This window comes from Vombatus ursinus, unplaced genomic scaffold (assembly GCF_900497805.2).
Source record: "Vombatus ursinus unplaced genomic scaffold, bare-nosed wombat genome assembly UNPS02014848.1, whole genome shotgun sequence".
In the NCBI taxonomy this organism is placed as follows: Eukaryota; Metazoa; Chordata; class Mammalia; order Diprotodontia; family Vombatidae; genus Vombatus; species Vombatus ursinus.
In genome coordinates, this window is record NW_020954626.1 from 3,717,453 (window position 1) to 4,005,810 (window position 288,358).

At 36.9% G+C, this 288,358-nt stretch overlaps 4 protein-coding genes and 1 long non-coding RNA gene across 12 annotated transcripts in view; 1 reads left to right on the top strand and 4 right to left on the bottom strand.

The window, feature by feature from the left end:
• MYO5A (myosin VA) overlaps positions 1 to 35,863 on the bottom strand; it is a 227,318-nt gene extending 191,455 nt beyond the window's left edge. For all 4 annotated transcript variants that reach the window (XM_027840790.1, XM_027840789.1, XM_027840788.1 and 1 more), the window contains exon 1: positions 35,815 to 35,863. In XM_027840790.1, the coding sequence (XP_027696591.1) occupies positions 35,815 to 35,841 (27 nt within the window). In that variant the 5' untranslated portion in view covers positions 35,842 to 35,863. The remainder of the gene's footprint in view (positions 1 to 35,814) is intronic.
• Positions 35,864 to 48,256: 12,393 nt separating this feature from the next.
• On the bottom strand, positions 48,257 to 65,199 carry ARPP19 (cAMP regulated phosphoprotein 19). Its single transcript, XM_027840840.1, has 3 exons — positions 64,989 to 65,199; positions 57,908 to 58,030; positions 48,257 to 52,681 (listed from the first exon to the last, which is right to left on the bottom strand). The coding sequence occupies exons 1-3, from the start codon at positions 65,031 to 65,033 to the stop codon at positions 52,508 to 52,510; spliced, it is 342 nt and encodes a 113-aa protein (XP_027696641.1). The 5' UTR covers positions 65,034 to 65,199; the 3' UTR covers positions 48,257 to 52,507.
• A 27,065-nt stretch (positions 65,200 to 92,264) lies between these two features.
• On the bottom strand, positions 92,265 to 225,062 carry FAM214A (family with sequence similarity 214 member A). 5 transcript variants are annotated; one of them, XM_027840779.1, is made up of 13 exons: positions 224,979 to 225,062; positions 195,140 to 195,256; positions 124,844 to 125,028; positions 123,451 to 123,653; positions 121,793 to 121,918; positions 117,254 to 119,096; positions 115,355 to 115,471; positions 109,969 to 110,048; positions 108,231 to 108,339; positions 105,738 to 105,896; positions 100,011 to 100,079; positions 97,489 to 97,688; positions 92,265 to 92,828 (listed from the first exon to the last, which is right to left on the bottom strand). In XM_027840779.1, the coding sequence occupies exons 2-13, from the start codon at positions 195,153 to 195,155 to the stop codon at positions 92,675 to 92,677; spliced, it is 3,261 nt and encodes a 1,086-aa protein (XP_027696580.1). In that variant the 5' UTR covers positions 195,156 to 195,256; positions 224,979 to 225,062; the 3' UTR covers positions 92,265 to 92,674. The 5 variants fall into 5 exon arrangements, 4 of the variants coding, with proteins under 4 accessions (XP_027696580.1, XP_027696581.1, XP_027696579.1 ...); XM_027840780.1 differs by lacking the exon at positions 224,979 to 225,062 and adding an exon at positions 196,846 to 196,870; XM_027840778.1 differs by lacking the exon at positions 224,979 to 225,062 and adding an exon at positions 196,270 to 196,543.
• Positions 225,063 to 254,651: 29,589 nt separating this feature from the next.
• Positions 254,652 to 263,946, top strand: LOC114026987. Its single transcript, XR_003567190.1, has 3 exons — positions 254,652 to 254,780; positions 255,261 to 255,334; positions 263,834 to 263,946. It is a non-coding gene; the product is annotated as an uncharacterized LOC114026987 (long non-coding RNA).
• A 7,588-nt stretch (positions 263,947 to 271,534) lies between these two features.
• The window catches only part of ONECUT1 (one cut homeobox 1), a 52,855-nt gene continuing 36,031 nt past the window's right edge, over positions 271,535 to 288,358 (bottom strand). Inside the window, exon 2 of the mRNA XM_027840775.1 lies at positions 271,535 to 277,931. Coding sequence (XP_027696576.1) covers positions 277,639 to 277,931 — 293 coding nt within the window. The 3' untranslated portion in view covers positions 271,535 to 277,638. The remainder of the gene's footprint in view (positions 277,932 to 288,358) is intronic.

The following is a 288,358-nucleotide window of genomic DNA, read 5'->3' on the forward strand; positions in this document are numbered from 1 at the left end:
TTCAGTGTTTTATGTATTCATCATCTATGAATGATTCACCTGGCTTAACAACCTCTGGCCTATCACTAAAGTAACTGAAATAGTATTTTTTTTATCCAGTTAGCAAATAGAGATTTTGTTTCTTGTACTTTATACTATAGTTTCCTTTATTGCTTTTTTTTTCTACATATCACTAGGAAAATAGTCTCTGGTAAGCCTATACCTAACACACAGTAAAGTGCTTAATAAAAGCTTATGGAATGAACTGTCAGAAAAATGTCATTCTATATTTTTAATAGCAATTATCATTACTTTTATTGATAATATATCAAATTATATAATGCTTCAGTTTACAAAGGGCTTTCCTTGCAAGAACACTATGGGTCAGGTGATAAAAACATAGTTTTACAAATTAAAATTTTTCAATTGATTGTTTCTCATTATTAGTGAGAAACCAGCTGAAGCCTGGACAAATTTATCATAGGATCATAGATTTGGAACTGGAAGGGACTACCTTAGAGAACACATCATCTAATCCCATATTCCAGATGAGGAAACTAAGTTCCAGAGAGGCTAAATGTCCAAGATCACATAGGGTTGTCAGTGACAGAGCCGGAATTTGAAGCTAGGATCTCTGACTACAAATCCAGGAATCTTTCCACCATATCAGCTACCCCTCATATAGATTCAAAAACTTTCCCAATCCTTTCCAATCTCAATGTTTACCTATTTCATTATTATTTTCAACCTTAGAAATATTTCACAGTATAACAATTTTGCATTGTATAAGTGACAATTCACAAAAACTGAATATGAATAATTAATAATAATAATAAAGTGCTGAAAGTTATAATTAATAATAATTTTTAAACTTCTGATTCAGTGTGTCCCAGTTGTCAACCTATATAATAGGATTTCATCACAGCACTTTCCTTCCCATTTTTTGGCACACTTTGGAGGAACAACTTTCATCCCCAATCCAAAAGGCATTGAAGTATCCATTAATGCTAGACATTGTGCTAGGGACTTTTGATATAAAAACCAAAAAATAGTCCTTGCCCTATTCAGGCACATAAAATGGACTTAAAGAATAAAACATGGAAAATGAGTATTATATAGGCAATTATTATTTGTGGAAAACAATCCTAAAAAAGTTATGGATAAGTTTTGAAAGGTTTAATCAATCAATAACCATTTGGTATTTACTATGGGATCATTAACAAAAATGATTTGTCCAATTATAGCAAATAATATTCCATGATTCTTGGTTAAAAGGCTGATAGGAAATGTTGCTTTATACAATACATGCTGCCTGATGTGTAAATACAAGATGTGAAGACCTGAAAAACAGGAGTCCCAATGTATTTGGACAGCTATAAGGTCTTGTTCTGTTGGTCCCCCAAAAATGGTCTTCTTGGTTATGCATCTCAAAGGATTTAAAATCTAAAGTACCACATGGATTATGTTATAAAGCAATTCAAAGAATGGCTCCCTAAGGACATTATAGTAGAATTCCAGTACTTTCCATTTCAAGTAAGTCATTTCTACTATAACTTAATATACACTACTAAAAATCACAGCACTATGCAAAATTGCACACACAAAAAAAAAAAAACCCGTGAGGGCTTAGGGGAAAAATGGAGTGAAGGGAACAACACCTCAAAAACTTCATCAGTAACACATTTAAAAAAAGATAGGAACCTTAAAAATGGTAGCTCAGTTTTATACATGTTAACTTTTTTTTTAATACATAAATACTATAATTAATAGTGGCTGCATTTGAGGCCTTATGCTGCTTCACCCAGGATCTAGTTTCTACTGGGCCTAGAATGGCAAATTTTACAGAACTACCCAAGTTAGGAAGGTGAGACAGCTGAAAGTAGGGGATGGAGAAAGGATGAAGTTCATGGATGAGCTCCAGCCTTCTTCATCCTATAGCACTTACTGTACCAGAAGACATACAATAAATATGGCACTTTACCTTAATAAAGATCTGAAGTTTGCTTGTAGAAGTGGGCATTAGAAGGGTTGCAACTTATGAGTTATTGTGAAGTAGTGCTATTTTCTGTATTCTTGCTGTTTCACAAAGAGGAAATGGTGCATAAACAAATTTGAAATTCAAGTTATGCTCAAATTGTTTCTTTTACATCAATTGTGTTGGAAGAAATTTGTGCTTTGAAAACAAGCATTAGAGTAGAACTGATTGTATTAGATTTTTTTTAGATATTTTATTGATGTTCTCTTCTATATCACTAATTCTAATGATTCCTCTCACTTCAAAAGAACCGTCTCTTTACACAAATAAATACAATCAAGCTAAATAAATCATCACACTGGCCATATCTGAAAACATATGCCTCAGTCCACACATATAATTCATCATCTCTCTGCCAAGAGGCATGTTTCACCATCATTCCTCTGAAGTCACAACCGATCACTGTTTTGGTCAGGGTTCATAATCTGGCCCCTTCCTACCTTTCCAGTCCTCTCCTCTACATACTCTTCGATCCAGTGGCACTGGCTTCCTTGCTATTCCATGGACACAGCACTATCTCCTACATTTTCATTGCTACTCCAATATTTGGAATGCTTACTCAACTCTCCTCCTGGCTTCCTTTAGTTCTCAGCTAAAGTCCCACCTTACATAAGAAACCTTTCCTAGTCCTCCTTAATCTTAGTGCCTTCCCTCTGAAACTATCCCCAATTTATCCTGTTTACCTTCTTTGCACACAGTTGTTTGCATATGATCTCTCCCATTAGACTGTGACACAGCTCCTGAGAGCAGGCATTATTTTTTGCCCTTCTTTATATCCCTAGTGCTTAGGACTGCCTGGCACATAAGTAGGCACTTAATAAATGGTAGTTGATATGACTTCACATTATTATGGTCACTGTGTAAGTTGCTATTTTGGTTCTGCTTCATTCATTCTACATCAATTCATAAGTCTCAAATTTCTCTGTTTTTAATATTCATCATTTTTAAGATACAATAACATTTTATTACATTAATATAGCATAATTTGTTTGGCCACTGCCCAATTGATGGGCACCCACTTCCTCTCTAGTTCTTACAACTACAAAAATTGTCACTATTAACTATTGTTGTCTCATATGGGACATTTCCCCCATCTGATTTCCTTACTAATCATTTTGCCTGGTCAAAACTAATGCAAATATAATTGGGGGGGGAGGAAAGGGAAGTACTTATGTACTTCCACAACAATTGAACCAATTAATGTATCCACAAACTATATTACTGTGCCATAATTCTTCCAACATTTACCATTTTTTGTTTTTTTCTAATGTTTGTCTATCTAATTTCTATCAGAATTCTTTTAATGTTTATTTATTTATGTTTATTGTTAGTGGTCCCTTCATGCAGTTACTGATAGTATATTTTCTTTTAAAAACAATGTTTTCATAATCTTTGATGACTAATATGTTGAGGAATGCTCTTATTCACATCAATTCCATACACACACACACACACACACACACACACACACACACATCTGTGTATTTAATTATCTCTTGAATATCAGACATTTATCAGAAATATTTATATCAAAATTTTCCCAATTATCTCTGTTCTAGCTATAGTGTTTATACAACCAAAATTATACATTTATATTTTATGATTTCTTCTCTTTTTAGTTAAGAATTCCTCCCCAGCCACATATAAGATACCGCCTTTCATTTTCTTCTAATTTTTTTATGATGCAATTTTTTTCTGTATTTAGGTTGCATAACCATTTGGAGCTTATTGCATTATATGGTGTAAGGTATTGGCCTAAACCTAATTTCTACCACACTGCTTTCCAGTTTTGTCAGCTTGTTTCCCACCCACCCCCAAATATGGAGTCTTTACCTCAGTGGTTGTTGTGCTTGGGTTTATCAAACAAGAGACCAAGATTTTCTACGGCTTTTAGGTCTTGTTTACTTAGTCTGGTCCACTGATCAATTTTCTATTTTTTAACCAATACCAAACAGTTTCATTTTGTTTTTTTTTTGGTTGGTCAATGGGGTTAAGTGACTTGCCCAGGGTCACACAGCTAATAAGTGTTATGTGTCTCAGGTCAAATTTGAACTCACGTCCTCCTGAATCCAGGGTCGGTGCTGTATCCACTGTGCCACCTAGCTGCCCCTATCAAACAGTTTTTGATGACTAATGCATTATCATGTAGTTTATAATCTGGTCATGCTAGGCTTCCTTCATTCTTATTTTTTTTCCATTATTTTCCTTAAGAGTCTAAAAATTGTATCCTTCCAAATAAATTCCATTATTATTCTATAGACTATCCCTTGGTAGTTTGATTGGTATGGAACTAAATTTGTAAATTAAAATAGCACATTGTGATTACATTGGTGCAGCCCAACCATGCATAAGGAATTCCTTTCCAATTATCTATTTCCTTATATTTTTTTTTAAAAAAGTTGAACTGATGCCTTTTGTTTTTATATCACATTCACTTCTGAATTTACCCCCATATCACTAGCCAGGGAGCTTTCCCTTGTAACAAAAATAAAAGAAAATAGAATTCAGTAAAATCAACCAACACATCAACTGTGCCCCAAAACATACAAACATTTCACACTCATAGTTTTTTGTTTTTTGGGTTTTTTTTAGTGAGGCAATCAGGGTTAAGTGACTTGCCCAAGGTAACACAGCTAGTACATGTCAAGTGTTTGGTCTGAGGCCAGGTTTGAACTCAGGTCCTCCTGACTTCAGGGCCAGTGCTCTATCCACTGCACCACCTAGCTGCCCCCCATACTCATAGTATTTTAATTCTTCAAAAAGAGGAGATAGGCTTATTTTCTCTACTCTAGATTCAAACTTGGTCAATATAATTATGGAACATTCCATCTCATTTAATTACATAGTTGTAGTTATTGTATATATTATCTGCTTACTTCACTATGCATTGATTCACATAGGTCTTTCCAAGTTTCTCTGAATTTCTCATTATTCATCATTTTATGCAGTGCAACAATATTTCATTACATTCATATGTCACAATTTTAGTTACTCACCAATTAATAGGCACCTACTTTGTTTCTATTTCTTTGCTATCATAAGAAATGCTTCTATCAGTATTTGGGTACATATGAGACTTTTCTTTTTGCTTCTGATCACCTTTGGTATATCCATTAGGAATACTTAATGTGGTATAAAGTGTAAGATGCTAGTCTAGATAGGTTTTTCTTTTACCAACTATTTTCCAGTTTTCCCAGGAATTTTTTTACATAAGGAATTCTTAGGGAATATGTAGGGGATTCATCTCCAAGTAATTTATGTTCTTGAGTTATTTGAACACTGAGTTTTCTTAGTTTAATTGTTTCTGATTCTTGCTTATTTAGTCTGATCTCACTTTTTATTCTTTTAATCAGAACCAAATAGTTTTGATAATCACTACTTTATAATATAGTTTGAGATCTACATGTACAGTACTCTCTTCATTGCTACTTTCCCCCTCCTCTACATTATAAACTTATTGTTCCTCCAAATGAAATGTGTTATTATTTTGTCTAGGACTATAAAGTACCCCTTTGGTAGTTTGGCATAACAGAATCTTTTAATTTATTTAAGTAATATTTTCATTTTTATTTTATTAGTATGGCCCAACCATGAGCAATAAATATCCCTCTAGTTATTTGTTATTCTTTATTTCTTTAAGGAGTGTTTTATAATTGTATTTACAATTATGTTTATAAGTCATGGATATGTCTTGGTAATGACTAACAGATTTTTTTTTTGCATTTTGTAGTTGGCTTGAATGGGATTTCTCTATTATTCCCTCCTAGTTTTTATTATTACTAATAGAAATGACTGAAGATTTTTGTGGATTTACTTGGTATCTTGCTTCTTTACTGAAGCTACTGTTTCAATCAATTTCCTTCCTATATTTCTGTAAAGAATACTTTGGATTTATAGTCATATAATTCCTAAATATTTCTTGGTAAACTGACTCCAAGTATTTTACAAACTTTATACTTATTCTTAATGTAATTTACTTTTTGTCTCCTCATGCCTTTTTTAAAAGTAATATCAAGAAAAGCTGATGATTTATATGCATTTATTATGCTACTTTTACTGTCAAGTTATTGTTTTAATTTTTTCATTGAGCATCTACAATTCTCTGTCAGGGTTTTTAACTTGGTATCCATGAACTTTTTAATATATAATATATATATGCATGTATACATATATATATGTACATATATATATGCATGTATACATATATATATGTACATATATATATATTATATTTAAATATAACTGGTTTCTTTTGTAATCCTGTTTAGTATATTCCATGCATACTTCATACCTGCAGACAGCTAGGTGGTGTACTAGACAGACCATGGGACTTAGAATTAGTAAGAACTGAATTCAAATCCTGCCTCAGACATTTACTAGCTGTGTGACTCTGGACAAGTGACTTAACCTTTGTCTGCCTCAGTTTCCTCATCTGAAAAATGGGTATAATAATAGCATCTACCTTACAGAGTTGTTATGGGGACCAAATCAGTTAACATGTAAAGCACTTTGCAAACTTTAAAGTGCTATATAAATGCCAGTTGTTTTTGTTGTTATACATTTTAAAACATTCTGAGAAGGAATTCATAGGTTTCACCAGACTGCCAAAGTGGTCCATGACCACTTGATTAAGAATTCCTGCTCTAAGCAAACCATCATATCATTTACAAAGAGATAACTTCATTTCTGATTTACCTATGTTTATTTCCTCCATTTTTTTTTTCTTGTTTTCCTATAACAAACATTTTTGGAACTATATAAAAATATCAATGACAATGAACATCCTTACTTTACTTCTGATCTTATTGGAAAGGCCTCTAGTGTTTCTATATTTTAAATAATGCTGTCTCTTGGTTCTATGTATATAACACTTATATTAAGGAAATGTACATTTATTCCTAAGCTTTTTAAATGTTTTCAACATAAATAAGTGCTACATTTTGTGAAATACTATTTCTGAGTCTATTGTTATAACATAATTTTATTTTTTTATATAAATATGGTCTATTTTGTTTACAATTTTCCTAATATTCTTAGCCCACCCCACTTTTCTGATATAAATACAACCTAGTACTTGTGAACATATTGCTGTAACCTCTAATAATTCTTTACTAAGTATTTTAGAATTTTACTTAAGTTTTTTTTAGAATTTCACTGCTTTCTTTTCTTTCTCTCCTTTCTCCCTCTCTAGTTTGGGATCATATTTATCTTACAGAAGGAATTTGATAAGATATCTTCTATTGAATTACTTTTCAAAGGAAATAGAATGATTTACTAAATTTCGTCTTACAATTTACAGTTAGTAATCCTGGTCACAATCAGTTAATTATAAGCTAACTTTAGCCTGTGGGGCTTTGCCAGTACTACCATACCTGAAAGACAGGTAATAAAAACTAAGCTTTAATGCTTTGATTGGGCTTCCTAAAGCATGCTTGAGTCAGAATATTCAATTTCATGGTAGTGAAAACAAGAATATTTCATGCTTCTAGAGCACTTTTCATTCAAACATCTCAAAGTGTTCTGTAAACACTGACCACATGAAAATCAGAACATAGCTTCATCATGTGAGATGAGTTTTTATATTCTTAAGGGCTGATTTGTACTGATATAATGGGGAAAATAATTAGTGCTTATGTTAATTGTACTGTGGGATAGTAGAGCTAAGTAGCCAAAGTTTCTGGCTTAGTAACGGACCGCAGTGAAGGCCCAGTTTAAGCAACAGGTTGCCTAGAGCCATACAGGAATGCATTTTTGTTTTTGTTTGTTTGTTTGTTTTAATTCCCATCACTTGAGCCAGTTAAGGGAATAAGAATAGGGTTGTAATAGAACTGGGAAACAGAAGATAGAAACTATATAAGCCCATAGAACAAGAAATTATGCCTTAGAAAAGCATGAGGCCAAAGTTTAAAAGTATTTGATTATAACAACAGATTAAATGACTAGCAAGTGCCCTTTAACTATCTGTGTAGTGTTTCACAAAATTGATTTTTTGACTTCTGAGGCAATAATTGCTGACATACAAAATACACGTTTAGCAACTTCATCTCCACAGATTACATCATGTTAACAGGGAATGAACCAAATTTCTTTAGATAAAAAAAAGAAGTATGACCAAATACTGTCCATATAAATCTTTGTTTCCTGAAAAATAATATAGCCCCAAAGTGACAACTTCTGCATATCTGTGGATATTTTGTCCAACACTGTAGATAAAAACTTACCCACACCTTCTCATCTGTGAAATCTTTGTACTAATATTCCTGTAACTCCTCCAAAGGAGACCTGATGTGGTTTAGGGGTTCAGGGGTGCTAGAACCCCAAAATCACAACACGCAGGTCCTGCCAGAAAGAATTCGACCCCAGCCTTCTTTCAGTCAAAGATAAGGTTTATTAGAACATCCATCATATTGAGCAGACTCTTAAGGAGTCTGAACATGGGTAAGCAGTGGCTAGATTTTAAGAATTAGAGCTGTCGCTAGATTATAAGAATCAGAGCTGTAGCTAGATTATAAGAATCTAAGCAGTGACTTAGATTATAAGAATCTAAGCACTGGCTAAATTATAAGAATCTAAGTAGTGGCTAGATTTTAAGAATCTGAGCCATGGCTAGATTATAAGAATCAGAGCAGTGACTAGACTATAAGAATCTAAGCATCTTAATGGAGACAAGATGGACCTTATACAGAAAGACTATGGGAGGGATCTAGGAGTGGCCAAGTAGTCTAGGAGGTAATAGAATTCCAGGGACCTGGACCACGTGGTCAAGGGAGAATGGAGAAATGGCCTGGGGCCATAGGGAGGTCCACAATGAAAGGCCAGTTGATGGGATTATAGCCTCAGGGGAAAACCAGAGATTTGGCCAAGTGGGAAAGTCCAGGGTTTTTACTTTCTGGGGCCCAGATCCCAACCCCATCAGACCCATTCAATGTGCTTGGGATCTTCTGTTGGATCTCCTGACGTTTCATGGATACCAATGAAGCACACAAGTTGTCACTGCATATATAATCAGCCTGCTACCTTTTCAGAACATGTATTGATGACATCTTTTGCACTGCTTTAACACTGTACAACTGGCTGTTCTTAATATGTTATAATTTACTCATGTCACCATGAGTCTCTCCATTGCACTTTGGCTGAGCCATCATTTAATTCTTCAAAAACTGTGATATTCAGAGATTCATAATAATTGGTATCACCGACAAATTTGTTTGTTTGTTTAAAAAGATGGACCTTGTTTCAGGGAGAAGGTGAGAGCCATTAAAGTAGGTTACTCACTAATCCTCACCCATATAATAATAACAATAATAATATTAACATTTATATAGCACTTTAAGGTTTGCAATACTCTTTGTAAACATTATCTCATTTTGTTATCACAACAACCCTGGAAGGTATAAAATTGAAAACTGATTTTAAAGACTTAATTAAGCTGGCATAGATTTAATACTCTCCCATGCCATGTGAGTCTAAATCCTTACACTTCACCTTTCACTTACATTCTAGAGAAAATTGCCTAAAAGTCAAGCTTTTGTCCTGTAATTACCTTTACCCTTTACTCAGGTAGCTTCCAGTCCTTTGAGTCTCAATTCTATTATTTTAATTGGTATCTCCACAACGGTATTGTACACCTTTCATAACCTCACCCACCATCCACTTAACTCAAATTCAAGTTGATTCCTTCAAAGTAGAAACAGATTACACCTAAATCTGTAGGCTAATCCTATCATTTGAGGATTACTCCCATCTCCCAATGAAGTAATGGAGAGAAGCTGAGGTGACTCTTAACTTACCTCCTCATTAAAATGTCTACCAATCAGGATTGTTTTACTTTTGTAAGGGGAGGTCCAAATGATGTACTGTCAGGCCAATCAAAAGGAAGACACATCTAGGTTTAAAAAACCCTGTCAACCCTCACTCAGGGTCTTTGGTCTTTTAGACAGCACATTGACCCAATTTATTGGTTATGGCTAGCCTAACTAATAAATTGATGATGCTTGGGCCATTGTACCACAGTTTATATGAATTTTCAAATGTAACAGAAGTAAGTGCTATTATTATCCTCTTTTTATAGATGAAGAAACTGAGGCTGACAAAAGTTAAGTTGCTTGCCCAGGGTCAAAGAGCTAGTAAGTGCCTGAGGCCAGAGTTGAGGTTAGGTCTTCCTGCCTCCAGGCCTAGCACACTATCTAGGGCATTACCTGGATGCCTACTCATCTCATCAACTGCCTAGCCAACAGATCAGAGACCATTCTTTGTTGGTCTTAATCCTTTCATCTCTGCAACTTCTGGTCTGGGGACTTACTATCTTAAATGGTGACTGTCCCACCTGTACCACTCTCTCAGGTAGGCCCCAGCCATGCTTCAGTTATTCTGATGAAATGCCTTACCAGGAAGCCCACACCTTCTATAATCTTACAGCATCCTTCCCACCCTCTATCACTACCCTCTAGCCCTAGAACCATATTCAGATCAACTCTCCCATTGCTTCTAGAAAGGAATTGTTCATCAGTCCTTCAGTGGCCCCATTCACCCCACCCCTGTAACTTTTCCAGACCAAAATTTGCTTCTCTGGCCACAATTCTGCCAAGTGTATTTTCTCTCCCAATTACAACAAGCTCCTTGAGAGCAAGAACTGTCTTTATTTTTCTATTTGTATCTCTAGTGCTTAACACTTCGGATGGGACATAGTGGGAACTTAATAATTTTTCATTCACTCATTAAAAGCTCAAAGGCAATCTAACCTGCTATATTTATTCAGTCCTTTGGCAGAACTTGTCTAAGATACATGTACTGATGGACTAGAGTGCTTACAACCTTGATAACAAAGCCCAAACACTAACAAACTGAAAGGTATGAGTGATTCAGTAATTCAGGCTTCATGCTGTGTCTTCCTATATATGCTGTTCAGTTATAAATACATACAAAAAAAAGATAAAAATATGGATTGAAACATTTTTTCCTGATCCTTCTAAGCAAGTTAAATTTAATAATAAATTATCTGAAATACAAATATGATGAAACCTAGCTTCATTGTATTATATAAGAGATCAACAAAAGTCAGCACAATAAGTGATCCTGCATCTGGTCCCATCACGCCACTGTATAGCATTTTATTCATGACTGGTACTGTTGGTACAGAGAGGACCAGGTCACTAGCAGCATCTTGAAAAAAATAACTCTTTGTTTACAAAATAGGGCATTATTTACTCATCATCAATATATCATGAGCTTTGAATTTTTTTTGCAACAGTGAGAATAAATTCACTGATCCAGACACAAATTCTTACCCTTTGCTCACAGTGACTAAGAGCCAGCAATGTAGTCTGTGTAAAACTGGTTTCCAGTGGAATCAGACCTATGGTTTTGACCTCCTCATTACTGTACTCTGACCCACAGAGATAATTAGCCAGAGATTCTTGATTATCAACCCATTTCTCATAAAAATTACAGGTATTAATTTAGTTGTAGGTTATAAAATACTTAAAATTCTTTAGTCAGGGAATCAATTACCTCATAGCAAAATTCTGGCCAAATAGTGTTTCAGAAATATTAGAGTTAAAAGGAACCTTAGAAGTTATCTAATCCATAAAAAATACAGTAGAGAACTTAAAACAAAAGCATAGCAACCAAGGCTTTGCTTCCAAGGTACTGACAGAACTTACTCCCCTTCAGCAAATAGAAACAAGTGCTAAGTTAAGTGAGCACCCAACATCTAGGGGACTTGATCCCTTCTTCCAGCAGGTCTGGTTATCCTCCATCAAGCCATCTCATAGCTCCCTCTATTTGTGGAATTGCCATACCTATTCACTTGCCTGGGCTTGTTATTGTAGAGTCATTCAGTTGTGTCCAGCTGACTGTATGTGACACCATGAGTTGTGTCTGACATAATCTAGCTGTAACTTTTTGTTGAATGAGATTACTGTCACCATACCTTTTCCCACTGCCCTGTCCCCTGCTGTGTCCTCTTTGAGAGGTTTTAAGTGCTATTGGGTGCACACCTAAGACACAAGCTACCCCTCCCTTAGTGCAAGTGCACCTGACTGTGCAGACCATTCTCAGCATTTCCCCCTTTCTGAAGCAGAATAGTACTGAAGGCAAAGGTAACTGGGGTCACCTAGACTGAACAGTGATATCACCTACCTAAGTAACCCCTAAACACAGACCCAGGAGTCTAAATTAAAATAGGGACTCTCCCATAGAACATGTAAATTGGACCAGGGTTCACATTTTCTTGCAATGAATTAATTTTCCCCAAAAGGCAACAAAACTGTCGCGGGGACTTGATCGGCCCCTGCCTCCCTTGAAGCAGCTTCCTCAAGCACCTAATGGCATAAAAACCCATTCACATGGAGTCAGGTTCCCTCCAACTTGGTGACTTCTGAAAACCACTTGAGTCACTATACCCTGTGCTACTGAGCAGATATGTTTCCATATGGAGACAAGGAGTGCCAGTTTCATGTTATCAACTGTTTATTGGACATTTCAAGCTGAATGCCCAGTAGAAATATCTAAATTAATATTTTTGTGCCAACCCTACAACCCACCCTTCTTCCAAATGTTATTTCTGTTGGTAACACCACCATCCTTCCAATCACCTGCTTTTCATAATCCAATTTCTTTTCTCCATTCACTAGTATACCACCATTATGCAGTTCCAAATCACTTGTTGCCTGAACTATTTTAATAGCCCCCCTAATTGGCCTTTCTGCTTCTACTTTTTCTCCTCCCCTATCCATCCTCTACACAGCAGCCAAATTGATATCCCTGAAGCATCAGTCTGACAATATTACTCTATTGCTCAAGATGTTTCAGGAGTTCCTTAAACAAATTCCTCTGCTAGGCATTTAGAACCCTTCACAATCTGGCTGCAGGTTTATTAATATATCATTCTCTTTCATGCACTTTGTTATCTGGCCAAACTAGAATATCTGCTATTTCCCACGCACAGTATTCTTTCTCCTACCTCCTTGATTTTACACAACCTGCCCTCTCATGCCTATAACTCACTTCCTCCTTACCCCTACTTCTAAGAATTCTCAGATTGTTTCAAAGTACCACCTCTCAATGATTTTTATTTACTGTGTCTTTGCTATGTGTGCATATATTGTTTTCCCCCAATAGAATATAAGTTCCTTTACAGTAAAAACAGTTAAATTTTTATCTCTGTATCCCCAGCTCCTAACAGTGCCTTGCACACTGTGAATTCCTTAATGAAAGTCTGCTGAATGAATCAAGTTACATATACTTTAAGGCACAAACTCAATGAGATTTATTATCACAACCATATTTGATATTTTTCCTGTGGATAACTATGAGGACACAGACAAAGGTTGCACAGGAAGCAAAACCATGCATAGGTTGTGATCCATTCCACTTGAGAGGTAATGAAGGTGAAATCCCAGATTCAACAAAGGATATGATGTAGCAAATTTCACATTGACTAAATCATTAATTTTTTTCTTTGAAAATACTATACAATATTACCAAAAATTATCTTAATATCAATGGATTATACTGAAATTACATTACAAAGGACATTGCTTTTCTGTTTCTCTTTGACAAAGATTTCTACAATTCAACATCATTTTAAAATCAGAACATTTAAAATTTTTTTAATGTTCCCCTTGAATTTTCTCTATTATGTTTCTAAAACAGCTCATTACGTGTTTACCATTAACAATCCACATGTACTAATAAGGGAGCAGCTATAAGATGATTTTCAATAGCAAGAGTATTTGCCATGGAAGCCTTATGCAAAATAACAAAATACTCAAACTTCTCTTTGGTATTTTCCTACTTTATTTTATGTGTCCCATACCCACTTTCTGGAAACTTCTCTGGTCAGCCTAGCGCCTGATATTACCCCTTTGCCTGTCTAAAGGTCCCCTGTGGTACCTCACCTAGATCTGCTCTTCATAGAGTACTAAACTCTAAAATTACCTCTCTGTCCTGAAATAAAAATTTCCATTCCTTCACTGAAGCTGGTTTCAGATAGAAGCTGAGGGGAAGCAATAGCATTAAAGTTATTCACACTGAAGTGTGAACAACTAATAAATAGGCCAACCTTCTCATAGGGAGTTCAAGTTTAAAAGAACAGCTTGTTAACCCAAATAATTTCTACTTGTAGAATGCGTTCTTGGGATATTTTTGAGCAGGAATCCTTAATGATATTTATTCCAATGTGTCCATGGTCCCAACTCCATACACACACATAAATTAAGAGGTCAGAGACTTGGCTCTCTAATTCTGAAAGTACCAGTCCATGCTTAGAAATATATTATGGGGGGAGGGAGAGGGAATGACATAAAAGTTTCATTTTGAATTAACTTTTTAATAGTACTAGGAAAATATTTACATCAATTATTGGGAAATAAGGTAAAACTAAACTTTTAAAAAAAATTAGCTAAACAAAGAAAAAAATCTGTATAATTCAAATTACCTCAGTATCTAATAGTAAGCAACAATAGCTGGGAAATAAGCACAATGTACATGAAGTACCTAAATGTTCCTCCATCTTCTAATAGTGTTGGGCCTGGAAAAGTCCTAGTTTCTTTTACAGACATTACAGACATGCTAAATCTCTCTCACCATGCTTACTTCTTCTGGGCATCATTTAAATACTAGAAATGCTTCATTTATAATAATATCTATGTAATATTAAAAGTCACTTCCAGTTACTCAGGGAGAAGAGTGAGAGGGTCCCCTTCTTAGTCAAAATGAATAGTATATGAACATTTATAGAGATTTACATGTGACAAGTCTCCCTAAAGCTCTCAGTTCTCTCATGGTGTCATCTGATAACCACTATTCTAATTTATTTCTTCCTTCACACAAAGAGTTTCAGTGTTTTTTATAACATTAAAAAAGGCAAGATGTAATGCCTTATGATTCTCATCAAATGACAGATTTCAAATAAGAATAATGCCTCAGTAGGAAATATTACTGTCTTGTTAAACTTGTGATATATAAAAATATCTTTCATTCCTTTTTTTCAAAAGGTGCTTGTGAATGCCCACCTCCCTCTATCCAACAGGACAACAGGACATTTTAAACATCAATGTTGTGGGCAAATTTACTGAACATTCAAGTACCAATAATCTCAATTATTGGCCATCATAAGCAAGTGTGTATAGAAAGTGTGGCCAAGATAATAGATCAAATTCAAAGGTAAAAGATGAGATTAGAAAATTAGGCCTGAGGCTGGAGTTTTTTTAAAATTTTGCCAGTAATTATTTTAAACACTCAATTACTTGATTTTTAAATGCATCACCTTCCTCCTCCTTTCCTCCTGCCCCAACTAGGATAGTTACATGTAAGGTTTAAGATATATTCCTATGAGAAATTCAAACCTACTCAGACACAACTATGGCTAGAAGATTTAACCTTTAAGTATGCCTTTTTTTTTTTAAATTGCTGTCTCTCACTCTTTCACTCTATTTCCTAACTTCCTAACGCCTAATTTCCTGGTACTCCTGACTACTGAAACCATTACAATGCTTACTTAGGCTTCTAAGATCAATAATAGCAAGGACCTGGAAGAGCCAAGAGAAAGATAAGAAAAGAAGCCAAGAGAAGTTAGAAAGCAGTGCTGAGGCAAACTGTAAAACACTTGCAGAAATACAAAGTTAAAAAAAAAATGAGTGGAATCCAAGCTGTGTGCCTTGTGGTCTGTTACAATAACTACTCCCATATTCTCTGCTTCCTCTTTTCATGAAGAATGCAGCATACAACTGTTAAAAAACCAAAACTGTGTTTAAACTGTCTTATTTGAAAACTTAAGTAGATTGGATTATGCTTAAGATGCTATACTACATATAAACATACTAATATAAGTAAGTATAAGGGCCTGTATTGGGGCTTACAACTGTATGGCATGAACAAGGGCTCAGAAAACCTACTTCCAAGGCCCAATTGTAGTCATTCAGGCAAGTTCATTCCTTTTTTCAAAATGTATAACTCCTTACTATAACCTAAAGCACTGGACAAGGTCAAGAGAAATGCAAATAATCAATTCAACTAAACATTAACAGACACCCTTCTCTTCCTTCAAACGACTAATAAGTTCTAGAAGAAATAAAATGTTAAACAAATAACTCCGAGAGGTAATATTAAACTCCTCTGTCTTCTCTCTTAATGGTAGGGGATAGGCTTAATAATCAGGGACAGGTTTTGGGCACAAGAACATAGACTAAGGAATACAAGAGACCTTCAAAGGTCATCTAGGTCATGCCTTCATCTAACAGATCAGAAACAGGCCCAGAGAAGCTATGGTCACATGTGCACAAGGTCATATAACTAATAGGTGGTAGAGCCAGAATTTGGATCCAGGTGTTCTAACCCCAAATTCACCAAGCTACTTCTAAGGAAAATGTTAAGTTTCAGCTCTCCATATTCTTCACCAAACAAAATTATTTGGAATCCTACCTGAACTAAAACTAAAACAAAAAACAAGGAGGGTTGTAGGTCAAACTCTATGAAACCATGTCATACATTGATTACTGTCAGACTATTCCACAGTAGGCAAATGGACAGCTTCAAGATAAAAGAAAGAAATCATATCTGCTGAGTGATTCATTCTGCAAATAGAACCATCTGAACAGGACAGTAAGATGGATAAATAGCTCAGAGGGTCTCAACTGAACAGTCTGTGCCATTTTCTTTCTCTGGTTTCTTAAAAAAAAAAAAACTAAACTCTCTTAGAAAGACAATTATTCCACTAATTATTTGAGGCAGTTTTTGTTTCACTGGAATTAATTGACATGGCACTTTTACTTCAAGTTCCAGCTGCAGCTGATGTCATTTTGATATAGCAAAGAAGGAAAACAAAAAGACAGCTGGCAATTAAGGAAATAAACTAGCTAAAAGGGAAAAACATCCATTCATCATGCTGGCCCTGGGACATCAGATTATTTTAATACAGATACCTTACATTCTAAACAAGTTCAAAATGTAGTTTCAAACTTACAAATCAGTTAAAAGGACAGAACTAAATTTGAAACTAAAGCTTCAAATTGAAGCAAGTTTTAAACTGGAGTGCATCCTACAGAATGACCTTTAATGCTAATACATCTACTGTAAATACAGTGAAAACTCATTAATTTGAACTTCACACATTGCAAATCTATAACATTTTAATATTGCCAACATTGAAGGTCACCTCTCTACTTCTAACAAACAAAAAAATTAAGCAGACTAACAGCATGAACAAGGAAGGAGAGGAAGGCATGCTTAACCTGTCTGAGAACAAATTGATTTATGAACTCTCTATACATCTAGATCTAATGGCTCTAGATCAGGGGTGGGAAACCTTCGGCCTTGAGGCCACACGTGGCCTTCTAGGTCCTTGGAAGCTGCAAGAGATAGGATAGCACCTGGACCTGTGATTTCATCATATCAGGAACTTCTGGTGAGGAACTTTCTCTGCCAAAGCAGTTCTCCACCTTCTCTCTAGTGCCTATCTTGGAGAGTTAAGTGACTTGTCCAGGATCATGAGCCAGCAACAGGACTAGAGCCTAGGTCTTCCTGGCTCTGAAGCTGGCTCTCTTTTCACTACTCCATGCTGCCTCTGCAATTATATAAGTGGCATAAAAACATAATCCAGGAAATAGATATCAGATGTGTATATATATATATATATATATATATATATAATGTGAGTATATATGGCCAAATATGTAAATAGATGCTACCTACAAATGTTCTACCCATTTATTCAATCAGCACCTTGTAGAAAGCACTGCACAATACTACAAAATGATAAAACTACATTTTTTCTAAAGGTTGTTCCCCACAATTAGTCCAGAATATTGGTTTTATTGTACAGATAACTCACTATTCATCTGGGCAAAAATGAAATAGTACCCACCCCACAGAGACTTACATTATTCTTTCTGGGGAAACAACATACACATATACAAATATATACAAAACTGTAATTAAGAACTTATTCTTGAGTAAATTTTGTCATTTCCAAATATTCTAGTTCTCCTAGGTCTAAATAAGGTTAGGGAGATATGTGTATATATACATACTTCCGTAAATCAGTGATCAGAGACAGATGATCTCTGCCCTTCTGACAGAGCAGAATGGGATCCATCTAAAGTTTCTCTTCTTGTAGAATTCTAATCTCCATTTTCCATAAAGAACCAAGTCAATATTCTGGAGGCATTCTATAGGTCTTTTAACATTCTGTGGGTTCTCTCACTACATGCCTTGCCCACTTCCTTTTCTAATTGTGCATTTCCTGCATGTCTTATGCGCCTTACTCTAAAAATAAGCATGTAAAGGAGAGGTTATATCTATAGGCATACATCTCTATCACAGCATGAGATGATCCTAGTTTCTCAAAGGCTATAACAGTGGAGCAAAAGTTCTGCAGGTCTTAACGAGCTGAAAAAGAGTCACAGGTGGGGTTTGGAAATGACTACAACTGTCCAGACTCTGACCTAGCTAAATTTGGAAAGGCTTGTCAGGTAAACCACCAGGTGATCAACTTTTCTGGACATAGTAATTCATTAAGCCACATCTATTAAGGTCTTCCTGGCCTTAGAGATCTAGATTCCCTAATCATTCTAGATAAATAGCACCTAATTCTAACTAGATGGCTATAAGAATATATATATATAATTGTTATTTATTTAGAAATAATTTATTTTCAGGAAATTTTCAATTAAAATTTTATTATCTATATTCAAGAAAGCAGTTTCAAAATTATTTCATCTTTTTATTTCTCATCATTCACTCATTATGATTGGCACAGATTCCCTCACATGAAAGGGTGTGTGCAACAGGGTGATAATTCATATTAACAGAAGGAACACGCACATCAATGCAATTATGGATCTTTCAAATAAATAAGAACAAGTCTAAAGTCATACAACCCCATCCCCACTCCCACACCACACCAGATTCCAAGGATAATAAACAGAAACAAGTTCAACTGTTGTAATTCAACAAGCAACAATAATCCCACCCTAACAATCCCATCTTAGGCATTTACTGGCTATCTGACCCTGGCAAGGTACCTAATCTTTTAGACCATTAATTTCTTCATCTGAAAAATAGAAAGAATATCACCTAACTCTTAAAGAATGCTGTGAGGATCAAAGGAGCATATTTATACAGCACTTTGCCAATCTTAAAGCACTATTTAAATATGAACTATTATCAGTATAGTATAATAATTATTTACTCCTATACTGTTATAGTCTACATATGTATAGACTCACAACCCAGACTTACACCAATAATGTAAAGAACACTTCCCATACCAACATCACAATAACTATCTAAGAAGGAAAGACCTGAGGTCAAGAAAACATGGCACTGTTCCATCCCGCACAGCCTCCTCTTCTTCTCAGAATCTCTCGTCATCAAGTGCTCTTCTCATGACTTTCTCATACCAAATAATTCAATGCTCACCACACGTGCACTAACTTTTCCATGACGTTAACACACTCCTCTTTCTCATTGCTAAAGTCAATTTTATTCATACCACTTTGTAGAACATGTTATAGTAGGGATTTCTTGGTTGAATTATATGTCCAGTGAGGTCTCTTTCAAATCTCAAATACTGTGATTCTGTGATTCATCTACCACCCTTGCCAAATATCAGAAATCTACCTATTTTATGGCATCCCCAAACACCCAGTATCTAGAATACTCCAGATAGAGTATTCTAATTTCCTGATCACATATATACACAAAGACATATTTTTTTTTCATATTCAATAAACATAATAAAAGTAAACTAATAAGAGTGGGTGGATGCTGCCCCCCCAAAAGAGTCTATATTATAGAAGAGTGTTTTGGATGATGACAAGTAAAAAACTACAAAAAAAACTGATAAAAAAGATAAAGGTTATTTTAAAAAAATAGACATAATAATTTGGGGGAAATGTTTTAGCCTTATAAGGTAATAATTAAATTACAGAAATGCATTTATGATATAATGCTCAGGGAGTCACACATTTATATAGTCTGAGCTCTTATGAGGAGGAAAAAAAAGGAACTTTCAAAATCATAAGGGGAACAAGTATTTATTAAATACCTACTATGTGCCAGGCACTGTGCTAAGTATTATTGTGCTTCCATATTTGAAAGTCATCTGCACAGACATGATAATTGAACTCATGGGAACTGAGATCATTAAGAATGACAATTCAAATAAAAGAAAGGAAAAATAAAAGGGAGGGAGCCCAGAACAGAGCTCTGAGGTAATCATACAGTATAAAGAGGGCATACATGCATGATGATCCAGCAAAAAAGGAACAGATAGATAGTAAAGAGAAGCACGCTACATACTATAAAAACAGCCTGAGAAAAGAAAATTCCTAATGATAACTCTCAGAATACTTACTTGGGCAGGACAGGATCTAGATTCCCTAATCAATCCAGATAAATAGCACTTAATTCTAACTAGAAGAATATTTGTATATAATTATTATTTATTTAGAAATAATTAATTTTCAGGAAATTTTCAATTAAAATTTTATTATCTAAATTCAAGAAACTAGTTGCAAGAATTATTTTATCTTTTTACTCCTCATCATTCACTCATTATGATTGGCATAGATTCTCTCATATCTAAGTGAGGGTGGAAGGTAGAAAGCAATGACCATCACTTGGAAAATACTGTCCTAAAGGAACTAGTAAATGCTTCACATTTTCAAAATATGAAAGGTGAGTATACTGGAGCATGCTGGTGGAGGATTTCTTAAAATACCAGAAAAAGCACTGAGCAGTAGGCACAATCTCAGAACAGTAGAACATCTGGACATATTAGTGCTGATAGAGTCCATATAGAGTATGATTTTTTTTTTTAAAGAACAGAATAAATGCCAACACTCTTCAGCACACATAAATACCAAACCTGCCAAGGGATTTTCTAATATAAAAAGGGACTATAGCAATAACGAAATCTGTAGCTCAGTATTTATCCAATACTTCTTTAAAAAGTCTTTCTAATTCTCCCTTCTATACACACACACACACACACACGACAGGAGAAAAGGTTATAAGTAAGTAAAAACTGTGATATAAAATCCAATGGGTTCTATCTTTCATATTTAAAAGCCTGTATAAGAAGAGAGATGCAATTCATGCTGAGAAAATTATATCCAAGTTTGTACCAAAGTCTTTGTGATAGAATTTCTGATCTTAACCCTGAGAGTTGTTCTAGCCAAATAAAGTATAAATATACTCTAAGCCAAAGGAAGACTATTTGCTCTCAAGAACACTTGGGCTATTGGAACAAAATGGAAAACAGCAGCTAAAAAAGGAAGGACTGGCCCTCTGACATTTTGTGATGATAAGTTTTTCAGCTTCAGTCTGACTACTTGACCAAATCCTGAGTAATGCTATATCATGCAATGTTTCTTCCTGCTATGACTATCAGATCCAGGGAGTGGTTGAACACAAGCAGCTAAAGCAACAGTGCATGGATATTGGGAAATGGATTGTCCCTACTCTCAAGAAAATCAGCTTATTAAATGCATTCACGTAATAGTAGATATTTCCAAGCAAAATCAATGACAATGCTAATTCAATTTGAAAGAATATCCTTTCCCCATATCTATTTTGTACTGTTTTTACTCTAAAATTTCTTTAGTTAAAAATGCTACTATATTAGTGCATTTTCTTGACCATAATAGTTATGTATTTGTTATAATTTAATTTCAGGGGTTTTTTTTGTTAATTTCTCCAGTAATTTATATTTGGTTATAGAGAGGCACACCAGAACAACAGCAATGAATCAAGGATAGATGGGTACAAGGAAAAATGGGACTTGGGAGTTGAATGTGGACAGAAAGGGCAGGTAAAGGAAAGAAAATAAGGGTGGATATAGCAAAATGAAGTACATAGATAGGTAAAAGGTGAAATATATGGAATAGATGAGGAAAGGAGGTCAGGTGAGAAGAGAGTCAGTGTTATTTTATATAATTGTGTGTGTATTTATGTGTAAGTATATGTAAAAAGTTTGTGTGTATATACATACATACATACATACATACATACATACATACATACATACATGAATAGAGGATGGGAGAGGAGGGATGTAAATGAGGAGAGAACCATAAAAAGTTAGGGAAAGTGAAGGGAAGGGATAGCTCATAGAGAGTAATGAGGTACACAGCTATTTAATCCACTGAAACTGAATTTAAAAATTCTCTAAATATGAATAAACTATTCTAGTAATGATTCAAGATAGTAAAGGCTGGGGACAAAGAAGTGTTGGACAAATCACAGATAATATGTCCAAAATGGATCAAAGACAAACTGACCTCTCATAACATAATTTTTAAAAATGGCAGCCTCCAAAAACCAAGAATTTGTTACGATTCTGTCACCTTCTTTGGGTCTCTGAGCAGAAATATGGGAAAGGCACTTACATGATCTAGAGAATTTCTCTAAGCAAAGGAATCTTTTGTGTAATTATTGTGAAAAAAGTAACAACTGAAGAAAGTACAGTTCTCCTCTGGATTCTCCATTGCCTTCAGTTTCTAATAGGAACTGTATACCATATCTAGTAAAAGCACATTTGTTGGTCTTAATGACCAGAGCAACATATTGGACCAATGTCTTTGTAACACCCTTTAAAGTCCATGGTACTCAAGCAAATTTGGGTATGTTTTACATTCTTAATTCCCTCAGAAGGTATGATATAAGAAGTATGGCTTGTGACCACTGTTCTAAAAGCAAAATAAAATTACATTACCTACAATTACAGAATAATAAATCTAGAGCTAGAAGGGATTTCAAAGGCCATCTAGCCTGACCTCTTCTCATTTTGCAAAGGAGGCCAGGGAGCTTAAGTGACTTGCCCAAGGTTACATAGGTGATATCAGAGGTCGGATTTGAACCCAGCTCCTCTAACTGCAGTTCTTTCCAAATGCCAAAAAGTGTGTGTGGGGGGGGGAAGCATGACTTTTATAGACTGATCCACAAGCATTTATTAAGTGCCTTTATGCTTAAGCACTTTATGCTAGGTGCCAGGGTTATAAAGCTAAAAAATCAAATAGCCCCTACCCTCAAGGAGTTTGCATTCTATAGGGGGAGGCAACATATATACATATAAATATATACATAATACATACGAGGTAATGGAGGGGCATTAGTAGGTGGGGAGAGGAAAGCCTCCAAGAAGATGGTGATACTGGAACTGAGCTTTAAAGGAAACTAGAAATTCTAGAGGCAAAGGTAAGGAGGTGGTTCCTTTCCAGATGAAAGGGTGAAAGGGGGCCAGGGCAAAGGCAAAGAGATGGGAGATGGAATGACATGTGTGAGGAACAGAAGGAAGGCCAGTTTGGCTTGACTGAAGAGTGCTTAATTTATGAGGAGAAGTTTAATACTAATGGTTGCTACTTAAGAATTACAAGGGGAAGGGTTTGGAAGAGAGAGTAAAGATTGCCAGGGGCACAGAAACACCAGGGATGAGTTTCTGCAAAGTTTAACCTGTCTCTGCACAAACCAAGGCAGGGCTCTCAGTAGCTAAGAGGCTGACATCATACACAATGCAGATTGGGGGAAGGGAATAGAAAATGGTAACATGGATCATAGAGCAGCTTTAGCACTCCAAGGAGCTAAGGAAATAAAATTCATAAACTTTGTGATCAAGAACCAAGGTCATCAAGAAGGAAATGGGTAAAATAATAATAACTATCCAGATATTTTATTCTACCCACTCAAAGGATTAGTCCTTTAGCAGCCCAGATAGTCCCATAGCTCAACATTCCCCAAAGAAAGGTGAATCCAGTTTTAATAAGAGACTTCACTCTCATTCCTGAGGCTAACCTTACTAGCAGTCATAATAAACCATTACATTAGTGGGACAAAACTCAATATTCAAACACATTTTCAAAGAGGCAGTTCTTTCATCTGTACTACATTTTGTTACTACAAGTAGCCCCTTACCAGGACAGTAAGTTTTTGAATTGACCTGAAGAGGCCAGGTGGAGTATCAAGTCAGAAGGCAAGTTCTTGGATGAGGGATAAGCAATATGGAGCATCAATAGGGGGTAAATTTGTCTAACAATAATGGCTACAGAAGAGTGGTGTTACCCACAGCAGCAAAAAATTTTTATTCTTATTCCACCCACTTCCTTATCTTTGGTGTTTTTGTGTTTATATTAATAATATCTATTATACTCATAATATAATAGAAAGCAAACTGGGCTTAAAATCAAAGACCTTGGTTTTAGTCCAACTCTCCTAGGTCTTGGGCAAACATCAAACTTTGCTGAGCATCAGTTCCTTTATCCATAAAATGAGGGTGACACAAGATTAAGGATCAAATAAGATAATAAATGTAAAGCATTTTATAATCACATAAATATGAATTACTTATTTAATACCTGTATCTGGAACTGGCTGAAAAAAACACATGTAAATCCAAGATTTCTCTGATAGGGTCATGTGTTCCCAAAATGGCATAATAGAGATTAGAAAAAAAAAAACTTTAAGAACAATAAAATAAAAGAGAAAGTTTCCTCTTTCTTTCTCCTTTCCAATAATACTCAATCACAAAATCCAGAGAGTGTTTCAAAGTTTGCCTAGGATAAAAAGCTGACCCTAACAATCAATTAGAACTTCTATAAATTAGTCATTAGGTCAATAAACAGAACTATCACACTGAAAGGAGGCAGGAATAGCATTCAGAATACAAACTAAGCACCTTCTGCTTGTTTAAGCAGTCTGAAAAGCAGTCTGAAAGACTATTTTGATGTTTCTCTTCCAGCTTCAAAATTTCCAAAGCAATGGCATAATCAGCATAGTTGTTTAAATTTCCAAGCCTGCTCCCAGTGAATATGCTCCCAATGAAAGAGGACTTAAATTCCAGTTTCCCAGATCACAAACCCTGGAGTTACCTCAGAATACTTGGTCTCTTCTTCTCCATTGCTACTGTTATCACATTAGACCAGCCCTTCCTGACTGACCTCACACCTGTATAAATGCAATAGCCTAACTCTCAGAAATCCTGTGGCCAACCCTTCCTGTTCTAGGTTGGAAAGTCAATCTTCCTCAAACATTATTTTCTTCATATCATTCTAATACACAAGAATCTATGTTGACTCTTTACTGACTCGTGCAATCTCAAACTCTTCTTTCAAGACCCTCCATATAGGACTCCATTCTGCTTAGTGAAGCCTTATTTCCCACTACTTCTGAACATACAACTAGGTCAAGCTCTTCTCTGTCTACATCACATACAATTTTATTTCCCTTTTTATATAACTTTAACCTTCTGTTAAGAGACTCATTATTTTCCACATATCCTTCATATTACTTTAGGCTACATCGATCTCTTGCTTTTCTAAATTTCTTTTGCATTCACAGTCAGTACCACAATGTACTGAACCACAAAATTTTGGTGTTGGAAGGGACCTCGTAGGCCATCTAGCACAACCCATACCTGAACATAAATTCCCTTTACAATATACCTGGGAACTTCTGGCAAATATGGCTGCCTGAACAAAGGCAGACCAGTCAGCTCAAGTACCTAACTACCCCAGAAAAATCCTGAAGTTCACACCAGATCAAATAATAAGGAAGCCAATGAGAAACTACAGTAAACAATTTCTTCCACCCTATAAATGAACAAAATGTCAGCCAGAAGCTCATGGGTAATAGGAAAGGGGGCCCTCCAGAAGAGGCAGCATCAATAGTAGAAGGCCTCCTAACCTGAACAGAGACAAACCAGACAAAAGCATAGCTTGCAAGGCTCTATAATCTTTGTCCAGAGGAAACATGAGAGGAGACCTCTTCTGAGAAAGCAGTAAGGTAGTGGGAAAGCCCTAGAGTTGGGACCTTGAAAGTACCTAAGAGCAAAAGTAGATAGCAATTAAAGTGGTACTGTAGTGCTCAAATTGTGACACCCCAGGTGCAAAAAGGCTCTGAAGTCCCTATTACTCTTGAGACAGCAGAAAGGGCCCTAAATATCCTAAATATCCAGCACTCTGAGCTTCAAACATTCAGAGGAGCTTACCTCCAGGAGGTAGAGTTCAGTCCCATGAACCCAGGGGACCTAGGGCAAGACCAAGTAAAGCCACTATACCACTCAAAAGCACAGCAATGGGTAAGATCTGGTCCTGGCACAAAGCCTCAATTCAAGAACTAAAGCTGGAAATATGAGTAAATAAAACAGTGGCTAGTATAAAGAAAAAATCATTGTAAATCTAGAGATTCTCCCAAAAGGAATAACTCTGTAACAAATGCAAACAAAGACTCAAAGAAAAAGATGTTTTTCCCCCTACAAGGGCATGAATTCCTATAAGAAATAATTCAAGAGATTAAAAAACAAGAATCTGAAAGAGTAAAAGTAGATTAGAAGAGAATGTAGTAAACATTATTTAAGAAATGAATCCCAGGGGCAGCTAGGTGGCGCAGTAGATAGAGCTCCGGTGTTGGAGTCAGGAGGACCTGAGTTCAAATCCAGCCTCAGATACATGACACTTACTAGCTGTGTGACCCTGGACAAGTCACTTAACCCCCATTGCCTCACCAAAGAGCCAAAAAAAAAAAGGAGAGAGAGAAAAAAATAATTGAATCCTGAAAACTAGTATAAACTAAAGACTCCATAAGACTGCAAGAAATATTAGAACAAAAGCAAAAGACTTGGGGGGAGGGAAAGAGAAAATGCAAGCTAGCTAATGTTAAAAGCAATTGATCTGGGAAAAAAAACAGGTCAAGGAGTAATGATTAAAAAATCATTAGACTCCCTAAAAACCATGATTTTAAAAAAAATAGCCTGAAAAGTATATTTCAAGAAATCATAAATGAAAACTGTCCATTTCTATTAGAGCCAAAAGGAAAAGAGAAAATTGAAAGAATCCACTGATCACCACCTGAAAGGAACCAGAAAAGAAAAAGTCCCAGGAATGCCAGAGCCAAAATCCTGAGCTTCCATATCAAAAACAAATTACTGTTCTCATCCAGAAAGAAGAAATTCAAGTACCAAGGAACTATTGCCAGGATCATATAAGCAAGATATGGCAGTTTCTACTATAGACGAAAGAAGATCTTAGAATAAAATATTCCAAAAGACAAAAAATACAGGTTCGTAAACAAGAATAATTTACACTGCAGACATCAGTATAATCCTATGGTAGGCAGAAGCAAGGTTGTGAGTTGAGTGAAATAAACTTTTAGTGGAATAAAGCATAAATTTTGATTGATATTGATTGTATTGATATCTTTTGTTTTTACTTTGTCAAAATTTCTACCCAAAAGCTCCTTCCCCTTCTCCTTCTCATTCACGGTCATATAACAAAGGATTTTTTTTAACCAAAAAGAGAAAAAGAAGAGAAACAAAATCTGTAAAACCAATAAAGATATTGAAAAAAATCTTATATGCAGCATTCCACATTCATGGACTCACATCTCTACAGAGGAGTAGAGGGAGAGTTGTCTTCTCATATCTCTTCTTTAGGTGCATATTTGTTCTTTATAATTTTGCAACATTCATTTTTTACTGTTTTGTGGTTGTTCTTTCCATTCACACTGTTTTGATTATACATACTATTTTCTGGCTCTGTTCATTTTGCATCAATTCATGTCTTTCATTGCTCCTCTGTATTCATTATAGTCATCATTTCTTACAACACAGTAATATTACATTACATTCGGCATCTATTTGATTTCTAGTCCTTTGCTGAAACAAAAGGTGCTGTTATAAATATTTTGGTACATAGGTGACCTTTCTTTTTATCAATGACTTTTTGGGGTATATGCCTAGCAGTAAGTCAAAGCACATAGACATTTTCACCCCACCTTATTTGCATAATTCCGAAAAATTTTCCAAAATGGTTTAACTAATCCATAGCTCCACCAACAATGCATAAGTGTGCTTATCTTTCCACACCCCCTCCAATATTGACTATTCCCCTCTTTTTGCTTTTTGCTGTGTCAATTTGCTAACAATAAGGTAAAACCTCGGGGTTGTTTTGATTTGCATTCCTCCTATTATTAGCGTTTCGAAGCATTCTTTAACATGGTTGTTAATATTCTTCTTTTAATAATCATTTGTTCATATTCTTTAACCACTTATCTATTACAGAATGACTTTTGATCTTATATATTTTATTGTCTTTATATCTTTGATACTACACCCTTATCTGATAAATTTGATACAAAGATTTTTTCCCACTTAATCACTTTCCTTCTTATACTAGATGAATTAATTTTATTTGTGCAGAAGCTTTTCAATTTCACACAATCAAAATTGCCTTGATTAGAGGACTTTCCAGCATTTCTGATGAAGAGACCAGAGAAGTGTAGAAACTTTGAAATACAAACACGAGAGTCCAGAGAAATTTAGAAAAGTAAATTTATTTAAGCAATTGGAGAAAGTTGTCTGATGATTAGTGTTAAAGTTCTAATAGGGGAAGAAGAAACAGAACTTCAGTGTCTCCAAATGGTGTTAAGGAAGTTAAAAAAAAATTTTTTAAAAGAGGTCTTGGGAGATAAGGGTTGGTTTTCTTCTTAGGTTTCTAAAATAATAAAGAAAAAGGAGGTAATAAAGAGAAATAGTAAAGGGAAAAGGAAAAGGAGGAATACAAAAGGAGGAAGCAGGTAGAACTTGCTATTTCTCATAATTGGGGCATTTGAGAAGAACATACAAACATGGAACAAGAGGTGAGGGGAGTGGGCACCAGATGAACCTCACTCTCATCTGAAACAAAAGAACATTAAACACACACACACATATACACACACAGACACACAGAGTTTGGTGTGGAAATGCATTAGACTCAACAAGAAAACAAGTAGGGATATTGTTAAATGGGAGAATAAGAGTGGGAAGCAAAACAAACTTCCTAACTCTGCTGGAATGATTGAAGGGGGAAGGAGAAGCAAAGAATGAGAATATAAGGGGATATCGTAGATTGCCTCTTTAGAAAACTGGGAAATGGGGCAGCTAGGTGGCACAGTGGATAGAGCACCGGCCCTAGAGTCAGGAGGACCTGAATTCAAATCCAGCCTCAGATACTTACTAGCTAGCTGTGTGAGCCTGGGCAAGTCACTTAACCCCCATTGCCTCAAAAAGAAAAAAGAAAAGAAAACTGCGAAATGGCTGAACAAATTGTGGTATATGAATTTAATGGAATATCATTTTGCCATAAGAAATGACAAAAGAGACAATACTGGGCAGCATGAACTGCCACAGAGTAAAATAAGCAGAACTAGGAAAACAATTTATACAAAGATAGCAACGTTGTAAAGAAAAATAACTTTGAAAGACATAAGAACTTTGATCACTGCAATGACCAACCAAGTTTCCAGCAGACAGCTGAAAAATGTTACCCACCTTCTGACAAAGGAGATGGAGATAAGATATAGTAAGAGACATACATTTTTGGACATGGCCAGTGTGAATTTACTTTTGCTTGACTACACCTATTTGCTATAAGGGTTTCTATCCTTCTTTCTCTTGGTTTTTAATGGAGAGGAGGGGTGTTGTGTGAAAGTGAGGCTGGAGTTAGGATTAGCAATATCTCTTTTGTTCTTGTAATTATCATTACCACAGCAATCTATGCCAGTACTCTAGTTCAAATCCTCATTAACTCTTGCCTTAAATTCTGCAGTAGTATTTTAAATGAGCATTCTTGTGTCCATTCTTTTCCCACTCCATTTTATATATTGCTGCCAGATTAGTTTCTTAAACCATAGATCGAATTATAGAAAGGAAGGAAGGAAGGAAGGAAGATAACCATCAGCGGTTCCCATTGCCTAAGTACAAACTCCTTAACATGGTATTTATGACCCTCTACAATCCAAATTGAACCTACCATTCCAGACATATCATACTACTCCCACAATATACAATCCTTGTGCTGCAGTCAAAGTGGAATACTTGCTGTACAGAAACACATCCCACCACCTTTGTCTTTGTTCATGCAGTTTCCTATTCCTGAAATGGCCTGCTGATATCCTACTTCAAGGATCATTTCAAATGCTACTACCTCTAGGAAGTTCATCTTGATCAGCCTAGACTAAAATGACTCTCACTCATCTGAGTTCACAGCACATTATTCCTTTTGCTCTAGTTATGGTCTAATTTCTTTTATATCTGTATAGATGTCTCATCTCACTTGAGCTCCATGAGGATAGGGAACATATTTTATTAATCTTTGTATCTTTCTAGCACACTGCATTGCTTACAGTTGGTGGTAGCTCAATGAATTAACTTGACTAAGCTTTTGAAGGTTATACTGGAGAATTAAGCGCATATACAAGGTAAGATTGGAATGTTCTCTGGCTAAGATTCCTAAATATAACTTTACGTATATGAGCCAGAACACATATGAAATTATAATTAAAGTCAGTACAAAATAATGTTTAAAAATATTCAATGTGTAAAACTATTCAGGAACTCATAATTAATTTTAGTTCTTCTCAGTCTCTTTATTGAATCATTGGCTATACCCTATCCCCTGACAGTGGGTATAATTCAAGGTTCTGGCCTGGAACATCTCTTCTCTTTCATGTTCTCTCCCTTGGTGACTGCAGCTCCCATGAGTTTAATTATTATCATCTATACAGATGACTCCCATATCTATATATCCCACCTAGTCTCTCTTTCAATCCCATCTTGCATTACCAACTTCCTATTGGCAGTTTCCAAACTGGATGCCTCCTAAGCATCTAAGGCTCAACATGTCCCAAAATAGAACTCATGATCTCTCCCCAATCCATGCCTTTTCCAAACTTCCCTGTTTCTGTCAAGAGCACCATCATCCTTCCAATTACCTAGTCTCATAACCTAGGAAATACCACACCCAACCAGTTGCCAAATTTTATAAATTCTACTTCTCAAACTCTTTGGTATATGTCTTTTTCTCTCCATTCACATAGTCACCACCCTAGTTCAGGCCTTCATCCCCTCTCACTGGGACTATTTCAATAGTCTCCCAATGGATCTCCTTGCTTCAAGTCTCTCCCCTCTCCAACACAACTTCCATATAGAGATTTTCCAAAGAGAATTTCCTAAAATTTAGATCTGATCATATCACTCCCCTGCTCAAACTTCTGAGGTTTCCTATTACTTCTAGGATCAAATACAAACTCCACTGTTTCAATATTAAAAGCCCTTCACAACCCAGCTCCAACCTACCTTCACAGCTTTATTATGCATTACTCTCTTTTATGCAGGGCAGCTAGGTGATACAGTGGATAGAGCACTGGACTTGGAATCAGGAAGCCTTACCTTCATGAGTTCAAATCTGGCCTCAGACACTTACTAGCTGTATGACCCTGGGCAAGTCACTTAACCCTGTCTGCCTCAGTTCCTCATCGATAAAATGAACTGGAGAAGGACATGGCAAACTAATCTGATATCTCTGCCAAAAAACCCCACCCCCCAAAAAAGGATCATGAAGAGTTGGCCACAACTGAACAACAAATCCTTTATTCACTCTATGGTTCAGTCAAATGGACCTTCTTGTTCCTCACCCTACTTGTTGATTCTTCTTCCCTCACCTCTATGCCTTAGCATTGCCTGTCTCTCAGGCCTGGAATGTACTCCCTCCTCATCTCCACCTCTCAGAATCAATAGTCTTTAACTCAACTGCCACTTCCTACATAGAGCCTTTCTTGATTCCTCCCAGCTGTTAGTGCCTTCCCCACCCCCACAACATTACCCTATCTTTCTAATGTACATACATACATATGTATATACATATACGTATGTACACACACATACAGATATATACAAACACATATCTTCTCTCCTAACAGAATGTCAGTTCCTAAAGGGCAATGACTGTTTAACTTTTGACTTTGTATCCCCACTGCTTTGAACGATGTAGACACTTAATAAACACTATAACATAATGTCAACCTGTATCAAATTGGGCTAGAGGAAGCCACTGATGACTTCAAAGAGCAGTTTCAATAGAAACCACAGAGGGTTAGGGAGAAGGGGTGAGCGACTGGAAAGCTAGATAAGCTACACATTCAGAAGTTCAGTCATAGAAGACTAAAAGAAAAATCAGATGGCAATTGAAAAAAGAAATGATAGGGTACTTGAATAGATTCTTTCAATATTGTTGATATCTGTTCATGTTTAAAAAACAAAAGCAAAGGAACCTGTGGTGAGAAAGAAATTACAGAAGAGGATGAAGTTACAGTCAAAAGAACATTGAATTCTACCTAAGCCATACAAGTCATTTAACCACTGGGTCTCAACTTCTTCATCCGTAAAATGGGAATAGTAATACTCATCCTTTCTACTTCAAGAAGTTGTTCTAAGAACCAAATGTGATAATATGTGAACGTTTTTTTTTTTTTGTAAACTATCAGGAATAAAATTGAAAGGGATGAAATGAAATGCATAAGTAGAGGTGACCGAGGAAAAGGTGAGAAATTCTCCAACTTGACAGTTTACACTGGAAAACTTTTTTTTCCAAATAAAATGTTTTGACAGAAGTTTGAGTTGTGTGCATACTACCAACCCAAATATTTATTACATCAGTAATTTTCTTTGCAGAAGAAAAGATTTCCAAAAACAGAAAATGTTTTGATATGTTTTAGTCAAACAAATAGCACCCTGGTTCACCAGAGAAATTGGATAGTGTTCTACTGTATTATAACTTGACCCATGCATAAATAGCAAATCCTAGAAAATAGAAACTACCCTTTCTGCATTTGATGGTTTCCGTCTATCAGGAAAGGTTTCTCTCTACTAAGTCCTACATAAATCTAAACAGATTTTTTAAAAAAAATAACTTAAATAGTACAATGCCAAAAATGATATATTACCATCATCTTAATTTCTTTTTTTTCTCAATTTCTTGTAATAGTGTATTGCTTCCTTTCCTGTAATCCCTATCCATCATTTCCTATTTCTCTGCTGAATTCCTGTGCCCCCCCCCCAAAAAAATTGCTACTCATTAAGCCTTTATTTCTGGAAATCTCCCTAATATTTCCACAGTTACACACCATTACTAATACTCTTCTTTTCCAACTGTCTGCCTGCAGTTGAGAAAACAGTGGTTTGTTTATAACACTAGAGACTCAAAGAGGGTCAAAAGCATAACAGAAGTGAATACCAGCCATAAAGTTCAATCACCAATGAAGGCCCAATTCTAAAAATATAGCCAAATAGTTAAATTTATTTTAACACAAAGGTATTTAGGAGAAGGTAGCCAATGAGGATTTTGAGTTTCAAATGAAGTTTATATTTATATAAAAAATATATTTATATATTTATATATAATATATATTTATATTTATTTACATATAAATTTTATATATATTATATAATATATACTGTAATTTGTATTATATATTATATTATAATATAAATATATGATATTTATATATTTTTATATATAAAATATATTTATATAAAAAAACTTATATTAAAAGCTGGTGTTCAGATCTAGAATTATGATAATGCACATATTAGAAGGCTTTTGAATTCACAGTCTAAACTTGAAAATCATGAGAATGGATGTAAGAACTAGAAACATTCAAGATCTCAATGATATCAGTAAGATTTTCTCTTACACAAATTACTGTGGATAGGTAGATCAGAGAAATTGACACAACCAGAGTCTGTATGGCATGCCTTACTTACACAGTTGATTTCTTGTTGGAGAATTCCATTTCAATTATAATGAACAGTTGTAGGAGATGTACTGAGTAACCAAGACAAACTTATAGATGGAATTTATTTATGCCAGAGCTATTCTTTTTTTTTTAAGGCAATTGGGGTTAAGTGACTTGCCCAGGGTCACACAGCTAGTGTCAAGTGTTTGGTCTGAGGTCAGATTTGAACTCAGGTCCTCCTGACTTCAGGGCCAGTGCTCTATCCACTGCACCACCTAGTTGCCCCCTGCCAGAGCTATTCTTAAATGAGTCCTAGAACTTTCAAAATCTGAATTCACACAGACGGGTGAAGATAATGTCAGTTTTGTGAAATATCCTTCGCTAAAGCTCTACGCCAATGTTCTACCATAGCAGAAAAATGACAGTGAACTCTTAGAGGATGGGCCAGTAATAAATGGGGGTCTGACCCATTTTGTCAGGATGGGGTCAACAGACTGAATGTTTGATGTCTGAGGACCAGCCTAGTTAAGTAAGGAAAGACTCATCACCAGAAGTTTGGCCACAAAGTGATCCATTTATTTAGACCAGAACAACACATGAAGAAGACAGAACATTTGTGATCTTCTTTGGTTAGGGAATGTACTCACACCAATGAAATCACAGAACCTGGAAGTATTTACTGAAGTAAAGAAGAAAGATACAAACTTGGAATAATAAAATCATTGAATTCTATTGACTATCCCAAGGTTATAGAGATAAATGATAGTAGAGGCAGGACAACAACCTAGGTTAGAGAGTGCTTTCCATCTCACCTTTCTAGATGTTGGCCTCATATCTCTACATTTACAAATCTGTCTGGGCTGTCATCAAAGATTCTGTTGTAAACAAACTTAAAAAGAAATGAGATCCTTTGTATTATAACTAGTAACCAGCAAAATACAACTCGAAAAGCAGCAACCACATTCAATCAAGAATGGCAACAAATAAAGCACACACTTTTAGAAGAGTCTTCAAGAAAGTAATGTATTATTCTGAAAAACCAAAGGTTATAAAACTGAAAGGTCTGTTACAGAGAAAAAGAATACATATTTACACATTTAGTAGGCTCACAAGGAATGGCCCCCAGTGAATGGCCATGAAAATAGACATATAGGAGTTAAGGGAATACATACCAAGGTTGCAAACTTCAGTAGCAAAAGAGACCCTTTAATAAGAATAGGAGAAACAATTACCTCAGTCAGGAATCTTGGAATCATAGAATCTTAAGAGTTAGGAAAATCCTTAAAGGTTATACAGTTCAACCCAATGCAGGAATCTGCAAATAGTCCTGACAAATGATCATCCTAGTACATGGATTGAGCAGAGACTAAAGTTTAATGCCCAAATCTAGCCCAGTCTAGTACTGGTAAGCCAAAAGGTGAAAAGTTTGGCAAACATTTGATCCTAAGTGTCTTAGAAGAACAAAACAAACAAACAAACAAACAAAATCTGGGTTAAAAAAAAGTAGCAGAGTCAACAAAAACAAAACAAAAAGAATTATTTTAAGCAGGTGGCCCTCTCCTGCCCTCTCCAAGGATAAAATGTACACCATCATTCATCATAAGGTCATCTGATCAACTCCCATTCCGGATTTTTTCAGGACTTTGAAAGGTCTCTTAATGAATATGCAGGCACTTCTTCACATGCCTAAAGAAAATCAAGCTGAAAGGAGTTGCAGAGGCCAGCACTGCCCCATGGAAATAGGCACCCCTGTCTCCATCATCATCTTGCTGTGTATATGTTTGTTTGCATGTTGTATGCCCGGTTAGATTATAAGCTCCTGGAGGGAAGGGGCTATGTTTTGCCTCTTCCTTGTCCCCAGTGCCTGACACATAGTAGCCTTAGTAAATGTTGATTGAATTGAATTGAAAATCTTCACCCCAAAAGGGGAAGGTTTCATGCCAGGTAGGGAGGAGAAGAGGTCCTGACCTCCAGCGAAAGGGATGCTCTCGGCCCTCTCGGGAGGAGGCCAGGCCCTGGGTACCAGAAGGGTGGTGCTTCTCCGATGCCCCCCACCCAAGCCGTGACAGTTCATTCAGTCTCGGGCAGGCAGACAGCCGGCATCCCGCTCCTGCCTGAGGAGAGGCTGACAGCTGGACGGATGAGGGGAGGAGGCGACATCAGCTGGCCGGGGCGGGTCCATCATCCTCCCCAGGCTGTCCCCCACCCCTGCCCCTCCCCGGGATGCTGCCCCCGGGCCGGGCCATTACCTTTGTGTAGAGCTCCGACGCAGCCATGGTGCTGGCGCCGCCCGCTCGGGCCTCGTCCCCCAGCCGATGCCCCTAACGCCCCCCGGCCGCCTGCGCCTCTGTCGCCTCTGCGGAGGCCGGATCCCGCATGGGCCGCCGCCGCTGCCCGAAGCCGAGGAAGCGCGGGCAGCCGCCGGGCAGGACGGGAATTTAGGCGGCCGGCCGCAGGCGCTCGGCCATCACTCGCTGGTCGGGAGCAGTCCCCACGCCTCGGGATGCCGATGCCGCCGTCGCCGCCGATGCTGCCGCCGCCGCCGCCTCCCCAGCCGCCGCCGCCGCTGCCGCCGCCGCCGCCTCCCTGTGCATTGTGGGAGCGGGAGGAGGCAGCGCTTCAGCGCTGCTTCAGCCGCCGCTCCAGGAACTCCTGGGCTCACGCTGCCGCCCATCGGCTGCGGGTGCGGCCAGAGCATCCTCCCGCGGCCAGGCAGCCCGAGGCTGAGGTGGGGGCCGAGAGCCCAGCAGCCCCGCCCCCCCCCCCCCACCCCGGGCCTCTCCCGCGCTCCCGCGCTCCAGGTCTTCTTACCTCCACCTGGAGAGCTACGTGAACCCCCAGCACATTTGGGACCACTTTTTTTTTGTAAGCCACCACAGAGTGGCAGGCCTTGGGTAATGCAAAATGAACCTAGTCTCCCACGACTTTCAATAGCAGATATTTTCAATCTCGGTACACCTTGGACGCGGGAAGATAAAACTGGAATCTCCCATCCTGTTCCACCTTGTTAGATCGGGAGTAGAGGGTCATATCTTATTTAAACTTCTTAGAAAGCAAGAAATATCTAAAAGGGAGATCATACAGGGGCTTCTTGAGGGCAGACACTGTCCTTTTTTGTTTTTTGTGTCTTCAGCTTCTAGTAGGCACTTAATAAATGCTAGTTGAATGAATGAATGAGGAAGGAGGGGGTAGTAGCAGGAGAATTTTGAAAATGAGATAAGGCTTTGACTGGATACTCCAGATAGGAGCTTTAGGGAGCAAATCAGGCAAATGTTCCTGATAACAGGGTACTAGGTGACCTATTGGGAACTTCAAAAATTAAATGCACTTTTCAACAAGACTCTCCCTCATACCCCTGGACACATAATTATTTTCTACCTGAATCCAAGCAGACTTCCTGAAATACCTCCCTATCTATATGTAACTTTCAAGGGTCAAAAAATTAAGGGAAACCAACTTAAAATGTCTATCTTTCTCAACTGTTATGGTTGCATATTGAGCACATTAGTGTGACTTCTCTACAAACACCGCAGCACTCTCTTCATATACATTCCAATAGTGGATATACTTTTCCCCTTATTCTTGGCTGACCTTTCTTCTAAAACCTCATTTTTACTACTTTTATCTTTACTTATTTTTAAATTTGTATAATTATTTTTCATAGGATCATATATTTAGATGATCTAGTCCACCCCATTTATTTGACTCAGGAGGAAACTAAGGCCTCAAAAGGTGAAACACTTGCCCAAGGTTATTGTGTGTGGTAGGGGTCTTTGCTAACACTCAGAGCTCAGGAACTCAGCTTGTGTATGGACAATAAGGAATAAGGGACACGACTCATAATGGGGGACCAGAGACTACCATGCTCGCACTTTAGACCACTAGGACAATCAGTATTTTTAAGAAATGGGGGCGGGGAAAAGGTAATAGTGTGTGTAGAATAGAAAAAGGAACTTATATTTCACTATATATGGAGCATAGTGTGAGAAGCTTCCTCTTCCAGCTGAGGTCAGCATCTTCTCTACTTCTTATCTTCTTACAGAGCTGCCTAAGAGGTTGTGACTTACCCAAGTTCACAGGCAGTAGGTTTCAGGGTTGAGATTTGAACTCAGGTCTTCCTTAACTCAAGACCAGCTCTCTACACACTAAAATACTCGGTTTCTCAGATCTCAGAATAATCTTGTTTCTGCCACCAATTAGCAAGTGTGACCTTGGCTAAGTCACTTCAACACTCTATGCATCATTCTCTATAATTGTAAAATGAGAAGTTTAGATTAGATGATCTCACAAAGACCCTTCACCTCTAAAATTCTATGATTCCACTTTTATTCACTGAGTAACCATAACCCTGGCGGCAGTAAAGACTATTGCTTTCCAAAGCCCTGCAAGACCCGCTATTGTCCAATATTTTCTAAAACGCAGAGGGAAAATGTTTGTCCAAGGTCACATATCTAGTAAATGACAAATCTGAAGCTTGAACTCAAGTCCTTGAAACTACAAATGTGTACTCTCCTCATTATACAATACAGCTTCCCAATCCATTCCCATCATGAAAATCTTGATCCTGGTTCTGTTCTTCCACCTCTGTCCCCATAGGGTAGGAGAACTGAGGAGAAAAATCTAATTTGTAGTTACAATTGACCAAGAAATGGGCCAGTCACAGATTATTAAAGTTACCAGGGAGGGTTTTAGCTATATTATAAAACAAAAGCTGGTAGGTGGTGCAGTGGATAGAGTACTGGCCCTTAAGTCAGGAGGACCCGAGTTCAAATCTGGCCTCAGACCAAACACTTGACATACTTACTAGCTGTGTGACCCTGGACAAGTCACTTAACCCCAACTGCCTAAAAAAAAAAAAAACAAAAACAAAAGCTGATTGACCACTTGCTGAAACTGTTGTAGAAAGGATTCTTATTTTGGTTCCAGTTAGAATGGGAGCCTATGAAGTCCTTTTCATCCCTTAAATTCTGTGATTTTAGAGATCTCTAGTCCAACACCAGGGCTAGTGGCATAGTGGATAGAGTACCCTGTGCAGAATTAGGAAGACTCACTTTCCTAAGTTCAAATCTGGCCTCAGATGCTTATTAGCTGTCTGATCTTGAGCAACTCACTTAACCTGGTTTGCCTCAGTTTCCTCATCTGTAAAATGAGCTGGAGAAGGAAACGGCAAACCACTCCAGTCTCTTTGCCAAGAAAACTCCAGACAGGGTCATGAAGAGTAGGACGTGACTGAAACTACTGAACAAAAGTCCAACACCTGCATTTTATAAATGAGGAAACTAAGTTCCACCAAATTCACACTGCTAACTGGTGGAAGACCTGAAAATGAAACCCAGGTTCTTTGCCTTAAAATCTAGTAGCTTTTTTCCTCTACACCTAACAACCTCAACTTAACCTACTCTCTGCCTTATTTTCCTGTTCTGTCAAAACATACCTATCTTCTAGGATTGCCTTGGGGATCAAATGAAATCATGTGAATTTGCTTTGAAAAAGTTTCAAATATTATACAGATATATGGGATATTTTAAAGGTGGGGAACAAATTGCACAATATCTTTTCTCACCAACCCTAAATATGCCCCCAAAATGCTAAGCAAATGTTTTGAGTGAGAGGAAGGACATGGGACTGGGAAGAAGAAAAAAGGAGAGAAGATGAAGGATAGATTAAAAAAAAAGGAAAGCAGAAAACACTGCATTTGTTCACAAGTAGGACATCAGAATTAAAGCCACCAACATAACTAGAACAGTTTCCTCTCCCCTACTGAATAAACCCATGGGTATTCAGACAGATTTATTTACATACCTTATCATTTGTAAATGATCAACACTCGATTATCCATATCAAAACTAGTATGAAACAGTTATTATCAATTCAAGTGTTTGAGGCTCAGCTCCCCCACCAAAGAAAGGCTAAGGGGGATGGGCAATATTATTCAATTTAATGTTCCTCCCAACCCACTTCCAAGCTCTGGAACTTCCAAACAAAGCTATCTCATCCTGGAACTTCCCTCAGAGCCTAGGGCCACCTGGCCCTGGAAAATCCAACCAGTCCAGATGCCTTCTTGAATGGAAAATCCCTCAGTAAGATCCATTGGTGAGATTGGCAATATGATTCAATGTAATGTCCCTCCAGGCCCCATTCCTGATGTCTGGCCTTCAAAAACAGCCCCTCTCTTTTCATCTGCACCCCTTCCTTCTCACCCTCAGCTTTTCAGCTCCCTTTTGAGTACTGTCTTCCCCCATTAGAGTGCAAGCACCTTGAGAGCAGAGACTTTCTTTCTGCTTCTATTTGTATCAGCAACATTTTGGACATACTTAGTAGCTCAGGCCACTGAATCTCCTAGCCTGGGTTTCTGATTCCCACCTCTCAACTTACCTGGGCTTTGAATCTCTTCTCCCTATTTCTTCCTACCTTAACTGACTTCCTTAGGCTTTGGTGCTCTTCCTTTCTGCACTCACAGTATTTGATTGCTCTTCCCTGAGTTAGCTGACTTCACGAATTTTATCTATGCCTCACCCCAGCCCACTCCACCTCCTGTTTGCCTACACCTATGATATACACCAACCCTCTTCTTGTTAAATGTTTGGTTTGCCCATGAGTTCCAAGTCTGCCTTACTAATTGTATGGCAGTAGGAAAGGGGAAAAGACTCCATAAGAGAGAAGAGAGAAGGAAGAAGGCTGTTTTAGAGAAATGTATTTCTAATGCCCCTTGGAAGTTGGCTAGAGAGAATAAAGTTGCCAACGTAAAAGTAGGAAGAGATAAAATCAGTCATACTTTTGCCACTTCAAGTTTCTCCTTTGCTTTTGAAGAAACTTCTGGTCTGTCACACCATGCCATTCTTTCCATATGTTCAGGAGTAGACAGATTTGTGAGTATGGGTACACTTACTGGGGCAGGTGGGACAGATGGACCAAATTCCTTCCTGATTTTGACTCCTACCACTAATAAGCTGCTGCAGTTGCAGCCCAAGTTGGGGACTGTTTCGTTGATCTGGGACATGTCCTGGAGAATTATCATGGTCCCAGTGGAGAACCAGAGTGGAGACTGGGACCAAAGCACTTAAAACCTAAAACAGACCAGTATCCTGAGATTAGATTGGATTGACTGAATGGAACTAACAGTAACTGCTGTAAAATCCCTAGCCATGATTAGATCAAGTGGGAGATCATTCCAAACACTATCCTCTTTTTAAAAATTGTTTATGAATCAATCTGAGCAAGTCTCAAGCATGCATTTATTTCCTCCTAATCCTTCTCATGCTCTGAGCAGAGGTCAGAATCATCAGAAGGAAAGATGATAGGGTGAACTTCTCTACATTTTACCATGTGTTAGCTTTCTTAATTCAGCTACTTAACTATATTTTGACAAATCATGACGCCTTTAAAAAGTGAATTGTTTGAGTATATAAATGAAACTAGTCAGTTGAGAACCTGGTTTCCAAATTCTGGCTAGGGGCTCTAGAGCAAAGATGAGAGATTTCCTATCAGTAATTTTAGAGCATATGGATATCATACTCCTAAATCCATTTTTAACCTGGGGCAAGCACCCCAGACACCATAAACTCAGTGAGTTGTCAGAGTGGTGGGATGAAAAACAGTTTAAGCTAGTAGGCAAAGTACTCTGTGGTGAGCAGTAAGTATCCTGAAGCCTTCAGGAAACGCAGCAAATAAACATTAAATACCCCCCTAATGAAGCCACTGGTCTGGTAGCTTAAAGGTAGTACCATGTGGTAGCCAAAATATATGCTACACTCCTAAACCCTGCTGATTTTATGCAGGTATCAGAAAGCAGGATAATGAGCAAGGTACATTTTGCATCATCATCAAGGGAACACTTAATCGACACCAGACTGTCACATTAGGAATGGAAGATCAAGAAGTTATTACTACTCAGGATATAAACAACTACTTCTGTTAAATTTCAGTCTGAATGAGATACTCGTCTCAAAAACCTAAATGGAAAGAACTTTGCTTCTTCAGGAATACAATGGAGAGTACAATCACTGAATTGAGGCTTGACTGGCTTTAGAAAGAGCATTTTTTTCCCTCGAACCTAGTGACGGACTTTGGGTCTAAGAAAAAAAAAAAAAGGATGAGGGCTACAAGAATGTATCAGCTGACCTAGGAGCAAAACTATAGCAATAGTTAAGGAGTCTTTTTAATGAACTGGTTTAAGTCAAGTAGAACAGTTTAAGAAGGGACTTTGAACTTGTAAGTTATCTAATTTGTTTCTAGTTTGTATCCCCTCACACACTCCACCCCCCAAATTCCATACTCTGCAGTAGTCTTGTATTTCATTGTTGACTATACTGTGTTAAAGAGAGATAGTAGGGAAGAAGTGTAGGAGATATAAAAAGGAAAGATCACAATCCCAAGACCACAGTTTTTGTAGGAAAAATCAACCCAAATGTTCTGGACCATGGCAATAGGAAGTTACTGAAGCAATGAAAATGTTCCATGGGGTCTTCTGTTTGGAGGATGCCCTGCACCTGTTTTATTCATTCCTGGTGATTTACTAATTTACTAATGCCTGGTGAGAAACAACATGGCTTAGTACAATAGTCCCATGCCTTTTTTAATCATACACTCTCGGGGCAGCTAGATGGGGAGTGGATAGAGCTCCAGCCTCGGAGTCAGGAGGACCTGAGTTCAAATCCGACCTCAGACACTTGAGACTTACTAGCTGTGTCCCTGGGCAAGTTACATAACCCCGATTGCCTCACCAAAAAACAAACAAACAAACAAACAAAAACAAAATCACACACTCTTATCAGAAAAAAAAAGAGCTCACACCTTCAATGTGTATAATTACTTGATTATAAGTTACTTACATGTATTACTCTAATTATCTATATTATGAATTTATAAAAAAACATTTAAAGATGAGAAAGAAATGAAAAAATAGTCTCATATCCAAGACATATAAGGAACTGATTCAAATGTTTAAGACTAATACGTATTCCTTAATAGATAAATGATCAAAATATATAAACCGTTTCCAAAGCAAGAAATTTAAGCTACATGATGGAAAATGCTATCCAGATTCAAAGAAAGAACTATGGAGTTTGAATGCAGACAGAAGCATACTTTTGTTATTTTTTTCTTCTGTTTTGTTTTGTTTCCTTTCTTGTGGTTCCTCCTATTGGTTCTAATTCTTCCTTACAACATCACTAATGGGAAAATACGTTTAATAGGAATGTATATGTATAGCCTATATCAGATTTTGAGCCATCTTGGCGAGGAAGGAAAGGAGGGAGGGGGATAAAAATTTAAAACTCAAAAGCTTATGGAAGTGATTGTTGATAAATCAAAATAAATTAACAAAAAATTTTTTAAAAAGAAATTTAAGCTATCAACAACTAGATAAAAAAATTCTCCAAATCACTAATAGTTAGAGAAATGCAAAAAAAGCAGATCTGAGAGTCCACCTCATGCCCATCTGATGGACAAAAGAAAACAAACAAGGAAAATGACAAATGTTAGAGGGGCTTTGGGGAAATGGACACACTAATGCATTGTTCTCGGAGCTGTGAATTTGTCCAGACATTATGGAAAGCAATTTGGAATTATGACCCCCAAATCACTAAACTAAACTATGACCCATCCATACCTTTACTTCTAGGCATATACCTCAAAGAGATCAAATAAAGAGGAAAAGGACCCATATTTACAGAAACATTTGTGGTGGCTCTTTTTTATAGAAGCAAAAAAAGTCTGGAAACTAATGCATTTTTGGAGAATGGCTAAATGGCATATGAATGGAACAGAATATTAGTGTGCTGTAAGAAATGGCAAAATGGACAGCTTCAGAGGAAAATAGGAAGACTGCTATGAACTGATAGAGTAAAGTGAGGAGAACTAGGAGAAAAATTTGTACAATAGTAACCTTAAAAAGAACTCTGATCAATGCAATGACAAACCATAATTCCAGAGGACCGAAGATATCAGGAAGATGATAGACTTAAAATTTACATTGAGATATACATTTTAGAATGTTTATTTGTTATGAAGGTTTTATTTTACTTTTTTGTGGTTCGATTGGGGAGAAGTGGAAAAAGAGAAAATAAATGCTTTTAATTGGCAAAAATTTTTTTTAATGAAATCATATTTGATCCTAGATTCAAAAGGGAACCACTGGAGTTTACCAAGTAAGGGAATGACATGGTCAGACTTGTGCTTTAGGAAAATCACTTTGGTAGCTATATGAAATATGCTTTGGAAAGGAGAAAGTCGAGGCAGAGAGACCAATTAGCAGGCCATTACAATAATCTAGGCATTGGACTAATTGAACAATGAGAGCCTGAAATAAGGTGGTGACTGTATAAAGCCAATGTGAGAGATATACAGGTACAAAAGGCAAGATTTAGAGACTAATTAAATACATAGTGAGGGAAAATAAAGAATTGAGAATGAAACTAAGGTTACAAACCTGGGAGATTGGAAGAATGGTAATGCCTTTGACAGAAATAGGGACATTTGGAAGAAGAGTGGATTTGGGGGGAAAGAAATGTAATAATATTTGTGATCTCTTCCAAAAATCTCTTCTATCCTATGATCTCTCTTTTTCTTCAGGCTAAACTCCTTGAGAAAACTGTTTACACTAACTTTCTTCTAGTTTTTTAATAAACTTTCCTCAATCTGGCTTCAACCTCATCATTTAACTGAAACTGCCTCTCAGTTTCCCAAGCTCACAAATTTAGTGTCCCACCTAACTCCTCAGTAACCCTAACCCTAATCCTAAAAATCCTCACTATCACTCACTCTATATATCCAATCATTCAACAAATCTTATCATTTATTTCTACCTTTATCTCTTTTATACATACATCCCCTTTTCTCCACTCACATACTCATCCACTGTCCTGATTCAGACTCTCACCTGGACTCTTAAAATAGCTTTTTCATTTTTTAAAGATTTAATTTAGTTATTTTCAATTAAAAAGCACTTATTTTTATCTTCCTCCCTTCTCTCCTCCATCCCCAACTGAACAAAAGGAAAACCCTTTTAACAAATATGCATGGTCAAACAAAACAAATTCCTACATTGGCTATGTTCAAAAACATATTTCATTCTGCATAATTCCAACACTTCTCTGAAAAAGAGAGGGTAGTTAGTGAAGCATACTTTATTATGGGTGCACTGGAATCGTCACCTTCCCTCTTCCCTTCAATGAGCCCCAGTAGCTCTCTATTACCTCCGGGATCAAATATAACTGACATTTAAAATTCTTCATAATTTGGCCCCTTCCTGCCTCTGCAGTTCTTACACTATTCTTTCTCACACTCTCTACAAGATTCACACTGGCTTACTTGCTCTTCCTTGAATATGCCACATTCCTCAAATTTGTTCCTTGAATGTTCTGCCCCCTCACCTCCAGGTCTTAGTTCCTTTGGCTTTAAGACAGCTCAAATCTTACCTTCTGCAAGACCTTCCCTGGTCCCTGCCCCCCACCCCCACCGCCTAGCTGCTAGAGCCTTCCCCCTGTCAGATTATTTTTCCAACTACTCTGCAATATATCTGATACATACCTAATCATTTCCATTTCTCCCATTAGAATGTAAGGTTTTTACAAGCAAGGAACTGGGTTTGCTTTTCTTTTTATCCCTGGTGCTTAGCAGAGGGGGAGGTAGAGCTCTTACTTATTGGTCATTGCCCCAAAAGATGATGATACATTGTAGAATTTAGATTTTTCCAAAGGTATCCACCCAGGTGCTATGGATTGCAGTTAATTTAGTCATCTGCTGTAAGACAAGGTAGGGAACTTGTTCACCAGAGGAAGTGGGCTGAACAAGGACATACTGGGGACTAAGGATAGGTGTGGTTGTGCTAGAGAGACTGGCTATCAAAGAGGGTGGTATGTGACCTATTTTCTCATCCTCTGATTGGTTGAGAGGAAACCCACTAGCCCATTCCATTTTTGGACAGTTCTAATTGTTAGAAAGTTTTTCCTTATATCAAGCCCAAATCTGCCTATTTCCAACCACTATTCTTGCTTTAGCCCTGTGGGGCCAGTCAGAACAAGTATAATCTCTTTTCCATAAAACAGTACATTAAATACTTGAAGACAATTATCCCTCCTAATCTTCTCTTCAATAAACATTTCCAGTTCCTTCAATTACTGGCATAGCATAAACTCAAGGCCCTTACCATTTTAGATACCCTCTTAGATGCCCTCCAGCTTATTAATGTAATTTCTAAAATACGGTACACTAAACTAAGTACATGCATGAGATGCGGTCTGACCTAGGCAGAGTATGGCGAAATTGACACCTCTGTTATCCTGGACACCATGCTTTCCTTTGCTAATGCAAGCAAAGCTTTTGTTAGCTAATTTGGCTGCCATATACCACTATTGACTCATATTGACCTAGCAATCCCCTAAAACCCCCAGATCTTTTTTAGAAAAACTGCCATCTAGTCACATATCCCTCTTCTTGTGCTTGCAGATTCTTTTAAATATGTAAGACTTTTACATTTATCCTCTTACATTTCATCTTGTTAAATTTAGCCCAATGTTCTAGCCTGCTGAGATATTTTTGAATCCTGAATGTCAACTAGTGGTAACTGTCTCTTCTAGCTTTGTATAATCTGCAAATTTAATAAGCATGCTACTTACCACTTCACCCAACTCCAATATAAACCTATCGTTTTCATTTTAATTGTACAGGACAATAAACCTCAACTATTATCCCAGTTGGTACAACCTTCAAATAATGCACATCTTCTTGGCTACATTTTAATTCTTCTCTCCTTGATGTTTCAACTTCTCTTAGCTGCTCATACCTTTTCCACATTCTCAAGTACTTTACTCACACTCTACCTTCACTGCTATGCCCTCCTTCATTTCACTGTGAGCTCCTTGAGGGCAAAGATCGTTTTTACCTTTCCTTGCATCCCCAGTGCTGACTCCTTCACTTCCCTGCTTCACATCCAATGTTTCCCTCTTTCTTCACCATCTAACTTTTATATCATTCTCTCATCTCTGAGTTACTCATCTCCTTCCAAGAATAACTGTACTGTTGATTCCATCCTTATGCCGTCTCCTCTGGCACTTTGCTCTGTTATCCCTTCTTCACTCTTATTCCACTAATTTCTTTCCCTGGTGTGTACACGTGCTTAGCTCTCACTCATAAAACCTTCACTCACTCTGTTCCTCCAAGTTACTGTCCTTTCTCATTCTTCCTATCACAATTTCTCAAAATAGTGGTCTTTATTCCACTACCTCTATTTCTTCACCACCCACTTAATTTAATCCTTTGCAACCTTACCACCATTCTACTGAAACTGTTTTCAAAGGCCCGTGGCAGCCTATTGCTTGCCAAATCATTGGTCTTTCCTGTCATTTTGAGTTTTTTGTGGTCGAGAACATTTCATTGTTTGTATCCCCCAAAGTGCCATTAACATGCTTACCGTGTGCTGATCATATATGTACTCCTGCATAGAGAAGTTAGATGAAACTTGCTTTGTTACAGCAATCATTGGTGAACTATGGACTGACTCAATACACAATACTAGTGTAATATTCAGAAATCTTCATTTTAATGGTTTGAAGGCTTTGCAGTTAAGAAATCATTGTGTCAACAAGGAAGCATCGTTTTCTATGCTCTTCGCCCATGGCTAAAATTTCACCCTCAATGTCCAATTTGCAGTAAGCATAGTCAAACTGGCTTACTTGCTGTTCCTTAGCATTCCATCCTCTGTGTCTTGTCTCCATGCCTGGAACGCATTCCTCTATATCCCAAGTATGTCTGGGTGCAAAAGCCACCATCCCTCCAATGCTAGTGCTTTCTGTCCTTCCCCCTTACCAAAAAAATGCTCTCCATATATATTTATATCTCAATACATAAAGTTACTTTCCCCTTTTCTCCCTCCCAGAGGACATAGACTTCTTGAAGTCAGGATGTTTTTTGTCTTACCTCCAACACCTGGCACATCTATATACTTAATAAACACTTACTGGAAAACTAAATTACAAAGAAAAAATTAAGCGGTTTGTAGTGCTAGCTTATTTAGACATCAAACAGTATTCATTTTTAGCTGATTGCAGTTAGATCTCAATTATCCATACTTCCAATTCCCCATGCACTTTGGCTGCTGTCCAGTTGACAAGCTACCCAGTCTTTGGTGGTTATGGCTCAGCTCAGCATCATTTGCAAGAAAACTTGTCACAGGGTGTCAGCTAGGGCACCAAAATAACTAATAATTTCCTGAGTCTCCTTAAAATTCTTTTGTTAACTAGTTGTTCTATCACTGTAAGTAATGAGACCAATGTAAGTATCACAGCTGCTAGAGGGCAGTGTTCCACTGACAGTTTTGTTGTTCCCTTCCACATAATCTACTTAAGGGTGACTTTTCAGCTTCCTGTGATCCTCTTTACCCCAAATCAGGGGGAAAATTAATCAGTACATTTTGACCAACTGTGCAATTATACCTATCCTGATATAGAAAACTGAGAATGAATTCTTTATCGGCCTTAACCACTTGTTGATCTTTTCCTACCATGGTAAACTTTTAATTTTTAAAATAAAACTTAAAAGGTGGGTCATCACATAAATGATAATCAGTACCCTATAGGAGCTAAAATTTAAAGGGCATTCATTATATGCTTTATGAAGAGTTAATATACTTCAACACAATCTGAAAACTAAGAACAAAGTGACAGTTAAAAAAAAAAAAGACAAAACTGCAAGTTCCAACAATAAAAATTGGGTAGAACAGTTTATTTTCCTATATCTCTTACAAGTATAATTTTAGAAGGGATTGGCAATTGACAAGTTTCATCATTAGTTCCCAACTCATGTGAAACAGAAGAGGTATTAGTCTGGTTCTTTTATACATGCTAGGTGTTCTACTGCATCATCAAAGATGCAAAACAAAATTTGAGGGCAAAGCACTGAAGGAATTAACTTTTTACTTCAAACTTCTAGCTAGGTGATAAATGACATTATATAAACATATTACATTAATGATTAATCATGACTTAACCAGAAAGCTACAAAATAAAAAGAATTTCCAGGGGAAAAAAGATCCAGAGGCTTAATACCTATTTAGGATGTCAAAATTTATGAAAGAAACATATGAGGTGTTTACACATCCTTAGGGTTATCTAATCTAGAGTGAGGTTTCAGTAGAAATTTTCAATTTGATCCTATTTACAAAGGTAGGAAAAGAAACCTTCTAATACAAACACAAAGGTCTTAATGACAAGTGGAATTTGGTTGGCAGTACATGCTGAGGTGTAAAATGGTCAGTGGTTCAAATTAGTGACTTTCCAAATATTAAAGATAATTAATGTATACTTTTAGCAAACGTTGGGGGAGATGGAGATATCTGATCTCACCAAATCCTGAGAAACATTAAGAGCTAAGCAAGGTGAATGGTGCCATTCTGAGACTTAAGGTTTACAAAACAAAGAAAAAGAGAGGGACAAAAGGGAAAAAAATTGAAGAGGGAGAAGATAAAAATATATGCATATGTTGCAGAATATAAGAATGCTAAATTCAGCAGTGCTCTTACTACAGGCTACTTACCCTTAGATTAGACAATACCTAAGTTAGCTACAGAAAAACCTATAATTTAAACAAAATCAAATAATATTAATTTTTAATTTAAAGTCATCATATAATACTCAGTAGTTTTATTACTTTAAGCACATATAGCAACTCTAATTGTTAAAAAAAAGGAGGTCCAAGTAGAAGCCCTTCTGAGTCTGCTTTAATAAAAAAGTAACTCATTTAAAAATCAACAGCACCATAGAATGAAGTGAACATGCTTTTTACAATGCCATTTTATACTAACTGGCTTAGGACATTCAGAGTATTAAGGTAAATTTCAGCCCAGACCCTTATTCTACAACAAGAATTCAGTTCTAATAAGTTATACTATGCTTATTTACCTCAAAACTACTAAGCATTCTGGGCAACACTTGCCTGAATCTATAATTTTTTTTAATGGCTAGTTATGTTTTCAACTAAATACTAATTTTTTTTTCCATAACTGGCTCACCAAATTTAGTTATTGGACAATTTTCTTCAATATTCTGCCAGTTTTTCTGTTATCCACATTTTCTAAAATGCAAACATTTTTGAATCCATAAACTCAAAACTGTAAAATTTAAAATGGCCTAACACACTATTTAGTAAAACCTTGCTTTTTATAAATGAACAGGGAGGTTTGGGTAAGAAAGGACTGACTAGAGCAGGGGGACAGCAACCAGCTCTGAGAGCACCACTAATGGAGATACACAATGAACATTAAATCATTAACAGGTCTTTCCTTATGGAAAATCCTGAGATCTGAAGCACTATGACTCTGTAGAAGGCAGGTTGGCTTTATGAGGAAAATTTTATCTTTATTAAAGACAACCACAATTATTTTAAATTGGGCACTTAAAACAGCCTTTCACAGATCCTCAACATGTTTTGAGGTAGATTAAGTATTAGCATCCTGTGTTAAAAAAATGAAACTTAGGCAGCACTTGAGTCATCTGCCATAGGCTAACAGCAACATTCTTCTCTTTCATGGTCAGGATTAGCACTGTGCTCTTAATCTTTCAGTGCAGTGTTTATTAGATCACTCCTCTCAGATGAATGGGGATTTCATTGCTGTAGCACTTAAGTCTTTCATGAACATATGAAACAAGAATTGACAAAAAACCATAAAATTCCATTTTGGGTTGTTTTTGTAATGTTGAAGTGACTCTTACAACTAATTTATAGGTGAGGACTTTACTTCAAATCTGTTATCCTTTTTCAAATATATCTTTTTTAACTTAATATCATTTTCTTCATTTTGTTTTTCTGTTTTTTTTGGAGGGGAGAAAGGTAACTGTAAAACTTTTCTTAAAATGGTAACTTGCTAAAAGTTTCTGTTAATGCCAATAGAGATGATTAAATCTACTTATGGCTACCTAATATTTTTGTGTGCAGGAATCCAATAATGGAAATTACCATGTGTTCAGGGCCTAAAATTAGCCTGGATCCCTTTCCCCCTCTGACCCTTCTTTCTCCATTTCCCATACACACACCAAAAAGGAATTTATAGACAGGAAAACATCACTAGTGGCATATTTCGGGCTAATATTGTCATAATGTATAATTGCATAAAACTGGGGAAAGTGTACAAAACTACAAATGGCAAATTAGTCACGACAAAGATTTTTAACTTCTTGGTAAGACTGCCTGCCTCAACTTGTTCTTGTTCATGAATGAGATAAGGAAACAGTGCTACAGGGGAAAAAAATTAAATGGATATCTGGATATCACTTCAAATCTAAAAAAAAAAAAAAAGAGGATGGTATTTATAAAAGCAGAATAACTAAGGCTTAAATATTTAACTGGGATACATTCATCCCTCTTTAAATGAGATGTTTTAATTGGAGCAAGGGTTAACTCATTTAGTTTCCTCTAATTTAATACTAAAAATATTTACCAAAATGTTACAGGTCCATACATATTGACTTATATCTTTGGGATGTCAGTCTTCAAGTATTTACTTGTTCAAAATTCCCTTTTATTTGTACATTTAGAATTGTCAAATATTAGTTACACAGGATCAGAATTTAATAGCCACTAAACAATAAGAAAATATCATCCTAGTGTGTCTTAAGTATAGAATTCAGCAAAACAATTATAAATTAAGTATATGCTTCTACTTCCAAATGTACAAAATGGCCTCAACTCCTGCTCTTAAACTATGTCAAATTAATAGCAGGAAATGGGGTTAAAGCCCTGAAGGCTTTTTATTCTAGAGCTTTCAGAAAGTTGAGTGTGAAAGTAAAAATATTCTCCACTTTAAAAAATCTTACAAAGTTACATGACTTGTAATTTCATAAGTCACAATGAAATGCTCTGCATAGGACAAAAGATATGCCTAAGCAACATATCGCATATGCACACAAGGCCACTGAATGTCATGGGCATTAGTAACAGATGAAAACATATAAGTCTATACCTAAATGAGTAAAGTATCCAGTTTGGTATTTTCTAAATCCAAGACTTTAAACTACTCTTACCCATACAAAGTTCTAACTGTAGAGTTTGAGGTGGGAACTCTTGTGCTTCTGGTTGGCACATGATCTGTTGTTTAAAAGTGTGAAATTAATACAGACATTTGCGAGAGGTTGTGCAAAACTATTATATTTACAAAAATGGCACAAAAGTGAATTTAACAGTCTATGCACATGCACACTTCATTCACATCTTCAAAAGAAAAGGTATTCTAACACTAAGAATCTGGAAAAAAAAACAACCCCAAAACAAACAAAACCCAGCTTCAATGGGCAGCTGTTAATAAGCACTAAATTCACAAAAGGTTACATCAGGATGGGCAAATATTGCCCAAGTAAAATTCTATTGTTAAAGCTGAAACAGGTTTAAGGCCATTCAAGTTTAAGAGCAAAGATAGAAATCATTCAGAATCCCACCTTGTGTGTGTGTGTGTGTGTGTGTGTGTGTGTGTGTGTGTGTGTGTGTGTTTCATTTTAAATACATGATCTAACAATCTGTGGTCTTAAACCCCTGTTTTACAAAACCAAACAGAAAAAAGCAACACAATAGATTATATTAAATAACACAAACATATAAAGCTGTAATTAAGAGGAATAAGGAAAGCCAAAACAGTGAAACTGTAAAACTTGCTCGTTACTTGCTGGAACCAGTCCTACACTAAGGAATAGGCAATATATACATTTATTTTCAAGTAGATTACTTTACATTGCTCTAACATGTGTCCTTTTCATCAGTGCATTGTTCAACTAGTCCAAAGTACTACAGTTTATTCTTAAAAGTTTACTCCCTTAACAATAGCAGCACACACTACCGCTACCTGCAAAGCTGTCAGTTTCAATGACTTAGTGTATGGAAGGAAAAAAAAAGCCAAGAAGTAACATGTTTGAGAGAAATAACAGGAATGAGGAGATTCATGCAGTTCAGCTCTTTTAATCAGCCAGCCAGTTTGCTAGCAACAAGGGACGGTTTCCGCTGTGGAAGATCCTGCGGAGTAGGAATGTGGTCACCGGTGACCTCTGTTTTGTCAGGAGCTGCTGCAGTAGGAAGCTGCTTGTTCTTCATCTTTGCTTTAGCCATGTTGTAATCCCCAGAGTCAAAATACTTTTGCTATAATAGAAACGGAAAAAAAAACTTTAGTAAAGAATTTATAACAAGCATATATGCAACTGCACTGGTCTAACAATGAGAAGAATAAACTGCCAAATGACAAAATGTAAGGATTTCAAGTATGATGATTAGCTAAAAACTGACACTATACTCCTGAACTGCAGGGAAAACTGAAAGGTAAATTTTTCTCAATAGGCTTACTCTTACTTTTGAGCCCAGTCTGTGGGTCTGTAGATAAACACATCCACCTATTAGATGATGATTGAACTGACTGTGCTTAAAATCCCACTAGAAGTTCTCAATCAATAAATCATTAGAAGCAATGTTCAATTGGCGAAACTTACTATCAACAGTACTCTTACCATCTCTTGTTTAGATGGTAAATATCTAGCAGGTAGCAATCTAAGGAGGAGGTACCCATCAGAGGATACACATTAGCATTTGGGGAAAAAGGGAGAAGGAAGATGATACGAAGGAAAGATGAAATTGATATTCTTAAAGTATTTTTAAAACCTAAAAAAAGCAGCTAAGAGACATAGTATATGAAGATTGTAATGTGTAATCTTTTTACTGGGAGCGGTGTTACCAAGGTTGTAGGCTGTGGACATAAATGGACAGTTATCAAGCTAAAGTTTGTCTGTACAGTAGCGATGGGAGGGCTGGGCTCACTGCCTAGATATTCATCCAAAAGCTGCGTTCCCATCTCATCTCTGCCTCAGAGAATCATTTCCTTTAGATGCAGCTCAAGCACCACCTTCTACAGGAAATCTTTTCTGATAATCCCAACTATTAGTGCCCTCCTTTCCTACCATGAATTTATTACGTATGTACTTAAATACATGTACATATTATCTCCCTCAATACAACCTGAGTGTAGATTTTTTTTTTGGTCTTTTTATCCCAAGTAGCTAGTACTCTGCCTGGCAGCAAGCAATTAATAAATTCTTGTTAATTAATGTAAAAGTTGCAGCAATTGAAAATGAACAGCTTGAGATAACAAGATGTCCTGTTCTGTAAATATTCAGAAGGCCCTTGAGACAATTTGCTGTCTTCTGGTCTGTAACATCACTAAACATGGCGTTTAACCCAAAGCAACTCCATAGAGTAATTTTATAGTACATAAGCTATGTGATCTTGTCTGTCTCTTAGAGTTCCTGGGATTGCAATGGACAAAGAAACTCTCTGCAAACAGCTTGTAAATAATTAAAGAAATGTGACTGATGGATTTGATTTTAAAGTCAACATGTAGCTTGTTTCTCTGACAAGATATCATTCTAATTTACTGGTATGTTTTAGTTCATCAAAAATGCAGAAAATTATTTCAAGATTCCATTAATAAAATCAGTTTTATTTTGGGGGGGGGGGAGGATTAGGGAGGGAAGTGATAGGTGACCTATTTCTCCCTGCTATATTTTTATATTTCTCTATATGCTATATTTCCCCTTCATCACTTTATTTAATTGTTAATGAACATATAGGAAATAGGCTCTACCTGTTGTCTGGCACTCTCTCTTGCTTGAATCAGGTAGTATAATTTTGGAAAAAGCAAACTTGATGACTAAAAGCATTTTTTTTTCCCCACTTCTACACTAACAAATCAACCATTAAACAACATTCAGTGCTAATAGCAAAAATCAAACAGTTGCTGGCTCACTGATGATGATTTTTATACAAAGGGCTAGGGAATAATCTTGTGGTTTCACTAGGGAGCTCCAGGTGAGGAATTTCTTCAGCATGTTTAGGCTGGCCTCTTCTCTGCAACTTTGAGAGTTTTTTAAAGCACTAAAAGGGTTAAGTGACTTGCCCAGGGTCATAGAGCCAGCATGTGTCAGAGACAGACTTGAAAGATTAAAATTAAATTTACAGAAAAAAGTTACGGACCTAACTAAAACAATAAAAACTCTCCAGAGCCCTAACCTTTTTTAGGGGCTAATCAGTTTAAAAGCTGAAAGAATTTAAAATAGGGATAATTTCAGGAAGGAAAATATAAGTTCAAATATTTCAAGATGAACCAGAACACAGTAAAGTAAAAACTCATGATACAATGGAAAGTATGCTGGCTCTGGAGTTCAAGGATCTGGGTTCTAATACTGAGTACCAAGGAGACCTAGGGCAAGTCACTTAAACTCAAGGCCACAGTAAAATGAGTAGATATACTCTGAGGCTCCTGCAAGTTCTAGATCTATGACAGAATATACTTTGCCAGATTTGGTTATATGAAAGGCCTAATCTATCACTTACACACAAAGTGTGTAATTAAGGGAATCAATGATAAGTGTTACTATTATTACCCAATGGTAGCACTAAGGGGGTTTTAGTTGTTATTAAACCAAAACTGAGGTAGCTCCTATTAATATACAGGAAATCTTATATTAACTAGGTCATCTAATATGCTATCTTCAACTACTCAAAACCAATGGAATAGAGCTCAATCATACTAATATAGATGTAACACACACAACAACACAAACGCATACATAAGAGCAGGAGCTTATTTTTCAAACTTAAAGGAAGTAAAGATTGACATCCAGTCGACAGTCATTTATTAAGAATTGACCATATGCCAAGTACTATGCTAGCACTGGGGATACAAAGAAAGACAAAACCACAGGAGCCCCTGCCTTTCATCCTAATGATGGAAATGACATTCAAATACCAATGAACATATTAGATACATACAGGGCAAGTGAAAGGTAATCTCAGAGAGATTGCACCGAGGGGATAAAGAGAGGGGAAGACACTAGAAAAGACCTCCGACAGACTAAGTCCTAAAGGAAGCCAGGTGAAGAGAAAGAATATTCCAGTCATTGGTTACAGGCAGTGAGAAGACAGGGAGGTGAGCAGTGATGTGTTGAAAGCCAGGTTGTGAGTTAGCTGGTGTACTTGGATTGCAGAGTGAATAGAAGAGAGTGTGTGTCATTCCTACCTCTTTAGTGAAATTACTTTGTATATACTGGAGTGGGTGAGACAGGGATAACACAACCACAAGCCTGTTGCAATAGTCCAGGCATAAAGTGACTCAGGCCTTTACCAGGGTGGGACCTGTGTGAGTAGAGAAAAGGGGACGTATAGAAGGGATGTCTGAAGTAGAAATAACAAGACTTGACAAAAGATTGGATAGTTGGGATGAATTATGAGGAGTCAAGGATGACATCAATACTGTGACAGCAGTACCCTTGACTGTAATATGAAAGTATGGAAAAGAGGAGGGTTTAGGAAGAAAGATAAATTCTTTTTCAGACATTTGGAGTTTGAGATGCTTGTTAAGACATCCAATTCAAAATGTCCAAAACATATTGATAGAAGATTGGAAGCCAGGATAGTCAAGGCTTCAAAGTCTAAAATATCCCCTGTAAGATGTAAAGAGTAATTTTAGATAATTCTTAGATCAACTCTACCATTAAGGGAAAAAGTCAGATAATTTAAAATGAAAAGAAGTTTAAAGTAAATAGCACCTCCTCAAATTGGAATAAAGCCCCAGAGCACAAATTAAATACATTCATATGAAAGATTACCAGTTTGTCTTAAAACAAAAAAAAAAAACCACACAGAAAACAGAAATCTCTCCTGCAACAAAATTTTTCCTTCCCTCAAAGAAAAAGAAATATAAAAGATTAGATTTTATTACTTTAATGTTCTGTCACTTAGCAATTACAAATAATCATGGTCAAACTAGACCACAGAATTTTATTTACAACCAGTCTTAAACCCACTGCCATTTCAAAAGACCACACTAAGCTCCTGACCTTCACATGATTTTATAAAAGTTCAATCTAACTCTTTTAAGATGCTACAGAAGGTTAGGAGATGGTCATTATAATTAACATGGGTGGCTAACAGTTGGGCCAGAGTGCAAAGTTAATTCAAAGTTACAAGTTGTTGTGTACCCCTAGATTGAGGATAGATGTGTACAACGGGAAAAGTAGCCAGAACACTTGGTTAAAAATGGTTTCAATGTATGTAAATTATATTCTCCATTTAGTGTATATACAAAGAATATGTAGTAGATTTGACATTACTCGTTTTCAATAAACCATTTTCCACTATACTTTTGGTTTTATAAGCTGAAAATTTTTGTTTGATGTTATTCTCAAAAAATGCATGTTCTTCACATGACAACCCACTTGATTCCCCTAACTTTATCCAATCATTAGCCAGACTAGGATATTTTCAAGCAAAGGTTCTTAAACTGGGATCTGTCAGCTTTTAAAAAATATATTGATAACTGCATCTTAATATAATTTATTCCCTTTGTAATCCTATTTTATGCATTTGAAAACATTTTATTGCTTTGTTTGACTATACATATTTGTATCAGGTTTTGTTTTTCTTTTCTTCTCAATGGGTGGAAGAGGTGAGAGGAAGAGAATTTGGAACATAAAGTAAAACTGAATTTTTAAAAATATATTCTTTGAAAAGGTCCACAGGCTTCAGCTGTGTGGTCCCTGGTTTGCCAAGGGGTCCATGAAACAAAAAAGGTTAATAACTCATATTTCTAAAGGAAAATAATTTGGTGGTTAACCAATAATGTTTTAAAGTAAAAACTATAATTGATGGTATTAGATAATAAGATATTACAAGACCTTAACAAATCTGTTAAACTCACTTTGCAAATAGTTACCCCTTGGTTTAGCAATGCCCTGTCTAGCAGAAATAAAGTTTTCCCTATTTATTCACCAGGCTATATTAAGAAAAGAGCTTATAGAATCATACATATAAAAAACTGCATAAAAATGGAGCTCTTAACATTGTGGAAAACTGGGTTTATGATAAGAATTCTCTGTAAATTTCAGTCACGAACACTCAATATATTCTGCATGTTCTATAAAACTCATTTTGAACCTTTAATCCTACAAAGAGAAAGACTATCCAAGAAAAACAGCCAGCCCTTTTTAATTGAGCTCTCAACCTAACAATGAACCAAACCTCAAAATAGCAAAAATGTCCCTAAGTAATTTGAATTACTTAAATAACTTTCAATTATTTTAACATATTTTAAAATAGTTACTTTAATGTACTTAAAAGATATAATTGCCATTTACGGCAATTATATCCAAATAAACAATTTCCCAAGTATTTGGAGAAATCAATTTACAGAATAATAAATTCTTAAAATATGCCAAAGTAAGGTAATGTTAACTTGCTTAAAATCACACTGGTCATTTCATGCCACAATTAACAAATTTGCATAGTATAAGGAAGTAAAACTTAAAAAGAGGAACTTACTCCTTTCTGCAGTCGCTTCCTCAAGAAATCTGAACCCCCAGGCTTTTGTCCCAGATGAGGATACCTTGCTTTTAATTTTGCTTCTTCTGCCTTCTCTGGACTAGTTACTTTATCTTCCATTTCCTGAAATTATTTAATATCAATTAGTTTTTTATTCAACCTATAGTTTTTGTTTAAAAAACAAAATACCCCCTTTTACAAATGTAATCTGGTTCTTGCATGTAGCGTCCAATGCCAAAGAACTCTCAGTATTTGGCTAATACCTTACTGAAAACCAAGTACAGGAGGAGCTCTAAAGACAGAACCTCTATTTAATGTATTTTTTAAAATGATCCAAGAGATGGCTCTATTATAGTTGTGGTGCATGTGTACCACCCTACACACTAGATAAAAATACCAAGATAGCTCAGCTCTTAAGTCTTTCCTGCTATTATTTTCCTGTCACGTAGAATACATTTATAGTTACCTACCTTTTATGGAACTCTTCAGCTCACATTTACCTATAATTAGATGTTCATTCTAATACATTTTTATGATTTTAAGATCCCAACTACAGTAAAACCTTTCAAAGCTGATGTTTACTAAAAATCATGTCTAATTTGAAACACAGCTACTCCCCAGAGTTTATTCAAAGTCATTTGTCTTTCTAAACCCCTTGAATTTGGACTTAATGAGATTGTATTGTACTGTGCATATTCTGCAGATAAATTAATATGCGTACAATAAATGCTCAATTTATTAACAAAGGAATCTAAAAGACAGCTTCATGGTCTCTTATTTTCTTAATATACAATATTATATATTTACACATGTAAGATCTTAGATGTTTTTAGGATTCCCCTCACTATATTAAGCTAAACAAACTATTCTGAACTTAAAATTGATCTACCTATACATAATTATGGAAAATGTCATTTTGTAAATTTTTTTTGGCTTGGCCCTGTGATTTCATCCCATAGAGAACTGGAACTCCCAGTAAGGAAACTACCTCCACTAATGCAAATCGGCAGTTGTTCTCAAACTTATAGTCTTAAGAGTTAGTTGACTGGGGGCACAAAGAGGTTAAGTGATTTCCCCATAGTCACACAGATAGTTTATGTCAAAAAGGGGCAGTACTTGAACCTAGGCTCTTCTAACTCTGAAACTAGATCTCTATCCACTATACAACATTGCCTCCCAGTTTTACAATAAATTGTAGAAAATTTCCTAATTGTTTCAGTTTTTTTTAACACTGTTCGCAAGATCCTAGCGAAAATCCTTCTGAGCTACGAAATAACGATCATCAGTACCCCAAATTGCAAAATGGCTTACACCACACATACTTATAGGAGACACCACAACATGCACTAATTACACAAGAGATACAGAAAAAGATGTAGTGAACATCATCAAGCCTTCTTTACAATTTTCAGGTCACCCTTGTAGCTACTGAGCAAGTACGAATGAGCACTAAGAATTTAATCAACAAGCAGGCACAGTTGTTTAGTGCTGATGATGCCAGACCTGAGACAAAAGAGTAAAAGACTGTTACAAACTATCAGATAGTAAGCAATTTATTACGCAAAACTCTGCCTGAGGCTACATTATACACCTACAGTGACCCTGAAGCTGGTTTCACAACACACTTTTGGATATCTAGTGAACACTTCTCCAAGTCTGTTTCCCACTACTCTTCACCAAGTCAAACTTTTATTAAGAACCTACGTGCCAGTCACTGTGCTAAGCACCTGTTCTTTTCAGTCTCGAGTCACCACGGTTTGGAAACACACAAAGAGGAAGTTAGCTTCAATAACAAAGCTGCAGTCCAACACCAATATAAATATGTTAACAGATTCTCTGTTATAAGAACCTGAAGTTAAATTGCTGTAAGTATTATGTAATCACTTTCCTTTCTCATTTTGACTATCATTCTAGGAGGAGCTAGAAAACACCTTCTGTTACACATGGAATGCACTAAAGTTTTATAAGACAGAAAATAGGATTAAAAGCTGCAAGAGACATTAGAGCTCATCTAGTCACAGTGCCAGCCTCACAGCAGGAAACAGGCTCAGAGCAGTCAAATGACTTGCCCAGTAAGGAATGAAATTTGGATTCTAACCAAGCTTTTCTGACTCTAAATCTAGAAAATAACAAATATACTGAATGCTTTGCATATGGACTGTGCTCTGTTAGTTTTATGCTGATATTTTACATACGTTCTTCATTAAGGTTATCAAGAACAGAGGCAACAACTACAGACAAAGCTACCCTAAATTCCTGCATTTGAGAGACTATTTGGGGGCAAAAGGAAAGACTGATATTTAGAAGACTTTAATTCTGTTCTTGCATATCTGAATTTTTTATTATGGGAACTGAGGAAAAATTACTCGAATTTCTTTGTAATTCCTTTTATTATAAGGAAAGACGAAGAAAGCAATGTTGATGCCAACCTGACAGTTCAGAAGGACCTAATCAGAAAAGGGTATGAAGTACATACAGTAGTATAAATTACTTTAATTAAAGTCTATGGAATAGGATTTTTATAGTTGAAAAGGAAAGATATGCTCTCCGTCATTCTCTGAATTGTTTTGGTAGAATACTAATTTGGGACAAGCAACTAATAAAAGAGTTTAATTAAATAATCTGAAGACAACTAGAAAGGAGCGTTGAATGACAACTGCCCTAAAACTATGCCAGTTATTTTTCTTGAGCTTTCAGGCAGGCCATCAGTTTTATCTGGGGTACTAATCAAAATAATAGGTGCAGTTGGAAAGTTTCCATAAATAACAGTAAATAATGATGACTCATTTATATTGCATTCTAAGCACTTTGCTCATAACAAGCAAAACTCTAAGTTTGGTACACTTTGTAACATTTTTAAAAAAGTTTCAGAAAGCTGACAGGATAATTCATCAGCAAGAATGATGGGTTTGGAGTAAAAAGACTTGGGTACAAATCTTAGATCTGTCAACTTAACTATGTCACCTTGGACAAATCAATTAATTTGCCTGGGTCTCATTTTCCTCATCTGTAAAATGAGGTAGTTGGACTAGATGGTCACTATGGTCTCTCCCAGCTCTATATCTACCTAAATTAAAACAAGATCCTTAAACCTAAGGATCTATTTACTTGCAGATTTAGTTACAGGCTTCAGTCAACTAAGCAAGGGTGAGGAAAACCAGATCTTCAAGAAGCAATGATTTGATATGCTGATTGGAAAAAATAGACCAGCAGTTCTCAAACTTTTTGGTTTTAGGAGCCCTTTACACTCTTAAAAATTGAGGACCCTTCCCCTAAGGAGTTTTTGTTTGTATGTTAAATCAGCTGTTTACCATGTTCAAAATTAAAACACCTTAGTTCTATTATGAAAATAGTTTTGACTTCTCTGTAAACAGTCTCAGAGAGCCCCAGGGGTCAATGAACCATATTGCTGGAATAGACCAAGTTCATTTAAAGCAATATTCTTGACTTAGTCTTATAACCTTGAAAAACATAACAGAAGAACTGGGCATGTTGCACAATTTTTGTATAAAATAGATACTTAATAAAGGTTTGTTGAAGTGAATTAAAATATAGATCACAGGATCATACACCTAGAGCTGGAAGGGCCCTCAGATGTCATCTGGTCAGAAGTGACTTGCCTGAGGTCACACAGGTAAGAGGTACCAAAGCTAGGACATGATCCTAGGTCTTCTGACTTCAGAACATGCAGTGTTCATTCCACTCTAACCCAATCTCCATAATCAAAGTATTTAGAGCTAGAAGCAGCTAGAATTTATATATTGTAACCCCTAATTTCACAGATGATGAAATTGAGACCCAAGCAGATAAATGAGTTGCCCAAAGTCACACAAGTAATAGATAAATAGTAGGGCCAGGATTCCAATCCAGGTTCTCTGACTCCAAATCAAGAGCATTCTCTTTCCACAGTACTGTTTACCGCTGACCACTTTGTGCAATAGGTTAGAGACTCTAGCTAGAAAAGTGCTTTCACATGTGAACAAGTACTGAATATGAATCAGAAAAGCTGGGTTCAAATCCTGATCCTGCTCTGCTACTCACTACCTCTCTGGCTAGAAGCATGTCACAACCTCTTTGACCTCAACTTCCCTCTCCAGTAAAATGAGGGTACTGGTTAAAATCAGAGGTCTTTAAACTATAGCACGGGCATCATCCACTACCAGGTTTTTCTAAGACCCACCAAGCTTTAAGAATGGTTTTCACATTTTTAGATACAATAAAACTTGGGGTCAGATTGGATGCTCTCCCCCTTACATCATACCATTAGTACTAAAAGCTGCCCACTATCATTGAATCTACTTGCATAATGGTCAATGATTCACTGACTGTAAAGTGAATAGAAAACAGTCATCCTATCCATTCTATACTGGGCTATCTGCAGACTGAGGTGTACATTTTCACAACACCTAACTCCAAGGAAAATTAATCTACAGTGAAAACCTCAGCTTCCTAAAACTGTTTCCTCAACCTATGCAAGAAGAGTTCATTAGCCTTTTGGAATGTAGCTAATTTACTAGCTTTAAATAGTACTTGCTGAATTGGACAAGAGAAGAGACAAAAGATTATTGAAACAGTAACTAGAGTCCAAAACTATCCCACAAACAAACAAAAAAATCCCAATGTCTTCAAGGATGTAATGTTCTTTTTTTAGCACCCTAACACATAATGATGAAATCATTATCCCTAATGGTAATTAACAATACTTATATCCATTGAGGGATAAGGTTATTTCAGTTTCTTCCCAAAATTCAACAAAATATAAGCAATATTTACTGTTTTGTCTACTTTTCATTTCTTTTAGACTTTCTACACTAAACCTACATGCTTAAATGCAACTATAAATGTCCTCACCCCTACTACATACTTTCTGGTCCTGAGAAGTAGCACTTTCCTGGGCAATTCCAACAGCAAAGCACTCAGAAAAATGTCATTACTTTTGTGTGTATGTGTGCACACGTGTGTGCGCAGACGCACACACGCAACTACACTGCCTCACTGTCAATGTCCCCTTACCTTAAGTTATTGTTCTTATTACAGGATTTAGAACTGCAAAGAGACTTTAGAGATAGTCCACGAATGCAGTCTATAGATGAGGAAACAGGACCAGTCCAGTGAAGAAAAAACATTTATCTGAATTTTTTATAAAAAATTAGGTCCCTTGGTAAATACTTGTTCATGTATAGACAACTGAAGAGAGGTAATTTTACTAATAAAAAAAGGAGAGATTTTCAGCTAGGTACTTAAGTTCTGGCTGACAGAGATCAATTAGTTACATAAACACTAACCAAATCTTTCAGGTCATTTCTAGGCAATCTTTCAAATAGAAGAATCAGCTAATTTGGCCATGGCAATAACAAAAGTGATGCTGCACATTTTTTTCTCCAGGAGAGTCAAGACAGCAAGATATTGATGCTTATCATGACACACATCCTGGGCTCATAAAAAAACACTTTATGTGAATACTCTATGAAGTATTAAAATTATACCACAAATTTATGCAAAAAAGTAAAAGTTGAAGTTTACTTTTCATTTGAATCCAAAATTAATCATAAAAAAAGGTCATTTGCTCCTTTTGGTTCCTAGGGCAGTGCCACAATTTTGGCTTTTATTAACATTATTTATTGTAAAAGTAGATTTTTAGTTTTTAGTTCATATTAAAAAATGGAAATATTTTTGTATTCAGGAAAATTCCAAAGTACAGTTTAACTAGTAATAAATATCATGTCTACTCACTTTTCCTCCCCCCATATTCTTGTAGCATTAATAACCAGACTAGGTCTGGAAAGGTTCAAATGTTGAAGTAGGCAAAAAATGTAAATTCTGATGTTATTCTATTCAGTTAACACTGAAATTAATCAACATCATTATATGATTAGGAAACTAGACAAAATAAACTATGACATCAAAGCAAGAAACTGTTTTATGATACTCAACAGCCGTGGATTGATTATCCTGTACTCTTTCCTGTACTGAAGCTTGGGATCTTCAAAACTCATGGTAATTTCCAGATCAAGTCAGGAAACAGAAAGCTTATCTAACTTAGCCCCTAGCAATACAGTATCACAGAGATATGAATGCTGATTTATGCACACTGAAGAACTAAATGATGGACAGGAGAAGCTGAAACTAACCTTATGTATGCTAAACATTGCATGCGAAAGATCTGGAGGAAAGCAAACTGCCAGAATTCTGGTTTAAATTAAATCGTTTAATTCAAAACTGCCAGAAATTTGGTTTAAATGCCCTCTGAAGTATGAAGTTCTCCATATATCTTTTTGTGCACAGAAGAGGAGAACAAATAGAAGATACTTTGTATTCCGAAAGTTCTCAAGCTTTAGAAATTCTGCCCTCTATCCAATGTAATCCGCACGCACAGAACTTGGCAGTTAAGGAATCTGGCAAGATGGAAACTTACAAGGCATGGTTGGTTAGAATCAGAAATCAAGCCTCAGGTGTCAATATGCGTTTCAATTAGCAAGGAAATGACCAAACCAAATGAGCTGGAAACACTTGGGAGCGGGGGGCAGACGGAGGGCTCGGAATCCCCTAGCGGGCAGGGAAGGCCATCAGGTCACACCCACCCTTCCGAGGACGGAGCGCCTCCCTCCGCGCTTCCTTCCCCACTTTTCTCAAAGTAGGCCACATCCACTTCCCCAAGAATCCCACAAAAGACCAGCCGGGTCGGACCGGGCCTCGAGGAGACGCACAATCCGCGAGCCGGCGATCCTGAAACAGGCAGCGAGCGGCGCCGGCCCGGCCGCCCGCCACGGAGGAGGAGCCTCCGCGAGCGGGAAGTGCCTCCAGCGGACGGGGCGGAAGCGCAGGCAGGCTCCGGGACCGGATCCAACAGGGCCCGGGGGGAAGAGGAGGAGTGGCCGGATCTGGCTTCTTCCCAGCGGGAATGAAAACGGCTCCGGTCTCTGTCCCCCCAGCCCCTACCCCCGCTCATCTCACTCCCGGAGAGCGGCCTCTCTGGCCGGGTGGAGACGCTGCCCCAACGAACCCCTGAGCGAGGCCGAGCGGGCGAGCTCCGTGCCTGCCTCCGGTCCGGGTGCCCGCCTCCCTCCGGCCTCTTCCTTACCTTCTGCTCCTCGGCCGAGGCCGCCTCGGGGATCTCCGCGGACATTGCGCCCCTTCAGTCGACTGGGAGGACACTGGGGGAAAGGAGACACAAAAGAGCAGGGAAGAGGAAGCCCCGATAGCCGCCAACAACGTGCCCCAGCAGCCACCGCCCGCGTCGCGCTCGAGCCCTCAACCTCCTGCTCCCGCCCTCCGGCCGCTCTCTCTGAGCGCCCACCGCGGTTGCCTCCAAAAATGGCCGCCGCCTTATGACGGCATAGCGTCTCGCCGTGTACGGCTAGTCGCAGGGGCCCTATTTCCTGACTCCTCGGCTCCACCCCTCTCCTTTGACCGTTTGGCCTATAAGTTTCCGCAACTCCTTCCCATACCCCGCCTTAAAAACGGTTCCTTTCTGCGGCATTTCTAGAGAACCACTGACTGTAAACATCATTTCCGAGTTCGGTTGCTTTCGGTGCTTTCTGGGAATTGTAGTTTTTGGTGTATCCTTTCCCTGCTTTTGGTCCATTCTCTTTCAGAATCTCAGAACGCTAAAGCCGGAAAGGTTCTTATTTAGAGACTGTAGTACAACCTTATTTTATATATGAGGAAACTGAGGCCCAGGGAAGGAAGAGGGGCCCTACCCAAGGTCACTCAGGTGGTAAATAGCAGAACCTGCGCTGAAACTAACATCTGACAGAGTAGGAAAAAGAACACTTGGGTCTAGAGCCTGGTGTCTGTATCATAGCGTCACATATCTAGAGATTTATGGGAAGGGAAATCCAACTCTCTCATTTTACAGATGAGGAAACTGAGGACCCAAAAAGGTAAAGCGCTTTGTCTAAAGTCACAGGGCTAATATGTGGCCAAGCCTGGATTCAATCCTAAATCCTTTAACTGCAAATCCAGAGCACATATCTGTGGAGCGATTTGGTCTTTGGGCAAAGCACTTTCATTTTTCTGGGATTCCCTTTCTTCATCCAGTTCCTTTTGCTTTTGATCTGAGGCAGGACTCCAGGGCTCAGATATCATATAGGGAAATCCTAGTGTGCAAACACTCCACATATGCAGATGTGCAATTCACCTGTAATTTACCATCTTTGGTAGTTGCAGGCTACACTGAGGTGTGGCTTGTCCACAGTGATGGGATTTGAACACAGGTTTTCTGAAGAAAAAACAGCAACCATTTCGATTGCCTCCACTTTCTTACTTCTCATTCACTTGCAATCTAACTCCAGTCCAGTGCACTGAAACTCCTCTCTACAAGGTCGCCAACGATATTTTTAGTCATAAATCCAATAGCCTTTATCAATAGCCACATGGGAAAAAAATGTTCCAAATGACTAACAATTGGAGAAATGCAAATAAAAACACTCTGAGGTTCTACTTCACACTCATCAGATTGACCAAGTAGACAGAAAAATGAAATTACAAATGTTGAAGAGCTGCAGGAAATAGCCAGGCCATTCCGGTAAGCAATTTAGAACTATACCCCCAGAAGTCACCAACCTGTGCAAACCCATGTTTGACCCATCAATACCATCGCTACATCTATACCCCAAAGGAATTAAGGAGGAAAAGGATCTAAACAGGATGTCCCAAAAGTCTATGTGCAGTTTTAAAATTTAATAGCTAAAAATAAGCTAAAGAGCCTTTTAAAAAAAAATAAGCTATTGAAGCTTAAGGCTGCACTAAGCCTTTTGAAAACTGTATGTACAAAAGTATAGCAGTAATTTTTGTAGTAACAACTGAAAACTAATGGAGCTCCCATCAATTCAGGAATGGTTAAACAAATTATGGCATATGAGTTTGATGGAATGCTATTATGCCATAAGAAATTATAAAAAGCATGGTCTGTGAAATCTGGGAAAACTTGTATGAAATGATGCAGAGTGAAGTGAGCAAAATCAGTAGAACAATTTATACTATGACAACACTGTAAAAATAAACAACTTTGAAAACCTCAAGAATTCTGAACAATACAATGACCAGCCAGGACTCCAGAGGACAGATGATGAAGCATACTACCTATCTCCTGACAGAAAGGTAACAAACACAAAGTTTAGTAAGAGGCATATTTGGGTGAAGGTAGATGAGGGTAGGGGGAAGGAGGACAGTATCAGTGGGGAAATGTGTTTTACATTGATAGATGCAGTTCTTTCTCTGGATGTGGATAGCATTTTCCATCATGAATCAAGAACACCCTTTCTTACCTTTAATTTTTGTTGTTGTTCAGTTGCATCTGACCTTTTGTGACCCAATTTGGGGTTTTCTTGGCAAGGATACTGGAGTAGTTTGCCACCTGCTGCCTAAGAGGCATTTCAAAAACTCAACATGCTTAAAATAATAATTGTCTTTCTCCACAAATCCATTCCTCCTCCCAATTTCCGTGTTTCATTTAAGCGTACTAAATATTGTTTCAGTCACCCAAGCTTACAACCTAGGAGTATCTTCAGCTTTCCACTCTTTCATTCCTCAATCTAATTAATTACCAAGTTTTGACTCTTCTACCTCCTCAAAACTGCTGCCATCCCATTTCCTCCTCTTTATTTATACTACATCCACCATAGTTCAAGCCTTCAGAACTTCTTTCCTAGACTATTATAATATCCTTCTAATGGGTCATATTACCTCCACTCTCTCCAATCTTTCCAATACCTTCTCTGCACAACTGCCAAATGATATTCCTAAAGCAGAGGTCTGATTATGTCACTGCCTCATTTAAGAAGCTCCAGTGGCTCCCTAGATGGTTCAATGGATAGAGTGCTGGGCCAGGAGTTGAGAAGACCCGAGTTCAAATCTGGCCTCAGACACTTAGAAGCAGTGTGACCTTGATCAAGTCACAAAGAGTCACTACTGAACAACAGTGGCTCCCTATTGCCTTAAGGATAAGTTATAAACTCCTTTGTCTGGAATTTAAAACTCTTCACAATCTTGCTTAAGCCCGTCTTTCCAGATTAATTAGATGTAGCCCAGGGGCAGTTAGGTGGCAGTGGATAAAGCTCCAGCCTTGGAGTCAGGAGGACCTGAGTACTAGCTGTCTGACCTTGGGCAAGTCACTTAACCCCAATTACCTAGCCAAAAAAAAAAAAAAAAAGATTAATTAGATATAGCCCAGATGTGGCACCAATCCCAACTCTCTCTAAATTCTATTCTTCAGCTACAGGTAACTTAATCACCCATTTACAACAACCTTGGCAGATTGAGGTAATTCCCAGGACGGTCAGCCATGACACTAATACTCAATTCTCTAGATCCTGTAGATAATTCTCATATAGGGAGAACATAGTCCTACTTTTCATCCCTGTGGCTACTGAGCTCCCACTGGTGTGTTTCCCACTTACAAAATATTTAGTCCCAGTAATACTTTTGACTCTTAAACATGAAATATTTATTAAATGGTAAGACAAAGAATAATCAAAACATTTACTCACTAGCAAGCAAAAAGTATAGTCAAAACAAAACAATCCACCCATTAATCTGGAGTACTCTTTATCACCAATGCACACAGTGTTCATATAGATGGGAGTGGGGACACATAGAAACCTACCAGTAAGTCACATGAGTAGGGAAGCCCTTGTGCCTGGGGTGGTTCACAACTCTAGACTACAAGGGTGAATGTTAGTGGTCTTTTTTTTTTCCTTTTATTAAAAATTCTGGGCTTAATAACACAAGCATGTCCATAACAATGTAGAATAGAAAAAAAGAGGATTGCACACAAAATTGCAAATCTATTATGTACAACTTGCTTTTCCTTTTAAATACATAATAACATTTTCGTATAACTTTCTTTTTTCTCTCCTTCCCCCCCCACCCTGTAGATGGCTACCGTTAGACACAAATGTGTGTGTATAAATATATATGTATATAAATATGTGTGTGTATAACATCATACTATACATCTATTTTTTAGTTCTTTCTCTGGATGTAGATAACATCTTTATAGGTCCTTTGTAGTGTATTTGGGTATTTATAATAGTCAAAATGACTTGGTCACTCAAAGTTGTTCTTAAAACAACATTGCTGTTACTTTATACAATGTTCTCTTCATTCTGCTTATTTTGCTCTTCATTATTTCATGCAAGTCTTTCCATGTTTTTCTAAAATCATCCAGCTCATTATTTCTTATAGCTGGTAGTATTCCATCATAATCATATACCACAACTTGTTTAACCATTCCACAATTGAAGGGCATCCCCACAATTTCCAGTTCTTTGCTACCAGAGAGCTACCATAAATATTTTAGAACAGATAGATTCTTTTCCTTTTTCCCCAATCATCTTGGGAAATAGACCTAGGAGTGGTATTGCTGGGTCAAAAGATATAGATGGTTTTATAACTCTTTGGACATAATTCCAAATTGTTCTCCAAAATGGTTGGATTAATTCACAGTTCCACCAACAATGAATTAGTGTCCCAATTTTTCTACATCCCTTCCAACATTTGTTGCTTTCCCCTTCTATCATTTTAGCCAATTTGATAGGTATAAAATAATATCTCATTTCTCTAATCAATAATGATTTATAGCATTTTTTCATATGACTAAAAATTGTTTTGATTTCCTCATTGGAAAACTGCTTGTTCATATCCTTTAACTATTTATCAATTGGGGAATGACCCTCATTCTTATAGATTTGACAAAGTTCTTTATATATTTGAGATATGAAACCTTTGAGAAAATCTATAAAATTTTTCTCCCAATTTTCTGCTTTCCTTCTAATCTTGGCTACATTGGCTTTATTTGTACAAAACCTTTTTAATTTAATGTAATAAAAAATATCCATTTTACATGTCACAGTGTTCTTGGTAAATGGTGGAAGATATTACTCTATACCCAATTTCTGCCAGCCTGCTTTCCAGTTTTCCCAATTGGTTTTTTTTTTTACCAAGTAATGTATTCTTATCCCCAAAGCTTAAATCTTTATATTTGTCAAACACAAGATTACTATAATCATTTACTAATGTGTATTATATGTCTACTTTGTTCCACTCATCCGCCTTTCTATTTCTTAGCCAGTATCAGATAGTTTTGATAATTACTGCCTTATAATACAATTTAAGATCTGGTTCTGCTCAACCTCCTTTCTTTACATTTTTTTCATTAATTCCTTTGATATTTTTGACCTTTTGTTCTTTCAAACGAATTTTTTTTCTAGCTCAATAAATATTTTTTGTTAATTTAATTGGGATAGCATTGAATAAGATTAGATAGAATTGTCATTTTTATTATCTTGGCTCTGCCCACCCATGAATAATTAATATTTTTCCCATTATTTAACTCTTACTTTATTTGTGTAAAAAGTGTTTTATAATTATGTTCATGTAGTTCTTGGGTTTGTCTTGACAGGTATACTCTCAGGTATTGTATATAATCTACAGTTATTTTAAATGGGGTATCTCTTACTATCTCTTCTTGTAGGGATTTGTTGGTGATATATATATATATTACATATATATAAATGCTGATGACTTATGTGGGTTTATTTTGCACTCTGCTACTTTGTTAAATTATTGTTTCTACTAACTTTTTTCTCAAATCTCTGGGATTTCTTAAGTATATCATCATATCATCTGCAAAAAGAGATAATTTTGTTACCTCATTATGCATTCTGATTCCTTTTCTTTTTCAAATTGTCATTTTTTACAAAGTTCCCATCATCTCTCCTTTCCCCTACCCCTCAGTAAGCAGTTCTTCATTGTTGGACTAGTAATAATTAGATTCAAAAAAGAAATTTTCCATATTGATTACTCTGTTTCATATTTTGTCAAAAGCTACATTTGTAATTTAGAGAACTTGAGCAGAAGCTACCTGCAACATTTCCCAAGACACCTTTCTACTTGGTACAAGTCCTAAGACATCAGGTCTGTTCTGGCTAGTGTTTCCTCTGACACTTTAAAGCAAATAAAGATGAGCCTGCTTCATGAACAATAAGCTATGAGGATAGCACACAACAATCTAGTTTTGTAATAAAGTAAATTTAATTTGAAATTTTAAATTTAATTTGACACATTTAATGAGCATGTATAATCTTTATGTTATATGGTAATTCAGTATAAATTATAAGCAGTCTGATAAGACACCATGAAAAGTATTGCTTTTATACAAACGAGATAAGATCTTAAATGTTTTTTTCTTTAGTTTTTTTTTTCTTTTTTAAGGCAATGGGGTTAAGTGACTTGCCCAGGGTCACACAGCTAGTAAGTGTCAAGTGTTTGGTCAGAGGTCAGATTTGACCTCAGGTCCTCCTGACTTCAGGGCTGGTGCTCTATCCACTGCACCACCCAGTTGCCCCTTTGGTGTTCTAGTGTAACATCCTCAATCCAATCCCCTTGCTCCCCTTGCTATGACTGTAGGCGGCCCTCCTTTGGAACAAAGAGCAGCCAAGTTCAGCCTTCAACTGAAAGTAGTTAAGTGGGAAGACACAATTCTTGCCACCATATAAATTGAATACAAGGAGACAGGAAAAGTGAACATGAAAGGGGGACAAAGAAGGCAAGCTATAGGCCAGGACAGAATCAATCAATTAATTAGTCAATTAGTAAGTTTTTATTAAGTTCTTACCATGTGACAAGGAACTGTACTGGCTGCTCGGGATACAAATATTTAACCTCAAGGAATTTAAATTACACTCTGGGTCTGGCCTGCCAGGGACCACATCCACTACTCCGTTATAGAGGAACAAGAGGAGAGGAGCAACTGGAATCCTCCAAAGCTCTTCCAAGTGAACACAGTGCCAGGATTCAGTTGAAGAGATGATTAGAGGTTGCTGTGATGGAACTATGAGTAGAAGCCACGAACCCTGTGGACTTGTAAAGGGAGATGGGGCCTGGGTGGCCTCTCAAGTCCCTTCCAGTTCTAGATCCTGTTATTCTAGATCCTATTATCCAGAGGTTGTGACAATTTCCTTTTTTAGGAAAAGGATAGAAGCTTTGCATTATTTTGTGGCATAAAAGGAGGTTTGTGAACAAATAAAAAGTCTTTTAAGCAGCCTCTTGAGGTTGAGAAAGGGCAGAGCTCTCAAGAATGGAGGACTTGGGGTAATCAACCTACTAAAATAATTGAAAACCAAGACAGGATAGAGAAGAGAGACAGTCAGGAGGAAGCTATGACGTGCTGACCAAGTAACCAAGGGAAAAGATCATATTTTTGTGGGGAAAGACTATGAAACAAATGACCCAGCAGTCTAGGTGGCAGTTTCAGCTTTAGAAAGAGGGAGGTGGACCTGTATAGAAATTAAAAGTTGTTTTTTTTTTTTCCATCTTTAGGGACATAATGAACTACTAGTGCCAGAGTTGGTAAGAAAAGACAGTGAAAGTAAGGAACACCTGGAAGAGATTGTTCACAACTTTAGGTCTATGCCAAACAAATTGAACACATAAAATTATGTACCTGTAAATTACCTTAATTGTGTATTATTTGTACTCTAAGTTTCCTTCATTACATAGCAAAACTAATTTTACATTTGAATGTAAAATTGAATGTGCTATACTGAAGTGGAAATGGTGAAGGAGGGTATTTTGGAGAATATAGTGGCAAGGACGAGGAGGGATCCCAGAAGTGTGATGTTCAGAGAAGAAATTCCTCCCTCTTTGTTTTCCCATGGGGCGCTACTGTAAGGTTAGGGAAGAAAAGCAGCAGGGTAAACCTGGATTGCAGGTTTTTAGTGAGCTTGGGTTGGACTAGATGACCTGTGACCCCATGATATGCTGGAGCTGGCTCTTGCCAACTTGTGAGAGCTAATTGTTAAATTTTCAGTATGAGCATTTTCGTCTCAGAAATAAGCAACTACTACAAATCAGGGCTTGATTTATTATTTTGTTGCTTGTCTAGTATTAAGGAAATTATAGAGAAAATGTTCATTTTAATATTTAATTCATTGATTTTTTAAAAAAAAATTAATTAGGTAATTTAAAATGCTGTTTTTAATGTTAATTTTAATAATGCAGATTAAACTTAAAATTATACTATGTGTACATTTTTTTTTCTCCTGGAGAGGTGGTTGATTGATATTTAATAATACACCCCAGCCAGTAGCTGACACAATGAAAATGAGTCTTTGTCACAGGGTACCTATATGAGAAAACATGCTTCTACCTTGTAATAGCCATTGTCTGTCTTGCTTGATGTGAAGTTTTTTGCCAGCTAGAGTAGCTGCTCCTAGGGTCTTGCTTCTGGGGAATTCCTCTTCTGGCCCCATCTCCCCTAATCCCAGTTTTGGTGGGGTAGGGGTGGGGGTGGCTCAAGGGCCATTCAGTTCTTTTTCCTGGAATAAATGTTCTCATGGTCAGGCTGTTCTTTATATCAACACCTCCCCTCTCCTTCAGCTGTTTTTGCTGTAGGTGAAATATTTTTTAATTATGGCTCTACCTCTGAGATCCCTTCTAACCAAGATTTTGTTTGCACCTGTACTAAGAGTATATCTTACTTTGGTTTCTCTACTGTACTTTATGACACAATATCATCCCTAGAACTATTCATTGGTTCTAGAATAGGATTTTACGTGAAAATATGTAACATGGAGCAGTTAGTTCCACAGGGATAATGTTAATGAGTGATTGGCTTAATGGTGTCAATGGTTACAGTTTCACTACTTTGCAGTAGAGTTTAGTTTTAATGATTAAAGATATTAAGGGGCAACTTTAAACATCATATACCAAAATGTTAAACAGTAAAAATACTGTTGTTGTTATTCATCCTTCATTGTCAAAGAAGACCAATAATATTATAGGATAATGTCTTAACTTAGTCAAGAATTGGATTTTAAGTGAGGCACAGTTGTGCAAAGTTGTCAGTCTCACTCTCTCTTCCAGTCATCAAAATCCAGTGGCAAGATAAGTCAAGAGGACACTATCCCTTCAAGTTGTGTTAGGGGAAGAAGGCTTAGCCTTGGTCTTTGTCAACCATCTTAAAACTAATTAATGATAAGGAGGTCTTTAGGACCATTGATTTAGAGCCAGAAGACCTTAGAGGTAGTTCAATTCAATCCTCTCATTTTACAGATGAAGAAACTGAGATCCAAAGAAGGTAAGGGACTTGCTCAAGGTCACACAAAGAGTAAATAGCAGAATTTGAATTTGAATCCAATACCTTTGATTCCAAATCCATCACTCTCCCCTGTACCACACTGTGAAAAATAAAGTATCAGCAGAGCTATCAAGGGCTTTCTACATGTCTTCTGTGGCATTGTTGACTCAGGGAGATTCTACTGAAAGAGAGTCATATCTGTGCAAACCAGAGTACTAACTACACAATTTAATTTTAAATGCCATGCTAAGTGAGCATGCATTAAGTGAGGTTCACCTGAGTGTATTTTTTTTAAGTATAAGAGTACTGTTGATCATAGTAGCAGTCTGCACCTAGCTGCACTTCAACATACTGAATAACCGTCACTATCAATAACATCTTTTAATACAAAAAAGCAATATATATTGTGCTATATGCACCCACATAGAAATGACAAAAAGGAACTTTTTGGATCTAAAGGAACTGGGCAATGCAAACCTTGATGACTGTTTGCCAATTATGAGAATGAATGCCTGATACCAAAAACAACAAACTAGGCTTTCAATATCCCTCTCCCTGAAATATAGTGATGCTTTAATTTTTTGGTCTTCAGACTACTTTTGAGAAACAAAATGTTCACAATAGTCTAACGTTTGTTGTTACCACCAACACAAATGATACTTTTTAGTAGGAAGATAACTATTGTTGTCATTTTATAATTATTCCACTTAAAAACATACATTTTCATACAAAAATACTTACAGCAACTCTTTTTGTGATGGCAAAAAATTGGAAAATAAGGATATGCCCATTAACTGAGGAAGAGCTGAATAGGCTGTGGTATATAAATGTGATGAAGTCCTATCATGCTATAAGAAATAAGGAAATAGATTATTTTGAAAAGATGTGGAAAAGATTTATATTAACTGACAAAGTGAAAGGAGCAGAACCAGAAGAACAATTTATACTGTAACATCAATATTATATAAGTGAATAATTCTGAAGACATATAAACTGAAGAATAATGAGATGATTAGGACTAGGGAGCCAAGGTAGGGAAGCAGGAAGAAGTATAGCAAATTCCTTCAAAAAACAAAACAAACAAAAAAACTTACCCAAGCCGATCTAAGAAATACTCTAGACTAGAGCTTCTTAAACTTTTTCCACTCCTGACCCCTTCAGTACTTCTTAAACTGTGGGTCCCATGACCCCATATGGGGTCATGATCCACAGTGTCTAGACCAAATCCTGATCAAGAAATGCAAGAGAAAAATCCTACAGTGTCATTTTCCATCCCAAGTCAGCACAGAGAGACAGGGAAGGTGGACACGGGACAGGATCCAAGCAGAGACATGCTGAGCAGAGTATGGACAACAAAGCCTGTGCACCAAGGCAAAAATCTGAGTCCCAGATTTATAACAGAGGGGTTTAATCTTATGAATGGTACCAATTAGCAGTTCTGTTGCTCACCACTTAGTCCTAATTCACAGATTCAGGACAGACTGAGGAGGTGATTTATGCCCAGGGGTCATATTCAAGATTAAGGAATGTTTGTGGGCTCTATGCTGTGTTCTGAGAGAGGAAAAAGTTCAGAAGTAAGAAGCAGCTGTGTGGCTTGGACCCCAAGAGAAGAGCAATGTCTCAGTATCAACTTCTAGCCTAGTCTGAAATCTGAAGTGGAATAATCACAGCAGGAATTCCAGACTAAATGAGAGTCTGAGTTTTTGTCACTGAATAGGCTGATAGGGGCTGACTCTGGCATCAGTCTACTGTAACTCAAAATGAGGCAAGCCCATAGGTATGTTGCTTAGGCTCAAAACTACAGAACTTGCAGAGCTCAGAAGGAGGATGGGCAGCAACCAGACTTAGCCCTGCCTCAGAGCACTTTGGGAAGAAGGATCTTTAATGAAAGAGGACTTCCATGCATCCCGATGAAAAGACTAGTTGCATAGAAACCAGTGCAAACACAGGAGTCAAGAAAAACATAGAAAGGTAAACAAACAACTGTAAGGGATTAAACAAGGAGAAACTGCTTATGTTCTAATATGGGGAGATGATACATGTGTTCCCTCTAAACCCTATCATCAGAGGTCATAGAGGGAGTCTAATTAAACAGAAGGCTTGGAAGTGGTTCTGTTATGTCATGACAATCTTAAAAGAGGACTAGAAAGTGAGAGGAAGAATATGCTAGGGGAGGAAAGGGAGAGAAAGATTAGGAAAAATTATTTCATAATCAAAGAGTTTAAATCTATAAATATAAGGAGGAAGGGATGTTGGGGTGGGGACCCACTGACACTTGAATCTCACTCTCATCTAAATTGGTTAAAGGATGAAAGAATTTACAAACACAGTTGGGTATAGTAATATATTTCACTCAACAGGGAAATAAAAGGGAAAAGGAGAGAAGAGGAAATGGAGAATTAGAGGAAGGGGAGACTAAGGGAGGGATTAGTCCTAAGCAAAACAAACTCTAAGAAGGTACAAAAATATTTAGAGGTCCTTTTTTTTTGAACTGGTAAAGAATGGGGATCTGAGACAATGCCCACAAATTGGGGAATGGCTCAACAAGGTATGGTATATAAATGTGACAAAATACTATTGTGTTGTAAGAAATTATGAAGGGGATAGTTTCAGAAAAACCTGGGGAGACTTGTATGAACTGATGCAGAGTGAAATGAGCAGAACCAGGAGAATAATTTTTAAAATGACAACAATGTTATAAAGACAAACAACTTTAAAAAGTTTAGGAACTCTAATCAGTATAATGATCAGCCAAAATCCCAGAGGACTAGTGATGAAACATGCTACCCACATCCTTGTTGTTTGTCCTTCATTCTCAAAAAGGAACATGACATCATGGAGGTGATTCCATGACATGCACGTGAATTGGATTTAAGTGAGGGAGGGCTGTGCAAGGTCACCAGCCTCACTTTCTCCTCCCGAGTCATCTGAGTCCAGTGGCAAGATATAGATCAGGACAACTAGAGATGGCCCCAGATGCAGTGGGAGACCTTGGCCTTTTTAAGTTAAGGTCTTTCCCAGGCATCAGTTTGACTGAGGCAATGCCCATTCAGTAATTAAGGCTTGGTAAGAAATGAGGCAAAACTTCTAGGGCTATATCCCAAAGAGATCATGCAAAAGGGAAAAGGACCCACACGTACAAAAATATTCATAGCAGCTCTTTTTGTGGTGGAAAAGAATTAGAAATTGAGAGGATGCCCATCAATTGGGGAATGGCTGAGCAAGTTGTGGTATATGAATGTAATGGAATACTGTTGTGCTATAAGAAATGATGAACAGACTGACTTCACAAAAACCTGGAAAGACTTGTATGGACTGATGCTGAGTGAAGGGAGCAGAACCAAGAGAATGTTGTACACAATAATAGCCACGTTGTGCGATGACTAATAGTGATAAACTTAACTCTTCCTAGCAATACCTTCTGGTAATTATGCAGTGCCTGTAGCCAGGACATTTTTTTTTCTCTGAGGTTTTACCTGCACTTATGGGGTCCCTATCATCCTCATATTTTATCTCCCTAGGTGTCTCTCAAACCAAGGTATTTTCTCACGGTGTTCAAAGTTTTCCTTGGTTTGCTCATGAGGGGTTTGCTCTAAAACTCAATGCTGTTGGTTGGATCTTGAGTTCTTGAATACAATGGGTCGAACTAGACTCCTCCTTCAATAGAATTGGGGCTGTTGGGCTCTGCCTGGGTGTTCCCTCTTGTCACAGGACTCTAGGACCTCTGTCTGCTGTAGACTTTGCCTGTGGTTCTTCTCCTACCCTTCCCCCCCCACACACACCTTAGGGGCTACTCCCATTCTGAGCACCCACCACAGGTTCCAGAGATTGTTTAGGCTGGATTTTTACAAGGGTCTTTCTCCCACAGCTTGGCTTGGGTCACTGATGCCTATCTATGCTGAATCCTGCCTAGAATGCCCTTTGGGTGCTCTCTTTGCTAGGCTAGGGCTGGGGTCCGGTGCTGTTGGGTTAGCCTCAGGCACTGTATGAACAGCTCAGATACAGATACAGTATACTACCTGAATCTCTCTGAGGCTGCTCTCTTTTGAACTGGACTCTGGCAGCTAGTTACTGCCTTGGGAAAGGCTATGGCTGGGCTCCATGACCTCCAGAAAGACTCAGGCTGGGTTGGGCTGGGCTTGGTTGCTGCCAGACCTAGGGAGGGAGTATTGGAACTGACCTAAAAGCTCCAGCACTTGGCTCAACTTGTTCATCCTCAGATCTCTGCCGGACTCTGGGGGTGATTCTGTGGATTACTGGGCTAGATGGAAGATGCTAGAGGTGATGCTTTGAGTAGAGTGGTGCATCTCTGAGCACCAGTTGAGTGTTTGCAGGGGATCTGCTAAATTTTATATGTGTGCACACAAACATTTCTTTAAGGAGAAAACTATAAAGAGAATTGTGGGAAGATAGTGACACCTCTTTGTCTTCTGTGCATTAAAAAATGTTTTATTGATGTTTCTTATGTCTATCACTATCCACTAACCTATGTTCCCTGCCACCCTACCCCTTGAAACACATAACTACTATGGTCAAGCAAAACAAATAAATACATTGGCTATGTCTAAGAATGTATTCTGTATTCCCAACCCTTTACTTCTCTGCCAAGAGTTGATAGGTATGTTTAGTTTCCAGCCTTTTGAAGTCATGATTCATTGCTGCTTTGGTCAGAGTTCTTTTTTTAAAATTTATTTTTATTTTTTATTTTTTAACATGTTTTTAAAACTTTGGGTTACAAATTTTCTCCCTTCCTCCCCACCCACCCTCATTAAAAAGGCAAGCATCTCAATACAGGTTATGGATGTGTAGTCATGCAAAACACTTCCATAGTAGTCATGTTGTGAAAAACTAAGTCTATTTCCCTTCATCCTATCCTACCCCCCATTTATTCTATTCTCTTTTTTAACCCTGTCCCTTATCAGAAGTGTTTGCTTCTGATTATCCCCTCTGCCCTCCCAATCTGCCCTCCCCTCTATCAACCCCCTGCTCTCTTGTCCCCTTCCCCCCTTATTTTCCTGTAGGGTAAAATAGATTTCCATACCTCATTATGTATGTTATTCCCTCCTTAAGCCAAATCCTATGAGAATAAGATTCGCTCATTCCCTCTCACCTTTCCCCATTTCCCCTCCACTGTAAAAGCCTTTTCTTGTCTTTCATGTGAGATAATTAACCCCATTCTACTTCTCCCTTTCTCCTTCTCCCAGTAAATCCTCTCTCACCCCTTAATTTTATTCTCCAGATATCACCCCTTCATCTTCAATTCACCCTGTGCCCTCTATCTATCTATCTATCTATCTATCTATCTATCTATACATACATATAATTTTTTCCCCTCCCACTACCCTAATACTGACAAAGGACTCATGAGTTACAAATATCAGCTTTCCCTGCAGGAATGTAAACAGTTCAACCTGAGTAAGTCTCTTATGATTTCTCTTTCCTGTTTACCTCTTCCATGTTTCACTTTGAGTCTTGTATTTGAAGGTCAAATTTTATATTCAGCTCTGGTCTTTTCCACAAGAATGCTTTAAAGTCCACTATTTCATTGAATGACCATTTTTTACCCTGAAGGATTATACTCAGTTTTGCTGGGTAGGTTGGTTGTAGTCCTATCTCCTTTGCCCTCCGGAATATCATACTCCATGCCTTGCGGTCCCTTAATGTAGAAGTTTCTAAATCTTGTGTTATCCTGATTGTGTTTCCACAATACTTGAGTTGTTTCTTTCTGACTGCCTGCAATATTTTCTCCTTGACCTGGGAATTCTGGAATTTGGCTATAATATTCCTAGGAATTTTCCTTTGGGGATCTCTTTCAGGAGGTGATCGGTGGATTCTTTCAATTTCTATTTTGCCCTCTGGTTCTAAAGTATCAGGGCAGTTTTCCTTGATAATTTTTTGAAAGATGATGTCTAGGCTGTTTTTTTGATCATGGCTTTCAGATAGTCCAATAATTTTTAAGTTCTCTCTCCTGGATCTATTTTCCAGGTCAGTTGTTTTTCCAATGAGATATTTCACATTCTCTTATATTTTTTCATTCTTTTAGATTAGTTTTACAGTGCCTTGATTTCTCATATAGTTGCTAGCTTCCAATTGCTGCATTCTAATTTTTAAGGAAGTATTTTCTTCAGTAAGCTTTTGAACTTTCTTTTCCACTTGGCCAATTTTGCTCTTTAGGGCATTCTTCTCATTGGCTTTTTGGACCTCTTTTGCCATTTGGGTTAGGCTATTTTTTAAGGTGTTATTTTCTTCAGTATTTTTTTGGGTCTCCTTTAGCATCACTCTCAGTTTTTCCTCTACTTCTCTTACTTGCTTCTCAAAATCCTTTTTGAGCTCTTCCATGACCTGGGACCAATTCATATTTTTCTTGGAGGCTTTGGATGTAGGAGCTTTGGCTTTGTTGTCTTCTTTGTCACCAAAGTAAGATAATATAGTCTGATTCTTTTTGCGCTGCTTGCTCATGATCCCAGCCAATTACTTGAGTTATAAACTCTTTGTTAAGGTAGGAGTCTGTTTCCAGTGTGGAGAATGTACTGTCCCAAGCTTCAGCGGTTTTGTACAGCTGTTTTCAGAGATACTTCTAGGGACCTATAAATTTTTAGTTCTTCCAAGGTGCTATGATCAAGGGTGAGGTGTTTACACCTTTCCTGTCCTGTGCTCTGCTCTATGAGTGACCACAAGAACTCTTATCTCTCTTGGATCTGTGAGGAAGATTTTCTCTCCACTGCCACTACAAGCTCCACCAAGCCAGCACTCCTCCTCACTCCAGGACCACCACCCAGAACTATGACCCAGATCCAAGCACGGGCAAAGCAAGAGAATCCTGCACCAGCAGAGAGATCCCTGCAATTCCCCTCTGATCAGCCACTCAATTCCCCCTCAGTCTGTGGGCCAGAAACTCAGTAGGCAGCCGCCGTCCTGGGGCCAAGCTTGGGGAATGGGGCTGGGACCCCCAGGCTTCTCTCTCACCCGAAGAAATAGACTTTTGCCATTGACCTTCTAAGTTGTCTTTGGCATTCATGGGTTGAGAAGTCTGGAAACTGCCACAGTTGCCTGCAATTCAGTCCTCTGAGGCCTGCTCCAGGTTCGCTGCGGCCTGTGCGCCCACACAGAACAGCACTCCTCTCCCAGACTGGTGCGATATACCTTTCCGATCAGCCATACAGGTTGTCTTGGGCTGGAAATTTGTTTCACTTTGTCTTTTTGTTGGTTTTGCTGCTTTAGAATTTGTTTAGAGCCATTTTTTATAGGTATTTGGAGGGGTTTGGGGGAGAGCTCAAGCAAGTCACTGCTTTTACTCTGTCATCTTGACTCCGCCCCAGTCAGAATTCTAAGGTCTTTCAAAGTTGTCCCCCTTCATATTATTATTGTGGTTGTTATATAAATTATTATTCTTGTTCTGCCCATTTCATTCTAAATTAGTTCATACAAATCTTTTTATATTTCTTTGAATCCCTCATATTCATCATTTCTTATGGTGCAGTGAAAGTCCATTATTTTCATATGCCACACTTGTTCATCCATTCCCTGACTGATATACACCCATTTTATTTCCAGTTGTTGCAGCAAAAAGTGCTGCTGTATTCTTGTATATATGGGTCAATCAATCAATATTTATTAAGTCCCTAGCATGTGCCAGGCAGTGTGCTAAACTCCAGGGACACAGAAAGAAGCAAAAGCTTTCTGCCCTCAAGGAGCTCACAATCTAATGGGGGAGACAACAAATGGATATATACAAACAAGGTATATACAGTATAAATAGGAAATAATTAACAGGAGAAGGTACTAGAATTCAGAGGGGTTGGGAACAGTTTCCTGTAGAAGATGGGATTAAAGGAAGTCAGGGAAGCTAGTAGATGGAGATGAAGAGAGAGAGCATTCCATGCATGGGGAACAGTCAGAGAAAATGCCCAGAGCTAAAAGATGGAGTGTTTTGTTTATAATAGCAAGGAGGCCAGTGTCACCAGATCAAAGAGTCAGGACAGAAAGTAAGGTGTAAGATGACTGGAAAGGTAGGAGGGGGCTAGGTCATAACGGGCTTTTAATACCAAGCAGAAGATTTTCTATCTGATCTTGGAGGTGATAGAGTAAACTGGAACTTATTGAGTAGAGGCATGACATGGTCAGACTTGACCATGGGGGAAGGTGAGAGATACTGAGGAGTTGAGGATGACACCCAAGTTTTGAGCCTGAGGGACTGGGAGGATGGTGATGGCCCTGACAATAATACGAAGGTGGTAGTGATGGTAGGGTTGTGGTTTTGGGAAAAAGATAATGAGTTCCCTATTGGCCATGTTGAGCTTAAGAGGTTTACTGGGGTTCAAGAGGTCTAAAAGGCAGTTGGACATGCAAAATTGAAGGTCAGCAGAGAGGACGGGGCAGGAGAGGGTAGATTGGAGAATTGTTAGCATAGAAATGGTAATTAAATTCATAGTAGCTTATGAGGTCACCAAGTGAAATAATACAGAGGGAGAAGAGGACCCAGGACAGAATCCTGTGGAACACCTATGGTTAGAGGGTGTGATCTGGATAAAGATCCAGCAAAGGAGACTAAGAAGAAACAATCAGATTGGGTGGAGGAGACCCAAGAGGGAGTGGTATCCCAAAATGCTAAAGAGAATCCTTAATTTCCTTGGGATACATGCCTAATAGATGCATCACTGGGTCAAACGACATTTAAAGTTTATTAACTTTTTTGATATAGTTCTAAACTGTTCTCCAGGATGGTTGAACCAATTCATAGCACCACTAGCAATTCCTTAGTGTGACTAGCAGTTCCTCTCAAACCCCAATAACTGCTATTTTCTCTTTTGATATCTTTGCAAATCTGATAGGTATGAAGTGAAACTTCAAAGTTGGTTCAATTTATATTTCTACTATTGTTAGTGATTTGGAGCATTTTTTTTTTTTGCATAATTGTTGATAGCTTGTATTTCTCCTTTTGAAACCTGTGCACATCCATGTACCATTCATGTAGTGGGGGAATATCACTCTTATTCTTACAAATTTGCATTGCTTATATACCTTGGCTTTTACCGAGAAATCTGCTATTTATAAATTTATTATTTTCCCCAATTGTTTCCTTTCTAATTTTACATTTATTTTGCTTGTTTAGAGGCATTTTAATTTTATGCAATCAAAAGTGGATATTTTATCTGCAAAAACCAATACTTTTTTGCCTCTGTGTAGTTTACCAATTTCTTTCATCGTATTGATATAATTAACAATTCTAAAATTATATTAAATAATAATGGTGACAATGGATATTCTTGCTTTACCTCTGATTTTTATGGAAAGTTATCTAGTATTTCTCCACTACAGATGACTAATTCTTGTTTTTAAACAGGTATTATTATATTAAGGAAGTAATTTTATTGCTATACTTCCTAGTGTTTTTAACATCAGTATTGTATTTTTCAAAAGCTGTTCCTATACTTATTGATATAATATTGATTTTTATGTTTTTTGTTATTAATATGGTCTGTTGTGTTTATAGTTTTCCAAATATTTAATCAGTCCCACATTCTTGGTATAAAACCAACTTGATTATTGTGAATAATTTTTTCACTATGTTGTTATAGCCTCTTTGCAAATATCCCATCTAATATTTTTTTCTATCAATATTCATTAGAAACATTGGTCTATAGTTTCCTTTCTGTGCTTTACATCTCATTAGTTTAGGTATCAGGGCCAGTCATGAAAGGAATTTGATAGGATGCCGTTTTTTCTCTTTTTGCAAACAAATTATGTAGTATAAGAGTTAATTATTCTTTGAATATGTGAAAAAAATCACATGTAAATCCTTCTTGGCTGGAATTTTTTTTCTTTGGGAGTTCATTTATGATATGTCAAATTCATTTGATCTGATTGTTTAAATTTTCTATTTCTTGTTCTGTTACCTTGAGTATTTCATATTTTTATAAGTATTCATCTATTTCTTTTGTTATCTATATTGGTATGTTGTTGGGCAAAGTGATTCCTAAAAATTTCCTTTTTTTCTTTCATCTGTTCTTTTTCATTTATAATACTAATTTGGTTTCCTTTTTTAAAAATAAATTATCCAATTGCCAATAATTCTGAAAAAAAACCTTTTAGTTTCATCAATTCATTAGTTTTAAATCTTTTCACTTTCATAACGTCTACTTCTTACATTTATTTGAGGAATTTTTGCTTTGTAGTTTTTCTAGTTTAAGTTGAATATCCAATTTTTCCTTGATCTCTTTTCTTTTCTTTATGAATATGCTTAGAGATTTAAAATTTCCCCAAGGACTACTTGGGCTCCATCCGACAAGTTTTAGTATATTTTCTTACAGTTGCCATTTTCTCTGATAAAGTTTTATGTTTCAATCATTTGTTCTTTGACATATTCTATAGGATTATATTAGTCTCTATTTAATGCTGGATTCTTTCAATTATCCTTTATGATTTTTATTGTGGCTAGTAAAGGATGTTTAATAGCTCTGCCTTTCTGCATTTGTGTTTATATACCCCATATATTGTCAAATTTTGTAAAGATGCTATGTAAAGGAGTATGTATGTATATATGTGTGTGCACACACAAAAAAACTTTACTCTCAGTAGACATTATGTCTACAGGAGGTCTATACCTTTTAAAAAATTCTATTCAGTAATTTAACTTATTTCTTGTTTATTTGAAAAGTCTAAAGGGGGCACATTAAGGTTCCCAACAATTATTATTTTGTTGTCTATTTCTTCCTTTAGTTTAGTTAGCTTTTTTTTCAGGTAATTAGATACTATTCAATTTGGTGCATATACAGCATATTTAGTATTGATAAAATTTCATTATTTGTGGTACTAAGCCTAACAGTTTTCCCTGTTTATCCCTATTAGCCATATGTATTTTTACAGTTGCCTTGTTTGAAATCATGCTGCTTTGGTTTTTCTGGATTTTCTTGAGACGTAATAATCTACTTTGGTCTCTTAACTGTTTGAGTAGGTTTTCAAATGTTTCTTATAAACAAACAACTTAAATTGGATGCTTTCTGATCTATTCTTCCACCCTTCCCTATGTTACGTGTCTTTACCCCATTAACATTCAGTTATGATTGTTAGGTGTATTTTCTTCTCTAACATAGTCTATTGTTTCCTCTTTTCCTTGACAGTTGACTACTTTCCTTTCACAAAGAAAAGGGTGAAAAGAAAAAGTGGAATAAGAACTAGTAATGTGTAAGTAGAAATTGTAAGGACAGGAAAGTTGGCCTATATAAAGCAACCAGGGTACCCTGAGGGTACACTACTATCACCACCACCTTGACCACAATCTCCCCTCAGCCCTTGGAGACAGCCTGGGACCCTCAGTCCAAGAGCTTTGGGAATAACAGTGCCCAACAAACCACCAGATCTGCTTTCAAACTGGCCCCCAAAGATATGATTCATGGGAGAAATCACTGTGGAGAGTAGGCTCACCTTCCTGTTCACCACCGTGACAAATATTAACCAATTACAACTACAGACAAATAAAAACAGGAGCTCTGGGAGTGGTAGCCACATCTCCTTTAAGAGGAGCCAACAACTAGCCCCACCAATTGCCAATCAACTGCCACGCCCAGGGCAGGCAAGCCAACTTAGCTGAAGCAGCAAGGAACGCCACAGGAGAAACGGGAGGCAGTATGTACCAGGTTCACCACGACCTCCTTGGCCACCATCTCACTTCAGCCTTCTAAAAACATACTGACAATGCTCCTAGGCTGAGAATTCTAGGCTCCGGATTGAAATGTACAAGAGATAAATGTATATCCATATGCCACTGGTGAATACATTGCTGCTCTGTTTAGCTTTTAAGCAGCATGACGAACAGAATTATACCATGTGATAATTACTCCATGAAAGGTTATAAACCAGTGTTTGGACTGAAAATGTGCGACGATTATGCCGTGAAACACGGTAACTTCTGCTTTACTGCTGCACCCTAAGAATTATGGGATTTTCCATCTGACTTTTCAGGAAGCTAAAACCTTCCTCATGTGTTGCCATCCCCCATTAGAATGAAAGCTCCTATAGTGCAGGGACTGTCTTACCTTTTTATTTGTATGCCCGACACAGAACATAGTGCTTCACACATCCTCCTGCTTTGCCCTTTCTCTCTTCCCTCAACATAGATCCTAGTTGAGGGGTCTTACTCTTTGTTTACTTTTAATCTCTTTACAATCTGCCTTCCCTGGTTGAAGAATTTTGCTTATGACTATTTCCTTCTCCATACTACCTTCACACAAACTTACTTCCTCCTGTTCCTATTTCTAGATTGACTTTAATGTATTTCTATACCAATTTCTGCATGTCTACCATCCTTCTTCATGAGATACCTGCTTTCCTCCACCCCCACCTCCATCTGTTGACCCATGGCCTTTAATATAAATCATAAAACTGTTTTAGTATATTCTTAAAATACTCCTGATTTTAAGAAATAATTCACCCCTTTTCCTCATTTCTTCCTTAGTGCATTGCATTTCCATCCCACTCCCCCTTTCTTTATTCTCTTAAATCAGAGAGGACAAAACTGACCAACACCATGTTTTGTCTTTTTTTGTTCTCCAGAGGCAAAGGCTTCTTAAAGACAATGGGGTTTTGAAGGGACAATGGTCTCTTCCCCCCACATTACAATGTAAGCATTTTTAAAAAAAATAGAACTCTGTTACTCTGTTTACAATGGCAAGTAAGTGGCAGTAATGGCTCTGCTGCTTGCAAGAGGTAAAGTGTGTTTGACTGTCTGCAGGAAGGCAAGGGTTTAAGTGTATGTGCTGGCAGGTCTCCCCAGTATTCTCAAGGGGTAATATGAGAGAGAGAAAAAGAGAGAAAGAGAAAGAGAAAGAGAGAGAGAGAGAGAGAGAGAGTTTGTGGCAGGAATGGGCAAAGGAAGTTCTGAAGGGCATAGTTGTGGGGAGGGAAGACAAGGGGGAGAGGAGGAGGTCTACAAAGGTGGAGTGGGGTGGAGTAGAGGGAAATAGGACTGCAGTAGGGGACAGGAACAAGGGGATTTACTGAGCATTGACATTTCATGGGTTGACCTTTAAAATTGAGTGGCTCTAAGGTTACAGTTATGTCAAAATTACCTTTTGGTAGCACCTCATCCTAAAGCAGCTGTCCATTTTTTTAATAGTATACATTTTATTTCTTTAGTAGACAGTATTTTATTTTTCCAATTGCATGTAATGTCAATTTTTAACATTAATTTTTTATGTAAAATTTTGAGTTCCAAATTTTCTCCATTCCTCCTTTCCCTCCCCCCTCCTTAAGACATGGTTATATTTGTGAAATCACGTAAAATATATATATATATCCATCTTAGTCATGTTGTGAAAGAAACAGAATAAAAGGAAAAAATCATGAAAAAAATTAAGTGAAAATAGTATGCTTCCATCTGCATTCATACTCCATTAATTCTTTCTCTGGATATGGTCAGTATTTTCCATCATGAGTCTTTTGAACTTGTCTTGGATCACTGTCCTGCTGAGAGCTAAGTCAATCATTACACAATGTTGCTGATGCTGTGTGCAATGTTCTCCTGGTTCTGCTCACTACACTTTGCATCAGAGCAGGTAAGTCTCTCCAGGTTTTTCTGAAATCCACCGACTCAACATTTCTTATAGAACAATAGTATTCCATTACATTCATATACCACAACTTGTTTCAGCTGGTCATTTTTTTCAAGGAGAATTTAAGCTGGTATCACTTAGTCTTTCAAATTGTTCTTCTAGGTTTCTGTTGTCTTCTGAAAAATCCTATCTAGTTCCAGGATCCTCGATCGGAATGTTTGAAAATCCTCTATTTTAGTAAAGGTTAAGGTTAATTTCTCCCTCTATGGAACTTTTTCAGACTGTTATTCTGAGTTGAATGTTTATCTGTTGCTTTTTCCTCCTTTCCTCTATTGTAGTTACTAAGTCTTGTGTGATTCTGATTGTAGTTCCTTGATGCTTGTAGTACTTTTTCTTTAACTTGAAAATTCAGGAGTTAGGTTATGATATATTTCTGAGTAGTTTATTTTAGGTAGTGATTTTGGCATCTGGTTCTAACAGTTTTGGGCAGTTTTCTTGAAATATAGTATGAAGGGTTTGTTGTTCGGTTCAGGGATTCCAATGATTCTTAAATCTTTCTCTCTTCATCCTGTTTTCAAAGTCAATTCTTTCTGATAGTAGATATCTCTTGGTGATACTAGTTTTCTAGTCTTTTGACTTTGTTCTAATATTTCTTATTGAATCATTAAACCATTGAGTTCTATCTGCTCCTTTTTGTTTTAGTGAGTGTTGATTACTTAGGTTGTTTGCTTTTTGCTCTAACCTGCTTATTCTTTTCCCAAGTGTTCTAATTTTATTTCTTAAAGTTTCTTGTTTCAGATCTTCCATCTACTGTTGGAATCCTCATAGCCAATCCATTTTTTCCTGAGGTTCAGCTTGTAATTATTCAGTTATTGCCTTCAAAGATTTCATCTTGAGATTCTTTTAAATTTTATTTATTATATTTAAAGTTTTCCTGCTTGTCATATCTACAGCTTTTAGTCTTGGGTTACAATGTTGTGCCAGAACCACGCTCTATTCCTTCCTGCCTTGTTGGATGGAGTGGCTAGGCCCAATCTTGTCTCTTGCTAATGTCCTGAAATGGAATGATGTGCTGGGTCTAGGTCTTGTCTCTGTTGAAGTCTTGAAGGAGATACTTTTTTAAGTTTTGTAGTGTAAGTTTCCCTCCTTCTTCTATAGCCTTAGACTGCAATTACAGTCCTGGCCATGGGACCAGTAGCTAGACGCAACTTTGTACCAAGCTCTATCCACTGTAGTAGTCTGCAGCTTCCATCTATCTTCCGGGTGTTTGACTCTGAGTTATACTGGCTTTGTTTCCTTTTGTAGTCACCTAACAGAGAACCATGGCTTCAGGCCCTGGGGCAACCTGACTCAAATTGTACTGGCATTAGTCTAGTCTCTTATGAGGGCCTCAGTCCCTGTACCATGCTATCTGGAGGTCCTAACTTTTAGGCCTTGGCCTGAGGCCTCAGCCCCTGAAGGAGCTCCAAGTGACTTGGCACTGGCCTCAGGCTAGTATCTCAGGATGTCTCCAGACTGCCATTTCACTGGCTTGTTTCACTGTGCAGTCATGTGTCTAGAAAATGTATGGCTTTAAGTTGTGGCCCTTGGAGCAACCCCACAGAAGATGGGGCTGAATTCAGGACAGTCTTCTAGGTTATTCCTGGACTTCTGGTCATGCTGGCCTCAGTGCATGTCTTTGTGCTGTCACCTGCTAGGAAGTTTTGATCCCTGGAGAGCCCCTTGCTTCAGATTTCAGCTCCTTGTGCCATACTTGACAGGATAGGCAAATTCAATGGTGTTTTTCTTTGGTTCTGTTGTTTAATATGGTACTCTTCATTGTTAATAAGATTTTCCTCAGAGTCTGGTCTTGGCTAGAAACTTTCACATTGCTGTCTTAAGTATAGAAACAATAAGTTGTTAAACTTGTCAGAATAATAACCATCATTGCGTCAAAATATTGAATGAAGCTAATCTATTACTATGAAATTCAAAGGTGTGCAGAGTGGTGAAAGAACTCAGTTCAAACCAACAAACAATGAGACCTAATAATAAAAATCTAACCACTAATTTGGTAGTAGTGTTGCCATTTATATAAAAAATTTGTTCTTTATGACCTTTGGGGATCCAAAGTGTTAGGTAACTGACTTTTTGGATGACGTTTATGTTACTCCTGAATTTTTTAGCAAAATACCATTACAAGGCCTACTAAGTATGGTGAAGTACTTATTAACAAAAGTTGTTTCCATAAGCTGGTAGATGATCAACAAAAATAATGCTTTATCCATTTTCAATGAATACAGTGAATAATCTTTCACAAGTGTTTCTTAGATTCTTGTTCAGCTAATAGACATTCCCTTTAGTGAAAAATCTCTCAATTCTAAGTTCGTGTTAAGCAGGAATTACTCGACTTGAAGGAAAAACAAGTAAACAACCCACTGCTTTGTGTATATTATCCACCAGATGTAAATTAGTCCAACTATTCTAAAAGCTATTTGGAACAATGCCCTCAAATTCACTAATCTGTGCATACTCTTGACACAGTGACACCAGTGCTAGGCCTATATAAAAAAGAAATCAAAGAGAAAAAGGACACACATGTATAAGAATATTTATAGCAGCTCTTTTTGTGGTGGCAAAGAACTAGACACTAAGGGGGTATGCACGAATTGGGGTATGGCTGAATGAATTATGATATATAAATGTAATGAAATATTATTGTGCTTGACGTTACTTAAAGGACTATTCAAGAGAAATTTAAACTTATATGAAATTAGTGCAGAGAGAGGCGAGCAGAACCAGGACAATCTATACACTAAAACTGTAAAGACAAACTTGGAAAGACTTAACTCTGATAACATTTCCTTAGGATAGACAATGAAGCATTCTTCTACTCACCTCTTGAGAGAGATGATGGAATCAGAGTACAAAATGAGATATATTTTTGGGGATAGCCTATGTGGGAACTTGTTTTGTTTGATTATGCATATTTGTTATGAGGACTTTGTTTTTCTTTTCTTTTCTTTTTTAAACAGGGGGACTGAGGAGAAAAAATAAATTAAAAAAAGAATTATTCATTAAATGCAAACAAGTGATCTAGGAGTTTGGTGGAGGAAAAGGGTAGGAGTGAAGGCACATGTGTAGCACCTTCTTTCTTCTACTCCTATCAAAAGTGTTACTTCTTTTTAATGCAGGTAAACAGCATTAAATGCTTTTTATTCAGAAAAAAATCAATTTAGTGGTTACACTTTTAAAAAATTTCACTTCCTTGCCTGGTGGCACCATACAGGGCATGGTGCTCTCATGGTACTAAGAAAATGTTAGGGTTTCATTGCACTAAAGAAGCTGCTACACCTCCTTGTCTACATACTTTTTCACCACGGATAGTATTTGTGGACCTATGGGTCTCAGGCTAAACATGAGACAGAAATAAATTCTCTAGAAAGACCACATGAAAGGTCTGGGAATAACCACCTGAATTATAAGGCTGCTGGTTACTATTTGTGCTTAGTTTTTGCCTCTCTGATTAGAATATTCCTTGACTCCAGTTGTTCTGCCTTTGTTGATCAGATAGTCTTCTGTATCATGACACAATATTCCAGACTTGATTTTAATTCCCCTGATTACTAACCTTAGGGGTACCGCCTTTAACCAATTCCATTTTTTCTTTCGGCTAGGCAATGGGGTTAAGTGACTTGCCCAGGGTCACACAGCTAGTGTTATGTGTCTGAGGCTGGATTTGAACACAGGTCCTCCTGAATCCAGGGCTGGTGCTCTATCCACTGAGCCACCTAGCTGCCCCTACCAATTCCATTCTTGAGCTTATGTTGTAGTCCCTCCTTTGCCTTGTCTTAGGTTTCCCAGAATTGGCTCTTTGCCCTGAGTGACCTACTTCTGCTTATGGTCCCCAAAACTAGTTATTTAAATCCACCCTATGTGACTTTTTGCAAGATAGAGGAGACAAAGATTTCCTCCTCTAAGCAGGCAGAAAAGGCCACAGTAGATCTGGTGAAATCCATTGCCTGGTTATAGGAGGGCTCTGAACATAGTTTATTCTTCCAGCTGGCTGCTACTTTCCTTTGTCTTTGGAACAGGTAAATTTTCTATTTTGTCAATGGCCAGCACTTCTGCCCAATCAGAACTGAAATTGATACTAAGCTACCAGTCACTCATCTAACCAGCTGTAGGATCACTTAAGTGAGGCAGAATGGAGAATGGCCCTTGAATGTCCAGATACAAGAAAATTAACACTCAGTTAAATAATAGAAGTAAATGAAAACTCTCATTTAAAAATAAGGTCAAAATACACATTTTTACAAGTTTTTGTTCATATATTTATGATATAAATACTAATTTGTTTTCAAAGTACACACTCTTACAATTTGAGAGTTATCAAGCATGGGACAGCCACTAAATGTAAAAACTCTACAGTAGTGATTAAAGGAGAAATCCAACTTTTCTTGGCATGAGTTTCTAAAAGGAAAGCAATCGGGGAAGCTATATATGAAGTAGTGTGATCATGTGAATTATGCAAAGAGTCATTAAAGCAGCATATCCTGCTTTGACTGCAATGCTGTTTCAAGACTGGTATGTGAGAAGCACTTAGGATAAGGTGTTTGAAAAAGAAACTTGTCAAGTATATAAAAATGAAAGCATACATGCTTGCATAGATGATAAGGAAATCCAAAAGTTTGTTCTCATTTTAAATAACTTAAATGAATATCACTTAAAAACACATCACACAGAATTAAAGACTTGTGCATATATTTCAGATTTCAACATTAATGTCAAAAATACATATTATGATTTTACACAGGATTTGTGCTACATTAGAACACTAGACAAATATCACTTTAGTATTAAAGGAAACATTAAATATTAAATAACTGAGAAATAAAATGTGTAAACACTAACCTAACTGGGGATTTTGCTATTGCAACACATCCAATGAAGTGGTTTAAACAGTACAAAAAAAGGATTAGGACTTAGGTCTGTGTTTCCAGTCTATTTGGAATATGTGGAGCTCATTCCAGAAAATCTTAATGGTCCAGGCTCATAGGAAAGGATTCACTGACTGTAATTTGGTACATTCTGTTCTATGCCATTCTTTGCTCTCAAACTTGACTACTGAGTAAATACTTCAAATTTTCACTCTTTTTAACATCTTGGTGAAAACTGAGGGTTTGTTGGTGATTCAGTGTATGATTTGAGTTCATATGCAGCACCGCTATCAACTTCCATGGACTTCCTAGAGAACAGGAGCCGAACATCTCTATGGAGGTAGATCTTTCCAGATTTAGAGCTCTGGAACCTAAACAGTATAAAATGAAATGCAATATTTTAACATCATGTAAGAAGAAATGCTGGTAATTAAAGGTGAATAACAATACATTTTGAAAGCAAGAGGAAATTCACTTTTAGAAGTACTTTTCAAATCCATGTTTCAAATATATATTTCACTATGTAGTTGGAGCTATTTATTTTAAAGGTACCTCCTCCAGCACCTAAGATAGTATCTTGCACATATTAGGTATTCAATAAATGTCAGCCAACAAGCATTTATTAAGTGCCTTTTATGTGCCAGGCACCATGCTTAGAACTGGGGACACAAAGAAAGGCAAAAAACAGTCCCTGCTCTCAAGGAACTCACAGCCTAATAGAAGAGACAACATGTAAACAGCTATGAACAAACATGCCATATAAAGGATAAACTGGAGATAATCAACAGAGGGAAGGTATTAGTATTAAAAGGATCAGGAAAGACTTCTTGTAGAAGGTGGAATTTTAAGTTGGGAACTGAAGAAAACCAGGAAACTCCAGGGGCTGAGATGAAGAGGGAGAGAATTCCAGGCATCAGGAGCGCAGAATACCCACAGCTGGTTGAATGAACAAACAATTAACTTTTGGATTTATCTCTTTTTCTCCAATCCCACAGGCGCTACCTTCATTTGGACACTGATCATCTCACATTTCAAATGTTACAAATATTGTCTCCTAATTGGCAATTTTATTTCCTTTTCCTCCCCTCCAATTCAATACATGCCTGCCAAATTAGTCTTCCTAAAATATCCTTTATTCACACTACTCCTTCACAACTACTTTCTATTTCTTATGAAATCAAGCCTAACCTTCTGAGTCTATAGCAAGCAAAATCTGTCAGGTGGCCTTCTACCAATCTAGCTATACCTCTACCTACTCTCTAACACCATTTCTGTTCCAGTTAGGTTGGTTTTCTTGCCTTTCCGCATGTTTTTCTCCCAATATAAAATACCTCTTCTTCTTCAGGTCTGGGTTTCAAAAGCAAAGACTTTTCCTATGCCTGACATCATGGTGCACACATTCACTCATATATGGTGGTGATAGTTTCAAATCAACTCAAATAGATAATTTGTTGGCTTTGCTGTCCCCAAGCTTCCTTGCCATCTTAGCCTATTTCATAATTTTATGTCACATGACTCCAAACTCAGACAGTGTAAAAGCTGCTACTGATGAAAGAAATGTTTGAGATCAATGACAATAAGGGAGTATAGCCATTACAGTAAGCACTAACTTAACCATCATCAAATCAGGGAAGAGAAAAGCATGTTAGCTTTGTAGAGATCATTCAAACAGTCATCTGAAGCAACCATCTGAAATTCAAACATCTTTTAGACTGTAGTGCAGCCCCAAAGGGATTAGGACATACAATCCACATCATTTTGCTTGGAAGTTAGTCAAACACACCCTATAAACTTAAATTCCCTTTTCTTGTCCTATACTAACATGCAGAAATTTGCTCAGGGTTTTAAGGAAAGAGGGAGATTTTTAGTATCTGCCAAGCAAAATGATCCTAGATTTTCTGCCTAAGCTTGAAAAAGAATACAGTATGAAGTTTAACTTTAAAACACACCTATGGCTATTTTCTAGTTGTTCAAGTTTTACGTCCTAAAATATATTAAGTTTCAAGGGATGTAACATTTTCATTATTCTGTTTTTTTTGGTGAGGCAATTGGAGTTAAGTGACTTGCCCAGGGTCACACAGCTAGTTAAGTGTAATGTGTCTGAGGCCACATTTGAATTCAGGTCCTCCTGACTCCAGGGCTGGTGCTTTCTCCACTGCGCCACCTAGCTGCCCCTGAGATGTAATATTTTCAAAGGGAGATTACAACATCTGAAATATAATTTATAACTTGGTTTCCATAGCTAAAGTAGCTACTTTGAGAGAGTCACAACCTATAACTTTAGGATATGGTGCTTTAAAATTAGGGTTACTAAATAAAGATATGCTTAAAAAAGGTCAGCTCAGAGATGTAATTTCTTCCTAAGGTTGGGTTAAGGTCTACTTTGGGCTTATTTATACTTTTTTTCCCACTGAAATTCAGTGGAGTTGGAAGGCTATTTTCTTTAAAGTCCTCCTATTCTCTCTCTCTCTTTTTTTGGTAGATTAGTTACTTTAAATGTACAATAAACTTAGCCTTTCCCTTTCATGTCAATCTCATTGATACTCCTGGCAGGTATCCTTCTGGTCAATGGCTGGGCTTAATCCATTACTCTGGCAAAGTTCCTCCTTTGACAAGAGTACAGCAGGTAAGCTCCTTAAGGTGTGAAACCAAGATGGGAAGATAAATGAAACAACATAACTAAGACTACCTTCCTAGGCCTTTTAGCTCACAGACCTCTGTGAGAAATGGGAAATTTTTTGTAATAGCTAAGTTCATTACTTTGACTCGTAAGTATAAAATGTCTATTATATTCCTATAACTGGAATATCCTTCCAAACTCAATCTGGGGGCAGCTAGGTGGCGCAGTGGATAGAGCACCGGCCCTGAAGTCAGAAGGACCTGAGTTCAAATCCGGCCTCAGACCAAACACTTGACACGTACTAGCTGTGTGACCTTGGGCAAGTCACTTAACCCCAATTGCCTTACCAAAAAAAAAAAAAAAAAACCAAACTCAATCTGATACTACTCCCCATTATTTGCCCCCTCAGACCTCATGTAGGACTTTTGTTTTTGCACTTCTCTAGTTAATATATTGTTATCTGTCCTCTACTAAAGTACTGCTCCTATACTTAAATGTGGTATGTGGTAGAGGATGATCATGGATTCTCAAAGGCTATGCTAGCAAAGCACAAACTGGCAGTTCCTACACCACCCTGAGAAGACTTCAAGAATAAGCCTGGTGATGGACTACGAGGATCAGGTTAGTTTGGCTCATCATCAGGTTGACTACCAGTGACAAAGTTTCAGTCACAGCAACTCACGAAGGCTAAGTTTTAGGGAGATTGTGATTTGCATCAGTTAAGAGTACTCATACTGTCAAAACTACATTTCTTTGACTTGTTATATACATATATATATATATATATATAATGTTTGTATCTTGTTCCCTAGCTAGACTAAGTTTAATGAGTTCAGAAAGCATGCCTTTTCTAAAGCACAGTGCTCTAAACATACTAGGTGTTTAATAAATTCTAGACAGATTTCATTTTAGAAATATGCCTTTATGGAGTGATTTATTCACCTGTCTTACCAATATGTACATACACATATGTTTATGGAAACTAATATGTATAATATGATGGAAAACAGAAACTGGTTTTACAAATCTCATTATATAACTTCTTCCTGAGACCTAGAATCAAGAGATTAAGTATGAATTTTTGGGTCAGTGTACTAATGTAAGGGAAATGTATATTCCAGAGCCTAGGCATGGAATTAGGAAAGACATCTATCTTGAACAGAGTACATGGAAGTAGATATGATCTGTATATCCCAGGTGGGGGCAACTGAGGAGAACAGAAGCAGGAAAATATACCTAATACATGCAAACAATTTATATTGTTTTTCTTACAAATAAGCTTGTCATCTCTTTTGGATTCAGCCAGAATCTCCTAAAATTATTGGAGAGGCTCCTTACCCCTTATAGCTTATATATTTTTCTTCCAAGATCATGAACAGTCTAGGAGAAAATGGTGGCTGGTGATAAATCTTAAAGTCTTCTCAAAGAAAACTAAATATATTAGATATTACTTTCACTGAACAATAATATGGTATTATAATGCTAATGTTGTATTCTCATTTTTTTTTTTTCTTATATGTATGTCTTGGCTTCTCAGTCGAGCTGTTGGATCTTTAAGGTAAATAAATGACTTAATCCCTTTTGAACTCTAGAAATGCAACATGGCAAAGTAGTTAGAGGGCTAGTGTTTGATTATGGAAGACCTCATTTAAGTCCTGCCTCTTTCATATACTTCCTATGTGACCATGGATAAATCACTTAACTTCTCAGTACCTTCAAGAAACTTTTTAAGACTACAAATTATAGATGAGTTGTCGAACTATACTGGTAAATAGTTTCCCTGTTGAGAGTTCCTTACACAGATGAAATCACACATCTGGATTTCACTGAACCCTCAAAAGGTAGTAATCATCACCTAAATTACCATCTTACTCTTCGAACAATTTAAGGTTAAAAAACCACTTCACACTTATTGATCCTCACAATAGGGCTAAACACAAAGAAAGGTTAATAAATATTTTTTGACTGAAAAAAGTCAAGAAATGATGCTTAGGGAATTGTGAGTGGAACCATTTTAGCCAAGACAGAGATACTGTTCCAAATTAATTTTTATACACCAATAAAAGAACAAAGGAAATTAAATATTAATACATCCAAAATGACAAAGAGAAGAGGGCATCAAAAGAGAATAGCAAATCAATCACACAGAATTAAATTAACACTTTTCAGTTATTCACTTTGCCCCCAAACTGTGCACCGTGCTCAAACAGCATCTTTTCACACAAAGATAATACATGACCATGAAATACTCACAAATAATAAACTTTTACAATCAAGCAGTAAAAACAAAAACTACTTTGGGAGTTGGGCATAGAATTCTTAAACTCTAAACTTAGTAATTTAAAAATCAAACCCATTTCACGTACTATTATTCATCTATAAAATGTTTCAATTTTCATCTGAAAAGTTACCTCAGATGTATGAGGTAGCGTAGTAACTTTTCTTCAGTATGTCGAATGTTCTCTTTATTAACACTTCTCTTCATTTCTTTTTTTGCAGGAACAGAAAAAGTTCTTTGTCGTAGGAATGTCTGATGATTGGCTGGCATATCTCGTAAGTCATATATCACAACAAACATCTTCACCACAGTCTTGTTAGGATTAAATAAGGTCTGAAGAAACAATAAGAATTATTTATTAAAGTTATAATAAACTACAAATCTATACCAAAATTAAAATAGGCTTTATAAAATAAGGTGATCTCATTGGCCTTATATTCCCATGTGGAGACTCACCTACGTTAAAATTTCACAAATATCTGTAATCACACATCTAACATTTAAAGAGACAGCCCAAATTAAATTTTCCTCTCTTCACATTACTGGGATTAAAAAGGAGCCCTGAAACAAAGCAGCATATTTCAAGACAATTTCTCATAATTCCCCAAATCTACCAATATATTCAAGTGTTCTTTCAACCTTTGTCTGCATTATAGTTTTGAGAAATGTTTCAACTCTTAACTCATAGTTAAAATTCTCCAGCTTTTTTAACATTACATGTCAAATACAAATTTTACAAAATAGAATTCATCCTGAATACCATTTTCAAAGATAAGCTTTCACAGAATTTTGTCCTAAAATAATAAAAATATTTAATTTCACTGAATTCAGATGTTTAGGCATATAATTTTAGCATAGAAACTGGAAATTACTGTACTTGAAGTTTGTTAAAATGATAAAAAAATATTTTCACATGTGAACTTTGAATTGGCTAGCTGAGAAAATGGCAATTAATATAATTATAAAAGATTCAACACAGAATAAAATATCTTCTCACACATTCATTTCACACTGGATTACATTCAGTTGTTAAAATTGCAGGATGAATTGATTAAACTGATTTTAATTGGCAGTTGTTGTGCGTATCTGAATGAACACTAAATTATGTAAGGCCAGCAATTTTCAGAAAGAACTCTTTTTTTTTAGTGATCTAACCAAAGTATCAGTGTGTCAATAGTTAACTCGGTGCCAATGCTTTTAGAGATCCCATCCATGGCACTGGATTTCACTCACTGAATCAAAATGAGAAATACACGAGTATTATGATCCAATTTTCAAATCCTAATGAATGAAAGGATAAAGACTTAATACACATAATAAGGTAACTACAAACCAGTAAATACAAACTTCTGAACATGAATTTTTACTACACAGATAATAAAGGGCATGCTCAGTTTTCAAGCTTGAAAATTAGACACAAAAGTTGACAGTCTTACTCTGGTGGAAAGTAAACCACCCTTATACTCATGTATTTTACCATTTTCATTATTATCAATATGCTTTACACTGGTCCACATATCCTCAGTTATGTATCACTGTACAAAATGTTTTATTAATGAAGTATTAAATAGATATAACAAATATTACATATTCCTTGCAGACCTGAAACAATGGGGTCAATGAATAAAAGTGGGCTGATGAAATATTAAGTAAATCAAAGTCACTGGCTAGGAAAAGATCTCTCTGCCCTACCAAAGACTAGTTTGCTTTGATCCCTGTCCTGGGGGCATAAGTTTATCTACAATAGATCCATTCAGGCCTGAATACCTCTAGGCCAACTGGCCTGAAATTAAATTGTCCCCAATCGGGAGGAAGACAGGGCTTGTTATTCTGGATCTCACTTGAAGAAGACCCAGATTTTAGACTGACCTGTAAATCAAACTGCCCTTCTCAGAAATGTCTGTATCATTCAGAGCTGTTCAGGACTTGAATAGTCAGTCACATAGGGTCTGTTCCACAGTTCTGGGATGGAACCAGAATAACTCTAGCCTTCAGAAGTAAAGGAGGTAATTGGTTTATTTGTCTGGGAAACATTAAGCTCAGTATAGGAGGCTTTGGGCAGCCTGCCAATAGGTGAAACAGTAATATTTTAGTTTCTAAGTTTTTCTATGTAGGGTTACACTATAATTTTAGGTCCTTTAGAACAGAGGGGTCGAACATTTCAAATAGCCCACAACACTCCTGAGTGGGGGCTGAACCAGATTAAAATACTTGGGAAATATTTAACAAAAATAAATAAAAATACAATACAACATAGATAATGTTTTGTGGTTCTAAGTCAATATGTGTCAGGTAGAGATTTGTTCTTATTTGAATTTGACAGCATTGCTTTAGAAAAGGGGCTTATCTCCTAAGATAAACAGAAGACATTCTGAGTTTCTACTTTCATTACTTTGAAAGTAAATGTTTTTATTTAAATAAATTGTAAAAAAAATCTAATTCTAAATCATTCACCTTGCTTAGTTTATTAATTCTTTCCTTTTATGGAGGTCCCCAAATGGCCATTTCTGTGGCAAAGCCGGAAAGCTCCAAACAGAGCTGCAGTCCCACTGTTACTTACCAAAATTGTTGCAGCAGCAGCAGCAGGAGCAAGTGCTAAGTTCTATATGTATGTGAGAGAATTATTATTGCAATTGTAGGCTATAAAACACATACCACTTGTATTGTTCCTGAAGGAGGTACTCGATAACCCCTTTTACCAAGGGACTCTAAAGTAATCACACCCTTAAAATAAAAGAAGACAAATTTAGTACAAAGTAATAGACCTATGTGTATATATAAAATATATCTATGTGTGTATATATACATATATGTATATACACATTAACTACTGAACTTTTATAACTATATTTGCAATGAAGGATGAGGTATACAAATGAAGACTTTACTAAATATACTGCAGTTCTTGCTTAAAATAATATGATGTACTACATAATATCAAAGATTATTATCTATTATGAGATGCAAGATGTGAATAATAAGTTCTTTGGCCTTAAGAGGGAGAAAGCTTAACATCCAAAAAACATAGTCGGAATGTTAAATAATGTGAACACTAGGATTTTGCAAGGCGAAATGAACAAGTAAGCTGATGAAATATTATTCTCTGGGTATGTGATATAGAAAATTACACAAAGATACCCTGTCTAATAATGAGGTCAATCATTGAAATTTAGATAGTTGAGTCAAACTATACTAGGATACAAGTCATAAGAATATTTGGTATTATAGCTTCTAACATATCGTGTTTTACTTCTAAAGCGAGGTGAAATAGGAAAAAAAGGATGCCTACTTTCAAAGTCAAGTTAATATTTTTACATTAATGTGTTTTGGTATGTAACTAATAAAGAAGACAGTACTTCTATATAATAAAATGCAAATAATCCTTTCACTTTATTCTAGATTCTTCAGAATCTTAAGTACAGAATCCAGTTTTATTTCATTGCACTTTAACAAGATGTAGACAATATGAAGAGACTGTTTTCTTGTGAATAATATCTTTTTATAAGAAGGCCAGTTATTTTCTATTCTATAGAAGACCTAAGGTGAAAAAAAATAGGATAAATTAAGAAGTTTCATTTGGATACAAGGAACAAATTATTAATCAACAGGATGATCAAATGCTAGGAAAGATTATGAGTCTATTCCTGTAAATTACAGAAAAAAAAAAAAGAATGGAGAACCATCTATCCTGCATAGTTTAGTGATTCAACTGTCTGAACATAGGGGCTAAATTATCTATTATCCAGCCCTATGTTTCTGTGATCATATGATAATTTAAAATTATACCTGTCTAAATGGTGGCAAGCATATATACATAAATGTAAATAGTACTATCCCATCAGATTTCTTTACTAGACCGAAAAGCTGGGGGGAGGGGGGAGGGGAGAGGCCACAGATTTTAATTCCCAAGTATATAGCACCTTCCTTGATATGGGGCATTCAAACAACACATTAATACTGTAAAAATGTTCTTGGAGATAGGCATTGATAACAATGCTACTGGTCTCTGGTATATCTGTAATGTAATATAGTCAATCAAAACAAATGGGTGGGGTGAGCTGGGAAGAGAACCAATGAATTACAACTGTGACAAAACAAGCAATAATTCTTTACTTATGTAAATCAAAATGAGTTTTTAAAACAAAGAAGCACTAAATACCACTTTTATGGTAAAAGAAAAAAGGCTAGATATCTTCTTTTAAAGGAAAATAAGAATATTAGCTTCCCAATCCAAGTAAGAAAAAAAAACAAAAAACAAAAACATTGGATCAATTATATTCACAGACACACCACAGGTGACATCCTCCAACTACACATTTCATAATATCCTGAATATATTAAATCTAGGCTTGTGATTTCATTGGTGTAGAAAACCCCCTCTACCAAAGCAGTTCAACAACTGTGCTGCAACGTACATCTTAGAGAGTTGTTTGAGGCAGTGAAAGATTCAGTGACTAGTCCATGATCACTAAGCAAAGACCTGTACCCAAGTCTTTGTGACTTCAAGGCTGGCACTCAATTCACTATGTCATAATGTCACTTTCATATTAACACATTTTATTTAAGCCAAAACAAAATTCATTTTAGTTAATAGTTTTGCCTCTATCTTATCTTTACTACATATCTATAGCTATGTATGTATATAATGTATGTATACACACACACACACAACGTATATGTGTGTAAACATATACATACAAAGTAAGCACTGTTTTTATACATTCATTTAGATCACAAAATAGCTTATATCACAGGACAGATTGCTTAGTTGGTTGATCTATTAAAAACAAAAATTTATAGCCAAATCATTGTATGTATACATATTTTTCAGTTGTGTGAAAAGATACCAATTAGAAAAAAAAACAATCAGAATTTTGTTAACAGTAAGGATATATAATATAAAAGGACAAAATGAAATTAAGAGAAATAGCACATCAATTGTTAAAGTACTACTTTAAAGCAATTTCTAAACTGCACTGAGACCAAGGGGCACAGTCATTAGCAACTTATGATTTAGGGGCAGCAATAGGTATTAAAGTAATGTACACATTCATATCTATATATTTTATTGTACTCTTATTTTGATGCTTCATTATGGTAAGATGACCTGGAGTTTTCAATGACTGCTAATGATGTATAACCTGACAGCCCTTACACTAAAATGAAATAATTTAGGTACTGGCTCAATGGCTGGATATGTGTCGTTTCTGATGACCAACCTATTTAAGCTCAGAAAATATTCTGAAGCAGAGTGGCAGCAGAGTGAGGAATTTTTCGGCTATATTTACTCTTGAAACTACCTGCTGAGTTTGTAGAGGAATGATGATTTGTACTGTTTGAGAGAATGTCTACACCAACGAAATAACATCTTTCTTGTAAGTAGTGAAATAAGCACATACATAACAAAAAATTAGTGGCTTTGTGAACTGTATTTCTTACTAGTTTGAAATACACATACCTTTGCAATCTCTACCTACTAGATTTCATTGGATTCTATAAGGAACCATAGAAGATATGCCCATTTGAATGCTTTTTTTATTACCAATTTACTTCGAGATGGCATGCAAGTAGAACTCAAACTTAAGCCATGCGAAACTTGGTCAAAATCCTTCAAAAGAGTGCTTCCAATTACTATGGAATAGAAACATGAAATGCTGAGCTGCAGAACAGAAACAGAAACCTCTCTTTTCAATTTTGTCAACTATGGGAGACTATTTTGATACAACAACTATTTAATCCTATAGTTATAGAGGCACCCACAGATGGCACACCAGAAATCTGCCATTTAAATGGGATTAACTTAGTTTTTCTGTTTTTGTCATTTTTCTTTCATTATGTGATATTCTCCAAGCAGCAAGATTAAGTTGTATAAAGTCTTATAATATGTGGAGTCCATTTTTTTTTCACTAAAGCTTATGCTAAAGGTAGAAACTACTTTAGGGAATCTTTGTTTCATTCAATAGTTCAACAGTGACTTTGTATCATAAAAGTGGAACAAAAAATTCATCCTAAGACTTCAGAGACTTTTTGATGGGTAGGCCTACTATGAAAATTAAGTTATAGAGCAAAGGACTGCCTGGTAAATATAATCACAACAAGAAAACTGGATGTTTTAAAGTACCACTCTCATCAACTTCTTGAAGCCTGATACATTATCCTCCAATTTAGGGATATTTTTATTCAATGATCTGGTACAATTTTAATGTAATCAACAGGGCAGTACGCATGAATCTTGTACTAATGTAGTCCAAGCAATATGTATGATATGAAAAGCAAGGGGGGACTTCTAGGTAGTATCTAGGAGACCCTAAACAGGGCAATACAACTAAATGCTTTAGTGTGGACCAGGGAATCACACAATGCTTAGTGGGATACACTCTCATTCCAGACTTCATTCTTCTAAATTAGAAGTGGAGTGTTCATTTCTACCACCTCTTCCTAATTACCAATCAGTATGTTAACAGCACACAAAAATATAATTTTCTATGACATTTACCCAATTTACTTCTTTATCCTATTTTTGATTTCCACTCTAGTATCCATTTGGCCTTAGGACTTTGTTTATTCAATACATCATCAACATAAGATTGAAAATACTGTAGCATACCTTGCTATCTTGTGTTCTTATTTCAGTAGCATATGTGAAACAAGTCAAGCTACACATCAAAATAGTATCACACACTTTTTATGCTACTGATCTCAACTCCATGGTCCATTCCATAAATAGTCAGCTATTTAAAATTAGGATGGGATTTCACCAATCCAACAATTAGTTCTTTAAGGTGCTACTGCCAAGGTAACAAGACCACTCAGTTTTCTGTGGTAAAGAACTCGGCTACAATGATTGATGGTATAGATGGGCCACTTGTGGAGGTGGATTTGTGCCATTTTGATACCACCAAAGCAAAGCACAGCTTTGGCAAACTGATTTAACAATTTTTCTTGTATCATTTATTAAAAAGATTTATAAATATATAATTACTGGCATTGAGATCTTGAATGAGCAATGCTACTATTTGTTGCTATCACGTGTCATACATTGAATACCTTTTCTAATTGTTCTGTCAGTGCTGTCAAACTCAAATAGAAAAACGGTCACTAGGCCTGTACATAAAGATCCCTGCAGGCCCCTTTACTAACTTAGAAAATCACATATTAACATTATATATGTTCTACTGTATTTTTACTTCTTTTGTTAAATATTTCCCAATTTTAATTTTATATTCTAATGTGGTTCAGGCTGCACTGCAGTGTTGTTGGTTGCAGTTTGGTCCATGTGTTTTGATACCTTTGTTCTAGAGAGATGAACAATATGATATAAAGCCAGTCTGGACCACTTTCTTGAAGACAGATGATCTAATTTTCTGGATAGTATGGCTAGTACACTGAGCCTGGCACAGCTTCCAATGGGAACACTATGCTTTTTTTCTCTCCCATTCATTGCCTGTTTTGTATTTCGTCCATTCTTACTGCAATTTAACCTTCCCCCTTTCCTCAATCCTGCAATCAAAATGGCAAATCTGGGAAACTGGAGAAGTTTGAGAACAAGACAGGAAGCCATCTAGGATAGCCTGGTGGCTAAGCGGTCAAGTATAGAATTTTTAATGTCTGTGTCAATATAAGAACTAGTATTAAAATTCAAGTTATAGGATTGTAAGTCTTATGATATTACTATTACCTTCTTGGTTTTTTGCCTACTTCTATTTTTAGCAGATACCTTTTTTCTCCTATTCTACCATTTCCAGAAGTAGTATTCCTGTGCCATATTTTAGTAGCAGATTCCATTTATCTCAACACTTAGGATAAGAGGCAAGAGGAAGATCAAGTTACTGAATCCTTAGGCAAAGGACTAGAAGCTCTCGGTTCCACAAATCCACTCTAGCTGGAAGTTAAGACTACTGAGAACCCCAATATGATGTTTTAGCAGCACTGAAAATATGACTAGTTCAAGACTGGTAACCAAGAAAATGAAGTAAGCAGAGAAATCACAAAGGTTTGGGGAAGCTCTGGCTATCACATCCTTATCCCCAAGCCTGACAGGAAAGAAACTACAAAGGGAAGGATTCAATCTAGAACAGACCACAATAAGTAATGGGAGATTTTGCTGGAATGTCAACTGAGTCAGTCTAATTAGCATGAAGTTACAAGCAGTTTCAGCTAAGGCCTTAGCAATGTATATATACATATTGCCAAAATGAACTCACTGAAGAAGTGCAGACATGATTTAGCATAGACTGTGTTTAGTGCCTTCAGTTTTCTATTAGGAAATAGGGTATGACATACTTTCAAACAATGTACCAAAGAAACAGTAAAGTTATTTATAGGTATTTTCACTAGTGTGATAGATTCAGGAAGGAAAAGCAATAAAAGTTGTCTACTTGCCATATAAGGAGAAGGGGCATTATCATCTGAAACACTGTAGAATGACACTTCAACAGGAAGTGTCATATGAGTAGGACAGAAAATTCCACTTGCCCCCACCTCAGCAGTAAAGCCATCAACAATGCCTAGAGGATCTAATCGATAGTTCAAGACAGATTCCTGTAAAACAAAAATAATGATATAAATTAAAGGTAATTTAAATACTTACCTCATTTTCTAACAATTTATTATCTTTTTCTAACTTTCCAGTTATTTCACATTCTTCCCTTTCACATTTCCTACATTCCAGCCACACTGTCCCACTAGCTGTTCCTTGACTGTGGCACACCATCTCCTGTCTCTTGCCTTTGCCTTGATTCCCCCACAATGGAAATAAACTCCTTCCTCACCTCTCTCTGAATGAATGTTTCTCTTCCTTCAAGGGGCAGCTAGGTGGCACAGGGAATAGAATGCCAGGCCTGCAGTCAGGAAGACTCATCTTGAGTTCAAATCTGGACTCAGATACTTCCAAACTGTGTGACCCTGGGTAAGTCACTTAACCCTGTTTGTTTCAGTTTCCTCATCTGTAAAATGAGCTGGAGAAGGAAATGGCAAACCATTCCAGTATCTTTTCCAAGAAAACTCCAAATGGGATCATGAAAAGTTGGACACAACTGAACAACAATAACTTCCTTCAAGGCTTCAGGTGTCATATCCCACATAAAGTAATTTCTAATCCTCCCAGTTGTTAGTGCTTCCATTTCCCTCAAATTACCTTATATCTACTTATCTGTCTACATATTATATCCCCCAGTAGGACGTAAGGACCTTAAGGAATTTGTTTGGCTTTACATTTCTATCTCCAGTGCCTATGTGATTAGTTAGCACTTTCTGTTCCCTTTTCTGTTACCTGTTCACTGACATCACAGAAACAGAAGAGAGGAAATACAGGACTGGAAGTAATTTTTATTCTTCTGGTTCATGGGTTCTCATGGACAGCCTTATAGTGATGAGCCTTTTTGTACTTATTTAGGCTGGTCCTTAGACAGCAGAGAGGCTGCTGCAGGGAATGATAGTATATGTGTAAGAGTCTCAGGATGGCTTCTCATCTGTATTGTTTGAAAGAATACCCTCAGATAAAATTATAGACACAGCTGAATATCTGAGAGTATATCCAGAGCCTAGTACTTTGCATACTGTAGATGCTGAATAAAAGCTTAATTTCTATGCTTTAAGAGACAGTGTAGTATAGTTTTTTTTTAAAAAGCTGTTCTTGAGTTGAAAACTGACACATTTGTCAAGCACCAAAGGCAAGTCATTCAAACTCTCTGAATCTCAGTGTCCTAATTTGTAAAACGTAGACACAACACCTGCAGTGCCTAGAGTGTTGTTACAAAGCACAGATGAGATAATGTATGCAAACTGCCTTACAAATCTTAAAATGTTATATAAAATGTCAGCTATTATTATTTTTACAACTAGATGACTAGTTTTCTAACTAGTCTGTTCCATTACAGATCATACCTATTATCCTGACCATGTCTTCCATAAAGTCTACACAGAAGAGCTACTTTTCCTCTGCAGAAACCCATGCAATGCTCCAGATTGGATTACAGACTTTTTGACCTCTAAAAAGTGATTGGCCTCTGCTTATGCTGTTCACCCTATCTATGTTGTTTTTCAGTATCCAGAAAATCTTAGTTCTTCCATGAAGACTTTTCTTACTTTTCTAGGCTACATTAATCTCTTTCACTTTAGGAACCTTACTGCATTTTAATAACATGTAAGAACAATAATTGATTTTTTTTGTATTAAATTTTTTCTCCCAAACTAAGCTTTTTTACATTCTGTGAAGGCAATCGCTGTATTATAAGCTTCTTTATCTCCCACACTACTTATACAACTCTAAGCACTCTGGATCTTCTTCAGCTTATGAATATCCATCTTAAATAAACTATGGAAACCCAGAACTGAACTTACAGATGTGGCATGACAAAGGGAGAATATAGAAGGACCTTATTCTTGACCATGCCTCTCTCAATGAAAGCCAGAAATTAGCTTTTTTGGTTGCCTAGTGCATAATTTTTATCAAGGATTAGCTTTTTTGGCTGCCTCTTACATTATTTTACCTGGGGTGGAAATAATTGCTAAGGGATGCATCTAAGTAAAGGTTCCCAACCAGTCAATTTCAAAGCTCAGTTTGGCCAACTGATGGGTAGGGAAGCTACCTCTCAAAAGATTCCCCTTCTATATTTCAAAGGAATTTCCAGCACAAAGGACCAACACTGATAGGCAAAGATTTCCTCCCTTTCCCAGAGTTCATTGTCAGCCTCTCCCAGTTCCCCCAGCTCAAGGACTCATGGTTAGTAATGCCTTCTTATCCCCAAAGTGATATGGGAGACTTTGAGGAAATATAAAGCATCTCTTTCCCACAAAATGTTTGGGACCTTGACTCAAATGATATCATTCTAGGAGAAACCTTAGTTCCTAAAAATAAGACAGATTGCACAGTACCTCAAAATTTCCTAGAAGACTAAGACTTGTTATGGGTGGAGCACTAGAACTCAGAAATGGTTTTCCATGGATATCTGGATCATCTTCGATATTTAAACACTGCTGTGGACTATAAAAGAAGAAACAAAAATCACCAAAAAGTCGTATCATTCTAGGTGATTTAGTTATATAATTTTCATTACTTTTGTTTAGTTTATGGAAGTTGTTATATAGAGAATAAGAAGCTTATTTTACATAAAATATTATCCCTGATGAAACAGCTTCAGATATTGAATTTTAAAGTAGAAATTTTATTTTTTATCTATATGGTTAAACTTTTTATACAATTATAAGTTATTTCCAAATTATAGGTTTAAATGGCTAGCCTTATATATTTATAATCTACATTCAATAACAAATTAATAATAAACCTACTATGAATAGCATTTCAAAATTATTTACTGATCTATGTTATATATAAGGACAGCTAGCTATTCTTTTTTGAACTTCTACTCATATTTATTGGTGAAAATATTTTTTTGTTTTAATAGTTATTAATTCACAATTCTGAATTAAATACTAAAAATCTATTGATCAAGATGACCTAATCTATTTGTACATATGTATTTTATATACGCATATATACATACACAAATACATACGTGTGTGTGTCTCACACATAAAAACATCATTTTTTCCCTAAGAATAAGAAGGTAAGAATACCACTGGCAACCAGGTAAAGCCTATAGTCCTCTTCTCAGAATAATGTTTTTTTAAATGCATAAAATAAAAAAACAGAATTACAAAAGAAACCAATTATAATCAAATAGTTATCAAAATATTAAAAAGAGAAAAAAACAAGTTCACAGAACTCAGGTTAAGAATTCCTGACTTAGATCATTTAATTTAACAACTCTAGATTCTGATTCCATGCAGAGATCATGAATAAACGTGTAATGGTCTATTTTTAAAATGGTTCATCAAAACACATACAAGCCATGACAAGTTCAGGAGTTAAATGGAGAAAGATACATGCTTAAACATGAAAAGGGGAGAATTTTTTAATGACTTCTTTCTAATTATGTAGGAATCATTGGAAACGACCTGATATTACTGTCCTAACCTTCAAACAACTGCTTATTCTACATATTCCTAATGATAATCTGGCAAATCTAGTTAGAGATTACATCTATTTGTACAAAGGTGTCTTTTATTCTAACAAACCTAATTAATACATAAACTTGAGCATTGAAACTAAGAAATTTTCAAGGTGCAATGTATCATATTATATAGAATATATATATATATATTATATGGAAAATATATAATGGAAAAGTACAAAACTGAAGACTTCTGACATCATGAATAACCTAGTTAGGAGAAGACAGAGAACAAAACAAATATGTAGGGAAAAAAATCCTAAGGGTTTATTGGTGGGAATGAGATTAAATTTCACAAAGATACAAAGTCATGAAAATGGCAGAAGAAAAAGCATACTGCTAGGTGTTGGATATAATTTTCTTACAGCTATGATCTACTGGTTTTCTATCGTGACCAATGTATGATGGAGTTAGCCATCACCTTTATTTATTTCCCTCTGGCAATTCTGTAGAAATAAGATTTGTAAAGGAAATCAAAAAGAAGACAAAATTTACTTTTCCAGAAAATACAAGTATTCCTCACTGTGGAATTGGCTGCAAAATGAGTGTATTTAATCTGAATTATATACATGTAATCAAATGAATTTCAGGGCAAATACCTTCTGGATGACAAATTTTTCAAATGGAGTAAGGAAGTGTCCAGATCAAAGCAGCCTGATTGCGTTTTTCTTTGAGGAACCTAAGATAAAAATAATAATTTGAAATACTAGAAACAAAAAAACAAAACACCCTCCCACCCAAAGAAAATACACAAAAGTCTTCATTTGGAATCATAGAGACTTTTAGACGAAAATTAACATGTTTTTAAAAAGTTAGCCTATTTTTAAAAAAGTATTTTCCTCTTAATGTTTCCCCTTCATTTTAATCTAGTTAAAAACTATATGCTATCTATAATCCATATTATTATTCCTAGAGTAATTATCCTAATTTTGCTACTGTTGAAAATAAAGCTAATTTTAAAAATATTTAAGCTGTTTAACCATAAAATTAAGCCTTTAGCCTGAAAATACTTTAGGAAAGAAATAATCAAGTTGAAACATTAAGATACAAAAATAAGTGGGTAAAGTTTAACTCACTATTCTAGGAAAAAATTAAAATGAGGGAGCTAAAATTATATGACCCTAAAATATCTGAGGATTAATAAGAGTTGCAAAAGTCTACATTTATGCTACCATACTTATCAGCAATGATTTTTCTCTATAACTTTGGCATATGGGGACATATCTGTGTAACACTGAGAATAATTTAAAATACTTACTCATATTTCCTCACATTACACACACTGTGACATGAGGTTCAGTTCAGGTTCTTTAAGTACAAGTTTCAAAAAGGGTCATTTTATCTTATCTTTGAAAAATGCAGTTAGTATGAGTAAAAGTAGTGAAGTTCTAAAGAAAAGAATTTTAACATAACAAAAAAGCAAAGCCTAACTCAGGTTAAAAGTAAGAAATATCAAGAGTATCCAGAATAAATTCTTGCTTGTCTTATAAATTAATACCTAAATATGAATGGAGTCAGGTGAGGGCACAATCTTGAGATACAATGCCCATAGTAATTCAGTGGGATTGAACACTGGTCTTTGAACATAAAATAATATAGTCACAGAATTTAGAATAACATTTATAGAATTTAGGAATCAAAGGGACCTTAGAGATCATTTGGCCAAATCTCATTTTACATATGAGGAAACTCAGGCCCAGAAAGATTAAGTAATTTGTCCAACATCACACTGCAGATACTAAGTACAAAGCTAGGATTCAAACCTGGGTTCTTTAGTAGCAATTCAAGTGTTCTTCCCAGGACACTACTCATCATGATCAGTAAAATACCTGAGAGTCCAACATCCCAGGGATCCTAAGAGGTTTATATCATTATTTTAGCCTTACTTCACTGACTTTTACCCATAGTTTCTTTAAAACTCAGAGGTAAATGGTGTCCTATTGTCAGAGATGAAAAACGTTGACAATCTATCTGTTTAAATGAACCAACGTGGAGTTATCACCCCCTTTTAAGGAACTGATTATAATCAAGACATTCTTTTCTTGAAATGATCCTGAAAAATCATTATGGATTGATTAATACAGAACCTTGATTTAAGCTTCTTGGTCATTTTCCATGGGAAAAACAGGTGTCTTCTGTGAGTTATTCCAAATAGGAAGGCATGTGTCCAATTTTATTACATTCTTTTCAACATCAGAAATAACTACAAGTCATGAAACGTAGTTTCTAGTCAGTAATTTTACATAAACAATTCCCAGATATATTGCATATAATCTGGCTGAAATAATGTGCTATTCTAGAGTAATTATATTAAACATATACTACCTAGCTTACCTGATTTCATCAAATCTGAGCTTGAATCTTATCTTCCGAAAGAGGTCTTTCCCAGTCATAGTCTATTCTACCCAAACATACTGGTTCAGACTTCCCCCTGAGATTAGCCTCCATTTATACTGTATATATCTTATACATACATGGTTATTTGCATATTGTCTCTCTCATAAGAATTTCAGCTCCTTGAGGGCAGGAACCATTTCCCCCCCCCTTACTTTGCTTCTTGAGTGCTTAGCACAGTGAATGGCACATAGTAAAGCATTTAATAAATACTTTGATGACTGACTGGCATGTGTGTTGAAAGCTTCTCAGACACGAGAAGATAGAAGATTTAGATAAAACAAGATCCCTTCCCCTCAGGGAACTTAAAACCTAATAGGGTGATCTAACACACATATACAACTATAGCACAATAATACATATTAATTACATTGGAGAGGTGTTAAAACAGTGCTATGTGAGATCTAGAGCTGAAGTATCATTACTTATTTTTGGGAGAAAAAACAAATTAGCTAAGGTGTGGAGGAGAGATAGGAATAGAGCTGAGCTTTAAAGGACAGACAGGAATCTGATAGAAAAAAAGGGAAGGGAGAACATTTCAGGTATAGTGATCAGTGTGAAAAAACATATAAAAGTAGGAAATTGTAAAGTGTATTCAGGAAACATATAGTGGTTCAGAATGCATGGAGGGGTGGGGAAGAGAATAAAATGAAATTGGAAAGAGGTCCTTGAATGCTAAATTAACAGATTTTGAGTAGGCAAAAGGGAGTGACTGAAGATTTTTGAGATAAGTGATATAAACAGATTTATACATAAGGAAGGTGACCCTATGTATAAAGGAGATGAATATTAAGAATCTCATGAAAGGCTGTAGGATCCAAAGTAGGAAACCCTGTTACAACTTGACATCCCTAAAAAGGTATATATAGTGCCTGCTGAATAAAATTAAATATATTGTGCCTGTTTAAAGGCGGCTAACTCATACTGACAGCCTGCAAATGATTCAAATGCCTCAGGCAGTTTCATCCAGACCCTGCTCAGTTCACAGTTAAATACAGAATCCCTACAGATTAATATATGATTTGATTAGCCAGAAGAGGCAGGTCAGGAAAGGGTTCTATACTGAAACTTTAATGGTTCTAGAATTAACATTCAATATCATCCTTCCCAGCCTGTAGATGAGCAGGAAGTCATAAGTACTAAGGAGAAAATGTGTGCTGCATGTGGGGTGAAAAAATTAAGAGTATAGATTATTTTGAAAAATATCTTCTAAGAGCCTGTGTAAATTTCAGAGTCACAACTATAGCTATAACTGACTTCAACAATAACAGAATGTGATTCTCTGGTAATCTGTATACTGTTGTATGTTCTGCCTTTTAAAAGAGGACCATGATATCAGGGAGGTGATGTCATGACTTGCAAGTGAATTAGATTCAAATGAGGGAGGGCTGTGCAAAGTCACCAGCCTCACTTTCTCCTCCAGAGTCAACTGGGTCCAGTAGGAAGACATAAATCAGGATGACTCAAGTTGGCCCCCAATACAGTGGGAGACCTTGGCCTTTTTATGCTAAGGTCTTACCCAGGTCTCAGTGTGACTAAGACAATGACCATTCAGTGATTAAGAGTAGGTAAGAAATGAGGCAAAGGATGGCCTCTTTTACCTAGTTAAAAAAAATAAATCTGGGAGGGGGAAGATCCTCATGGTTTTAATATTTTTGAGTAGTAAGCAGCTATGTCATTGCTTTACACAGCCCCAATATTGTAAAATGATGCCTAAAATGTATAAGAAACAATGTTTAACATTTATTATAATATTACACTCCATAACCTGAGCAGGTGCTGGTACATCCGAACTAATAGGTGACCGTAGTGGAGCCTGCATTTTCTTTTCCATTTAACTGGATAGCAAAAGTTCTCTACCTCTGTGTTATGGATAGTACTGATATTAGAAGCCACAGAATCAGAGATTTGGAATCAGAAAGGACATCAAAGATCATCTAGTAAAAGCCTTCATTTTACAGATGAGGAAAGTGAGAAAGGTCTTAAGTGACTTGCCTAAGGTCACATAGGTGGTAAATAGCAGAGCCAAGACTTAAACATAGGTTCTCAAAACTTCAATTTCAGTGCTCTCTGACATATAGAAACACAACTTAATTAATTAGGGCCTTCTCTTGGACCATTATAAATGTCAAACTGAGTTTATTCATGAGTTGCTATTAGTCGACTTCCTCACGAACACTATATAATAATAATGATAAAAATAATAACTCACATTGTTAATAACTCATTTTAAGGTGATTAAGTGCTTCCTCACCTACTGTGAAGTAGGTGTTCAAGTTTATTATCATCTCCCTTTTACAGATGAGACTCAGAAGAGTTAAGTGACTTGCCCATGGCTAAAATAGCTAGTAAGTGTGGGAGATTGGACTTGAATAAATCTCTTGATTCCAAGTCCAGTACTCTTTCCACTATGTTAGGCTACTTCTCACATAAGGTGATGTAATATATAACCCAAGAAATCACTTACTTCTTTTCAACAGGAGTAAACAGTCTCTGTATGTAAGGATCTCAGGGTACTGGCTGCCTAACTTTTCAACATGTCCCTATATAATTAATTTTTGTGATCAAAGGACCTGCCAGATAATAGGCAGGGATTATACTAAGTTGGTGCTGCTTCCCCTCCATCCCCCACTCCCAACCCCCATGATACAAGTGAGAATTCCTAGGATAGCAACTACTTCCTCTTCACCTTGGAAGGAATCCAATTAGAGAGGAAATCACTGAAAAATCAGTCCTTATAGCCCAGGTCCCCAGCAAAATACAGGTAGGGGGATAGAGAAAGGAGCATCTGTCATTTTTCATTTATCCAACAAGTTTGGGGACAGTGATGGGTAGTAGTAGAGGAGAGAAAAGTCACATGATGGTGGGGTGGAATATTTGAGAGTAGAATGACACTGTCTTTGGCTATCCAGATTTAATAGTAGCCCATTCTTTCTGCCAGGTAAGGTATAATAAAAGTAAAAAAAACATGGAAAGGATGAATAGACTTTCAACATGTCAAAACTTTACTGCTGTAGAAACTACTCTATGCAAAAACTTCATCCCAGGAATCACCAAAGTATACAACGACATAGGAACTCAAAAGGATAAAATACTAGCATGAACTTAAAACAAAATAAAAAACATTATACTACAATGGTCCTGGCAGACATACACAAGACAAATCTCTATTTCCTCTGCAAAAGGATCATGAAGGCAGGACTTAGATGTGTAAATGTGAGTGTGCATGTATTAGTGTGTATTAAAACTTAAGCTTAAAGATTAACAGTCCTATTCCTCATTTTCTAGGAACCTCATTTTCATTCTTTAAGTACCTAAATTGTTTAATACCGGCTTGACTGTGTCTTTTATGTTGCTGACTAGGCTAAACTTAAGTAATCTCTAAAATACTTAACTTTACTAAAAGTTATGAGTCTACAATTTCTTAAAAAGGTTCCACTTCCATACAGAATTTAATTTTTAATTACTTCAGTTAAATCTGGTCTTTACTGGAAAGAAGTGGCATTTTGCAAATCACAAAGTATAGGAGAATGTTTGAATAAATTTAAAGTTATTTGGTCTATATGCTGAATAACAAGATAGAGTACTTACAGGACTTGAAAGAAGAGGTAATCCAGTTTGAGGATGGAAGGCTTTGGTTGAGGTTCCATCTATTGAATGAAAATTATGTTTTTGCCAAACACTTGAATGCTTCACTGATATAGTTCTCTGTTAGGAAAGAATACTACTTTAATTCAAGCTCAACACAACTGTCAAAAGCCTCAGTTTCAAGACTCATTTTAGTTGTAGTGAGGTCTGGCAGTAAAACTGTATTTTCTCAATATCATAAGAACTGTTATATATATGATTTCTAAAATTTTTTTTAACCATTTAGAGGAGAGGATCCTGAACCAGCTTAGAGAAAAATCTAATCATTATTTTTACAAACAAAATGAAAAAATTTCTAAACAATTTGAAGAAAGTAACTTGATTATACAATTACCTTACATTATAAGAATTTTAGACAGTCAAATGACTTATTTTCTGAAAATGAATCTCGTTAATTGACCTTAAAAAGGCATTTCACAAATATAATGTAAGAGCCACCACCAAATTATACTACGACTATCTTCTCCTCTTCCTCCTCCTACTAGACATTTATGTAACATTTTATGTTTCACAAAATGTTTTTTATCATCCATTCAATCCTTAGAGGATGGAGTTGTTAAAGAACTAGAAAGTTTTTGCGTCAGTATACATGAAAGGTAGAGATACCCTGATTCTTGGAAACTTGAATCTACATATCACAAGTGAAGCCCTAACTGCCAGGTACAAAGAATGGTCTTTATGAAATAGATATAAAAAAAGTAGCAAATTTGAGGTTAAGGTTGGATTTGTGACAATTGTAGTTTTACAAAACAGGGATTTTAGAGGTTCAGGATTCTCTCCCTAAATGGCAAAAAGATATTTAGAAAGACATGTAGGAGACATCAAAGACCTATTTAAGAAAAAAAAAAAAAAGGTCACTCAGTTCAGGATAAGGACAGTACAGAAACAGTTAAGTAGTTGGGGGGTTTTGTTGCTGTTTATGTTTTTGGGAGATGAATGTCTGCTTTGTAAATACCTCTGAAAGGAAGAAAATGTGTGATGAACATAGCTTTTAAATACAGACCAATTCTGACACATCTATGATAGTGTTAGGTCAAGAAGGAAAGAATATAAAACTGAAACACACAGAATTATGAAACCTAAATTTAAGTCAATAGTTTTGGTCTGTCTCTCCCATCCAAACGGACACACAGAATTGTACTAGAGTTAGCAGCTTAGTGTGCTTATTTGAGTTTCTTTTCTGGATATTATCCTTGTTTGTTCAATGGTACTGGGTCCTAATGAACAACAGCAACAGGCATCATACAGCTATATGAAATAAAGCACCTGATAATTTTGTTAGTAGAATCTGTTTTTATGACATTTTGAACCCACAGACCACACATAAAAATACTTGAGATTCTGATAGGAAAGGAACTGCATAATATATCTTTTGAAATATAGCAGCTCACATAATTTTTTTAACCACAGTTTTTACTCTCTGACCTGGTCTCTACTGCTCACGCAAATAAGCTATTTGTCCTGGGGAAAAGATTATTTAGGAAACTACTATTCATTACTGGTACTAAATTCTACATATAAGGTAAAAAGAAAATTTAAAACCACACTTTTTATGTTTGTTTTTTATTTTTTTATAGGACATGTGATTTCATCATGATAGGAAGCTCCTAGTGAGGACCTCCTGTCAATGCAGTGCAGCACTTGCTCTGGTGATCCAGGCATTGGGAGACTAGTTGACTTGTGCAATGTCACATGCCTGAGTCCATGTCAGAGGTAGAATATGAATCCAGACTTTCCTAACTCTGAGGACCAGCTCTCTAGCTACTACATGCCATGGTACAATGTTTTAAACAAAAACAATCAGATTTAAGAATTAGGTTTGAAATCCAAGTTATGACCTACCAGCACCTCTGTATTTCTCAGTCGTTCACACCTAGAGGAACAGTCTTCTCTAACTTTTCTCTGAAAACAGTTTTGAGATCCTTCATCAGTTGGGTCCTCGTTCTCATCCTGTTCCGTTTTGAATTGGCCTGGCTTACTTTTACACTTGAAAGTCTCACTGTCCTTTTTTTGATAGTTTTCTATGCTAACAAGTTGGGTATTTTGCTCACATGCCTTGGAGGTTTTGGGGTCTTTGTTTGAGCACCTGAGTTCATATTTATGCAGATGATCAGATGCTGGCAACACAAGAGATTTCACTGAACTGTCAAGTGTCTTTGAATTATCTAATTGGTGGCTGTGAAAATAATCTGGATTGCTAGTCTCACTTTTTACTGTTCTTTCCTTATGTTTATTTTTGCATATCTGTTCATCAATATTGCTAGGATTTGAATATTGTTTATCAATTCCATTACTAATTTCTTGATCTTTAAATTTACATCTGGAAAGTGTGTTTTCTGATCTGCCTGGTGATTCTAATTTAATTTCTTTGCCATAAGACGTATTTAAGCAAGACAATACATTTGTAGGCTTATTTTGTGTTTGTTGAAATGTGCTTTGGACAGTTTCACTAGGATCTTCCTGATGTGCATTTCTTCTGATTTGAGTTTTCAAAGGTGTCTTTAATCCACTGCATTTAAAAGAACTAAAGGATTTATCAGTAATTATACTTTTGCCTTCACTATCGTCTCCTGACAAAGCCAAATCTTTATTAGAAAAGGAAATGGAATTCTCCTTGCTTTTCTTCAACAAAGTTTTGTCTTCATATGAACTCCGAAAAACTTTTGAATGAGTAGAATTGGAGTCATTTGTGTTGAATGAATGCCTGGGGATATGTGATGCAGACGGGTCACAATGAATCAAGTGCTGGGCAATCCTTGCAATAACTTCTTGTCGTTCTTGAAGTAGAGAGCCTATTAGAGGATTAGTCTCACCAATGGATTGGCGAGAATAAACATTACTGGAAACAAAAGAATCAGGATGAGAGTTTTCTGATTTTAGCCTTGTTTTCCCCTCACCAGTGTTTTCTGAGGAGGTATATTCTGGGCTAACAAAGGAAACAGAGCTATTTTCCTTATTTTTCTTTAATAAATTTTCATTTTCATTTGAACTCCGGAAAATTTTTGAGTTAAACGAACTGGTATCTTGCATGTTGAATGGACGCCCAGAAACGTGTGAAGTGTTTGGATCACAATCAATCAGATGTTGAGCAATCCTTGCAATAACTTCTTGTCGATCCTGAATTAAAGAGCCTATTAAAGGACTGGTTTCTCCTGTAGGCTGCCAAGAACTGTGGCTACTAGAAACGTTGGGATCACCCCAGGACAATGATTTTAAAGCTCTCACTGATGTTTCAAATGATTTTGCATCTCCTGTAGCATTAAAACACTGCACACTTGATTGAGACGTCTCAAGGTCAGAATCATGACCAACACCTGGATAGAGTTTGAAATTTTTGACAGTCGTATTAAATTCTGAAGTCACAGATTTTTTTGCACGTAACAAACCTTCAGGTACTACAGTCCAAGTTTGTTTGGCTAGATGCGAACTGCGCATATTGCACTGTTCTACTTCCTTGGAATTACAACGTTGGTGAGTTTTCAGTTCATGTTCTTGAATCCTTTTTTCGTAAAAGTCAATATTAGTATGAATACTACAGGTCAAGACTGGATAACTGGATTGTCGAGGCAAGGACTGAACACTGACTTTCAAGGCCACATTGTGAGAAACATTGGGAACAGGAAATACGTGCTCAGTGGGAGTCTGGGAAAAATTCCACTGTAAGTCAACATCAGCAGCACTGATTCTGAAACAAGACAGATAAGAAATGTTAAATCACTATCCATAAAAGCTACACACTTCTAGCTATTTATCTCGTATCAATATAGCATCAATCATCAGAGACATATTCTGGATTCATTTAATTCTTTGATTTCCTCTATTGACTAATTTCTGTCTACTGACCCCCTATTACTAACATTTTAGTCTACCTAGATGAGCTAGTCTTCTATTTCACTGAAATCTAGGTGATTCAAGTAGAATATCCCTGAATTTCCCTCCTCTACTTCTTAAAACTTCTTAGTATTAACATCTGTTCTCACCTGCTTCCCCACTGTTTTTCAGGGAAGAAATATCTCTATTTTTTGCCAAAACTAATTCCTCAACAATTAAAAAAAGTATTCCTATCTCCTTTTATTTTACTGCCTTCCCTCTAGCTAACAAAGTGTTCTTTCATTCCTACAATGCCTTTGATCTATTTCTTTCCATTAGTTCTTTCCTACTGTATTATAAACATGCTCAGATATTTCAAAAGTCTTTTCTCATTTTTTCTAGTTTCATTTCATCTGTCTTCTCCTGAATCACCTAATTACCTAAAAAATAAGCCTATACCTGATATGCATATTGCCTTATAACCTATCATCTCAATACCTTGCAATCTGAATTCTATTCCTCCCACTTCCTTTTACAACTTCTCCCAGAAAAAAATAATATGTAATGTCAAAATTGTCAAATCCAATACCTTTTTCTCAATTCTCATTTTCTTTGACCTACCTACAACATCTGACATGATTAACCAAACATTCTCTTTTTAGATATATATCACTTTCCCTGCATTCCTAGATATCACCTTTTTTCTAGCGTCTCTCCTCAACCGTCTTCTCTTTCTCTTGCACAGGTTTGTAGGATCATAAATTTGGAGTTAAAAGGAGCTGCTGAGATTATCCAGCTTATTATAATACCTTTTATTTTATACGTAAGAAAACTGAGACACAAAGAGATAAAGATCACACAGGTAGTAAGAGATAGAGTCAAAATTTGAACATACATCCTTCTCTGGAGCCAGTACTCTTTCTAAGCAGCTAGGTCACCACCTACTTGGAGTAGACAGAGTGCTATACTTGGAAGATTTGAGTTCGATTGCTATCTCAGACACTTCCTAGCTGTATGGCCCCTGGCAAATCACTTAGTCTTTATTTTTGCTTCAATTTCCTCATTTGTAAAAAGGGATAATAATAGCACCTATGTCCCAAGGTTATTGTAAACAGCAAATGAGATAATATTTGTAGAGTGCTTCGCAAATGTTAAAGCTCTGTATAAATGCTAACTATTTATTATTAACGCCCCATATTTTCTGAGCCATTTAAGGTATAGGTGTGCCTCTAAGACAGGGGTTCTTAACCTTTTTTGTGTCATAGACCCTTCTGGAAGTCTGGTGAAGCCTATTAAACTTCCTCTCAGCATGTTTTTTAAATGCCTAAAATAAAGTATGTAAAATTACAAAGAAAACCAAATTATTAAAATATGGTTTTCAAAATATAAAATATACAAGTATATAGACCCCAAATTAACAACTGCCCAAGCTGTTTTTAGCCCTCTTCTCTCTTCTGGACACCTCATTCACTCCCACAGCTTCAATGATAACCTTTGTAAAGGCAACTTTCTAAATATATTTTTCCAACCCTTCCTGACTTATCTTCCTGAATTCACTATCTGTCTCAGTGGTAATACTTTTCATTCAGTTTCCCAAGTTCAAAACTCTGGTGTTATCTTTTACTCTTTGCTTTCCTCAACTCCTCAATCCAGTCCCTGATCCACCTTTTCGTAAATCTCAACATAAAAATATTACAGTTATTTGAGTATTATGACATACACTCTTATTAGACACATTACTAAATTCACTCATTTTTACAAAAATAGAAACTAAAGACCAAAATAAGGACCAGTAATCAACATACCTAATATCTAAAAGCTAGTAAATAAACATTTATTATTGCTTTTAGGGATGCAAAGCACACCATTCTGATAAAACGGTGTAAAAAAACAGGATGGGTAGTGAATGCTAGGGATGGAGGAAGAATTATGAGAATACATAAAAACATTTTATTTACTACTAAGTATATCTGGACTTGTGACAGCTAGATGTCATGACGGAGAGAGTGCTGGGCCTGGAGTCAGGAAGACTGATCTTTCTGAGTTCAAATCTGGCCTCAAGACACTTCCTAGCTGTGTGATCCTGGGTAAGTCACGTAATCAATCCTGTTTGCCTCAGTTTCCTCATCTGTAAATGAGCTGGAGAAGGAAATGGCAAACCACTCCAGTATCTTTGCTAAGAAAACCCCAAATGGGGTCATGAAGAGTCAGACAGAACTGAAATGACTCAACCACAACAAAAATATTTGGACTCGGGTCTACAGAGACAAAGGTTTTCAAAGTTATCAAGTCAACTATCTAAGGTGTCAATTAAACATTTCCTCAGCAGTTTATAAAGTAGCCTGCATTTGGAAGTTCTCCACCAAACTGTTCACACTAAATTTACTTTGCAAAAAAAATTTACATTTAAACATTTATTAATGTTCTAGTTCTTGTTTTGAGAGATATCAGAGACCATATAAACAGATAAATTTTCCTTAGAATAGAAGGAAACTTACAAATCAAAAGTTAATGCTACTCAGGAGTAAACCAACGGAAGTAAACAGATGTGTATTTGTACCACTGACATACCTGTAAAGAATATTTCGTGGAATAGCACCATGGGAAACACTCAGCCAAGCACTTAACTGAGAAAAAAAGACAAAAGAACGCACAGCCAATAGAAGGGTCTTCTCTTCAATAAATCGATCTCCATTTCTAAATGCAGTAAGAAAAAATAATCAAATCTTAGAAAGCATCATACAACAAAATGCTGAATTTAAGAAATGTAAGTTTTCAAGTGAATCAAATTTCTCCAAATAAGTATAACAAGAACAAAGGCTATAATCTTATCAATTACCTTGATAATATCTCTCACATTTATCTCCTCTTCTCCTCTCAAAGTTTCTACCCTAGCTCAGGTCCTATCAAAATAGCTTCATTTTCTGTACCACAATTTCAAATCTCTTTCCTCTCTTATGCGTCCTCCACAGAGCTAACTGACCCCGTTGCTACTCTTAGTGTCTATTCTATCTACTATCTTCTAGGATAAAATACAAATTTCAGTCTGGAATATAAAGACTTCCAAAATATGGCTCTTACCATTACAGTCTTATTTCATATCATTCCCTGGCATGCACTCTCCACACTACAGTCAAACAGATCTGCTAGCCGGTCCCTATACACAGTCTTTTGTTTCTTCTTTCCATGCCTTTAAATAGATAGCCCCCTGTGTGGAATGCACCCCTAGCTCCCCTAGGATGCCTAGCTTCCTTCAAAGCACAGCCCAGGTGCCCCTCCTAAAAAAACACTTCCTGACCGCCCCCAGTTGTTAAATGCTGTTTCTTTCAGAGATTTGTTTGCAAAACTTTGCAGATACTTTGCATTTACTTCTCTGGGCTTAAATTGTATCCTCCCAGTAGATTTTAAGCTACTTGAGGATGGGTACTGTTGAGTCTGTTTGTCTCTGTGTTGCAGGCACCTAGTATAATGCCTTGAACACAGCAGGTGCTTTATAAATGTTTGTGGAGTTTTAAATGAACGGGGTGGGGAGACACCAGCAAATAGTAAAAGTCATACAAGTTTACTGAAAATCTTTTTGGAAAGGATGATTCACAGGGGAAGCTAGGTAGCATAGTGGATAGAGCCTTGGAGTCAGGAGGACCTGAGTTCAAATCCGACCTCAGACACTTGACACTTAACTGGCTGTGTGACCCTGGGCAAGTCACTTAACCCCTAATTGCCTCACTAAAAAAAGAAAGAAAGGATGATTCACTACATAATTGTAAACACAAATAAAGACATGAGACACTATCAACGTGATATATAAAGAAACTAATGGAAAACTGTTTTTAAATCAAACTAAATTCTACCACTGTGACTATTTTATGCTGAACATAATGGCAGTTATATAAATATGAAAATGTTGTTAAGTTCAAAAGAGGCCTAAAGTTTTAGAAATAAAACTCAATCATTTTCCTCTATGAGTTTGAACTTAAAATCAGACAGTAATTCTTTGAGTCTATAATCTAAAATAAAATTATAATTAAAATTGGCATTTTGAGACCCACTGCAAGTAGCAGTATCTTCCCAAAAAATTATCACTTAGACAATGGCAATAAAGAAACTCATTATTAGAAGTGAATGTGTGTCTATCACACATACGGATTTTACTTTTTAATTTCTGAACCAAGAACAAATAAATTAATAAATGAAGGGAAAACCATAGAAAACCAAACTCCACAACTTACTGTCGAGGAACTGGTTCCAAGATCCACCTTTCTAATAATAATGCATCTTGTTTAATTGCCGGATCATTTAAATCATTTCCTTCTGTGTTAGGCCCATCATCACTGTAGCAGCAGTCTGGAAGTAACATCACTTCTACCATAACTGGAAGATTGTTTTTCCAAAGCAACATAACCTCAGACCTGGTTCGTCTGGCTTGACGACACTTAATAAAATGACATAATTAAAGAACATGAAAATAAGCAAAATATTAAAAAAACAAGATATAGATTTATATGTGAAAAGTGATTCAACGATAGCACTGGATGGCTAAAATACTTATAATTCCTGATCTAACAATGAAATTGTATCCCAACCCCCTAAAACAACTAGTCTGGAGCAGGAATTACAATTGCAATATCTCCACAGAGAAAAGTAAATTTCTATCACGGTAAGCTATTAGGTAGAATTGCTACAGGTGGCAGGTTACTTCCCTCTCACAGAAAAAGTACAGGTTTTCTTCATAAGTTATCACACAAGTACCTCACTGAGAACTCTGGCTAGAATAACTTATTCAAATAATTACTAAAGATGAAAAAATGCTATCTAGAGTATTACATGTCTTACCTAAGCCCAGAATATTTAAGATTACATTTAAATGAACCAAACACTGAGAAAAGCAATATGGAAAAGCAGGTAAAAACCTGGCCTTGGAGCCAGGAAGTCATGGGTTCAAGTCCTGTCTCTGATTCATAATGGCTACTGTGGGCAAGTCAGTTAACTTATTAGTACTTTAAGTAATTCTCTAAGATTATAAGTTACAGAAAAGGTGCTGCCCTTCATTGTAGAAAACTCTTCAGGGAGTTCTCTATTCTTATTTAAACACTAGGAAATAGACCTTAAAAGCACATACTAACTAAACATCTGCCCATATTAATTTTATCCTCATCTTTTAAGTAACAAATTATATATTTTACTATACAACAAAAGTATGTCAAGAAAAGACACCTTAGAAAAGTCTATCAACCTGAGTTTCAATGTCATCTATAAAACGAATGATCTAAAATGGATAATCTCTAACTCTATGACAGATAAGTAATGTATTATCATGACAGTAAATTTTACCCTATAAAATGAAAGAATAGATAATATATTATAGTGCAAAAGTAAATCTGCACTAGAAATGAACATATTTTTACCTTACATACTTAGACTGTGGCCTATATCTGCTGCATAAGCTAATTTCTCTTCCTCTTTTCATTCAGACTCAGATTTACCACTAAAGGAAGACAACTCATGGCAAACCTTTCTCCCTACAGAGAACAGCAAGCTGGATAAAGAGACCATTTGTACTGGATCTCTAGTTAATGGTGACCATTATAAAATCAAGGTAATAACACATTTATATAGTTGTACCTGGGCCAATTTATCACTGCATTCATGTTTTGCTTTTACTGGATAACTCGACTGTGCTGGAGGGCAATGAAAGCTTTCAGTTCGACCTTTTACAGAACATTCAGGTGTTCGGCCTTCTGTAATTAACAAGGCCAGGGAGACCAAGAATTCCTCTGCATCATATTCAAAGTATTCATCTAGTGTATCTGCCATGAAAAAACATAAGAAAAAAAGAGCTTTATATTAATACATCTTGTAGAGAAACACTCATCTTTTGAGTATCACTCCTCAAACTGCTTTTAATGATAAGTAATACATTTCAATTTCAGAATAGCGAAGTAAAGAAAAACATGACACCTAGGTTCCAGTTCTACAACTGATTTAATGTGTTATCCTATAGAAGATAGTTACTCTTTGTGTGCCTCAATAAAAAAAACACTTTAGGTAACTCTTTACTATGAACATATGATGTATACAGTATATGTGGCATACCTGTCACAGGTTTTCTCAAACAGAACCAACTTAAAATATTTCTCTTTTATCCCTACAAACCATCAAAATTATCCAAGAAATGCAAAAATTTTGGCAAATAATAAGTTTTTTAAGGCACAGAAGGCACATTTCTCACAACAACTCTTTAAGGTAGTAACTAAAGTCAACTACAATAAAAATATTCACAAACTGAAAAAGATATAAAATCACTTAATCAACAAGGATTTATTAAGTGCTTGCTATATGTCAAGCACCACATGTGGCAAGTACTCAGGGATACAAAAAAAGGGGGAACAATGGTCCGTGCACTTAAGAAGTTCACATTCTGATATGCGGAAGCAGCATGCAAACAATTATGAACATTCAAGATCTATACGAGTAGGAGCAAATCCCAAAGGGAAAGCACGACCAGGAGGTTGGGGGAGAGGACACAAGGAAAGACTTCTGGGAAGCTGATGCTGATAAACCATTACAGCTAAAATTGTACATTGGAAAATCATACACACAGAGATGATAACTGAACCCACAGGAGAGGACTAGATCACCAAGGGAGATAGTATAGAAGGAGAAGAGAAGAGGGCCTAGGACAGAGTTCTGGGTGAACACCCATGGTTACTGGGCTTGACTTGGAGGAAGAACCAAGGAAGGAGACTGAGAAGGAGCCTTCAGAGAAGAAACAGGAGAGAGCAGTGTCATGAAATAGCAATCACTCATAAAAATGCCACCTGTAATATACCACTTGTAAATACAGATCTACGTAGCTCCAGGGGAGGGAATACTGTATAACCAGTGTACTAGTGGTTGATGAATTGTGACATTTCTAGTTGTAAAGCCCATGAAAACTGTGCTGTATTTGCTAACAGAAATGCCTGTGCAGTTGTGGTAGCAAGGCAAAGTGGACCAACCATGTTGTCTTAATTTTTGTTTTGGAAAACATAATTATAGTTACAGTGTACTACGTTAGAATGACACAGGCTATTGTATTATGTACTATGGAGGAAAAAAATAAGTGTAAGATATCATCTCTACCCACAAGGGAATTACTATCAAGTTGAGGATACACTTGTGCATAAAAAAAGTAATGAAGAGAGCTAATATAGTGAAAAGAATACTAGATTTGGAGTCAGAGGACCTGGGTTAAATTTTAGCTCCATTACTCTCCACTTGACATCTATCAACCATAGTTTTCTGTAAAATGAAGGAGTTGGACTAGAGAACCTCTAAGGTCTCTTTATCACACCAAATATACACTCCTATGAACAAACAGCATAAAACATTATAAAAACAAGTGCCAAACTGAGTCTAAAGAATACTGCGGACTTGGCTGGGACTCTGAAGCAGAGGAGACTACACCTGGGTTTTTGAATAGGAATAAGGCAGAAAGGAGAAAGAAAGATACTTTAAGCACAGGAAAAGGAACAGAGGCCAAGTCATAGGAATACACACGTTTGGAAGGAAGTGAATAGAATCTGATACTCAAGACCAACTAGCTGGGCACAGGAGTCTGAGAAGTTAAGACTGGGGCTAGATTGTAGTGGGCTTTCAATGCCAGGTTCAAAAGGTTGAACATTAGGAAATTACATAATATTGATAAGAAAGGGAGTGACTTGATTAAAGGAATATTTTAGGAAGATTAATGACACAGTAATATTCAGGTTGGATTGGAACAGGGAGGAAATTCAGATAATCGAGAGGATTTGATAATTGGTTCAATGAAACCATAAAATTTTATACCTGGAAGCAAACACAGAGGCCATATAATTCAATTCCCTCCCTCTTTCCCCCCATCTTACATAGAAACAATGGTCTAGAGAAATAAAATGACCTTCCCAAGATCATGTGATAATTTGGAACCCACATGTCAACATAAAGTGCAATACATCCTTTCCACTACTAGGCTCCTACTACCTTAGATCGAAAATACTGTAGGGGGTTAAGGAATGAGTGAGTACTGAGGAAATGAAGATCTTAGCCAAGAAAATCCCATGGACAGTATTAAAATGATTAAAAAAAAAAAGATATGATATCTGAAAATGAACCCCTTATGTTGGAAGGTGTCCAACACATTACTGGAAAAGAGTGGAGAACAAATACAAGTGGCTCAAGAAAGAATGAAGCAGCTAGGTCAAAGCCAAAAGGAAGTTCAATTGTGGAGGTGTCTAGTGATAAAAGGAAAGTCTGATACTGAATAGATCAATATTGCATAGGAACCTGGACTGTAAGATCTATGAACCAAGGTCATCTAGGTGTGGTCAAATAGGAGATGGAAAGTAAACATCAACATCATAGACGGGAATGGGTGAATTTAATTCAGGTGATCATTACATATTCTACTGTGGGGAAGAATCCTTAGAAGAAATGGAATAGCACTTATAATCAATAAAAGGGTGAGAAAAGCAGTATTGGGGTATAATCTAAAAAATGACAGAATGACACATGTTCAAATCCAAGGCAAACTGTTCAACATCACAGTGATACAAGTCTATGCTGCAACCACTGATGCAGAAGAGGCCAAAGTTGCTCAATTCTATAATGACCTATAAAATCTTCTAGAAATAACACCACAAAAAGATGTCACATTCACCACAGGGGATTAGAATGCTAAAGTAGGAGATCAAAATATAATTGGAATAAGAGGGAGGTTTGGCCTTGGAGTACAAAAATGAAGCATGGCAGAGACTAATAGTTTTGTCAAAATAACTCACTGGTCACAGCACTCTTTCAACAACCCAAAAGGTGACCTGACGCATCCAATTTAATTAAGGGAAAACCATCAGACCATAAAGATATGACCTAAGTAACATCCCTTATGAAGATGAAATGGGGGTGATGAATAGATTTAAGGGATTAGATCTGGTAGACAGAGTGCCTGAAGAACTATGGACAGAGATTTGCAATACCGTACAGGAGGCAGCAACAACGATAAAAAAAATCCTAAAGAAGAGCAAGAAAGCTGTCCGATGAGGCCTGACAAATGGCTAAGGAAAGAAGGAAAGCAAAACATAAGAGAGAAAGGGAAAAAATATGCCCAACTGAATGCAGAATTCCAGAAAATAGCAAGGAGAAAGAAGGTTTTCTTAAATGAAAAATAAACAGAAACAGAAACAGAAAAAAAAAAAAACAGGATGGGAAAGACAAGAAATCTCGTAAAAAAATATTAAAGGTATCAAGGGAATTTTTAATGTAAAAATGAACATGACAGACAAAAATGCTTACTAGCTGTGTGACCTTGGGCAAGTCACTTAACCCCGACTGCCTCATCAAAAAAGAAAAGAAAAGAAATGGTAGAGAATTAACAGAGGTAAGTAGAAGAGATTAAGAAGAGGTGGCATGAATATAACAACTACACAAAAAATTTTTTTAACATCACTGATAACCATGATGATGTGGTTACTGATCTAGAGCCTGGAGAATGAAGTCAAATGGGCCTTAGGAAGAATTGCTAACAATAAGGCTAGCGGAGGTGATGGAATTCCAGGTGAGCTATTTAAAATCCTAAAACATGATACTGTTGAAGTGTTGCATTCAATATTATAGCAAATTTGGAAAACTCAACAGTGACCACTGGATTGGAAAAGTTCAGTTTACATCCCAATTCTAAAGAAGGGTAATGCCAAAGGATGTTCATATTATTGAATAACTATGCTCATTTCACATGCCAGCAAGGTTATGCTTAAGACTCTGCAACGTAGGCTTCAGCAATATGTGAACTGAGAATTACCAGAAGTGCAGGCTGCTTTTCAAAAAGGCAGAGGAGCGAGAGACCAAATTGGCGGATTATGAAGGAAGCATGGTAGTTATACAAAAATGTCTAATTCTGCTTCACTGACTACACTAAAGCCTTTGACTGTGAGGTTCACAACAAAATGTGGTAAGTCCTCTAAGAGATGGGAGTACCAGATCATCTTATTTGTATCTCGAGGAACATGTGTGTGCATCAAAAAGCAATAGTTAAAACCAAACATGGAACAACTGATTGGCTTAAGAGTGGAAAAGGAGTACGACAAGGTTGTTTATTGTCCCCTTATTTTAACTTATGTGCAGACAGGGTTATTTAAATATTTGATTTCCTGTTCTATCAACCTTTGCAATTTAGATTTTTGTAAATATTCACCCATTTCATTTAAATTAAATATTTGGGCATATTAGCTCCCAATGACTTTTTATTTCCTCTTCATTGGTTATGAATGTACCCTTTTCATTTTTGGTACTGGTAATTTAGCTTTTCTCTCTTTTTAAAAATTAAATTAGCCAATGATTTATCTATTTTTTAAACCAAGCTCCTAGTTTTATTTATTACTTCAATAGGTTTTTGTTTTGTTTTACTTTTCAACTTTGTTAAAAATCTCTTTTGATTTTCAGTATTTCTATTTTGGTGTTTAATTGGGGGATTTAATATATTTTTCTAGTTTTGTTTTTAGTTGCAAGTTCAATTAGTTGTTCTGTTCTTTTCCATGAATGTAATCTACAGAAAGCCTTTGATCCTATAATGAGATATTTCCATCTTGATTCTGTTTTGTCTTTCAATTGATAATAAGAACTACAACCACTACATATCTTCACCAACAAATCATTTTAAATTATTTCTACTGCTTATAGAGTGTTATGGAAAATTTCTGGGTCAGATTTTTTTGTGAATGTATGTGTATATACACTCTAATACAATTATTTCTGGGGGTCTTTTGAGGTAGTACTGACTTATCTTGTGGTCTGAAAAAGATAATGCAAATCCTAAAACATCAAATTAATATTTATGGAGTAGCTTGCCCTACTCTACTTATCGACTAGGATTCTTCATCTTTAGGATAAGAAAATACTGAACCAAAAAAAAAAAAAAAAAGACACTTTTTAATTATACAATGCAGAAACAAAATCTAATTGCTTTTGGTAGGTTTTAAGATGAACTAAACAGATAAAAGGGACTCAAAATTATAAATTATAAATATAGTTTCTGGTAGTACTTGCTTTGGCAGAGTTATAGGATTTCTTTGTTACAGTGTTTTAGTTTTCACTTACATATACTAAAAATGATAATAGTTGCCATTCAGCTATTTCATGAGTAAAGTGACAAGAGAATTATATAAAATATGCATGCACGAAACTTGCAAGGTGCTACATAAATCCATATGACTATATGATAATCCAAATAAGTTTTATTATGAACTTCCATAGCTGCCCACTCCCATCCCAAAATTTTGATCATGGGGTGGCACACCATGAAATGAAGGGAGTCTCAGAATTCTGGTCAGACTACTGAAGCAATATGGTTAAAGAGACTAAAATTTAGGTGATAATCTCTCCAATGGAATATCTGAAGCAGTGTTATCTACTGATATAACCAAAGCGATGAGATCAGCAAAGTTCCACATGTTGACTTCTTTGACAAATTTTTGGTACTAAAAACTCCCAATAGCAGAGGAATTGTTACTGTTTCATGAAAGCACAGCACAAGGCAGAAAATAAGCCAGGCTTTAGAACATTTAAAATAACTTGTTAAAAAAAAAATCCCACACATTCCAAACATAAACAAGTAGAGATCAATAATATCTTACTTAGAGCTAAAGACCAATTTTTACAGGTCATCTTATGTCATGGTAACAACATGATTCTGCAGAAAATAAGTTTTATAGCATATAGATATTCCAAAATGGTTAATTAAGCAATCAAAAACTAGTAAAGTCCAGGTTTAATGTATTTCTTCTCTTTTAAGCATAATCATCAAAACTACTTGGTACTGGTTAATCAATGGAACAGATTAGAGGTAAAAAAGGAAGAGGAAGAAGGTTAACTATTGTGGAACATTTTGTACATCCTTACATATAGCTTCAGGCTAAATAATTCTAAATATTATTAGAATTTCCAAGAAAAATGTAAATGTGCATTTCCAAACCTAAATGGAACCAATGATGCTTTCTGAGTTCTCTCAGTCACTAAATAAAGCATGGAGTTAATTACTTTAAAACCGACTGTCATAACATGATAATATACAATAATAGCTACAAAGCAAGCACACCTGTGACTCAGTGTTCTAACAAAACTAGGCTCTGATGATGTTGCTGAAAGAAAAAAAAAGATCTATAAAAAAGCATTATTAACAGCAGATTTATTCTTAATACCAAAAATAATTGCTCAGATAGTTTTAAGAGATTTGCCCATGAAAAGTTAAACAATAATATTAGGGGAAAAAAAAGAGAGGCCACAAAGAGATATGATATATAACATTATCGGCTAAATGAATTATGAAGAAAGATTACGAAGAAAGGTTAGTCAGGGAAGAAACTGAGATGGTTTAAATAGGATTTAGATAAGAGACAAGAATAAGATAAGCAAGTGGAAGGTAAAACTGTAGTCTGTTGGGAGTCTAGGTTTGGCTTTGCAGAATAAATAGTAAGACAAAATACTGGATGGTACCATGGGACTGGAACCAATTTTATTAGAGGATAGAGACTGGGCCTAGAGGAAGAGGATAGGTGATTTAAAATTTTCTATTATGGGAAGGAAAAGTCTAGAGCATGAGATACTGTAGTGGAAGGCCTCAGGCAGCAATGAAGTAGTACAGAATGACGGTATTGGGAGAGACAATATGTAAAAAACTACTTACAAGCAAGTTATATACAAGAGAACTTAAAGCTAATCAACAGAAGGAAGGCACAGAATTAAGATCCGAAATAGCTTTTCATAGAATGGAGGGCTTGAAGGAAGCTATGAGAAGGAGATTGGAGGTGGGAGGTGAGAGAACCTTCCAGGTAATGGAGACAGCCAGTGAAAATTACCAGAGTTGGGATAAACTATATCTGTTTTACAATTTTTCTTATGGGCAGCCTTATCTTGTAATCTAAACCCCAAAGACTATTGGTATAGTATTCTCTTCCTCATTGATGGAGGTCAATGACCCATGCTCGTTTAAGGGGTGGGGAGAAGCTAGCAAGAGTGAGGGAATAGAGATATCCAAGGTTCTTTTAGCTTCCACTTTTGACATGGGATAATTGTTCAATGCCAATCTCTTTTCAGGCTGCTGACTCTGGGAAGAAACCAGCGTAAGAGGAACTGGTAGTCTCTATCATATCCCTATCCTCAGCTTACTATTCTAGAGACTTCAGAAAATTTTCCCCTTGGGTGAGATTTGGGATTCTCTTTCTTGGTTGAACTGAAATACCTTTTTCCAAATTTTATTGGGAGAGCTCTTTCACTCTGTATTGTCTGATACATATTCTTATATGTATACCTTCTCTAATTTCTATTTTGCTATCTAATTGGATAAAGAGGTTTCTTTGCTATTTGCATCCATTGTGGAACTAGTATTTGATGAGAAGGGAGTCAAACCTTGGATATAACGCTTGGGGATCCCCATTAATGAATAGTGATGAGTTTAGCTAGAACATTAATGTTACTTCTCCTAGACTAACAATATTTAAGAGAGAAGAGAAGATACAATTCTAGCCAAATGGTCCTCTCTCTTCTGAGGAGAGCAGAATGGCTGACCTCTGGTCCGAGCCTCCTGATTCTCCTCTTGGCAGGACTCAAAGTCTCCCTTAGAGAAGGGTTAAGGGGAAACAACTTCAGAGATGTCTAGTTTTGCTCTCCTGAAACATTATATAATTTATGCAAAGGTACATATACACTTAAAAAGAAATCTAACTATATTACAACAAGGGGCTTCAGTCAGTTGCTCAGGACCACAAGGCTGAGAGTGGGCCACTGTACTTCAGAGATAATTGATATCTTTGAACATAACCTAGCCTGACTGAGCACAGCGCCGGGAACACAGTAAATATTGAATAAATTTTTGCTGGCTGACTTAACTAGTATAGAGGAAATAATAAAAATTTTGGAGTAATTGCATCTGGTATCTTTATTTTTTCTGACAGAACCAGGAATGGGGAACCTGTGATTTATTCTGTGAAGTCTGGATTCAGTCAAAGGGCTGCACTTGAGGACCTATAGGGCCACATGTGGCCTTGAGGCTGCAGGTTTCCCATCTCTGAAACATACCCTGTTCCTGGGCCCTGAGCACATTTACATTATCTTTGTCTTCATCCTTTTTTTCTACGAGATCTCCTTAGAAGTGGGACTGGGGAAAGGGGTAGTAGTTTCTCCTACCTGCAAAACTTTGCATTATATTCATTACAGAAGAGAGCACAAAAGTAATCTCAGGGAAGCTGAAGAGAAGCCTAAATTATATACCTTTAGAACACTAAGAGAAACTTCTCTATTTCTCTTTATACATTTAAAGCTTCTCTCCAATCAACAATGCATAATTAATTACTAATATAAAATATTATGAAGTTTACTGAATTATCTGATAGTAATAGTACTGGATTAATAAGAAGCCTTCTTTAATTTCCAAAGTAAGGTCACCAAAGAGTCTGTGAGGGACACAGGAACTTCTTATTTATTAAATTTACTTATTCCTATAAACACTTAGTAAACAAAATTAAAAAAAAAAAACTGAAAACTTACCAGTTTTAGGGTCAGAATTCTACAGAGAGTAAATAAAAAAAAGGCATGAAAGTTAAGAAACCATCCACTGGCCTCCTCCCCCCCTACCATAGCCTACTATTTCCTTCAGTTTCCATACCTTTGCTAATTCCATTTCCCCAGGCCTAAAATGTGCTGCCCACCTCCCCCACCTCAGCCTTCCTTCCACACTCCTTCCAAATCTAACAACCAGCTCCTTGAAGTCATGTTTAATGTGTTTAACTGAAAGTTATTTTACTCTCCTCAGATATCACATAACACTTTGTCTGGACCTGTTTTGGCACCTAATAAATGTTTGCTGAATTGAATTAAACAGTCAAGGCATTCAACCATGTTACAATATACGCTGAATTCAACAAACTTGTGTTAATAGCCTACTTACTATGTGCAAGTCAAAATGAATAAAAAAATGAAAAAAACAGGCCTCATGGGGTTTACAGTCTAGTGTGGATAGTGGGACATGATACACATTTTATAAATATAGATAGGTATAATTAAAGTGTGTGATAGGGTTGACACAGAAAAAGAAAATAAAGGACACATTCTATTTTTTTTGTGTTACTAGTTAAACAAAACTTGTGGCTTTGTGACAAATTTTAGCCTACTTTGTTCAGCTTACTACCGGCAAAGTACATTCATTAGACTACTACAGACAACGTGTGATTCTTTTAGGTTACTAAAGAACGAACCCTAATCTAAAGTAGATAAGAGGTTTTAAACTCTACAATTTTCTGCAAAATCAAGCTCTCCTCCCAGATAACTTAGAGTATAGTCTAAAAGTTTTAGTTGGTTGCTATAAAAGCCTACACATCCTTTTCAGACCAAATGTAATTTCCTGATACGGAAGGCTGAAGTCATTCAAGTACCAACAACATTACACTCTTAGTGCCAGAACAATTCAATCACTGTATTTGAGGCAGTCTTTAAAAAAATGTTTAGAAAAGTAGATATGTGAAACTAAGAAAAGAGTAAGAGGAAGAATGAAATAGGAAAATGAGAGAAGGTAAAAGGAGCAAATCAAAATGAGAAAGACAGAAGGACAACATTAGGGAAAATACCAAAGATACAAGCAGTACAAGGAAGGAGAATTCCAATAGAGAGTATGGAAAAAAAGAGTAGGTAGAGAAATAGGGAGAGATTGAGAGAAAAAGGAAATCAAGCAAAGTCCATACCTACATTCCCTGACAAAGTAACTCAGAACTATCCCCTAAGCTTCCATTTTTTATAAATCTAACTCATGCCAGAGAATAAGTCTCTCTCAGGTCTTTTATACGACTTTCTCCTAGGCAGCCTTATAAAGAGAACCCCCAATTACAACCACCCTGACAGTTTTTCTACATAAACAGTGATGGTAATTAGATGAAGATGGCCCACAAAAGTCAATTTGTTCCCAAAATGAAATATGGTTAGTACTGTAATTTAATTTCTATGGGACCATATAAACCAAGCTACCAGGAGTACAACTACCCCCTGCATAGACAGCCCAGACCTCTAGATAATCCTTCTCACCCAGCAATGAAAGAATTTTCCTTTCTTCCCTCCCTCCTTATCTCTTTACTGTTCCAATAATGAGAAAAAACTTAACCTTCTTTTTCTCCCTCTTCAGCCGACCCAACCTCAGAAGGGATTTTCTTCTTTCTACTCATGAAAGCAGTGGAAAGAGGGAATCTTCCAAAAGAAGCCAGCAATAAACATAAAGAACTTGTGCCAAGATGGCTATGGATAGGTAGCCCATCATATAGATGGGCTAGTTTATCAATCGAGTATGTATCCTTAGGAACTGCTTGCGCCAACTATGCATTTACATTCAGGGGAAATTGTGGAGGTGGATAAGACCCTGGGCACCATACAAAAGGTACAAGTATTAAGAAATTTGCCGAAGACAAAATCTCTCAGATTTCATAACTGCTTTGGTCTTCTAATGTAAAAAGATAAGCCTAAGAGAAATCATGTAGTAATATAATAGGAAAAGTATTAGACAGAAGTTTAGAAAACCTGGATTTTAGTACAGCTCATAAGTCAATAAAACTGACATTGGATGAAGTGCTGAAACTCTCTGAATCTGTTTCAACATCTGTAAAATGTGGGGGTTAGATATGATGATCTGAGGTCCCTTTCAGCTCTATAATTGACTGGGCAACAAGAAGAGCAAAAAGGAGTAACAGCAAAAATAGATAACTATGCTTATTGCTATATTTTCTTAGGTAAAGCTTGTCCCTAAAAAAAACTGGTGAGAAAATGTACCTCTCCCTTATCATGGGGATGGGAAGGGCTGTGAAGGGAGGAGAAAAGGGGATTATTTGTGTGGGACATCAAATACAATCACTACTGATAATGTTGGTTAGTTTTGATCAGTTGTTTTTTTTTCCCCATTTCCTTATTATTTGTTTTTTCTTTTTTTAAATGGAAGGCTTGATGGGTAATGGAGGAAAGAAGGGATAGATTAAAGAATGAAAATGATATAAAACAAAATCTATCAATAAAAGTATCAGCTCTACCTTTTCATTTAATGTTAATTTCTTTCTTGCTCTAAGCAACTAGATGGATATTTTAAAACAATATCCAAACTGAAAGCTATTAAAGTTAGAACTTTTAATAAACTTGTCAAGTAAGTAAAACTGTTCTTGAATAGATACTACTTGCTGGAATTTTCCTTTTGCAACTGGTTAGGCAACTGGCACATTCACATTAATACAATATTTGCTTTTTTGGTAAATAAACTTTACTAATTGTGTAATCACAAAGTATACAAGAGGCAAGTTCATGTCAGAGCTGAATAAGCGATAATTTCTTCCTCAAAGTTTCAATTTTTCTCTTAGAATATATTCTCCTAAAGGTCATGAAATGTATCTTTGTTATGTTTCCAATGGCACTTAAATAAATTTAATTCAGTGAACAATGCAAAAAAAAAAATGAAGATACTAAATACTCATCAAATCAACACAGACAGTCATAATCTATGACTGTGACTATCAGAGAAATCTTTCCTATTCTTTTTAGGAAGTCACTTTTAGTTTCGTTCATCAAAAAGAATAAAAATAACAGATAATTAGGATGGCAGGCCAAATGTTGGCTGCTGATAATGTTGTTGAAAAGGTATTGAGCCTGAAGTTTCCCAATCACGTAACTAGGATAAGAATTTTAAGGTTGGTCAGAGTGATGTGTCAGTAAGTATATCACCATGTCATCAACAAACCCAAAAAGTGAACCAGACTTTGCTCTTTGATTTCTGCCAATTTATGTGAGCATTTCTGGCCATGGAATGTAATATTAAATCTGTTTTTTTTAAGCAATCATCACAACCCTGAAGTTGCTAAATGTTGATTATTTGTTAAATACCTCATACATATGAGGCATAGTGGATAGTCAGCCTGGGCCTTGGAGTCAGAGGATCTGGGTTCAAAACCTCTGAAAAATATCAGCTATGTGACCCTGGGGCAAGGTGCTTAAATTCTCAGTGCTCTGAGCAAATAATAATAATAATAATAACAACAACAACAACAACAACAACAATAGCTAAAATGTATATGCTAGGCACTATGATAAAGTGCTTTACAATTATTATCTCATATCAAATCTCTAAGGCTATAAAGTTGCAGAAAAGGTACTAACCTGCATAGGAAGTTGGGGAATTGCTTCTTCAGGCTAATGAATTAATAAAATCATAGGACCAGTACTAATCCCCCGTAACCCATTATTTTTCTATCCTGGCCCAAAATTCAAATTATATTACTAGTAGGGAACTACAACATAAATTGAGAAAGTGTCCAATTTCATCCTTTGCTTTTCCTAATAAGTCACTTGTTTTAAAGACTGCTAAGAGGGATTTAGCAAACTGCAAAATAGTTTTAAGGATGAGGGAGTTAACTGCCTCATCCATTTAAAGTTATTAGATGCTAAGCCCTGGTACCTTTATTAAGGCAAATCTTTGTTCACAAATTGTGAAAAAGGCCTGGTCATGTCCCTTATTTCAACTAAATGCAACAAGAAGTTCAGAGAACCACAGAAAGCTAAATTTGGGCGATTTTTAGTGCTATGATGATGTAGTCGCTATGATGATGTAGCACTAATATTCAAATAGAAGGAGAATAAACAAGTATCCCTGAAGAGTTATAATGTTGTCAAAAATGTTGAGAGTTAAATTAGAAAAACAGAATTACCGACGGTGGGATAGTTTCATTTGGGGGATTTTAAAAGGGAAGAAAAGAGAGGGTTAAAAGGAAGAATACAGTACTGTAGAAAAGAGTAAGAAGTATAAGCACTTGCTGTTTCTCATAATAAGGGTGTGTAAAAATATACAACATGGAGGAAGGGAGTAAGCATCAGATGTACCTCATTCTCACCTAAAACAGACAAAGGAGGGTTGTACAAATACACAGTTTGGTGTAGAACTATATCAAACTGAATAATGAAACAAATGCGGACACAGAAGGTGGCAGGTATTGAGAAGAAGAATAACACCAAGGGAAGAGCCAAAAGAAAAACAAATTTCTTGAGGAGTGGAGGGATTAAAGGGGATTAAAAAAAGAGAAAAGAACTAGACTCTAAGGGGATGCTTATCAATTGGGGAATGGCTAGCAATCTAAGGAGATGTCTATCTGTTGTAGTATATAAATGTAAAGACTTATGAATTGATGCAGAGTGAAATAAACAGAAACAGGAGAACAATGTATATACAAAGGAAAACATTTTAAAGAGAAACAACTATGAAAGACTAAGAACTCTGATCAGACTTCTGGGTCATATGACCAACAAGAGGAGCAGACATTTTCTCCAATCTTCCTAAAATCTCAAAACTCCCTACAAACTACACGCAAGAAGCAAATCATTTGAAGCTGTCTTGGCAGGCCAAAACAATAAGAAGTTTAATGAGGTAATAATCTGATCAGTTAACAGAAGAAAAGATTCATTCCTAACACACTCACTCAGCACTTCCTTCCTCACCAGCTCTTACACTCTGCCAGGGCAGCACAATGCGACTTACCAGTCTTTTCTCTGGGATCCACTCAGCAATTTCAGATGTGGTAGTCTCTAACTGCATATCCTACCCAGGTTCTCAACTCACCTTTCTGTGGCAACTAGTATCAGAACTCAATTCTGCTTACCACCTCCTCTCATTCACACCAAATAGAGGAGATGGAAGTATAAGAAATGTGCTTTACCTGGGGCAGTAATACACTGTACTGATGCAACGCTTAGCCAAAGAACTAAAGAACAGAGGGAACTAGACAAAGGGGCCTGTCTGTATGTTGTATTAGGCCTGAAGGAAATGGGAATGGCATCCAGGTGGGGCTAGTTCTGTCTTCTAGGAAGTCACTTGGAAGAGGGATTAAAACAACTTCGAGGTCCAGACCTCAGGAGCTCCAGATTAGAGGAGGGAGACAGAAAGTGAGAGATGGAGAAAACAAAGAAAAAAAATTTTAAGGAAAAAAAATTTAAGGAAAAAAACTTTTTTTTAAGGAAAGCATTCAGGACAGCAATGTCTTCATTCCTTTCTGGGCTTTCTCTATTATCCTACAGCAGCCTCCTCACCATGGACATTCATTCTCACCTTCTCCAAATGGTAGCTGACTGCCTCTGTGGCTCCATTTTCTGATTGGCTAGTCCCTTCTAAACCTCCATTTTAAGGAAATTGTCCAATCAGTTGATGTCTTCATTCCTCCCTGGGCTCCACTCCTAACTCTCAGGACTTTTTCCAGCATCCCTAAATCAGGTATCTTGTCCTCCTCCTCCTTGTCCCCCAACCTCCCCTTTCAGCTTCCTTTTATGTGTGTCTTCCCACATTAGAAAGCAAGTTCCTTAAGGGCAAAGACTTGTTTTCCGCTTGTACTTGTATCTCCAGCACTTAGCACTGTGACTGGCATATAGGAAACACCAATGCTTTTTGACTTGACTAATTTAAATTCTCTAGAGGAAAAAGCTCAGTTAAAAACCTTGAGCACAAGCAAATAAATCAACAGGCAAGGCATTAAATCAAACAGAAAGAAGGTGGCTTCCAGGAAAATGAATGAATAACAGATAAGATTGTAGATTTCCAAGAGAGCACAGAACCACAGCTGGATGCTTTTGAATGGTTCAAGAAATAAGAATCACGAAGGCAGAATTTCCAGCCTGCAGAGAAGAAATAATTAGCAGACCAGAAAACCCTGAATTCACAGTGGCAAATTTCACCAAAGAAACAACTAATTGGGAAAGCAAATACAAAGAAGTGAAGGGCAAGCTAGAAAAAAAGCAAACAGCAATAATGTTAAAACAACGACAACAACAACAACCACATGATCTCTCTAAACACACTGGTCTCTAAGATAGTGATTGACAGACACAACTTAAGGGGTATAGATTTCCCAGAAAAATATGACAAGACAAAAACCCTTAACACCACACACTGCAAGAAATAATATAGCTCATAACTTCTGAAACAGAGGAGAAAGTGCTAATCAAAGGAAAATCTACAGATTGCCTCCAGAAAGAAAAAACAAAACAAAACACAACCCTACAATGAAACTCTGAGACGTATGGTAATTAAATTTAACAACCCCTATAACAAACAATAAATTCTGCAAAGAAACCAAGAGAAAGACCTTCAAATATAAAGGAAAGGAAATTCAAATAACACAAGACTATTCAGCACCCACCAGAACAACAGATGAGAAGAGATGTATTCTGAAGAGAAAAGGCAGTCAAGATGCAAGCCAAAGTGACATGCCTAGCAAATCTGAGCCTAATCATCACTGATAAAAGAGAGACAGGAAGCATTTTTAAAACAAAACAAAAAACAGCCTTGAGCAATTATTTACTTTGTAAACACTCCATACAATAGAAACACAAGAAAGGTAAGTAAATATAGCTACTAACAAAAGCACAAATAAGGAGATAAATTACTTAAAAAAAAAAACTAGAAAAACAAGTATGGCGTAAAAATAACTAGTCACCAAATGTGGTTACTCATTGCTTTTTTTGGTGTTCAAATTCAAAATAAAAAATAAAATTAACTCCCACTTGGCAAAAAAAGCTGATGGATTATGGATAAAGAATGAGACATTTAACAATTGGAAAAGGCAAGAACACTTATCAACACAATGATCAACTATGATTACAAAGGGCTAATGATGAAGAATGCTACCCATGTCCTGGTAGAAGTGATGGACTTAAACACATATTGAGACACATGTGTACACATTTTTGGATATGGTAAATATGGGAATTTATTTTGCCTACGCACATTTGTTTTAGGGGTTTTGTTTTTCTCCCCCCCACCCTTACTGGGAGGGTTGGGAAAGAGAAAAAAAAAACCTTAATAGCTAAAAAAATTATATATTAAGTTTTTTTTAAAAGAGGCATGTTATCAGACACAGTCAAAGTATTCATTTGTTTTGATTAATTAAACCTCTTTGTTATAAGGGAGGGTCCTTTTTGGGCAGTCAGCATCACTGGAAAGTGATACCAATGTAAAGAATAAAAAGCTTCAATCCAAAAAAAAAAAAAAAATGAATATAGCTAGTTTTGTAAGTTCTGAATGGTGGTATGTGTTAAAGTAATTCAGGAAATATTGAGAACTTACTCAATATCCATAACTATGATCAACACTAAAGGAAACAAAGAAAAATAAAGACATTAGGAACTAACGAACTAAGAGGAAAGACATAACAACTGGCTATCCTATAACTGCAAAAATGAGAACTTATAAGTGCTGTCAGTTCACAATATGCTGAGAATACTTCTAAGTAAGGAGAAGGAAAGCTTCATAAAGAAGATGATACTGGAGTTAGAACTTTCCTCTTTTAATGGTACAATCAATCCTTAATTTTCACAGCGGTAATGTTCCTAGAAAATAGTGTAAAAGTCAAAAATAGGAATGCTGACACAATGAATCTATGGGAAATAGGGAGTTAGGTTCCTACAACCACCAAAAACTGTAATCTTTTGCTAGAGAATGCTGAAAATACTCTTTTGTGCACACAATTTCTTCATAATATAGCATTAATTCTGATAATTAAAAAACTTTTCCTAACACAGTAGCCATGAAATAATTCATAAAATGCAGTACCAAAATAAAACTGGTAACATGTAAAACATTTTTTCTTATTAGTAATTCCCCAGTCTTCTGCGATTTTTTTTGTGCTGACATCTCAATAAAAACACATTGACCTCAGATAATATTCACTTTTCATAATACATAAAATCTATAGTACCATGTACTGTACAACAAATACAATTCTTAAAATTAAAACATTTTTTAACCCAAATCTAACCCTTCACTGTGTCAGATGGCAGTGTGAGGTCACTGTACTGTGTATTATACCACTGTAAACCTTTCTATCTTGGTCATGCTCTGAAAACCATGGGACAGGTTGCTGGTCAGTACCGTGAGAGGACACTAGAATTGGTGAGGGCTCAACACCACCTCTGTCACTCTGTCCTTTGTGACTGGTGGATGGCATTGGAAATCATGAACGATGCACCTTTCCTCCTTTTTATGAATATAATGAATTGTCAATTCATTAACACTGAACTCACAACCAACAACAGCTGCCAACATTTGAGCACAAAGTTTATCTAACATCGTTATTTGTTCACATAACCATATCACTAACTTTGCAAGCTTGTGCTTAGAACCCAAAGGACTTCCGTTAAGTTTGGGGAGGGGGGGCATAATTGCAACACAAAACTTCAGTTTTAAAAGCAAAATAATGAAAATATGCAACAAATGCATGGGGAGCGCTTTACCAAGGCAGGTTTAACAAGCCTAGCAAAGGACCTGGTAGGATACCAGTTGCTCCACAAACCTACACACTTCCCCTCTCATTTTTTTCTCTACTGTACATAACTGTGAATGTGCTTGGTTGCCAACATGAAAGTGAAGCAAATGCTTGAAGTCTCAAAAGTGAAACATGCAAATGATGAGAACTGACTATATCTGTATTTTCTCAAAATCATGACTACAACTGCTGCTGTTTTTTCTGTAGTTTAACATATTCCAGTTTTCATATGGAATCTTTATGGGTCCCTATAGTTGTCACAAGCAGTAAATTCTGTGGGGGTGGGAGGTGGGGGAGTGGTGTCTCTTTTCTAATTAACGTTCTTTTTCTACTAACTCATTAAAATTCAAGGCTAAGAACACTAAATGTGGTCTTTCCTTCATTAGTTCCTATTACATGACTTTTTCTTCTTATAAGAAGAAAGTGTGGTACTGCCTGTTTTATTTTTTAACTCAACCTTACTACCCTAAACCAACACAAAATCCTCTCCCTCGTACTACTCCAAACAAAGTACATGTTTATTTCACTTCATATTAAATTCAATATTAATCCCTGAACTATGGAGACCTTCCTTCATCTCATACCTTCCTTTTCCCATCCACAGCAAAACCAGATATCTGTACTCTTAACTTTATTGAAATAATTATTTTTCTTGTTATCTCTTTCCACTTGTAGCTTAGATAAGAGTGTGGCTTAGGAATCACCAACTCTCTCTTTAACCACACTTTCTGATTTAACCTTCACTTATGACATTATTTAAAGAAAATTATTTTCCTGAGAATTTAAGCAACTTTTCCAAGGTCACATAGCTGGTCAGAGGTCTTGAACCCAGCTCTTCCTGACTCCAAGGTATGCCAAGGGACACGCTCAAATGAATAAATTATATATTAAAGTAAATTAAGCAAGAATTAACTTTGGAAAGAAAATTACAATTCCAAACTTTAAAAGGCCTCGTGGAAAGTTTTTTAACTTATGGGAAGAAATTAAGCTAGCATTAAAAGACCCTAAAAATATTGAGGAAATAACTTTAATATGCTCATTATGGAGAACACAATAGTAAACAAAAAAATCTAGTAAAAGCAAACAGATTAATTAGAGCAAAAAAAGAAGCAGAATTGTAGACTGAAGATTAATGTTCAGAAAAAAAAAACCACTCTCAGAATAAGCAAAAAACATTTAAACTGAAATGACAGACCTAGAGGACAGGTCAAGACATAGTAACTCCAAATATACTGACATGTCAGAAAATTTTGAAAAACAAAAACAAAAAAATACCAAACCCAACAACAAAGACTCTGAACAAATCATTTCAAGAAATTCTCAATAAAACTTCCAATAATCAAGCGACAATATAAAAATAGAAAAAATCCACAAGACTCTGGAAAGGAAGAGTCCAAGATTTAATACTATTGGATACATTATACATAAATTCTAACAAAGCAAAAATGTTACAAGCTACCAAAAGACAGACAGAAATGACATGCCAAGGAACATCAATTAGAATCATGACAGATTTCTCAAGAAAGACAAAGAATAATCAAACATGTAGGAATATAACTGATATGATAACTGATGACACTGAACTTAATAAGTCTCTACTATATCCCTACTATGTGCCAGACATTGAGGATACTATTACAAAGAATAAAACGATTTCTACTTGCAAAGAGCTTACATTCTATTTTTTAAAATGTTTTATATGATCCTTAATTTTCAAGTCATAAAAAAACTTTAATATGTTCCACCTACTACCACTTACCCTAGAACAAACTAAAAAAAACAAAAAAACAGCAACAAAACAAAAATAAAGTCCTCAATACATAGCTACATAGTCTGTCAAAACAAATTCCCACATTTGCCATCTCCGAGAATGTCTATCTCAACAAGTTTACAAACCAATGGGGACACAGAAACTACATAAATATGTGCAGCATAAATACAAAGCAAATAAATATAACTATATACAAAATAAATATAAAGTAGCTTATCAGAGCCATCATTCTGGACACCCTCAATACAATATGGGATCATAATGGTTTGGGTTTTTTTTTAGCTTATATGTTACATCATAAGCTTAAATCTAATCTATGTTCCACCAAACCCCCCAACTATTTTTCCACAAAAAAGCCAAGTTGATTAAAAAAAATTTAAAAGAATAAATACATCTATCCCTATTAAATTTGATCATATTGGCTTTTCCCACTATTTGAATCTTTCAAGATCTTTCTGGTTCTTAACTCTGTTAGTGAACAAATTAGTTATCCCATACAAATAGAAAACCAAATGGCTGCAAAAAAATACTTATTTTACAACAAGCGGTTTTGCTTGAGTTGATACTTTTCAGGAAAACGGTGATAATGTGCATCCTCCTTGGTGATTTTTGTGTTAAGGTAATGATGACTGGAATGCACTCATTCTCTTGTATTTCATAAGATGGCAGGCATGGTCAGGAAAGCCTCCTATCCATCACCTTCAATCATACTTTAGAAAACTCTAGAACTTTAAAGATTAGGGTGGCAAGTCAGGTTAGACTTGGTATTCCTTTAGTCATTCTATGGCTTTGGGTTTTGGTTTGACCCTTGCTTTGGTACACATCCTGGGAAGTGCCATTTCTAGGCCTCATCAAGAATTCTAAAACATTCATTTGGATCCTGCTGGTTTCCAACTGGGCTCAGACACCTCAGATATCTTCCTACAATAGGGGTTCTTAATCTCTTTTGTGTCATGGAAGAACCCCTTTGGCAAAATAATGGATCCTTGTCAGAATGTATTTTTTAAGATCACAACTAAAAGGAAAAGCAAAATTTTATTTAGATTTCAATGAAAATAAAGGTATAATTTTTCCCATTCAAATTTATGGATTTCCTAAAATCTCCTCATTGACCCAACATCCCTAATTAAGAACCTCTAACCTCAAATATTCAAAACCGCCAGATTCTGCCTCTCCATTGTCTCTTTCCAGAATGGTTTGATGCTACAGATAAAATTAGGTTGAATTTTGCCTCTGTCTTATCCAGATCCTAGGACAAACTTAAAGGGCAATATTAGAGCATCCCTGAGTGTGAGAAATGGACAAAAATGACAAAAAGAACTTTATTTAATTAAATTCAACAAGTACTTGTCAAGTGCTTACTATGGTACAAGGTGCTAAAGACACAAATGAAAAAACAAAAAATACTGTCTGCTCTCAATAAGTTTACATTCTAAAGGAGGAAGAAAATAATACATATAAGGTTGTTAATGTTACAAACAGGAGAATCAGGAAAAGCTTAGGAAAATGGTGAAAAAGAAGGAAGAAAGCAAGCATTTATTAAATGCTAAGGGCTTTATAAATATTTTCTCATTTTGATCCTCATAATAACTCTCGCAGGCAGGAGCTATTATATTATTTTACAGATGAGGAAACTGAGGCAGACAGAAATTAAGTGACTTGTCCAAGGTCACAAAGCTAGTAGGTATCTGAGGCCAGATTTGAACGAGGGTATTCTTGACTTCAGGTCCAGTGCTCTTACCTATTGAGACACTTAACTGAGCCTCTTGTCAAGTTAAGTGTTAAAAGAGGGAGGGGTAAGGAGAGAGTAAGTTCCAAAAATGTGGGACAGCTGGTACAAAGTGTGAAAAGGCAGAGATAGAAAAAAAAAAAAAAGGCAGAGATAGAATGTTGAATTCAGAAAACACTGAGTAAGCCAGTTTGGCTGGACTACATGAAGAAGAGAAAAATGAAATTAGTATGGAGAGGTAAGCTGAAGCCAGGCTGTGAAAGGTCTTACCTACCAAACCAAGGATCTACACTACTGTATCTACTTTAAATCAACTTCGAACTTAAATTAGCAAGTTTAAGACTAATTATCAAGGAGGCAGATAGACACAAAGTATTCTGTGACCAGAAAGTTAATTTCTATTTTACTCCTAAAGGTGTGAGGAAGGTACTTTGTTTCTGCAGTGAATAAAACAGCAGCAAGAGCTATTATTATGTGCACTTTCTACATATTCTCAAATTGAAATATTTTAAAATTTTAACTTCAACAGGATGTAATTAAGTACTTTTAGTGGCCAAATTAATAGAAGCACAAGTAAACACAACAAAAACTTTATCCATATCAGCAACCTAATTACAGAAGGCAATAGAACATTTCTGGCACAGAAAAGTGAAACTCATTGATGACATAATCAGCTTGGTTAGAGGTGTAGTGCTGTTCTTAGAAGAGCAATCCCTCCCACACACTTGGAAAGAATAGCTGCTAGGCAACACAGAATAGCTTTGAGAATTACCACATATCTTTAGTGTTTAAATGTTAGTTAATATTAATTTTATATTTGTAAATATATACATATGCACACATGCTATATAAATTAGCTGTGGGTGGATTAGCTCACTATGTGGCTCCTAAAGTATAAAGACTTCGGTGAACATATACATCATGTGTTTAATTTCTCGAAATATGGCTATCACACAGGAAAGTTCTTAGTTCTCACTTCTATCTAGATATGAAGTAGATTAAAAATAAAAGGTCAACAAAAACAGACTGCAAATAGCATTCTAAAGCAGCTAATTAATACAATTCCCAATTGTTTTCTTCCCTTGTATAAAGCATTTTTTTTAAATGCCCAAAAATATAACCTACATCAAATTGTTTGCTGGCTCAGAGAAGGGGGAAGTAAGGGAGGGATACAGAAAATTTGGAACTAAAAAAAAATTTTTTAAATCAATGTTAAAAATTGTCTTTACAGATAACTGGGGAAAAAAATAAAATGTTACTTTTAAAATGGTCAAGAAAATCTGGTCCCAAATATTAAAGTAGTTTTTCCCTTGAATTAAAAATCTATTAATAATATGATTATTCTGTCAAATTTCTTACAAGGGTACACCAAAAAAAGGTTCTTTCCCCTTCTCAGTTCTGTGCTTTAACTACAAAATAGTAGAGTATTAACTCTTCTGACTGTGGATCTACCATATCTCCCATTTTGGGTTCACATGGAAGAAATGAAGACTCTTACCTCTCCTAAAAACTACAGAAAGCCTTGCTAGTGTACAATAATCTTATGTGATCCATGGTTCAGAAAGAACTGGACTCATTTTTAGACTGGGGGACTTCTACAGATACATTTCCCAAAACAATAACAACCAAACTCATCTATTGCCCTAAAGTTTAAAGTTTGCCAAGTGCTCTAACTCAGTCTCTCATTTAGTTCTACAGCCCAGCAAGGTAGGGACTATGGGTATCAGTATTCACATTTTGCAGATGAGGAATAAGAGTTAGAGGGGTTAAGTGATTGCTCCATTTGTCTAGGTGGCACAATGGCTAGAGCACCAGACCTAGAGTCAGGAAGTCCTGAGCTCAAATCTGCCCTCAGACACTTACTAGCTGTGTGACCCTGGACAAATCACTTAACCTTGTCTTCCTCAGTTTCTCATCTCTAAAATGTGCTGGAGAAGAAAATGGCAAACCTCTCCAGTAACTTTGCTAAGAAAACACCAAATGGGGTTACAAAGAGTCAAACACGACTGAAATGACTAAACAACAACCATTTATCTTATAATTAGCAAGTGTCTGAGGCAGGATTTGACCTAAAGTTCTTTTGATTTCAAATCTAGTACTCTACTCTACATTAGCCCAAACCTAGTCAAGTGAAGGTGATTTAATGTAAATATAAGGTTAATATAAAGACAAATTCCTTAATCTTGGGAAAGATACTTCTCATAATAATTTGTCCATGTTACAAATGGAAGGCAAAACACTATGTAATCATTTACTATGGCTACGCAGGAAAAACATCTTTCTTTTTTCTTTATGTGCGTCAGTCTATCACGATCATAATTACTATTTTACATTCATACATATTTGGCTTTATGCTTCTTAAGGCCCCAAATTTTAAAACTAGTTTTAAAGAATTATTGCTTTGGCTTTTTATTCAGCAAAGTACTTTCCAAAGTACTTTCACTTAGTTAACCTCATTGTTTTCCAGATACCCTCTGATCCAAGAAGAACTGGGTATCGAAGAAAACAGATCTAGATATGTTGTGATTTTCCCCCAAGACACACAGAGAATAAAGTTTATAACCTAAGGTCTTAAACTCTCATTTTCAGTACTCAATTCCTCTGCCAAGTCACAGAATGTCTTTTCACTATTTTTTCTTTTGTACTTAATTCCAACAAAAAATTTAGTTTCAATGAATGACAACAGAAGTTGTCCACTGGGGCAGCTAGGTGGCGCAGTAGATAGAGCACCGGCCCTGAAGTCAGGAGGACCTGAATTCAAATTCGGCCCTCACACCAAACACTTGATACTTACTAGGTGTGTGACCCTGGGCAAGTCACTTAACCCCAATTGCCAAAATAAACAAATAAATACATTTAAAAAAAACTAATTTATTAAAAAAAAAGTTGTCCTCTAAAGTAATATTTAGACATGTACTCCATTAAAATTTTCTTTCTCATCTGTATTGTACTTACAGTTCCTGCAAATGTTCTACTAGTCATTTAAAAACAACGAAATCTACAAAACAACCTTTCCTATCATCATTTAGTGGTCATTATTGGAAGATCATGTTGCTAAATGTCCCTTAAAATGGTTAACTAACCTGCTGGCAGACAAACAAAAAAAACCCTAAAAATTATTTACTATAAATTATCTAAAAGACCAATTTGAACTGTTTAATTTCTATCTTGATTTTAAAAACTATCCACCCTAGTGAGTTTTTTCCTATATTCTGAACATTTAATTCTGAATTCTTATAACATGAGTACTTTTATCCTTCACCTACCTGATTATGATAGATGGACAGGTGGTCCCAACTACAGACTACTTCCCTAGAAGATATCACTATACAATGAGTTGTTTCATCTTTCTGTTTTGTTTCTTGAAAAAGCTCAAGATGTTGTTTGAAATAGCTATAGTACAGCTCTATCAGAGGCAGAAAGCTGCAAAGTTTCTGACCGGGAAGCTATGTTGGAAACATAGACAAGGAAATGCTTTCAGTAAGGTGAAAAAAAATGATGTAATGGCACAAAGAAAAGCTAAGAATTCCTTAGTGATTCAACCAGTTTGTACAAAAAGACAAAGAAATCAATGCAAATGTCTGTTTGTTCAAGTTCATTAGCTCCCTGAATAAATGTATAGAAAATAAACTAACTGGAATATAAATGTGGTTGAACAAAGACAGGCCATTACTAAGGCTGATGAAAAATGAAACAATATTTAAGTTTTCCTTCCTCAAAAACAGTTTAACATGACTTTATTCCTGCCTTTAAAATGGTAATCCTACTAGGGGCATTATTCTTTCCATTAGAAAGTGATCAACAGGGGCAGTGAGGTGGCACAATGGATAGAGAGCACTAGCCCTGGAGTCAGGAGGATCTGAGTTCTAATCCGGCCTCAGACACATAACACTCAGTAGCTGTGTTACTCTGGGCAAGTCACTCAACTCCAATAGCCTCACCCAAAAAAAAAAAAAAAAAAAGTGATCAACAGTAAGATTTAATGTTAATGCCATGCTTTTTAATTAGTATTTAACTGGATGACTGTGGAGCCAGTATATTTCATGCTTCATCTTTTTTCCTAGAACCATATTCAATTGAAAGTAGTTATTAACAACAACCATTTATCCTTGTGTTACTACATCACAATCTATCTACAAATTAAATATGGGAGCAGGGAGTACCAAGCTGGTGGAGTAGCAGGAAGCAATGCATCGAGCTCCTTCCTTCCATACCTCAAACTCCTCCAAACAGATAGAGAAAATGCACCAGACAAATCCTGATGAAGAAATCCAAGAAAGTGAAAAGTGAGTCATTTTCTTAGACCAAATGGGCATAGAAAGTCATCCTGAGGATAGGATCTGGAAAGGAGAGTATATAAAGTACTCCAGTGAAGAGCAGTGACAGAGCAAGAGGAAGTCCCAGACCCGCACAGGGTGCCACTAGAATCACAGTGATGGGAAGAGGTGCCATTTGGCAGCTTTGTTGCCCTCCATACGATTCCAGGTCACAGATTCAGGATGGAACTGGATCCACGGGTGGTACTCCAAGGTCAAAATAAGTCTCAGTTCCAGCTCTTAGCCCAGTCTGAAGCCTACAGAAGAATAAGTAGGGCAGGAATTCCAGAACAAGGAGGGGCATGAAGTTCCATTGCTCTAAACCTATAGTTTCCCAGCTATCTGATGAGGTCGGAGTGTAACTGTACTCTGCTCTTACCCATATCCAAACCCAAGTCAGGAACTTGAAGAGTTCAGGTCAAGGAAGCAGCAACCATACTTTGCCCTGGCTAGGATTAGAGATAGCGACTTCTGCTCCTGGGAGCCAAGACAGTGGAGTAAAAAGGCAGTCACTCTCACCCTCCCCTATCAACCTCTGAAAGCCCAGAAAATATTGCCCCGGGAAAAACCCTGGAACAGTTGAACCAGAAAAAAGACAGGGAGCAGCAGTGTAGTAGCCCAGGTAGCTTGAGGGATTAACAAGAAAGGCCCCTCTTGCCCTGGGGGAAGGGGAGCAGTACAGAATGGAAGGCATCCCAGCAAGCTAGTGGAAAGTCCTACTTTAGCACACCAGGAAGAGATCCTGAAACCCAGGTGGTGGAGCAGGCACCTACACATGGAGCTCTGAGTGCCTCAGTGAGGGCGGAGGAACCAGTGGAAACCAGCTCAGAAAACCACCAGGTGCCTCAGCATTCTACAGGGAAGCAGCACTACAAAGGGCCCCAGGCAGATAAACACCCTGCAACATCCATCTGAAAGGAGCTGAAGAAAGCTAAAGGAAAGGAAAAGCAGGCAACCAAGAGTTGCCCTAGAGTTCCAGCCTTGCTGATTCCAGTCCAACACCAGGTAAGCTGCCAGAACCCTACAGCCTCCAATTGCCAACATCAGAGGCCCCAGCACACAAAGTCAGTGACCAAGACCTAGGTTTCCAACACAAGAAGCTTGGGTCAGTGCCCTCTGCTCCCCAGCAGGAGAGCTCAATCTCTTTAAAGGCCAGAGAATAAGGAAACACCATGAAGAAAGGTACCATAGATTCATATTATGAGAAGAATAAAGATCAAGGCAGAAATTCTGAGGAGGACAACACTGTCAACAAACCCACATCTGCAACCTCAAAAGGGAATATGAATTGGTCTGAAGCCCAAAAGGGATTTTAAAAGTCAAATGAGAGAGGTGGAAGAGTCCTTAAAAAATACAATTGGCCAACTGGAAAAAAAGGACACTGAAGAAAACAAGTCCCTAAAAAAAACAACTGGCCAACTGGAAAAAAAGGACACTGAAGAAAACAAATCCCTAAAAAATACAATTGGCCAAATGAGGAAGGAGGTACAAAATCTAATAGAAGAAAACAATTTATTAAAACTTAGAATCAGGCAAATGGAAACTAATGACTCTATGAGAGAGCAAGAATCAGTCAAACAGAAACAAAAAAATGAAAAAAAAAAAGAAAGATGAAAACATAAAATACCTCACTGGTAAAACAACTGACCTGGAAAATCGATCCAGGAGAGACATAAATAAAATAAATTATTAAATATAAAAATAATAAAAAATTATTTAATAATAATATTTTTAATAATAAATTTAGAAATAAAAAAATTATTTTTAAATAATTTAAAAATTATTGGTCTACCTGAAAATCACGATGCAAAAAAGAGCCTGGACAGTATCTTTCATGAAACCATAAAAGAAAACTGCCCTGAGGTCCTACAACTAGAAGGTAAAATGGCCACAGAAAGAATCCACTGCTCACCTCCTGAAAAAGATCCCAGATTGAAAATGCCAAGGAATATAATAGCCAAATTCCAAAATTACCAGGTCAAAGAGAAAATACTGCAAAGCAGCCAGAAAGAAACAATTTAAATATCATGGATCCACAGTCAGGATTACACCGGACCTTGCAGCTTCTACATTAAAAGACCATAGGGCGTGGAACATGATATTCCATAAGGCAAAGGAGCTTGGATTACAACCAAGGATCAACTACCCAGAGAAAATGAGCATGATCTTTCAGGGGAGGAGATGGATATTCAACAAAATAGGAGACTTCCAAACCTTCCTGATAAAAAGACCAGAGCTCAACAGAAAATTTGATCTTCAAGTACAAGACTCGAGAGAGACATAAAAAGGTAAATGGGACAGAAAGATACAATATGTTGTTAATAAGGGCAAACTGTTTACATTCCTTCAAGGGAACTTGCAAATCTTGAGAACTATATTGTTATTACACCATGTTAAAGGAGTATACATAAAGGGGGTGGATATAAGTTGACTTTGATGTAATGATAAAAAAAAATCTAATCAAGTGGGTTAAGTGGATCCAAGTAAGTGGATTAGTCTGATCTAAGAAAACATATTGAGAAAGGAGGAGGCAGACAAGGGTAAATTACATTACAGGAAAAGACACAAAAATCTATTACAGCAGAAGGAAAGAAAGGAGGAAGATAAGCATTGTTCGAATCTTACTCTCATCAGATTTGGCTCAAGAAGGGAATAACATAATCAGTTAGGTATAGAAATCTAACTTGCCCTATAGGCAGTAGGAGGGAAAAGGGGAAAGAAAAGGGAGGGGGGGATAGAAGGGAGGAAAGAAGCAGTAAGGGTAAAGGGGAAGCAAAGGGAAAGGGCTAATAGAAGGAAGGAGGTACTGAAGGAGGTGGTGGTCAAAAGCAAAACACTAGTGAGGAGGGAAAAGGAGAAAGGAGAAAGAAAAGCATAAATAGAGGGAAAAAGGATGGAGAGAAAGACAGAATAGTAATCATAACTGTGAATGTGAATGGAATGAACTCTCCCACTAAACGGAAGCATAGAGCAGAATGGATTAAAAACCAATCCTACAATATGTTGTTTACAGGAAACACATTTGAAAAAGAGTGACACACACCGGGTAAAAGTAAAAGGCTGGAGCAGAATATATTATGCTTCAGCTGAAGTAAAAAAAGCAGGGATAGCAATCCTGATCTCAGACAAAGCAAAAGCAAAAACAGATCTTATCAAAAAAGATAAGGAAGGAAATTACATCCTGCTAAAAGGCACCATAGACAACGAAGTAATATCATTACTAAACATATATGCACCAAGTGGTATAGCATCCACATTCTTAGACGAGAAGTTCAAGGAGTTACAGGAAGAAACAGACAGCAAAACTATACTAGTAGGGGACCTCAACCTCCCCTTCTCTGAACTAGATAAATCTAACCACAAAATAAACAAGAAATAAGGAGGTGAAGAGAACATTAGAAAAGATAGGTATGATAGATCTCTGGAGAAAACTGAATGGGGATAGAAAGGAATACACTTTTTTCTCAGCAGTACATGGCACATACACAAAAACTGACCATGTACTAGGACACAAAAACCTCACAATCCAATGCAGAAAGGCAGAAATATTAAATGCATCCTTTTCAGATCATAATGCAATAAAAATCATATGTAATAAAGGGCCATGGAAAGACAGACTAAAAAATAATTAGAAATTAGATAATCTAATCCTAAAAAAATGAGTGGGTCAAACAACAAATCATAGAAAGATTAGAGATAGTTGGGTGGTACAATGGATGAAGCGCTTGGCCTGGAGTCAGAAAAACCTGAGTTTAAATCCATACTTGGACACTTACTAAGCTGGGCGAACCTGGGCAATTCACTTAACCTCTCTCAGCCTCAGTTTCCTCAACTATAAAATGGAGATAACCTACCTTTCAGGGTTGTTATGAGGATCAAATGAGATAATATTAGCACAGTGCCTGACACATAGTAAGCATCATATAAATGCTAGCTATTATCATTATTATTATTGTTAAGACCACTTGAGGAATACTGATGGCTTACAGGTCCTTAGCCTGAGCTGTTCCTGACATCTTGGATATTAACACAACACTTAATAACAGTTGAGATTGACTCTAACATCAAGTTTGAGGTCAGGAAGTAGGCTGGAAGAATGAGCGAATTAAAAAAAAAAAGAATCCTATCATAAAAAGTTATTACAGGGACAGGATGTTCAAGACACAAACCCAAAAGAAGAAAATTACTTCAAAACATTCACAATTAAAACCTTAAAGGAAAACAAATTAAAGCTTGAAAACAAATTCAACTAAAATTCCTGGAAAAGATGAAATAGTTTTAAAATGTTCTTTATAAATGAAATGAGAGCTATGGAAGAAAGAACTGGAAAAAGAATTAACAGTTTATCCCAAGAGGTATAAAACCTTGCCCAAGAAACAAACTTCCTGAAAATTAGAATGGACGAAAGAGAAGCCAATGATTCTACAGGACAAGAAATAATATTAAAACAAAGCTAAAAGAATTTAAAAAAAACAATAGAAGAAATTACAAGGTATCTCATAGCAAAAACAACTGACATGGAAAACAAATTGAGGAGACAAAAATTATAAATACTTGGATCACCTTACTGTCACACAAGTAAAAACAAGTCTAAAGATCATATTTAAAGAAATCTTAAAAGAAAACTGCCCAGATCTTAGAATCAGATGGCAAAGTATGAAAGAGAAAGTATCCACTACTCACCTCCCAAGAGAAGCCCCCAAAAGAAAACATTATAGCATTATAGACAAAATCTAGAGCTTTCAGATCAAAAGAAAAAATGCTACAAGCAGCCAAAAAGAAAAAATCTAAGGGCCAAGCAGTAACAGTCAGGATACCACATAATTTAGCAGGGTGATCCCTAAAGGAGCAGAGAGCTTGGAACATGATATTCCAGAAGGCATGGTGATATAGGCTTAGATATAGGCTTAGAGCCAAGAATAATCTGAGTATAATTCTATTAGGGGGAAGGAGGTGGTGGCCGAATCTTTACTAAAACAGAGTACTTCCAAGCATTCCTGATCAGAGATGCATAAAAACAATGAAGTTCAAACATAAGAATTAAGTAAAACATAAAAAAATAAAAATGAACAAACAATGACAAAAGACTAAACAGGGATAAACAGGTTACTTTCAAATAAGGGGAGATGGTACATGTATTTCCTAGAACTCTATCATCATCTGGGGTCACAGAGGGTGTCAAATTAGACAAGCCTTCAGAGGATGTTCTGTTATTTTTTAAAACAATGGAAGTGGAAAGGAAAGTTAAGGAAAATTAGCTCATACAATGAAGATGAGCAAGAAGACATCTATACAAATCAGGAAGAAGAGGTGGGGGGAGTAGCTAACACTCACTCATCTGAACTCATCAAAGGAGAGATGAACGCACACACACAGGTGGGTACATAAATACATTTCACTCAAGAGGGAAAGGGGAAAAAGGAATTAGAAAGCAGTTATATCAAGGGAGGGCTTAGTCCTAAACAAATCAAACTCTAAGGATGTACAAAAATATTTAAAGCTCTTTTTTGAGGTGGCAAAGAATGAGAATCTGAAGGGAATAAACTGGGAATGGCTGACAAGTTATGGTATATAAATGGTATGCTATTGTGATATAAGAAACAATGAATGGATTGGTTTTAGAGAAAACTTGGAAAACTTATTTGAACTGATACAGAGCAAAACGAACAGAATCGGGAGAAAAAGGTATACAGTGACAACACTATGGTAAAGATAAACAATTTAAAAAGAATCACACAATCACAATTCTAGAGGACTAATGATGAAACACGCCACCCAACTCCTCATAAAGAGGCAAAGGATTCAGAGTAGAATGATATTTTGGACCTAGACAATTTGGAAATTTATTTTGTTTCTATAAAAAAGGAAAGAGATTAAATGTGACAGTCTGCTTACAACCCATATTTTGACCTTTTCTTACTGAAATATACAGTAAATAACTTTTATAAAATATAAAGTATTCTTTAATTTTTGAATTACTCATAAAAATTCTCTAAAGAAATTGTGACAATTCATAAAGTAGGAAATATATTTAGCATACAGAGTATACTAAATAAATGGAAAAAATTTAGAAGACAAAGTTAAAAGACCTAAATTGTAGCCCAAAATCTATTACTAGCTGAATGACTTTGGACACTTCTTTAAATCTCATTTTCCTTCCATGTAAAATGAGAGGGTTGGATGAGATGGATCTTGAAGGTGTCTTTAAGCAATAAAATTCTATGATTCTAGATTCAGCTAAATTGTACACTTCTTAAAGGCACAAATTATTTCTGCTGCCTTTGTATCTCGAACATATAATACAGTACCTAGTACATTTGTACTTATCCGGGATAGGGAGCTTCAGGTGAGGAATTTCTTCTACCAATGAAGATCCGCAATCTTTCTGCAACCTATAATCTTAGAGAATTGTCTAGGGAACTGAAAAGCTAAGTGACCTACTTACCCAAAGTCACACGGTGACAAAGTGTCAAAGAACCCAAGTTTTCCTGATTTGAGGTAGGTCCTCTATTCATTATATCACATTGCCTCTCAGATAGTAGGTACTTAATAGGTGCTTGCTGACGGACTGATTCTATAACTATACCTTACTCTTTACTTAACTGTTAAAAAGTATTCTCTTATTGGCAACCAGCAGTAATTAATTCTGCCATCTAAATTATTGTTGGCAGAAAGAAAATTAAAAAAGTACTTTTGCTATATGATTTGAAATGATAAAACACATGAGGCAGTGTAATGTTGTAGACAGAGAGCTGGCCGTGGAATCAAGAAGACCTGAATTCGGTTCTGCTTCTGACACATATTAGCTGTATGACTATACTGAGTTCACTCAGTTTTAATTATTTACCCATAGTCATACAGCTACCTCTCAAGACTCTAAGTTACAGATGGAAGTACTTATGTAAATTGTTGAACCTGGTTCACTACACTGACTAAATTGTAAGTTCAGTTCTTTGCCACCCCTCCCCAAAATGTGCTACAGATAATGAATGAAAGAAAAAACATTAAATGCTTACCTATGTGACACCAACGATATTAGATGCTCTGACCCAAAATAACTGGATTTAGAATTACAGTTAAAGTTGGATCAAAAAAATATCAAATTATACTTCTGGTATTAGTATTTTTGTCATATTAGCCACATCTTTGACAATGTCAAAACATTTTGTTCTTTTCTCATTTACCTTATGCCTTCCTTGAATCCTCAGTTCTTATCTTGTAACAGCCAAGAATTGCTCTTACTCTAACATTTAACCCTATGTGACACCTCTTTGTTTCCGAAAAGGGAGAGGCCCCAGAGTCTTTCCTGTTTGAAGCATGCTAGCAAGAGATTAACTGTGTAACCAATTATCCAGTCTACTGTTTTTATGGGCACAAGTCATATCACAAAGTCTAGACCCCAAATTTGCAATTTCACAGTCACCTCCAACTTTTCCATTACCCAGCTCCAAAGCTCTCTCAATAGTCTAATGAAATGCTATAGTCTGGGCCAAGAAATGAACCTATAGCTATAGAACCATGTGCCCAAGGAATGAACAAAAACAATCATCTAAAAATAAACATGCACAAATTTCTATTCTAAAGTCAAACTGTCGATAAAAACGAGAAGTGTAAGAGATATTAAAAGACACTAGAAAACGCCCTTCAGAAATCAAGGCCTCTTGAAACAGGCATTCATTTTTCAAGGGAAAAAAAAATAAGATCAATGACCTGCAGTGAAATTTCATGTATTTGACTAATCAAAGGGAGCAAAATAAATAATTTAATAAGTCATGTTTAGCTTTGGAATACATTTATGATACTTGCAGTTAGTTGAATATTGGTATGTCTCATATTCTGGTAATTCATAACATTTTAATAAATAAAGCCACTCTAAGGAAACAAAGAATTTGTTCAGTTTTCTCATCTTCTCCCTTTTATTTGCTCTTTATTCCTCTCTACATTATGTGAATAAAAGAAATTGTCTCTAAATCTAATACAAATCATTGACCTTGGGAGAACTGTTCTCAGACTTTCTCTGAAACAGGGACAAGGAATTTCTTTTTCAAATTTCTGCTATGAGTTAAAGATATCCACAAAGTAAAACAGAATAGATATTATCAATGAACATTTGAAAGGAGAAAATATTATAGAAAATGCACCCACAATAAGAAGCTGTTTGCAACAAGCCTTTTCCAAGGCTTAATGTCTTACATTCTCAGACTGTCACCAATGTATCTGGTATATATCTTGTTTATGTGTAGTTTTTTACATGTTGTCTTCCCCTTTAAACTGTAAGCTCCTTGGGAACAAGAGCTGTTTTTTGCCTTTCTTTGTATCCCAGCCCTTAGCAGAGAATGACACAAAGCAGGCACTTCACAAAAGTGAGCTTACTACCTTAAGCAATGCTGTTTGGGCCTACAGATTCACTTACTACGTATGCATGGATGACACAATTCAAATTAGAGATGCTTCAAATTATTTAGTATATATGCTATACTCTCTCTAGAAAACATCTCATTACTGCCAACTCAAAACTGAATGATGATGCCAGACCTACTTGCTCTCTTTTTTACACCTCTCCCATCACTGAAGGACCTAGCAAAGTGTTAGCATATCGCATGTGCTTTAATAAATGCTTGTTGATTGAATGCCTGTTAGAAATGTCATTATTCTCTAAACATCTTACACAAGGAATTTCAGAAGTAAATTTCAAATACAATTTTGTCTTTCACTTAAAATATCTATGATCTAATATTGTCAATGCTTCCTTCAAACTTTCCTTTATCTGACACTTGTTTGATGTGTATATTATACCTACTATAGATATTAGATAATAATTTGTTGCTGCAAATGAAACATTCTACAAATTTGTGTCTCCATTTAAAATTTTTTGGAAACAATTTTCTAATTTGTTTTTAAAAATGTCAAATGGGGGCAGCTAGGTGACACAGTGGATAGAGCGCTGGCCCTGAAGTCAAGAGGACCCAAGTTCAGATCCAGCCTCAGACCAAACACTTGACACTTACTAGCTGTGCGACCCTGGGCAAGTCACTTAACCCCAATTGCCTAAAAAACAAAACAAAACAAAAAAAATGTCAAATGAAGAATTTCCCTGGGTTTTGAACCAATTTATTAAAACCATAAAAATGTAACACCTTCCAATCAGCATTAGCAAGAACAATTGATTACTGGCAGAGAAGATGGAAATTTACTATGGTTTTCAACAAAATCCTTCCATAACTGGTAGATGGGACTTAAAAATGGATATGGTGACTTAATAAGACATTCAACACTGCACTTCTTCCATCTGAACCTACATACTGCTATGAGCTAACTTTTTCAGTGACATCTTAATCAAACCAGGCATAGAGGCAGCTACATGGCACAGTGGATAGCGCACTGGCCCTGGATTCAGGAGGTCCTGAGTTCAAATCCAGCCTCAGACACACAACACTTAACTAGCTGTGTGATCCTGGGCAAGTCACTTAACCCCACTGCCTAGCCAAAAAAAGAAAAAGGAAAAACGGAAAAACGGAAAAAAAAAAAAAGATCAAACCAGGCATGGAAACAAATTTAAATTGTACTCATACCTTAGAATCACTCTATCAAAATGTTCAACCAAGATTCTAAAAAATAATTAAGCAAATCCAATCACATCACAAAAATATTTTTAGTGTGAGCAAAAGGGTTTTTGTATATATTAAATTTAAAATGATTTTAATTTATTTTACCTTTATATCTTTCCTTTTTACCTTCTATTTTTGTAATTTTTATAATGTACATTTTATATATGTATATTGGGGGTTTATGCTGAAAAGCTTTTTATTGATAGGAAATGTAATCATTTAGTGGTCTGGAGACTACTACTTTGGGTACAAATCTCATAGGTAGAGATAGATATGCAGACAGATAACACAATAATAATAATTAATATATATTATATAATAGGCCTTAGACTGCTTAGGATTGAAGTCTATATAGATAGGAAAAAATCTGATTCCCTAGCCAGGGGAGGTAGGCCTCAATGCTACATGTGTCCTTCTGGGTCCTCAAGTGCAGCCTTTTGACTGAGTCCAAGTTTTACAGAACAAATACTTTTATTAAGGGTATATGTCCTGTAGAGTTTGCATTCAGTCAATGGGCCACACTTGAGGACCCAGAGGGCCACATGTGGCCTCAAGGCTGCAGGTTCCCCTCTCTTGGCTTAGACCATCCATCCCCACTCTTCTACATCAAAACTGGCCGTTCTTATCAACTATTTCTACAAATTCCAGGAAAGTTGGAACTATTGTTTAGTCTTACTACCTTCACTAGCCAAGACAGAACTAAATAGTACAGTCACATCTGTAGTGAATTACGTAACCACAGTAGATATAACCTGGAATCAGGAAATGTGGCTAGGAAATCTCAAGCAGCTGGTAGGGCACCGAGAACACATGACCCAAATGAGCAACAATGAGACAGGCAACCTTAAAGATAAACAGGTAGGATCTTAGGGTCTGGGAAGAAGTAGGAAAACATACGTAGAAGGGGCATGGAAATACAAAGATAATAGATTGCTTTAAGAAACAGGGCTGAACTGATTAGAGAAAGATAAATTAAAACAACCCCGAGGTAGCATATCACACCTATCAGATTGACTAACATGACAAAACAGGAAAATGATAAATGTTGGAGATGTGGGAAAAGTGGAACACTAATGCATTATTGGTGGAGTTGTGAACTGATCCAACCATTATGAAGAGCAATTTGAAACATACCCAAAGGGCTATAAAACTGCTTACCCTTTGACCCAGCAATACCACTTCTAGGTCTGTATACCAAAGAGATTATAAAAATGGGAAAAGGACACACATGTACAAAAATATTTATATCAGCTCTTTTTGTGATGGCCAAGAACTGGGCATTGAGGGGATGCCCATCAATTGGAGAATGGCTGAACAAATTGTGTTATATGAATGTAATGGAATACTATTGTGTTATATGAATATAATGGAATACAATAAGAAATGATGAGCAGGTGGACTTCAGAAAAACCTGGAAAGACTTGTATGGACTGATGCTGAGTGAAGTGAACAGAACCAGGGGAACATTGTACACAGTTAACAGCCACGCTGTGTGATGACTTACATTGACAGACTTAGCCCTTCTCAGCAACTCAAGGATCTAAGACATCTCCAAAGGACTCGTGAGGGAAAATGCTATCCACATCCAAAGAAAGAACTATGGAGTTTGAATGCAGATCAAAGCATACTATTTGCTATTTTTTTCTTCTGTTTTCTTTTGTTTCCTCTTTCTGATGGTTCCTCCTATTGGTTCTAATTCTTCTACATCATGAAACCTTCTACATATGAAAATGTTTAATAGGAATGCATATGTATAGCCTACATCAGATTGAGTGCCATCTTGGGGAGGGAGGCGAGAAGGGAAGAGAAGAAAAATTTAAAAATCAGAAGCTTATGGAAGCGATTGTTGATAAACCAAAATAAATAGTAAGAAAAAAAGAAATGATGAGCAGGCAGATTTCAGAAAAACCTGGAAAGACTTGCATAAACTGATGCTGAGTGAAATGAGCAGAACCAGGAAAACACTGTACATGGTAACAGCAACATTGTACAATGACCAACTTTCATAGACTTAGCTCTTCTCAGCAATGTAGTGATCATTCCAATTCCAAAAAGAATTCCAAAAGACTCATGATGGAAAATGCTATTCACATCCAGAGAAAGAACTATGGAGTCTGAATGCAGATCGAAACATACTATTTTCTTTTCTTTTTTTGGGGGGGGGGTGTTTCTTTCTCGCAATTTTCCCCTTAGGTTCTAATTCTTCTTTACAAGATGAATAATGGAGAAATATGTTTAATATGATTGTACATGTATAGTCTACATCAAGATTATATGCCATCTTGTGAAGCAGGGCGGGGAAGGACAGGGAGAAAATTTAAAACCCAAAATCTTATAAAAGTAAATGTGAAAACAGAAAATAAATAATTTAAAAAGAAAAAGAAGTAGGACTGAATTGGGTCTGGTCTACCAGTCTACATACAGTCCAAAACCCTGATTTCTAAGTCCTATCCAACACTGGTCCAATAAATTGAAAAGCTATGCATGACCTAACTCAAGGATTTTCAGCCTGTGTTCCATGAAATTCTAGTAATTTAAAGGGTATTTTATAAGTAAAATGGGATATTTAGTGAAATATCATTTTTTATATTTAAGTTGGTGTGATTATATCAGAGACATAAATATGGCATGTGATAGTTGAAAAGCAACTCAGAGATCATCTAATATAAATCTCTCATTTTACAAATGAGGAAACTAAGGCCCTCAAAAGGTTAAGGTATTTACCCAAGATTACACAGGTAATGAGTAGCAAAAGCAGGATCTGAACCCAGACTGTCAGTTTAAATTCTATGCTTGCTCTTTTTGTGGTAGCAAAGAATTGGAAATTGAGGGGATGCCCATCAATTGGGGAATGGCCGAACAAGTTGTGGTATATGAATGTAATGAAATACTATTGTGCTGTAAGAAATCATGAGCAGGCAGCCTTCAGAAAAACCTAGAAAGACTTCTATGAACTGATGCTAAGTGAACTGAGCAGAACCAGGAGAACATTGTACACAGTAACAGCCACACTGTGTGATGACTAACTTTGATGTGATGACTAACTCTTCTTAGCAATGCAAGGGTCTAAAAAGACACCAAAAGACTCACGATGGAAAAATGCTATCCAAATCCAGAGAAAGAACTTTGGAGTCTGAATGCAGATGGAATCATATCACACAATTTGTTCTCTTTTTGATTGTTGTTTTGTTTTGTTTCTTCTTTCTCATGGTTCCTCCCACTGGTTCTAATTCTTCTTTATAATGGGTAATGTGAAAATAAAAATAAATCCTATGTTCTTTCCACAATATTACACTATTTATGAATATATTTTCCTTCTCTTAGCTTTCATCACCTAAGCTATAAAATCAAGAAGTTGGAATAGCTGAGCTCTAAAATTCCTTCGAGCTCTAATTCTATGATCTTCCAAATTAAAAATGTATCTTTATTCTGCAGAAACGTATTTTTTCCTAACTGCAGTAAAAAGCACACAAGATAAAAGTATCCATAAAGCACAAAATACAAATGTATTGCCATCTGCAGGCAGTCAATTTCATTTGCTTTACTGTGATCCAGATGTGAAATGAAATTAAAAAGGAGGAAAAAAAAAAATGCATACAATCCCACTACTTTAACATATTGTTATTATGACCCCCTCCTCAACATGAATTCTTTAACTACAAAGCAAAATTTTATTTTTCCAAATGAGACAATATATGTAAAGAACTCTGCAAAACTGTATATAAATGCTAATTATCATTATCAACCATCATTAGACTTTACCATTCATTCTCTCAAGCAATCATCCTACATACATCCTTTTTATGGCCTTGTAGAAAAAAAAAATGGCTACTCATTATTTCTACTTCTTTTCCTCTCATTCACTTTCTTAAACCCTTGTGATAAAACTTTCAACCTCAATAACTCAATTGAAACTTCAGAAGTTACCAAAGATCTTATTTGCCAAATTCAAGGGCATTTTCTTAATCTTTATCCTTCCTGACCTCTCTGCAGCTTAGGATACTTGTAGATTACCTTCTCCCCTCCCAAATACTCTTTCCTCTCTGGATTTTTTGTTTTTTTGATACATCCCAACCAAAATGTGGGTATATCCCTCAGCACTTAGACCCTCCTTTCTTTCAACACTCTCTTGGTGAACTCAACAACTCCCAAGAGTTCAATTATCATAATTATCTTCCTCTTTCTTCATTCCCCCCAAACCCAATCCTCTTTTGAAATGCGTGTTTCTGTCAAGAGCACCATTGCACCATTATCCATCTTGGTTGGAATCATTCTTGACTCCTCATTCTCCCAAGCAGTTACCAAGTCACGTCAATTTTATCTCCACAACATCTCCTACAATACCTTTCCACTTACACCATAAACCACCTTAGTTCATGCCTTCATTACCTCTATCAGCCTAATTGGCCTTTCTGACTCAAAACCTCTCCAATTTATCCTCCACACAGCTGGCAAAGTGATTCTGTAAAAGCAAAATTCTCCCCTGCTCAAGAAACTCTAGTGTCCCCATATTACCTTTAGAATGAAATACAAACTTCGGCAGCATTAAAACCCATCACAAAATAGTTCCAACATGCCTTTCCAGCTTTATAAATTACTCTCCTTCAAGGACTCTATAATCCAGCCAAACTGAATTTCTTGTTATTTCACAAATATGATATTCCATCTCCTGTTTCCATTACTCTTTGCACAGGCTGCCCCCATGTATAGAATGCACTGCCACCTTACCTCTACATCTCATAATCCTTAGTTTCTTTCAAAACCCAGCTCAACTCCCCCCACCCCCCCATGGCTAGTGACCACTTCTCCCTAAAAGAATTACCTTGTATTTTGTCGATAGTTAATTGTGTACAGGTTGTTTCCCCAATAGAATGTAAGCTCCTTGAGGGTAAGGGTTGTTTCATCTTCAGATCTGTATCCACATCACTCCCCATAGTACTCTAGCACGTAACAGGCAATTAATAAATGCTTGATTTATTAGCTGATTGGATTTATTAATATTTTACTGATGAATCAAGGCTATATACTTCAAAACCCCCCTAAAACCCTGATCTAGTCTTTTTTTTTAAAGTGTTCCATTAGGTCTTTTATTTAACTTTCCATTTTCACAATTTATTCTTTTCTGTTGTAATCTCTAGCTTGCTTCTAGGTAATTGACAAAACACATGGTAAGCTTTTTTTCTCACCTAATAAAAGTGTTAATGCCTTTTATGCCATAATGTAATTTAAATAATGCTTTTCTGTTTTTCTTTACATTTGTGGTGAGCTGAAAAAGCAAAGTAAAGAGTCAATTTCTATAGTTAGCCATTTAAACACAAACCAGGAAGAATAACAACAAATAACGTTTTGGTACAGTGTCCATGCTGTGAACTTTCAAATTTTTTGTTCAGCTCCTTCAGCAGTTTTTTTTAAAACAAGTAAAATGTGTTCTTCCTTTCCTTTATGCCTTTAAGAGAGTGGAAGGTCTGAGTGTGTGTTTTTTATATTTTCTGTATAAATTTCCCAAATGAAATATGTAAAAAAAAATGATTATTTTTAAGTAATGAAACTGCATTGAGGCAGTCTTTTCACCGAAACTGATGAGTTCATAAATTTAATAAACGACTTAGGAGTCCAATACCTGATTGGTGAGAATTTATAGTATGAAATGGATTGCTATCTGCTCATGTGAGGCATCAAGGCAATCCTGATATATAAGTAATCTACACATTTTTATATGCAATTGTTGCCTCCCTAGGATGTAAGGTCATTGTCATTGTTTTGTTCTTTGTACTTGTATTCCTAGTACTTAATGTAACACCTGGCACACAGTCGGTGCTTAATACTTGATTGAGTTTTTTTAAAAGAAGGTTAAATGTCAGTAGTTTTACATAATCTCATGAAAATAATTTTCTACTTTAATTCTGAAAGTATATTCTAAAACACTGATTATTGTGCAATTTTTGTTCTTAATAATGGCATTATCTAGCCTAAGTGATTTGGGGGCTGGGAGGAGTCCTAAGGCATCATGGCTGAAAACAATTTACATTTTGTTAGTTTCTGTATGTCTTCAGGTCCCATGAAACCAAACAAAACAGTGTAAAAAAGGACAAAATCAAAATAATGAAAAAACCTAGACAGAGTCCAGACAGTTTAGGCCATAAGCCTGAATTTCAAGACACACTTTATTAAGAATACCATTGCTTTAAAAAAATAAACAATTTTCTTTTACCTATTGTTACATTAACTCTCTCTTCCTCTCTCTTTTGTTTTTCTTTTTTACCACTAAAGATTTATAGCTCATCATATGATATAGTTGTTAGTAACTTTTCTTCACCTCGACCACTTACCAAAGCCTTATCTTAGAAATCCTAAGGACTAACTGGCATACTATTGTCTCCATGTAACTTCTGTTTTAACTCCTTACCATTCTAGTTAATATGTACGTATAGCTAGTTATTGTGACAATAAAATACAGAAAAAAATTCCTTTCTTACCTTACAGGTACTACTAATCCAGTTATGTTTTGCTACTTCCCTGTGAAATATGTAGACCACTAGGCTTAAGTTATTACTCACTTTTACATCTGAGAATCCTACCCAGAAACAACTTTTTGGCTTCCACTGTCCTTTCTGGTAGTGTCCTCCCTAATCTATTTTCAAAGGATTCTGGAAATTGTAGTTAAGGAAGTATATCACACAAGGCATAAACTCTGCTATGTCTTAAATTACAATCTGAGATTTAGATTCACAACCAAGATCATACTCTATTTTGACAAAAAAAAGGAACTTAAAAGTGTTCAGAATTCTCCTTGCTGTTTCTCATTGACTGCCGCCTTACAAACCTCATATAACTAATAACTAACTTTCTATAATTATTCTCAAATATAACCAATTTAGTCTTACATTTTTCTTCCAAGAAATAGAGTTGCAGTCACACTAGCCAAGGGCCCTCTCAATTTAAATATACTCTCCTCTGGCTCCACTCCATCCTGTATAGGCTCTGTGTCTAGAAGTCCTAACTACAAACATTAGTTCCCAATTTTCAAAAATTTTGAAATTCTTCTATCAAAAAAAAAAAAAAAAGAGGGAAAGGGAATTTTTCAAGGTAAGGAAAGAGATTCATACCTTCTGCTAAAATGTTACTTCAATTCCTTCTTATGGAAAGAAGTGACCCTGACAGCTCAAAAGTTACAGCAGCAGAGCAAAGCTCTGACAACTTCCACCAAACTGAAACATGCAGGGAGGTTCATCATCATATTTAGCCACCAAATGATAATTTTTCTTTTGGCCAGATTAACTCATTACAACTATTTAATTAACATGTGGAGGAGTTAAAAGTATGACTACAAGGGAGTACTCTGAATCAACGAAATCATAGTTCATTTAAAGTGAAGAAATTTTGTTACAGTTTAGTTTGGCTCTCCCAAGAAACTTGGACTCAGTTCATTTGGATAAGTGTCTCTGTGCTCTATAGGGTCAGCCTATTGCTATAGCAAATTCTGAGTGTCAACTGCAAACCACAATCTTCCTAGACCACTTCAGTTCTAAGCTAAATACCAGGGAGGCAGGACCAAATGTCTTCAGCATCTTAGGATGGGCACTCTACCTATAAATTAGCTTGCATATTGTCAAAAAAGACAGTGGTTATTCTCTGAGAAGAACCTATGTCACACTGAATTCATTTGCATACATTAAGATATTCAAGATAACTGGGTGACACAGCAGATAGAGTGATAGGCCCGGACTCAGAAATACCCGAGTTCAACTCTTCAGACACATACTGTCAGTTTGAGCAAATAGCTTCACCTGTCTGCCTCAGTTTCCTCAACTGTAAAATGGGGATAATAATAGTACCTACTTCCCAGGGTGTTTGTGAAGATCAAATGAGATAACATTTGTTAAATGCTTTAGCACAGTACCTGGCACAAAACAGGTGCTTTATAAATGTCTGTTTCCTTCCTTCTTTCTGGAGCTTTCTTAGAGTACACAAAATGTTATAAAAATACATTTAACATTTCACTTGCACTCTAGACCTTGAATCTTTTTTCATGTTATTGCCAATTTTTAAAGATTGTTCTCTTAATATTCCAAGTTAAATTAAACTTTAGCCTAGATAGAACACTGCCTTTTACTAAAAGTTCTAAGAAGTTAATCCTTCAGGTCTTTCGTGTATCTTTCAATAGTGTCCAATTTAATAATCCTCCCCCAATCTGCCCAGGGGGCAAAATTAAATTGCAGGTTAGGGAAGAAAGAAGGGTAGTTTCTAAACACAAAATTCTGAGAATATCTCAGATTTATTGCTCTTCTTGATCCTCTATAAGCTGAAACTAATCTTTAGAAAGGAAAATTTTACCTTGCTCAAAATGAAAGTATTTTTCGAAGAAAAATCAAGTCTGTTATGAATAGCACACCATCCAAAACAAACAAAAATTCAACTATACAGAAAAAGATCTAAAGATACAAAATGTTACATTTACATACAATATCCATTTGTGTTTAAATTCTATGTCTATTCAAATAGGCACAGATTTCAAGTGTGTCTACAACTTTTTTTATTTATAAGAGATCACAGGGCTGAAAGCTGGTAGGGAACTTATAGATCATCTGATTAAGGAAGCATTTTAAAATTTTTTTTGCTTATAAGCTTAGGGATCCAGAATTTAGCATTGTACTATTAAGCTAACAAGTTAATTTTGGCATTAATTAAGCTTGCTGCTGTTAGTAGTGACTTATCTAGACTTTTACTCAGTAATAATATTTTAAAAGAAGACATAAGTTCCCACGTCCTAACCTCCAAGAAGCTGGCAGTTCATTACTGTGGGCAATCACAGCAAGCTCACCCTTGACACACCACTAGCTGGCTTATTCTGAATAAAGAGTTCCCTAGGTAACTCCTGGGGGCCATTTCCTACAGCCTAACATACCTGCCAGTCAGTTCTAGCTCCATTTACACAAAAGCCAACTGCCATAAACTGTTTACAAAGACAAGCAAGACAAATGTCTGCCTGGCTATTTAACCTGACCTTCTTTTGTCTGCTTCTCTTTTCTACTTATCTCATTTCTTCCCCTTTTCCTGATCCCTTTCCTTCCTTTCTCCATTATTTTAGTTATGATCTCTTATTCTTGTACTTCTCCCACCACCTCATTTCTGAACACGCCTTTTGCTCCCTTATGATAACATCAGGTTCAATTTCTCTAATTCCACTCCATCACCCTTGCAGTGGCTTCACTTTTTTCTGCTTATAGTTTTGATTGTAAAAATCAGTCACTTCAACAAGGTATTGCCAGTCACCCCTCAGTTCTTTCACCCCTTGTTTCTCTTCTGTTCCTGCCTTGCTAATCTCTGGTTACCTTTATTAGCCTACCATTCACTCCTTTAACTCCTACCCTCAGGAATAACCAACTAGGCTAGAGGAAGAAGTCTTAACACTGTGGGGACTTGGGTTATTACAAATTCATACTATCTAATCTCAAATGGGGTCTCATTGCTGCCAGAAAGTTCTAATTCATTTGATTACTTACTTAGCCCTTGGGGCTTCAATTATCTCATCTGAAAAACGGTGTTGGACAAGATGATCTCTAAGATTCCTTTCACTTCTAACATTGCACATTCTAAGGCACCTGTATATTTATATGCAGCCTTCATTCTACCTTCCTCCTCTTTTCCCCCTGCATAAATGATTCCTAAAAACCTTAACTGCAAAATTTGTTTGTCAATCTACAGTATTATATAATAGTTTTGCCATTACAAATCAAACACAATAACAACCTAGAACAGAAATAAGTACTGGCATCCACTGATTCCATTAGAATAAACACAAGTTTATTCTGCCTTGTTTGTTCAAATGGTTCTGGGAAGAGATGAAGAAGAGTATGTCCTAAAGTTTTGGTGTTGGAAGGAGTCTAGCTTCTACTGACCTTTGATCTCCTCCTTACAACCCTGAGAACCAAAGAGAATTTAAGATATACTTTTAAATTGAATGGTTAGAGCTTAAATTTGCCCAAATTGAAATATAAACATTAAGACCACATTTAGCTACCTTAGCATATTTATATAAGTAACCTACACAAATCCAAACAGCATTTTCACTAGTCTAAGGTTCTGTGGAAAAATAATGTATTCAACCTTTTCAGTAAGTAAAAGCCTTCAAAACTAGAAAATTATTTCTAGTTAAATAAGGAATTAGCAGTTATAAAATTTTATGTGCTACAGCTTAGTGTTTAGATGTAAGCTAGCCATTGAGGTACAATTTTCTACCATATCAAGAAAATGTCCAATTTCCAGCAAATAAAAGCATTTCCATAGTAAAAGTTATTCTGAGGATCAAACAACATGTTCTATAGATAGTATGGAATGAAGTATAGATAAGGGGTAGACATTTTTTAAAGTTCTTCATGGGTATAAAATGAGGCAAAAACTAAATGAGACTCTTTCCAGATCAAGAAGTTCTCCTGATATCACTTCTATAAAATAATCATCTTCATCACAAAGGACTGTCTACCTGAAACACATGTAACCAAATATTGCAAGAAACCCTTTCTCAATGTCTTCATGTACAGACAGGATTATATGTGATGATCAGAAAAAAAGTTGACCAGGCTCTTATTAAGAGAAACAAATTCTTTTGGAAAACTTTTTCCTGATAGGGATAAAAAAAGCAAGGAAAAAGTAAAAATTTTTAAAAATTTAAAAAGCAGGAAGTCTTTTTTTGAACAGATTTTTTTAGCGCCAATTTCTTTTAGACTGAAAATATGAGTAAGTAAAGCATTCTGTACAAGAAAAAAAACAACAGAGTGCTCTGTCTTATAGTACTTATAGAAAGATGGACAGGTACATAGGAAGAAGGAATTAGAAGCATTAGGGTAAGACAGTGGTATAAAAGTAAGAATACTGGATTTGAAATCAGAGTATTCTGGGTTTAATTTTCAGATCTGTTCCTTACTGCCTGTTACCTCAGATTAATCTCTTGGGGTCTCAGTTTCTACATCTATCAAATGAGGGGTTGAGAGAATGATAAAGTTCTTTCTAGCTCTAAATCAAATCATCCTATGATACCACTTCAATCAGTATTTTAAAGAAACAGTGAATAGGAGAGATAGATGAGATACGAAGACCAGGAAAAAAAAAAGATAAAAAAACCCAAGTAGAAAAGTAAGTCATAAACATGACTCCTTTCTTTCTCCACCCCCAAAATGATACAAAAAAAAATTTATAATTTAAAAAAAAAAAGATTTACAAATGAAATATATGACAGCATTAATATTTTGTAACCTGGCCTTCACTACCCCAAAATAACTTCTGAAAAGATGTTTATGTAATATAATCTATGGTAATCCCTACAACTGAACCAGATGCATATTTCTGAGTCAGATATTCCTTACCAAATGGTCCAGATAAAATTTTTTTAGAATCTTACTGTTTCTGCTTACAAGTACAGAAGAAAAAATAATAGAATGAAGTCAGTTAGTAAATAAGAATCTTGTTAAACTAATTCATGCTGCTACTTATCCCTTAGATCCAAGTTTCAAAGGCAGAAGTATAAATGACAATAGCACTATTACTACATTTCATTGGATTACAGAATAAATGGCACATTTGAGGACTTAATATTACAAAGTACTTCTAAATGTTGTTAAATACAAAGCATCTTCAGACGTTTGGTCCAGGAATGCAGTCTGGGACTCTCCCAAGCAAATCCCTTCTGCAGGATAGCTGCAAAGCCTTTGTGAGAATAGTCTCTGACTCCTGCTGCTTCTTTCCTGCTTTACATTCTCCACCTTCTGTAGCACATGAAAGAAATTGTTCTATGTTTAGAAATAATCACATCAAATCAAAATATTCATAAAAGCAAAGGCTGGGAAAGTTTTGTTCAATACAGGTCAATTTTCAGTTTGAAAAAGTTCTTTAAGATGAAAAAAACAAACTCGGAAATGATGATACGGTTGCTGCTGATACCTCTAAAAAAAAGAATGATTAGACAAAACACTACCTGATTCAAAAGTTGTATTTATTACATTTGCTTTTTTCCTTCCATGACTTTTTTTTTTAAAAATTAGTGCTTTCTTTTTTCTGTCTGACACTATGGAAATTATTAAGTTCAGAAAAACAGCTTTTTTTTGTTAAACTATAAAGCTGAGAGTTCCTTCTGTTCAAGAGTTAGCATGCCTCTCAAACTGACAAAAACAAAGATATGATGGACTGCTCAATACTCAAGATCTTATAATGCCAGTTGACCTATTTAATATATTACAACAATTTATAATATTTAAAATTAAATTCAAGTGGAAAATTCACAATTACTATTTGAATGAACAATACTAATTTGATATCCTAATGCTTACTGAAAGAAAAAATAAAATTTGAGTGAGGGCTGTGTATAAGCTGGGGCCTGTGAAATAGATTATATATAATACATTTTAATATTTATAACAAACACTTTTTTGGTGCCATTTATAAATTCAAAATATTGCCTTCATTTACAATTCTTTTTCTCCTTAGGAAAAAACTATGGAGGTTACACATCTTTGGGTATGTCAAAAAATGAAAAAACCTTGAAAACAGGTAATTAGGAAGACTATTAATACCCTTTTCTTTCTCACATTGGGCAACTTCACATGTAACCAATCTCTGCTAACTTTGATTGGTTTTCCAACCTGTATTTCCCTCAAAGAAGACAGAAAATTAACTGTAATTCAAAAAAAATACCATTTACACAGACATCAATTAAAGAGCTCAAAAATTGATAGTTTATAAACTATAAAGGAACTGAAGAATGATCCTGTCCAACCTGTTCATTCTGGAGATGAGGAAATGCCCAGAGAGTTCAAATGACTTATTCAAAAGTCATATATTAAGCGGGCCAATGCTAACACACAGTAGCTGTACAAATGGACAAACTCACACAACAGAAATGTTTTACTTCAGTGCAGAAAGAGGGCTCTATTTGGAATATGAGGCCCTAGGTTCAAGTTTGTCTTTGCTATTTCCTAGACTGGTGAATGCTTGGGCAAGTAATTTCATTTTACTAGGCCTCAGTTTCTTTTCTGGTGAAATAAAAGCTGAGTAACTGACCTCAGAGTCAGCTTCCAGCTCTAAATATAGGACTGGGTTGGAGAACTTGAATTACTAGGTCTTTATTAATGAATTGCTTTAATGAATGAATCTGTTTTAATGAATTTTAAAAGGTGTCACAAAACAATTGTCTGTATGTGGTTGCTCCTATAGTGGGCTCCAAGGTATATGACAACAATTTGTGGTCTCTATCCTGTAGTTTGAATGTTCCCTTGAAATCTTAACTACACTACAATCTGCATCACAAACCCTTTTCTTTGTGGATCCTATTAATCATAAATTTCTGAACCCTTTCCAAATTACTAAAAATTCTGAAATACTAGTATCTGAATTTTGTAACTAAAATCAAATAGAGCAGAAATTTAATGTCAATTATCAAAAGCCTGGGGTTTATTTTTAATTTAAAATAATTTAAAAATTCCTAACCATCCCTGACACAGGTAACAAATTTATGGTATTTTTGTCCCCCAGATCTTTTATTTTACATTATCCTCCCCCCATTTTATTCCTAAAGGAAACATTTAAAAGGTATATTTCTATCCAAATCTAAATACAACTAAATAAAACATTTTAAGGACTACTTCTTTGAATTAACTGTTGAGAAATATTAATCTTTTACCTGAACTGTTCATCAGCTATGATATTAAAAGATAATACAAAAGGACAGAAATACAGAAAATTCCTTACAAATAATAACAGAAAAAGAATCCCTAAAAATCTCCATAAGCTAACTTTGAACAATAATTGTGAAAATCAAAAACAATGAAAACTAAAAAACAAAAAAAACAAAAAACCTGTGTAATTTATTTTAGATTACACTTTGTTTAAAAATAGATTTTCTAAAACTAATGGTTAAACCTTTTACCCTCCCTCTTCCTTCATTCCCATAAAATATTATCTTGTATTTCTTTCACATTCTTTCATTTAAATATACACTACTCTATGTAATTCTTTCCTCCCCTATTCACATTGTTCAAATCTACATTAATTACGTCCTTACAAATTCTGCTAAAAGGCTACGAAAATGATGAAATTCCCTAAGTTTAATATTTCTCTCTGTAAGACAATTTTGACACATCTTTATTCATTAAAATCTGTGAAACAACCACAACTGTTAGGTAAAACAAAAAATAAAAGGATAAAAATAAAGCAGTTAAAATCACTCCATTACACACCTTCTTGATGAAGAAGCCCTTTGTTTCCACTGCAAACCATATTGGAATTCTTGTGCAAAAGAAGTTGCCTCCTGGCTTTAAATAAGCTATACTGTCACAGTATCTGAGAGATCCAGATGTCCGCAGTGGTTAAAACAAAATGTTCAGCTTTGGGTGCTTATTCAGCCTCTCTCTGTGCAAGATATTTTTCACAAAGGCAGCAGAGTAAGAGTGCACATAGCAACAGCCCTCACAGCTGATTGGATGGAGGGCGTGCTTAAACCCTTCACTGCTCACTAGGTCCACTACAGTTTCCTGTCTATTTGGCAGCACTATCAAGTTTTCTCTTCTCTTGTGAACTCAGCTGTGTTTGGGCAACTTGAAAGAAAAGAACAGCAGAACAACTACAAATTATAGTGGTATGCACCATTAAAAACAGTACCTTAAGTTGTTTTTAGGAGAAAGAAAGAAATTCACGTTTCCAACAACGTTTTGCATAAAACTTTGGCCAAAATAAGAGTAGTGGGGAGAAGCAATTTGCTACTTCATATTTCAAGCAACGCATGACTTATAAAGAGAAACTCTTTAAAATATGAAGAGAAAAACAACTAAAACTATCCCACTAAAAATCAGCTTCCAACTAATCTCGTCCTAGCTGTTATTCTAAAAGAAACTTACTGAATTCCCAGATAAGCACAACCAGTTACATTTTTAAAATTCTTACATCTAAACCGTGAACTTAAAAAATAAAGGAAAAAAAAACAATTTTCACTTGAAAAGATACAGCTAATTCTGTTAAAAAGTACTTATTCCTCCTATTTATTCATCTAGTTTGATGCGCCTTAAAAAAAATTTAAACCTCCAGCCTAAATGAACATTTCACTCACTTTTTAATAAAAATCATGCAACATATTATAAAGTAGGGCCTCTATTTTGAGATTGAAAATTTAAGACCAAGGTTTAGTAAACTAACTCATACTACATCCCCAGGAGATGATTCTGCTTTTTACCCCACAGGGCCTTCTAGAAAGATCAAGAGAGGAGAAAGAAAAGAGAAGTGATGCTATTTAACTGTATGCTGATTTATTCCTTGGCAGGCCAGGTAAAAAAATAAGGGGTTAGGCTGGCTGCAGGGAAGAGTAGGAGTGGACATCTTGCCACGAGGAATACAGTTTAAAAAAAAAAAATCTTCCCCTAACATTCTACCAATTAGACAACCATTTGAATTAAACAATACTCCTTTAAAATGCAAGTTACTAGGAGGATTAAGTCTCACTCACACCTTAATGTAAATGATATTTTCATCACATCTACAATGGAGGGGAAATATGGAGTTGAAAAGGCAGACCAGGGAGCCAAAAAGAAACAAAAGACCCACTCAGGAAAATAGATGGGAGGTAGAAGACTTATTCATCCAGTGGAGAGAGGATCATTACAAATTTTGCAATTTGTCTAGGGTAGAGGTAACATCTGTATACTGATGACAAAGTGAAAATGTCAGGCCTAGTTTTGCAGGCAGCAAATGTTTTCCTTAATTTGGCATACTTTCTACCCGGTCCATGCTAGTCTAGTCCAGCTCTTTAATTCAACCTGCTACCCAGGAAGAAAAGAGGAGGGAAAGAGAATTATGAGTTACACAGTTGGATCCTCTATCTTCAACCTCTCCTTTCTTATTATGAGTAAGAGTAAATTACTTTGAGATCCCTTTTCGATGTCAATGATGTGCCTGCATATGTTAAAATACAAATGTTAAAGTACGAAAAGGGGAAAAAATGATCCCCCAACATAAAGTAGGATTTCACACGGAAACTACATCCCAAGGAAAATAAATTCAGTTCTATTATGAGAATTTCTAAGTTACACCCAAACATAATGGATTGAACAATTACAGCAGTGATAAACAAGTAATAAATGTGTGAGGGGGTAGAATAGAACAGAGCTCCCCCAGATCATGTTCCAAAGAACAGTAGTATCCTGCAGTGTGAACAACAGGGAATATCAATACTAATAGCATATGCCTTCTAATGCATTAATTGATACTTGTATTAAGAATAAAAACACTTGTACTAAGAAATGTCTATTTGTTGTTTTGTTTTGTTTTTTTTGCTTAAGCATCTTCCTGACCTTACTTTATCCTGGAGGTATTCCATATGCCTAAAGCTATCATTTATTGCTTCTATTAATATATATCAAGCCTCAAAGCATTCACAGACATTATTTTGGGAAACAATAGACATGTCAAAATCAAATAGAAACTGACAAGTATGGGCTGCATACTGACTTAGAAAACCACAAGTTAACACTATCTATGTTGTATTTTTATTTAGTTTGTTAAACATTTCCCAATTATATTTTAATATGGTTCCAGCTGCAATGGGGGAGTTTAGCAGGCCATCTTAGCTAAGCAGCTTAGCTTGACACCTCTGGATTAGGTGGTTTTTAAGGTGCTTTTCACCTTTGAGAGTGTTATGAAATTATTATGTCCACTATACTATATATGTCTACTATACTTTACTATATTCTATACTATATGTATACTATAAATAAAATTCATTGTCATACCAGAATAATTGTAACAAAATGCAACTAATAGCTTTGACTATCTTACCAATTTTCCAATAATTTCATAAGTAAATCGAATTTAAATTTCTACAATTAGTCACACACTTTCCATCTCATTGGAAAAAAAACAAGGGTCAACTATACTATTAATTAGAAAACAAAGATCATCTATTTTGCAGATGTAGTGAAAGATCTTTAAAATATCTCAGGAAGTTAAGATTTTTATACTGTATAAAATTAATTCATTATCCTCATTCTGGAGCATCTGCAGTAAATTTTTTAAGTCCCAGGCTGACATCCCCTCTAATTCTCATTCTCTTCCATTAAGTATGATCTCAAATTGTCTCTCAATATTTTTCAATTCTGGAAACACAAATCATTTTAATAGCTTAAAACATAATTAGGAAATAAAATTTGTACTAATAAATAAATACAAATGGTTCCTGGATTAACCACAGTTTAAGATTATTTAAACTTTCTATTACCATGAATAATTGAGTCCTGAGAATTAGCTTCTCTAGGTGATAAAGTACAAGCTTTAGAACCCATTAAGACTTAAACTGGGTGACTCTGGGTAAATTGCTTAACCTCTTCATGCTCCAGGAACTTAACTCTTTAAGAAGTTTCTGGGAAGGTGCTAAACTGCATTGATACAGAAAGTTTCCTCATTTGGGAGATCCCTATATCAATTAAATAACAGATCCAGTCCCTATCCTATCTTTGTGATTTCTCACACCAACTTTGACTTCCAAAATAAAGAGACAAATTATTTGGAAAATTCTGAAAGAGTTTTATAGGAATATTTTTTTCAAATACCTTTTTTTTTTTTTTTGGTGAGGCAATTGGGGTTAAGTGACTTGCTTAAGGTCACACAGCTAGTATGTGTCAAGTGTTTGGTCTGAGGCCGCATTTGAACTCAGGTCCTCCTGACTTCAGGGCCGGTGCTCTATCCACTGTGCCAACTAGCTGCCCCTTCAAATACCTTTAAGATGGTAAAAACCCAGGGCTACATGGAACAAAGCAATAACAACACAATTCAATCAGTAACACAGGACTCAATCTTCACTGTTACCACTTTTTAGTTATAAGTTGATCTCCAGACCATTAATGTACAACAGAAAAACAGTTCACAATCTTAATAATGTGCACAGCACAACGACTTAAAACAATGCAAACGAAAGCATTAAATTGTAGCAAACTTAAGAGTAAATACAATAGACTACACTGGTACTATTTTGTTAAATTTAAAGCACAGTCTTCCTTCTAACAAACAGTAAATTACAAAAGTGTTACATAAACTATTGGTCTCACTCTTTTGTGCTATTTTGATTATCTATAATAAGGGAATATGCATTGTGCTTTTGTTGGTTTTATTCAAAAACATCAATAAAAACAATCCCTTGTTTACTTTAGTGCTAGTTTTACAATATGGAAAGGAGAGGGTATGCATTGTGAACACAGAGCCAGTCTAAATGGCTACTTAATCCAAGTGGTTAGAATATGTACTGATGTGATCAATCTGTAAAATTCTGGAAAGATCATACAAATTCATTCTTGGAAAAATCACAACCTCCCTGGGACTCTGTTTCCTCATCTATAAAATGAGGGGGGGAGGGGAGTTGGACGAAATGGCTTTTGTGATCCCTTACAGATCTGTGTGTGTAATCCTATGTTTCATTTTGAGTGCTTAATACATTTAATTCAAACAAAGACAGTACAATTTTTAAAGTCTTAAAGAGTGCTTCAGCTTTCAAGAATAAAAGAATAGGCTTTTCAACTGATATTATTCACTTTTCATTTTTCTGATATTTTCCCTATGTTGTTGGAAGAATAATACCAGTGGACAAATTCAATACTGAAGCCAAAGTTATTTGCCATCATGTGTATATGTAGGTCAATCATACTGCAAATAAGGCAAACCATTCTTACACACATTTCAATGGATTTAAATGAGTGTACAGTCACGACTCAGTCATTAATGTAACTAAAATAAATCAAGAGGCCAAAATCCTATTTTTTCATTCCATGTGTATGGAAAGATCCTATACTTCAACACCAAACAAAACTATTTCATCAAACTAATCCATAAATGCATCTAATAGAGACCTGACTTTATAATGTTCTGAACTACTGAAGAATCTGACAATACTCTGCATAATCTATATTAGGTTGTTAGTTGGAACTTGTTTATTAAATCTTAAGTCATAGAATAAAGAAGAAAATGTACTATGCTATTTTTGAGATCATTAATATTATTCAAAATGACCTAGAACAAGGGTTATTTATAATCTAAGGCTAAGGATTCCATGTCTTGTACAGTGCTTAGTGCACACTGTTGAAATTCAAGAAGTGTTAATAATAACTAGTAAGAATGAACTTTTAATCTTATGCTTTAATAGCTCTATTGCATAACTTTCTTTTATAAAGTATTCAGTTTTATCATTAAATCAAGAATTTTTTCACCCTTAAACAGACAGATAAACATGTTTTGGGATGTCCAGTTCTATTATTCAGCATGATACACCGATGATCCTCAGCTCTACTAAAAATTTTAAGTTAATAACGCAATCCTTCCTGGTCGACTTGATTGAAGTTTTTACTAAAGGAATTTTTTTACGGAAAAACTTTATTAATAGAAATGTACATGGCAAGTTCTCTTAAACTTTATAGTGTGCATTCAACAACAAAGCTTAATAATGAAAAATCAATTTGTATGGAATTGCGTATGAATTTGTAGGTTTAATAAAATTTTACTCAATATTTGTTAAACAACTATGTAGTTCCAAGTGCATAGTCTCTAGGGATACAAAGACAATAATCAAAAAGTCCCAGCCCTTAAGCAATTCACATTCTAATGGGAAAGATATGTAAATATATACAAAATAAAAACTAGATAATTGAAGGGGAGTAAAGGCACAAACAACGGGGAGAATCTGAGAAGGCTTCCTATATATGTTAGAGTTTAAGATGAACTTTGAGGAAAACTAGATATTCTAAGAGTTAGAGGTGAAAATGAAGTGAATTTCAGGAGTGGAGGGACAGCCTATACAATGGAAGACAGAAAATGGAGTATCCTGTGTGTAAAGAACAGTAAGTAGGATAGTTTGGCTGAAGTATAAATATACATTAAGGGGTGTGATGTATAATCAAGCTAAAAAGGTAGGGTGGAGCTACGGTGTATAGGGTTTTAAATGTCAAGTAAAGGAGTTTGTATTTGACCTTTAAAGTGATAAGGGGGTACCAGAGTTTATTAGGGGAATGATATGGTCATATTCCTACTTTAGGAATATCCCTTTCGCAGTAGTGTGGAGAGTGAATGAGAGAGAAAGGAAATTAAAGCAGGGGTTCATAACCCAGGATATACAATCCCCTAAGGGTTCTGAGGATATATTCAGGGCATATGCAATACTTGAATGAGGAAAAAATAATCTTTATTTTAATATGGTTGGTTTCCTTTGTAATCCTATGTATTTTACTTTATGCATTTAAAAAAATAATTCTGAGACACAGTCCATCGTTTTCACTAGATGGCCCAAAGCAGTTCATAATACAAAAAAAGGGTAAGAATGCCTGAATTACAGACTAGGAAAACAAGTATGAGACTACTTCAACAGGGCAAGTGAGAAGACAAAAGGACTTGAATTAGGGTGGTAGTGATTTTAGTAGAGAGAAGAGGACACACACAAGAAATGGTGTGCAGGTAAAATCAACAAGACTTGGTGACTGATTAGCTATGTGGGATGAGGGAGGAGACAGAACATGACTACAGGATTGTGGACCTGGTGGCCTGAAGAATGATGGTGTACTTAACTAAGGACTCCATGTCCTTAAAACAGAAGTTCAAAAGAAGGCAACAGGCTTGAGAGAATGATACTGAGTTTAGTTTTGTACACATTGAGTTTGAGATGCCTATAGAACATTCTGGAGCTCAGGAGAGACTAGGAAGGGCATATAGATCTGGGAGTCATCAGTGTAGAAATCATAACTAAGGCCATGGGAACTGACTGAATAATCAGGAGAGTCTTTGGGGTTGTACCTATGGCATGATATGAACGATGATCTAGTAAAAGATATGAAGAACGAATGGTTTATATAGATAGAAGGAGAACTAAGAGAGTAGCATCACAGAAAGCAAAAGATTTTTAGGAGTATTTAAAAGACAAGAGTATGCCATTAGTCTAATTTAAATTTTTTGGTCAACGCCCCTCTATTTTTTTTTTTCAAATTACCTCTTCCAACAACAGAAAAGGACTATTTTTTTCTCTCTTTGTAGCTATCTAAGATTGTGAAAAATTCCATCAACTAGAAAAGTAATTACCTGACCTCTTCACTAGATAATCGGTTTAAAAGATATCATCTTAGACTATAACAAAAAGCTTTATAAAGGAAGCAAGCCATATGCTGTATCTCAAAGGATGGGTAAGATTTATATACACAAGAGACTATGAAGTAGGAGAATAGGAGGGTGGAAGAGGAAGGAACTTTTAAAGCAAAAGCATAGAGCTTGAAATAAACACATCATATGAGGGGGACAAATGAAGAGACTCCACTGATGAGTTTCTGATTTATCTGGGGAGTAACAGAAAAGGTTAGACATGTGATGGGGACTTTATAAAGAGTCTTAAAAGTTAAACAAGATTTTGACTTTAATGTGGTTTTTTTAAAAAAGCTAACTATTGTAGGTTTCTCCAACAAAGGAGTGATATGATGAAAACTATGTTATCAATAAAACAAAACCTCAGCACAAAAGAATTTAATTTTCTAGAATTTGCCATAAAAAGATTTGAATAATTATATGGTATAACCAACAGGTCTTGAAGTGCTAGGGGGAAGGGTATGAGGGGCCAAAATGGTTCAATTTCAATACTATGGGGGGGTAAAGAAAACTCTACCCCCAACCTCAGTTTTAAGTGAAAAGAAAGCAAATAAGAAACAAAAAGGGGAAAGAAGGTAGTAAGTAAAGAAGGAGAGTGATAAGCACTCTCTGGTGTGGTGTTCACCAGAAAGTGGAAAGCAAAAGCTTCTTAAATTGCCAAGAGAAGAATCAAAGGATTGTCCTCACTCAAACCCTAATAGAGGCAAATAAGTAAATAAATGATCATCCAGTGATCTTTAGGCCTCAGTTATGAGTGTAAATAGAGAGATAAAGGGAAACACTATCTTTTAAACCTACAGAGTATCTCCATAAATTTATTTACAAGAAAGGAAAAGCATCACTCCTAACAAGCTCTTAAGAGCTTTACATAAAGCTGTCTTACCTGTTTCTAACTCAAAAGAGATGTGACCAATTCTGCTTTTCACAAACTAGGTGCCACTGTACTCCTTGTCAAAGTCTATCTTTAAGCCTGTTTCGCAGTGGTATAGCCAAACCGCACAGGCAGTAGTCATAAAAAGTAACTGCCAAAAGGATGCTTACTGTCTCCTAGCTCCAGGCTATATTAAGAATATATATTCTGGAAAATGAATAAAAACGCCTAGCATTAGGAGAACTCAAACTGCACTACAAATCAGCATCATTAAAACTTGGGTACTTTTTTTTGTCGCGGCAAAGAATTAGAAATTGAGGGGATGGCCACCAACTGGGGAATGGCTGAACAAGTTGTGGTATGATTGTGATGGCATACCATTGTGCTATAAGAAATAATGAGCAGGATGGTTTCAGAAAAACATGAGAAGACTTGTATGGACTGATACAAAGTGAAGAAAGCGGAACCAAGAAAACATTATACACAATAACAACAATACTGTAACAATAATCAACTGTGAAAGACTTAGCTACTCTAATCAATACAATGATCCAAGACAATTCCAAAAAATTCACAATGAAAAATGCTATCCACATCCAGAAAGCGAACTGATGAACTGTGAGTGCAGACTGCAGCCAATTTTTTTCCACTTACTTTACTTTTCCTGCATTTTTTCCCCCAATTTTGCTAATATGGAAATATGTTTTACACGACTTCATATGTATAAGTGATACATTGCTTGCCTTCTAAATGGGTGAGAAAAGGGCTGAAGGAAGAGAATTTTGAACTCAAAATTTCAAAAAATGAATGTTAAAATTACATATAATATTAAAAAAATTGGTACTAGTTAAAGATGATCAGTGAACAGATGAGATATACAACATAGAGAAGCAAAAGTAAATGGTAGCCTACTGTTCATGAACTCAAAGAACCAGCTACAGGAGTAAGAATTCGTTACATGATAAAAACTGCTGGTAAAATTGGAAATCAGTCTGGCAGGAAAGTAGATATAAACCAACAACTCACCCCGTAAAACAAGAAAAGTTCCAAATGAATATATAACTTAAGACACAAAGGGCGACATCATAAACAAATTAGGAGGAAGGAAGAAATTACCTTTCAGATTTGTATAAGGAAAGAGTTCATGACCAAGCAAGAGAGGGTCACAGAAGGTAAAATGGACAATTTTGATTGCATAAGTTCAAGCCATTGTTAAGCACGTAAAAAAGCTACAAATAGAATTAGAGAAATTAAAGCAACCTTGAAGTTCTATTTCATTTCCAACAGAATGGCAAACTCACAAAAAACAATAAATGTCAAATGCTGGAGGGGCTACAGGAAAACAGGTACATTAATGCCTCCCTGTTGGTAAAGGAATGAATTAGATTCAGTTATTTTGAAAAGCAATTTGAAACTATGCTTAAAAGGTTACTATAAACTGTACACACCCATTGACACAGGAATATTACTACTAGGCCTATATGCTAAAGAAATCAAAGAGGAAAAAAGACCTATATGTACAAAAAAAAACCCCAATTTTTGTTAATTGAAGAAAACAAATTTAATTAAAATATTTAAAATTAATTAGTCATTTTACATCAAGATTTCAATTAGGTGAAAAATCTATCTACCAAATACAAATAATACACTGATAGATCACACTTTGACAGCTCTATAATCTGGTCAATATGAATATTCACTCCCATGGTACAGATTTCAATTTATCCCTGCCTTTTTATCATGTATGATTCTTAGAGATGTTCTCCCACAAATCCTACAAATAGAAAGCAAACAAATCAAAGAATAGTGAAAATTTCTTAACTGTATTTAAAATCTAGCAAAGCCAAACAAAAACTGATAAAACTACTTCCTATAACCCACAATTATAAACTACAATACATAAATTATCTAGATAAACTTAAAGTGCATGAAGTTTTAATTCTTGAAACCAAGACTGTTCATAAAATCACTGATAAAATATGCAATGTTCAATTACAGCACCTCTCAAAGAATTCATTCACTTTCACAGATTCAACTGCTACAAATAACTCTCCAATCTATATATACAAATCTGGCTTTTCATCTTTTATATATATTATTTCAAAAGAGGCATTGCAGCAAAGGGAAAACACTGTATTTCTAGTCACTCAATATTTGTTTAAACAAAAAGTAACTGTGAAGAAAAAGTGACTTCATATAAAATAATGTATTTCAAAATCAAATAGAAAGGATTTTTTCTATCATCTGTAAGTTTGGATTAACTGGTAATCGTCCAAATAGCGTAAAACAAAATGTAAACAATCTTGTTACCATTATTTTCCCCTTTTATCAGAAACTATACATTAAAGAGAATATGCTTAGTATTAGCATTTTATGCACATCCCAAGTATACGTGCAGAGTTAATCCTTAATAAAGAGTAATATTCACAAATGTACTCTTAATTTCTTTCCAGCTAAACAGTCAAGAGTTCCATTGGTTTCAAACAGAAATCACTTAGAAAAATAAACTCAATCAGAACAATTGTTTCATATCCTTTCTACTTTTTATGCTGTATAAGTTAATAAATCTGATTCAATTTTCTATAATCAAAGTCTCCAAGTTATAGTAAAACGCTGTGTTTTCTTCATCTTGTTACAATAAAATTTACTCCTACTAATAATTTTATGCTTTTTTTTTTTAAAGTTCTAGTCTGCACAGTAACTATCAAACAACTAATTTTACAGCACAGCACAGGCTAAAAGCATGACAACTTTAAATCACTTAGGTACAAGTCATTTCCTCTTTTCAACAATTTCTCTCTATTTCTTTAAACTGTAAAGCATTTGAAAATATGGTCCCAAAAGCCCAATTTTCCACTCAGTTACCCAGTTGAGAAGCCCAACCTACCCTCTGGTCTTGGCTTCTGAGGGTTGGAGGATAAAGAAGACAAGACCTCATCCCTTACCTGAATTTTAGTTTTTCTCAGACTCTCTGAGGAAGGCTAGATGCCTACTTACTTCCATTTGCCTGAGGACAACAGTATTTTCTAGGAGGCAGTGGCACAATTAAAAGTGCATTAGAATCTGGAAACCTGGGTTCTAGTTCCAACTGTCCCTGGAGAACATCACTTAACCTATTTCCTCATCTGAAAAAGTGAGGGAGAAGTTAGGGTACATTATTTCTTCTCTGAAGTCTCACTATAAGAATCTGGTCAATACTACAAGATATCATCTGCAAAGAGTAGTGGCCAAGGTGAAGGCGATAGGTGAAAAGAAAAAAGGTACCAACCCAATTGCCAAAGGAAGTATCAGATAATCTTCAGGATTACTTTAGCATTCTTTTGTCATTTTGGAAAATTTAGGGATTAAAAAATGTTAGTTCAGCATGGCTTTAAGGCTATAAAATTCCACATATTCTGTAATTTTTAATATCCAAGAATCTACTACATATATGGGCATTCGATATCCCTTAGAAAGTAAATAATTTATTTAGTTAATTTTCCTAAAACCATCATTTTGCATTAACCTGGCACTGGAGAGGTCTTCCACTTTCTTGCCTTATCTACCTAAATTTGACCTACCCTACTGAGTGGCCTCTTGATGACAAGAGGCTGTGTTATACTTAAGAGTTTCTGAAACTCCCAAATCTATATATGGGACAGGACAAGTATTCCCTACGGTATCTTCTCCTCAAATGAAATTATTAAGTTTATATCTTGGAAGTGAAGTTCTTGTGCTTACATACTAAGCCCAGCAACTTCATATCAGTATTTGCATGTAATTCAGACTACTGGGATAATCTCAAAAGCCTTGAGTGCTTTGTGCCTGATTATTGGTGAAATTGTCCTTGAAACATTTGAATTTAGCTACAGAATTACAGTCTTCAGATTTGAATTTCAGGAGATAGCACAGAGAAAGTAACATTCTGTACAGAGCTCTGACCTCTAGAATTCATTTCCTTCACTGATATAACAGAGCTTCAGCTTGTATTTCTGGGTATAGGGTGAAATCCACTCCTGTTCTACACTCATGGATGAAATCAAGTTTGCTATGTCATTTAAGGAGTTAAAGAATTCAGATTTTCTTTGGCATTTGTTTTATGAAAAGTATATCTCTACCTATCTTTGGGTTTGGGGGACTTTGGATAAGCATCCTTTAGGATTTTAGTAAAATTTAATATCTTCATTATTTCACTGGAAGTTCTAGGTAATATCAGATGAAAATTTATTAATATGAACACATGAAAGCGCTATTATTTTCTCAGGGTTAGGAACTCTTAGTTTGGAAACTATACGGCCACTAACAGATCCACAACTGTCTATGAATAGATGCCTTAAAAACAAGAGAAAAACCACCTTGTGTGATATCAAAATTTTCAAATGGCGGTTGATGTATCTGATCTTAGCTTATCTTCTTTCCTCATGCTTCCACTGCCCCCTTATTTTTATTCAATTCCCCTCAATTGTACCCAAGGTCTTTATCCAAAAAGGTATCACTCTAATAGATTTACTTAAAAGATCTAAGTCAAATATTTTAAACCTATTAAAGGAGATTGCTATGTAATTCCCATATTACTCCTCTTATATAAAGTGATTACTATTAATTCCTTCTCCAGAAATTTTTTTTTATCTTTATTTACTCAACATGAAGCAGACCTGTACACTCAAATGAAATTATACTTTAATCAAAAGCTCCAGAGAAAGTTTCCCAATTTTAAGGGCTAAATGTTGCAAGTTCTTTTAATGTTACAGTATAAAGTTACTTACTATAGAAAATGACAGACCATGTGATCCCTCTACTAAAGAAAATTACTGATTTAAGGAAACTATTATGGAGAATAATCTATTAAAATCTGTGGATGTCAGTATTTGAAAATCTATTGAGAATGGTTGTTGGAATAATAGCACAATCAGGATACTGAGTAGATACTTTAAGTACACAAGCAAATTCAACAATTCACAAATATTCATTAAGTACCTAATACCGATGAGGTACAGAGATACAAAGATTAAAAATCACATAATCCCTATCTTCCTTGAGTTAAAAACATTACAAGTTTTAGAGAATTGTGGCACATATAAAAATAAGTATAATATAAGGTAGGATGTAATGAAGGCAAATAGGAAGTCAATATAAAATGCTTTCAGAAAAGTTGAGGAAGGACAGAATACATTTAGTTCAATGGAGGAGAGGAGAAAATTGAAGAAGGCTTTTAGGGAGGAGATGGCATCTATGCATTTAAAAAAAGATTCTTTAAAGTGAGAATGAAGAGAAAGTGAATTATAGACATGGGAAATGGCCAGTGTTAAATGTATGGTCATTAAGAGAACAAGTAGTGGTCTGGTTTATATGGAATGCAGAGGCATGAAAAGGGAGCAATGTGAAATAAGACTGCACTCTAAATGTTTGTAAATCAGTGGTCTGAAATTATAAAAACATTTGCCCATAGCAACAATCTTATAAATGATAATTAAGTACATAGACCTGTCCACAAAATCAGTGGTGAGTTAAAATATAGTACTGGTGGTCTGGGGCTTCTGAATAGGTTGACTGTAATCCCCATACAGCTGCGAGCACCTTTACCTCCAAAATTACCTTTCATTTATATTGAATATATCAGGTATGTTTTTACCTGTAAGTTTTCTCCCCCCGTAGAATGTAAGATTCTTGAGGACATGGCCTACTTTTTAATCTCTGTATCACCAACACCTAGCATCGTACACGGACTATAGTAAATACAGAATAAATGCTTTTTGAATGAATAGCTCATGATATGGGTGCAACATTAGGCAAAGTTTATCCTTCTTATTTCCCTTTCTGCATCCTAGTTCCATTCCTACTGCCGAACTTCTTCCTAAAATGTTCCGAATTCCCTCAAGCAACCTGAAGTACTGTGGCATCCTACTAACATCATATACTTCAAGCTACAAATCACTTACCTTTCATCTGGCTATCAAAATTCTTTTTTTCTCATTCTAGCTCAGAGGTTCACCAACTTATTTGGCCTACCACCCCCTTTTTAAAAAAAAAAAAATATTACTCAGTGCCTCCCATGGAAATCTACTTTCTTTAATCCTTTAACAGTTGTTTTGAAATTTGCATCATTTTTCAAAAATATGAAATATTTTTAAAAAGACACATCTGAAATTTAATAATTTATTGTAAATTTGTGGGGTTTTTCCTGCATTGAAATTTTGATGACGCAATATTGCATCATGTAACCACATAGTATCATATTGTAAAAAGGTCATTACACGCACATATTCTTGCTGATGCATGTTGGACTCCCCAACAATGTGCGACATCCTTGCCTGCCAACACTTACTTGTTAAGATCCGTAGGCAGACTTGACTACTGATGGGTTGTAACTTGCATTTTGTGTGTTTATTTAGAAAATAACGTAATCACTACGACTTTAACTCTGTTAAAATGATGAAAATGTGTATGAAGAATTTTTCAAAATTTTCTCATCTTATCTTCTTTCCTTATGCTTCCACTCCCCCCCTTATTTTTATTCAATTCCCCTCAATTGTACCCAAGGCCACTACTGTGCCTCCTATCATCCTAGCACCCTCAGGGGGCAGTATCATCCATTTTGAGAACTAGTAACAACTTGACTTAACCACTTCACACCAAGAAACAAATAGCCGATAGCTAATTTAGCCTTTTATTCCTGGCATTTAAAAAAAGATATTTTTTAGTCCAAACGAATCTCTATAATTAGTAGGATTTTGGGCAATGTAAGAAATGAAATGAAAAAAAAAATGGAAGTGAAGGGAAATATATTTTTGGTCAAAGGGACACCGCTGAGGCAGAGCAGCTCTACCTGGATTCTGTCTCTGAGGTCACCTCCACTAAGCTGTTACTGCTTTTGACAACTTCAATTCTTCTATTTCTGAGTCCAAAGGTTCTCTACATGTTTCAAGTTATTTTGATACTGAGTACCAGAGAAATGGGGAGTCAGAGAAGGATGACTCTGGTAGGTGAAGGGTAAGGTTATAGACAGTGCTGGCTATTTGTATGTTTGGGCTAACTTTAAGTCACCTGTGGAAATGCCTACACCAAGCATATTTCAAAGACAACTTATATTTCAACCTACTTAACAGGTTCAAATTCTGCTTTTAGTACTTGTAAATTTGTGTGACTGTGGGCAAAACTCTCTGAGCCTCAGTTGCCTCATTTGTAAATTAGGGATGACATAACATACTACATGCCCTACAAGGTTATTTGAGGATCAAATGAGATAATATGTGTAATCAGTTATATCTGACTCTTTGTGACCCCATTTTTGAGTTTCTTGGCAAATATACTGGAATGGTTTCCCATTTTCTTTTCCAACTCATTTTACAGATGAGGAAAACTAAGTCAAACAGAGTTAAGTGACTTGCCCAGGGTCACACAGCTAGTACGTGTCTGAGACATGATTTGAACTCAGGTCTTCCTGACTCCAAATCTGCCACTCTATCTACTACACCACGGAGCCGTCTAATGGGTATAAAAATACTTTGTAAATCTTAATATTAGGCTATATAAACACTGGTTATTAATCTTATCGCTTAATTAGCATCATTAGCTCTATTTTACAGATATGTATAGTGAAGCACAAAGAAGCTAATATAGTTTGAATTGTGTCACTAATTATCAGTGGTAAAGCTGAGAACAGAAGCTATGACTACTGACTCTACCCATTATATTCACTTTATTACCTATTTCATTTCTATTGGTATTCTTTCACTTGTCAGCGATCAAGTTTTTAATATTTTAAAATAAAAATGACTTCAGAAGGTTTTCTTTTACCCATCTAATTAAATTTTAATTTCAAATCTGTATAGATAGATATCTGTATAGATAGATTACAATAGTATCTTTAACTGCTAATTTTAAAAGTATTTCCCAAATGGAGAGAAAAATGGGACAGTTGTTTACCCAGAGATTATTAGGTGTCTTTGGTAATTACATATGGAAATTTATCTTAATACGCTCATCACCCTCTGGAATTATTTTCATAGAAACCATTCTCTTTAAGCTTATTAACAAAACTTTAAAAATCAATGCTCTTAACTTCTAACCACTCCTCTTTTTCCTTCCAGTTTACCAAAAGAAAGTTAATATGTACAACTACTGTCAAAATAGGTTAAGTTTCCTGAGTTAAGCAGGAAGTATGTTTTTTACATAACAATTTATCACTCAATGGAATTGCAAAATTTTAATCAGAAGACTTACATGAGACTATTGTAGAGATTAGAAAAAGCAACAACTAGGCATTAATTACATACAATTACACACATTAATTACACACAATAAGGTTACTTATACAGTAAGAGTTTGCAGTCTACCTTGATTATAATTAGTTCCAGGGACAAATTAGTTATTATTTTCCTAAATAAAAAAGCAAAAGCTATGTCAATATTAAAATCAAACTACATGTAACTGAATGGTTTAATCTATAAATTTTATAAATCTTTAGCTCAAAGGAAAAATAATATATATCCATGGTCTGATAGACTCTTGAGATTGACAGAGGAAGAATAATAAATAATCTAATTCTTAAATGTTTGATTTTGACTTCCCTCCCCTTTCTACAGTGTCACAATGGACAGACCCTTTGATTCTTCTCAGTGGAGAAAAGAGCTAGTTTTTTAGTAATATACAGGCACATTAGACTACCAATTCCCCTATCACCTTTTCCCTGGGTCCCTAATTATCTTTTTTCCTCATCTTTCAGAAGAAATGACAGTTTTCATCCTACTAGATCCCTTTCTTCTTATTACATGACAGGCCAAAACATCAGCCAGGGACCATCTTTGTCAATCTCATAAGTATTTGAATGGCAGAACATACAGTGAGCCAGTGATTATTTGACAGTAGCTGATATGACAAGAGCCATCAATGAAAATGGATAATAGACCAACGTAGTCAGTTTTTGACATATGGATAGAAGAGTGAATATACATGACATCTGTAGTTGAACTACCTCCTTTCTCTTATGCTATCCAATCATTTCCTAAGTGATCACCCTCATGGAAAGGGCAGGATTTTTCTACCCATATTTTTCAAATACTCCTATTTTTGTGTTAATGTTTGGCCCAAATCCTTAATCTTTCTTCTACCTAATTTCCAAACCTAAATGGAGAGACAATTCCAATATGTTAACAGAATTATTTGTCAATTTATTAAAAGGCTGTCCTAATTTAAGTCACTTTTCTTTTTTCCCTGTCTTCTAGCATTTCTACTGCTCTATCCTATGAAAAATTTCATGGTTAGACAATTTAACTAACAATGCTGCATAATTTTTCCTTCTCCTCATCACTTTTTTCCTGTTATTTCTGTTACCTCAACAGCTCCCAGGTAGGTATTGAGGTTTATTTATTATCAATATCAAAGAAAAACAATTAGCAGCTTCCTATTATAATTTCAGATAATCTAGCTTTTTGTCAAATGGTTTATACCAAGTTCTACCTTGATTACAGGCCACAAATGATACTCTCATTTGTATTTAATACATTTCACTTGTTTTCTGAATTTCATATGAATTATACTTGACAGGTAGATAAACTTAACCAATCCTTTCAAAGGAAAACAACTTCCAACAAAGGTAAGAGATGACTTACTACTCCAAAGCCCAAGAAGTTTAAAACAAATATGCTAATTATTCTTACCTTTTGTGGATATTAACTGATAATTATACTGCATACATCTGTATTGAAATATGTATCATCCATACTGTTATATAATATACTTGACAGTTCTGAGAATTTTTTTAAATATAACTTTGTAGATAAAAACATTAAGTCCTATAAAAAATAAGCTGGTTCCATACATAGGTATATTTTTGTGCAGATATTAGAAATTAGTAAGATATTAGAAAATACCTTGTTTCTTACAGGCAGAGATCATATTTTATACATGCTGTACCCCTGAGTTTTGTACTGTGCTATGTACAGAGTAGACATTCAATAAATACTTAACTGATTAATTCACTAGGGGGAACAAGAACCATATTTCTTATTTAACCTTCTCATCTGTCCAACTCCAGGCCTTCACTCACCACCATTTTGCACATTTAACATTCCCAGATATAAAACCTGCATCAAAATCCACATTTGCCACCTTCTATACACAGCCCTGAAATAACACAATGAAACTAAAACAATATAGAGGATAATATCACGCAGAAATTAATTTTATTCAAAGTCAAGCACCCTTTTATAGCTTTTAAAATTTCTAAGCAATATCCTTACTTTAACATTGAGGGCCATGACATGGAAAGCTATGAATGACCAGAGTTCTTTACTATTAATTTACAACAGAATCAAGTCACTTGATTGCTTCCTATTCTGTGAAATTATGCTATGTATCTGATAGCACATAAAAACATTTATGTCTTACTAATGTGTGTTTTAACACGAATGTTGATATCCATTAAAGCCATCCTCTGATACCTTGTTGTGATGCAGTGACCCTGGGTACTCAAAGCTTATGCCAATAGAAGATAGTCTCTGGCACATCCTACCAAGCTGGAAAGACCTTGAACGTGAACTTCTCACTGGCCTGTACAGCTGGACTGGTCCTTCAAGAATAAATATGTTTGGAAAGGCTAATCACCACACAAATGTCCAGCAGAAGATAATTTTTTTTTTAAACTACAGCAGCTCACTGTGGGTTGCAAGCCAGAAGGTGGCCCATGGCTCACAACACACCCAAACGTAGTCCAAACCAGATGAAATTGTAACACAAATGAAAATACAATACAACATAATGTTAATATATGGTTTTCTAAGTCAATCTGTGGCCCACAGGTTTAGTGGCCTTACACACTAAATTGTGGATTCAGCTATACATCACCTACACACAAAATCGTGGACTCAGTGCTTCAGTACTGAAGTACTAACACTGCAGACTGCCTAAAATACATGAAATAACTGGTTGGTAAGCTAGCAGCCTGACTTCTTCTTCTGATCAATATGCTATTTTTTTCCCCCTAAATCTATATTGACTTCAGCCTACTATTGATTTTCATGCAGTTAAATTATCACCATAAACAATAACAACTCACTAGGACACAACTAAAAACCAGTAAGTAAAACTAAGAGGGCTTTCAAGTAGCCAAAATAGATTATCACTAAGTCTGTACTAATAGCTTTTAACTGTTTTTAGGAGAGAGATCCTTAGACCTTCATTCAAAACTTTACTCATTTATTTTAGACATTTTTTTAAAATCAAATTTGTTTCTATTTTCTGAGGCTATAGTGGACTATAAGAAGTTGAGAGCCACAAGAAGCAAACATACTGGCAACAACATTCAGTGATAACCAACATGGAAGAGACTAATATAGTAAAGCCACAAAAAAAATATACACAAGAACTCAAAACATCTACCAGTCTGGGTAAGGGCAAACATACTAAATACCTCAATGCCTCACTGAGGTCATGGCTATATTACAGTTGAGCATAAAAATCAGTATTAATAATGATGACTAGGAATCAATAAACTACTAAATTATAATCGGTATACTCTAAGAAAGCAGGAAAATTGATATAGTAACTATAATCAACTTAATCCAAAGTTGTACTTAATCAGATAAGATTCAATTATCTGGAAAACTCACTAATGAAGGACAAATCATTCCCTAATTTTGATGTTGCTGGATAAAGGAAGCATTACTGTAATTTATTAATGTATTTAAATATTGCCTGAAAGAATAAAAATATTATATATGCAATTTCATGTTTCTTCACTGTAAATTCTAAAGCTAAATGTCAAGGAGGAAGATTTAATGTCTCCAAGAAAACAATATTAGTAAGTAATCTTAAACTGAAAATATTATGTTTCTCTTTGACACCAATTTTTACTAAAATAGAAACTACAGTCAGATACTACATTTGAAATTACTATAGTTCTATCACCTTCAAGTAACTTTTAACAAAAAAAGCTAAGGCTCACTGATTTTATTTTCTTATTTATTCTGGGATGTAATTACTCACCTTGGTGACATTTTTCCAAAATCTAAAGTAATCTAACAGTTGTGCTCTGCAAGCAAGTTGCTAAGCAGAAATAAACTACTCTAAGATTTCACATATAAGCAAAGCACTTACCTATATTCAAATATTTCCAAACATAAAATAATTTCAGTGACCTTATTAACTATAGCTTTCACTACATGTTACATATTTTGGAATATACCAAATGACAGAGTACTATGAAAAACAGGAGGATCCACATTATTAAAAGGGAAAATATTAGAAGGGAAAAATCCACTTCTTAATTGATATCATAATTCAGAATACTTGAAGTCAGTATGACCTAAAAACTTAGGAACAGTAACAACCAAGGCTCAATATAATCATAAATTTACTAAGAACTAATTAACTTTTTTGAAAACCAAAAATAGCAAAATAAAAACCAATTCACTTCCAGTATAAATGCTTATTTTTAGGAATTAAGTGGTCTTTGTTATCAACCTTAAAAGTTAAATAAGAGTTTCTAATCCTTTGAGTTCTCTGAAAGACACTAACTATACATTATTGTTATAATTCCTAAAAATAGAGGTTTATAAAGGAAATCATAAATTTAACTCTAGGGGCGCCAGTAGAGCTTCTTCATGTATCAAAGTTATAATGAAACAATACTGTACTACATGTTCAACTTCACACAGCTTGTCTTTAAAGTACAAAAATAACAACCATCAAAGTATAAATTAAAAGAATGATGCAATAATGCTATCTGGAACATTCTCCTTTATCAAATTTATGGCTATCATGCAATATCTTCAGAATTACAGGTGGATTTATATTTGTTTAAAACGGTTTCGTAGCTTTTAGTTCCACAGCTTTAAGAAATGAAAATGATTCCAACCTGTAGTGAAATAACCTTTAAGACCATTCTATCCTGACTGGCATGTTTTATCTTACGATTACAGCAGCACTCTTAAAGCTTGAATTTTTAAATACTAGCCTCATTAGTGTTTTATAGATGTTTCACCCATCTTTGAGATTCTAACTGCCCTCACTAAGGCTCTATGTATGTGCCTTTCTCGTTCTCATCAGCTGTAACAGAAACAGTCATCACACTTTTAATACAAGAATGAAGATCCTTCCCCGGAATGAGGTTAACATTTCTAAAATTAGGAACAAAAAAAAACCAAAACCCTTCTTAAATAAATCATTTACCTCGGTCTGGCTTCATTTTCGCGTTGATTTTCCAACTAGGATTCTCGATAAAATACTCTTGTAGGTCCCTTCTTCTTCAACAGGATCGCTACTGCAGTTCCTAATTAGATTTTAAAACTGAGGGGAAAAAAGAGGGAGAAAAATAAAATGAAATTAATCTGGCACTGTAAAAGACGGACCTTGCAAGAAAACTACTGTTAGCAGTTAGGCCTCTTCCTGGCACTCATTGTGGTGACAGCAGCAGCAGCGGTAGGTCTGAAAAAAGCAAAACTCTCTGTACCGCCTCCCCCACCCCTCATCCCCTCCCCCAATGAGCGCCCCTCTTCCCTCCCCCGACCCCTAGGCTTCCCCGGCCAATGTGTCCTCCTTTGACACAGCCTCTCTGTACCGAGAGGGGGATCTATTTATAACCTGGAGGTAGAGTGGAGGAAAAAAAAAAAAAGCCCAACAACAAAAAGCCCAAACAAGCTAACTAACCCCTTGGAAAAGGACGCTGGCCAGAGCCGAAACCTCTGGGAATGGCTGGAATCAATTCTTCTACCCGCTGCCCAGGAGAAGGGAAACCCCCTTCAAGCCCTCCAGCTCCTGATTACAAACAGCCCCCCAACATACACATACACACACACTCTCTTTCTCTACCTCACTTGTGTAATCCCAGTCTACCCTGTCTAGCACAACCTTCCCTTCCCCAGCCCCCACTCCCCCAACCAACCACTGCCTATTTCACACAATAAGAAGGTCTGAAAGAGGCATCCTCGCCTTCCTCCTAAGCCCGCCCCCCCTACAGCTCACTAAACAAACTACCCCCGGCCCGAGTGGACCTCGGGCCCACCCCCCCCCCCCCCCAGTCTGGTCGGTCCCCCTCCCGTCACTGGGTCAGAAATCAGATTTCAGGGACTCATTTCGGTCCCAGGGTTTACAGCTGGGCGCTCGCCCCACTCCCCGTCTCTCGGGGGCGGGGGGATGGCTCCTGCCTGACCCCAGCCCCCCCCCACCCCGGGCCTGGCTCCCTTCAGCCCCCGGTCACCGAGCGCAGCACCGGCCCCCGTTGCCGCTCCAGGAGCGCGGCTCTCATGGCACTCGGCTCCGGCTGCCCGCTGCTTCTCCTCCCCCCTCACCCCCTCGCTGACCTCCGCCGACCGACGGACGGATTGACACCGACAGACTGACTCTCCGCCTCTGCCTCGGCTCTGCTCTGCGCCCGGAGCCAAGCGGGTCACATCCCGCCTCCCCCGCGTGCCCCCTTGTCCCCGCCTTGCTCACGCTCCGAGGGGAGCGGGGCCCACAGCAAAGTCAGGCGGCGGCCCCGAGGCTGCCTCAGGGGACCGTAGGGGCCGGAGACTGGCGAGCCCGCGGCTCCTCTGTTTCCCTTAATCTCACCCGCCCCCTGCGCCTCCTCTTCTCTCCTCCCCTCCCTTCACTCCTCCTTCCTGCCTGTTTCCTCTTCCCCCATCCCCGGCACCTAGCCTCAGGCTCCCGGGCTGCCCTCCCCTGCCCCTCGGGTGCAGTCGGTCAGCCCAGCTCACTCTCAGGACCCTGCCGGGGTCCGCCCGCCTTGCTTTTCCTGCCTGATTCCCCCCCCCAACCCCTGCGGGCGCTCGCTCGCTGGCTCGCTCCAAGTCTCCCCTCACACTCGGGCTCTCTCTCCTCTGTTTGCCCTGTCAAAACACAAACTGAGTCACGTGTCCCAACAACAGCCAACCCACCCTCTCGTCACTTCCTCCTCGGTGGCTACAACCGAGCCCCCGGGACGGCACCCGGGTTGTTATAGCAACGAAGCAACAGGGCAACAGACTACCTGAAGTGGAGGGAGGGGAAGAGAGGAGAGGGAAGGGAAGTGGGGAAAGGAGAAGCCAGGGGACGTCTAAGTTACAGGGTGGGTGCTCCTCCTCCTCCACCTTGCATAAAGAAGGGGCGGGGTACGGGTGCTGAGGCCAGGGGACACAGATTAGAACTCAAAGCCTACGCAGTCCGGAGCTGCCCCTGCCCTTCCCTCGGCTCCCTCTGCAGGAGGACGAGGACAGCTTGAGGGCCCCGGGACTCGTTGTTTAGACGATGGCATAAATGAATAGGAAGAAGTCCTGGAGTGAGACGGCTCCAGGACCCGACAGATAATTATAGTCTCCACCTCCTCCACCCAAGATCCCAGCAAAGAGTCAATATCTACCCCCGGGGGGTAGGGGGAATGCGGAGTCCTCGGAGAATGCAATTCAATGCACTGAGCCCACGTGTTGGCACTTTTATAACCAAGCGGAGAAATCTGTACCACCACCCCAGCACCCCCCAAGCCTGCCTGCCGGTTTCCCCCTAAATCACTGATGAGTTTTAGTAGGGCAAACTATCTGACTCTCGGGACACTCGCTGTTCCAAAAATAAATTTTTACAGCTCCCAAACACTGAGTCATGGCAGGGTGACACTTGACACAATGTTATTACATTGCTTGGCGAGATGTAATTGTGTTGTGGTGCTATAACAATGTGACGTGATGACATTTCAGGTGGTGATGTTTGTGTCATTGTGAAAGAAAATGAATAAACACCATAAGCAAGCATTCCAATCGTTTAAAAGGAAAAATAAGCCAACCTAAGTGCCGCTGATACCAGCATCAATTCAATTTATGTAAGATGGGGCAAAGAGATCTTTTGAACTTGTTTTTATGTGAACCCATAAAGTGACATAAGAGGAAATCAGATTTGCAATACTTTATGGTCTCACAAGTAATAGGTATTTAAAAGACTCTTGTAGTCCTGTAATGGAGTCCTATTATTGTACAGTAATAGGACATCAGTTGAGGTTGGTTTTTTGTTTTGTTTTTGTGTGTTTTTTTCTGCCCCAGAAAATATAAATCAAAGATCTGTTACAAAAAAAAATACAAGAAAAACATGATTAAACAAATTCTAGATGCATGCATTTAAAAAGTGTTTCTTAAGCTCTAAATGCCAAGCACTGTACTTTGATATCTGGATGTGTTAAATGAAATAAAAGGTATAATTTCAATCCTTAGTCATAGTTTCAGACTGTGTCTAGACTGATATAGAATAATCCAAAGGCTGAATTTTTCACTTTTCAACAGAATATTTTTGCCATATTGTATAGTTTGAAATTCCCCCCTTGGTGAACAGCTATGATTATCAATCTATTCAACTGCTGCAAAATTTTAAATTCCAATGGATTTGACTTACAGAACATTGAATGTTATACGGTGGAGTGTACATACAAAATTTAAGGTTTTTTTTTTGTTACAATAACCTGGTCCCTCTTAATGCTAGTGCCTTTACTCTGTAATTATCACCAATTTATCCTTTTAGCCCTAATAAACTTAAAACTGCACTAAGACTTTTAGAATACCTTGTAGATCTTGTTTGTACATAACTGTTTGCATGTTTTCTCCCACATTAGACTGTGAGCTCCTTGAGGGTAGGGGATGCTTGTCTTTCTTTATATTCCTAGAATTCAGCACAGTGCATAGCAGAAATTTAATAAATGCTTTTTGACTTGATTTCTCATTTGTCTTTGGCAATGGAAGACAGAAAGACTGTGGTTAAAAATAATCCAGAAACCTAATTTTAGCTTCAACCTAATTTCCCTTTAAGAATAGTTGTTAACAAGAGGCAAAAATTTGTGTCTCAGCTCCTTTCCTTTCTCCCGTCCACTCTGGAAGGGGGTGTTCTAACAACAGTAAAATAGCTAAAAGGAAAAAAGGGCATAGATAGCCCACAAATTGACTAATTAATGCTGCCCCAGCTACAAGTTTAACTATATGGGGACATAAGTGGTCTCATTTGTCTTAGATTTGATATATTTACCTAACTAAAAATTTTTATCCAGTGAAAGTCTGGAATAAACATTTTAAAAGCATGCTAAAATTTGAGGTATTTAAGCATGAGAAAATGTGTATGTGGATTAGAAGGTGGAAGACATAATTATAAAATCATAGGATTTTAACTTTGGAAGACTGCTTACACATCATCTACTTCAACTCCCTCACTTCTCAGAAACTGAGGCCAAGAGAGGTTAAGTGATTTCTCAAGGTCACAAAGCCATAAGTGGTAGACTAAGATTCGAACCCAGGTCTTCTATCTCCAAATCCTGGGCTCTTTATATTACACTAGAAGAAAAATTTAAAGTTAGTATTTAGGATCATAGACTTATATGTTAGAAAGGATTTTAGAAGACAATTAATCCAACTTCCATTCATTTTACAGATAACCAAGATGAAAACCAGAGATAAGTGGCAGTAAGTGGAAGAGCCAGAATTTAATCCAGGTCTTCTCACTACAAAATCAACACTCCAGTTCAACCACTGTGATTTTAGATGAGGGGAACCTGATGCCTAGAGACTCTGAATGACTTGCCCAAGGTCACAGAGCTAGTTGGTGGTAGAGCCAGGCCTAAGATCCAGATCTGACTTTAATTCCAATGCTCTTTCCAACACATCATCATTACTCAGAGAAAATGATGAGAATGATGTCAGAGTTTCCCCAGAAGGAGTCTGTTTTAAAGCAACACCGACATAGACTGTTGTACACCCTTATGTATACAGACATATTAGAATCAGGCACGATCCAGATACATGAAAACTTGAGATTTCTGAAAAAAATGTGGTGTGTCAGACCTCAAAAGTCCTATTAAGACGCTTCATTGTGACAGAGGAAAGAAATGCCAGTAGAATAAAAGCTCTGGTAGGTCCTACTTAAACTAGAAAGTCTTTGAATACAGTCCCAGCAACAGATTGTGTCTGTTGTTTGAGGACAAGTTTAAGGAGGGTATTCAAGCTAGCTACCTCTTCATTTCTCACCCAGCTGCACGCCTTTGGACTTTCCTTCCCTTTGTGCCCCGAGTTCCTTGTCATCAGGAACCTCTTCATATTACAAAATTTTATGAGACTTAGTACTCACACCTCCTTGGTCTATCAGTACCTTCTGCCCTCTGATTGTAAAGTAGAGTTAAGAGCTTCTCCCATTCCTTTTCTCCTCTTTTTTCCCCCTCGTTTTCCTCTCTTCCTCATCCTTTTCCACACCCCTTTCAGCTTTCTTTTGTGTCCTCTTTTCCCCCATTAGACTGTAAGCTTCTCAAGAGCAGGGATTGTCTTTTTAATATTTGTATCCTCATGTATACTGTCTGGCATGTAGTAGGCACTTAAATGTTTATTGATTGATGGTAGGGCTAAGTGGAGAGAAGCTTATCAGAAGACTGGCTGCTAGATGATGACTTTTTTTTTTTTGATCCATGGCAACTCAAGAGAAATAAAAGTACAAAATAACACCCAGTCCTTCTTGATCCTTTTCTGCTTCCACAGTGGTGGAGTGAAGGAAAAGATGACAACAAGGCCTAAGAATAACATTTTTAGACCATTTGCAAATATTAAGTGAACTCTTGGTACCATGGGTATACCAACACTCAACCAATAAGTACACAACCAGAGGACCAAACTACATCCATAGTGACATTTTTCCACACAGAGGGGCAAAAAGGTTTTCCTCAAAGAAGCATATAAAAGCATTTTTTTGTCATGTGCTGAAAAGCAACAAGTACCATCAGTTCCTGGGATACCTGGTCATCTCATTTTGAAATGCTTAGGGTGAACAATGAGCAAAGAGAAACCCACAAAGATGGCTGAAATATAGCCATGAGATCTGTGGGAGAAGATAAAGAAAGCATGGTACTAGGAAAATAACACTGGATTTGGAGTCAGAAGACCTAAGCTTGAATCTGGGCTCAATAACTGTGTTTATTTTTGAGTAAGTCAAACCACCTCATTGGACTTCAATTTCCTTATCTGTAAATTTAGGAGATGGGTCTAGTTCTTAACTTATTTCTGTCATGTATTCTTTTGGCAGGCTGGTAAAGCCTAACGATTCCTTTTCAGAATGTTTTTAAGTGCATAAAATAAAATACATAGGATTACAAAGGAAATCAATTATACTGAAATACCCTTAATCAAAATACATTAAAAAAAAAGTTCACAGATTCAGGTGAAGAATCCTTGATCTATATAATCTCTAGGGATTTTAACAACTCTAAAATATTTTTCTTGGCAAAGATACTCCAATTCATTTTACAGATGAGGAAACTGAGGCAAACAAGGTTAAATGACTTGCTTAGGGTCACAAAGCTAGTAAGTGCCTGAGGCTGTATTTGAACTCAGATCTTCCTGACTCCAGGCTACTGTGAATATAGAAACAAGGAAGGCTATAGCCCCTGCCAAAGATGGTGTAAAATCGGAGGGGCCAAAAGTTTGCAAACTATTAAAAGACTACAGCCTACATATATACATGGAATCCTAATAAAGCTGCCCCCAGCCACAACATTCTAACTTCCTTATGGGCCCCACTGAACAGCAGGAATGTCTTGATCTAACCACATAATCTGGCTTTAACCACACCTCAGGCCCCCAGACTCAATACAGTCACCGCCCTAGCTAGCCACTGCCCTCAGATACAATTCACACATTTAAACTGGTGTATTCCTGTACTCAACCACAATCACATCATCCATTTAGCCCTAGACAGGACCACAATATCTTACTATCCATCTTGAACAGACAGGACCACAATAGCTAGCCAGTCAGAAAGCAGCATGACCAGGGTGTTTGACCACTGAACTATAGAAAGGACCCCTTCTTTCTATTTATTACCTAATTCCTTAACAAACCCCTCCTGCCTTTTTAATATTCATAAATTTCTGTTATGTAATCAGCATTATTACACTATAAAACTGCCTGTCTTGTCTTACTAAGTTGCTGGTTCCTCTTGGCACCTAGTCCACTTCTAAAGGGCACCAATCCTCAATAAATGCCTGCACTTGGGATTAGAGGGGGTCTGACTGAATTCTTTGAGATAGTGCAGCCACGTCACACCATGAAACAGCAACATATCACATTTTTTTTTAACAACAGAATTAGAAGTCCTAGACAGTATAAGTATAGAAAGTCCACAGAGATATCAGGCTGCAACTTTTTTGCTTGAGTAGAGTGAGACAAAACCTTTTCTAATTGTCTCCAACCAGAATAATCACTGCGATTTGAAGAGGACAGAAGTGTATGAGGAGGGAGGTTAAAAGCTCAGCTTCTTTTCCCAAAGACAGACAAAACCATACGAATATCTGTCGGGGGGGGGGGGTACTGATTAAATAAGTCAGATGAGAGTCTTCCCCATGTCCACCCCCATAATCAAGCAATTATCAGACCCTGATGATTGCACTTTTACAACATTTCTTATATCCATTCCCTTCTTTCCACTAACCTTATTTCTGGCCTTTGTCATCTCCTACACCTGGACTATTGCAATAGCCTCCTAATTGGTCTTTCTGCCCTGTGTCTCTTTTCTCTAATTCATTGTCCACATAAAAGCTAAAATAATATTCCTAAAATACAGGTACAACTTGTACCTGTATGTGTGTGTACACACACACACACACACACACACACACACACCCATACCTCCTCCTCTGCTCACAGTCTCCCCCATTCCCAAAATGCTTTCCTTCCTTCCTTCTACCTCTAAGCATCCCTCCCTCCTTTCTTGCGAAGGTCAGTTCAAGCACTTCCTCCTATATAAGGCCCATTTTCCTACTCAAACTCCAGTGACTCCCTATTAGATAGAATAGTGGGAAGAGTACTGGCTCTGAATTCAGAGGACCTGGGTTCAAATTCCACATCTGATGCATACTACCTATGGGGCCTTAATCTCTCTGGGTCTTAAAATTCCTCAACTGTAAAATGAGAAGCAGCTAGGTAGTTTAGTGGATAAAACATCAGGCCTGGAGTCAGGAAGACCTGAATTCAAATCTGGCCTCATACACTAACTAGCTGTGGGACCCTAGGCAAGTCACTTAACCCTATTTACCTCAGTTTCCTTATCTGTAAAATGAGTTGGAGAAGGAAATGGCGAACCACTCCAGTAAATTTGCCAAGAAAACCCCAAACGGGGTCACGAAGAGTAGGACATGACTGAAATGACACAAGAGGATTAGATTAGATAGCATCTGAAATTCATTCTACAGATTTGGAGCTTACCTGTCAGGTCAAACATAAATCACTATGCTTGGCATTCAAAGCCCTTTATAAACTGGCTCCAAACTATTGCAGTTCCCCTTTTTAACAAAGGAACAAGGAACGCAGCTGGGACAAAAGCCTGCAGGACAGGAATTATCAGTATAGTCTGATGCAAGGACACTTGGAGGTTCTAGGACTGTCCCTAGAAAAGACAGCTGGTTCCCCCATCCCATCCTCCCGAAGAAGGGAGAAAGATTATCTCAGGAAAGAAGCAAGATGAGCAACAAGCTGTGGGACAATGTGACTTCTCCATTGGCTGCATAAAAAGACAGGATGGGGGAGCAGTTGCCTCCCAGGGCCACTGATGCAACCACTGTTGTAGCAGCTGACCTAGAACTTTCTCGAGAGAGAATGCCTAGATGAAAAGAGAATAGACTTTTTGCAAAGGCCAGCAATGGCGAAACTCCTACCTCCCCACTGCCTACTTAGCACTTGGCTTTCTCAGTAAGCCGACTTCCTATTCCTTTAAAAAAAAAAGTATTTTTGCTTTCTGTATTGGCCACATGTTTTCAGAAAGAAGCTTCTTTGTTTAAAATATATTTCACTGTGTGGGTGGGTTCTTGGGAGGATTAAAAGAGGACATGGAGAAGGAGGTTATGATCGGCTATGAACAAAGAGAGAAGGAAACTCTTTTCAATGGCTGGGATACCAGCTGGGGGCTCAAAACAGACCAAGAAGACTTTTACTGAAAGCATATTATTAACTCCCCCAAAACTGAGACCAAAATAAATCCAGACTGTCCTGGATTTCCTTGGGCAAATGACAAAGAATCAACAATAAGTATGGTGGGGGGAGAAGGCTTGGAAAGTAGGGAGTTGCTTCTCTCCACAACAAATATCTGAAGCACTTCAAAAGTTCCTATGTCCTTCACCTGAAAGTTCAAGGAAACATCCCTTCCCTAAAAAGAGAAGTCAACAGCAGCGACTTGGGAGAATATCTGCTTTGGAGGAAGAATTAGAAAAAGACTAGTCCCACTCACTGGAGAATGGGAGTCAGAAAGAGGTAATAGCCAGTGTTTTTCTTCAGCCATATAATTCCCCTACCACCACCATGGTCAGACTACCTTTCCAGCTTGATGATACATTACTACCCTTTACACATTCTACAATTCAGCTAAACTGACCATTTTATCATTCCTAACACGTTTCCATTTGCTGTCTCTCTGCCTCTGCTCATGGTCTCCCCAATTCCTGAAATGCTTTCCTTCCTTCCTTCCGCCTCTAAGCATCCCTTTTCTCTTGTGAAGGTCAGTTCAAGCACTGCCTCCAATATAAGGCATTCCTTGATATACAACCCTCTTCCCCCTACAGCTGATAGTGCTATGCTACCAAATTACCTTATATTTAGTTTGTATGTATCTATATGTACAGACAGAGTCTCCCTTATAGAATGTAAGCTCCTCAAAGGCAGAGACTGTCACCCCTCTGTCTTCATCACCTAGCACAAGGCCTGGCACACTGTGGGAATATAAGAAATGTGTGTTGATTGACTGACTGATGAAGATGAAAACAGAACATTGGATATCAGTCCAACAATTCCAACCTAATAGCTTTTAAAAAGCTGTTGACTGAAAAAATGGAAAAGGAACTATCTGAACTAGCTGATAGTAAGGTACTATCACCATTATTTTTGAGAAGTTTAACCAGTGGAAAGTTGCTGCAAGAGTCCAAAAACTGCCTCATCCAATAAAGGTCTGATCTTGTCAGATGGAGATACATGGCAGCAAAGTACAACACCAATTTAGAACACAGCTTATTTGCATCATTTTGAAAGGGAATGAGAGGAGATTTTGAGAAGTATTGTTTCACAAAACAGCATAAAGAAGGAAAGGGGAAAATAAATTTGTAGGGAGTTTTAGCATGAACTCTAGCTAAACCAGATCATATTGAGAGCATTTGCAAATGACACTGTGTAAGGCCCTAACAAATTGACATTAAAATCTGTTCTCATCATTGATAACAGAGGAATCCCTGCAGCTGAACTCCATCTATCTTGAAAGAAGCTGCAAGGTGTGGATGAAAGAGAATTGGCCTTGGAGCCAGAGGTTGAGGGTCCAAATCCTGCCTCTGCTTTGGGAGAATTTAATAATATTAGCTACGTGAATTAACTTCTCAGAGCTTGGGTTTCCTTATCAGGTAAATGGCAATGATGTTTGCAAAACCTAACTCACAGAGTTGTTAGGAGGAATGAGTCTTGAAGACCCTGAAAGCATGAGATTAATGTGCTAAATAGTTATTTATCATTACTACTACATTGGGCAGCTAGGTGGTGCAATGGATAGAGTGCCCCAGCCTGGAGTAAGGAAGATCTGAGTTCAAATCCAGTCTCAGACACTTACTATGTGACCCTAGGCAAATCACTTAACCCTGTTTGCCTCAGTTTCCTCATCTATAAAATGAACTAGAAATGGAAATGGCAAACCACTCCAGCATCTTTGCCAAGAAGACCCCAAATGGGGTCACGAAAAATAGGACATGACTGAAACAACTCAACAACAACAGTAACTGCTATGGAGAAAGTGGCACTTGTTGATAGTGGGAATCATACCTGGCCCTAACCAACAGCAGAAATCTATACTGAAGGGAGCATGATTTTAAAGGCACCATATTGGTGCCAGATTTAACATGGACACTTGATCAGTATCACTATGGCAGCTTAGATTCCAGTGGATCAAGAGATCCACTATCCAAAGTGCTCAGCACAATGCCTAGCACATAATCGGCACTATATAAAGGTGAGCTATTATTATAATTATTCTCAATACAGGCCTGAGCCATAGCCACTGACCTGTAGGCCATTTTCTACAGCAGACCACATTTTCACAGGTACGCAACTGCCTAAGAGAAAGAAAGTGTGAAATAACCCACAGTGCCTACTGTCTTTTGCTTAAAAAAAAAAAACTGAGCAAATTCAGCCTTTAAAGGCCTTTCCGCAAACAATATGCCTTCCATAAATGTTAAGTTCATATGACTGCATGACAGATGTGACCACAGAACTCACTATGTTCGGGGCAGGTAGGCGGCACAGTGGATAAAGCACCAGCTCCGAAGTCAGGAGGACCTGAGTTCAAATCTGGCCTCAGACCAAACACTTGACACTTACTAGCTGTGTGACCCTGGGCAAGTCACTTAACCCCAACTGCCTAAAAAGAAAAAAAAAAAAAAGAAAAAAAGAAATCACTATGTTCTGTGATCTTCAAAGTACTGATAGCAAGCAAATCATAAAATAAGCAAATGTATGCTCTTACACAAAAAGTTCTCAACAGTGTCATGGAAGATGTCCTGTAATTTTTTTTTAGAGGAATTACTCATAAATGAAGAAATCCTTCATATGCTCCTGATGGTGGATGACATTAGGTTAATTACATGGAGCTGTGAAGTACTTCAAGCCCTCTCTCCTTAGTGAGATCTCGGATACCTCAAAAGAGATCAACCTCGTCATCTGCACAGGAAAGAAAGTGGATAAAGCATGTATATTGGCCAGATTTTGACACATATAACTAGCCCACTAAATTAGTCTATCAGCATGCTATCTTGGATAAACACTACAAAGGGGTAATGAATTGGGGCCAGAATTGAACACATCAAAGACATTTAACTGGATTCTACTTGAAAAAACTACAATGCGTTTAATAATCCCAAGCAGCAGCCTGCAAGAAATGACCATTTTTTTAAAAGAACATCAATATTCTCCTAGCGATGCTACATGACTGGCAATCATGGAATACCATGATCTGTGAAGGGAAAAAAAAAACCCTAAACTACAGGTGACCCAAAGAGCAATTAGAAAGATACACGGTGGCCATAAGTATGCTGTAACATATTACCAATGATGATCTGAGCATGAAAAGTGGTATAAAAGACACAATCAAGGACTCGTGTGGCTAGAAAAGGAGATAAGCTGGTCATTCAGTAAGAGTAAGAGTTAAGAAATATACCTCCTAAGTGTGGAATCCATACACTATCAACGGAACTCCAGCATTTAGGGGCAGAGAGACCTTCCAAAGAAGATCTTTAGAAAGACCTACACAAGGATCCCATAGCTATGGATGGATGCAAGCTATACTGATGGAAGGAGTATACACACTAATGAGGTCACAGATCCACTGGGTTCTAATCTCGATTCTTTTGAAAACTAGAATTGAAAACTTCAAGCAAATTTACTTAACTTCACTTAGCCTTTAGTTTCCTTTGTAAAATGAAGGTTGTGGACTACTAGATGACTGCTAAACATTCAGAATTCTATCCCCAAAATATCTAGTGTCACCTGAGTTCAAATTCAGCCTCAGACACTTACTAGTTGTGTGACCCTGGGCAAGTCCCTTGACCTCTGTCTGCCTCAGTTTTCTCATCTGTAAAATGAGGATAATAATAGCACCTACCTCCTAGGGTTGTTGTGAGGATAAAATGAGACATTTGTAAAGTGCTTTATAAACCTTAAAGTACTATGTAAACACTAGCTATCACTATTATTACTAAAATCAAAATCTGTAAGTTAATTGATATTTCTATCTTTATTACTGTATACAGACGTTCAACAATATAAATAATTTGTATTAATGCATTTGTATTGTTCAGAAACACATTCTTTTCTTCCTGAGATTTCTTAGAGACCTATTATTATTACTGAAAATCAAATTCTAAAATATTAATTGATGTCTATTTTTGTTATTGTACATGTAGATACATAGATACTGTTCAACAACATAAATCACTTGTATTTACAGATTTGCACTGTTTATAAGCACATTCTTTTGCCTTTCAAATTTCTTAGAGATTATGGGTCACACTTAGATACACCTCTTGCTTTATTAAATCTCAGCTTCTCACCTGAAGCTAAAACACATTCATTCCCTTAGCACAGGCTGCTACAACTACCTGGAATGCTTTTCCTATCTTGCCTCTACATAAATCCTTCAGTGTTCTGCTCACGTTTCATCTTCTCTATAAGCCCTTCAGTCTACTCCAGCTCACTCTTCTTCATACTTTAAATTCAAACTGCATTTATAATCAGTAACATATGGCTTCACATTTACTTGTTCTTTAACTGTTCTTTGTGTTCATTTATTCTTCCTGACTACTTACTATTGACCCCTATCTTTAAGGGACTCTGATACATTTTTGTTAATTTCCTTTGGGACCTAGTGCTATGTGAGTAAGCCTCATGACAGATTAAAAAAATGTAATCCTTCAACATTCCCCCATTTCAAAGTACACCTCTCTGAACACATGAAAAACAGCACCACCACCATAGCCATGCAAAAAACCTACTTTCCTCTGATACAGAAGTCCACTGGCCATTTAGCTTTTATACTGGCTAATTATGTATATCTCAAGACAGAGAATTTCACATCATCTCTGTCAAGAGAATTCTTTTTGCCGTGCTTCAAAGCATCAACAATATATAATTTCGTCAGATTGTCATTGACACAAATAGTAACCCCACTACTGCCTTACCAGAGAGTGTTGGTGGGTTGCTGTAACCAAATATGGCATCACCCTCTAGCCAACTAGGAGGTGAGCCTCTCCACACTTAGCTGGGATACTTCTCTATCCTGGAAGTGCTTCTACCTTGGCAGGACCAGCCAGAACTTACACTCCAATAGCATTAGCCTTTGAGAAACCAGAGTCACCTTCATGCCAAGATGAGGCATTGGACTAGGACTTGGGTGGAGAACTACTTCACATTATCATCATACCTTCATGCCAAGATGAGGCATTGGAGTAGCAGCTGGGTGGAGGACTGCCTTAACATCATCATCCCATTAATTGTTCGATGCAATACAAAGAGATTTCTAGAAGTGGTCTCTCTCTGGATGTTTGTCCAGAGTGTATAATGGAAGAAGCCTACACATGCTGCCAGATATGAGCCCATTAAGACAGTGGTAATATCTGACTGCTGCTGAAAACATATTGAAAAAACACCACAGAACCCCTACTGAAAGAGCCCAAAGAGAGAAAGTATGAGTACTGGATTTGAAATCCAAGGACCTGGGTTCAAATCCCATATCTTCCCTTTGATACCAGTGTGACCTTGGGGAAAGTACTTCTCTGGGTCTCAGTTTCCTCACCTCTAAAATAAATGGAGGGCAGCTAAGTGAGGCAGTGGATAAAGTGCTGGGCCTGGAATCAGGAAGCCTGAGTTCCTGAATTCAAATTTGGCCTCAGACACTTACTAGCTGTGTAACTCTGGGCAAGTCACTTAACTCTGTTTGCTTCAGTTTCCTCATCTGTAAAAAATGAGCGAGAGAAGGAAATGGCAAACAACTCCAGTATCTTTGCTAAGAAAATCCCAAATGGGATCACGAAGAGCTGGACACAACTGAAATGACTAAACAACAAAAAAAAGGAGTGTTGGACTAGATGACCTCAGAGGCCCTTTCCAGTTCTAAATCTGCCATCCTCCAATCTGGTAATTATCTGTGATCTCTACTCCTAACTGTACAATTTAAATCCAGTCCTAATATTTCACTAAAAAAAATTCTCCCTCTCCAGGACTGTGCACTTTAGAAATGTATGGGTCATATGACCCATGACAATTCCTCGTAAACAACATATTGTAGTATTATGGTTCTTAAACCACTCTGCTACCTGTTTCTCTTTTATGGGAGAGTTTATCCCATTCACATTCGAATTTATTATTACTATCTGTGTCTTCCCCTCCATCCTATTCCACTATTGCTTTTTTTCTCTTCTTTCTCCCTTTCCCTCCTCAGTTTAGTTTTGCTTTCAATCACTACCTCCCTCAGTCTGCCCTCCCTTCTATTAGCCCCTCCCTTTTCTTTTCCCTTCACCCTTTCTACTTCCTATAGGGTAAATTAGATTTCTATACCTAACTGATCGTTATTCCCTCTTTGAACCAAATCTGATGAGAGTGAGGTTCAAACAATGCTCATCTCCCTCCCTTCTTTCCCTCTGCTGTATTTGGTTTTTGTGCCTTTTCACATGATGTAATTTATCCTTGTCTGCCTTCTCCTTTCGTCTGCTAGTACAATCCCTTTTCACTACTTAATTAGGTTTTTTACCATCATATCAAAGTCAACTTAAACCCATGCCCTCTAAGTATATCCTCTTTTAAATGTCATAACAACATTACAGTTCTTAAGAGTTACAAGTGTCATCTTCCCCTGGAGGGATGTAAACAGTTTGCCCTTATTAATAATATGTTGGGTTTTTTTTTTCCTGTTTACCTTTTTATGTCTCTCTTGAGTCTTATATTTGAAGGTCAAATTTTCTTTTGAGCTCTGGTCTTTTCATCAGGAAGGTTTGGAAGTCCCCTATTTAGTTGAGTGTCTATCTCCTCCCCTGAAAGATTATGCTCAGTTTTGCTGGCTAGTTGATCCTTGGTTGTAATCCAAGCTCCTCTGCCTTACGGAATATTGTATTCCATGCCTTCCAATCTTTTAATGTAGAAGCTGCAAGGTCCTGCATAATCCTGCCTGTGGTTCCATGATATTTAAATTGTTTCTTTCTGGCTGCTTGTGATCCATGACAATTCCAAAAGATGTGTGATGGAAAATGCTAACCACATCCAGCGAAAGAACTATGGAATCCGAATGCGGATCGAAGCATACTATTTTCGCTTGTTTTGTTTTTTTCTTTTTTGTAGTTTTCCCTTTTGTTCTGATTGTTCTTTCACAACATGACTAATGTGGAAATATGTTTAACATGACTGTACATGTGTAGCCTACATCAGATTGCTTGCTGTCTTGGGGAGGGGAGAAAGGAAGGAGACAGGAAGAAGGATTTGGAACTCAAAATTTTGTAAAATGAATGTTGAAAACTATTTTTACATGTAATTAGAAAAAAAATATACTATTAAGGGAAAAAAAAAAAAGAAAGAAATGCATGTGTGCACGTGCATGGTCTAGTTTACAGGAAGGTCTCAGGAAAAACTGCAGAAAGTCTCCAGGACTTTTTCACATGTGCAAACCTCCCAGTGTAACTCATTTTTTTCATGTGCTGTGAATAAAGTATAACAGAGAAATTTGTATCACATCTGTGAGAAATCAAATTGCCTGCTGGCCTGGCCTCCATCAAAACCCAACAGCTCAATGGAACAAAAAAGACAATTGTAGAAGTGATCTCAGGCCCTACAGGACTGTCTCACTGCAATACTATAAAGCAGATGCAAGCTAAGCCACCTTCTCTAGAAATGAAATTCTGCACCTGCAGATTTTGTTAAACCATTCAGCATAGTTGGTCGGTATTTCAAAAACATGTTCTCTCACTAATGAGAATGTCACACACAATAGAAAGAGCAAACATGAAACACTCTTTGCAAGCAGAGAAAGATAGCATAGCTCTATTCAACTCACCGTGTACCTTCCGAATAGCCCAGAGCTAGAAATTCATAGTATCACTGCTCTGAATCAAGTCATTGCTTCGTTCTATCAATTCAAGAATATTACCATGGTCAGTGCAGCAGAACAAAAATTCTGAAATAGTCTTCGGATTTATCTCAAGGCAGCTGGTGGTACAATGGATACAGTGTTGGGCCTGGAGTCAGGAAGACCGGAATTCAAATAGGCCCTCACAAAGTTACTAGCATTGTGACTCTGGGCAAGTCAGTTAACCTGTGTGCCTCAGTTACCTCCACTGTGAAACAAGAATCATAATAGCACCTTCTGTTCAGGTTTGTTATACGGATCAAATGACATGACATTTGTAAAAAGCACTTAGCACAGTTCCTGGCACATAGTAGGTGCAATATAAATGTTCATCCTTTCCCCTTCCTGAGCACACTCTAGACTCTAAAGTCTAAAGGAACTGGACAGTGCTTGCAGGATATCACAGAAAAAAAACCATTAACTGTGATCTGTTCTAAAGTATACAAGTACAATCCAGCACACAGATTTCCTGGAAATTGTCTTTGCTGGAACCACTATACTTCAGAAAGATATTCTCTGGTTTACTGAGAAAGTTATTCATTAAAAACAGCAGAAAATACTCAGCTATTTTTCCACAGAGGATGATCTCAGAATGCAGCCCAGCTTCTCCAAGGGCTATGCATAGTAAAGAAATTCACATTATCTTAGCTGTAAAGGCTTCTCACTGATCTCTCTTTTATCTCTTCATCAGAATGCAACAGGTCAGCATCACACCATGAAGCATCTCCAAGATAATCTCTGCCTATTGAATTGGAGGCATACTGAGGAATACTCCAGTGTAGGGGGTTTGTGGAGAAAGAAGACAAGACTCTCAAAGGATGAGGTATAGCTGGGTAAGGAAGCTACACAATGAAGGAAACTACTCACACCACAATGAGTTTCATATCCACTGATATATAGAAGGTTACACTTCAGTACCCATAAATAGCAATACCAACAAGATGAAACTTGCTGAAATCTGTATTAGGAAAAGGAACAAACAGAGTACTTACACATGACTGATGACATGAAAAAGAATAACATACACCAAAGGAAAAAGGATAAACTGAAGACTGGTGGCAGAAATTAATTAATTAAATTAACAAGAAAACTGAAATTTAAGCAGTACATTAGCCCATAAGAATGGAGGAAGACAGAGGGACAGCTAGGTTGTGCAGTGGATAGAGCACTGGTCTTAGAGTTCCTAAGCTCAAATTTGACCTCAGACACTTACTACCTGTGTGACCCTGGGCAAGTCACTTAACCCCAATTGCCTAAAAAAAAAAAAGACTTATCTAAGAATGGAGGAAGATGGAAACTGATATTCAGGAAACAATGAAATATCAATGAACTGACACTGAAGCATACTACTCCTGTTCACCCTGTAAGTAAAAACACAAATAAATACTTCAGTCAGTCAGTCAACATTTATTAAGAGGCTGCCATGTTCCAGGCACTGTGTCAAATGTTGGGGATATAAAGAAAAGCAAAAGACAGTCTCTGCCCTCAAGAAATTCACAGTCTAGAATGAGACAACATGCAGGATAATTAGGAAATAATTGGGGCAGACGTATGAGAATTAAGAGGAATGAGGAAAGACTTCCTATAGAAGGTGAGATTTTAGCTTGAATTTGAAAGAAGTTAAGGAATCCATAAGGCAGAGATATAGAGGGAGAACATTCCATGGATGAGGGACATGCAGTGAAAATGTCCAGGGTTGGGAAACAGAACGTCTTGTTTCTTAGAAAGGCTAAAATTAATGCTAATTTCTTTTCCAAGAGAGAAAAGATGGCCCCAAGGTTAAAAAACAAGTAGTAACTGCCCTTTGCAAATTTTCCATTCTCTCTGGTCTTTTATTAGTAGCCAGAAAATGGGAACTTTTCCTGGGTTCCTAAAGCCTGATACCTAAAGTTTGCAGGATATCTCCTTAAAGAGGTACCCAAACTCAAAATAACTGTATTTCTGATTGCCATAGAAGACCTAAGTTTATTACTGTTTTTGATGGAGAAATTTTCTCTCAGTTATCCCTAAACCAACAACCCACAATAAAAATGCATGAGCCTATCCCAGAATTCTCTCTTGGACATTCTCTTCACCTACTGAGCATAGAGGAAGGTGCAGTTTTGTAGAAAGATGACTGTTCCCGAAACTCTCACGTAACTGTTTGGCTTGTCCATTATTTACTACAATATTACGTAGGCTTGGCCATCTATTTGGAAGTGTCAACAAGTCTAGAAAAGGAAGTAGTATGAAATTAAGTCAATGGTCCAATGAGGTTGAAACTGAAATTTTGATGTGGCAGGTTTGGTTTGTGCATTATATCCTGCAATAGTTTGTAGAACTGGTCATTTATTATTTGCAAGGGTCAACAAATCTGGAAAAGGAAATTGAATGGAATTAAGTCAATAGTCCAATTAGGTTGGAATTTTTCAATAACTCGGACAAGAGGCAGAATCATAGGTCTTTCTTGGAGTCAGGAAGACCTGGATTCAAGTACTGCTTCTCAGAGCCCCAGTCAACTAAGATTAAGTTATAAATAAGTTGTTCATTCACATGGACACAGTACACTCCTCTCCACCCCCAGTCAAATAGCTGGTTCCTTTCTTTTAGCAATCCAGACTACTCTTTCTGACTTCATCGTCAGTGACATTTTCACTTCCTTACACAGAATATCTGGTAATATGGTGGTAAAATCCAAATGTGGTGATTCCACTGTTATCAATGATGAGAAAAGCTTTCTGTAAGAAATGCTAGAAAACTGGTTCCATTTAACATAGTTGTACTGCTTCCTATTTCATTTATAAATGTTTTGAAATAACCTAGTTTAACTAAGTCTCCTGGCAGGCTTTCTCCAAGCTTGCTTCATCCTCTGCTGTTTTTCACTGTTTTATGAGTTAATATTAGTCAATCTTTCACTATCCTCATTCATAATGATTTGCAAATAAGCTTATATAAATTGGTGTTGCCCTTGAGTACTATGACTCTCTACTTGGCAAATAGATCAAGTGTTTGCTTCTTAAGGTGGTGTCTGGGCTCTTTTAGTTTCCTCATTACGGCAACTATTTACAATAATTAAACAAATCCAAGACATGGTGGTAATCAGACTCAATATCTTTTTTTTTTTAATCCATTTCCCAGTTTTCAAGGTTAACCACTTCATGACCTTGGTGCAGAATTGAAAAAGAGAAAAGTGGATTGGATTGCTCTTGAAAAATTATATAGCACTTTCACAAGCTGCTCCCATGACACAAAAACTCATCTCTTTAATACCAGAATTTTCCAAGTAATACTATATCGATACAAATCAGGGAATACTTATCTCTGAAAAATCAAGATTTTATAATCTTGTAATTTTGTAATCTGTAAAAAAATCAAGAATAAGGAAGCATGGTAGGTATAAGTAGGTTGTATCATATTACCAACAAGTCTTGGCATAAAAAAACATCATCAAGGAAGTATATAATTAGAAAAGGAGGTGGGACAGTTATGGATCAAGAATGAAGTATAAAAGATGGATAGCACAAATGCTGTATTGATACCCGTGAGATATTTGTAATGGGTATAATTAGGGGAACCCTCCCCCTCTGCCCCTATTGGCTCTGCCTAGAGTACACTCCTTTAAGCATGCTGGCATGCTTAAGCTCTCCTGGCAACTTGTGGAGATATATGTGTCTCGGTACAAAGATTCATCGGTCTAGCGTGATAGGCCAATCTCTTGGCCACTATGACAGTAGTAGAGAGAGGAGTCTGCTTCAGAGACAACAGGCCACTGGGCCAGGAAAACATGCTTACTTGGGCATGGCTGCACCCTCTGGGCTCTCCCTTCCAGTCTCCAGAAGCTTGTAGCTATCTCTCTGGCCTTGGGGCTTCCTATGACGGGCCCTACTTTGGCAACTAGAGAAGAGGTTCAGCTAGGTGAGCTTGAGCTAAGGTCGAAGGCTGCCCCTTCTGCTTTGTGTTTCTTATCCTGAACATAGATGACCAAATACTGATACTGAGAGATGGACTTTTCAGGAGAAGCTACCTTGGGAGTCCAGGGATTCCTGAGCTGATACTAACTACACTACAGGAGATCCCCACCCCTATAGTTATTACCATGTTTTGTTTTGTTTTGAAGAAGATAATAATAACAATAATAGCACTTATAATAGTGCCTACTATGTGCTATGCACTTTACAAATATCACCTCATTTGATTCTCACAACCACCCTGGGAGTGATGGGGTGCTTGGGTAGTTGTACTGGGACCTCATTTTCATGACCATGTTTTTCCTTAGCCTCAGAAACACTATCTCTGGCAGTTTCTCCCCAGCCCGAGGACACTGTGCCTAGCAATTACTCATGAGTGGGCCCCAGCAAGACCCTTATCTCTCTCCCCGGTGCAGCTGCAAACAGCACCTGAAGAAATTATTAGTTTGAACTGGCTTTGCACTGGGTCATAAAGATATTCTTACCCACTGGACTATCTATACTCCCACCCTACCTCATTATCTACATCCTGGACTCCTTATTATCTGTATTCTAGACCTAAGACATATGTATACTCCCTACATCTATCTTGTCAAACAAGACATCGACTGGTGGTAGACTGGGCAACTCTCAGTTACCTCTGACCTCTAGTTAACTTAGTGATGTAGCAGGCCTAAAACCACATCTCCATGTGGGCCCCCTTGTGGGCTTTTCCCAGTGAACTCTGGGTAAAACACCTAAGCAGTAGATACAAAAAGCGCAAGTTCCTTGGAGAACTGACCACTCCTTAACCACTCCCTGATCCTGCCCTAAATCACCTAGTTAGCACCTAGTTAGCATATTTGGCACATATTTTATTGTATTTTATCCTATATAAACTTTAACTGTAACCCTCTAAGGTCGCAGGTTCCTTAAGAATCCTTGCCTGCTGAAAAGTGTAACAATAAACTTTTTGCCAACTTGACTTAAACAATGCTTGAGTCTGTGAATTCATTCCAGATGACCCCATCCTATACTCCAGTCTTTGAGGGGTCTCAACCTCTCAAACCACAACAGGAGGTACATATTACCTCCATTTTATAGATTAAGAAACCGAGGCATAAGAGGTTAAGAGACCTAAATGCCTAAGGTTAGTAAGTGTCTGAGGCCAAATTTGAACCCAGGTCTTACTGATTTCAAGCCTAGCGTTCTATCCACTCTATCGCCTAAATGACTGCTAAGAGAGGAGCTCAACCCCTGGCCTGGTTTGCATGGATCTGAAGGGAGACTTCACAGAGCTGAGTTGATGGTGCATATTTTATTGACATTTTAAAAAATATATATATACATGCATATATATATATCATTGTCACATCCTAATGATTCTCCCCCCATATACACATACTCACCAAAAAAAAAAAATCCTTCCCTTATGACAAATAAAACAAACAAAATAAATAAACACATTGACCATCAATGTACTTGTGATACAGCACAGGACTGACAGATGATTCAATTAAGATAATGTATACAAAGCATTTTGTAAACCTAAAAGTGATGTGTCAGATAGTGAGTAGTTAATAGAACAGCAATGAGAATCCAGGTCTCCAGCCTCTGGTAACAGCTCTCTTTCTAGAAAGAGGCAAAGGATTTTGCATTTAATCCTAAAGGCAATAAGAACACCCAGGGGCTCATTGATTAAAGAAGTGACATAGTCAGGCCTGGGCTTTAGGAATATCAATTTGGTTGCTGTATGTGGAGAATGGATTGGAGAGGGAAGAGCTTAGGATTCTGTGAATCCAATTAGGAGGCTACTGCAATAGTCAGGTCCAAAGTGATAAAGGCCTATGTGGGTGAAGAAAATAGGATGGATGGGAGAGATATCATGAAAGTAGAACTGATAAAACTTGACAACTAATTGGATATAGGAGCTGAGGGAGAACAAAGAGTTAAGTAAGACCCAACGTTACAAACCTGGGGGTCTGTAAAAAGGGTGGTGGCCATGACAGAGATGGTGAAGTTAGAAAAAAGGGTAGATTTTAGGGATAAAAAGTTCCATCAGAGATATACTGAATTTGAGGTATCTATGGGAAATCCAGGGGGGGATATCAATAGATAACTGGCAACAATAGACTACAGTTATTATGATATCAAGGTCAGATAGATAAATTCAAGAGTCATTTGCAAAGAGATGATAACTGAACTGATGAAATCACTAAGAGATAATCACCAAGGTATAATGATGGAAAAGAGGGCCTAGGTACAGGGGTGGGGAACCTTTGGCCTCGAAGCCACATGTGGCCCTCTAGGTCCTCAAGTGTGGCCCTCTTACTGAGTCCAGACTTCACAGAACACTTTGTTTTGGCCTAGGACATAGCTCTGGTCTACCCCTCATATAAAGGGGGCAGGACGTGGATGAGCAAAGGAGACTGAAATGGAACTATCAGACAGTTGGGAGGAGAACCAGAAGAAAGCAATGTACAAAAGGCCAGGGAAGAGAGGAGTATCCAAGGAGAAAGGGTAAATGAGAATTGTTTTTTCAGCTGTGTCCTACTCTTTGTGACCCCATTTGGGGTTTTCTTGACAAAGACTGGAGTGGTTGGCCATTTCCTTTTCCGCCTCATTTTACAGATGAGGAAACTGAGGCACACAGGGTTAAAAGACTTGTCCAGGGTCACACAGCTAGTGAGTATCTGAGGCCAGATTTGAACTCAGGAAGGTCTTTCTAACTACACACCAGATACTCTATCCACTGTGTCACCTAGTCTTAGTGTTAGACTAGATAGCTTTAAAATCACAGAATCTAAGGAATAGTAAAGTCTTCATAGGCCTCCCAGTCTAATTAAGAGATTGTTGCTAACATGAAGAGTGTGCAATTTCAGTGGGGGTCGTATTTCAAGGAACTGAAAAGTGACTGAGGATAGGGAAGCAACAAAGATTGACAACTTTTTTCCAGTAGTTTGGCTATGAAAAGGAAGAGAAAAGGGGTGGAGGGGATGGGAGGGAAGAGAGATCTAGGACAATTACTTGTCAGCTCTCTGAACTCTGGGGTAATATTTCCAAAACTAAAGAAAATATTAAAGACAAAAATTTGGTGGTCACTGAACACCTCTTCCTCTTTACTGAAACATTTTATTTTTGAGAAAATAATAACGCTTAAAAATTCACAGAAATTTATAATATTCTACCACAAACTGATTATGTTCCCTAGGAACTAGACACAAAAGATATCGAAATATATCCATATTATCAGAAAGATGGCACTGAAAAGAACATGGGGAGGGAGGCTGGAAAAGAAGGGAGCCAGGAGAGATAAATTCTTGTCTTAGCTCTGTTATTAAATAGCTGTGTAAACCCGGGGCAAATCATTTCACCTTTCCTAGGTCTTAGTTTCTTTATGTAAAATGAGGAAGTTACATTCTTTTCTGCTCAAACATTCTCTGATACTCTGATTTATTCTCACTGGCTGGGATATTGATGGGTGAAGCATTGTTAACATGCAATTAACTGAAGGCTTAGTTTGAAAGTCAGGGTTGGTGAAAGGGTTAAGCACTTATTCTGGTATCTGGGACTTTCGCCACAAAGATAGCGAGACTGGTTAACTGATGAGTTGCTCTATGCCAAACTACCAGAGCTATTTTATGTTACAAATCTCCAGAACTGCATTTAATATAGAAATGCCGAGTCTTTTTTTTTTTAAACAACTAAAGCACACAGCAGCACGAGCATGCACAAAATAGGTTTGCAGGGAGTAGAGAGGTGAATTCATTTCCAGAACTCTCTCGCTGTGCAAGACAATAACAAAGCTCCTGGAATGACAGACTCACATCACAGCCTACCATTCCCCCCCCCCCCCCCCCCGATGTTCCTCCTCCATGTTTACTAGAGCACAATTAAGGAAGTAATGTCTAGTAAAAATGCTGCAGGTCAGGATTCTTATAATTCCCAAAGACAATTATTGACAGTGAGATGACATAGTGTAATATTGGATTTACTGCTTCCCTTTGCTAGGGGCATGACAAGGCCAACCCAAAGAACATTTAAAAGAAAATCTCTCTCATAGAATTAATCTGTAGTTTTAAAAATATACTTCAAAAATATATTTAGAGAAATGCAAAGTATACATTATTTACATATTTGCCCATTCCTGGGCACGTTAACATCCTAAAAGTAGCCTTGTCTTTGGTTGGCAGTCATGCCCACCAGAACACACCTGCAAATCATAGTTCCAAGTCATAGAAATACTGATTTGGACCTGGAAGCAACTTCCAAGGCCATCTGTTTGGTAAATAAGGAAACTGAGGCCCAGGGAGGTGAAATGGTCACACAGGTACTAAGTAGCAGAAGCAGGATTTAAATACGGCTCCTCTGACTCCAAATCCAGGACCAGGAAAGGCTAGACCTCCCCCCACCTTGGAGGAAAGGGGAGAGGGAGGAGTTCAGTTTCAGTCCTCTCCTTCCCAATACCCCCATTTTCTAGATTTTGAGGGAGGGGACCCCCTAGACCTATGATTTCATCAGGACAGGGAACTCTCAGTTTGGACACTTCTCAGAACAGGGAGATCCCTCCTCTGCAGATCAACAGTAACAAAGTCCTCAGAGAATTTGCCTGGAGCTCTGAGAGGTCACCAGACCTGTCCCATAGCTAGTATTGGTCAGAAACTTGAACTTCCTGTTGTTCGGTTGTAATCGCCTCTATATGACCCCATTTGGAGTTTTCTTGGCAAAGATACAGGAGTGGTTTGCCATTTCCTTCTCCAGCTCATTTTACAGATGAGGAAACTGAGGCAAACAGGGTTAAGTGACTTTCCCAGAGTCATACAACTAGTCAGAGACCAGATTTGAACTCAAAATGAGTTCTCCTGATTCCTCGCCTGGCACTCTATCCACTGCACCTAGCTGGCCTGAACTTAGGTCTTCCCTAGTCCAAAACCAGCCCTCAGTGACCTCTCCCTCTCCCCTTGACCTACCACGGTTTTATATATACGGGAAGAAGTGTTGCAATTTCATTTTAACCTGATTATTCCACAATTAGAGAATAAAAGCTTAAAATGTAAATGTGTGGTAAGTATTACTCATCAAACCTTAAACTAATCAGAGTATAAATAGGCCAAGATCAGTTTCTCTTTGAGAGGGGGCAGGGACAGAGAATTGGAAAGACACTGGGGGGGAAGGTCACATAGTCACCTAGGAGGTAAAAGTGCAGGAAGAGAGTTAGGGACATGGCTCTCTCTGCATTTTTGCCAAATGTGGATCCTGTGGTCAAATAGAACCTGTGTGGCTTGGCAGGAACATTACTCTGGAGCTGTGTGATACACGGGGTTGTTTTGCATGATCTACCATTATGCCTAATTTGGCTAGCCCCTTTTTTTCCTTTTTTTTAAACAAGGCTGATTTCTTAAAGAAATCTCATTCCCAGGAGATTACTTAAAATGAAATTTATGTAGTTATGTGACCTTGGTCAAGCCCTTTAGGTGATTTGTTTCTTAGTTTTCAGATCCTGCAAATATGATTGCAAATTTTTCCTTCTTTTTGTAACCTCGGGGCTTAGCAAAGTGCATGGGACACTGTAAGTGCTTAATAAATGTTTAACAACTACTCCATGGAACTTATGGGAGGACAGCTAGGTGGTGCAGTGGATACAGCACCAGCCCTGGAAATCAGGAGGACCTGAGTTCAAACTTGACCTCAGATACAGACTAGCTGTGTGACCCTGGGCAAGTCACCCAACTCCAATTGCCTCTCCCCACAAAAAAAAAAAGATTTATAGGAGGAAAAGTGCATACATTATGTACATGAAGTTACTTTGGACACAGACATTTGAAAAGCTGTATAGGAATGTAAGGACAGTATCGCTGAAAATTCCCTACCAATGATAATTTAAGGGTTTTGTTCAGACTCTACAAAGGATCATAATTTAAGAATTAGAAGAGACTCAGAACAGATTCTTAACTCAGGGTCCATAAATTTGGTTTTAAAAAATATTTATAAGTATATTTAAATAATCAGTTTCCTTTATAATCCTACGCACTGTATTTTAAGCATTTACAAACATTATTTCAAGAAGGGTTCTTCTGTAGACTTCATCAGACTTCAAGACACAAAAAAAGGCTAAGGACCCCCTGCCTTTGAGATTATCTAGTCCAACTCCCTAATTTACAGATGAAGAAACTGGGGAATCAAAGCCTGGTGAACTGCTCTGCCTAGGGCCACATGGGAACTAAAATGGCAGACCTGGGACTTGTACCAAGGTCCTTGGACTCCAATCCTAGCACTCTTTCCAATGTTGCACCTTCAAACTTTCAAAAAAAAAATGTTGGAGCAGCTAGGTGGCACAGTGGATAGAGCACCAAGTCTGAAGTCAGGAGGACCTAAGTTCAAATCTGTCCTCAGACCAAACACTTGACACATACTAGCTGTGTGACCCTGGGGAAGTCACTTAATCCCAATTGCCCCCCCCCCCCAAAAGTCAGAACAATATCATCCAAATGATGAGTTAACTCATTATGTAACCATTTTAAATATTTTAATAGTTATTAAATATTTATATAATATATATAATATATGTTTATATATTATATATAACTACTATTAAATAGTTATTAAATGGATTTTTTCCCCAATAGAGCTATACCTTAAGGAATCTGCCATTACTCTGGGATACTGGTTTCCATAGGTCTCATTTTTTTTTTAAAGGTACTTACACATACAAGAATACAACCTGAAATCAAGAATCTATAAATTAGTCAATAGCCAAAGTCAGTGCTTATTTTCTCTTTAAGTCTTATCAGAAGGATTGTTTGTTTGCTTAATTTGGAACCTTAGCCCAGTGGTCAACAATCTCTGGTCCATGAGTCAGATTAGGCCCCACAGATAAGTAACCATGCCAACAGCTGCTTCTCAGGCTCATGTGCCAGGGAGGCACCTCTCCTTTGACAGACTTCCTTCGTCCAGAATGAGGAATGTGAGATCACTGTGTTAAAAAATGCCAACACTGCACATGGAGATCAATTGCAAGTAATGTAGTCTCTCTAATCCTGAAGAATGGATAGTGATTGCCTTCATGAGTATGGGCTATACTCATGAAGGAGACAATTGTACCCAACAATTGGAAGGAGACTGCTAAGCCCTTCCCTACCCCTCCAGCTGTCACTGGGATGAGGGAGGGCAAATGCAAGATGGAAGGAATCATAGATTATTTATTAGAACTAGAAGGGATCTTAGAGATAATCAAGTCCAAGGCTTTGCAGTGTAGAAACTTGATGTTTAGAGAGGTGGTGACTTGTTCTGGATGCAGCCTGGGACTAGAATCCGTCATCGTAGCGTGTTTTCTTTTCTCCTGCTACCTTCCTGAGAAATAAAGGCACTAAATTCTCTAGAGAAAGTATAGGGTAGAGAAGACAGCTCCATTTGGGAGTCAAGAAAAGCTGGATTCTAGCTCTGCCACTCATTCTAGGTGACTCTGCATAAGTCACTTAACCCCTGAGGGTCCCCAGGCAATTCTCTAAGACTAAATTACAGATGAATTGTCAATACAGGGAACTGAAGTTAACATACTGGGTATTCCCCACATGTTGTATGAATCACTGTTGTTGTTGTTCAGTCATGTCTGACTCTTCATGACCCCATTTGGGGTTTTCTTGGCAAAGATACTGGAGTGGTTTGCTATTTCCTTCTCCAGCTCATTTTATAGATGAGGAAGCTGAGGCAAACAGGGTTAAGTGACTCGCCCAGGGTCACACAGCTAATAAGTACTTGAGGCCAAATATGAACTCAGGAAGATGAATCACAGATAGGACTTCTTCTCTCTGACTTAAGTATTATTACTCACTGGGAATCAATTTCTCATTAACAGATAATAAGACCCTTTTAGTTCCTCCAAGTTTCAGTTTTCCAAAATAAAAAAAAAGCATTTAAAAAAAGAAGTTAACCAGGTGATTTCTAAAGTCTTTTCTATATCTAAAATTTTCAAATTTAGACTGTAAATGAGTATGGTACATTTCCCCCATAATAGTTCTCTTTTATGATTTTACTTTTGTATTTAACTGGTCCAGAACCCACCTGAAAACTACAACTGCCAAGGTTTAGGCAGTTTGAGCACTGGACCTATAGTCAGGAAGATCTGAGCTCAAATCTAGCCTCAGACACTGTGTGATCCTGGGCAAGTCACTTAACTGGTTTGCCTCAGTTTCCTCAACTATAAAAGCAGAATAATAGCACCTACTTCACCAAGTTGGGAGATCAAATAAGAAAATATTTGTAAAGCACTTAGCACAGTGATTGGCACTGTAGGTGCTATATAAATGCTTATTTCCACCCCTACCCCTTGCAGCAAAACCATTTAGCCATAAGGTCATTAGGCTTTAGAATTAGAAGGGATTTTAGATGTCATCTAGTCAACCCCCTCACTTTACAGATAAGAATTTTGTCCCCCAAAGAAGTTAAGTGATTTACTACAGGTCACAGGGGCAGTAAGGGGCAGAGCCCGAAGGTCTTTTGACTCCAAATACAGGCCTACATTGGTCAGGAGATCAATGAATGATTTTCATACTTTGGAATGAAAAGCTAAACCCATTTCTAGATGACCCACCGTTTTTGATGTCATTCAGGATGAGGACTTTTCATCAGCGTACAAATTCCCCATCATGTAAATATCCTACAGCAATGCAGATTAACAACTCATCTCTAATTTAGAAAGCTGTATGAGGCACTCAGAGATTAAGTGATTTATCTATGATCCTAGAATGTTCCCGAGGCTGGACTTCACACCAGGTATCCCGGACACTAAGTTCAGCCTTCTATTCACTCCACCAGCTTGCCTCCGAAACTTTGGCACCCGACATCTGAATAAGGGATTTCACCCAATCCTTTGGTCAATCGCCTCTTCCGACACATGCTGGCCACCCTCACATTTCCACGTGAGGGATCAATCACAGATGACAGTCATCACACTTGCCTATTAAGCAATCAATTAGACAAATAATTTCGAATTGCACTTCCTAAACCTGTTTTTCCACAAATATGGGACATGGCTATCGTTAGTTCTTTCCACCTCTTGCTAAAATGCAAAGCAGTAACACATTCTGCACACGAAATTCAGTTCAGCTAAGAGAATCAGAAATGAGCATGTTAACCAGCTTGCTTTATTGTACCCAAGCCTTTTCTGCTCTTCCCCATATCGCCCAAGCTACTGGTTCAAATGCAACAGGTGATTGTTAGCACGCCTGAGCATATAATCTAAAAGATACAGAAATCTTCCCAGCTTCTTAACTTAGGGTCCACAGACGCCCAAAAGACTTCAGGGGTACACAATAGCTACGATTAAAACAGCCGCGGACCACAGCAAGTCAGCCCCCATTCATTCACTCGAAGAACTCAACTATTGAAGATAAAACCCCTTATCTGACTCCACCTTGACTCCAATTCCTCTAGCGTCTCTTTCAAGCCCTCTGAAGCCTTTTACTTACCTGGTAATGGGGTGCTGTTGATAATGAAGCTCTGCTTGGCAAGGGAAGAAAGCCAAAGCTTAAGAAAAAAGAATAAAGAGGCTGCCAGCCCCACGAGGTTCCCAGCTGCAACGGGGATGAGACGTACTTAGACTGAGCAGGGTGTCTGTGGGAGGAGGCTCGTGGAGGGAGGAGTCAGAAGGGAAATAGATTAACTGGGCTTGGGCAGATAAGCCTCTCTGCACGTGTGTTGGCCTGGGATGCAGAGTCTGACTTGAAAGCGAAGTTATTGTGGATCTTCCTTAGCTGGATTTGAGTTCAAAGTCCGACCTCAGACAATTACTAGCTGTGTGACCCTGGGCAAGTCACTTAACCCTCATTGCCGCCACCCCCTAAAATAATAACAATAAAATAAAAATAAAATTATTTGAGAGTATGGTGTAATGGAGCAAGGATTGGGTTTAGAGTTAGGAAATCTGGCGTTGCGTTCAGGTCCTGCCGTTGAACTTTATACTAGCTATCACTTTAGGCAAACAGCTTAACCTCCTAGTACCCTCAGGCAACTCTCAAAGACTATAAATTATTCAGGGGAGGGAGTTGCCACACCAACCACAGAAATTGTGCAACTCTTTCCCCCGCCTCCCAATCCCTGCCCCAGTCTAGAATCTAACTCCACCCCATCCCTCTGGTTGCTTCCTCTTCAGCCACTAGGACACCAAATCTAATTTTTTTTTTAAATGTGCTTCTTTGAAAATATGCTACCTCTATCCTTTCTGGCTTATTATCAAGCTTGGCTCATTGGATTAAGACCTGGAGGAAACTTTAGAGATTATCTAGCGTCCAAACACCTCATTTTTACAAATGAAGAAACGAGCCCAGAGAGATCGAGCAACCCGTCCAACAGCACAAAAGTAGTCAAGATCACTTCCAGGACTGGTATCATAGTGTAGGATGGATAGTGGATTTGGAATGAGGTGACTTGGATCTTCATTTTTGCTGTGACAGTTACTATACAGGCAGCTGGTAGCCCATTGGATAGAGCTCTGGACCTGGAGTTAGGAAGACCTGAGTTCAAAACCTGCCTCAGATACTAGCTGTGTGATCCTGGACAAGTCACTTCACCTCTGTTTGCCTCAGTTTCCTCATTTCTAAAATGGGAATAATAATAGCACCTATCTCCCAGGGTTTTTGTGAGGATCAAATGAGATAATTATTGTAAAGCACTTAGCACAGAGCCTGGCACATAGTAAGCACTATATAAATGTTAGCTATAGTTTCATGGTTTGTATATAGAGCACTTAACCTTTCTGAAACTCAGTTTCTCATCTGTAACATGGAGATAAAAATAGAATATCACCAGGACCTGTGATTTCACTGACATAAGGAATTCCTGGAAGGGAGAACTGCCTCTACCTATGCAAGTTGGCATCCTCTTTGTAACTTGCAGACTTAGAAAGTTGCCTAGAGAACTGAGAGGTAAAGTCACATACCTTGGGACATACAACCTATAGCAAAGTCATCAATAGGTAGTAAAGGCAGCACTTGAACCCGGGTTTTATTGCTACAGAAGGCAACTCTCCATGCACTGCCCCTCCCTTCCTTGCTCTGATAGGGAATCTAGAGAGATCTGGGTTCAAGTGCAGATTGTGAGATATTTTCTCAATATAGATCCAGGCAAGTCAATTAACCTCTCAATGAGGTTGCCCCAGGCAACATTCAAAGTATAGGTTGCAGAACTGTATCTAACCCATGTTGGTAGTAAATGCTTCTTCATTGGATAGTCCATGTACCAATCACGGGTCCAGATTTAAAAAAAATAATAATAATAAATCTGAAAAAAAAATAGAGAAAAGAATGAAGGGAGGTACAGAAGCAAACAGGAAATTTTCACTAAAATTACACTTTAAAAATTTGTTTATTTGAATTTATGTTCTTGTTGATGGTCATTAAGTTCAGAATTTCAAAAATAAAGGAAAATGCTTGCATGACCCACCTTGCAGTATGGTTTCAAGGAAATTACTTTGTAAACTATTAATGTTCTACTGGTTTAAGATGTGTCACATATTTCTGGCTCTAAAAAAGGAAAAGAGTGATGGCAAGTTAACTATCCTAAGGGACAGAAGGTTGATGAATAAGTGTGAGAGGGAAAGTGGGGGAAAAAAGCCCAAACATTTCTGTAGAATGTAATTATAGCTGTATAGCGGTAGTGCTGTAGGTGGTACATATAGATGTATGTATGTATATGTGTGTGTGTATATCTAAAATACAAAATAAAACTACATTAAATATATTTATATTTTTATATTAAATTTATACAAATAAAATATTTTAAACTATATTAAAATTTTAAATATGTAATGTGTGAATATATCTAAAACATATAACATACACACATACATACACAAATACACACGTATATACAAAGACATATATATGTATATATTTTTGTTTTGTTTTGATCAAGACCTGTAATTTCATCTGTGTGGAGACTCACTACTCCCTATAACCATGCTTAAGTTCATAGGGTAATAGATTTAGAGTCTGAAGGGACCTTAGAGGACACCTAATCCAACCCCTCATTTTACAAAGGCAGAAATTGTGCTCTATCCACTGCACCACCTAACTGCCCAATTGTGCTCTATCCACTGTACCACCTAATTGCTAATTGATTGATATATCTCCTTAATGTGGACGAGTCTTCATCTTTCGGTAGATTATGTCTGAAGAAATAGCCAAAAGTCATTCACAGCCAAGACTGGTGAATAAAGTAGCTTACCTAGGTTCCTCCTTGCCTTGCTTCCAATCTCTCTGCTTTTTCAATCTATTTTTTCCCAGTCCTGCTCAGAGAATCTTCCTGTGTGCTGATCTAGTCTCATCTCTCTCTTCAGTACCCCTCAGTAGCTTTACATTGCCCATTGACTAGGGTTCAAATTCCTTAGTGTAAAATTTTGAGACCCTCCACAACCTGGAGCCAATCTACCGTTCCACCACTGTCTGACACTACTCTGCTTCTCGGGGGCATGTTCTGTGTTCCCCCGAAACTGTATTATTTTCCGGGTCAGTGAAGGCAAAAGATGACTATCTTTGGAGTTAAATTTTCTGAGTTAGAATTCTGGCTTTCATTTGCTACCTGTTTACATCTGATAAATCATTTAACCTCTATCAGCTTTAGTTTCTCTATAAAATAACTAAATGGACTAGCTGAGTTCTAAGATTCTTCCAGCCCTTATGTCCTGAAAATAATAGTAAGAAAGAAACTCCAAGTGTATTTGCATCAATGGTAGGGTCACTGAAATTAGTGTTTGCAAAAGTAACTCCTCTGAAGAAAAACAACCCTTATTTGAGGTCTTAGCATCTCTGCTCATATGTATCAGACTTAAATATAAAGTAACACCTTTTTTTTTTTTGGTCTTTTAAGGAAACATCCACATATAAATTTTGCATCTGAAACTGACTTTATAGTGAGTGGGAGGAGATAATCTATTTAATCCAGTAACCTTCAGGGCTATTAGGAGCTTTATATTTCTAATGTCAGAGCCATCTAGTTTAAGCCAAAACTGAAATAAGCGAGGTTATCTTATTTTGATCCCACTCCCCACTTCAACCTTACTGTCACCCTTCTGGGCCTCAGTTTTTTCATCCATAAAATGAGGGGGTTGGTGTAAATGGACTGCAATGTTCTTTCCAGACAGAATATTCTATAATTTTGGATTTTCACCATTCAGGGATGGATATGGCAACTTCTTGCTCTTTTCTCCTCTATCTGTTCTCTGACCCTTCATTCAGACTATGGTGTGAATGACTATCAACCCAAAATGCTTACTTCCAGGATCATAGGGCCTCAAAGGTTGAAAGGACCTGAGAGATTATTTAGTTCAACTCCTTTCATTCCCAGAGTAGCAAAGTCTTAAGGTAAGGGATAGGGAGACAGTTGAATTTCAGGCATCAACCAGTGGGAAAGAAAAGATTATGGTTGAAGTTGGGAAGGAGTCAGTACTTATTCAGGTTTGATAAAAACTTCCTAGCAAAGAGCTATCCAAAAATGAAATGGGTTGCCTCTGGAGGTAGACTGTTCCTCACTTATTGGAGGCTCCAAGCACAAGTTAAATGATTATTTATAGGATATGCTATAGTGAGTATTCTTTTGGGGAGTCATGGTTTAGAATGGATGGTGGCTGAGGTCCCTTCCAATTCTAAAATTCAGTGGTGCTGTGAAATCATGTCTAAGAATAAGTTTAGTCCTGTGTAGAGACTCCCATAATAGACACCTGAGGCAAAGATTCAAACTGAAAACTGTCTCATTTTAAAGCAGTGAAATTACAGCTAGCGGTAGGACATCTGCACCTAGCTGTGGCCAACTTACATATGAAGGGCAGCTTTCCTAGACGTGAAAACAGCAAGGCCAGCCCAACCAGATATGCCTGTCACCTTCTGTCAGCTCCACGTGTCACAGACAGCAGTGGCTTTGTGCCAATTATCAGCTTATCATTTCTTTCACTTAAATTCACTGTGCAAAGAAGGCAAATTGGAATTAGATGTTTTGAAAGTCCTTGAGCTAGACATGGTGGTGTACACTGGTAATGTCAGTTAACTGGGAGGCTGAAGCTGGTAAATCATAAGTAGCAGTTCTGAACCATGGTGGGCTAGGACAGGCTGGTAGTGACAGTGGAAAGCCTGCCCCTAAAATAGGAGTTCTTTACTATTGCTGTGCTGTGGACCCCTTTGGTACTCTGCTGAAAATTCTGGACCCCCTTTTCACAATAATGTTCGTAGATACAGAAAATAAAATATGCAGGATTGTGAAAAAAACCAAGTATACAAAAATAAAGTCATCAAAATATTAAGTTTGTGGATCCCAAGTTAAGAACTACTTCAGTTTAAAGCATCTCCTCCATCTGCCTTGCTGCTGTCTGGACTTCAGGTCAACAAACATTAATTAAGCACCTATGTGCCAATCACTGTCCTAAGAAGCCCTTTATTTCACAATTAGAGAAAAGGCTTAGGCTGCCATTTTCAAGTGATCAAGAGAGACAGGCTGAGGGCACTGTACAAACTGGGTCATTCATTCAACAAGTTCTGATGAAACCTCAAGAAGGCTCTTGATTTGTGAGAACCATCCACAAAGGTCAAAGCAGAACCCTGAAGAAGAACCTTTTCTCTCCCCATCTCTATATCAAGAAAACAAAGCTGTCTCTCAAAGGGAAACTTTTGTTTAGCTAGCAGAATGAAAACTCTTGTCATCATTCTGATTCCACTTAAAAATCATGAAGATTTTTGACAAGTACTTATCAATAATCACATAGAAAAAATGCAATCACATCTCATTCATTAAAAATTGTAGAAACGCAAATTAAAGCAACTTTGAGTTTTCCCCTCATACCTAGATGCTCAAAGAGGAAAATAACAAATGTTGGCAGGGCTGTGGGAAAGCAGGTACACTAGTAGAGCTATGAATTGGTTCAACCATTCTGGAAAGCAATTTAGAACTTTGCCTACAAAAGGCAAAGTTTGTCTATGTACATGTATATACATGTATGTATGTATGTGTGTATGTGTATATGTATGTGTGTGCATGCACTTTGACCTCACTATACCACTACTAGGTCTATACCCCAAAGAAAGGAAAAAGATCTATCTAAACACAACTATTTATAGCAGCTTTATTCATATTAGCCAATAATTGGAAACTAAAGGGGTGTCCTATTGGGGAATGGCTAAACAAATTGTAATATGTGAATGTAATGGAATATTATTGTGTAAAGTGATGAGATGGACAATTTTAGAGGAAACTGGGAAAATCTTTATGTTTTATGTTGCAGAGTGAAGTGAACAGAACTAGGAAAGCATTTTAACATTATAGAGAAAAACAACTTTCAAAGTCTTTAAACACTGATCAATACAATGATGAACCACGAATCCAAAAGAATGAAGATGAAACATGACACTCATCTAACAGAGATGATGAACTTAAAATGCAAAAAGATATATGTTTTCAGACATGGCTAATACAAGAATTGTTTTTGCTACACTGTGATAATATGTATTAAGGGATTTGTTTGCTTTTTAAAATTTGCTTAATGTGGGAGAGGGTAGTCACTCAATCACTTAACTAGCATTTATTAAGAGTTTATCATGTGCCAGGGCAGCTAAATGGCACAGTGGATGGAGCACTAGGCTTGGAATCAGGAAGACTCATCTTCCCAAGTTCAAATCCAGCCTCAGACTCTAGCTGTGTGACCCGGGGCAAGTCACTTAAGCATGTTTGACTACATTTCCTTATCTGTAAAATGAGCAGAAGAAGGAAATGGCAAACCACTTCACGATCTTTGCCTAGAAAATCTCAATGGGGTCACAGAGAGTTGGACACAACTGAAAAGTGACTGAACTGAATTATGTGCCAGACACTGTGTTGAGTGATGAGGACACAAAGAAAGGGGGAAAACATAGTCTCTGCTCTCAAAGAGCTTACAGTCAAATGGAGGAGACAACTTGAAAATAACTGTGTGTAAACAAACTATATACCAGATAAATTGAGAGTAATCTCAGAGGGGAAGGACTAAAATTAAGGAAAACTGGGAATGACTTTTTCAAGTAGGTAGTTCTCTAGCTGAAACTTGAAGGAAGCTAGAGAAGCTAGGAGGTAGAGATAAAAAGGGACGGAGATCAATTAAAAATATTTATTACTGCAAAAAAATTTTTTAAAGCTTGAAAAAACATGATAAAAAAAAACATGAAGAGGAGAGACAGCTCTGGCACTGGGCAAAATTGTGAAGTAGTTTAAATTTGTCTTCAGCTCTCATCCCAGGTACCCCTTTCTTTGTACTTTTTAACTATCATGTGTTGTCTCTGCACATCTTCTTGTACAGCTAGAGTATTCTTAGTCTGACCTTGGAAGATAATCCTAAAACTCTCTCTATGGAACGATTTTGATATCAGAGGCAATGGAGCATAGTAGAAAAAGTACTGGATATAAAGTCTTGACAGACCTGGTTCCAGGCCCATCTCTGACAATTACTAGCTATGTGGCCATGAACAATTCACTTAACCTGCATTTACTTCTGTTTCCTTATCTGTAAAGGTGTTTTGTGATACCTATGGTACAGAAATTCTTAAGCCTTTTTTAAAGGCATGGACCCTTCCAGCAGTCTGGTGAAGCCTACAGTCCCCCTTCTCAAAATAATTTAAATGCATAAAATAAAATACGATTATAAAGAAAACCAACAATATTGAAATACTGTTATCAAAATATTTTCAAAAACAGGTTAAAAAACACCATGAGTCCTAAGTTCACTATGTACTTCATAGGGTTGTTATAAGAATGAAATGTATGTACAATGCTTTGCAAACCTTAAATTAAACCTTAATTAAATATTAAATTAAATTAATTATGTAATTAAATAAAACCTTAAATTAAATATACACCAACTATTATTATCTGTTATTTACAATTCAGTATGACTTTAAATCAAAGTACTACCTGTCCCAGAAGTATTTGCTTCTCTTGATCACTTAATAAGGACTCACTAAGGTATATAATAGGGATACCTAGGTAATGCAATGCATAGAGCACCAGACCTCGAGTCAGTAAGATCTGAGTTCAAATGTGACCCCAGACACTTAGTAGTTAGGTGACCCTGGGCAAGTCACTTAACCCCTATTTGCCTCAGTTCCTCATCTGTAAAATGAGGATACGCTGGAGAAGAAAATGGCAAACCACTCCAGTGTCTTTGCCAAGGAAATCCCTCATATAAGTCCATGGGGTCACAAAGAGTCAGATGCAACTGAATAACAACAAAAGTGCACAACAATTTATCTTTTTCTTTCAGGGTTCAGGGTTTCACCGACTATTTTCAAAATCACGGAAAAGTAACATGGGAATTTGTAGAATTTTATAACTGGAGAAGTCCATAGGAAAAAAGTCCTATTTAAATTTTATACTTTACAGATGAGGAAACGAAGGCCAGAGTGGTGGTGACTTATCTAAGTAACACATTTAGTTAACCATAGAACTAGACCAGAACTGAACTGGCTCCTCGAGGGCCTCAACCCCTGCATGACCCTTTCATGAGGTCTTTGAGGTCAAAATTATTTTCATAATAATACTAAGACATTTTAATTTTTAATACAATAAATATTAATAGCTGTAACCCACATAAACAAAAGCTCTTTGGAGTCCTTGATAGCTGAATGTAAAGGGATCCTGACACCAAAAAGTTTGAGAACCACTGATCTAGACCATGATGTAGCTGTTTTTCCAAATGTAAAGTGTATCCAGGACAATGGCATTTAGAACTGGTGGTATCACTTCTGGATTAGGAGTTAGGAGACCTGAATTACATTCCTGCCTCAACTGTTAACCAGCTATAAGGACCTTGGAGCCATTCATTTCCTCATCTGCAAAATGAAAATAATACCTGCCCAAGGTTATGAGAAGCTCAAATGAGATAAAGCATGCATAAGTGCTTTGAAAAGTATAAAGTGCCTGGTATCATTTATTGTCTTTTCGCATTTGTACAATGACAACTAAGGTAAACAGGCTGATGGTACAATACATATAGAACTACTGAGTCTCCAGTTATTTGAGTTGATTGAGCACATACATAGATCCATCGGCCCACCTTTTAGTTGACTCTAAGTGATCTGTTTACTTCCATGTAAATAACCTCAATTTGGGTTCAAAACTTTCAAATGCACCTGCAAAAGTTCACCAGAGATACAACTTAATAGGTTCTTTGGTGTTTGAGGGATGTTTGAAAGAATTTCTGTGACTGCACCCTATCATTTCTCACAGGTGAGCTGTATGAAAAGAACATGTTCCATTCCAAAGGATTCAAATAATGGGCCACCATCTATTCAAATGTACTCTCAGTTGTACAGATTTTTAAGCATTTGACTTATGTTAGATATGTATTCATTCATTACTTTGCTCATACTATTTATTTACCTACAAAGCATATTTGTAGCAATGTGAAAATATACTTCATCATGGGGCATTTTTTATTTTTCTTTATTTCATGAGCATGGTCAAAGGGTTCATATTATCGTAGTTAGAACTGGAAGAGGACTTTAGAAGTCAAATTCAACCACTCATTTTACAGATGAGGAAAACAAGCTCCAGGGAGCTGCTTGCCCAGAGTCACACAGCTAACTGTCTTAGGTGACATTCAAATCCAGGTCTTCCTGGGTTTCTGCTTTTAAACATATTTCAGAAAAAATGAAACTTCTCTTTATATACTTACATGTCATATCATAACAAGTCACATAAATGAATTTCAAATGCATATGGATTTTGAAATTTCCACAGAACCATTCCATTGATAGCATGGTGAAGTGGATAGAGTACAAGATTTGGAGTTGGGAGACATGGTTTAGAATTCCTTATTAGGCATGTGTAATCCCAAACCAAATAGCTTCTCTGCGCTTCCATTTTCCTCATCTGTAAAATCCAGGGGAGAGGCAGATTGGACTGGATGATCTCTAAGGTCCCTTCAACTCTAAATCTATAAAATTCCCAGAGCCTCAGTTTCCTCATCTGTCAAAAGGGTAATAATAGTAGTAATAATCGTAGAAATACTACTTTCATTCCCCTACTTCACAGAGTGAAAAAGTGCTTGGCAAACCTTAAAGTACTGTATAAATTGGAGTTCTTATTACACACTCCAAAGTATGAATGACCCACATGATTGGACTATGGAATATTCTTTAAAAAGACAACATTTATGTCTTGGGAAGGGAGGTGGGGAATTTGAAACTCAAAAGCTTATGGAAGTGATTGTGGATAAATCAAAATAAATTAATTGAAAAAAGTAAAAAAAAAAAAAAAACAAGACAACATCTGTAAGAGTATAGCTCATGTATTTTATTGAACCTAAGTAACTCTTTTCAGAAGTCTAAGACATAGCATGTTTTCCCCCCTATTGGTCTCACTGACAGAGACACAGGTGTTTATAGCTAGATGGAATGTAATTACTCTAATTGGAATGTGGCTATGACATCCAGACAGTACAAACTTCAGTCTTACAAAACAATCATTATTTTTTGCTTCAGCACTTTAAAAAAAATAGAATGTTGTATGAATTAGTTGTTCCTAGAGATATAATTGAATTCAAGAGTTATTTTAATACATATTTATAATAACTTCAATAATTCAAAAAATCAGTAATTTCATCATTGTGGATACTTCCTATATATTTCCGGATCACAACACCTTCTTACCACGGTTTTGTTGTTGTTCAGTCATTTCTGACTCTTCATGACCCCATTTGAGGTTTTCTTGGAAAAATGCTAGAATGCTTTGCCATTTCCTTCTCCAGTTCATTTTACAGTTGAAGAAACTGAGGCAAGCAGTGTTGAGTGACTTGCCCTGGGTCATACAGCTAATGTCTAAGGCCAGATTTGAACTCAGGAAGATGAGTCTTCTTGACTCTAGGCCCATCGTTCTATCCACTGTGTCACAACAGCTCTCCCCTCACCTGTCGTCTCCACTATAGTAGATAATTTTTATGAGTTGCTGGGGTAAAAAAACAAACAACCATCTTTCTCGTGTGTCTTCCCATTACTTCTAATTCTTCTTTACATCATGACTAATGTGAAAATATGTTTAATATGAATGTATAAGTAGAGCCTATAACAAATTGCACACTCTCTTGGGAAGGGGGGAGAAAATTTAAACCTCTAAATCTTTTGGAAGTGAATATTGAAAACTAAAAAGAAATCAATTTTTTTAAAAAATGAAGAAAGCAAATAAACAAATTAAAAAACCCACCATCAGCTGTTGTCCAACTTTGTAGTGATGAACCTCTTTGAATTTAGCTTGGCTAGTCCTTAGTCATTAAACACATATTCCTTTCCCAGGCCCATGACTGAAATCTTTAAAGATCTGCTTGAGTATGGACTCCTTTGCAAACAAAGATTACCTCCGCTCCAGGATGGGGCATTAGAGTAGAAGTTGAATGGTTATAGAGGTAGCATAGTATATTGTAAAGAGCATTTGTTTTGATGTCAGAGGACCTGGGTTCAAATCCTGATTTTCTAACTGTATGACATTGAGGAAGTATCTATATTGAAGCTTCTGTTTCTAAATTGTTGGATCTGTGATAGGAAAATGTTTTCCTGTTCCAAATGGAATTTCTCAATAATGTTTTATTTTTCTGTAGTCATTCATGCAGATCCAATCTTAGAGTCCCTTAACAGGTGGGTGCTGGAACTTAGACTTTAACTCAATATGATTCACTGGCATAGGTGGGCAGTTGGAAAGCTCACCTTTTCCCATAATGGAACATCTCCATGGGCCTCACTTTCTCCATCTATAAAATAAGGAGATTCAATTAGATTAGGGGTGGAGAAACTGCGGCCTTGAGGCCACATGTGGCCCTCTAGGTCCTCAAGAGCGGCCCTTGGAATCTAAACTGAATCCAAATTCAGGCCTGAACTAGATGGCTTCTGAGATCTTGTCCTCCCCTCAAACTATGATCCTGTGAAAGACAGAACAAATATATCTGAGATGTTCCTGTCTGAAACTCTGAGATTAATGAAAGGATATCTTTTTGAGAATTTCTTGGAAACTGTTCTTTGAAAAGAAAACAAGATACATTTTTCACTCGTTTGAAGCTGCATAAATAGGTTTGTGACTTAGGCAATTATCTTCCATCCTGAGTCTATGGAAAGAGGACAGTCTCTCCAGAATTTGTGAGTGCAGGTTGACTGACCCTACATAAAGTTTTAAGAAGTAGGTACAACCCACAAGTGTCCCAAGCGTCCAGAGCTTTTTTTAAAAATTTAAATAGTATTTTATTTTTTCCCCAATTACATATCACGAAAATTTTTTAGCATTTATTTTTACAAGATTTTGGGTTCCAAATTTTTCTACCTCCCTGCTCTCCCCTCTTGAGAGTTTTCTTTCTGCCCTTGATATCTTACTCAGATCTGCTCTTCCCTGTAATACCCCAGACTCCAAGATTATTCCATTTTCTCAGTGCAAATGATTTTAACTACTTGTCAGGAGAAGAGTATGAAGATTTAATTAATTCACACTAAAGTATGAATAATCAACTATTCTCCTTAATCCCTCCTAGAGTTATTTGCATTGAGAGGGAGTACTTACAATCTAAACTAATCTTTAATTGGTAACCATCTGGTCTATACAACACTGTCTTATGTGGTTCTATCATTCTAAGTGTGTTAATCTTTTATTGTTGATATAATTCTATGACAACAGAGACCTTGAAAAACAGGAGCTATATTTTGTGCTTCTTTTGTATCTCCCACAGTATCTAGAACAGGTGAAGGATTAATTTTTGTTGTTCAGAAGGCCAATGAGTCTACTCTTGAATAGTGTACGAATGTTGAGGTTTGCGATTGCTATGAAAGATCAAGATCACACTTTCTGTTTTTATTTTTAGTTCTTTTTTGTAGGCAGGGAAAATGGTAAGTCACCCAGACATACAGATAGCTGCCTCCAATATTGTCTTTGTAAGGAGTTTAGTTTTGTTACAACTGTGAGGAGCGGCAGCAATAGGGTAGGATGGCATATCACTGCTGTTTAGGTTCTAACTCTAAATAAAATCCTTTTATTAAGGAGATTTGTTCTGTGAAGCTTGGATTCAGTCAAAGGTTCACACTTGAGCACCCAGAGGTCCACATGTGGCTGCAGGTTCTCCACCCCTGGTTAGCATATCACTATCCACATTTTCAAATCTGACTGAGATGATATACTATATGTAATGTGTGTGAGTGTGTGTATGTGTGCACGTGAGTGTGTAATATACATAGTGTGTCCCAAAAGTCTTAGTGCACTCTAAGGCTTTAAATAGCTGGGAAAAAACTCTAGAAACCAAAAGAAACACTTAAATATGAAACATCTGTAGGCAAGTAGGAGAAGGGTCCAGAGACAAGAAGAAAGAAGTTTTTGCAAGTTAGAGAGGGGAGAAAGAGATTGTCCACCTTAAATGGCTTAAAACTCCACTAAGGCTTTTGGGACATCCTATATACCCATTGTGGGCAGCTAGGTGGTACAGTGGATAAAGTGCTGGGCCTAGAGTCAGGAAGACTTATCTCCCTGAGTTCAATGCTGGCCTCAGACACTTATTAGTGTCTGGGCAAGTCACTTAACCCTGTTTGCCTCAGTTTCCTCATCTGTAAAATGAGCTGGAGAAGGAAATGGCAAACCACTCCAGTATCTTTGCTAAGAAAACCCCAAATAGGGTCACGAAGAGTCGGACACGACTGAAACAACTGAAGAGCACCATCAATATACACACATTGTATATATAAATGTACGTGTACCTCTCATACTGTCCCAATATTAAAGTGCTCTGCAAATGTCAGCTATTATTATCATCACCATTTGTTAAAAAAAAAAAAAAAAAATCTGTGATTTCACTGGCATAGGGAACTTCCAGTGAGGAGATTCCCTCTATCAATGTCCATCGGCACCAGCTCTGCAACTTCTAGGTTTAGAGAGTTGTCTGAGACATGGGGAGTCAGCCTGGGACACAATATTAGTCAGAGACAGACTTGAACCTACTATCACAACCATCTTCATCATCATAGTACAAACAATAGGTAGAAAGGAAAAGAAGGAAATAGGTGTTTATTAAGTATCTACTGTGTGCCAGGAGCCATCCTCACAACAATCCTGGGAGGTAGGTGTCATTATTATTACCATTTTACAGTAGAGGAAACTGAGGCAAGCAGAGTTTAGTGAAGTGACTAGGGTCACACAGTTAGGAAGTGTGGGAGGTCAGATGTGAACTCTGGTGTTCTTGACTCCAGGTCCGGTGGTCTATCCACCACACCACTTGGCTGCCTATTGAAATAAGATGCTGACCCTCCAGTGCTGGATTCCCCATTCGTCTTGGCTTCTTTGAGGGAAGCCCAGGTCTGGTCATCCACTATGCTGGCTATACACGTAGACATAGACATAGACAAAGATAGAGAGATAGGCGGAAAGAGACAGATAGGAAGACAGAGAAAAGGAGGTAATAAGAGGCAGAGACAGACAGAAGGAAACAAAGAGACAGAGACAGAAAGAGAGAGCCACAGAGGGGCAGTAAGACAGAGGCAGAGACGCAGAGACAGACAGAAAGACAAAGAGAGAGACACACACACATAGAGACGGGGATCACAGAGAGAAATCTCAGAAAGCCTTAGATCTGATTCCCCTAGAGTACAGACATAGAAGAACCATTGTTTTTAGGTAGAGGGCCATATGAGGCTGGTAACATCACAGTACAGAGACAGGGAATTTCTGAGTGAGTTTACTGGCCTGCTGCCATGAAAGTCTGTGCCAAAAAGGAGAGTGACTAAACCTTACAATAAAAATCCTCCCTTAAAGTGGTGTCAATAGATTCAAAATAAGTTCACAGCAATATGGAGTGCTCTCGAATCTCGTCCCTACTAGCTAGGCCTACCTCTTCAGCTGGTTTTCATCCTTGTCCTGGAGTGCAGGCATGCCACCAGACAGCCCTAATTGTGATGAGTCTTTGTAGATGGATTGATGCTTTCCAGTTCCCTGAATCACTACAATGAGTCATGTTTAATAAACACATAGCACCTACTTCCTCTGGTATGACATCAGACATACTTGATGAACTTGAACTTCCACAGGGAAAATAAACAAAATGTGAAAAAAAAATGATTAACAGCTAGAAACAAAAACAAGGGTAAAGAAAATTAGCAGTAATTTCTGCTGAATGAAGAGTTCATTCTTTGCCCAGAATTTTTCAGCCTTAAAGAGTTATAAGATCAAGAGAGTCTCAAGCTGAATGAAATATAGTAGTTCAGCGGAACTGAGGATGTTGTTGCCAGGTGGTGGTACGTATTAACACATATTAACATGACCACTTTTGAATAGAAAAGGAATTATGAATATTTTAAGATTTTAGCCTTAAATATTTCTTAAAGTAGGCTAATGTCTATGACTCTGTGTGTGTGTGTGTGTGTGTGTGTGTGTGTCTGTGATTTCAGTGGTATGGGGAATTCCTGATGATAAAACTCTATACATGTTGTTGTTCAGCTGTTTCGGTCATAGATGACTATGACCCCATTTGGGGTTTTCTTGGCAAAGATACAGGAGTGGTTTGCCATTTCCTTCTCAAGCTCATTTTACAGATGAGGAAACTGAGACAAACAGGGGCAAGTGACTTGTTTTTCCCTCTATCAACGTCCATTGGCACCAGCTCTGCACCTTCTAGGTTTAGAGAGTTGTCTGAGACATGGAGAGTCAGCCTGGGACACAATGTTAGTCAGAGACGGACTTGAACCCACTATCATTACCGTCACCGTCACCATCATCACAGTACAAACAAAAGGCAGGAAGGAAAAGAAGGAAATAAGCATTTATTAAGCATCTACTGTTTGCCAGGCACCATCCTCACAACAATCCTGAGTGTCTGAGGCAGGACTGGAACTCAAGAAGATGAGTCTTCTTGACTCTAGGTCAGGATTCTATCCGACGAGCACCTAGCTGCCCCAGATGTTGTTCAGTTGTGTCTGACTCTTCATGACCCCATGTGGAGTTTTCTTAGCAAAGACACTGGAATGGTTTGCCATTTCCTTCTCCAGTGGATCAGGCAAACAGGTTATGTGACTTGCCTAGGGTCATACAGCTAGTGAGTATTTGAGGCAGGATTTGAGCTCAGGTCTTCCTGACTCTAGGTTCAGCAACTGTCCTGTAATTTATAGGCTTAGAAAGTTGCCTGGAGCATTGAGAGGTTAAGTGACTTGCCCAGGGTCACACAGCCAATATATATTGTAGTTGGACCTTGAATCCAGATCTCCCTAACTTCAGGTAGCTTCTCTAAGTTATCTATGATAAATGATAATTTCATCTTTTAATTTAAAAAAAATGTTTTTTGACTTGGGGGCAACTAGGTGGCACAGTGGATAGAGCACTGGACCTGGAGTCAGAAGGACTAGGGTTCAAATTCGGCCTCAGACACTTATTAGCTGTGTGATCTTGGGCAGGTCATCTAACCCCATTGCCTCCAAATGAAAAAAACATTTTTTTTTACTTGATTGCAGTAAGGAGGGACTAAATAGTAATATGTTGAGGTAGGCTAAAAGGGATGAAAGGAAAATGGGAAGGACAAAAGGATAGCATCAGCCCTTTAGGAAGGTAGAGGAAGAAGAGGGAAGGTAAGAGTTAGAAATAGATAAAATTCCACAGGAAAAAAAAATACATTTTCATTCATTTTATCTCCATATTATTGGGTTTTTTTGGGTTAAGCAATGGGGTTAAGTGACTTGCCTAGGGTCACACACCTAGTAAGTGTTATATGTCTGAGGCCAGATTTGAACTCAGGTCCTCCTGAATCTAGGGCTGATACTCTATCCACTGCACCACCTAGCTGTCCCTCCATATTAGTTTAAGATGAAAGCAATTGAGATGAGTAAGTTTAATAAGTTCCAATGTGAAAAAGACAAGATAACTTGATTTATTATTAGAGATAATACATTCAACTCCAATCCAATTTTAAGTGCCTACTATGTGCTAGGTGGGCAGTTAGATGGCTCAAAGTATAGAGCACTGGGCCTAGTGTTAGGAAGTCCTGAGTTCATATCTGGCCTCAAATGCTTCCTAGCTGTGGAACCCTGGGCTAGTCACTTAATCTTGTTTGCCTCAATTTCCTTATCTGTAAAATGAGCTGGGCAAATCACTCCAGTATCTTTGTCAAGAAAACCCCAAATGGGATCACAAATAGCCAGAGGCAACTGAAATGACAACAATGCTAAGCACTGGGAATACGATAAATAAAAAGGACAGTCATTGCATTGATACAGTCTAATGGGGGAAGGAAAAGAAAACTCAGAAAAGGAGTCAGAAAAGTGGGTGGGGGTGGGAAAGACCAAGGGCATCTTGTTCCAAGGAGTTGAAAAACACAGGTAGGGCAGCAGATACAGTGTGGAGTGAGCTCCAAAGTCCAGTTTCTGCCCTCTATAAAGGAAGGCATTGGGAGGAGTTTGGTACTCTATCTTCCAGCTCTCCAGTGGAGGGGAGGGAAGAGGAGGTTATGGGAGGTGGTGCCATCAAGGTTTGAGTTAGAGCAGTGATGAGATTCAGGTGATGAGCTTAAGCTGGGAGAGGCATCCTGTTCTGGGTGGAGTGGAAAAAAAACCAGGCCCAACAACAGATGCAAAGTGGAGTGATACTCAATTGATTATGGGATCCATGGGGAGAAGAAAGGAAGTTCAAAAGGAATCAATCCTTTTGAGGCCAGTTGATACTTCTCTAATCAGTGACAAATTGTATCCCTAACATTTACTGATCAACCACACCACAAAAGTGAACTGTGCTTGCACAAATAGCTTTTATAGCTTGCTAGCTATATATAACTCTTTACATATGTTATCTCTTTTAATCCTCACAATAATTCTGTGAAGTAAGTGCTAGTTTTATCCCATTTTTCAAAAGAGGAAACTGAGGCTTTGAGGTTATGTGACTTATCCAGGCACTAAGGCAGAATTTGAACTCAGATTTTCCTGACTCCAGATCCAACATTCTATCTGCTATGTTACCTAGCTGCCTAATAAAACACATGGAAGGTGCTTTATAAATCCTTGTTGAATTAAAGTGAATTATGAACCCCAGGTTGTCAGTCAGTCAACAACTATTTATTAATTGCTTATTATGTGTCCAGTACTTATCTAGATGGAATGTAATTTCAGAGGGAAGGCACTTATGTTCAGGGGAATCAGGAAAGGCTCTTTGTACAAAGTAGGATTTTAGTTGAGACTTAAAGGAAGCCAGGCAAGGAAAGGAGGTGTGAAAGAATGTGGATTGAACAGCATAAATGATAGGGTCTTAGCATCCTAGACTTGAAAAGGACCTCAAAGGTGATTTAACCCAATCCTTCCACCCAAATCATGAGTCTCTGTGGCAAGATCCCCAGCAAGAAGTTACTCAGTCTTTGCCTAAAGGCTTCTCTGTCTTCAAAGAATAGGAACTCTTCACTTTTCCATCCCCACTCCCCCCCTCCCCAAACTGCCTCCCACTATGGCAGCTTATTCCATTTTTTTTAGACAGGTCTAAATGCTAAGGAGTTTTTCTTTTTGCTTTCGTTTTTTTAAATTTTATATTAATTTATTTTGATTTATCAACAATTGCTTCCCTAAGCTTTTGAGTTTTAAATTTTTCTCCCCCTCTTTTTATGCTTATGATAAGCTCAAACCTACCTGCCTGTAGTTTCCCCTCACTAATTTTAATTCTGATCTCTTGGACCAAGTAGAATAAGAGGTTAATTCTCCCTTCCATATGAGAACCTTTCAACTATTTAAACACACCTATCATGCTCCTCTTCTCCTTCCTGTCCTCTCCTTCCCTCCCCAGCCAAAGCTTCTCTTCGCCAAACTTTCACAAGTATGACACGTTTTTGAGTCCTTGAAGCATCCTGATCTTCCTTCTCTACATATGTTTCAGCTTGTTGTAGCCCCTTCCAAAATGGGTCCCAGAAATACTCCAGATGTGCGCTAACAAAGGCAGCTCACTGGGAGACTATCACCCCCCTTCCTGATCTGTGATATTTCTTTTGATCAGCTACATCATGCCTCAGACCCAGTCAGCCTGGGAAACAGCTGATTGAATTTTAAATATTCAGACATCAAGAAGGTAGTGAAAGCTCATTTAAATGCAAAGAGGAAGAAAAAAGCAGAAAGGAAAGATGGGGCCTGTGAAAAAAAATCAAACAATGGGGTGTTACAGCACCAAAAAGGTTGAAATTTACTGGGTTGTACAGTTATATCTGATTTCATTGAGTTTATAAATCCCTTTTGATCCACTTCTTTACCTCACCCCCACCCCCACCCCAGCCTCACTATTCTCTATTTGTATATGTGGACTTCAAATTCCTCAGTCATATCTGAGGAAGTAAAATGGTACCTTAAGTATACCATGGAGATAATTCTGTTTAATGATCCTCAGTTGAATCTCAAGCAAGCCACAAAATAGGAAAATGGTTATTGCAGGTGTTCACGTTGTCACTTGAACGTTCTTGTAATTGATTGCAAATTCTAGGATTCCCTACAGATGTCATTGTCCTCTGCTTGCTCTTGCTTGCATTACAGGGCCTCCTCAACGACATCTGTGGTTACGCAAAAGGAATCAGTTAACAGTCCACATAGGTAAAAGCAAATGGATGAAAAATACTTCCCGACCAGACCAGTAGTTTCTAAACTTTTTTGGTCATATACTCCTATAACTCATACGAATGTTTTTGTTATTGTTGTTGAGTTGTGTCTGAATTTTTGTGACCCCATTTGGGGTTTTCTTGGCAAAGATACAGGAGTGGTTTGCTGTTTCTGTCTCCAGCTCATTTTATAGAAAGAAACTGAGGTAAACAGGATTAAGTGACTTGCCCTGCATCAGACACTGCTGTCTGAGGCTAGATTAGAATTCAGGAAGATAGTTCTTCCTGACTTCAGATTCAGTACTCTATCCATTGCACCACCTAGCTATAGTTTATGAATATACTACTGTACTAATTATATACATTATAAAATTTACACATAAAAATTAGAAATCAAGAAAGGGTTCAAATCAAGAGTTAAAATGAAATAATATTTGATTGTAGAATCAATTGAGAGCTAATGGACTTTATTGAGTTAGGAGAGTCACATGGTCAGATCTGTGCTTGACAAAGTTTACTTTGGCAGCTGCCTTGAGGACAGATGTAAGTGGAGATAGACTTGAGGCAGAGACCAGTTAGAGCCTGTTGCAATAGTCCAGAAGAGAGGTGATTACGGCTTGAACTAAAGTGGTAGCTGTGTAAGTAGAGAGAAAGGGACTGATGAGAGAGATGTTGTAGACGGACAAATGACAAGATTTGGCAATTGATTATATTTAGAGGGGTGAGTGAGGAATTGAGTTTGACACTGAGGTTACGAACTTGGTAATAACAAGGAAGTTCAGAAGAGAGATGAGTTTTGGGGGAAGGATAATGCAATGAGATTTGGGATGTACTTTGCAATCTATCCAAGCTTACTTATTCTGTGCAATTCACTCTTACTCACTGAAAACACAAAAGGGTAGGAGGTGTATGAGAGCTCTTATTAGCCCATTAGCCCAGAGTAAGGGAAGGATGCCTGCTAGAGCCGCAAGGCCATCTAGAAAGTAGAGTGTGGCGTATTCTGGGCACAGGAAGAAGAGGAGAAATTTTCCTAACAGCACCTGCGCAGCTAATGGAATGGATATCTGGTTGTGGTTAGGTTGTCAGGGGCCATAGGGGCTTCCACTAGGGCAGAAAAGGAGAGATTGGGAGCTTGCACAGCCATAAGAGGGGGTCATCTCAGGGAGCATAATGGAGATAACTCTCACAATTGGGAGGGGAGGCTGAGTCTTATCTTTTCAACCAATTGGTTGGTCATGTATCCATTTTGGTCATGTCATAGGCCCCCAGAAGACCAGGGCCCTCACTGTGTAGCTAATTGGTCTATACTGTAACAGGCCCTTAGATGGCTAGTCTATTAGGTTATTATATCAGTGCACATATTTAGGACAGGCTACACAGATAGACAATAACTTGAGCCCAGAATTGAATAGGAAAAAAAGAGTAAACTGGATAGCATCTCTGAAGCTGTACATTTCTAACAACAATCCTAAGATGCCCTCCCTGTTACCCCTCCCCAAGTCATCTTTAAAAAAACATACACAACTGTCCTACTGGTAATGCCACCTTGCTACAAATCTTGAACTAGCTCACTCTCAAAATGACCGTTGCACAAACAGTAGTGTAAGGGATATTGAAGAAGAAATAAATCAGAAAAGGAAGTCACATAATGAGAAGAAGGCATGTATAAAAAACAGCTCAAGGTACTTGTGAAATGTAAAAAGATAAATATGATGATAGAATTACTATCTTAGAGGTTACCCCTTTTCAGCTTCTTTTTATGTGTTATCTTCTTCCATTAGATTGAAAGTTCCTCAAGGGAAGGGACTGTCTTATCTCTATGTCCTTAGCACACTTAGCATAGTGCCTGGCACATAGTAGGTGTTTAATAAATTTATTGACTCTTATTCTGTTGTGATCTTCAGCAATGGAAAGAATACTCATAACAATGAGATCGTAATTCTAGTAAAATACTGAAGTTGACAGTACTCTTAAATTCTAAATCTTATATTATTTTTCCATTATATTTTTATATTATTATTTTATTATTTTTATATATTATTATTTATATATTTAATATATTTTTGATATATTATTATTGTTTTATATATTTATTTTATTATTTTCCATTATATATTTTTCCATTATTTCCATTATCACTATTAGAAAAATAACTAGTCTTTTGGGTTGACAGTGACCCATTCACCTATGAAGAATTTATATTATGGGTTAAGATTGAATTTTAGTCAAATATCACCAGTAGAAAGGAAAATGAACAAATTAAGGAATTATTCCTTTGTTTACATTTTATTGTGATTAGTCATTTTTTTAAATAAAGCCTGATATCTTTGATCAGAGGTAAGGATATGACATGCTTTGCTGTGATTAGTTTCCTAATGTGAGTTCTAGATGTTTTTATTTTCCAAGAGTTTTAACAAGGCTGGAGCTTCTATTTGAACAAATATATTTGGAAATAGAAATACCAACTGAAGCAGAATTCACAAATTTTCTAATTGTCATTTTTTAATTTGAAAATTCTATTCAATAAACATTTATTAAATTAATTCCACATGAAAAGTACTGTGGTAGATGCTGAGGAAACAAAGGGGGGAAAAACAGTCTTTGCCCTCAAAGATTTTACATTATACTTGGATTAGGCAGAGTTCAGGCATTAGCTATTATTCACAGTGTCTTTATTTTCTTATCACATAGAAGCCGTCTGTATGGCTTTACTACCCATCTTCCAGTCCTGGATTCATCTGAGAGTCCTCTTTTTCGTCAGGTAGCCCTTCTCCTCCACTTTCCAATGTCTGATTGCCAAATCCTGCCAGTTTTTCCCTCTACAATTCCCTCTCCAGTTCCTTTGTTTCCATAGCTACCTCTCTAATCCACACTCCCATCATTTCACTTCTGGATTTTACAATAATCTTTTAGCCAGACTTTCAACCTTAATCCTCTCCCTGTTTATGCCATCCTGTCCACTACTGTTAAATTAGTCAATTATCAAATAACACGTATGAAGCACCTACTATTTGCCGAGTACTGTGCTATTAATAATAAATCATTATTTATTATAAATAAAAATAAATTATCAATAAATTATTGTTTATTATTAATAATAAACAATTATTACCCACTCTGTGCCACACATGGTGCTAAATTCTGAGGAAAGAGATGCAAAAAAAAAAAAGACCGTCTCTCCCCTTAAGGAGCTGACAATTTTAAAAATTAATTTATTTTAAACTTAAATACACAATAAAAAAAGAAAAAGAAACATAGTATAAACTTAAATACTAAAACTTAAATACAAAACAAGAAAAGAAAAAAAAAAGCATTGCCATGTGCACAGCCAAATATAAAGAGAGGATTCAAAATATACAGCAATAAATTTCCATTTCAAGAAAGCCTATATAATAAATACTACACATTGCGTTCAGAGTTATCCATCTTTGCTTCCTTGTAAGTTTTCTTTTGTTCTCTGCTGTGCGCTTTTTACTTTGTTCTTTTCCCCTCTCCCCCCAAGGCTACAATTAAGTACAGATATGTATGTATGTACACATAGGTACACACACACATATACATACATATATACATCTATAAACACAAACATATACATACATAGACTTAGATATACATACATATACTTAGATATCTATAATCATATTCATATATAGACATATACATTCATATGTACCTATGTAAGACCATACTATACTTATTTGTCTTCTGTTTCTCTGAGGGTGGACAACATCTTCCTTGATAAGTCCAGGCCTTTCCGTATTTTTCATAGTCTATCACCTCATCATTTCCTACACCATAGCAATATTCCAATCTTATATTGTCTAGTTATTTTAAATAGTCTAAAACAATATTGATTAAAATGACTGACATATAGTGCAATTTCCCTATTTTTCTCTTTTGATTAAATCTATTTTAGCTTTAACTCTGTCTGAGATCTTGATTACTACCTATTTTTTTTTCTGAATAAATTCTATTCTTAATCTTTATTTTATGATTGTGCATGTATCTTATTTCCTATCCCTCCTGACTCCTCCATTTTACTTCTACCCACTACTTTGCCCTCCTATTACTTAATCTACTTTCCCATCCTCTCCCCTCCACCTTTCCCCCTTACCCTTTTGTTTCTATCTTAATTTAGAAGACTTTTGTAGCCTTCCAAATAGATATGTTATTCCCTCATTATCCCATTCTCATCAGTCTAAACACCCTTCTATAGCTAACCCCCCTTATTCTATTCTCTCACCCTCTTTCCCTCCCTTATCTTCTCCCCACTCCTTAACCCCTCAGCCTTTTTTTTATTTTTGAATTTAGATTTTTATACCTTTCTAGATGTGTATGTATTGTTTCCTCTATAACCCATTCATTCCTAATGAGAGTAGGGTTCCAGAACTACCAGCCCTTCTCCCTGATGTAATTCCTCTGTGCCAGTTCTTCCTCTAGCACCTCATTTGTATAATTACTCTTTTTACCTTTTTCTGGATGGTATTACTTTTTTGTTTGTTTGTTTGTTTTGGAGGCCATGGAGGTTAAGTGATTTGCCCAGGGTCACATTGTTAGTACATGTCTGAGGCTGGATTTGAACTCAGGTCCTCCTGACTCCAGGACCACTGCTCTATCCACTGTGCACTTAGCTGCCCCCAATGGTATTAATTTTTAGAATCACATCCTACTCAGCTCTACTCCAATCTTTCTTTCTAACTACCCAATTACTAATTACAATCTTAGACATATGGTTTATATTTCCTTTCACAAAAAGTAAACAGTCTATCCTTATTGAGTCCCTTGTAATTAGCCTTTGATGTTTACTTGATATTTCTCTTGGATCTTGTCAAATTTTCTGTTGAATTCAGGTCTTTTTGTAATAAAATCCTGAAAGTCTGGCAATTCGTTGAATATCCTTTTTTTGTTTTTGTTCAGGATTATGCTTAACTTTGCTGGGTATGATATTTTCAGCTACAACCCCAGTTCTTTTGCTCTTCTATATATAGTCTTCCAAGACCTGTGGTCTTTTAGTGTAGGCGCTGCTAAGTCTTGTGTAATTCTAATTGTGGCTCTACCATATTTGAATTGTTTTTTTTCTTGTTTATTGTAATATTTTCTCCTTGAACTGGGGGTTTCAGAATTTAGCTATGATATTCCTGTAAATTTTCCTTATAGGATCTCTTTCAGGTGGTGAATGGTGGATTTTTTCTATATCCCCTCTTGTTCTAACACTTTGGGACAATTTTCTTCAATTATTTCTTGTATTATTATATCAAGATTCTTTTTTAGATCATAGCTTTCAGGTAGTACGATTACTATAATGTTTTCTCTTCTTGATCTGTTCTCCAGTTAAGTTGTTTTTCTTATGAGATGTTGCACAGTCTCTTCTATTTTTTCATTCTTTATATTTTGTTTTATTATTTCTTGGGCTCTTATAGCTTCTCTGGCTTCCTCCTGACCAATTCTAATTTTCAAGAAGGAGCTGACAATTTAATGGGGGAAGATAACACACACACACAAATTGAAAAGCAGAGAGAAGTGAAAGGTACCTGGCGAGAGGCAGGGGTGGAATAGTGGGGAAGTCAAAGGAGTCCAAAATGAGTGTGGCCAGGTGGGAAATGAGATTTCTGTTCTGTCCCACCCCACCCCACCTCCTTAAATGGAGATCAAGTAGTTCACGACTCCATCGTCCAAACAAAAGGGCAGACGGTACTGATGAGGTGTGAGGACCAAGACTGATTGGTACAGGATAATGAGATTTCCCAGTCATAGAGTAACCTGGGGCATGGCGGAGCATTCAAAGAAGTCCAAAATGAGTGAAACTGGGATGGATATTAGCCTTCCTAAAATACTGCTTCTATTTCCTAACTCTATTACTCAAGTGGTTCCCTGTTGCTTATAGGATTAAATCTTAGCTCCTAAGCCTAACATTTAAAGCTCTTTATCACCTCTTCTTAACTCAAAATATATTCAGAAGTTCCCCAGCACAGTCCTTGCAGGCAGGTCTCTGAACAAATTTTCTGTGAATATTTTGCACATTCCTATCTCCAATTCAACCCCACAAACATTTATTAAGTGCTTACCATGTGCAAGAAATTGTACTGGGCACTGGATTTCATGCTGGTGTGACTCTAGGCTTATTACTTCCCTGCTATATCCCACAAACACACATCAAGTTTTCTTGTCTGGAATGTCTTTCTTTTCTGCTCCATCTGCTGAAATCCTACACTTCCTTAAGGCCCAACTCAAGCCAGCTGTGATATATTCAGTGGCTCTGAAATCAGCAGGTGTGTTCAAATCCCAGCTCTGCCATTTACTAGCTGTGTGTCCTGGGCTAAAACACTTACACTCTCTGAGCTTTAGTTTCCTTATTTGTAAAATGCAGATAATAGTTGTTAGGCTAAACGAGGTTTTTATGTGGATTAAATAAAATAACAGCTATGAAGTACTTTGTTTCCAACTTTAAAGTGTGATATGAGTCAGATATTTCATGAATTCTTCTGTAATTACTCTCTAAAGTAGCCTTTTCCCCTTTAAAGATTCTCTCAGCACTTGTTTATACATTACATATCACCTAATCTAACTCTTACTAATATGTTATCTTAAAATGATTCTGGTTGTTTCATTTCCCTAGCTGGAATGTAAGGTCCTCAAGGGAGAAATTATGTCTTTTATTTCCTTTGTATCCACCGCAGCACCTAGCACAGAGCTTTGTACATTAAAAGCTTAAAAAAAATGTTGGAGGGGCAGCTAGGTGGTGCAGTGGATAGAGCACCAGCCCTGAAGTCAGGAGGACCTGAGTTCAAATTCGGCCTCAGACCAAACACTTGACACGTACTAACTGTGTGACCTTGGGTAAGTCACTTAACTCTGATTGCCTCACTAAAAAAAAAAAAATTTTTAAATTTAAATAAAAAAAAAAGTTGGGTGAACTTTCATATGCATATATATACATATATATGCATATACAATATATGTATATAGAAAGAATCTTCCAAAAGACACACACATATACCTGTGTAATATATACATATATGTATGTATAAGTGTGTGTTTGTGTATGTATGTGTGTGTGTACATATAACAGAGAGAGGGAGGGAGGAGGATGGCAAAGGGGGCAAGGAGACAGAGATAGAAAGAGAGAGGCAGAGACAGGGAGACAAACATAGAGACACAGACACACACAGACATACACATAGAGAAAATGAACTCCATGACCTATTTGACTGAAGTTGTAGAATCAGTGGTTCTTGTTGTTAAGTCATTTTAGTCGTGTCTGACTCTCTGTGACCCTATTTGGGGTTTGTTTTGGCAAAGAAACTGGAGTGGTTTGCCATTTCCTTCTCCAGACCACTTTACAAATGAGGAAACTGAGGCAAACAGGATTATGTGAACTGCCTAGGGTTACACAGCTAGCAAGTATCTGAGGTCACATTTGAACTCAGGTCCTCCTAACTCCAGATCTGAAACCTAGTAGCTAAGTGGTGCAGTGGATAGAGTGTTGGGCCTGGAGTCAAGAAGACTCAACTTTCTGAGTTCAAATCTGGTCAGACACAATTGAAAAATGACTGAAACCATGGTTAAGATGAACCAAAATATGTTTACAAGAAAAGAATCAATTCAATGGCTCTGACCATATGGGTCTTAGAGTAATTGAAGTAAAGTTAAATCCCTTATTTGCTAGTAACATGGCAGAAGGAGATGTGGATCAAACCAATGATTTTAATTTCTTTTTCAAGCCATGATTATCATGAGAAACAACCAAAACAATTGGAACTAAAATTACCTTGAACAACATTATACAGGATTACAAAGACTTATAGTGACTCTGAAAACTGGTTTTGCAAAGAGTTACATGTTCCTAGGAGGAAAACAGAAACAGATAGCTGGGGGTGACTCAGGTTAAGCTAGAGTGGCCCCAGAGTCAAGCTGCCATGATACATAACCAATTCTGACATCATGCCTATGTGTCATGAACAACACTAAACTGAAACATGCCGGAACAATGACCAACCACTATTCCAAAGAACTAAGATTGAAACACACTGCCCTCCTTCTGATAGAGAGGTAATGAATTGAATGCAGATTTAGATTTGGCCATAGCTAATGCAGAAATTTGTTCTGTTTGACTATACATATTTATAAAAGGGGTTTTGTTTTTCTTGCTTTCTCAATGTGGTAGGGAAGGGACTGAGACAGAGAGTGGCTGAGACAGAAGGTGGATCTTCATTTGAAAATAAAATAATATTTCATTGAAAAAGAAACTTGTTTGATCTGATATTTGGGGCTATTTACTATTCAATCAATTCTCATTTTATATTGCTAAAAACAGATGAACTGACTATACATAGACATAGCTATAATAAAATAATTTTGTGGCATTTAATTTCCTTCCATTAACAAAAAAAATCACCTTTTCCCCATTTGTTTCTATCTTACTGATTTGGGGTAATGATTGGTCAAGAAAATTTTTATTGGATAAATCATCTCTCTATCTATCAAGACACTATCCCTCATCAGACCCTCATCAACTCCCTCATAGACTATTGCAAAGGTCTTTTCATTAATCTTCTTGCTGTCAATCTCTACAGCCCCCAAACAGTTGCTAAACTGATATTCCAAATGTGTAGGTCTTATAACGTCACAACTCTATTCAATAATTTTCAATGTCTCCTATGGCTTCATTAGAATGGAAGCCCTCTGAGGACAGAGACTGTTTTTATCTTTCTCCTCAGTGTTTAGCATTGCCCTTGTACATTATAAGCACTTAATGAGTACTTATTGATTGGTTGATTTTTTTTTTTGATGAGTTCTTTGGATTGCTACCCATTTCTGGGACATCTTTAGACTAGACCATACATCTGTACTTTTGCTAATTTATACTTACATATTCCAGAAAGCACCATATGTCTCAGAATCAAACCAGTCTCAGGAGGTGCTATGCCTAGCTGATGGTACCTAGGCATCTCCCTTCATTGAACCAAACTGTTGTTCCAGTCATCATCATTTAGGCAATATTCTGCATTTGCTACTTCTTCCCCATGTGACCTTGGGTCTATATCTCACTGAATATGTTTCCTCATCAGTAAAATGGGAAAAATAATTTCACTAGTTACCTTACAGGATTGTTGTGAGGCATGGATTTTGTAAACCTTAAATCTATATAAACTAAAGAAATGGAGCTATTTGTCTAAATCAGAAGTTCTTAATCTTTTGTGTCATGGACCCTTCGCCTGTCTAGCAAAGCCTTATGGACTTTTTCTGAGAATAATGCTTTTAAATGTATAAAATAAAATACTTAGGATTACAAAGAAAACCAATTATACTGAAATAAAGTTATCACAATCTTCTTTTTTTTTTTAAAAGCGAGTTACAGACCCCAGCTTACATCTAGTGCAAATGAAGCATATATTCTAGACGACAGGTATCAAACATCCAGCCCACTGACACAGGGACTCAAATCAGATTAAAATATAATTGGAAAATATTTAACAAAATAAATACAAATACAACAGAATATACATGGGGTTTTCTATTTGAGTTAGACAGCACTGTGCTAGACCATAGCATTATCATTATGTTTTTGGCCAACTCCATATCCCTTCATCCCTATTATTGTTGCTTTGTAAGTTAAATTCATTTTAGAGCTGTGTTCTAGGATGAGCCTGTCTCAAGCCAATGGCCCCAGTAGTTTAGGGTCCATTTTGAAACAATAGGTCATTCAACATTTAACAAAAAGAAATTTACTTAGCCATGGCAGGAGAGGGATATTCAACCAGGTTAGGCATTGGGGACACCAAGTTGATCCAGCTGAGTGAAAGTCCTTTGTCTGAGTTGCCTTTCACGATTCATCCTCTAAGCATCTAAATGCCCTTGGAGCTCCTCCTAGCTGTCCTGAGGTGATAAGGAAGTGACCTTAGTGCCTTGAGCCAATCATATCCTGAGGAAGCTCTCAATTCCTTTTAAGGAAAATTAGCTTAATTTGTATGGAGGGCAATGGGGTTTTCATAATACTCCTACCATAATCCGGAAGGAATCTTAGTGATCTAATACCATGGAGGAGGAGGACACTGAGGCCCAGAGAGGTTAAGTGAGTTGTACATTGTCACATAATAGTCATGAATTAGTCACATAGTAGTCAGTGATAGAGCAGGGATCTGAACCCAGGAGGCTACCGAAAAGTTTTTTTTTTTTTAAATCTTTCCTCTCCCATTCAAGCTGGCTGTGAATAACTGGCAAAACATATTGGTTGTCACTCACAAAGCTAAGTCACGTCAGAATCTATTGAGGAGTACTATTGAGATTCATCTACTTGTGACCATCCAAGTTACTGTGATTTTTGACCCAAGAAAAAGTTTAATTTTCTTTAGTCTAAATCTCTCCATGTATCATGTGTCTAGCTTTCTTCCGACCTTCATCCTTTGGTCAACATGATTATTTCTTGTTTACTTGGCTAATCTAGTATTTGTGTCATTAGTCTTTGTGACTAATGTTTCACCTTTTGAATTAGAGCTGAACAAAGCTACCTATAATTTCGGTTCTTTTGAAATAGACTCACATCTGTTTTCTCTTCCTGGTTTGGGTGAAGCAGACAATGTTCACGGCATCATTGGTTTTGGAGGTGGAAGGGGGATTTAGACCTCTTCCTGGCATCTTATTTTGAAGAGGACAAAACTAAGTCCCTAACAGGATAAATGACTTGCCCAAGGTCATACAGGTAAGTAAATATCAGAGCTGGGATTCCAACTCCACTTCTCTGAGCCCAGGTCCTGCTCTTCCCCAACTGGAGGTTAGAAAGGGTTGATGTTAGAGGAATATATTTATATACTTTAGTAGTAACAAAAAGATTTCTTGTGAGGATTAATAAAAGATTCTGAAATGCATTGAAATCTGTAGACAAATAAACTTCACTTATGTTGCTTTTTTTATGGAATAGCTCAATTTTCCAGGGCACATCAAACCTGCTCGTCTAGGCAGTGTAAACTTATTTCAGCTTTATGTGTCTCTGAGTACACCCCAGAGAATACCTGAAATCTTGCATAAATCAACACTGACTTTAAAAAAAATTCTCTTTTGTCAGCTTGCTGAGAATAGGATTGGTCTCAAAAGAGGCAAAGTTGGAGCAGTGATATACCCTACATAGCTAGAACAGGAAATATAGTTGTATGGGTCTGATCCTGGTATTTTGTTTCTATAGAGGCATCTTGACTATGATTTGTGAATGTCCAAGGATTCTCAAGTAAGGAGCATGTGGCTTACATGTGGTCTGAGGTAAGTATAGCGGGGTTGACTTTCATCTACATGAGGTCATTTCAGTGTAGCAAGGAAGGCCCTTCTGATAATAAAAATACTTCTTTGCTCCCTGATGCCTGAAATTTTACCATTAGGATTTCTATCTTTTGACAAAGGGAAGTTTTCAATCCAAGAGTTACCCACATTGATGAAATCGCAGGGAAAAAAGGAAAAAAAAGAAAGAAATGGTCTAATTGAGTTTGATGTTGGTGACTATTAGTGATTCATTATCTTCAAAGGAATTTAACTTTTATAGATCTCATATTCTTTATCTCCAGGTAACTAGGATAATGATTTCTAAGGTACTTTAAGATCCTAGAATCAAAGCATCTTACTAGGATGGAACACACCTGCATTATATTTGTATGTGATTTTGACTGGGTTCCTTAAAAGTTGATCCTTGTCCTTGGTCATTATTGAAGAAGCTGAGATTCAGAATGAGTTCAGTTGTCCAGGAAACTATCCCTTCATGGGAGAACACAACTTTGTTCATGAGAGGAAATCTTTTTTTTTGTTTTTGTTTTTGTTTTTGTTTTTTTTTGGTGAGGCAACTGGGGTTAAGTGACTTGCCCAGAGTCACACAGCTAGTAAGCGTTATGTGTCTGAGGCTGAATTTGAACTCAGGTCCTCCTGACTCCAGGGCCATCGCTCTATGTGCCACCTAGCTGCTCCGAGGGGAAATCTTAACGTTAGATCTCCCACTGTCAGTAAGCTGAGGGTGTAAACTTCTGTAAACTCAGGAAAGCTCTGGATCACAGTATTCATACTCTCCTGACTACATCATATCACATCACGTATAGGAGCCCTGTGTTAAGATAGTGGAAAACATCAAAAAGTCATGTCTCAAGGGAGGTGCGGTCTTCTCTCCTGGTTCATAATACCTTTTCCAAAATGAGATGTAGACTGGATGGCAAGCTGAGAGTGAAGGCTAATTAGAATCAAGGGTGGGGAGTCTGCTACCTTGAGGCCACACGTGGCCCTCTAGGTCCTCAAGTGAGGCCCTTTGACTGAATCCAAACTTCACAGAACAATTGGAGTTACTGTTGGATTTGGGTGGGGTAGGCCAGAAGTGTTTCTGGCCCCATGGTGATTAGTCTGAATGCTGGCATGTTGCTTCCTTGGTATGTGCCAGAAGGAAATCTTAAAAAGCTTACGTAATTTAGGATAGCATAAATCTATAGGTTAGTGTTATCTTTGGATATTGCCAGGGTTTTCTCTAAAAACCTTCTATGGGCAGTTGCTCTGTTATAAGAGCATAGGATTTAGAGCTGGAAGAGACCTTATAGAAAGTCAGTCAATCAACAAACATTTATTAAGCACCAACTGTGTACCATGCACTGTACTAAGTGCTGGGAATACAAAAAGAGTCAGAAGACATCCCCGCCCTCAAACAATTCACAATCTAATGGAGATTATAGGATAACAAATGGAAGGCTGAGAGGGACTTTAGAATCTCTCCCTTCATTTTACAGATGAGGAAACTGAGCCTCAAGGAGGTAAAGGGACTCATCCCTTTAAGTGCTGGAGTCAGTGAGTCAATAGTCAATAAACATTTATTAGGAGCCTACTACGTGCCAGGCACTGTGGAATGTGCTCCAGATAAAAAGAAAGGCAAAAGACAGTCTCTCTTTGCAGTCTAATGGTGGAGAACACTGGAGGATTTTAACGAAAGTGCTCCTGATACCAAATAAATCGCTAGATCGACAACACCATGAATATTTCTTAGGACAGATTTTTGTGTTTCAAGCCTGGTAGTAGAAACTACCAGATAGGTAGATGAGGTCACTTGGGAGTATATCTAGCTGCTGCAGCTGTAGCAGGAAGCTCAAATCAGGACAGTTTTAGAAATAATTTTAAATTTCCTAAGTAATTACCAGCTAAATCTGTCCCACTCCCTGCCCATTTCCTTACTTCTTGTAAGGGAAGGAGACATTTAATCAATTGCCAGGCATTTATTAGACACCTATACTATGTTATAGGTACAGTGCCAAGATCTGGGGATTTTAATAAAATCAAACAGATAAATCTATATTTTATTTATACTATGTAGTATTTATTTTGTTGATAGGGTTCAGATAATCCTGAATTTTTAAAAGATAGAACTCAAGCTATCTCCTTATTAATGGAGAGTCCACATCCTTTCAGAGACAAAAGGCGTAAGTTGAGATTGCTCCATAAATCCAAAACTAACTTTTATCTTTATCCCAGCAATGGGCTTGGATCAGACCTTTGCTTTTTTCCGCCCTTTAAAAGGAGGAATGAGTTTGCAGTTTAGGGAGTAGGAGTGTGTATGTGTGTGTTTGTGTATTGGTAGGTGGGAAGATGACAAGTGGTAGATCTAAGTATGCGCCCAGTCATATGATGGGAATAGTTATGTAATATCTAAAGAAGAGGTTTCAGGGTGGGGTGGAAGAGAGGAAATGAGGTAGAGCAGAAGTTGCTTTTACCACTGTAATTCTGTGAAAAGAAAACAATAATAAAAGCACCACTTTCAGGATTATTTGTACTCTTTCAAGGACAAATTTAGGGTGTCTTAGCTAGTTTTAAACTACTAAATGTTAAAACTGCCTTAAAACTGAATTAAGACTTTTGGCACACTTGGTATAAATACTGCATACCTATTTATGAGCTAATAATTATCTACTGTATTGTAGTACTCAGTTTTTTTTTGTAATTTTTAAAAAGTGTAGCTAGGTGGATAGAATGTTGGAAATTAAAGTTAAGGAGACTTGTGTTCCAATCCAGTCTTGTACAGTAGCTGTGTGACTCTGGGAAAGTCATTTAATCTTTACCCCAGTTTCCTCATCTGTAAAAGGGGAAGGGAATAAATACATTTGTATACTACACCTACTACGTGACAGGCTTTGTGTTAATCATTTTTTGTAAATATTATCTCTTTGGTCCTCACAACAACTCTGCAGGGTAGGTGCTGCTAATATCTCCTATTTACAGTTGAGGAAACGGAGGCAGAGGTTAAAGTGACGGGCCCAAGGTCACACAGTAAGTGTCTGAGGTCTGATCTGAACTCTATCTTCAGGCCCAGCACACTATCTACTGTGCCACCAGCTGCCTCTGGGTATAATAATTACCTTACATACACTTAATGGGTACGATAATAAGCACCTATATCACAGAGTGGTTGTGAGGATTAAATAAGATATCTGCAAAGTGCTTTGCAAACCTTAAAGCACTACATAAATTCTTCTTCTTGTTGTTGTTATTTTGGGGATTGTAAGGGTACGAGGGAGATGGGATGAGATTTGGGATAGGGGATGAGAGAGCCAAGACTTTGTTCAATTTTGTTTAGAAGCCTCAAATATAACTGTTCATCCCTGCTTTCAAAGAATCCCTCCACTTCTCCACCTGGCCTCTTTTGCTAAATATGCAAATGCCCATAAAAAGAACACTCTTCCTTAGTAGCTGTCAATAATGGGTCTGTTCATTTTAAAGAATTGTCATTGTTTCGAGGCTAAAATTGAATGAGCTTTTGGGTCCTTGATGTGAAACTGTTCCATGCCTGCCACCTACTGGCTAATATATATTACATCATCTATAGAACATAAACTAGCTTTAAGAATGATAGTTGCCTGGAAAATATGAAGGTTCAAGACTCCTCCTCTCAACAATCATTTCTTGGGGTTCTTGGGATTTCCCACCCTTGGGGTTTCTTGGGGTTCTTGCTTTTAATCTTGACAGCCGCTTTTCAAACAACTGCACTGACAGACATTTAAATGCACCTGTGAGAGGTAGCATTCTCCTCATCACCTAGCCTTCCAATATACTCCACTCTTTATTCCCACTCTCCATTTCCAATTTGTTCCCAAACCGTGTAAAGTTTGCCTTTGAAACTTCTCTCCTATTCTCTCCTCTGACACCACCACCACCCCAGTGCAGTCTCTCATCATTTCACCCCCAGACTGTTGTAATGGCTTGCTGATTGGTCTTTCTGCTTCAATTATCTCCCCACTTTAGTCCATTCATCCATAACTCGGCTACCAAAGTGATTTTCCTAAAGTGCAGGTCTGATCATATTATCCTTTCTGCACTCCACTCCCATAATCTTGAGGATCAAGCAGGCAGGTAATAAGCATTGATTAAAACATTTACTAAGTGCCAGGCACTGTGCTAAGTGTTAGGGATTCAAATAAAAGCAAAAAAGAAAAAGAGTCCTTTTTCTCAAGTAGCTTATCTTCTAATGGGTGGTGGTGGTGGTGGTAATGGAAGAAAAAGGGAGAGCTGAAAAGAATTTGGAGGGCCAGAAGTGAAAGTACCTGCATGGAACATGATGGTGAAGACCAGCGTTAGCACAGCCAGAAGGGAAATGAAGTATGGTGAGCCTGGGCCGGTCTCCAAAATGGAGGGCCTAGAGGTAACTCATCCATGGGAGAAAAGGGATGGCATGTTAAAGAGATGTTTTGGGTGGGAAACCCCTAAGCATGACAGGAACTTCTCGGGTGAAAAAGCAACTGAGTGTCAAAATCTAGAGTTAGAAGCGCTTCTGAAAGAATCAAATATAAAATCTTCTATTTGGCTTTTTTTTGTTTTTGAGGCAATTGGGGTTAAGTGACTTGCCTAGGGTCACATAGCTAGTGTCAAGTGTCTAAGGCCGGATTGGGCCGATGCTCTATCCACTGTGCCACCTGGCTGCCCGCCCCCCTTTTTTTGGCTTTTAAAACCCTTTGTAACCTAGGCCCTTCCTACCTTTCCAATCTTCTTACACTTTACTCCCACATAACTCAGAGATCTACTGACATTGGCTTCCTTTGTTGATGCTTGAATGAGACATTCCATTTGCTGACTCCGGGCATTTGCACTGGCTATGCTCCCTTTCCTCTCCTCTGACTCCCAGCTTCCCTGGCTTCCTTCCAGTCTCAGCTAAAACCCCACCTTCTGCAAGAAGCCTTTCCCAGTCTCCCTAAACTACAAACCTCTTCCTTTTGAGATTTTTTCCCTCTTTATCTTTCATATATCTTGTTAGTACATAATCGTTTCCATACTGCCTCTTTCATCAGACCATGAACACCATGAAGGCAGGGACAGTTTCCTCCCAGTGGTTAGCCTTAGTCTGGAACCTAGTAGACATCTAATAAATGCTTCTTGCTTGGACCACTTACAGTCAGAAAGATCCTGAGTTCTATCCTTGCCTTTGATATATACTGGCTATATGACTGTTGGACAACTTTTCAAAAGTTCACATTTTAAGTAGGTATTTTCTCATCCAGCTGGAATTCACTGAGGTTTAAGGTGTGAGAGGGGGGCCTAAATCCCTTTCCTGCCTAATTGAAAATAGAGGCTCAAAGTCATCTAACTCTGTAGTCTGCAACTGTAACCTCCCCTGTATTAGGAACATATTACAAAGTGTATTTGTTAAATAATTAATCATGTCCCCAGTTTTTATTTTCTAAAGATTTGCCAAACAAATGCTAATCTTTTTTTTTTTTTTTTGGTGAAGCAATTGGGGTCAAGTGACTTGCCCAGGATCACACAGTTAGTATCAAGTGTCTGAGGTCACACTTGAATTCAGGTCCTCCTGACTCTAGGGCTGATGCTCTATTCACTACGCCATCTAACTGCCCCTAAATACCAATCTTCTGAACACATTTAGTTGGATATCTGATGCATTAACTGTAGTGCACTGAATTTTTTTTGGATCAGTAGCAGATAGATTTGGGGATACCTTCTTTGTAATTATGTTTTATAGTTTAGAAGTTAAAAAAAATCAACTCTTTCATTAGCTTTTCTTTTCAGTGTTTCCCATAATAGTCTTGCCTGCTTATTTTTCCAAATGACTTTGTAGAGACTTGTAAAGAAACCCCTTAGCATATTGATTAGTATTGCAATAAATATAGAAAAAAATTTTTTTTGAGCCCTAGTGTTACTCTCTTACCCAGGCTAGAAGGATCCCTCTCATAGGACTGATCTGTATACTGATCATCTTTGAGCTGCCCCATGCCCAGCCTGGGCTGTTTTGCCCCTCCTTAGAGCTCTCTGCTCCTCCTCCCTCCAGTTCTTCCTTCCGAGGGACTCTCTATATTGATGTCAGACTTAGCGATGATGGGCTCTGGTTCTATTGGAGCTCAGAATTCCTACCAGTCTCGTGTTTCCTAGTAATAGGGTTTATAGGCACGTGCCACCATGCCCAACAATGAATTTTTTGAGTATTACATAGTGTAGTTGATTCTTGTCATTTGTGATAGTTATATTTTATAAAGTTACCACGAACACTGCATTAATGGGTACTGAATCATTGCTCTTAGGAGAAATATAGGGTTAGGTCCTTCCAAGCCTCTAGTCACAACATTTATTTTAGTACTTTCCAGAGTGACTTTATGTACCTATTGGCAAATTTCTCTTCCTTTTTCTGATTGTACCATATTGTTGATTCATTAGCATTGAACTCATGGCCAATAGTACTATACCTCACGCCTGAATGAAGCTTATCTAACACCCAGATTTTATCCATAAGGCACATCACAGCCTTCTTGCGCATAGTAACAATACACAGTACTTTGGAACTATGCTTGGGGGCCATTTTAAACAGGGAAATTACTAACAAAAAGCACAAAAATGAGAAAAAGGAGGCTACTCTTTAAGACTATAAATTGCAGAGAAGATTCTAACCTGCATTAGTAGAAAATTTCCTCACTCAAATGTTCCCTGTTCCAAGAATGCAGACAATTTTTATTAGTCTTCTGGTTCTCACTGTAGGCGTTTTGTTGTAAGCAGAGAAATCTGGGGCTGAGTAGCAGGAAATCTCTGCTGCCTGCAGGGACCAGGATGGTGAAAAGCAGCCAGGGGATTCTCCAGGCCTTGGGAGGAACTGTACTCCAGAAATGGGGGTGGGGGGAACCCTTTCAAGCTTGAGGAGAGAGAATCTCTTTAATTAGTTGGGACCCATCAGTGAGTCTAAGCCAAGGTGGTCTCAATAACTCAGGCTTTCAAACATACCCAGTCAGAGAAATCCCTAGTGGTAGATGAGATGGTCCCCACTGAAGGTTGAAGGGGAAGTTCATGAATATGGACAGGTTTGTTGTCAGGTTCAGAGAAGGCTCCAAGACTATAGGTCAACCAGGCATAAGGCATCAGCACCAATTTCTCCCCTTATAGTGATTATCAAAAAAAAGAATTTTTTTTAACCCTTTTGGTTTCTTCCTTCCTTCCTTCTTTCCTTCCTCCCTCCCTCCCTCCCTCTTTCTTCCTTTCTTTCCTTTCTTTCCTTTCTCTTTTTATTTTTCTGTTTTGCTTTGTCTCTGTCTTTCTGTCCCTGTCTCTAGCTCTCTCCCTCCCCACCTCTTTCTCTGTTTCTCTTTCTCTCCTCCCTCTATCATTGGATTTTTTTCATTCATTGGCTTTCACTCATAATCACCTCTTCCATCATCATAGACTTTCTGACTTTCAATTCATGCCTAGTCCCTACATCTTCCTTGTTCAAACTATCTACCCTCTTTGAAGACTTCATCCCAGTCTGTGCAGCTGATTTGATCATCCCTGTGAATTCTATTACTGTACCATATGACATTTTCAACACTCATTTTTAAATAATATTTGCCAAAATAGAATTCACAGAATGTTTTCTTCACTCAATCTAGGTCCAGAGTGACTTCCTATATGTCACTACTTTTGGCATAGAAGTCATAAATTAGTTTTTCTGTTAAATTAAAGGAAGGATTTACAATATATGACAATCAAATTTTTCTTGTCAATTCCACCCCAGAATTGTTGGTCTTGTTACTGGTTCAACTCCACAAAAGAAATGCTTAGCAACCTTCAAAACTCTTCAATGTTTTTGCTTTTTTCTTCTCTCTCTCTCTCTCTCTCTCTCTCTCTCTATTTCTCTCTCTCAGTAGTTCATGGGGTTGTTCATAAGTTGGTCAGTGTTTCCAAATTGGTGAGGGGATCAATTACAGCTGGTTCCCGTTGTTTTTCTTTCTTTCTTACTCCGCCATCTTTCCAAGGGTCACTTTTAAAATATTTTTTGGTAACAAATACATGTATTTTTAATAATAGAGATAGGGCATTGATAATAACAAGCATGTATATAGTTCTTTAAGGCTTACAAAGAACCTTTACATATGTTATCTCATTTGATCCTTACAACAATCCTATGAGGTAAGTGCTATTATTATCCCCATTTTACCAATGAGGACCCTGAAGATAAGAGAGGTTAAGTGATCCACTAAGGATCACACAACAAGAAAAGTGTCTGAGGTAGGATTTGAATTTATGTCTTTTTGACTCTAGGTCCAGTGCCTTGATCAATACCACATATTTTCAATTTCTATAGTATGTAAGAGAGAAATCAATGGCATGTGGTATAGTAAAAGCCTCTGGGGGATGGAAAATATTGTCAGGGGATGAGGACTGGGGTGTAGGGGAAATGGCGTTTCAGGATGTTCAAACATTACTGAGGGTACAACAAATAGCTTGTTCTGGCTTTGCCTCTGCTTTACTTTTTTTTCTTTTTCCTTTCTGTTTCAGATGCTAAGGTTCACCATGAGTTACTACTCCCTCCCTCTTTAGTCCCTGAATTTGTTGAATTATGGCTCAGGGGTTCTTCATTTTTTTGGTGTGTCATGGACACCTATGGCAGTCTGAAGAAGCCTATGGACCCTTTCTGTGAATATTTTTAAATGCATAAAATAAAACATACAAGGTTACAAAGGAAATCAGTTATATTGAAATATAGTTATCAAAATTTTTTTTAAAAAAATAATTCATGGACCCAGAAATCCCTGCCCAAGTATGCCTGGAAGAAAACTGAGATATCATCTAGAGGTCTAGTCTAAACCGTCATTTTACAAATTACTAAACTGAGGTCTGAGAAAAGAAGTGACTTGTCCAGGGTTACACAGAGTGAACATTTGAACCTAGAACCTTTGAATCTAAATCCAGTTTTTTTCCTACTGTACTACAAAGCAGGTCAGAATAAATCTCTAAAGTTAGCACAGAGACTGTTGCTTGATCAGTGGAAATATTTCCTGTTATATAAGAAAAAAATTTATATGTAAGAAATATTATCATATAGTTTTATTTGGGATTTTTTCTCAGCTCCTAATATTTCTTTTTTATTAATTTATTCTGATTTATCAACAATCACTTCTATAAGCTTTTGAGTTTTAAATTTTTCTCCCCTTCCCTCCCTGCCTCCCTCCCCAAGATGGCACGCAGTCTGATATAGGCCATACATATACATTCCTATTAAACATATTTTCACATTAGTGATGTTGTGAGTAAGAATGAGAACCAATGGGAGGAACCACCAGAAAGAGGAAATAAAACACAACAGAAGAAAAAAAATAGCAAATAGTATGCTTCGATGTGCATTCAAACTCCATGGTTCTTTCTTTGGATGTGGATAGAATTTTCCATCACGAGACCTTTGGAGATGTCTTTGATCCTTGTATTGCTGAGAAGGGCTTAGTCTGTCAACATTAGTCATCACACAACATGGCTGTTACTGTATACAATGTTCTCCTGGTTCTGCTCATGTCACGCAGCATCAGTCCATACAAGTCTTTCTAGGTTTTTCTGAAGTCTGCCTGCTCATCACCTAATGTTTCTTTATCAGACTAGAAAGAAACATGGAACCTAGTTCCCCAGAGGTTGTTTTTCCTAACCAAAATGAAGAATGGAGGGGTATCTCTACTATCATAGATATCGGGTATAGTGCAGTGGATATCAAAGTGTGATCTGGGGACTCCTGTGGTCCTCAGGACCCTTTTGAGAATCTTTGAGGTCAAAATTATTTTCATGATAGTATTAAGATATTTACATTTCTAATATAGTAAATATTAATACATGGGACTCCCCATTAACAAAAACTCTTTGGGGACCCTCAATAATTTTTAAGAGCATAAAGGTGCCCTGAATTTGAGCACTAATGGTGTAATGGAATGAGGCCTGGATTGGGAGTCAGGGGAACTGGGTTCAAATCCTGGCTTAGCTGTATGCTACCTACATGACCTTAAGCAAGTCAATTAATTTCTTTGAGCCTTAGTTCCTCATCTGTAAATTAAGGGGTTGGACTAGATGACTTCTAAGATTTCTTCTGTCTTTAAATTTAGGATGATAACCATAGTGACAGTTTTCTAGCAGGCAGATTTTCCGTATTGTCAGAGCTATAATATGGTGAGCTATTGGCTCATTACAGATAGTCTCTGGGCTTGGTTTTTAGGCATTTTAACTTTATTGTCTTCAGGACTATTCATATCAGATGATAAACCTGAAGACAAAGCAAGAAGATAGGCTAAAAGAGATGAAAAGTTTGTTGAAATTAGATTTCTGTAGTTCCTGGGAAGGGGAAAAAAAGTTCACCTCTGACAAAAATCAACATGTAAGCTGTTCATTTGCACAAATAGTACTGGGTTTTTTGATTTTGAATTCTGATACAGTTGTGGTGGGCAGCCATTCAGGATGTGGGGAATTGTCAGTCTGACATTAAGAGCTTACAAACATTCCATTGGTTTTGATAATTTAGGAAAAGATCCAAACTCCTATGTGATTGTCTATGGTGATTGACAGGCATCATGAAAATGGCAAAAATAAATAAGCAAACAAACAAATAAATAAATAAAAGCGCTCTGTTTGGTTGTTCCACAGCTCAGTTAGTGATCTGTATCTCCATTGGCTCCTTAAAAAGACAAGATTTTTGCCATTTATCTATAAAACCCAGAGGGGACATCATTTAACACAGGAGTGTCTGAGTTTTCTCTTACTCTCAAAGTTTTGTCCACACAAACATGAGAACTATCATTATTGTAGACAATAACAGAGCAGAGGCCAATGGACCGGGAAAGAAAGGACTACTAGATTTGCTGATAGAAAAATCAAGATAAAGTTGACTATTTTCTTCCATTTTACTCCTATTAGGTCAAGCTGTTATCTTAGACTGCTGCTTAAGATAAGATGCTACACGCTCCTACCTAAATTTTTGCTGTATGGGGAGAAGTATCTCAAGACAACAAAAATTCCAGCGACAGTCTAAACACCCTTCAAATCCCAACAGCGATGGGTTAGAACTGGTAAATGAAATAAAACCAGATGAGAAATTTGGAACTTAAGGTGGCATTATTAGATCAATAATCAATCAATCAACAAGCATTTATTAAGTAACTACTAGGCGCCTGCTATTGTGTAAAGTGCTGGGTATGCAAAGATAAAAGTGAAACAATTTCTGCCTCTAAGAATTTTCTATTCTATCTGAGGAGAAAAAATATACAAGTATAAACATATACAGAATAAATACAACGTAATTTCAAGAGCAACAGCAGCTGGAGGAATCTGGACAGGTTTCATGTAGATGGTAGCATTTAAACTTAATTTTAATAATTATAATAATGATGATAATATTTGTATAGTGTTTATTATGTGCCAGGCACTGTGCTAAGCACTTTACAAATATCATCCCATTTGATCCTCTCAACAAACCTGGGAGCTAGGTGTTATTATTATCCTCATTTTACAGATGAGGAAACTGAGGTAAACAGGGTTAAGTGACCTGCCCAGGGTCACACAGCTAGTAAAGGTACGATGTCAGATTTTAACTCAGGCTGAGTCTTCCTGACCCCAGGCCCAGGACTTTACCCATTGCGCCACCTAGTGGCCAAAATGCACAGTACATACACAGTTCACAGTAATGCACCACAGAATGTCAGGAGTAATTCATAGGTTGGAAAAGTAGTTTGGGTCCAATTATAAAAGACTTTAAAAGCCAAATAAAGGAGTTTATGTTTCATCCTAAAAGCAATATATAGTCACTGGAATTTGTTGAGTAGGGAGATAGTTTGGTTAGATCAGTGCTTTAGAAAAAATGACTTTGGCAGCTGTTTGGAGAATAGATTGGAGTGAAGTGAGATATGAGACAGGGAGACCAACCAGGGGGTTATTGCAATAGGGGATGAACTAGGGTGGTGGCTGAATGGAGAGAAAATGATGCATGCAAAAGATGTTGTGGAGGTAAAAAAGACAGGATTTGGTCACTGACTTGGACATGGGGAATGAGGAATAGTTTTCAATTGAGTCAAGGATCATGACAAGGTTATGAAACTAAATAACAAGAAGGATAGTTATGCCCTCAACAGAAATTGTGATGGGTTTGGAAGAAAGGTGGTTTTTTGGGAAAAGGTCAATGAGTAGAATTTTGCACAGTTTGAGATTATTACGGAACACCTGGTTTGAAACGTCCAATAGGCAGTTGGAAATGTGCAACTAGTGTTCAGCTGAGAGACTGGGGCTGGGAATCATCTGAAGAGAATCCAGGAGAGAGCCTTGGGGTACATCCACATCTAGGGGACCTGATATGGATGATGAGCCAGCAAAGGAAACTGAGAAGAAATGTTCAGACAAGTAGGAGGAGAATCAAGAGACCAGTGTCACAAAAACCCAGAGGGGAATGAGAATCCAGTGAGAAAAGGGTGGTCTGCAGAATCATATGCTGCAAAGAACTCAAGGAGAATGAAGATTGAAAAAAAGTCTATCAGATCTGTCCATTCAGAGATCACTGATAACTCTGGAGAGAACAGTTTCAGTTGAGTGCTGAGATCTTAAACCATATTGCAAAGGGTTGAAAAGAGAATGAGTGGAGAGGAAGTGAAGGTGACAGGTGTAGACAGCTTTTTCTGAGTTTTGCTGGTAGAGGCTGTTAGTCAAAGTAAAACACAGGAGACTCAGATATACAAACATTTCAAAAAATAATAAGAAAAACCCACATATTCCCTCCATTACCATCTCCATACTTGTCTGCCCAGCTCTTGATGTCATCAGTGAATGTAATCCCAGCTATGTTAGAAGCTCTGAGTCCTTCTAATATAAGGGGAAAATGTACGTATAAAGCTTGGGATATGCATGTACTTTGGAAATGTACATGTATTATGTCCTGCATATGGTTAGGCAGATTGTCACTGTAGTACTCTCCCAAGTGATGCTTTGTATGGTGCCATTTCTACTGCATAGATTGGAGTGTTAATGTGCATTTGCTTATTTTAATTTCAGGTAACAAAGGTTGGTTATCTAGAATGCTGGGAAAATCATTCTTGTTTTAAAGCACTGATGCTTGTGTTTATACTGTATGTTTACAATCATTAGACTTGCTCCAGCTGACCTTTGCAAGAGACTGCAAAGGGTTTTGGCCCAGGGGAGGAAAGTAATCCGAATTCCAAAGCATATTGATATGGGACTCTCTTCTCACTGGTGGAGGTCAATTCTTTGCACCTGCATAAGGGACAGGGCAAAGTTGGTACCTTTAGTCTGTTTGGTTTCTTTAGCTCTCTTCAGCTCGGACTTTCTCAGGCTGCTTCTGACTTTCAACTTGGAGAGAGAAGATATATGATGCCAACTTCACTTCAAGTTGCTGAAGGGAGAAAAAGACTCAGGGAAGAAATTAACATAAGAGGAGCTGGTAGTCTCCATCTTGTCCCTATCTCCAGCTTGCTACACTAGAGACTTTGGGGAATTTCTCCTTGGGTGAGGTCTTGGACTCTTTCTCTTGATTGAGCTGTTACCTCACTCCCATTGGAAAAACTTCTTCACCTTGTCTTGTCTGGCATATATCTTCCTATGTATACTTAGGGTGATTTCTGTTTTGCTAATGATACGGATAAATTATTTTCTTTGCTTAAAACAAGCTCAGTATCCTGGCACTTTTTATTAGTTATCTTGGAGTAATTGAAGAGTAATAAATGAAAACTTAGTAACATATTGACTTCAATAAGAAAATTTAACACTTCTCAGCATCCATTAAGTGCTGTCCAGATTGCTTGCTGAGTCACCTATTTTTTCTTGTGGCTTCCCTGCCCATAGACCTAACTTGTTTTATTTTATTTTATTTTTTTTACCATAGACTGGTAATAAGATTAGTTGGAAACCATCCCTGGAAACTGTAAGAAAAAGAAGTTTTCTGCTTTATGCAATGGTGATAAGATTATTCTACCTTCCCAAAATACAGTTCTGATATGAATCCACCATAGACAACCTTCAAAGAGGTCCCATAAAAGGCCTTTCCATGTAACCAAAGGTTACATGAATATGAGCCAGACCATTGACTCTCCTTCTCTCATTATGATTTCTTATTCTGAAGTGGAAAGTAGAACCTCTTATATTTTGAAAAATGAGGGAAGCAAATCAAAAGTGAAATCTTTTATATCCATTTAAAACTCATCATTGCAAATATTTGCCAAAGACAAAAGATGATTCTTATCATCTGTCCCCCAACCCCCTCTCCACCACACTTCTGTCTCAATCACCTTGGGCCTATCCTCTAAATAAAAATAATAATGATTAATAATAAATAACATAAATCCTTATTTTCATACAGTCAATTAGATTGGTGGAAGTTGTTAGCCTCTAGAAATACAATGCTGCTCTTCCATTTTAAAAGTATCTTCTTGTTCTATCCAGAAAACTTTGGAGGAGAGGGTTGCTTTCTTCATTGACTTCCATGTGAACATCAGCACCAATTGAATCAATCCCTGCTTCTTTACCACCCTCCCCTCCTCATCCACCCTCCAAAACAAAGCTCAGGACTAATCTGTTGTGATTGTGTGGATGGGAAAACAAAAGGAGGCAAGAAAGGTCTAAATTTAAAGTGCTGGAAAATCCAACATTTTATTGACTACATTTTGGTGACTACATAAACGCTGAAACATTTTAACACTGAAAAGCATGATGGCATCATCACTTGCTTTTTTTTTTCTTTTTTCTTTTTTTTTTCTTTTTTGCTTAGCAAACACAGCAGATGATATTGCACGGCATAAAGTGAGAACAGTAGCAAAGCTTAAAAAAAGGAAAGAAATCTTAATGCAGTACAGGAGATACCCATAAACAAACCAGAATAATGCCTAATGCATTATACTTTTTGTCTCTACACACAAAAGTACAGAAGAAGGGCTGGACTGAGAGACAGAGAGAGAGAGAGAGAGAGAGAGAGAGAGAGAGAGAGAGAGGGAGAGAGAGAGAGAAAAAGAGAGAAGAGATTGACAAAATATCAGCAATCAACTGTAATTGGGTACAATAATCACTTAGTCTGAAATGCAGATGCAACGTATAAACTACTACTGCTTTCTAATAGACAAACAAAAAAAGACAGCAACATTTGTCTTTTATCAAAATCTTCTAAGCCCCTCATGGTTTTTATTTTTATTTTATTTTATTTTTTTCATTGCTAAGGAAGAACTCCCTCTTGCTCTTGGAAGATTTTCTACCTCTACTGATCTTTTTATTTTTTTTTTAATTTTTTTTTTACCTGATGATTGTCTTAGGCACCCTCCTTATATAATTAAACCATCAAGCTAACTTGAACATGGAAACTGAGACACAATGTCAAACAATAGCTAAGGTCAAAGGTGTGTTGAGAATGGAAAAGTTCAAGAAAGGGGAAGGGAGAGATTCCCAGGGAACACAGACTAGTGGGCTGGTTTCAGATTGGACACCATCAGATATAGGAACACAACTATTGAAGCAAGTAAAAGACAATTTTTGAAAGTTTATTTTTTTTTAATACTGTTGTTTTGTTTCGAATGCAAAACTAAAATGATCCCACAATGATGATGCAATAAATGCAGAACATACCACAAAATTCAAAAGGCTAAAGGAGAAACAGAAAACATAACTCTTAAGGGATACAATTCTGTTCAGTGTTTCATTGCTGATGGTAAGACTAGTTAATAACTACTGCTTTTCTTTTTTCCTGGATTTTCTTTCTGTTATACATAAGTCACCGCACAACATTACAGTATGTATTTAAAAGCAGATAATTAGTCAATGCCTACCAATGACAGACCATTGAATGATCCTGCATTTCAGAGCAGCTTTATTGCCCTATTTAAATACTTGATAAGTATAAAACATACCTAAGAAAATGTAACATTTGACCCAAAGTTTAAGCCCTCCCTTTCCTTTCCCACCCTAAACCCCCCATATTATGTCCCTGAAAATGAAAATAAGGTACACCTTGAACTTAACTATTGCGCCTGGAAAGAAAATATTTACATTGGTAATAAATCATATGGATTGATGACATTCATTTCAAACTGAAATTATCACTCAAGCAAAACAGCGGGCATCATCTCCCCCGATGATGCCATTTGTCAGGTTTGTATAATTCTTTGTGTATATGTGTGTGTGTGTGTGTGTATATATATATATATATGTATATATATATATATATCCACACTGTGTGCATGTATGAACATACTGTGTGTGTGTATATCTATATTTATTGGGTTGATGTGGCCCAAAACAGTGGCAAGCATCTGATAAACATCAATGGGGTCTGGTTGCGGTTTGTTGCTTCTAGTTTGGAAAAAGAAAATGGTGGGAGGACGAAGTATGGGGAAGGACAAACTTAATTTGGGGAAGTCTTTATTCCTTCTATGCGGGGCCTCTGAAACTATTCCAATTTGGTAGTTGGGGAGGTGGGGTGGTAAGGGGAGATTGGGTGGGAGAGGATGTTTGGAAGATTAAGGGTAACAGGCTAGATAAGAACAGGTATTGAAAAAATTTTTCCTTTTTTAAAAACGAAATTTGTAGTTGGGACTGAGAAATCACGCTCTGAGAGTCTCCTGTTCTCTCATAAGTGTTGCTTCAGAAATAGCATTGGCTCAGTCATCTGTCCTTAGCAGTAACTTTCTCTTTGGAGGCCCTGAACCATGACATTATACATATAGAAGTAGAAATTATGCATCCAGAAGTGGAAATGTTACCTCCAGCCTTTGAAGCCCTTCAGAAGCTTGGTAAAACTCAGAGATATTTCCAAATTCAAGTTAGCTTGTTCTAGAGTTTTTACAACTCTTTCCTTTCCCATACCCGTGCGAATGGTAAATTTTTTTTAAAAAGTCAGCAAAGTATCTCACAAATGCCGGTGCTTTTAAACATCAAACAAGTTTTAAATTCTTTGGAACTGCAGGTCTTACCTGCAAAGTAATCTTTTCTTAAAAAAGACAAATAAATAAAGAAAAAACACACGAATAATGCTTTTCTTCTTTCTAAGTGACAAAAAGGACGATCTCGAAACACTCATTTTGGCATGTACAAGTTTTTTGAAGGGGGGTAGTGGGGAAACCTGGCAGTGTTTACAACACACACTGAAGTGCCCGCTAAGACAAGGCTAAAGATACACCCTGCAGTTAAGAGAAGCTCTCTCCTTCAGCTCATCTTAGCAAAAAGAACAAAAAAGATTGTAACATAAAGCTTTGGCCATTTCAAATCTACTATATACATTTTTTTTTAAAAAACTACACAGTCATAAATTAAAGTACTGATTAAATAAGCGTATACAAAATGTAATTAAATTAAAAAATCACAGCACATTATAGAGGAAAAAACAGGAAGAGCCCAGTGTCACAAAAAAGATAATTTTTTTTTTACCCTGTGAAAAAATCAACTACCAAACACAAAATTTCTTAAGTAACTATTGAAATGAAAGTCATTTTTTTTGTTCCTTTCTTGCATTTTTACACAATCTTTAACCCACCTGGGGAACATTTCCAGAAATTAAAAGTCTTCCTTGAGCATCCTAGGGCAGTTCTGCCAAACAAAAAGCAAAACAAAACAAAACCCAACCAACCCCAAACTGAAGGGAACAAATCTTCAGTGATACATACTACAAAATAAATAAGAATTATAAAGATTTTTAAGTAATCTTAACAATTATCAAACTAGTAAGTTTTGCCTTATCACATAGACTCTCTATACAACATAACCCTAAAGCTTCATTACTATGAGGTATTTGGAGGAATTGGTAAAAGTGATGCACGGCCTGCCTGGTGGAGGGACTCAAACTGTGATGGGAGGGGAGAGAAGAGAAGGAGCTTTGGTTCATCAGCAAGAAAATGGAAAAAAAAAGTTTTCCTTTGGTATCAAAGAAAGTTTCATTGCATGGTTGCACGGAAAAAGCACCACGGTGAATAATTATTCCTTTTTTTTTTTTTTCCCATTAGTGGCCTTTCTAAGAGGCTGAGGTATTCAAAGAGTATAAGGTGAGAGAGGTCAACAGCGGTTTAACACTTTGGTTCAAGCAAGGCACTCGTCCTATGAGTTTACAAAGTTTGCAACATGTTTGCCTAAAGATTTATTAAGTAGTATTAGCAGTAGTAAGAGTAGTATTTCCTAATGTCATTATTATTATTATTATTATTACCATTATTATTATCAATAATGAAGACAAGTTTATACACTGAATGAAGATTGAGAAAGGGGAAGAGAGGTGGGGGAAGGGAAAGGGGCTGAGTCCCCTTTGCAGACCAAGGCCGTGCATGAAAAAATCTTTGGTATTCTTTGGTATCATCAATGTGATTAAAATCACCAATGGAAATCGAGTGAGGTAGCGTCTTTGGTTCACACTATAAATAGTAGATTTTTACACATTTATTTTTTACATTTGTGGAAGTAGCTATTTCTTACCTTTTGCTTCTTTGTCCTTCATATTTAGGAAATAGTTACCAGATGTATTATAAAGCTAACCACACCACAATAATAACCCAGAAGGCCCAACAAGTCTCAAAATAGCCTCTGGCCTTTGAATGCACCCTAAACTTGGCTTGATAGAACAGGGAGAAGTGCTTTCTCTTTGTTTGCTAAATGCATAGTTTTCATCCTTTATGTACAAAGGGAGGACCTTTCCAGGGAAAACTGCCTTTACAATTCACGTGAGAAGTGTCCTAGAACTCTTTGGTATAGTACGGTTGCATTTAACCTGTGAAGACAGGCCATTCACCTGGGATAGCATTGGGAGTGGGAAGAGTCCCAGAGTAACACAGTGCTTTTCTTTTTTTCTGGCAAAGGAATCACGATGCTCTTGGTTGGGTGCAGTGAATGACATGGGTCAGTTAGAATTTCTGGATTCCACCACACCCTTTCTTTGGTCTTTAGGGTCTATTCCAGCTGCATTCTGAGATTGAATCCCTGACATCCAGAATTGTTTTACCTGAACTCTGATTAAAGCTTTGCCTCCTATTCTTTGGTACCTGCTTCCTTCCCCATACCATCATTCCTCCCACCCTCCTGCTTAGCCCCTTTCAGGAAATATTTCCTGTGGTGATAGGACCTGGATGATTGATGGATGAAATCAGACTAATTTCAATTCCACCAAAAAAAAAGTTAAAGATTATTTGGAGTACAGTGTTGGAACCAACATAAAATGAAGATTTGTTTTTTAGCTGAATTTTACTTAGGGTAAGAAATGATCAGAACTTGAGTGAACTAATGTCATGTTGCTTGCTTTGATCAATGTATTAGGTTAATATCCTGAGACATAAAATAATGCTACACTAAGCAGAAATGGTGACATTCCTTTTGTCATCATGTGATATTTAGACGGTAAGGAAGATGAAGCCTGTGACTATGAGGTGATTCGAATATTGCTTGTGAAGAGGTGGGGCTTGTCCATTATGACTTCTAAAAATTAAAGGTCTTAAATATGCATAACAGGTAAGTAAAAAATTATTTTTCAGGCTGTAGTTTGTGCATCTGTTTATGTGAAAATATATCTCTAGGTCCTGAAATTGCATATTGGGTGCAAATTCAATGCTGGTATGAAAATTCTCTTTGGTTTCAGCAAATAGGTTAATTGATTATTTTTCAAAAGACATTATGATGGGAAGTACTTAAAATAAAATGGTGACATATCTGGGGTCTGTGTCCACAACCAAAACAACTGGTTGAAAAGTTTGAAAAAAATATTTTCAAAGTGGTCATTTGGGAATCATGCAATGACAACAATAGCAACAACATCAATAAAAATAAAACCTGGTCGCTTGAATTCAACCAATTTTTTTGGTGGGCTTAAAAAAATTACTGGAATTAAGTAAAATCATCTATGTGTGTGCAGACATAGCTTGAAGTTCCCTGAATTTTATATTCTCATGTTTGGAATGAATAAGGCTTCCCCCTCCCAACATGATAAATAACTTATATTGCAGGTTTTCTTTTCCTTCTGGAGAGAGCAAACATCTATAGATTTCTTTCCTTTGATTCATGCTGAATTGACAATACTGAATTTCTAGGAAACTTGAAGGTATGTAATTTTAAAAGTTTGTTTAAATGACTGGACTGTAATTGTGCCTTTTTTTTAAAAAAAGAAAGTTGTAATTCGGGATAAAATGGAAAATCCTAAAATAAAAATACCTTGAGGCAACAGCACTGGAGATTTCATAAAGGAGTGTTAGTTTCTTTTTCCCATTCAACATTGATCTCAGGAGGAGGGATGGAATTAATGTGTTGTGGTTGAGTTTCACTTTTTCTAGATTTCTGTCAGATAATTAAAGAAGTTGCTCAAATTTTGTCCTAAGGAGCTAGGTAGTATGTTGTAATTGTTTAATTTCCTTACCTTTTTATGAGATTTGAATGAGCTACTTGTTATTGGGACAATGCTTAGCTTTGTATTTTCAAGCACATAAGGTAATTAGGGATAGCTAGTTTTTAGCCTAATGATGAAAATGGTAAACCTGCAGTTGTGGTTTGAATTGAAGGAATTTTTTTACCTGAATCTCCATAGTTCTTTAAAGAAGAGAAAATGATTCACTAGTGTCCCACCAGTGCATCATCATTATCTGATTTTGTTGTCTCTTTTATTACTCTTAGTGATCTAAAAAAATCTCATGGTCATATATTGCCCCAGCTCTGTGAGTTGAGCAAAATGGAAAAAAATTTTGTCTTGTGTTTAGAAGGTCAGGGTGAGTGCTCTTCTTATCTGCCCCCTTTAAAATAAAGTGGAATCTACGGCATGCAATATCCAGCTTGATGTATAGCAAGAAAGAATGTAGTACACCATGGAGGTTGTGCTTAGTGATGCAAAAACTGTAAGAACTGCAGAATGGAAAGTCTACTCTTCTTTTGGACCTTTTTCTATGTACTATTAACAATCTTCCCAATTCAAGGTTCAATCATCCATTGTCTCTTGACACCCAAATCTGGCTATGCAATCATTTTGATTAACTTATTTAAGTAGTTAGAAATACTGGATAGGTTATTTTTAGCAAATGTTTTCCATTGTATAGCTTTCTTAAGTGCCTCCATTTTTGCTCTTTAGTCTTTTTTGGTTGTTTGTTTTTAAAAGCATTTTGGCATCTAATGATTCAAAATAATAGCTCAAATCCCCTAATTTGATGATGTGGCCACATACCAAAAAAAGGATTTTACTGATGCCACTTTGACAATTTCATGGTGTTAAGAGTAGGTTCAGAATGACCTGTAGGGAAATAATTTGGAAGGAACAAAATTAGATTTTTTTTTATCTGTGAATGGATTGTTGGGCTCTATCTAGGGTTCCAGTCAAGTGATGGTTATGGAACTTGAATGGGCTAGTGTCAACTGAATGGAAGGACACACTCATGGCATCAACCTTTGTGATGGGATATTAGTTGCTTCCCTGAAGCTACATTCTTTCTTGCCAGTTCAGAAAACTAATGTTTCAAATGCTTCAAGAATCCTAAATAACAGTCATGATTATATGTGTACTGTATTATACAGTTTAGGTCAGTTCATACGTATAACTTTACATAGTATTTTGTGTAAAAATAGCTTTGGAATATTAAAATCATTGCAATAAAATACCTGCACTATAATATTAAATGTGTTCTTTGGTACCTAGGTGATTTTTTTAAATGGATGGAATCTTGTTTCATTTTTTAAAAAATATCTGGACATTCCTTAACAAACAAAGAGAATGCACTGGTTTAGGAGTCATTCAAATTTTCTTTGCTGGGTTTGAATCTGCATTTAGGTTATAGGCCTGGCAGGTTCAAACAGTAGAAGAGCGAAATCCCACTTCTGTTCAAATGAACTCAGACAATTCCACACCATGTTGGCTGTACTCCATGGCACATCCCTTTCTGAAGACCAGCCCTGCCTAAGTCCCTAACCATTAGTGGTGGGTATGTGTGGGTGGGTGTGTGCACGCACAGTACTGAGACACCATACACCTTCATGGTATGGTAGAAGAGATGAAGGAGTCAGATCTGAAAAGATGTCCATTCAATGGCTAAAAATCACTATGCTTCAAACCACTAAACAGCCAAGCACAGCGAGAATGATCATGGATGGACGGTGTAAGACCCAGAAGTTCTCTTGCTCATAACTTCCTTTGCCAAGTCATCACCCTGCTGAAGTGTGTCTCAGAACAAAGTCAGGATGCAGGTGAGTTCAGTCTTTGGTTTCTTTGGACTATAAATAACTTTTTTTTTTCAAATAATTCTAAGTATAAACCTGCTATCTTGAAGTCCTGGTCTTTATTTTTTCTTAAATTTTTATTTAAAGCTTTTCCACCGAGGTTTTAGTTTGTGGTTATTTCTTCATGCTTTGGTACAAGTGCTTGATGAAGAAGATGAATTGCTTGAATTGGTGCTGCCCTCGTCTTGCCACTTATCCAGACTTCTCCTCCTTGCATTCATGAAAAAGTTGCTGACGGTGCTCAGCTCCAACCCGAGCTGCTGGGAAATGGTGATTTGCAATTCTTTGGATGGACGCTTATTTTCTTTGAATATTGCATGTAGAGTTCGACGCTGGACATCTGTGAAGACCAACCTAGGCTTTTTGGGTGTGTTCCCTCTATCCTTCCCATGTTCTTGCTCTTTCCTTTTGCATGCTGCAATAAAACACATAGTTATGTTAGAATGTTGCCTGGAAAAATATGGAGGCCATAAGGAGGGGCTAACGAAGTTGTCTAACTGGATGCATCAATTAATGCAACAATTTTATCATAATTTTGCTTTGAAATAAATTTTTTCTTATCTCTATTTTTCTTTGCCTTATGGATAAAAAAATGCAGTACATCAAATGATTCAGTCTGGTTCCTCTTGGTTTTCTTAAATTGCAGTCCTTTTAGTGTTAATTATTTACTACTTACTGATGCAGAGATCTGAAATAAGAGCAATTGGGGGAGTGGGGAAGGAAGATTGAAGAAGACTGGGAAAAAATATTTAGGCCCTCAAAAAGTTTATAGTATAATTGGGTTAGATGAACAGAAATTGGGTGTTTGAGTAAAGAATAAAAATTTAAAAATCTGGCCTCCCCACCTCAATTTATTTTCTGTTTCTGTTATTTCACAGTAAGATAATATTGTATTGGACTTCCATTGCACACGTCAAACAACGGAATTAAGTGCTGCATAGGACCAGGAACACAGTTCCTCAAAGTGATCAGTCCCTCCCTTTTCTTTCACTGTCCCCAAACTGTCTGGGGCTTATCAGTGTGTCAAGGTTTGCACCAGTAGGTTTATACCACAAGGTGATTAATGACAGCAAGATAAGAAGATAAGGTATAAAAATATTCATAGCAGCACTATTTGTAATAGGAAAATCCTAGAACCCAAACAGATATCCAATGATTGGGGGGAATGACTGAACAAACCATAGACTATTAGAGTAATGGAATAAATATGACTGCACCATAAAAAATGATAGATCCGAAAAACTCATTGAAATATTAACACCTAAACCATCGAAAAGCTTTAATAAAGTTACGTAGAGTGAAGAAAGCAGAATCAACAGAGAACAGCATATATAATCTATGACAACGTTAATAAAGACATGACTGAAAAGGCAACCAAATACAACCCAACTACAACCAACAGTGTTGGTAACACATTATCAAAATTAAAAGCATTCATCCTTCCTTTCTATTAGCAATCAGTAAATTACAACAGTGCAAAGTGATGTGTACTCTCAGTCACAATCTTGCTACTTCTTGGTGATGTACTTTGCAAGGGTTGGTGGAAGAAGTTGAGCAAAAGGAACCTAGGAGCAGTAGAAAAAAAAGAGAAGGGGAAGGAGAAAGAGAAGGACTTCAGTTGAAGAAGAAGGAAGTTAGTAAGACAAGAAAAAAGAAAGATCAGCGTGGCTGCCAAGGTGCCAAATTGATGAGAAGGTGCCAACATGGTGAGAAGGTACAGAGCAGATGAAGTGAGTGGTTCCAGGGTGTTGAGAACATGAGGAACTAGTAAGAGGGACAAAGGACAGAGAATTTTGCAGTCATAAAGGATATAGATCAAGGAGACCTCTGATCAAGATCACAAGGTCACAGAGCAAGGTTTGCTGTGACCTAACATAGAGTGTTCGATGTTTGTCTTTCTACCACTGCCAAGTAATTGTTATCTTATTTTTTTTTTTTTTGGCTAGGCAATGGGGTAAAGTGACTTGCCCAGGGTCACACAGCTAGTAAGTGTCAAGTGTCTGAGGCCATATTTGAACTCAGGTCCTCCTGAATTCAGGGTCAGTACCAAGTAATTGTTATCTATGTATGAAGTATAGGCTGGTTTTTCTCCTAGGGAAGGCAAAGGGGCAAAAGAACCTTTCTCACCCTTCCAGGTTATCAGGGAGAAGGAATTATTCCTTAAAAATAAAACAACAGAATAAGGACTCCTATGTGAAAACAAGAGAGGAAAACAAATGGAAGAAGCAGAAGGAGATCTTGACTTGTGTCAGGAGGTTAGAGAGTAAAGAAATGTGATGTAGGGGAAATAAATATAACTGGGGTCTACGGGAAGGAGGGGAAAGACTAACTAATGAGAGTTATTGTAAATAGATGGTAAGAAAATAATCTGTAAACAAGCAAATAGGAAGCAAATAGTATAAATAGTAAATAAATTAAACCAATTATTATTTAGGTCAACTAAGTAAATACAAAATTGATAGCTGGAAAAGTATACAATACTAATATCATCCAAAAGACAGGGCTAAGGAAAATCATAAATACATATTCATTTTCCATCTGGGAGGGATAGAAGGATGGATGGTTTTAATGTAACTAGTCAGCAACTAGCAACATTAACTGGTCTCTCAGCTTACACTAAACTCTGAAGGTATTCAGAGCCATAGAAGTCAGAATGGCAAAAGTTGAGAACTGAGACTTAAATTTGTCAATGGAGAGAAAACTCCTTGTAATGGCGTTCTAGGCCCTCTACAATATGTCTGTAACTGATGTTTCTAATTTTATTTTTTATCACTTCCCTTCATATACCCTTTTGCTTCATCCAAACTGGATTATTCACATTTACCAAAGAAATAAGTTCACAAACTTTGCTGACACCATCCCCTATACATCTTTGTCTATCCTTCAAGGCCTCTTTGATGAAGTCTTAACAATTCCCCTCCTCCCTTCCCTATTCCTTCACTATGAAGTGATCTCTTTCTCCTTTAAAATCCAACATCATTTTGTTTGTACCTTTCTTATGTCTTATCTCATGTTTATTCAGTATTATATTTACTTGTATGTATTTCTTACCTCTGCTGTTAGACTTTTAAACTTCTTAAGTGAATGGAATATTTCTTATTTATTTTTCTCTTTCCTTTAATACCTACTGCATAACAAGTACCCAATAAATGCTTGTCGAATAAATAAATGAATTAATGAAGTGGGAACCACTAACAATTAAAGAGAACAGGGGGTAGTACCTTATACTCAGGCAAGTTGATAGTGGGTTCCCAGGTCAAAGAGGGTTAGAGAAAGCAATTCATTTATAGACTCTTTTTTTTTTTTGGCTAGGCAATGGGGTTAAGTGACTTGCCCAGGGTCACACAGCTAGTAAGTGTTATGTGTCTGAGGCTAGATTTGAACTCAGGTCCTCCTGAATCCAGGGCCAGTGCTCTATCCAGTGTGACACCTAGCTGCCCCTTGAAACAATTCATTTATTCAAAGGGAACTGCTCTCCATATTTTCTCTGGTACCTCCCCCTAGCACAGGATATCTTAATCAACAAGTTACTATTCTGCAAAACACTATTGCTGATGGGGAGGGGGGTGGAATCCCCTCTCCCTCTCATTCCCCTGCACTCTGAAAGGGGCACATGGGAAAAGGCTTCTTTTGTGGCTGGCACTCAAATGCCAGGGATGACTCCCTCTGGACTGACACAACAAAGTCTCTAGCTTACTTTTTAAAGGCCATGAGCAATGTTGTTTTCCTTCCTCTAGCCAGAGGCTGACACATACCGTGCATATGACCTGGGCAAGGCAGCTGATTTCTTAGTGACTCAGGCTCTAAGACAATGTTACTCTAAGATTATCAATTGCAGAACAGTTGCCTTTCTGCTTTCTTAGAGGCAGTTTTCTCACCAGGAATTCTCTATATCAAAGATAGTACAGTTCTAGGCTCTCTTTCCCTCTCATTTGTTTTCTAAATACAAAAATCAAGCTTGTAAGTCAGGACACCTTAGTTCTAAAACTGACTCTGACAAGAAATAGCTATTATGTCCTTGGGCAAATAACTTTACCTCTCTGGGCCTCCATTTATACATTTGTGAAATGAGATTATTGAACTAAATATTCTCTAAGGTCTGTCCTAGGACTAATACTCTATTATTCTCTTTATAATTTACCAAGTTAGCACTTTTCATATGTCTTTTCTTCTTCCCTCCCTCTTTCCCTCCTTCCTTCCTCCTTTCCTTCTTCTTTGCCTCCCTCTCTCTCTCCCCCTCACTTTCCTCCCTCCCTCCCTTCCTTCTTCTCTCCTTCTCTAGTTCCCCATCTCTCCTTTTCTTCCTTCCCTCTCTTCCTCCCTCTTTCCCTCCACCCTTCCACTCTCCTTCTCTCCTTCCCCTTCTCTCCTTCTTTTCTTCTTTCCCTCTTTTCCTTCCTCCTTCCTTCCCTTCCTTCCTTTTTTCCTGAACTTATCGTAAGGCGCAATATTCCAAGTGGTGTGGTTTGGAAGAATCCAATTTAGCTCTTAGAAAGGTAAACCCGATGTGATTATTAGCATCAGAGAACCATCCTGTCTTTTAAGGCCAGATTAAATTTACCAAGATTTTAAGGAATCTCATTCAATATATTTCATAATTCCTTGAGATTTTATTTCTTGTGGCCTCCTCTCATTGCCTCAGATTAGCTTTCATTTGAAGGATGATCAAATAAAAAGGTTGCAAGCCTGGGACTATGTGTCTTTCAGTTTGGGGCCTTCATTTCATTCTTCTGTTTGTTTTCTTCCCTGTCTACCCTTTTAGAAGGCTTTTCCTGATTGAAATCTATGGCAAATCTGGCTGGTTGTGGCAGGTTCCCAAGTTACAGTACTGAGACTGTCAAATTCCATCTCAGTTAATTCCAACTCAACAGCATAGAGTTTTTCTCAGCGCTAGATATGTGTGCTAAAGTGGCACAATCTCATTCTCTACTGTTGTGATAACCCTGTCAACTTTAAAGGGTTATAAAAAAAAACCATGTGAGAGTACCTGACCATGGACAAATGCCATACTTCAAGACTTTGAACCACTTTCTTTCAGGGACTTAATATATTTACTGAGACTAATTTTTCTACTAAAGCCACAGGATAGTATGTTTCCAGTGCTCCTTATCCCATTTGGGGCATATTTACATTAATAGATTTATTTGTTAGTATGGATGCTACCATAGTCTTCCTCTTGGGCTTATTCTATGTTGGAACAAGCTATTAGATCAACTTCAGAATCTCTGGGGCTAAAATTTTACTTTAATGCTCTTTATTTTATTGAGGATTTTGTAAAGTCAGGGTCAGGACATAAAGATATTGTGAGATAGCAGATTTTGCACTTGGGATCTCTTGAATTCTAATCTTGGTTTAGTCACTCACTTCTGTGCTAATGGGTAGGCTATTTGACAACTTTTCTTTAGTGTTACAAAAAGAGACACAATTCACCTCAATTTTTATCTTGGGGCACTTGTGAGGACAAGAAAATCAAAAGAAAAATGGAATGATACAAATATAATATACCATGTCTACTTGCATTTTTCCTCTCCTCCTATATTCTCATTCCCAAATGTATACATGAGGCAGGGGTGGGGTCATGAGTATTATAAAATATCAAGTTTGTGGGTACTCCTGTAGTATCTGCAGTCATTCATCCTCATCCATCTTCATTAATCTTTTAGATTCTCATCTCCTTTTCCTAAGAACAATGATACATTCTAAGGGGGCACAGCAAATAATAAACATTTATTGGGATTTAGATATTTTAATGCTCCCTATTTCCTTTAAATAGTGTTGCTATGGTGTAAATGAAACAAAAAAATGCACAGAAAAGATCAGAAGTTCAGAAGGGGACAGACAAGTAGGGGAGTATTGGTACTTTCATATTAAATTTAAAATATACTCAAAGAAAATAAGCTGTATGTAGTGAATATTCATGGATTCATACACAATCTTTTTCTCATTATTCCTTGTATATGGAAATGTCTGTACAAGAGAGTGGGATTCCTAGGCACCTCCTCCCCACCACTGCTCAGCTGATGTAGTTACAGAATGTTAAAACACATGATGAGGTTTTAATGTGATAAAAAAGTATATTATACGGTGATCCCTTTATGATGTTCAAATAATACCTTCCTGACTGAGTCAAAAAGAGAATGAAATGGGCTGAGCACACAAATTAGCCATGACCCTGGAGACTTTAAGCCCTGGACAAATTTCAGCAGTAGGGAAGATTGCAAGCCAGTAACTGCCTGTGGAGGAGACACCCTTGTTGGGGGTGGGAATGGGGTTAAGGATTGAATTTCTGTCTCCTTCCCCTATATGACATGTCACATTGAAAAGGAGCTTTTGCAACAGTAGGAGTCACTACATCCATCAGGGAATAAAGAAAAATGCTTCAGACAGACACAGATACAGATAGTCAGTCACATACAGAGAGGAAGGAAGCAGCTTCAGAGTGTGACTCCTGGTAGCAGAGAAGAGAGTCAGATCATGGAGAGGAGCAAGCCCTACAAACCCACCCAATAGAGATGCTAATCACAAAGGTAGCTTTGTGAGTACTCTATGAAGAGAGAAAAGGCTTCCAAGCTCTGAAGTACCAGGAGTTGTAAATTGCTTTGCCACATCCCACTTTCATGCCTTAGGACAATTGTTCTGTAAGTTTGAGCCTACTGTCCTTCAGTGTGCAATGTATATTTGTGGAAGAGTGCACTCCAGGTATATAGGAGGAAGGTTTTATAACTACTGCTCTTGCTATACCATAAATACAAATGCCTTTGCTAAGAGCTAACTGAATCTTTAGTTGTTGTTTAGTCATTTTTTAGTCATGTCTGATTCTTTGTGACTCCATTTGGGGTGTTCTTGACAAAGATACTGGAGTGCTTTGCCATTTCCTTCTCCAGCTCATTTTACAGATGAGGAAACTGAGGCAAACAGGGTTAAGTGACTTACCCAGGCTTACACAGTTAGTAGGTGTCTGAGTCTGGATTTGAACTCAGGTCCTCATAACTTAAGGGCCAGCAATCTATCCACTGTGCTACCAAGCTTTTATCTATTGATTCTATTGACTTGCTAATAGGAAGCATACCAGTAGGGGCCCACGAGTTACAGTGTTAGGAGTGTAGACAGAGAGTGTTACCCTTATAACCTTAGATAGTATCCCCTCTCTACAGACCCAACCTTAGAGTTTGAGGGCAAGTTGGGGAAGCAGGCCATAGAAAGTGGCACATTCATGTTTGTTGATGTTTGTTAAATTCATAAGTAAAAAAAAGAAAACTGAATAAGGAAAAGAAAGCATTTCATTGAGAGAAAGCTAGCTTAGCAAGCTTAGCTGGATATTATTCATGAACTTGTTAGCACGTGAGACAAAAAACCATTCCCAAATTTATATTGTGAATTATTTTGTAACATCTCTAAAGCCTATGATGTTTTTGTTTGGTCATAGTTATAAAATGTAAATGTTTTAGATATGTTATCATTTGTACTGAGTAAGGATGTATTATTAATCTGTTATTTTATGTATGAATTGGTTGGGACAAAGGTGAAAAGAGAAGAGGAAGGAAAGTATGAGAAAGAGAGAGAGATGTGAAAAGCAATAGGAACCATTTAAAATAAATTTGGAAGGGCTGACACACAGCATGAATTAATTGAATCTGAAAGGCTTCTGACAGTAGCCAAAAGTAAAAGCTTGAGGGACAGACAAGGCTGTGTGTGTGTGTGTGTTGGGGCAGCGGTGTTAGAAGAGGGACTTAGGGAACTGGAGGAGTTAACTCTTGGGAATAATGGCCTCCTTGGGATACTAAGGAAGACCTGACTAATTGATTTACCTAAGAAACTGCTTGCCTGCCCTCTGACAATTGGTGAGATCCAGCAGGACCAGGAGCTCAAAGGAACTGGACTAGACCTTAGGGCCGTGTGGTCTTAGGATCACACCTCTAGAGCTGTAAGGGACCCCAGAAGTCATCTAGCCCAATCCCTTTATTTCCCAGAGAAGAGTACAAACAATGGTAGAACTGGGAATGGGAAGCAGGGAATTTAAGCAGAAATTCTGATATTCTGATATTGATTTAGCAATTTAAAGTTTACAAAGCACTTTCCTCATATGATCCTATGAGGTACGTAATACTAGTATTTTTTTTTAAACTAACACTCAAAGATTTTTTTACATATACCTTTTTTTTGGAGCAAAAAGGGGAAACAGCATGAGATGGTTTGCAGTGTGAGGAGCAAATGAGGAAAATACTTTAGAGTTTACAATGAGTTTCTTTCACAACAACCCAGGGAGTCAAATAGTGCAAGTATTATTATCACCACTTCACAGATGCTGAAATTGAGGCGCAGAGACATGGACTGATCCTCCCATGGTTGTATAGCTAGTAAGTGTCCGACTCCTAGTTAATCTTCCACAACACCAATATTCTTCATGGAATCACTGAGGCCAAGTGCCAGTATTCTTATCCTCATTTTTCAGATAGGTCAGTGACCTGCCCAATCACACAACTAGTCGGGTATTGGAGCTGAGACTTAAACTCTTTAGATTCTATCCCTAGTTATCTTTCCACTAGACTTGATAAATGGGTGCTAGGGAGGACAAAACCTAGGCAAGTTTTAGGTGACTGTGGAGAGGTTAATTATAGCCTTGAACTAAGGGGTGTACCTGGAGGCCAGTACCTGCCAGGTGGCATAGGAGTGAGTCAGCTGACCCAAGAGAGAATCAAGTTGATGTTACTAAAATTGAGACACTGTTGTTGTCATTGCTATTATTGTTCACTTATTTCAGTTGCTGTTCAACTCTTCATGACCCATTTGGGGTTTTCTTGGCAAAAATATTGGAATAGTTCACCATTTCCTTCTCTAGCTCATTTTATAGAAGAAGAAACTGAGGCAAACAGGGTTAAGTGACTTGCCCAGGGTCACACAGCTAGTAAGTGTCTGAAGTAGGATTCAAGTTCAGGTCTTCCTGACTCCAAATCTGGCACTCTATGCATTGCACCACCTAGCTGCCCCAAACCTAGGCATATATTACTCCAAATCAATTTGAACTGAATAATGAGACTGAATACCGATATTTTATTTAGTTGTAGACAGTTTGTACTCCTAAGATTTCATCTGATTATATAGCAAGTTAGCTTTTGCACAGTGGAGGAAAAAAACATTCATTGCCTCTGGTATTAGAGGATTTGGGTTCAAATATGACCCCTAATGCTTACTGCCTATGTGACCTTGACCAAGTCATTTCTGTGGGGCCCTTAGTTTCCTCATCTGTAAAATGGGGGAATTGGACTAGATAATTGCTAAGGTCTCTTCCAATTCTAGACCTGTGTTATGCTTTTTGCTTATTTTGTGCTAAAGCCATAAGGGAGGAACATTAGCTGAGTGAAACAAAGGGGAAAGACTGTGTTCATAGGACATGAAAGCAGACAAATCCCAGAGGCCTTTCATGGGACTAAAAGTTTACCAGCACCAGAAAACTTTCTGTTTGGGGGTTTCCTCAGGTCTGTTTCATGATAGTACGCCAGTATATGAGAGTGAGAGCTAGGTAAGTAGAGGAAATAAGAAGGGAGAGGGACAAAATCTGCAAAGCTATTGAAAAGTGGTGTTTAAATTTCAGGTTTGTTGGTGTAAAAATCATGGATCTCGAGTCTCTGATCCCAAATCTAATTTTAGCACTTGCCTCTAAGTGCCAAGCATCTGCTGGCCATCTCTCTCTACACCTCCTCATCCCCTTTTAGTACCTGACTTGGGCTTGCTCTCCTCAGGAAATTCTCAATATTCTGGGTATCTCCTTAACTCTTTCTCTCTATCAAAACTTGCTGGTGCCTTGTTCCTTCTCCTGCCCCTCCCCTTTTTTCAGGAACTTTATAGGTAATAGATAGCTAATCTAGGTAGGGCAGCTAGCTGGTGCAATGGATAGAGTGCCAGGCCTGGAGTCAGGAAGTCCTGAGTTCAAATTTGCCCTCACACACTTATTAGCTGTGTGATCCTGGGCAAATCACTTAATCCTGTTTGCCTCAGTTTCCTCATCTGTAAAATGAGCTGGAGAAGGAACTGACAAACTACTCCAGTGTCTCTACCAAGAAAATCCCATGTGAGGTCATGAAGAGTCGGACACAACTGAAAACAACTAAACAAGAAAATCTGGGTAACAGCAAGCCTCAAAGAAGATAATATATGCAAAAAAGTTTGCAGACTTCAAAATCTATTATTATCGTAAGTATTTATTATCATAAAATCTATTATTATCATACTACTAAAAATCTAATTAACTACATTATGTTAAGATATTAATGGCTGATCACCTGCTAGGTTACTACTTGCAGATAACTTTTTCATGCTAACAATGGCTTCTGGATTATTGGTACTTTCACCTAAAATTGTCTAATGCTGGGTATTTTAAATGCTATGTTACGGTGAAAGGTTTTTTTTTTTCTGGTATCAAATCTCACCATCTGGGTTGTTATACATTCTACCTACACATAGGACCGGCCTTGGTCCAGAGCAAGGGAACTTTAACAGGCCCCAGCGAGCCCTAGCTCACCACTCCAGTAGTAACAGAAATTGGAACTTCAACAAATGCTCTTGCTCAGTGGCAGTTAGCATAGTTCAGTGCCAAGGAGACTTGGCCATGACAGTGTTGAACCTCCATCTCAAATGTGGATGGGAGACAGAAATAAGGAATAAGGGAGCAAAGGAAAAGCTGGTAGGATTGAAGGTTCTCTGATTCTTTTGTTTCCTCCCCCAAAACCTAGGTAGTGACAGTTCTATAATGTAACCTTGGCAAGGACAAAGTAAGTTGTGTTGGTTTATGTTTATAAGACCCCTGATGGGTCTCTGCTGGCAGTTGTGATTTCTGTTTCAAAG

Bases quoted from the DNA above. Each gene is read 5' to 3' on its own strand.
- ARPP19 (XM_027840840.1), bottom strand. From the start codon at position 65,033: ATGTCCGCGGAGATCCCCGAGGCGGCCTCGGCCGAGGAGCAGAAG. The intron at 58,031-64,988 runs GTAAGGAAGAGG...AAATAATTTCAG, and splicing joins CCTCGGCCGAGGAGCAGAAG to GAAATGGAAGATAAAGTAAC. The intron at 52,682-57,907 runs GTAAGTTCCTCT...TTTCTATTATAG, and splicing joins GGAAGCGACTGCAGAAAGGA to CAAAAGTATTTTGACTCTGG.
- FAM214A (XM_027840779.1), bottom strand. The intron at 119,097-121,792 runs GTATGTCAGTGG...GTCTTGTTTCAG, and splicing joins CCACGAAATATTCTTTACAG to AATCAGTGCTGCTGATGTTG. The intron at 105,897-108,230 runs GTACTGTGCAAT...TTTGTTTTACAG, and splicing joins GTCTTCTAGGAAATTTTGAG to GAATCTGTCTTGAACTATCG.